Source organism: Tamandua tetradactyla, chromosome 1, assembly GCF_023851605.1.
Source record: "Tamandua tetradactyla isolate mTamTet1 chromosome 1, mTamTet1.pri, whole genome shotgun sequence".
Classification (NCBI taxonomy): domain Eukaryota; kingdom Metazoa; phylum Chordata; class Mammalia; order Pilosa; family Myrmecophagidae; genus Tamandua; species Tamandua tetradactyla.
Genome location: NC_135327.1, coordinates 15,588,174 through 15,876,531, shown reverse-complemented (window position 1 = coordinate 15,876,531; position 288,358 = coordinate 15,588,174). Strand labels below are relative to the sequence as shown.

The window sequence follows — 288,358 nt, the reverse complement described above, 5'->3', positions numbered from 1 at the left end:
GAAAATTGAAGATATGGCCCAGTCAAAGGAACAAACCAATAGTTCAAATGAGATACAGGAGCTGAGACAACTAATGCTGAATATACGAACAGAAATGGAAAAACTCTTCAAAAACCAAATCAATAAATTGAGGGAGGACATGAAGAAGACATGGGCTGAACAAAAAGAAGAAATAGAAAACCTGAAAAAACAAATCACAGAACTTATGGGAGTGAAGGACAAAGAAGAAAAAATGGAAAAAACAATGGATACCTACAATGGTAGATCTAAAGAGACAGAAGCTACAATTAGTGAACTGGAGGATGGAACATCTGAATTCCAAAAAGAAACAGAAACTATAGGGAAAAGAATGGAAAAACTTGAGCAGGGGATCAGGGAACTGAATGACAATATGAAGTGCACAAATATACGTGTTGTGGGTGTCCCAGAAGGAGAAGAGAAGGGAAAAGGAGGAGAAAAATTAATGGAAGTAATTATCACTGAAAATTTCCCAACTCTTATGAAAGACCTAAATTTACAGATCCAAGAAGTGCAGCGCACCCCAAAGAGAATAGACCCAAATAGGCGTTCTCCAAGACACTTACTAGTTAGAATGTCAGAGGTCAAAGAGAAAGAGAGGATCTTGAAAGCAGCAAGAGAAAAACAATCTGTCACATACAAGGGAAACCCAATAAGACTATGTGTAGATTTCTGAGCAGAAACCATGGAAGCTAGAAGACAGTGGGATGATATATTTAAATCACTAAAAGAGAAAAACTGCCAACCAAGACTTCTATATCCAGCAAAATTGTCCTTCAAAAATGAAGGAGAAATTAAAACATTTATAGACAAAAAGTCACTGAGAGAATTTGTGACCAAGAGACCAGCTCTGCAAGAAATACTAAAGGGAGCACTAGAGTCAGATACGAAAAGACAAAAGAGAGAGGTATGGAGTAAATTGTAGAAAGAAGGAAAATCAGATATGATATATATAATACAAAAGCCAAAATGGTAGAGGAAAATATTATCCAAACAGTAATAACACTAAAAGTTAATGGACTGAATTTCCCAATCAGAAGACATAGACTGGCAAAATGGATTACGACCCAGCAATACCACTGCTAGGTATCTACTCAAAGGACTTAAGGGCAAAGACACAGACGGACATTTGCACACCAGTGTTTATAACAGCATTATCTACAATTGCAAAGAGATGGAAACAGCCAAAATGTCCATCAACAGACGAGTGGCTAAACAAACTGTGGCGTATACCTACGATGGAATATTATGCAGCTTTAAGACAGACTAAACTTATGAAGCATGTAATAACATGGATAGACCTAGAGAACATTAAGCTGAGTGAGTCTAGCCAAAAACTAAAGGACAAATACTGTATGGTCCCACTGATGTGAACCGACATTCGAGAATCAGCTTGGAATATATCATTGGTAACAGAGATCAGCAGGAGTTAGAAACAGGGTAAGATAATGGGTAATTGGAGCTGAAGGGATACAGACTGTGCAACAGGACTAGATACAAAAACTCAAAAATGGACAACACAATAATACCTAAGTGTAATGTAACTATGTTGGAACACTGAATGAAGCTACACCTGAAATATAGTTTTTTGTTTGCTTGTTTGTTTGTTTGTATCTTTTGTTTTTGTTTTTTTCTTTTTCCTTTATATATATATATGTATATTTTTATTAGTATTATTATTTCAATTCTCTTCTCTATATTAACATTCTATATCTTTTTCTGCTGTTTTGCTAGTTCTTTTCCTAAATCGATGCAAATGTACTAAGAAATGATGATCATACATCTATGTGATGATACTAAGAATTACTGAGTGCATGTGTAGAATGGAATGATTTCTAAATGTTGTGTTAATTTCTTTTCTTTTTTTGATTAATAAAAAAAATTAAAAAATTAAAAAAATTAATTCAAAATAGCTCAAAGACCTAAATAGAAGTACCAGAACTATCAACATTTTAGAACAAAACATAGGCATGCATCTTCAGGACCTTATATTAGGCAACAGTTTCTTAGCCTTTATACCCAAAGCACAAGCAACTAATGAAAAAACAAAAAATACAGATGAATGGGACTTCATCAAAATTAAAAACTTTTGTGCAAAGGACTTTATCATGAAAATAAAAAGACAACATTCAATGAGAGAAAATTTTTGGATACCACATATCCAATTAAGGGTTTAATATCCTGAATATATAAAGATATATATATCTCAACAATAAAAAGACAAACAATCTGATTAAAAAATGGGCAAGGGATTTGAATAGACATTTCTCCAAAGAGGATATACAAAATGAAAAGATGCTCATCATCACTGGCTCTTAGGGAACTGCAAATCAAAATACACCCACTAAAATGGCTGCTGTTAACAAAACAGACAATAACAAGTGCTGAAGAAGACGAAGAGAAATAGCACTCATTCATTGCTGGTGGCAATGTAAAATGGTGCAGCCACTGTGGAAGACAGTTTGGTAGTTCCTCACAAAGTTAAGTATAGAGAATTATCATATGATCCAGCTGCGCTAGTTTGAAATTGTTATGTATGCCAGAAAAGCCATGCTGTCTTTCCTAATCCAGTCTTGTGGGGGCACACCTGTTTTTAGGATGGAGACTTTGATTGGACTGTTTCCATGGAGATGTGACACACTAGTTGTGGTATGATCTTTGGATTAGATGGAGAGGTGACTCCGCCCATTCAAGGTGGGTCTTGATTACTTTGCTGGAGTCCTTTAAAAGCAAAACATTTTGGAGGAAGCTTAGACCCTTGGAGAGATGCTAGAAATCAGAGACAGATATTTGGAGATGCTTGGAGTGTCAAACAACGTAGCCCAGGTGCTAAGCAAGGGCTCATAGAAGTAGCCAGAACTTGAAGAGAAGAAATCTCTGGCCCCAGGAGATGCTAAGCTAAGAGATGAAACCTAGAGCTTTGCCCCAGAGCAGCTAAGTCAGGACCCACAGACATCTAGAGAGGAAACCACTGAAATCAGAAGCTGGAAGCAATTGATGCCAGCCACATCTTCCCATGGGATAGATACTGGCCTTTCTTTGGAGTCAAGGTATCTGTGCTAGGTTGAATTTGTGAACCCCAAAAAAGCCATGTCCTTTAATCCTCATTCAGTATTGCTGGGTAGGGAGTTTTTAAATTATCTATGGAGATGTGAGCCACCCAATTCTGGGTGGTAATTTTTGATTAGATGATTTCCATAGAGGTGTGTCTCCACCCATTCAAAGTAGGGTTGCTTACTGGAGCCCCTTAAGAGGGAACTATTTGGAAAAGAGCTACAGAGCCCATGCAGCCAGAGATCTTTGGAGATGAAGAAGGAAAATGCTCCTGGGGGAGCATCATGAAACAAGAAGCCTGGAGAGAAAGCTAGCAAACGTCACCATGTTTGCCACGTGCCTTTCCAGTTGAGGGAGAATCCCTGAACTTCGTCGGCCTTTTCTGAGTGAACATTACCTCTTGTTGGTGCCTTAATTTGGACATTTTTACAGACTTGCTTTAATTTGGACATTTCCGTGGCCTTAGAACTGTAAACTTGCAACTTGATAAATTTCCCTTTTTAAAAAGCCATTTTGTTTCTGGTATGTTGCATTCCAGCAACTAGCAAACTAGAACAGTATCTTTATCTGGATGCCTTAGTTGGGACCTTTTTATGGCCTCAGAAACGTGGAACATTAAGCCATTCCATTTCTGGTATATTGCATTCTGACAATATTAGCAAACTAAAACACCCAGCAATCCCACTCCTAGGTATGTACCCAAAGGAACTGAAATCAGGGCCTCAAACAGGTATTTGCAAGTTGATGTTCATAGTGGCATTATTCACAATTGCCAAAAGATGGAAACAACCCATTTGTCCCTCAACCAATGAATGGATAAATAAAACATGGTATATACATACAGTGGAATAATAGCTGTCAAATGGAATGACATTCTGATACATGCAACAACATGTATGAACCCTGAAAATATCATGTTGAGTGAAGTAAGCCAGACACAAAAGGACAAGTATTCTATGACCTCACTGATATGAAATAATGAGAATAAGCAAACTCATAGAGTCAGATACTAGAATACAGGGTACCAGAGGCTGGGGTGGAGGTAGGGAGTGGGGAATGATGCTTTAATTGTACAGAGCTTCAATCTGGGTTGACAGAAGTGTTTTGGTAGAGGATGGTGGTGATGGCAGCACAACTGTTTGGATGCAATTAACGGCACTAAATTATATATTTGAATGTGGTTAAAAGGGGAAATTTTAGGTTGTACATGTTACTAGAATGAAAAATTTTAAATATATAAGACTGTACAAAGATAGTGAACACTAATGTAAATCCTGGGTTATATTTAATAGTACAATTATAAAAGTGCTTTCATCACTTGTAGCAAACGTACCACACTAGTACAGGGTGTTAATGATATAATAACAGGGTGGTATGTGGGAACTCTGTATTTTATGCATGATTTTTCTGTAAACCCACGTGCTGGTTGGAATCTATTATGTATCCCAGAAAAGCCATGCTGTGGTCCTGACCCAGTCTTGTGGGAGCAGCTGTTTCTGGGGTCCTGATTCAATACTATAGGTTGGAAACTTTTGATTGGGTTGTCTCCGTGGGGATGTGACTCACCCAATTGTGGGTATTAAATTTTTTTTTTGTATGCTGTATGGCAGGGTCACATTTCATTGTTTTTCCATATGAGTATCCTGTTATTGCTGCACCATTTGTTGAACTGTTTGTTTTTGTTGGTTTCTTTGTTTGTTTGTTTGGAAAGTGCATGGGCTGGGAATCAAACCCGGGTCTCCTGCATGGCAGGTGAGAATTCTACCACTGAACTACCCTCGCACTCCCAGGTATTAACTTTTGATTAGATGGAGATGTGACTCTACCCATTCTAGGTGGAACTTGATTGGTTTGCTGGAATCCTTTAGAAGAGGAAGCATTTTTGGAGAGACCTCAGAAACGACAGAGCCTAGGAAAGCAACAGAAATGATAGAAGCCTCAGAGTCAATAGAAACTTCAGAGCAGAGTGGACACAGATGCAGACACATGGAGAACAGAGACAAGGATGTTCAAAGATGTGTGGAGCCAACAGACATTGCTATGAGATGTTAACACAAGCCAGAATCTGGAGAAAGCCAAGGGAAGCCAAAAGATGAAAGCCAGGTCCACAGAAGCAAAGTGAGGAATCCCCACAGGAACAGAGGCTGAAAGCAACAGAGACCAGGAGTAAGGATCCAGGAGATGCCAGCCACATGCCTTCCCAGAGGACAGAGGTGTCCCCAACTGTTCTAGTTTGCTAGCTTCCAGAATGTGACACACCAGAGATGGACTGGCTTTTAATAAAAGGGGATTTATTTCATTAAAAAGTACAGTTCTTCAGAGGAAAGGCAGCTAACTTTCCACTGAGGTTCTTTCTTACACAGGAAGGCACAGGGCGATCTCTGCTGGCCTTCTCTCCAGGCCTCTGGGTTCTAACAACTTTCCCCAGAGTTATTCCTTTCTGTATCTCCAAGAACCTGGGCTGAGCTGCAAGTGCTGGAATGAGGTATGCTGGGCTGCTTGGGCTGTGCTATGTTGAGCTCTCTCATTTAAGCACCAGCCAATTAACTCAAACATCATTCATTGCAGCAGGCACGCCTCCTAGCCGACTGCAGATGTAATCAGCAACAGATGAGGTTCACGTGCCATTGGCTCGTGTTCCCAGCAATAGAACTAGGTGCCTTCACCTGGCAAGTTGACACCTGACCCTAACTACCACACTGACCCATCGGCCTTTCATGAGTGAAAGTAACCTCTTGTTGGTGCCTTAATTTTGACACTCACTTCTTTAGAAGTATAAACTTGTAACTTACTAAATTTCCCTTTTTAAAAGCCATTTCATTTCAGGTATATTACATTCTGGCAGCTTGCAAACTAACAAAACCCACAACTTCTCTAACTAAAAAAACAAAAAAAAAGAAAGAATATGCCCAAGTCCCTGCCCCTTTCTGGGCTCCAGTATCCTCACACATCAGATGGGATGGTTGGACAAGGGTCATGGAACACAACCGAAGGGCCTCCAGCATCCCAGCTGACAGCCCAGAGATGAGCAGCGGCAGGCCTGAGGTCACACAGCAAATGTGGTACAGAGAACTCAGAATACCAGGCCAGTCAGCTTTCCAGACCTCCAGCTGCCTCTTGAGGAGCCCTGCGGGCTAAAGAGGCCCTTTTCCCAAAGCTAACATTCAGAGTGCGGGAGTGGTCCTCAGGCGACCAGGCAGCACAAGCAGAAAGGACAGACCTACAGCCCATCCCACCCACCCACTCCACTGCCCTCATCCCCACACACTGCCACTGCGTCATCTTGGGCAAACCGCTGGCCTCAACTCCCACGGCATTAGCCAAGTAGAGGGGAACAAGAACTAGCTTCACTGCCCTCCTTTTACAGGGTCATTTCACACCAGGCCTGCTCTAATGGTTGGGAAAAATCACAGGCACCGCCCTCTCCTCAGGCTGGAGACCTTCACTCCCCAGGGGAGCTGTGGTAGCCCCTCCTCTCCACTGCTCTTCTTTCATCCTGCAGACATGCAAAGAAAGCCAAGTGGGTGCAAACCCTGTGCTGGGTGTGGGGGTTGATTGCGCCCCTGCCTTCTGTATACATTAACACAAAGCAAGGAAAGAAATGTAAATAAATTAAATCTGAAAGCAATTTACATGGACTCAGCAAGTGAGATCTCATTCGTGTCCTCCCCCATTCCCACAGGAGGCTTTATTTAACAGCTGAGGGCTCCTGAGGAGAGGGGGTCAGACCCAAGGTCAGCTAGTAAGTGCCCTATTTATTGGATTATCAAATACACTGGTATAGAGGATGCACCCCAATTTTCCATGGAAATTGGGGGGGGGGTTAGAATTTTAAGGCCAAAGGTTACAGAATGCAGTAATTAACAGAACAAAATTTGGGCTGCAATCCCAGTTCTGTCATCTCTTAGCTGTGTGAACTTGGGCAAGTTACTTAACATCTCTGAGCCGCAGTTTTGTAACCGAGAAATCAGGATTTAAAGGATGATTTTGATCACTGAATCGTTATATAGATATTTCTTTTTGCTTTCTGGGATATTGGAGTAGACAGAGAGGAATACCTGAAATCCTTAAACTATAAATCAGCTGCTCTGATATTTGAAATGCCTGTAAAAGCCCTTATCTTGTGCCTTTGTGACTGTAGGAGCTGCTACACCCTTTATCTGGTCATTTTCTTGTAGAGTAAAGGCCCTAAGGCTAATAAAGTCAGTCACTGACTAGCCCCAGCCCCTTACATGTGCAAATTGTATTGGCTTATACTCTGCTATTGAAAGATAACTTGTCTCCCTTTTGGCTCACACCTTTAGTACTGAAGTGATGGCTCTGCCTGCCTTCCTTTCAACGTATGTTCCCCTATTGAAGTCATAATAATAACACTGTCTCCTCTCCTACTTTGAACTTAATATCCAAAATGACCTAATTTCCCCTTGCTAAAATCCTTAAAAACCTTGAAGCCCCTAAACTTGGGGAGACAGATTTTGGGCCGCTAGGCCGTCTGCTGTCCTGCTACGCGCCTATTAATAAACTCTTTCTCTCTTTGAAACCCGTGTCTCAGGAATTGGTCATTGAATACATTGGACCAAAGTATCCACGACCTTTGTCCAGTAACAGTTTCTTATCTGTAAAATGAGGAAAATAACATCTACCTCACAGGGCTGTTACAAAGATTAAATGAGCTTATAAAGCACGTGAACACTGCCTGGTACGTGGAAAGCGCTGTATAAGGAGTTATTAAACAAGATGAATTTTAAAATGCATGCACTGAATGGGATTTTAAAGTTGTTAGATAAGAGAAGATAGTTGATTATGTAAATACACATCAGAGGACCCTAGCAGGAAATCAAAAAATCGAAACCACAAAAGCTAAGAACTGACATCATTGAATAGTGACCCATAACAAATAACCAAATATACCAGATTTGCTGGAAAATGAAGCCCCATTCCTCACGTACCACAGAATAAAATACCAGGACCACATTCCAGTGAATAGGAGCACCTAATAAGTGTTAAGGCCTGGCCCAGTAGCCTCTGGCTGGAAGGCCCCCACCTGAACTAAAACTAGTGCACATCCGGGCATACAGCTGTTCAAACTCCGCCAACCAGGACCTGGCCTGACAAACAAAGGACCCTCACTGCGCACTGCCCGTACCTATGCCCACTGCCCACAGCCCATAGCTATGCCCCCTGGCCAAGGCCTGTAGCTATGCCCCCGGCCCTAAAGCGCACGAAACTCCTAACCTACCACAGGAGGCCCTGGAGGCATCGCCATCACCCCCACTAGCTAGCCTATATCTAGCCCCACCGCCCCCAGGGGGGCACGACTTCCTCGGCCTGCACCCTGAGCACCCGGACCCGGGACAATAAACTTTTTAAACGTGGACTCAGTTCCTCTGATTTTCCAGTCGGCTACCGTTTAAAAACATAACATTTGGTGCCGAAACCCAGGAGGGGATTCAAATCCCCTCCAGGGGAACTGACTCCTCCTAGCCGGACGGACCTGGGACCCCTCCGCCGCCCATCGGCTGGCCTGTTCTCTGAGCAGACTTTTACTGTCCTGTGCCTTCCAAGTCGGTGAGTCATCCCTTGCCCATACCTCGGTCTTGTCCCTGCCGTCCGGAGGGACCTGTCCGTAATCGCGGCTGCGTCATGCGCCCCTCTCCAACCGAGTCGTCCTCTGGGGACGCCTGGAAGGCCTCTCGGTCTCCTGCCATATCCAGGGATGTGGGGTGTAGAGACGTCCTCACTCTCACTCCTCCCTGCCAGTCCCCCAGGGGGACCCCGTTCCAATAGTCCGGCCACGCCTCGGGACGCCACGACTTGGTCTGACTATTCCCAGACTTGACTTAAATTATGGGCAACGAGGAGTCTCGCACGGATCCAAAAACCCCGCTCGGATGTTTAATCCGCAATCAGGCTAAATTGAACATATCCATAAAAACTAAATCGCTTATCTTCCTGTCTACCGTAGCCTGGCCCCAGTATTCCCTCCCAAATGGGTCAGCCTGGCCACCCGAAGGCACCTTAGATTTCAAAGTCCTCTCTGATCTGGACACTTTCTGCTAACAGACCCACAAACAGTCGGAGGTCCCATACGTCCAGGCTTTCTGGCATCTGAGATCCCGGTGTGATTTATGTGCTACTTGTGATACTGCTCAAGTTCTCCTTGTAGCAAAACAACCCCCACCTGCTCCTTCCCTTACTCCTCCCCCGCCCTCGGCTTCTGCATTCTCCGTTCTCCGATGAGCTAGAAGAGCTGGCCCCTCCGCCAGCCCCTCCTGCTAACCCCCCTCCCCCTCCCTACGCCCCGGACTCTCTCGCCTCTCCAGTCAGTTCGTACACCCAGTCACACGACCCCCGGTGCCACCTTCTGCTCTGATGCCACCCTCCGCACCCCTTAATTCCTCATGCAAAGTCGTGGAAGCTGAAAGTGTTGTCCCAACGCCTCTGCAATCACATGACCCTCCAAAGCCGTGTTGTTCTCTGTCGCAGGACCCTCTGGCGCCATCTTCCACATCCCTTTGTTCTCTAGCACATAGCCCTCCAGTGCCACCTTCTGCCCCAATGTCGTCATCTGCACTTCTCTGTCCCCTTCGTGAAGTCGCGGGAACTGAGGGCGTGGTCCGCGTTCACGTTCCCTTCCCTCTCTCTGATCTGGCGACTATCGAAAAACGCCCGGGATCTTACTCTGCAAATCCTACAGCGTATATTAGAGAATTCCGCCGACTAACCCAGGCCTACGACCTTACCTGGCATGATGTTTATGTAATCCTGTTCTCTACTCTCACCCCCGATGAGCGCAATCGTATTGTAGCTGCCTTCCGTGAGCATGCAGATCAATTACACCTGCCCAGTCCAGACATACCGGTTGGTAAGACTGCAGTTCCCATGGAGGAACCAAACTGGGATTATCAGGTGGCAGGGGCCAGCCGCAAGCGCCGGGACCGAATGATTGAATGGATATTAGTAGGATTAGAAAAGGCAGCCCAAAAAGTTGTTTATTATAATAAACTCCGGGAAGTTACCCAAGAACCCTCAGAAAACCCCGCAGTTTTTCTAAATCATCTTACTGACGCTCTGATTCAGCACAGTAGGCTAGACCCTGAATCTCAAATCGGAGCCTCGGTCCTAGCCACCCACTTTATAACCCAGTCTGCCCCAAACATTAAAAAGAAATTTAAAAAGGCCGAGGAAGGCCCTCAAACCCCCATCCGTGACCTGGTGACCATGGCCTTTAAACCAGGAGGAAGGGGTCCACCAAAAACGGCAAGGAGCACTCCGCCGGGACCGTGTTTTAAATGTGGCCAGGAGGGACACTGGTCCTGCCAGTGTCCACACCCCAGGCCACCCACCAAGCCGTGCCCAGAATGCAAGTGGCACAGGTACTGGCGCAGCGACTGCCCAAACCGGCAAACTGGCTCGCCCTTGGCACCTCGATGTGGAGTGCCAGCTAGCCAACTGGATGAGGCACCAGCGCTGGAACTCCTCGGCCTGGTGGACGACTGATGCAGCCTGGATTCAGCGACCCCTATCACCCTCGCCGAGCCCAGGGTAACACTACAGGTGGCGGGTAAATCCATTTCCTTTTTGGTGGACACGGGGGCCACTTATTCAGTTTTGCCTTCTCATTCTGGTTTTAGCAGCCCCTCCCAGGTCTCAGTGGTTGGCACTGATGGCAAAACCTGCCAACCGCGGCGAACGCCGCCGCTGTCGTGCAACCTCGACCAACCCCCCTTTTCTCACTCCTTCCTCATTTTGCCCTCATGCCCAACTCCGTTATTAGGGCGAGACATTCTCCAAAAATTGGGAGCCTCAGTCCAATTTAGCCTTCCTTCCCCTTCCCTGGGGGCGGGACTCTTCTTAGCAGCCCTCATCCCGGAAAAGGCTCTCTCTCCGCTGCGCCCATCAGACATAGTTGACCCCGAGATCTGGGACACTTCAAAACCTATAGTGGCCACACATCATGCTCCAGTTATTATTAAACTCAAACAGTCTTCCTGTTTTCCATCACGGCCCCAGTTCCCAATCTCCAAAGCTCACCGGTTGGGACTAAAAGCTATCATTGACTGCCTATTGGAGCGCAAACTTCTTATTCCATTCAACTCTCCGTGCAACACCCCCATTTTACTGGTAAAGAAACCAAATGGGGACTACCGTCTAGTCCAAGACCTCCGCCTCATTAACGAAGCTGTGGTCCCCCTCCACCCCATCGTTCCTAATCCTTACACTCTACTGTCACAGATTCCCCCCCCCAAACTACTCACTTCACGGTCCTAGACCTCAAAGATGCCTTCTTCACCATTCCGTTACACCCGGACTCATTTTTTCTATTTGCATTTACTTGGACAGATCCCCACACCAACCTGTCCCAGCAACTCACTTGGACAGTCCTCCCCCAGGGATTCAGGGACAGCCCCCATATTTTTGGACAGGCTCTTGCATCTGATTTACTCAGCTGCAAACTTCAACCAAGTGCTCTTTTACAATATGTGGATGACCTTCTTCTCTGTAGCCCCTCCCTATCCCACTCTCAGCAACAAACGGGCTACCCTCCTAAACTTTTTAGGCAAAAAAGGGTATCGGGTTTCTCCTGCCAAAGCCCAAATAAGCCAAGCCTCAGTCTCTTACCTAGGACTAACAATAACTCCTACTACCACCCACCATGGCTAATGAAATCCTATCCTTCCTCGGATTCGTGGGATTCTTCCGCCAATGGGTCCTCAACTTTGTGCTCCCAGCCAAGCCCCTTTATGCCGCAGCAAGGGAAACGCCGCCGACCGGCCACTTTCTCAGCCAACTACTGTCCGGAAAGCATTCAGCTCTCTGGTTGCGGCATTAACGGTGACTCCACCGTTGTCTCTGCCGAACCCCCAACGCCCCTTTCACCTCTTTACAACCGAAAAACAGGGAATAGCTATTGGAGTCTTAGCACAGCCCCTAGGACCAAAGCACCAACCTGTAGCCTACTCGTCCAAACAACTAGACGCCACGGTTAGGGGATGGCAACCGTGTCTACGCGCACTTGCGGCGGCTGCAGACCTTACCAAAGAGGCACTTAAACTGACCCTTGGCCAACCCATCTCGGTCTTCTCACCTCATCGGCTAGCTGATCTGCTTGCACACAAATCCTTAGAACACCTAGGACCCTCACGCATCCAAACATTTCACCTCCTCTTCATAGAGCACCCAGCCATCAGCCTTTTAACCTCACCACGACTTAATCCAGCTACCCTCTTCCCGGACCTGCCTATGGCATCCCCTCCTACTCACTCCTGCATAGAAGGGCTAGATAGTCTAGCCAAGCCATACACACATATTTCAGATCAGCCTCTGCCCCATCCAGACCTTATCTTGTATATAGACGGCAGTGCCAACATCACAGCCGAGGGACAGCGAATAGCTGCCTACGCTATTGTTACGGACTCTGCAATAATAGAGGCCAAAAGACTCCCCATAGGATACACCTCACAGAAAGCAGAACTGACTGCACTCACCCATGCCCTTACCCTCTCAAAAGGGAAAAAGGTAAACATTTACACAGACTCAAAATATGCCTTCCTTATTGCACACTGTCACTCAGCTATATGTAAAGAACGAAGCTTTCTCACCACAAGAGGATCTCCTATAATAAATGCTAGCCAAATCTCAGATTTGCTCACACCGCTGCAACTCCCAGCAGCAGCGGCAATTATCCATTGCCGAGGACATCAGGCACAAACCTCCCCAGTATCAAGGGGTAATGCTAAAGCTGATGAAGTAGCCAAGTCTCTTACTACCTCACCCTCCCAACCTTCTACTATACTCTTCCTACAAACAAAAACACAGCCGCACTACACTGAATCTGAAAAAGAAAACCTATTAAAAAGGGGAGGCACTATATTATAGGAAGGGTGGATCCTTCTCCAGGGAAAAATTGCTATCCCTCAGCTCCAACTACTACCTCTCATTACTGAAATCCACCAGTCCCTGCACACTGGGCCAAAGGCACTTCACCGCTTTCTCTATCCGCTCTTCTCCTCCCTCCTTGTACTACAGGCTATCAGGAGAGCACACAAGACCTGTCTTACCTGCTCTAAAACTACACCCCAAGGTGCCCTCCGACCAGGGCTACCCACTCACCAGTTACGGGGCCACCTCCCTGGACAAGACTGGCAGCTAGACTTCACCCACATGCCCACTCACAAAAAATTCCGCTACCTCTTACCCTTTGTGGATGCCTTCTCAGGTTGGATCGAAGCCTTCCCCACTGCCAAGGAGACTGCGGAAACAGCTGCTTCCCTTCTACTCCAGGAAATTATTCCACGGTTCAGTCTACCCAACACCATCCAGTCTGACAACGGGCCGGCTTTCATCTCTTGCATCATTCAGCACGTAACGCAGTCGCTGGGGATCGTGTGGAAGCTCCACATCCCCTACCACCCACAATCATCGGGAAAGGTAGAGCGGGCACACAGGATCATCAAAACCCACCTGACCAAACTAGCGGTTGAGATAAAACTTTCCTGGCCTGAACTCCTTCCCTTGGCGCTAGCCCGCATTCGTGCTGCCCCATGGGAGCCCACAGGCCTCAGCCCATTCGAACTCCCGTACGGTAGGCTGTTTCTTCTCCCCAACCTCCCTACTAATCCACCTCCCCTAGCAACGTACCTACCTTATCTCTCCCTATTAAGGGAATTGCTCCGGGAGCACGCGGACCGAGCCCTACTGGTTATAACAGGTAATTCTACACATCTGCCCAGCAAAACTTTACAGCCAGGTGACAGCGTCCTACTCCTGGAATTAAAGCCGCAATCTTTACAACCTAGGTGGTCAGACCCATATATAGTCATACTAACCACCCCTACAGCAGCAAAACTCTTGGGACATAGCGCGTGGATCCATCTGTCTCGTCTTAAGCTTTGCCCATCGACCTCACCAGAACGGGAGGGCCACCGCGCTATCCCCCACCCGAATTCGCCTCACACGCCATCATGGGCTCCCACGCAGTTCTTCTCCTCACTCTTCTCCTCTTCACCATCCCTAAGCCCCACCGACCCGACACGCCGGCGTATGCCTGAAAATTCACCATAAAAGAAATTTGGGTCGCAAGATTCACAGAACACTCTCAAATTATTGCCCAAGCTACTTGTCCATTAGAAGGGTGTCAAAAACCTATTTCCATTATCATTAATCAGGGTAAAAGCCACCTCGATCCAGGAACAAAAGATGCACCTACACTATGCTTCCTTTATAAGCAGCATCAGGGCCACTGCCGCAGGTGGCCAGAAACATATGGAGGGTGTCCTTACTATTCTTGCAAAATAACCATACCCTGGACAGGTAGCAGATGCTACCGGAACAACCAGTACAGGGGGCCCGTACCGCTGCAAGACCCGGATTGCTCACTAACCCGCTACCCCAACCGATCCCTGGAATTAAGAATAGCAGACGCATGGGATCCCAGATGGGAAAAGGGCGAAGCAGCAGTAGTCTATACAAATCTCAGATGGTCCCACCCATAGGGAAAATGGCTCATAGTCCGAAGCTATTGCCCTATAACAGCCGAGCCAGTAGACACTCTGCTGGAAATCAAAGATAAAATCCAGCAAGGCGAAACACACGTCCAACAAACCTTGCAATCTGCAAAACCCCGAAACCCCTTTACCTGGAAAAATTTTTTGCGCTTAATTACAAACACACTCAATACCACTCACATTTTTAATGCCTCTACCTGCTTTATGTGCGCCTCCCTTGAAAAGCCTCTCTAGGCAGCTGCCCCATTACCAGACGCCCTTAATACTAGCACACAGAATGGGCATGACCAGCAATTTCACTCCTTTCAAGTCCCTTTGCTCAAAAGCCACTCTTCTAGCGTCAGCATTTGTTATATTGCAGCACAATCACACTTCACATGTAACACAACTATCATGGTGGAAAAAACACTCCATGTAGAAACACACTTTTTCTGGTGCAACGGGACCCTTACAAAAACCATAAACTCCTCCTCTCCCCTACCTGCATCCCAGCAACTCTAGTTCCCCAGTTAAACCTCTATGGGGAAGCTGAGCTGTTGTCTCTTCTCCCTGATCCTCGTGGCAGGCGGGCAAATTTTTTACCTGTACTTGTAGGATTGTCGCTTGCTTCTGCAGCTGCTGCCGCAGGTGTAAGCCACCGTGACCCGCCCATCGCTTGACCTTTTAACAGCCGAAAAAGGCGGCACTTGTTTATTTCTGCAGGAACAATGCTGTTACTACATCAACGAAAGTGGCTTAGTAGAGGAAAACCTCAACGTCCTGACGAAACTGCAAAAAGACCTTAAAGGAAAGCAGGCTGTGGTCCAGTCATCCTCCTGGTGGAATTCCCGTTATGACGTGGCTAGCCCCAATACTCACCCCATTTGTAGTTATCTGCCTACTGTTAATGCTCGCTCCTTTTGTTTTAAGGTTCCTACAAGAGCGTCTCAAGGAACTCTCTCAGGTGACAGTCAATCAGATGCTGCTACACCCCTATGCCCCCCTTCCAGTCGAAGCACCGGCCAGCTAAAACCCCCTACTCAGCGACGCCCCCACTCCGCAGGAAGTAGCCAGCCCGCACCCTGAGCACCTGGACCCGGGAACCTCGCCCCGGGACAATAAACTTTTTTAAAACTCGGACTCAGTTCCTCTGATTTTTCAGTCCGCTACCATTTATAAATGTAACAATAAGAAGGCCACAACGCGCAAACACAGCGAGGGAATTCTTCCTCGGTACCCACAGCCAAAGCACACATACCAGCAAAGCTGGTACAAAAGAGCCAAACCCAGCCTCGCGGAGACGTCGTGCGCTGCCACACTTCGCCACTAGGCGTCGCCCCAAGGCCACGCAGCAAGTTGGGGTGGCGCGCTCAGAACTGCCCGCCCGGGACAGCTGCCTCCCGAGGACACGCGGGGTCCCTCCGGTCTTGGGATGCCAGCACCTCATCTCGGGGGCCAACGCCCAGGTTCGCCGAGCACCCAAGCGCCCAAGTAAACGGTGCCTCAGCCCAGGGCGTCCCAGCCCCGCTTCACACCATCCCTTCGCAGCTCCTCCACAAGACCGGCACATTGTAAAGGAAGCGGGAATTGCAGAAGGCGTGGTTTTCTTTTAGAAACCGGAGAAGACGATAGCGAGTCACGGCCCAGCCAATAGGAAATTATCTCCATTTCCAGGTGAGGAAATCGCGGGGCTCAAAAAGGGTGGCCGAGCTGCCGGCATCGTTCTCTCCCCGCCGGCCGGGACAAGAGCCCACGACACTCACGTGAGGAAGGTGGACGAAGGTGCGTGAGGGGACGGCCAAGAAAATGCCCCCGGACCCTGCCCAGCTGACCCAAGAGGCTCACCCCTGTCCCCGCTGAGCCCGGGCGCTGGGGGGGCGCTGAGGCGTTCCTGGCTGCTCTTCCCAGCAGACACCCCACCCCCGTGCCCAGCAGGGCTCCCAACATGACTTGTTTCCCCCCACCGGCTGCCCCTCGCCTCCCCTCAGTTTCTCTTCCTCTCCAGACTCTGGACACGTCCATGGACGGAAGCCCACCGGGCTCTAGATGTCATCGGGACCACTGCCATGGTCTGTTTGCCTCATTTTTTTTTTTTTATTAATTAAAAAAAATTAACTAACACAACATTTAGAAATCATTCCATTTTACATATGCAATTGTTTGCCTCATTTTTGTAAGACGGAAGTATGATTCACATGCATAAAAATGCCTGCTTTTTAAGTGTCTATCTCATGAGCTGGACCTTTAAACTGGCCCCTCCACCCTCCAGGCTGCAGCATCTGGCTTCTTTCACCCAACGTAATACTTTTGAGACTCATCCGTTATTGGGTGTATCCATAGTTTCTTTCCACTGCCAAGTAGTATTACATCGGACAGATTTACTACAATTTGCTTATCCATTCACCAACTGGTGGTCATTTGAGTTGCTCATAGTTTGGGGCTATTATGAATAAAGCTGCAGTGAACATTACATACCAGCCTTTGTGTGGACATGTTCTTTGCTCTTTACCAAAAGTGGCAGCTTTCTCTGTGTGTTTCCTGCCATTTACTGCAAGAAATAAGTATAAGCTTGCTGTTGATTTGATCAATTACAAAAGCCTGTCTTTCCCATGTGAAATATATATGTGTGTGAGTGTGATTTGTAGAACAAGGATTAGATAATCATGGGAAACCATAAAACGTGATGTGTAGACGGTTTTTCTGTAACTCCCTTACTATCTGCCAAGCACCTGGCAAAGCCAGGCAAGAACTTTTGTCGTCAATCCCTCACAGCTGCCTTGGGAGGGGACACTGCTGCTCTGCCCATTTCCTGGGTGGGAAACTGGGCTCAGGGAGGAGAAGGGCCAAGGCACCCCCAGCGTCAGGAAGCGGCAAGGCCAGGGCTCGGCCTGGCTCCCCCACTTGACTCTAAGTCCTCAAGGCCCCCCACCTCAGCTGGAGGATTCACTTAGCATCTTAGGTCTCTGAGACTCTTCCACAAAGTCCTGACTTCAAATATTCTGTTCCCACAGCTTAACAAAATGTCCTGGAAATGCCAACCTTTCATGCAAGGCAGCAGAAAGTCAGGACAGTAATCAAGGCGGGGGAACCAGGTGGGAAGCTTTCTTATCAATCTGCTGCCCGCCCCACTTACCCGCTTGTCCGAGTTTGGGGAACCACCTTGAGGGGCTTGGGCAAGGTCCTTTAAGTGGCCAAAGAAACAAGGACAACAAAGCAGCCATTAAATCGCTCTGCAGGAGCCCTAGGGAGGGACCTGATTTTGCTCCTGAGAGGCAGGGGGTGAAGGGGGAGGGAAGGAGGGCCCTGAAGTGGGGGTGGGGAGTGCCCGCTGGTGCTGCCAGGCCCATAAGCCAAGACAAATCCTCCAGCATCTGGGGTGCCAGAGGATGCCCACGGATGGAGAACAAGGAAATTAAAGTCAGATGTGTTTCCATAAGGTATGACTTTGCTCAGCCCTTCCTGGTACACCTCACTTGTGTTACTGGGTGTGGTGAGGTGGAGGGGGCTAGAAGGGGTCACCTGGAGATGAAGAAGAGTCTGAATTCAGTGTGAGTCAAGGCTACACAGAACAGGGGAGTGCTTGTGGCAAGCAGGCTTCCGAGCCCTTAAAGGTGGTCCTGTACGCATCGTAGGAAGGGCCTGTGGTTCCCCAGAGCACAGCATGGAACGTCGGCTGATTTGATCAAGGTCAGGGCTGGAAGAGCCAACAGATGCAGAACACCTGGGTGGGGCTGGAGACCACCTGGGGGGGGGGCTCCTGGGGGCGCCCATCAGCAGCAGAGCAGTGGGTGAGAGGTTAAGAGCCTGGGCTTGGCATCAGACTGTCTGCATTCCAAATCCTAACTCTTACTAGAGACCAAGAAGGCATTTTGTAATGAAAGGGGTCAATCCATCAGGAAACTGTAAAAACTTTAACAACAGAGCACCAAAGTACATGAAGCAAAAACTGATAGAAATAAAGGGAGAAATAGAGAATTCAACAATAACAGGCAGACACTTCAATAACCCACTTTCAATAGTGGACAGAACAACTAGGCAGAATACCAACACGGAAACAGAGGACTTGAACAATATAAAACCAACTCGATCCAACAAACGTCTACACAACACTCCACCCAGAATATACATTATTTTCAATGCACATGTAACATTCTCCAGCAAACCTCAACAAATATAAATGGCTCAAAATAATACAAAGTATGTTCTCAGACCACAAGTGGAATAAAAGTAGAAATCAGTAACAGAAAGAAAGCTGGAAACTCACAAATATGTGCAAATTAACATATCCCTAACAACAATAAGTCAAAGAAGAAATCATAAGGGAAATCAGAACATACTTTGAGATGAATGAAAATGAAGACATAACATAAAAAAAACTATGGGATGCAGCTAAAGCAGCACTTCAAGGAAAATTTATAGTTGTAAATGCCTGTATTAAAATAGAAGAAATATCTCAAATCAACAACCTAACCTTCAATCTTAATGCATTGGAAAAAAAGAGCAGACTAAACTTAGAGCAAGCAGAAGGAAGAAAATAATAAAGATTTGGTGGAGATTAATGAAATAGAGAATATAAAACAATAGAGAAAATGAATGAAACCAAAAGTTCTTTGAAGAGATCAGTAAAATTAACAAATCTTTAGTTGGATTGACAAGAATAAAGAGGGGGGGCTCAAATTATTAGAATCAGAAATGAAAGAGGAGGGGTCATTACTTACAGAAATGTCTTTATTATCCTTATTACCTTACAGACATAAAATCCTACTGCTTCGAATGATCAGCTGTGTAGCCTCAGGCATGTTACTTACCCTCTCTGTGCCTCTGTTTCTCAAAGGTTTCTGGAGAAGATTAAATGGAAGGATTCATGCCAAATACCTATTCAAACCCTGAGGGGCGCTTAATTACTCATCACCGCTCATCCAGTTGTTTAACTTCACTCTTTCCCTCTCCCTCCTCCAGCCCGTCCTGCTTTGTTGGCTCAACCTTCAAAATATATTCCAGAATCAGCGGCTTCTCACCTTCTGCACCACCACCCCTGCTTAGGCCATCCATCAGCTGCCCACTGGGTCATGGCCACAGCCTCCTCCCTGCTGCTATCCTCCCCCACCCCACCCCCATACAGAAGCCACAGGGATCCTTATGTCTCCATTCTCCTGCTCCGAACTCTCCAGAGACTTCCTGTTACATGAGGAATAAAATTCAAACTCTTCCCCACGGCCTACAGGGCCCTGCCTAATCCCCCTTGCCTGCTGGGCCGGACCCCCACTGTTCTTTTTATTCCTCAAACTCGTGCAGCTCCTTTCTGTCTTAGGGTCTCTGCCCTTGCTACCTCCTCTGCGGGACCCACGCGTGGGGTCCCCTCCCCGGACCCACGTGTGGCTGGCGCTTCTGAGTCACTGAAGCCTCTACTTACCGTCAGCCCCTGAGAGCACGGTTTGCTAACCAAGCATCCGGAGGAGCTCTCCCCTTCGCTCTCTCCCCAAATCCTGCTTTATTTCCCTTGCCCTTGCTTGTAGCTATGTGCCACCGTATTATGTGCATATCGCCTGTCTCCTTTCGTTAGAGTGAAAGCTCCACGAGGCAAGGGTGTGGTGTTGTCCGCTCCTGGGCCGGAGCCTGGCACATAGAAGGTGCTCAATAAACACGTGTTGAAACAGAAGAGAAAGCTCAGGAAGAAACCCACAGACAAATGGGGCTGTGTGTCTGAGCCAGGATGAAGGTGGCGTCTTCTTTCTTTATTCAATTTTATTTTGTTCTTTATTTTCTAATATTTTTATTTTTTGAAGGTGGCATCTTAAACCAGAGGGAGAAAAGCAGACTAGTCACCAAAGGAATTGGGGACAATTGGGAAGCCAAATTAAGTTGAATATGGTGTATTTATCATAAGCATGTAAATGCCACTAAAATAATCATAGAAGGATCTTTTCAAAATACATAAACCCACAAGGGAGAGAAGAATGGGAGAAGGGACAATGAAATTTTGGAAGTTACAAAGTAAATGGACAAGCAGTAACAGACAGAGTTAAAACAAGAAAGCTGTGTATTGGAGAGGCTGCAGGGAAGTACCTGAAACTGTTGAGCTGTGTTCCTGTGGCCTAAATTCTTGAAGACGATTGAATAAAGATGTAACTTTTCCAATGTGACTGTGGGATTGTGAAAACCTTGTGTCTTTTATCCAGGGTATGGACAGATGAGTAAAAATATATATATATGGATTAAAAGAATAAATAAATAATGGGGGGAACAAAGGGTAAATTGTATAGCTGGAAATACTAGTGGTCGATGAGAGGGAGAGGTGAGTGTATGGGATATATGAGTTTTTTTTCTTTTTATTTCTTTTTCTGGAGAGATGCAAATGTTCTAAAAAATGATCATGGTGATGAATACACACCTATGTGATGATACTGTGAGCCACTGCACGGGTGTGAACATTACTCAATAAAAATATTGAAAACAAAAAACAAGAGAGCAGAATCCAAGCTGATAATGAGAAGGGGAGAAAAATTAACCCGATTTCCACTGCAGAATCCTTAAAAGGCTCAGGAATTAGAGGCGCCTCTAGGAGGAGGCTTGACGGTGAGGTGGGGGGTGCTATAATAATTATTCCTATAATAAGGAAGACTGGTAGGAGACTGTTTAAAAGACAGGGCTTTTTTAAAAAAAGACAGCAGCAGCAGACTCCTAGCACCCCTCCAACTCTCCGCGCCTGGAGGGCACCCACCCAGACCCTGTCAGGAAACCAGAAATTTGCATCTGGGAGAGGGTGGAAGAGAAGGTCCCTGAACAGGTGACTACCAGGAACAGGAGAGAAGAGACGTCAGCGACAGAGGGGTTCCATGCAGCTTCACGCACCCACTGTGGACGTCGCCCAGCCCCCAGCCCCCTTCCTGCACCCAGCTCCGGGAGCACAGGCCAAGGCATGTTGCCCACAACACAAAATGAGACGCCCCTACCCCCGGGCCCCCACCCCTCAGCTTCCAGAACACCCAGTTCAGTGGGTAAAAAAGACAAAAAGAGACACTTATCAGGGCATATCCTCAGTTCGCTGAGGATAAGAGAAGATTCTAGAAATTTCTGTGGGGGGGGGGGGAAGGCAGGTCATATGCAAAGTACAAGGAATCAGAATGGCTTGGGACTTCCCAACTGCAATACCGAAAGCTGAAAGACAGCAGAGCGATGCCTGTAAGATCTGAAGAGAAACGATTTCCAACCTAAACTTTTCTCCTGCGTTGCTTATAGGAACACAAACTCTGGGACTTTATCCTAAAGAAACAGCAGAACTCCTGTGAGTTCTCATGGATATGTAGGTTCTGAGGTACACATATGTGCTGGTTTGAAAGGAAGTATGCCCCCTAAGAAAAGCCATGTTTTAATATAAATCGCATTTCCTAAAGTTAGAATAATCCCTATTCAATACTGTATGTTCGAAACTGTAATGAGATCATCTCCCTGGTTGATGTGATTTAGTTAAGAATGGTTGTTAAACTGGATTAGGGGATGACTTGTCTCCACCCATTTGAGTGGGTCTTGATTAGTTTTTGAAGTCCTATAAAAGAGGAAACATTTTGGAGAATGAGAGGTTCAGAGAGAGCAGAGAATGCTGCAGCACCACGAAGCAGAGAGTCCACCAGCCACTGACCTTTGGAGATGAAGAAGGAAAACGCCTCCCGGGGAGCTTCATGAAACAGGAAGCCAGGAGAGAAAACTAGCAGAAGATGATGCCATGTTTGCCATGTGCCCTTCCAGCTGAGAGAGAAGCCCTGACTGTGTTCACCATGTGCTTTCTCACTTGAGAGACCCTGAACTTCATTGGCCTTCTTGAACCAAGGTATCTTTCCCCAGATGCCTTTGATTCGACATTTCTATAGACTTGTTTTAATTGGGGCATTTTCTCGGCCTTAGAACTGTAAACTAGCAACTCATTAAATTCCCCTTTTTAAAAGCCATTCCATTTCTGGTATATTGCATTCCAGCAGCTAGCAAACTAGAACAACATACAAAGTCAGTTACTGCAGCACTGTTTGTTATAGCAAAAAGTCGAATCAACCCGTGTGACAGTCAAGGGGAGACCAGGAAGACCAACGAGGTACATTTATATGAGGGAATAAAGATGCTGCTGCTGAAAAGAACAAGGAAGCTCTTGATATATGAACACAAAAGGTCTCCAAAATAAACTGTTACGTGAGCAAGGCAAGATACAGAGCAGAATACATAAAGTCTCATTCACTTTAAAAGTTTTATTTTATAAATTTAGTAGATTGAAATGCTAGCGATCAATGAAAGGGAGGGATAAGGGTATGGCATATATGTTTTTTTTTGTTTTCTTTTTATTTCTTCTTCTGAATTGATGCCAATGTTCTAAGAAATGATCATCATGATGAATATACAACTATGTGATGGAAAAAAAAGTTTTATTTTAGTGTCAAAATCAGGGCACAGGACAAAAAAAAAAAATTCCTTTTTCAGAAGGCCAGGAGGGATGAGTTATAACCAGATCTCCTGCACAGGGAACGCTTGATCTCTCTGCCAAGACAGTAACCCCAATGTCCAAAGGCAGATTCAGGTTTTGGGAGAGCTGAAACTTTTACAATTTTGGGAGCCAATGTCATGAAAAAGAATGTAAAATTAAATACACGAATTTTCGCACAAATGTGAACACTTTTTAAACAAAGCAAAGAAGTTATAGCAAATTACAGATTTTTAAAAGCTAACATGTCACAAATATCACAAAATCCAGAAACATAGATGGTATTTCTGTTAATTAACTAACTGCCTCTTTAAATCATTTCTCCTACTTTTTGGGTATTCTCTTTGATTGTCCTTCATAGGAAATGGTTTTCCAGTGTCACTTTTGTAATATCTATTATAGGGAAAATAAAGAGAATGCAGACTTCTTTCTAACATGGTGCACTTATATACTGCATTATCAAGGACATTCCAGAGAATAGAACTTTCCATTTTAATAAGTATTGGTGAAAGCTGAGTGCTCTGCTTCCATCTTTACAGTCTTATGATTGGAAGCATTTTCTATTGTGCTGGTTTGAAAGGAAGTATGCCCCCTAGAAAAGCCATGTTTTAATCAAAATCCCATTTCATAAAGGTAGAATAATCCCTATTCAATACTGTATGTTGAAACTGTAATCAGATCATCTCCCTGGATGATGTGATTTAGTCAAGAGTGATTGTTAAACTGGATTAGGTGACGTCATGTCTTCCACCCATTTGGGTGGGTCTTGATTGGTTTACTGGAGTCCTATAAAAGAGGAAACATTTTGGAGAATGAGAGATTCAGAGAGAGCAGAGAATGCTGCAGCACCACAAAGCAGAGAGTCCACGAGCCAGCGACCTTTGGAGATGAAGAAGGAAAATGCCTCCCGGGGAGCTTCATGAAAGGAAGCCAGGAGAAGAAGCTAGCAGATGACGCCGTGTTCACCATCTGCCATTCCAGCCGAGAGAGAAGCCCTGACTGTGTTCACCATGTGCCTTCTCACTTGAGAGAGAAACCCTGAACTTCATCGGCCTTCTTGAACCAAGGTATCTTTCCCTGGATGGATGCCTTAGATTGGACATTTCTATAGACTTGTTTTAATTGGGACATTTTCTCGGCCTTAGAACTGTAAACTAGCGACTCATTAAATTCCCCCTTTTAAAAGCCATTCTGCCTTGAATAAGAAATGCAAGGAGCCAGTTGACAAAGGACATTGACAAGATCTAAGAGTAGAAGAAAACCCACTGTGGAAATAGAGAAAGGGTGAGGGAGAACCTAAGGAAAAAACAAATGAATACACAAACTCTTTCCAAAGCTTGTCAAGGAAAGACAAGAGCAGCAGAGACGGCAGAATGAGTGAAGAGCACCAAAGAGGTGAGAGACGAGAAAAACATTCTGGGGAGGAAGAGGCCTTGGCAATAGGGTGGCTGGCTAATAAATGAGAAGGGGAGTGAAATTAATGATGACTCTGAGTGGCAGAGATACTGAGCTGTTCTTTTAAATTGGTCTTTAACAAGAAAAGTAAAGAAAGGGGGCATAGATAATTAGCAAGTAATAAAGACCTTTAAATATAGATGTTGAAATAAACCAGTTAAGGGAATACTTGAAAACATGGCACAATATGTAAATCAGCAAGTCCAGATAATATGCACTCCACAACCTTAAGGGAATTAGTTAATGAACTTGCTGAACTACTGGCCATTATTTTCAAAGGCTCCAAGAGACCAGGGATTATAAAATGAAAATATTTGACCAGTCTTTTACCAAATAAAAAAAAAAAGTGGACTTAAAAAAAAAAAGCCATTCTGTTTCTGGTATATTGCATTCTGGCAGCTAGCAAACTAGAACAGCTATAGATCAGCTTCTGGCTCCAGATATTCAAACCTTGTTTCTCCCCCTTTACGTCCTTTAGAAGCACACAGATGCCTCTGGCATGTCTGCTGTAGGCCACCTTTACACCATGGCACCGTCTGGCTCTGCAACTTGGTCTCAGAAGAGCCCTTCCTTCAGCAGGACAGTTACTGATGTTGAAACTGCACATGGTTGTGACTCCAAACCACGTAAATAGACAAACCCAAACCAAATGTTTTCCTAACTCAGCCATGAGCTGGATCCAGAAAAAGCCCAGGGCCACTACAAGGCTACCTAACAGGAGGGGATGCAAGATTTACAAAAACATATGACTCCCCTTCCCAGGGCCTTGGAAGAGACCCAGGCAAGGAAGTGTCCTGTAAAAGTAAAGCTTCATTAGCTTCGAGGAGGAGGATCTGTCTCTACTAGAGAAATTCAAAGGCCTTTCCTGTCCTGGCCAAAACGTGTCTTTATATCCTCCAAATGAATAGCCTGAGAGATCCCCCCCAGATCCCCCCCAAAAAAAACACAGTATGAGAACGTAATGCCTTGGAAGCGGTATTACGAAGGGAAAGGTGTACAAGGAAAGGTGATGAGAAGTGGTACCCAATTCAGAAAAAAATTTACTGGGCTTCTTACCTCTCACTGTAAATCACAATCAATTCCAATAAAGGGTTAACTGCTTAAAATGAAGCCCTTAGGAAACAAAACAAAAAAGAAATACAGGTGAATCTCCATCTGACCACTGGTTAGGGATTTTTTTCCTAGGACAAAAATCCTTTTTCCAAAGGACAAAATCACAGAGACTGACCTTCGGCCAAATGAAAATTTTAAACCTAAAAAAAGAACAAATGAAAGAAAGAAAAGAAAAAGGCTTAGAAAAATATAAGGCAGACAATTTGGGGGGCGGTGGGCGGGGCGGACGACTCCTTGCAACAAATATGGCAGACGAGGGCCAAGTGTCCTTTACAAAACTGTCCTTGCAAATCAGAAAGACCCCACAAGAGAAACAGGAAAAAGCCGTGGAGAAATTCACAGGTGACAGCCAATAATGAGGAAACTATAAAATGTTCAATCTGACTATTTATGCAGATTAAATCTTAGTTACACAGATGAAAAGAACCAAAAGACAGTCTTCACCTATCAAAGGAGCAAAGTGTAACAGAGAATTGATCACATTTGCTGCAGCTGAGGTGGGGAGCCTCTGGGGGCATATTCGGGAATATAAAAATATTCATTTTCTTTTGTCCCAGTAATTCCACTTCCAAGAATCCATTACAGGACATTGTCAGAATTGCAAGAATATTTCTATAGAAAATTTTCATTGCAACCTTGTTGACAACTGGAGGGAAAAATGCAAATAAGAAGGAGCAAGAGGATGGAGCGAAATCTCCTCCCTGGCTGTGTGGATATAGCTGCTCGTGTTCACAGGAACCTGGAGAAAGGTGAGGGGGATGCACACCTGCCTTCCCGAGAAGGCAAGAGAGTGGGCATGAGGCCAGGAGAAAAGATTATTCACTCTTCCTTTGTATGCCTCTGAGTTTTAACTTGCCATAATTAACACAGTGTATTTGCTTTTGTGATTAGAAAAATACTCCAGGAGCTAAGAAAATGCCCACATACAAAAAGAGATGAAACCAGGCCTGCCTTCCCTCTCAACCCAGCCACAGTAAAACGAATGAAGAAAACAGTCTTTATTCTCCCAGGGCCAACAGTGGCCCCTCTACGGCTGTGACTGGTACGAGCGCAAAGCACTAGAACATCAAATCCCTCAATTAAATTTACTCCTAAATTAAAAGCCCAACACCGACTACTTCACCTATGTCTAGGAGACTGGGGAGGGGGCCACGGTGGGGGGCGAGGCTGGGGCTTCCCTCCCTGCAGGTCACCACCACACCCCTGCAGGAACATGCGGGAACTCATGCCCATCTGAAATACCTCATGCAAACTGTTTCATAGGAAGAAACTCAGATACTCGAGTGTGCGCCCCACAAAAGACAAGCTCTAGTCTTGGTCCAGTCTTGGACTGCGACTGAGCTGCAGGGCACTGCGACCAGGTGAAAGCACGGCCTGCTGAGACCTCGATGCCAGACCTCTAGCCTCTAAAACCACGGGACAATAAATTCTTATTATTTAAGCCAGCCCATCGTGTGCTATTTGTCACAGCAGTCTCGGCAGACTGAGACAAAGCATAACTGACAAAGCTTAGCCTGGCTATTTAAGAAAGACATACAGTCATGTACAATCTCCTCACCACGTAGGCCAGTAAAGATAAAATAAAAACAATAAATCCCAGTGTTGCCCAAGCTAAGGGGAAAAGGGCATTTATGTGCATATATATACACACATACATATATTGCTTTAAAAAATGCCATTGAATTGTACACTTAAAAATGGTTAAAGTGGCAAATTTTATGTTACCACAATAAAATTTTGAAACATAATAATGATTTTTAAGCCTTAGATGGTAGAATGCCAAGAAAGGAGGAGACCTTTAGGATTATCACATCCAACCCTCTCCTTGATTCTTAAGTAAACCAAGGTTCAGCTGATTTTGCTTGTCAAATGCCACGCAGTTTTTAGAGGCAAAAGCTATGATTCTGATCATTGTATCTGTTCTTCTATAAACACTTACAGTCTTCACAAAGCTAATATTTTCTTTGACCCTCTCCCAAGCCAGATGTTTCCAGGTGAGAAAACTGAGGCTCAATGGGGCTGAATTATTTACCCAAATCATCCGGCGATGGCAGAGGGAGCATGGCCTGCCCCTGAATTGAAAGCAGTCAAAATGGGAAATTTTATATTGCATACATGTTACCCCATGTATCAAAAATCAAAATCAATCAATCATCCAGCTAGTAATGCCAAATCCCAAGTCCTTTTCAGCCACCCTCTAGGCCGTGTGTCTCAAGCACAGAGCCTGATGCGCGGTGGGCACCCAACAGTTGGCTGGGTGAATATTCAATAACTAGGAGAAAAGCGGAGCAAATCACGGTTGATCAACAAGACATGGCAAGAGGCTGATACACGGAAGTCCACCTGAGACCCTCATGCAAGAGAGCCAGAGGTCTCCTCCACCTCAGAGAGGGACCCCTCCCCCCCACCCCGTCCCCAGCCTCAGTCACCCAGAGCTGCCTCACCTGATCACCCCCCTCACCAAATCCAAATCCTTCACCCAGGCCTTCAAGGTCTTACCATCTGACCGAATCCAGCATGCTGGCCTTTGCTGGGCTCTTCCCTGCACCCCACAGAACCCTTCTCAGGCTCGGTTTCCACGGAATGCCGGTCCCCCTTTTTCACTCCCATCAACCCCAGTCAGAAAGTGCAGTGGCTGATCTTTTCCTGTTTTGCGTGGTTTTTTACGGGCCCCTGTCCAGCCCCTTTCTGAACCCAGGGGTCTTGAGTTCCCGGAAGCCCTTGGAAAACAGCCCCTGGAGGCCGTCCCTTGGAGCCCATGCCCTTCTCCTCCTGCCCCCAGCCCCAGCCCAGCCCCACACCCTCAAAAGTCAGGATCCCAGGTTCACTGTCAGGCAAAGTCCCTTTTCTCAGCGACCAAATTTCTTCATATGTCAAAGAAAAGCAGTGAGGGGAGGGGGACTGAGGAGGAGGAATTGGATGAGAGAAATATGACAGTAAAAATAACTTCCCAGGTGCAAAAGGTTTTTCCATGAAAATTCTCACCAGATATGTCCAAAGCCCCTGCTGGCTGGTGCACTGTCAACTGTCCTAACAGGCCCTCCGGCATGTCCTAGGCTAGGGCGCGCACACTTACCCCTTTCCTCCAACAAGTCACGTGACACACCCTCGTACCAGGCACTGGAGGCGCTCTAACCCGTCAGCAACCTGGGGGACTCACTTAGGTGTTTCCAATTTTCTACCCGGATGAATGAATAGTGCCGCAAAGAACAATCTTGTGTAAGTGTTTATCTTTGCTGCATAGGTATTTCTGAAGATAGGTTCCTAGGAATGGAATTACTGGCTTAGAGGATGCACACATTTTAAATCCTGATACTTTTATTAGTCGGGAGACTTTATATGGTAATTGGTCATTCTCCAACTTTAACTGTATTTAGGCTTTTCCTGGGGAATTTGTTTACAGGGTGCAATCTTGACACACCATGGGCCTCCCCGTGTTCCACCCCAAACATTCCCCTCCACGGAGTCTGGGGAGAGGCTCCAGAAGCTGCTTTGTCATCTGGCTCTGCTGCAGGCTAAGGGGAGGAAGTCTTTCCCCCAGAGCACCTACCTAGTACAGGACTGGGGAAGCACTGGCCTAAGTGACAGCCATTGGCAACATCATGGTGGGGTGTCTGGGCTCCCGCCCCAGGTTCCCAGTGGTTTCCCCAAAATGGGCCAAGGATTTGAGCACAGTGCCTGGCACCAAGTTCAAGAGCAGCGGCCAGGGACAGAGACGGCTTCAGGGTCACCTGGCTGCACCCGCCTTCCTCTCCAGGCCTCCCCTCCTGACCCAGCAGCCAGCGCCCAGTTTGTCTCACCTTTCTCACCTAAAACAAGACTCCCAAGCCTCCTGTCTTCTCAGACAGCTGTGGGCAAGGTACCACTCCTGCAAGAAATTGTTTGGGGTCGCCACTCGGTGCCTCAGTTTACCCTATCCTATCTGTGAAATGGAGCGGGTGCAACTGTGTCACTGACACTTAGGGTGCTGCTGTGAGGAAAACAGCGAGGCCAACTAGGTTTGAGCATTTGCAGGCTTCAGTGGGGAGCCAGGTGCACCGTGGGGAGCCCAGGTGCACCGAGGCATTTAATCAGCATTCTGATTGGCTCAGGGCATGTTGAGAGAAAATCCCATTTTTGTTCTGAGTTCCCCACTGCTAAAGTATAATTAAGACCAAATACCATTTTCAAGGCTGTTGATTTCCAAACTCGAGGGTCCTAGATATCTGGGCCCAGATGAGGAAACTGAGGCCCAGAAAAGGCCTTGCCTGTTTGGGTAGGCAGACTCTGTGCTGGACCCTGGGAGATACGGAAATCTCCCCAGCAGGCAGTGGTTGGGGGCAGTAAATAGGGGTGTGTACTTCACAGTATGTGGTAGAGGGAGCTGAGAAAAGGGAGGAGGGTGCTAGAAGCAGGATCCAGGATCGCTGGGAGCTCAGGACTGATCCACCTGGAATCAGGAACCAGTCACAATTGGATTCTGCTATCAGACTCCACCTAGGCAGGACGTAGGCTGTGTGACCAAAGGCAAATCAAGCAACCTCTCTGTGATCGATGAGTAAAAGCAATTTACACATAAAGGGACCTACCCCATAAACCAGAGATTAAATTGGATGATATACACGAAGGACCTCCTTAAGCTTTGACTGTTATTAACTCTGGCCAGCCCCTAAGAGCTAGACCCTGTGCTAGGTGCTCTGGAGTTTCATACCACGCTGTCTTCTTCCGGACCCTACGTGCCCCTGAGAACAAAAAGGCATCTCATTGAGCCTGGACCTTCACCAGCTGGGTGTAAATCGGCACACTAACTGCGCCTCAGTTTCCTCTCCGTGCAATGGGAACAGTAATATTACCAGCAGGCGATCCTGGCGGCAGGAGGAAACAAAGTCAGGATTCGCGTTATTTCTCCGCTGGGTCACTGCCCCCACGGCCAGCCCGAGCACACACAGTAGGCGCTGCGAAACTGCTCGCTTACAGGAGGAACGCGCCCACCTCCCGCCCCCAAGCGGACGCTCCCGGGCTCCCACCACTCCTCCGAGGCCATGTGGCATTCCTGCGGGGGGAGGTGGGCGCAGGAAGACAGTACCCTCTTGGCCCCGCCCCCTCCGGGCGCGGTGGGCGGGGCAAAGCCCCTTCGCGCCGTCGCCCCGCCCCATGGGGGGTGGGCATAGCTCGCCGCGCTCCGCACAAAGTTTGTTTTCTCCCTCAGGGCGGGTGGGGGAGGGCGAAGAGAGCGTGGGGGGGAAGAGAGGGGATCTGACGTCAGGCCGCGAGGTGCTTTCCAGCCCGGAGCTGTCAGGCCGAGTGTCAGGCCCGGCAGGTACGCGGCGCGCTGCCCCGGCGCCCCCCGCCCCCTGCCAGGACGCCCCGGACCGAGCGTGAGGCCGCGTGGGCCCGAAAGCCGCTCGGAAAAGTCAGTGCGGGGCGCAGAAGGGGTGTGTGTGTGGGGAGAGATGTGGGCGAGGGGTGTGTGGACAACTTGGAAAGTTTCTCTCTGGGCCGGGTGGGGGAGGGGGCGTCTTCCTAGCGCGTGCGATTGTGGGTGTGTGAGCTCGAGTGTGTCCGGAGTCCCGACTGCGCTGTGCTGACGGGGGCCGGTGAGGGGCCACTGCCCCCCAAGGGGAAGCTCGCCTGGGGCCCTTCCGAGGGGTTCGTGTCCTTAGGATCCCATCCCGGAGAGGGCCGCGGTGCCCCCGGCCGGAGCGCGCGGCCGGCGGGGGGGTGGTGGTTTGTTTGGTTTCAAAAGTGCACGTTGGTAACCGCCGGCAGCGCTCCCCCACCCCCTTCCGCGGAGGGGCCGCTGAGAGTGACAGCTGGGGGTGGGGGCGGCGGGGAGGGTCCGAAGCGCTGGGGAGACTGGGGAGTCCGCGCGAGTTCCCCTTTCCTTTGGAACAAAGGAAAGTCAGCCTCTGAGGCATCTGTCACTCCCAGGCGGGCCACACAAGCGCGGCGTGTGGGGCCAGCGACCCGGGGAAAGTTTGTGCACGCCGGAACCCTTAGGCAGGCCGAGTGTGAGCCGAGCGTCCGGCTCGGGAAGCACGCAATCCCTGGGGTAGGGGGCGGCCAACATGGAGTCTGGGCGCAGGGGTGGGGGGCGGTGCGGAGGTGGGAGCCCAGCCCCCTCCCCTCCCCCTCCGGGCCGAGTTCGGAGCACAAAGCCGAGCGCGCACGCTCGGCCGGCCCCGCGCCCCGGAGAGACTGCGAGCGCCCGGCGATCGGGGAGGGGGGTGGGAACCAAACTTTTTCCTGGCCCGGGATAGACACGTGAGTTTTCTTTCTTTCGGAGCCCCCGCCCCACCAAGCCTGCGGGCCCTCGGGGGAACTGGAGCGCGGAGTCCGGCCAGGGGTCGGGACTTGGGGGTGTGGGAGCCCTGAACGCAGCGGATTCCTCTCCGCCGCCCCGGGAGCCATGTGCTCCACTCGGTCCGGGCCGCGGGGGAGGCTGTGCGCTTTGTGTGAATGCTGGGAATGTGAGTGTGAGTGCGCGGCCCGGGGGAGGGTCGGGGCCGAGCTGGGGGAGTTGTCAGAAAGTTCGTTCCGGGAGCAGCTTGTTGTTCGGCGTGGTGGGAGTGTGTGTGTGGGGTGGGGGCGGAGTGTGCAGTGGGTGTTGGCGTTGAGAGGGTGCTGCCACCAGCCAGTTAAGGTAAGAACCGATCGATCGCCAGTGCGATGACGTCTGGTGTTTTCTCCGTCCGAAAGATCATGGGTGGGCATATATCCAGGAATTGTTCCAGCGATGTGGGTCACAGTTGTTCGTGCCAGGCGTTGGTTTTGCAAGCCGTGTGTGCTATATATGTCGGTGAAAATCTTGAGTTGCAGGACCTGAGCGATGGGCCAGTGCAAGTTCTCCCAGCGCTGTTTGTTAAGAGTTGCCTGGTAAGGAAGGGGTGTGTGTGGGGGTGTAAGTGTGAAAAACGTGTCTGGAGTGCAGGACAGCCAGGCCGGAGAGGTTTGTGTAGACTGAAGGGTCATCCCCACGGCCATTCTGCAGACTGGAACTTGGCTGGCAGCCAGGGTGGAATTTGTACAGATAACCTAGAGTAAACTTCTCACAGCCAGTCAGGGCTGCATCCCTGAGCCCAGATCCCAGCTGCCCTGCTGGTGGCTGTCTGTGCTCTTGGAGGAGTGGCACCTCTAACCAGCCTCCATCTCGCCTCCAAGTGGCCTGGCTGGAAGGGCAGACCCTTCCCTCGAAAGCTTGGTCTGGCTGGTCCAGAGATCTGGGCTGGGGCCCAAGTTGAGGAAACAAAACCTAGGAGATGCCAGAGTCTGTTGGCCCAGTCTGGCTGGAGAACTGTTAAAAGGATGAGGGGAGGATTGGGATTCTGGCATCAGTTTGGCCTGGAATTTTAGCATTTAAAATGTAAGTCTATTTTGCATGTGTCGATGGAAACTTTGTCAGGGATCTAAGCCGCTGAGCTCATTTGTCTAGGGAAATGCCTTCTTTCATTTGACAGGTGAAGAGGGAGCTCAAGCCCAGAGAGGGGAGGAGACTTGTCCAGGGTCACACAGCCAAGAGGAGGGTTGGGCAGGGACCAGAGATTGGTCTTGCTCAGTCATCTGGATTTTGAGGAGTTGTGTCCGAGACCAGGCTTACAGGCTTGATGACAAAGAAGACTGTCTTGGAAACACCCAGTAGGGAAGACTTGTCACTCTTTCTGCAGGGTATACAGTAGATGCTCAGAAAATATTGTGTGGATTGTTGCAGGGCCTAGTGATTTATACAGTTTCCAGACTCCTTGTTGGGTCTTGGGAAACCTGGGAGGCAAGATGGTATAGCTCCCACACTTAGGAAACTGCCTGGCTCCAAATTCTGTTTTACTATAGTATTCTGGCATACAGTCTTAAAAACAAGACCAAAAAAGCAGCTTTTTTTTTGAGCTATTCACACATCATACAGTGTATGTTTCAAAGGTTTTTAGTATATTCACAAACATACAATCATCACCAATTTTAGAACATTTTTATCATTTAAAAAAAAAACTGTTTACTTACGCTGTCACCTCCTACAAGTTCCTAGCCTCTGGCAACCACTAATCTACTTTCCGACTGTATAGATTTGCCTAGTCTGGACATTTCATTTAAATGGAATCAATATAATATGTGTTCTTTTGCGATTAGCTTCTTTCACTTAGTATATATATTATTTTCAGGTTACTCCACATCACAGAATGTATCATCAGAACTTCATTCCTTTTTATGCCTAAATAATATCCTATTGTATGGGTATGCCACATTTTATTTATCCATTCATCAGTTGATGGACATTTGGATTGTTTTTGTCTCTTGACTGTTATTAATAATGCTATAAATATTCGTGTATAAGGTTATATGTAGACATTTTTACATTTCTCTTAAATAGATACCTAGAAATGGAATTGTTGGGTCATATGGTAACTACATTTAATCACTCTAGGATCTTGAGCAGTTTTCTTTATCTCTTGGGCCCTGGCTTCCTCATCTATAAAATTATGATGATAATTGTTTCTCCCTCACAAGGGCTTTTTTTTTTTTTTTTTTTTTAACATGGGCAGGCACCGGGAATCGAACCCGGGTCCTCTGGCATGGCAGGCAAGCATTCTTGCCTGCTGAGCCACCGTGGCCCGCCCACAAGGGCTTTTAAAGGATTAAATAATAAATGTGAAGCCTGGAAGACAGCAGACCACGCTGGCAGATGTAATTATTTCTGGTCCTGGTATGGCTTATGAATGAGCTGCCATATATTTCAGCAGTCATGAAATGGAGGAGTTTTGGAGTCATCCCTTCTAGTTGCCTGGCTGTGATGTGGCCTGAAATTTTGAATTATGACTCCCCCATTTCTGGAGTCCCAGGTTCTAGTAATGGGCAGACTCAGAAAAGGTGCCAGGCAGTACATGGTCATGATGTCCCATCCCCTGTGTCACTTGCCCCAGGCTTGCCCGAGGCCCATCCTAGCGACATCACCATGTCGGACAGTGACCTAGGCGAGGATGAAGGCCTCCTCTCCCTGACGGGCAAGAGGAAGCGGAGAGGGAACCTGCCCAAGGAATCTGTGAAGATCCTCCGGGACTGGCTGTACCTTCACCGTTACAATGCCTACCCCTCAGAGCAGGAGAAGCTGAGTCTTTCTGGACAGACGAACCTGTCAGTGCTGCAGGTAAGGAGGGGATCTGTGGGGGAAGGGTGGCAGGAGACTTGGGTAGTAGTCCTGTCCCAGCCCTGTCACTCACTGTGTGGCCTTGGACTCTGGGGTTGAATAGTCTACATCACTGTAAGCCACAATGCTCTTATGTCAAAATGAAAACAGGAAAGCAAAGCGTTTCTTGTAGAAAACTAGTGGACTTCCTGGGATGACACATCCACAAATCTCACTAGGAGAAGTGCTGGTCCAGGGCAAAAGGTAGCCATTGGAGGATTCTGGGAAAGGCAGATTACAGTTTAGTATTTCCTGCTGGGAAAGAGTCCTGCTGTGGCACCCTGCTCTAGAGTTGTACTGAGAGATAAGGAGCAGCGGGGACCCTCAGTGGAAACTGATGAATCTCAAGTGGGCCTCAGTCCATACATTTACCTGCTTAAGCAGCATCTCTGCTGGGAGGTCTCTCAAAGCACCTCAGAGTCACTGATTAAGAACTGGTAACTTCTCCAAGCTGCCACTTCCCTTTCGCAGGGGTTCTCCTTAACAGTCTCTTCTCACCTGGTTCAGTCAATCACCAATACTCATAAATTTTACTCCTTAAATATATCTGGAATATGGCTTCTTTGTCACTCTGGTCCAAACCACTACCATCATGTGGTAGTTTGTCACTCCCTTCTATTTTCACTGACTACCTGTCTTCATGATAACACCAACTTATCCCTGGCCCCCATGCTCCAGGCACACTGGCCAAGCCTGGGACCTAGTAGGTCAGGGAGACCCGGGGGACCTGAACCCCTAGAAAAGCTGTGGTCTCCCACAGCCCTGACTGTACTTGCTCATTTGACCACATTAACTCTAGAGGCACAAAGACCAGGGATGTTGTCCTGTTTATCACTGTATCCCTAGTATTTAGCTCGGGGCCTGGTGTCTGTTAGGTGTTCAGTAAATAACTGTTGAAATGACAGAAAATTAAGATAAAGTGTTGGAAATGCCAACAGGCAAGACCTGAGAAGTAAGGGAATGTAGAGGCTCATCAATCAAGAAAAGTTGACTAAGTCCCTGCATGAATCTTTTTCTCATCTTGAAGTTTTGAAATGTAAACAGCTTTTATTAATGACATTTTCAAATATGTTCAAAGTAAGCAAATATACTATTTAAAAAATAAATAAAAGTAAGTGAATATTATAATGAACCTCTCTCTGGGTACTAGTCACCTGGCTTCAGCAAGCATCAACATTTGCCAAGCCCATTTTTTCTCCTCCCCCGGAGGCATCTCTTTTGATTGTCTCCTTTAACCTGCCCGGGAGCATCACATTAGCAAGTCAATGAGTCATTTAACTAACTGGTTTGCTGGTACTTGCCCAGGGCTGGGCAGTTGGTAAGCCCCTCCCCCCCCCCCAAAAAAAAGTGAAGGATTTTCACCCTGTTGTAGTTTTCAAACTATGTTCTGTGGGGAAGGAAGGTAGCTTGGCAGGTGAGGTTCCAGCCCCCATTCCTTTGCTTTGCAATTTTGATTGGGGGTGTTCTATGTGCCGCACCCAGTACTATATGCGGGGAGCACAGTGGTCGGAGAACAGGTACTATCCCTGCCCTCAGGTAGCCTCCTGGGAGGGGAAGACATTATTGAAAGGATCCGAAAATTCAGCTTAATTAATTACCCGTGGGTCGGGTGTTTCCTCCCATCTGTGAGATTTAAGTAAGCAGCCCAGCTGCCCTGGTGTGGGGTTAGGAAAGGCCTGCTGATTTGAAGGAAGTCCTGGCAGATGTGAGGGAATGGGGAGGCGAGGGACATCCACCACTCAGGAATGCGGGGACTGCAGTGGAAGGAGGGGGGGCACAAGGCAGAAAGGAGCTGGGGCAGAGGCAGGCCACAGTAGCGGAAGCCTTCTAGGCAGGATGGCTTGGCCCCCAGGGCAGCAGTGACTCTGCCTTTATCCCTGGAGCTAGTCTCCTCACTCTGGCCTTAAAGCCTTTTGATTTTTGCCACAGGCAACCTCTGTCCCTCTACCTTTCATCATCTGTGTAAGCTTTTTACTTAAAGACAAGTTAAGCCAGTGGACCAAACCATGGGTTCCTAAACCTGAATGTCAGAACTTTGGGGAGCCTGTTTAAAAATACACTTTCCTGATTCCACCCCACCCTCTAACCCTACTGGATCTATAAAGCTTATGAGAAATATTCTACTTAACAATTTTAAAAAATCACCCCGAAGGTGATTCTGATGTAATCTGCTGCCTACCTTGAAGGAACACCTGGATGCTGGTGGTCCCACAACTTGTGGTACAGGGATGTGTGGGAGAGGCGGCTCTGTGCCTTCCGTTCTCTCCCCACTAGTTTCTTAGGTCTGCCTTCGTCAGACTCCCTCCTCCCATCCTCTTGGCCTTCACCAGCTTCCTGGGTTATCTCCCACCCTCATTTGCTACAGTGATTCCTCCCTTGTCCTTCGTCTCTGCCACTGATTAAAAAAAAAAAAAAAAATTACTGACTAGGCAGCAGGTTTTCAAACAGGACCCTATTTTGTAGACAGGCTTTCAGGCAGACCTATCCGAGGCCCAGCGTCCAGAATTCACCTTGGCCTTCTCCCTCCCACTTCCCCAAGGATCCTGAGTGAGGACAAGTCATATGCTTTCTTCCTGACTTAGGCATGGGGTTGGAGCTACAGAGGGTCCTGACAGCCCATTATCACAGCTGGCACTGACGCGCACGCAGGCCTCCTGCCCTTGCCTTACCCCCTCAGCTGTGCATTTCTATTGAATGAGAAGACAAAATAGAGACAGTAGGCTGCCTAGTTTTCTGTTGGCCACGAGAAGTGTGGGGAGGTTGTACTTCTGCCATTCTTTTCTCAAAATCAAGCCAAAATGGGAGGCACAACCAGGGCTAGGTGCCCACACAGCTGCCTGTCTACTCCAGAACCCTCCCCTCCCTGAGACTGCTTTCTCAACAACAGTAGTCTCTCCCACTTCACTTGACCCAGGTTACTTTGACCCAATAATCTCACCTGCTGTAGCACAGGTAGTTGAGGAGGCAGCTGTGGGATAGAGAGATTGATGTCACTACCTGAGGGGTAGGTAGAGGCCTCAGGCTGACTCTCTTCAGCCTTTCCTCCCCTCGGCAGCCTGGATCAAACCCTAAGCCTTCATGACATTGAACAAAAATTACTAAACTTCTGATCTGTTCATCTGTTCAAATAAAATGGAGATCATCACAGAACCTGTCTCATAGGCTATTGAGGAATAAATGAGTAATTAGACATGAAGTGTTTAGACCGGCACCTGATAGATTTTGTACCCAACATGTGTTTGGTATTAGGATCATAATAATGATTATTCAGCTGTTCCCTCTATTCTTCTGTTTGGTAAGAGACAGCAAAGCAGATCAAGAACAGCAGTGGGGTCCTAAAGCCAGGAGGTCTGCACTGGAATCCCAACTCTGCTACTCAGTGGCTGTGTGATTTGGGGCAAGTTGATTCATCTGTTTGAGCTCTAGTTCCCTCTTTAGTCCTTTGGAGACACTGCTCATTATTTTCCAGGCTTATGTACAGATTAAATGAAATGCAAGTGAGATTGACTGGCATGATGCCTGGTAATAAAGGGGCTTAATAAAATTTCCCCAAATAGCCAAAACAGTTTTGAAAAAGAAGAACACAGTTGGAGGATTCACGCATCCCTATTTCAAAACTTACTTCAGTAATAGAAACAATGTGCTTTTAGTGCAAGGAGAAATATATAGCCCAATGGAACAGAAGTGAGAGTCCAGAGATAAACCCATATAACTATGGCCAATTGATTTTCAAACAATCAATTGCTAAGTCCACTCAATGAGGAAAAAAATAGTCTCTTCAACAAATGGTGCTGGGAAAACAAGATATCCACATGCAAAAAGAATGAAAGTGGACCCCTATCCCATACCATATTATAAAAATTAACTCAATGACCTAAATATAAGAGCTAAACTTATTAACTTTTAGGAAAAAAAATGGGAAAATCTTGAGAACCTTGTGTTTGGCAACAGATTCTTAGATGTGACACCAAAAGCCCGAGCAACAAAAGAAAACAAATAAAATGGACTTTATCAAAATAAAAAACTTCTCTGCCTCAAAGGAAATTATCAAAGTGAAAAAAACCTACACAATGGGAAAATATATTTGGGAATAATATATCTGATAAGGGGTTAATATCCAGAATATATAAAGAATTCCTACAACTCAACAACAACAAAAAGACAACCTAATCTAAAAAGGCAAAGGACTTGAGTACATATTTCTCCAAAGATATACAAATGGCCAATATGCACATGAAAAGATGCTCAACATCAGAAGTCATTAGGAAAATGGAAATGAAATCACAATGAGATACCTGTTCACACCTATTAGGATGGAAAATAAGTGTTGACAAGAATGTGTTAAGTGCTGAGAAGTACTACTGCACAACTGGTGGGAATGTAACTGGTACAGCCACAATGGAAAACAGCTTGGTAGTTCCTCAAAAAACTAAATAGAGAATTACTACATGAATTAGCAATTCCATTTCTAAGTATATACCTGAAAGAACTGAAAGCAGGGACTCAAAAAGATAATTGTACAGGATGTTCACAGTAAGATTATTCACAAGGTGAAAACAACCTGTGTCCATCAAAAGATGAATGGTTAAACAAAATGCAGTATACAATGGAATATTATTCAGTCATAAAAATAAAAAGTTCTGATACATGTTACAACATGGATGAATCCTGAAGACATTATGTAAGTGAAAGAAGCCAGACATAAAAAGACAAGTATTGTACAATTCCACTTGTATGAGTTATCTTAGAATAAGCAAATTCATAAAGCAGAGAGTAGATTGGAGGTTACTGGGAGATAGGGGAAAAAGGAATGAGAAGCTATTGCTTAATGGGTACAGAGTTTCTGTTTTTTGTAATTATTGGTGTTAATGGTAGGCCCAACATTGTGAATGTACTTAATGCCACTGATTTGTACATAAAAATGGTTAAAATGGCAAATTTTGTTTTATATATGTTACTACAATAAAAAAGAAAAACACTACTTTCAGCATTTCATTAAAGGTCAAGTAGGCATTTTTCCTCCATGTCTGAGTTATACCCCACCAAATGGTACTCCCCACCTCTGTTAATTGGGAGTGAGGTGTGTTGAGGACACAGTTGAGGGCACAGAGGGTGGAGCCACAAACCACAGAAGATAATGCTCAGGTATTGAAACCTAATGGAGTTCACCTGGTTGGATTTTGAAATTTTCTAGAACCATTGACTCTTGTTCCTTCCATTTGCTCCCTTTTGGAATGGGAATGTCTATCACTGTTATATTCTATACATGTCCCACTATTGTATTTTAGAAACAGATAAATTTGTTTTCTAGTTTTACAGGTGTACAGATAAGAATTTTGCCCCAGGATGGATCATACCGAGAGTCTCACGTCTGATTTAGATGATGAGGTTGGGACTTCTGAACTGATGATATTTAGGTGAAAACTAAGCTGATGCTTTAGTTTTAGATGATGACTTTGGGTGATGTTGGAATGGAGCAAATGTACTTTGCTTGTGGGATGGATGTAAACCTTTGGGGACTAGAGGGCGGACTGTGGTAAGCTGGGTTTTGGCATCCCTAGAGGTGACCATGCCCTAATTCCCTGAAACCTGGGGATGTTACTTTGTATGGCAAAAAGGATTTTGTGCATGTGATCAAATTAAGGATCCTGAGATGGGAAGATTATCCTGGATTAGCCAGGTAAACCTGATTTAATTCCAAGGGCCCTGTATAAGGAAGCAGGAGGAGTCATAAAGGAGAAGGAGATGTGATGACAGAGGAAGAGGTTGAAGTGATGGTCTCTGAGGATGAAGGAAAGAGCCACAAGCCAAGGAATACAGGTGGCCACTAGAAGCTGAAAAGGGCACGGAAATGGATTCTCCCTTCAGAGCCTCCAGAAGGAATAAGACCTGCTGACACCTTGACTAGCCAGTGAACCTGATTTCAGATTTCAGACCACCAGAACTGTAAGATAATAAATTTGTGTTGCTTTAAGCCTTTTTAAAGTTATTTCCCTTCATTCCAGCTCTTCAGCACTACCTCTTGGGACAACCCCCCACTCCCACCCTGACTTTTACCAATATTCAGCTCAGCAAGTGTCTGCCAGTGCCCACTGTGTATGCATGTTCATTTGTACTGGGAGGGCCATAGTGGCAAACAGGGTGAATGGGGACTCCAGGGACAGATTCTTCCTAGGCTGGAATGGAAAGAGAGGGGAGGGCCACAGAAAGCTCTGGCTCTGCCCTGCCCAGGGACCTGGTGCTATCCCTAGGTCACCTGTGGAGTGGGCACAGCTGCAGCTAGCTGGGCAAAGAGCCACATCAGCTCCAGGCCCCAGCTGTCATGGGTGACTGTCTCTGGCTGGGTAGAGGCAGACAGGCAGAGCCCATGGGAAGGCAGTGTCCAAAGCCTTGCTCAGATAGGGGCCAAGAAAGAAGCCTGGTGATAGGTAGGGTAGAAACTGGTGGAGTAGCCTTGAGAAGAGCTGGGTCTTTGAGCTATTCAACAGATTTTAGAGGACTGCTCAGCATTGCTGCAGCCCACACAGTTCCCAGGTCCCAGTGTGGAGCAGGACAAGGTTTTCTGTCCTTTCTTCCCCTTACAGCAGCTGATACTTTAGCACATGCTCCCTAAGTATCTGTTGACGCATCAGCTGAGAAGAGAAATGTGTCAGGGCTCAGAGAAGGACCAAAGTGTAAAGTTCAGACAACTGTTTAGACCCTTTAGTGGTTTGCTGTGATGTTCAACCTAGCAGGATGAGCCCTGCCTACTGCTGAGCTCATTGGCTGTTCCCCCTTCTGTTAGTTTCTCAAACCAAACTTCTACCTCAGGACCTTCACTGCAACTTGCTGCTTCCTCTGAATAGAACGTTCTTCCTTAAGTTTTCTGTATAATTGGCTCCTTCTCATTTAAGTCTCAGTCTTCCCAGAACCCATCTACAGAAATCTCTTTAGATGTCCTTAGATGTTATCCTTCTGTTCTTGTCTATTTCATTCCTAGCCTTTATTCACTTATTTGCTTATTGCCAGTTTCCACAACTAAATGGTCTGTAAGTCCACAGGGGTAGTATGCACGGCCGTTTAATGCAGAGGCTTCTCCAGTATCAAGAACTGAGCCTAGCACATAGTAGACACTCTGTTATTATTATTTGAATGAACAGGAAGCCTTGAAAGGGAAGCAACAGAAGGTAAGAAGTGCTAACTTGACTATTGTAGTGAATAAAAGTAGCTGTGTGGTCTGAATCCCCAAAGAGGAGAGACTCCTCCAGCTCTAAAGGCCCAGTCTGGGAATCCCCAGCTGGAGTTGGAATCCTTGCTGACTTTACCGGGCTAAGCTTTAAGTATATTCACAAGTAAAATAGGAATTGATCAAACTCATTTCATATGGTTGATGTGACTATTAGAAGAAAATTATATAAATGTTCAGTGCTCAGTAAATGGTGGTTATTGGTAAACTTAGCAGCAGAGGCTCTCAAAAAGATGCTTAGATGTGTGGATGCTACCATGCCACACACAAGCCATACCCCCCATACATATATCCATAGTTTATCTCTTCTCCCCCTGTTTCTGAGTTAGCAGCTGTTGCCCCATGATGGCTCCTCCAGTGGAGGATAAAGAGGGAAGGAGAGGGCTTGGAGAAGATGATGGGGTTAAATTTACTTAGTTAAGGAAAGAGGTGATGTTTTAAAACAGGTTTTTTATTCAGGAGCTTACACCAGCCATACAGCTAAGAAACTTCTGATCTAATCCATAACTATTTTAAATAATGCCAAGGTGAGCTACTGTAGAATTGTTCTCGTCACATCTCCAGGTCTGTAGGAGTAAATATGAGTACAGAGGGTAAGAGTGGTCTTTCAGATGGTCAGGAATGACGTTACAATTAGGTGCCTGCTGCTCTCGCATGTGCACTGTAGTCACTCTCTTTCTGAACACTGTTATCCACCCCTTGAGTCGTCATTCATTCATCAGAAAAGAGACTGTGCCACACCTACACAAGCCCATGGTAAATAGAGGTGTCTTCTGAATCTCTTTCCTCTGTTCTGGCCCTATATCCAGTATCCAAGATCAGCCAAGATTTAGGGGAGTAGGCATTCCTCAGGTGAAGATAATATTCTAACAAAAAGGAATAGAACTGTGGGGGAAAAAAAGCAGAGCCTGAATGAAGGCTGATGAGCTGTTTCACATGGCTGAAGGGATTGTGTCAGCTATAAAAGTAGGCCCTGATAGGGAAGGGTTTTAACACCTAGGCTCAGAGTTTGGGTCTGATCTTATTCGCCAGAGGAGATAAATGGCAGTTTTCTAGGATAGGAGTGACAGTCATTTGCATTTTTGAAAGAACTGACAACCAGTGGATCGGAAAGCCAAGAAGCTGGGACTCTTAAGAAGTCCAGACAGATAATGGGGTGGGGTGCTAGATGTATCCCCCAAGCTAGATGTTAAGATCTGAATAGGGTCCTGTCTGACTTTCGTCCAACAAACAGATGTGCCTTAGGATTTGCAGCATAACACTTAACAGTGAGAAATTTCATGCCTTGTGCATAAAGTCCAAAAGGATTGATCTGAAAACTGTTGGGTAGACAGGGATAGGATCAAGGTTCATGTAGCTTTCTCAGCAGCTTTGGAAACAAGACTTGAGGATGTTGGTTGAATGCACATTGAACTGGAACCACTGGTTTTGCTTGGAAACAATTTTTCTTCTAAGTGACAATCCCTTGGTCCCTTCATGGCTACTTCTCTGGCCTGTGTTGAGACCCTCCTCTAGAACCCTGTCTGTTCTCCTTCCATTCACCCACATCCAACCATGCACCAGGTCCTACAGTTTCCAACTTTCAAAATAGAGCATACATTTGTCCTCCTCTCAACATCTCTTTTAACATCATCTGAACTATTACCCTTTTCCCAATTTACTCTGTTTTCCATAGAGCAAGACACTCCTTTGCTTAGAACTTTTCTATAGCTCCCCATTGTCCTTAGAACAAAGAATCAAATCTTCATCATAAAAGGTAACCTCTAGTTAACACCATAAGCTCCAACCACACTGGCCCTTCTCTGAGTTCCTCATAAGCACTGTACTGCCACTGGCCACAGGGTCTTTGCACAAGATGATCCTTCTAAATGCAATGTTGTTTTTCATCCTCCACCTAACCAAGTAATCCTTCACATCTCAAGAGAACACTTCCTTGAGTCCACAAAGACTCAGTTGGGTCCTTTATTATCTCTAACAGTACCATGTACCTTCCCTTCATTGGCAAAATCACAGTTGCAGTTTTATGTTTCTTAGTTAATTCTCCCCACTGTGAACTTCTGTGAGGTCTGGGATCCTGTCTGTGTTATTTGTTACCATGTCCCTGGAGCCTGGAACATGGTACTTCATAGCTGTTTCTATGTGAACTGATCTTAGTTTCATATTCTTTGCAGATATGTAACTGGTTCATCAATGCCCGGCGGCGGCTTCTCCCAGACATGCTTCGGAAGGACGGCAAAGACCCTAACCAGTTCACCATTTCCCGCCGTGGGGGCAAAGCTTCAGATATGACCCTCCCCCGGGGCAACAACCCTTCAGTGCTGGCTGTGTCTGTACCTACCCCTACCAATGTGCTCTCCTTGTCTGTGTGCTCTATGCCAATCCATCCAAGCCAGGGGGAGAAGACAGCAGCTCCCTTCCCACAGGGGGAGCTAGAGCCACCCAAGCCCCTTGTGACTCCTGGTAGCACACTCCCCCTGCTGACAAGGGCTGAGGCCTGCAGCCCTACAGGTGGACTCTTCAACACGCCACCACCCACGCCCCCGGAGCAGGACAAGGAGGACTTTAGCAGCTTCCAGCTATTGGTGGAGGTGGCGCTACAGAGGGCTGCTGAGATGGAGCTTCAGAAGCAGCAAGACCCGTCAACTCCCTTACTGCACACTCCCATCCCCCTAGTCTCCAAAAACCCCAAGTAGGCATCTGCTAGTAGGGGTGTCTGAGGCTTGAGCCAGCTGTCCTGGGTTTCCGTTTTGGTTCCCTTTCATACAGAGGGTTTTCTACATGGATCACTGCCAAACATCAGGATCGTTTCCTCTGTCCAGAGGTCTTCAGCAGGAAGATACCAACTGGTGTCACTGCACTATGATGGAGACCTCTCCTCTGCTGACTGCTGTTTCTCCAGGTCTCCTCACAGTGATGAGACCAAGAGATGGGAGACAGTCATTATGCTGCTGCTGCTTCTCCACAGAATCCCCAGATGCCTTTGTTCCTGTTGGGTTTCCTGGGCTGGGCTCGGAACCTGCCAGGTTCAGACCTATGCTGGTTTCAAGGTGTCTTTGAGTTAGAGCTCTGTGTTAAGACAGGTGTGGACATTCCAGGTTCCTATGTGTGAACAAAAAAGAAACTCAGCAGATGGAACCGACTCCAGTTGAATGTTTAGATTTTCGCCAAACTATGTTATTGTTCGCTTTTTGCTGTGGTTTGCATCAGTGGGAGTAGTTAGCCCTGGTGTGGGGAATGAGTGAGTGCCTTGCATGATGGAGTCTGATGAACTGGGAAATATCCACCACTGCAACTGGCTGTTTTACAAGGAAGGGAGTCCTTTTCTTTGGGGGGCCAGCTAAATCTCTGCAGTAGTGTGAAAATTCCAAATGGTGGTTTTATTGTTGGTTATTTGGTTTACCGAAAAGAAAAAAACGGGTTCTGCCTTTTCTGCATCAGGCACAGAACGGGACAAAGCCACAGCCAAGGGAAAAGTGTTCAACAGTTTCTGACCAGATCTAAGCACAGAGCAGAGAAGGATGATAAAACCAGATAGGTGGTTTTTTGGTTTGTTTTTTATTCTGTTTGGGGGGTGGGGGTGGGGTGGGGTATAAGCTAGACCAAGGCAGTGGGTTTTTTTCTCTTGAAAGTTTTCCCTCCATTATTCCTGAATGTTTTTGCCCTGCAGCCGAGTTTGAAATTCCTTTTGGGTAGTGGGGCCAGAAGGTCAAAAGCAGTTTCTACTTGGAGAGAAGTGAGCCATCTAGTGGTCAGGCAGCCCTCCTATCTGAACAGGCAGCTTTTCCAACAATTGTGGTAGGAAACCATTCCTGGAGGGACCAGATAGCAGTGTCCCGAGGTCCCTAAGGAACTGCCACCACAGGAGGCTGGGATTGGAAATGGGTTATAAAGCCTATTTGCAGTGTCTTTTTGTTGCACCTTTCTTTAAACTGGAGTTGCAGAGGCCCTTGCTGTGAACTTCAGTGAAATGGATCATAGTTAGTCTTACTCTTCCTCCCTCCCCAACCTTCCCTGCATTTTTTTTTTTTTGATATTTCATTACTGACAGTGTTGAACAGCACTACATCCCTCTATATATATATCCTAAGAAACACTAACCCTAGGTTATTAGTAGCCTAAACAATTTTGTTTTGAATAACATTGTCAATAGGGCCGAGAGACAGGTCAGGGCTCCTGCCAGTAGTTTCCTGAAATTACCAGATGTCAGGTACATGTGGATGGGGGAGTTCCTGGGTGTTGATTGACGTGGGTGGGCCTGGCCAGGAAGAAGGTAGCAACATGTCTCCTGTCTTTTCTGAGAAAGTCGCTGAGGCCCTCAGGAAGATTCCCCACTTCTGAATGGCTTGGCTCATCCGTTGTAGGGGGATTAGTTATTCAAAGATAGAGTTTTTCTCTCCGAGGGGAGTAAGCCCTTGGCTCTCTTGTCTCCCTCGGCCTCTTCCTCCTGTGTTCTCTCCTTGTGTGCCCCAGGGGAATCAGGGATCCTCAACCTCCTGAGGCCCAGCTGGGGAAAATAAACATTGCAGCTTCAGGTTTAGTTGAAGCTGCCATTTCTTCTACCCCATTCACGTCTATTAGTCCAGGTCTCGTATGACTGTTGCAAGATGCTGACAACAGAGGACTCAGTGTACGGGGTTGGGGTAGGGTTTCCCCTTCCCACAATGCACTGAGCAGTGGAGGTGGTGGTGGGGAGCCATGCTGCTGAATTCTGGTTGGCATTCCGCCCTTGTGTGAAATGGGGTAGCTGGGGTAGGGCAGCCTCTGCTTGGGTTTGGTTGTGAGATAAATCTGGAGGAGAGGCACAGTTGTCCCGTTGAATTATTTGAGCAAAAAACTACTGTATATAGCCAGTTTTTGTCTTGTCAAATAAAGTTGTTGGTTTGTCTGTTTTTTTTTTAAAGCAGAAATAAGGTGCTTGAATGATCCACTGTGACTGTGGGCCCAGGCCTAGGAAAAGGGGAGTCACCAAGTTCATATTCTTTCTCACTTCTTCCACCCTCTAGTAGCTGTCTGTGAGCTCTGTGTACCCTGCACCCCTGTTTCCATCAGGAAACCAGTGCCCTAGCCCCATCCCACACCCTGCACAGCAGCATGTATAGGGGCTTGCATCCCAAGCTGGACCAGTCTTCCCTGGTATCAACAATGAAGAATTGGGGTTACAAAGTGGTGACGATGTGAAGTTAGGGAGCTAGCCGCTTTATCTTCTCTCCCCAAATGAGGAAAGAGAGTATGAATGCAATGTGTGGCCAACACAGCAGAGATGGGTGCTCTAATCATGTCTGAAACCAGTACTATCACTGGACTTCCCTATTACGTAAGCTAGTAAATTCCCCTTCTTACTTAAGCTAACTGTGAACTGCACTTGTCATAACAAAATGACTATACATTCCAGCTGCAGCCTAAGCAGTGCAAAATTAGCGTCTGCAACAGTAGTGAACAGCGAACACTTCCTCAGTTCTTGCCATGTGCCTGTGCGATGCTCATTATCTTTTTGAGTACACACTCAAAAATGAAAAGAGTTATCATTTATAGATCAAACTGTGTAGGGATTTAAATTACTTGCCTGAACTCACAGTCATGGATTTAAATTTAAGTCTATCTTGCTTCAAGGTCACCTTGATGTCTTCCCTGCTGTATCTGAAAACTAGTGAAAGGCAATTCACCACTACTGGCATATAGCTAACAGTGGTATGGGCTAAGTACTAGAAGTTTCTCCTGAGTCAAACTGTCATCCTCATGAATTTCCCCAATACAAATGGAGTATGTTCAGTCTCTTCAACAGGCCACTCCTTTAGAATTTGGAGGGAGCCTTCTCATTCAAGTTCCCTAGTTTAAAGAACCCCAATTCTCTTAGCCATTGATACAAGTCTTAATTTTCCCACTTTCTGTTAATATTCCTCAAACTGGATACGTGGCCATAGGGTTTGGCAGGATAGGAACATACGTGGAGGGTTCTTCAAAAGTAATTCAATATTCATTTTACATATGTAGATAATAAAAAAGGAAGTGATTTGGGCAGTTTGCTGGAGGAGAGGGGGCTTCTTGCAAATATTTTTACAGGAATTGAAACCAAAATGTCTTCTGTATCAGGATTCAAACTGCTGAGCCCTGGAGTGAACAAGCACTCTAGATAATCTAATGAAACTTGACGAGTGTGGGACAATGTGGGCTCTCCTGTTCTCTGAAGCCAGGAATGTGATCTAAAGACATTTGTCTTTCCTTTAACAGCCTCATTTAGGAAACAGCTTTTAAATGCAACTTTACCCCTGGTCTTCAGCAACTGCTGCCTCTTGGGGCTGGCTATATATTATGTAACTATGCTTCTATTAAATCCTTGGGTATCAATGCCAATTTGGACCCTGTGTTCAATAGTAAAAAAGAAGAAAGTCATGTTAGTGACGGTGGTGTATGCTTTTAAGACTGGTGGGCAAGGAAGGCCTCTTTCTTTGATCCAAACACCCCATACCACAGCTTTTAAGTAGCATAATTGGAAGTAATTACCCAGAGAAGTGGTTCTCAAACCTTAATATGCATCAAGATCATCAGCTAAGTTTACTAAAATTCAAATTTCCAGACCCCACCCCAGAGACCTCTGTAAGTCCATGAATCTGTACTTTTCACTGATGATACAGGAGATTCTGTCACTATTAGTCCGGGGACCTGATCAGTTATCACGATAATGAATTATTCCCAAGAAACTGCTGGGTGCAGAAGATAATACTTCAGCTTTCAGTTATAACAATGAGAGGGAGAGGGGTACTACCAATTTAAGGGCCTCCCTTAAATTTAACTTCTACTTGACTCCTAGGGATCTGTGGCCACCTGAAGATTAAGCATAGCCTTCCTGAGATTGTAATTACATAAGTAACCCACATTCACTGTAGCAAAATTAAAAATAAAAGTAAAAGGAAAGGAGTTTAGCATATTGAGCCAGCAGCTTTTGGAATAAGATGAATATATGTAAAGCTTTCAGCAAAGTGACTGGCACATAGTAACAGCTCAATAAGTGATAGTAAAACATTTTTAGTAGACAAAAAAAAAAAAAATGACCAGGATGTAAATTCAGACCCCTAATCAAAAAACGCTCTTTCCATGGCTGGTGGTTTTTCTCCCAGGACTCCTGATTTCTGTGATCCATCAGTGTTCAGGGCCACGGTTTTACCCCTCAGGGCACCTTGTTCTTCCACCCCCACGACTAGCACCTGGGCTGTGGTACAGAAGCATTCAGCTGGAAGGAAATACCAGCCCCAGCCTGAGATCATGTGCTCACCTGGTGCTAAAAAGCCCAAACTTCACAAAGACAGAATCTATCCTCCTTCCAAGTCTGACTCTTCATCTTTTCCTTCTTAGACCACCCAGGATGTTTATTTTAACCAGATGGATACACTGGGATTCAGACAGATTGCCCACTTTCTAAGATAAGGAAAGCCTTGGGTGAAAGCAGAAAGGAAACAAGTCTCCCTCCAATAAATACTTTCTAGGCAAAGTTTTTCCACCCTGGCTTCCTGAAAGCTAAGAGAAGGAACACACACAGATCAGGTTTCAGATGCCCTTTTGAACCTCTAATTTGCCACACGACCTTGGGCTGGACTGCAGAATCTGAGAACTCTTCCAACTATAACTTTCTGTGATTCCTCCCCATACCTCACATAAAAACAAATTTAATGACTCTCGAAGGCCAGAGCTTCACAACATAATACGAAGATGATATATAATGAATTAACTCCTTTGTCATCCAATTTTCTCCATCATCAGTGCTCCCACCAACTCTCACCTGAGTGAGCTTTAATTTTTTTATTAGAGGTTGTAGGTTTACATAAACATCACATATAAAATTCAGAGTCCCCATATACCACCCTGTGTTAGTTAGATTCAGTTGTCAACTTGGCCAGGTGAGCGAGCATACCTAGTCTTGTTGCTGTGGACATGAACCAACGGTATGTGAACCTCATCTGTTGCCAATTACATCTGCAGTCAGCTAGGAGGCGTGTCTGCTGCAATGAGTGACGTTTGACTTAATTGGCTGGTGCTTAAATGAGAGAACGCAATGTAGCACAGCCAAGCAGCTCGGCATTCCTCATCTCAGCACTTGCAGCTCAGCCCAGGCCTTTGGAGATGCAGAAAGAAGTCACCCCGGGGAAAGTTGTTGGAACCCAGGGGCCTGGAGAGAAGACCAGCAGAGACCATCCTGTGCCTTCCACGTAAGAAAGAACCTCAGTGGAAAGTTAGCTGCCTTTCCTCTGAAGAACCAACAAAATAAATCCCCTTTTATTAAAAGCCAATCCGTCTCTGGTGTGTTGCATTCCAGCAGCTAGCAAACTAGAACACACCCTATTATTAACACCTTGTTTTAGTCTGGTATATTTATTATAATTCATGAAAAAACATTTTTATAATTGTACTATTAACTATATTCCATAGTTTACAATAGAGCTCCCTGGGTTGTACAGCCCAGCGTTGTTTTTTTAATTTTTATTCTAGTAACATATATACGACCTAAAATTTCTCCTTTTAATCATATTCACATATATAATTCAGTGCCGTTGATTATGTTCACAATGTTGTGTTACCATCACATCATCCATTACCAAAATGTTACAATCACCCCAAACAGAAACTCCATACAATTTAAGCATTAATTCCCCATTCCCTACCCCAACCCAGCTCCTGGTGACCTGTATTGTAGATTCTGACTCTATGAGGTTGCTTATTCTAATTATTTCTTATCAGTGAGATCATAGAATATTTGCCATTTTCTCTCTGGCTTAGTGCACTCCACATGACGTCTTCAAGGTTCACCCATGCTGTTGCATGAATCATAACTTTATTCCTTTTTAATGCTGAATACTTCATGCCACAATTTGTTTATCCATTCATCAATTGATGGACACTTGGTGTGTTAGGGTCTCTAGAGAAACAGAACTAATAGGAGAGATCTGTAAAAATGAGATTTATAAAGGTGTCTCACACAACCATGGGAATGGAGGAGTCCAAAAGTCCGTAGGGCAGGCGACGGGGGCTTTTACCGTTGCCGGAAGGAGGCGGGAGGGGCAGCCACTGGGCAGATCAGGACTGACAGTGGGAGGGTTCCTGGGCAGCAGAGGCTGCTGGAGCTGGGATGAAAGAAGTCCAGCAGATGCAACATCTGGAGAACGTAGGGATGGCGCAGTCAGTCAGCACCCAGACTGGCAGTATGACCAGTCAAACACCAAGGCTTTCCAAAGTCAACCATTTCAACTCTGCTCAGTCTTTGGATGGAGCTCTTCCCAGCTACAGAAGCCCAAAGGCAAAAATAACAGAAAAAGGAAGAAGGAAAACATGGACCCTTAGGAGTAATGAAGACATGGCCCGAGTACCTACTGATAAAAAACAGGTTAAGAGAACTGGCCTTGTGGTGGTGAAAAATATGAAAACTGCTGGTCTCCACTGTTCTAGTGAAGATTTCTATGTGGGGCAAATTGCTCTAACATGGGTCAAGGCTGAAAAGCTGTGATCTTTATTTTCCAGAAAATCATGTTCTGCTTCTTTGAAAATGATTGTAAATGGATTACTAGGAACAACCAAGATGCTCAGATGAAAGATCTGCCCTCACCACTGATTCAGAAACAGACTGTGATAACTCCAACAGAAGAGAGATGAAATGCCACCAGAGGAAACATTCTTATGGAAGCTCTGAGGCCTTCAAAGTTGCTTTGCTGTCCAAACCATGATGAGTTACGAGTAGCAGGGAATAGATGCTAATGCACTTTGGAGCTACTCACACCTTTTAGTTTGTAGAATACTCTTGGGCCTTCTGTCTCTTCTTTTCTGGGGACTTTCACACGCAAAAAATCCCTCCTTAGCTGAAACTAGGTAATAGCAAAGGGGTCTCTTTGTTATTAAAATGCCCATTAATTTAATGAACATTTGGGTACTTAACTATGTTTAAGGCACTGGTGATGAGGGCATCAAAATCGAACCCCAAATATGGTTCTTTCCAAGGAGCTCACAGTCCTTCATAGGAATATGTGCATGTAATCAAATGGAGTGCTGGGGGCATGAAAGACCTCTTTTTTTCCTGTAAATTCAATTCACTTGTTAAAATGTTTTTTCAAATGGTCTCTTGATATTCTCAAAGTGATTTCTAAAAATACTACCATTTTATACCCTCTCTGCACCACCTACCCCCTCCCTCCCAACAGCATATGACGCCTCCCCATTTTACCTCGTCCTCTTTGGCATGGTAGTGTTGAAATCTTTTCTGATTTGATAGGTGAAAATCAGTATCTTATTATTCAACCTCAAATGCAAATTAAAATATTTTTCACACACACACATAAATCCATAGGGCAGGCTGTGAAGCTGGCGGCTCCCATGAAGGGTCTAAACGAACCCAGGAGAGGCTCACTGGCTGAAGAAACAGTGAAAGAATCTCTCTTCTTCCTAAAAAGCCTTCAACTAATTGGATTATCTCATTGTGGGAGATACGTCTTAGTTGATCGCATATGTAATCAGCCACAGATGCAGCCAACTGATTGATGATTTAATACACTAGCCTTCCAGTTTATCATGAAATATCCTTGCAGCAAGTCAGGCCAGTGCTTGCCTAACCAGACAACTGGGTATAATCACCTCACCAAGTTGACACCAGAACCTAACCATCACAACACTTGGGCTGCTTCCATCTCCTGGAAATTGTGAATAATGAATGCCATTATGAACGCTGGTATGCAAATATGTGTTCAAGTCTCTGTTTTCAATTTTTGGGGGCATATACCTAGCAGTGGGATAGCCAAGTGATATTGTAATTCTATACTTTCTGAGGAACTGTAAATCTGCCTTCCACAGTGCTTGCACAATTTCACATTCCTACCGACAATGAATGAGTATTTCTATTTCTCTACGTCCTCTCCAACACTTGTAATATTCTACCTTCTTAAATGTAGTAGCCAGAGCCCCCAGTCTTGGGGTTTGTTTATATGAAACTTAACTCCACAAAGGATAGGTCAAGCCTACTTAAAAGTAGGCCTAAGAGCCACCCCCAAGAGAACCTCTTTTGTTGCTCAGATGTGGCCTCTCTCTCCAGCCAACACAACAAACAAACTCACTGCCCTCCCCCTGTCTACGTGGGACATGACTCCCAGGGGTGTGGACCTTCCTGGCGACCTGGGTCAGAAATCCTAGAATGAGCTGAGACTCAGCATCAAGGAACTAAGAAAAACCCTAGAATGAGCTGAGACTCAGCATCAAAGGATTGAGAAAACCTTCTTGACCAAAAGGGGGAAGAGTGAAATGAGACAAAGTGGCAATAGCTGAGAGATTCCAAACAGAGTTGAGAGGTTATCCTTATGCATTAAGTAGATATCACCTTGTTATTCAAGATGTAACGGAGAGGCTGGAGGGAACTGCCTGAAAATGTAGAGCTGTGTTCGCCAGTAGCCATGTTTCTTTTTTTTTTTTTTTTTAATTTTTTATTAATCAAAAAAAAGAAAAGAAATTAACACAACATTTAGAAATCACTCCATTCTACAAATGCACTCAGTAATTCTTAGTATCATCACATAGATGTATGATCATCATTTCTTAGTACATTTGCATCGATTTAGGAAAAGAACTAGCAAAACAACAGAAAAAGATATAGAATGTTAATACAGAGAAGAGAATTAAAATAATAATACTAACAATATATATATAAAGGAAAAAGAAAAAAAACAAAAACAAAAGATACAAACACACAAACAAACAAACAAAAAAACCATATTTCAGGTGCAGCTTCATTCAGTGTTCCAACCTAGTTACATTACACTTAGGTATTATTGTGCTGTCCATTTTTGAGTTTTTGTATCTAGTCCTGTTGCACAGTCTGTATCCCTTCAGCTCCAATTACCCATTATCTTACCCTGTTTCTAACTCCTGCTGGTCTCTGTTACCAATGATATATTCTAAGCTGATTCTCGAATGTCGGTTCACATCAGTGGGACCTTACAGTATTTGTCCTTTAGTTTTGGGCTAGACTCACTCAGCATAATGTTCTCTAGGTCCATCCATGTTATTACATGCTTCATAAGTTTAGTCTGTCTTAAAGCTGCATAATATTCCATCATAGGTATACGCCACAGTTTGTTTAGCCACTCTTCTGTTGATGGACATTTTGGCTGTTTCCATCTCTTTGCAATTGTAGATAATGCTGCTATAAACACTGGTGTGCAAATGTCCGTCTGTGTCTTTGCCCTTAAGTCCCTTGAGTAGATACCTAGCAGTGGTATTGCTGGGTCGTAATCCATTCTGGCATTCTATGTCTTTTGATTGGGAAATTCAGTCCATTAACTTTTAGTATTATTACTGTTTGGATAATATTTTCCTCTACCATTTTGGCTTTTGTATTATATATATCATATCTGATTTTCCTTCTTTCTACACTTTACTCCATACCTCTCTCTTCTGTCTTTTCGTATCTGACTCTAGCGCTCCCTTTAGTATTTCTTGCAGAGCTGGTCTCTTGGTCACAAATTCTCTCAGTGACTTTTTGTCTATAAATGTTTTAATTTCTCCTTCATTTTTGAAGGACAATTTTGCTGGATATAGAAGTCTTGGTTGGCAGTTTTTCTCTTTTAGTAATTTAAATATATCATCCCACTGTCTTCTAGCTTCCATGGTTTCTGCTGAGAAATCTACACATAGTCTTATTGGGTTTCCCTTGTATGTGACAGATTGTTTTTCTCTTGCTGCTTTCAAGATCCTCTCTTTCTCTTTGACCTCTGACATTCTAACTAGTAAGTGCCTTGGAGAACACCTATTTGGGTCTATTCTCTTTGGGGTGCGCTGCACTTCTTGGATCTGCAAATTTAGGTCTTTCATAAGAGTTGGGAAATTTTCAGTGATAATTTCTTCCATTAGTTTTTCTCCTCCTTTTCCCTTCTCTTCTCCTTCTGGGACACCCACAACACATATATTTGTGCGCTTCATATTGTCGTTCAGTTCCCTGATCCCCTGCTCAAGTTTTTCCATTCTTTTCCCTATAGTTTCTGTTTCTTTTTGGAATTCAGATGTTCCATCCTCCAGTTCACTAATTGTAGCTTCTGTCTCTTTAGATCTACCATTGTAGGTATCCATTGTTTTTTCCATTTTTTCTTCTTTGTCCTTCACTCCCATAAGTTCTGTGATTTGTTTTTTCAGATTTTCTATTTCTTCTTTTTGTTCAGCCCATGTCTTCTTCATGTCCTCCCTCAATTTATTGATTTGGTTTTTGAAGAGTTTTTCCATTTCTGTTCATATATTCAGCATTAGTTGTCTCAGCTCCTGTATCTCATTTGAACTATTGGTTTGTTCCTTTGACTGGGCCATATCTTCAATTTTCCGAGCGTCATCCATTATTTTCTGCTGGTGTCTGGGCATTTGATCAGATTTCCCTGGGTGTGGGACCCAGCTGGTTGAAAGATTTTTCTGTGAAATCTCTGGGCTCTGTTTTTCTTTTCCTGCCCAGTAGGTGGCGCTCGTGGCGCTCGTCTGTCTGCACGGCAGTCGGCCCAGGAAACCGCGCGTGGAGGCGGGGGTCGCTGGCCGCCGCGGCTTGGGAGAGTGCCGGTCCTAATTGCCCAGCTGGCCCGAAACGCCAAGCGTGACGGGAGGGCCCCGCTATCCAACGTTCCCAGTCAGACCGGGGAGCCACGTGCGTGGAGGGGACCCCAGTCGCCAGCCGCCCCGGCGGGGAAAACGCGCACCCCTCGGGTATCTCACCGCAGCAGATTCTCCCTGCCCGTTCAGCTGTTCCAGAATGGGGTACGCTGTCTTTCTGGTCTCTGTCGTGACTCCGGGAGCTGTTTCGTATTGTTTCTGTTTCTTTAGTTGCTTTTCTGGAGGAGGAACTAAGACCCTCGCGTCTTACTAAGCCGCCATCTTCTCCGGAAGTCCAGTAGCCATGTTTCTTGATGATGGTATAATGATATAGCTTTCACAATGTGACTGCGTGATTGTGAAAACCTTGTGTCTGATGCTCCTATTTTTTTTTTTTTTTCTTTTACATGGGCAGGCACCGGGAATCAAACCTGGGTCCTCTGGCATGGCAGGCAAGCATTCTTGCCTGCTGAACCACCGTGGCCCACCCTCTGATGCTCCTTTTATCTACCTTGTCAATAGACAAGTAGAACATATGGAATAAAAATAAATAACAGGGGAAACAAATGTTAAAATAAATTTAGTTTGAAATGCTAGTGATCAATGAAAGGGAGGGGTAAGGGGCATGGTATGTATAAATTTTTTTTTTCTGTTTTCGTTTTCAGAATACACGCAAATGTTCTAAGAACTGATCATGATGATGAATATACAACTATGTGATGATATTGTGAATTACTGATTATATATGTAGAATGGAATGATCAAAATAAGAATGTTTGCGTTTGTTCGTTGTTTTTAGGTATTTAAAAAAAATTTTAAATTAAAAAAATAAATAAATGTAGTAGCCATTCTAGTGGTATGAAATGGTATCTCATTGTGGTTTTGATTTCTATTTCCCTAATGGCTAATGATGTTGAGTATCTTTTCATGTGTTCTTTGACCACTTGTAATATCTTCGGAGAAATATCTATTCAAGTCTTTGGTCTTTTTAAAATTGGATTTTTTTTTTTTTTTTTTTTTGGTTATTGTTGAGTTGAAGAACTTCTTTATATATTCTGGATATTCAACCCTTATCAGATATGTGGTTTCCAAATATTTTCTCCAATTATATAGGTTTTTATTTTACTATCATAATAAAATCCTTTGATGCACAAAAGATTTTAATTTTGATAAGGTCCCATTTATCTCTTCCTTTTTTGTTTGTACTTTGGGTGTAAAGTCTAAGAAACCATTGTCTAACAAAAGGTACTGAAGATGCTTTCCCATGTTTTCTTCTAGGAGTTTTATGGTTCTGGTTTTTATATTTAGATTTGTAATCTATTTGGGGTTGAGGAGGGGCCTTGATTCTTCTGTACACTACATCCAGTTTTCTCAGCAGTGTCTGCTGAAGAGACAATTCTTTCCCAATGAGTGGACTTGGCATCCGTTGTCAAAAATCAGTCATCCATACATGTAAGGGTTGGTTTCTGAACTGTCAATTCAGTTATATTGTTTTGATTACTGTGGCTTTATAATAAGTTTTTTTTTTGTATGCTGTATGGCAGGGTCACATTTCATTCTTTTTCCATGTGAGTATCCTGTTATTGCAGCACTACTCTTGAATTCGTTTGTTGTTTTGTTTTGTTTGCTTGTTTGTTTTGGGAAGTGCATGGACTGGGATGTAATAAGTTTTAAGATCACAAAGCATGAGTCCTCCAACTTCATTCTTTTTCAAATGGTTTTGGCTATTAGGGGCCCTTACCTTTCCATATAAATATGATAAATGACTTTTCCATCTTTGCAAAGAAAGCTGTTTGAATTCTGACTGGGATTGGGTTACCTCCGTAAATTGCTTAGGTAGCACTGACACTTTGGCAATATTTAATTTTCCAATCCATGAACATAGAAAGTCCATTTATTTAGGTCTTCTTTGATATCTTTTAGCAATGTTTTATAGTTTTCTGTGTACAAGCTCTTTACATCCTTGGTTAGATTTATTCCTATATATTTGATTATTTTAGTTGCTATTGAAAATGGAACCCTTTTTATTTTTTTTCTGTCTTCTTCATGTTCATTACATGTATATAGAAACACTGATGTTTGGGTGTTGGTCTTATACCCTACCACATTCCTGAATTAATTTATTAGCTCTAAAAGCTTTGCTGTGATTTTTCCAGTCTATAGGATCATATCATCTGCAAATAGGAGTACTGTTTTTTGTTTTGTGTTTTGGGGGAATGCATGATCCATGGTAGAAGGTGAGCATTCTACCACTGAACCACCTGTGCACCCAGGGTGTTTTAATTTTTCCTTTCCAATCTGAATGCTTATTTCTTTCTTTTTCCTAACTGCTCTGGCAAGAACTTCCAGTACAATACTGAATAACAGTGATGACAGTGGGCATCCATGACTTGTTTCTGATCTTAGAAGAAAAGCTTTTAGTCTTTCACCATTAAATAGGATGCTAGCTGTGGATTTTTCATATATGCCCTTTATCATGTTGAGGAAGTTTCCTTCTTTTCTTAGTTTTCCGAGTTGTTTTTTTTTTTAAGCAGTATGATACAGTTTAAGCAGTTTGATACTTGTTCCAACTTATTCTGGATATTTACAGTAGCCTGTGTTTAACTGTTCAGATTTTCTCAGCTTCTACACCTGATTTTTTACCCTAGATTTGCAGTACAACTTTTAAGATTGCCATTTCACGTGCAATTGTTTCACCTTCAGGAGAAAGCATCCTCTCCTCTGTTCCTTCTCTGGGAATCTTGATCTGTATTATTCGTTTTTTGTACAGAATTTTCGCCCCAGCTCCTATAATTTATTTAAATTCTCTCCCTCATTCACTGCCCCCTTTGTATTTTGCTTTTCAGTTCTATGACCCTCATGTTTTATAGTAGTTCAGTTTCCCCCCTTTTTTCTGTGAGGCTTTTCTCTCTCCTGTTTCTTCCTCACTGGGGTGTCCCACTTTGGGAGCCAGATGGAGTCATTCCAGAAAGGTCCATTTTGCATTTAAGAGTCCAGTAAGCAGAGACTGGATTGAATGTGTGCACTTCTTGCCAATATTTCTGCCGTCTTTTTTTTTACTCTGGGGGCACTTTGAATGCAGCATGCCTGAGCCACTTGTGTTTCACCCTGAATCTGTGCAAACTTGGGTTCCTTACCTGGATATGTATAGGGTTCTAACTTGCTGCTGTGAGTGGCTCTATGATCTGCTTCTGTGGCAGGAGGGACCTAGACCATGCTGCCTCCAAGTTTCTCATAAGCTACACTGGTCTGAGAAGGTGGAGGGGTATGGACTGAAAGGTCCATGATGTAAATCTCTTACCTGGTTTTGGTGTTTTTTTTTTTTTCTCAGATTCAGCATTTATGGAGTCCTTCTCCAGTCTCTACCATTCTCCAGAGTTCCAAGCAAGTAGGATTTGTCCTTTTATTAGTTGATTCTGAGGGGAGACTTTTCCAGGATATGTCTTACATCATCAAGTTGATGTTACCTCTGAAATTCTGTGGACACAACCTGAGATGTCCCAGAGCCACAGGTGCCTCCACACTGGGTCCCGCAAGGTCCTCACCCAAGTGATGGTTAGCAAGTCTCCCACTCTGATCGAGTTCCCCAAATGGCTGCCAGAATAATCCTGCTAAAATACAAATCTGATCACTTCCCCTGTTCAAATCCTTTCAATGACTTCTCCCATCCTTGGGATAAAATTTAAATTCTTCATCATGTCCCACCTTCTTTCCCCTTCTAGTAACTTTATTCCTTACCATTCGCCTATGTGGTTTCCTCTTTGGGAATTCTTTCTTTTCCTTCCACTTCCCCTTAACTCCTACTGTTCATTTAGATTTCAGTCTTCCATAACACCCCATATCAGATTCCCTACTGCACATCTTCATCAGACCCAGTGGAGTGAAAACTTACCTTTTATGTCTTTGACCACGGGTTAGGTATTCTTCCAACATTCTATAACATAGTGATAGTGATCAGTTTATCTCGAAAACTGTGTGCTACCAGAAAGTCAGTGAAAGAGGTTTTGTGCCAGTAGACACAACACTTCCAAACTGGAGTTAGTTAGTTAGGCTTTGCCACAGCTTTACATAAAGAAGGAAAACCAGTTCAGAAAAGAGGCAGGGCTGAAAAGAACAAGAGCCACATGAAAGTTAGGACTAAAGGAGAGCACCAATGACAGGTATCAGGCTTTTTTACCAGGTCCACACAGAGTCGTGTCTGTTGTAGCATGTATCACTGTGCTGGTTTGAAAATATTCTGTACCCCAGAAAAGCCATGCCTTAATCCCGATTCAATCTTGTGGAGGCAGCTGTTAACTGTAATCTTGATTCAACACTGTAGGTTGGAACCTTTTGATTAGATTATTTCCATGGAGATGTGAGGTGCCCAATTGTGGATGTGACCTTTGATTAGATGGAAATGTGACTGCACTCATTCCAGGTGGGTCTTGATTAGTTTACCGGAATCCTTTAAAAGAGGAAACATTTTGGAGAGAGCCAGAGATGACAGAGCTGATAGGCAGAAAACAAAGACATGGATGTATGGAGATGCTTGGAGCTCAGCAGATGTCACCATGAGATGTTAAGCATGCCAGAACTTGGAGAAAGCCAAGGGAAGTCAAGAGATGAAGGCCAGCCCTGGAGAAGCAAAGTGAAAAACCCCCACAGGAACTGAGGCCCAGGAGTAAAAGCCCAGCAGATGCCAACCATGTGACTACCCAGCTGACAGAGAAGTTACTGACCTATCAGCCTTCCTTGAATTTAGATATCTTTCCCTGGATACCTCGGTTTGGACTTTCTCATAGGCTCAGAACTGTAAACATGTAACTTGTTAAATTCCCCTTTTTAAAAGTCATACCAGTTTTGGTATATCACATAAGGGCAGCTTGCAAACTAACACAATCACTTTGGGGTCCAGCCTCATTCAGCCTACTGAACAGGATCATTCAACCTACTGAAACAGGATCTCGGGATGGGGTTGGAGTAGAAAACACCAACTATTCTGGAAAAAAGAAAAAAAAAAAGCTCCCTAGGAGATTCTTTTGCTCACCTAAGGTGAAGAACTACAGGCGAATGTTGATAGGCAAAGGATATTCTGACCTTATTGATGTTCTTTAAAGCCTAAAACTTAAAAGTTAAGTGCACAAATTTCAGAGTCAGACCACATAATTCTGGGCAAGTTGTTTTACCACTAGAAACCCACTCCACAGTCATGATGTGAAGCTGAAACGCACACACGTCACGTGGTCTCAATACTACATAGCACAGTATGCATTAGCAGCACCTGGAGGGTTTGTTAAACCACAAGTTAAGGGCCCCATCCCCAGATTACTTCTAATTCAGGAGGTCTGGGATGGGGCTCAGAGAATTTGCATTCCTATCAAGTTCCCTGGTGACCGGCTGCTGCTCAGTTTGTGAACCACTGACCCTGCACATGGAGAGGGAGCAATAGAGGAATACTCAGATATTCCGACACCGAATAAAATACTACCCTCCCCTTCCCCGCCCCAGAAAGTTCTCAGCCGGTTACAACTTGCCATTATGGCCTTATAAATTAATTTCTCCTCTGGGTCACAGGGCTCACATCTGCCAAATGAGGGTGCTAGGTAACATTATGCGCTAAATTATTACAGAAAAGAGTTACATATCCTGATATCCTACAAAATGGGCAGGGTTAAGGGAAGAAAAAGAGTAGGTCCCGGGGAGCAAAGGCTGGGCTCAGCAGGCGGGCAGAGAAAAAGACCTCCTCAGAAACGGCAGAGCTGCTGCCTGAGGGGAGAAACTGGCGTACTGGGCCACACTTACGTCCAACCTCTGCTCTCGCCTCAGTAGTGATTCCTCTGTTTTTACAGCGCCGCCTCGCGATCGGGTCGCCGTTCGTGCCAAGCCTGTCCCTTCCCTCTCGCCCTACAGCGAATCTGTCAGAAGCTGACCATTACTTCCGCCGAGCGTAGAGCGCTTGCGCAGAGGCGACGGCATTTCTAGCCCTCGGACGGCTGCGTGGCCGCCGATTGGCTGCGTGAGCACGTCTGCGTGAGGTCGTGCGGCGCCTCGTTGCCCCTTCCCCCGCGGTTCCTGGTTCTCCGCGGAACGGGCAGTCTAGCGACTTGACCAAGTCAGAGGCGACACAGCGCACCGGCGGGCTTGGCCGCTGAGTCTGTGGTCGCTGCCGCCCCGCGCGCCGTGACCTGCAACTCCGGACCCCGGCTGTCTTTGACTCAGCCCGCGCGCCCCAGGCCCGGCCCGGGCGGCGCGGCGGGAGGATGAGCGGCGGGCGGCGGAAGGAGGAGTCGCTTCAGCCGCAGCTGGCTAACGGGGCCCTCAAAGTCTCAGTCTGGAGCAAGGTGCTGCGGAGCGACGCGGCCTGGGAGGACAAGGTGCGGCGGGGCTTGGCGAGGGCTTAGATTCGAGGAGCCGATTGGGACTGGAGAACGGACGGCCACTGGCCTGCCCTGGTCCCCGCCCGGCCGCGACCGGATTCTTGGACGCGGGGAAAAGGTGGGGGCCAGGGTGTCAAACCGAATTTGGTGGGAGCGGGCCTGACAGCCGGCCTGACAGCTGAGCTCACCGCAGAGTGGCTTAAGGTAGAAGTCACTTGGGTCATGCGGGGAGCAGCGAGAAGTGTGCACAGAAGTTGTTATCAGCGGGCGGGACATGCGCCTGAACAGGGAGTGAGTGTGCTCAGTTCGGCCCTACCTCCGCCCTTTAATTCTTGTAGGACCTTGACTAAGTTCCTTATTTTCTCCGAGCTACCTACTTCATAGAGTCGTTATCCGGAATACGAGCGGTTAACAGACATCACTGAGTACTTTCCATGTGTCAGTGCTTTCCATGCATTATCTCATTTAATTCTCAGGACAACTCTCAGGTGGGTATCTGGCGCATTAAAGCTTTAGGCACTGCCATTGCTTTATTGTTGAATAAGGAAGACCGAATTTCCTAAGAAGTGTTAGTTGAGATGGGAGACCGAGAGGCTACTTTGGATGGTACGTTAAGTGTGAGGAGAAAAACACCACCAGATGCGTGTGGGGAATGGTTGGGGCCTTGGGATGTCCTATTCTGCTCCCTGATCTGTAGGAAACCATCAGAAATAGCCTGATTCCAGGTGGCCTGAGAGGACTGTTACATTTGCAATCTGTCTCTTGTTTTTCTGGACTGCCAAAGTGAGTTTCTGTTTCTGGAATTCCTGTAAGGGGGGATGGGAGCCACTTCCTGAAGGTGCCTTTGTCCTGCCACTAGTCCTGCCCAGCTCTTGCAAAACCTGCTGTCCCTTTCTGATCTGCTGTGTCATTTGTTTCTTTCCTTGTATAAGGACTGGTTTCTGAAATCTAGGGCAGGTCAGAAACCTGAGTCTTTCACGTCCTTCTATGAATTTAGATTTGCTGGCACATGCCTCCAGCACTTTTGTTTCTAATCCTTTCCTCTGTGAACTGACTCAGAATTCAGCAGGTAGGAAGATGGTGCTGAGTGGGTTAATGGTCAGCCCTTCTGCTTGGGGACAGTAAGTCTAGGTCTATCCCGATCAGATAAGTTACACAGTTTGTGAAAAGAAGTAAATTACTTGTCTGAAACTTTTATTTAGAGCACAGACCTTGGAAATCATCACTTAAGATGACTAACTGTATAGTTTCCTCACATATTTTAGTATAAATAAGTATAAATATAAGTATGTAAATATAATAAGTATAAATTTAGTTTATACAGTATAAATAAGAGGTGCTGTAAGATAAAAGTTTAAGGAAAATATACAGGGACAAACTTAATCTGTTTTCTTGATTTTTTTTCTCTCCCATAACTCAAGACTATGTTGATTGTGTTTTAGAGCTGGAGTCCTGGTGCTGGCGAGTGTATAGTTTGAGAGCCGCATACCTTTGCTTTTGGGGAAAAGTTTCCTGGAAGATGTGTTTATCAGGAAATTTTCTGTCCCTTCGCTACCTCTCCTGTGGTACCCATTCCAGATAAGACATGCTGGTGGATTAAGTGGCTTTATCTGTATTTTCTACAGGATGAATTTTTAGATGTGATCTACTGGTTCCGACAGATCATTGCTGTGGTCCTGGGTGTCATTTGGGGAGTGTTGCCATTGCGAGGTTTCTTGGGAATAGCAGGGTAAGTCTTGGGTTTCTTTCATGTCCATAGTATTCTTTCTTCTCAAATAATTTGTTTTCCTCCCATAGAAAAGGCCTTTGCGACTTTGGAGGATTTTTGTAATGGACTGACTAAAGTAAAGATTTGGCCCCATAATACACTCCTGGGTCTGGCCAGCACGTCTCAGTGAGGCTTTGGAAGCACGAAGGCTGGGCCAGTCCATTCATTCCCAGGTCCACAGTGGCCACATACTACTTGTGTGCTGAATCATGGCTTTGGCAGAAGTTGTTTCAGGTCCCTACTTTTTAAAGGGTGTAAAAGAATTGGAGGTTGGACCCTCCATGTTCTGCTGTGCTCTTGCAGTCATTGGTAGCAAATAGCCCCTGATCAAAGCTCAGCTTATTAATAAGCTATTGAAAGTAAATCCATGTGCCCACCAGATTGAGTGAAAAAGATGTGTGGGAGTTGTCTCTTGAGATCATGAGCCATCTTTCATGGAAATGGATGACTTTTGGTCTTTTCTCTTCATGCAGGGAATACAAACTGTCACCTTCTACCATGTACAGCCCTATTGATTGTTTGCTACATTAGATGCAGTAACAGCAGACATCCTGAAATTTTCTCTTGGGAATTAGTAGGGAGCTGCTGCTTGCTCAACTAGGCTGTGAAGAAGCAGCTTAACATATGTTTGTCCCAAGGCCATCCCCCGCCCCTACCCCAGCTAGAGCTGCTTAGAGGCCCAGATCATGTATTGGTCCCCGTTTGGCATAGTTTCCTCAGCACCCATTCTAGTTTGTCTGACATCAAGGCGACTTGGAGAACCTATGTCCATTCTTTTTGCTTTGTTGGGCAACTAAAAATAATTCCTCCTTTAAGTCAGTAGCTCAGCCAGGTGGGCAGCTGCATTGAGGACCTAAGCTTTTTTTTTTTTTTTTTTTTTTTTTTTGAGGGAGGCCAGATAAAGCATTTATTTGTGTCAGAGGCCTGGGTGTCTGGGCGCACCCTGCTTAAACCAGGCTAACTTACCAGTGGCCACCAGTTCTGCCCCAGGGAGAGGTACAAAGGGGGTCTCAGAGCACTGATCAGGTGTCCCAGGGGAGGTGGGAGAGACAGGGAGAGCTTCAGAGAGAGGGGCAGCTGAGGACATTGAAGTAGGGGCATCAGGATCCATGGATTCTGAGAGGCCCAGGAGCACCCAAGGGCGAGGTGGCCTGTACTTAGGGGTCCTATGCAGATGGCACTGAGATCAGGCAGCAGACTGAGAAGGGAGCAGAATAGGGAGAGGGTCCCCTCCTCACCAGTCTTGGGGGCTTGGTGGCTGCAGAATGGAGAGGGGACAGTGCTGATGGTCTCTAAGGGAGCAGAGGATAGTTGGAGATAGGCTGAGCAACACAGGCAAGGAACCCTGGGGGTGAGGGACCTGGATGGTCTTGAACCAGGGGCTCAAGGGAGCTAAGCAGGGAGAGGCCCTGGCTAGAGGGGAAGAGAGAGGCCCCAGTTCAGTTGAGGACTGGGACACAGAGGACCTGGGCTGAGGGCAGGGGGTGGAAATCATAAGGCAGAGCAGCACCCAGCAAGCATTCCCAGGCCCAGCCAGGAAGAGGCCAGCTCAGACTTGGGAAGGCAGCAGTCCTCGGAAGGCCCCGGAAGACAAGATCTAGGTCATGGCTGGGTCACAGGCAAAAGTTCCAAGAGCCCTCTGGGCCTGGGAGGACCTAGGCATTTTCATATATTGTTTCACTTGTCTTCATATTAATCTTCAGGCTCCCCATTTTACTGACAAGGGAACAGACTCATGTCAGGAGACTTAACATGAAAGTCTTATGACCAAAAAGCTCAGGTTTGAGCCCAAGTCTTTCCGAGCCCAATTTGTTTCTTTCTAGGTCACCCCCTGTCTGGTTGGGGAACACACAAATACAGTTACTTGTGGAACTGAGGGCACTGGTAGAGCTGGACAGGGTGGTGGGAAGTCTGAACTTATTGCCTTCCCTTCCTCCAGATTCTGCCTGATCAATGCAGGAGTCCTGTACCTCTACTTCAGCAGCTACCTACAGATAGATGAGGAAGAATACGGTGGCACGTGGGAGCTCACTAAAGAAGGATTTATGACATCTTTTGCCTTGTTCATGGTATGTATAGCTGTTTGTTTTGCAGCAAATACTGTTCTTTTTATGACTATCAAAAAGCTCCTAAGCCTGGGAAGGCATGGCCTCTCATGTTGTCCTAAAAGATGTGGTGTGATAGCTATACAGCCTCCTTGTAATGTGCAAATCCAGGGCCCATCATTAGCATCTGCCTGTGATTCTCAGTCCTGGCTGCACATTAAAAATAATTGTGAAACATATTTAAAAATATATTCATAGCATTATTATTAATAGCTAAAATGTGAAAACACAATGTCCATCAGTTGATGAATGGATAAACAAAACATGGCCTGGCCATACAATGGAATATTATTTGGCTAGTAAAAAAAGAATGAAGTATTGAAAACATACTAAGTGAGAGAAGCCAGTCATAACAACCATGTATCATGTGATTCCATTTTTATGAACTGTTCAAAATAGGCAAATCCCTAGAGACAGAAAATAGATTAGTGGGTGTGAGTGGCTGAAGTTAATGAGAAGTAAGTGCTATTGGGTACCGGGTGATGAAAATATTCTGGTGATACTTGCCCAACTCTTTGAATATACAAAAAAACTACTGAATTGTATGCTTTATAAGAGTGAATTATATGATTTGTGAATTATGTCTCAAGTTATTTTTAAAAACTATGCATATTCACATACCCTTGTATACCCAGATCTTAGCCCAAACCAATAAAATCCGAATCTCTGAGAGGTGAAGACTTGGCATTGTGTATATGTATATTTATGTATTTCAGAAGGGACACAAAAGATTCCAGTAGGCAGCCAGGTTTGAAAGCCACTACTTTATTTGGTATGGAGCTGACAGATTTGTTGGTTATCCTGATTCCTTGTTGGTTATCCTGATTCCTGCTAGCATACAGTCTACTTTACCTATATCATTTCCACACCTATGACTCCAGTCCCTGGGACTCAAGTTGCTGTTTGGGGGGTGGTTCCCAGGCCTTGTTACAGACAGATTGATGTCAGTGAAACGATTTAGGCTCCAAGCAGATTGTGCGTTGGCTAGCCCCTGGGAAGCCCCTGGGAATGCACACATTCTTGTCTGACACTTTCGTGGAATAAAGGCCTTAAAAAGTTCCTGTTGACACAGGTGACGTTGCTTTTCTCCCCTCTAGGTCATTTGGATCATCTTTTACACTGCCATCCACTATGACTGATGGTGAATAGCCCCGCCTGCTCCCTGCCCAGTCCGAGGGACTTTCATAATTCAGCACAGAAACATGATTGTAGGGGCACTTCAACCATGTGGAGCCTAGAAGACCCATGTTTCCTGGGCCAAGAATTAGTGTGTTGGGCATAAGTGTTTTCTGCAAGGATTGTGACCTGAAACTTTTTTAAAGAACTGTCTACCTTTTGGGGAAGAATTTCTGAATTGCCCATCACCAACCATTTCTTCTTGGAAACTCATCACTAACCACCCATTTGCTGATTGGAATTGGTCATTTGATGCACCTCTCAGTCTGGATGAAACATTAGATTGTCCTTGTTCTTCATCGGGTGTACAGTTTTTAAACTATCAGTGGCATTTCAAGTCTTCTGAAAACAGTTTGGCTATATATGTGTGGTCCATAGCACAGTACGAGCAGCATCTAATAACCGTTTTCTTTGTAGAATGTTTTCAGATACTTGAATAAATCAAATCTTTAACTGAGAACCTGTTGATTGTACCTGGTAATGCCTTTCTCACCCCTTTCTAGCCCCAGAGCCCAGTAGGATCTCTAGATGTGATGTTCTCCAAGCCCATCCTTCATCCTTCCCCACCCTTAGAAGCTCCCTTAGAAGCTCCAGCCAGACCTCTTTCAGCTGAGGGGACAGGGGAGTTAAGGCCTGATGTTGGGATATGCTGTGGCCTTGGCTTTGTGGAGAGTGCTTATCACTTTCTGATACTCCAGCACCTTTGGCAGAGTCTCTGCACGCAGGTGTCAAGGCCGTCTCTTCTTTGGTTATCAGCCCCTGCCCAGCACGGAGAAGTCACTGGCCTCATTCCTGTAAGCTAGGCTCAAGGTGTCATTTTGCATTTGGCCACAAGATGGCAAGACTAGTATTGCCAGGAGAGCCTGGCCAGGTTCGAATTATAAGACAAAAAATGAAACAGATCTGAGAGCTGAGACTGTCCAGAGAAGGGGCATGATGGGGGGCATTTGAGAACCTGGACTGTCAGAGGTCCTTTTCTTTGCTCTGGGGATCAGGTGGTATCTGGACAGCTCAGGTTGTGCTGCTACTGGTCAGCTACTGTCCCCTCTGCCTTCTAGGTCATTGTCTTATCTCCCAAGGTGTGGTGTTCTGAGACTTACAAATTTTCTTTAAACTTTTTTCCCTCTTTGATGCTATTGTTGTTTCTGCCTTGTGGATGGGGCTGGATAGCAGTGAGGGGGTAGGATGGGATTCAAGAGGCAAGGGAGGACAATGCTGAAAACCCAAAACTGGTCAGACCCCAGGGGAGGTTTACTCTTTCATAGCCCTAGCCCTATTCTCACCTGATCTGCGCTCAGGTACTAGAGGTTGGGGGTGGAGTCATGGCAGTGGAAGGAGGTAACTTCTCAGGGCTGAGAAAGGAGTAGAGAGCACAGGTGAGATCCTGGAGGCACCTCTACTCCCGTGTTCCCCTCGCTCGGTGTATATCCTGCCACCAGGATGCTCGGTGAGGCTGAGCAGAGTTGGAATTCTGGATGCGCATCCTCAGTTCCCCTTTCGCCCTCTGCTTCGGGCCTTGGCGTCGTCCCGGGAGGTGTCCTCAGTCAGACTGATGTAGGAGCTGAGGGCCTCCCGGAGCCCCTCGCTGAGGAGAGACACCTCCCCTGTGGGAGATGCCTCTGAAAACAGGAGGGAGCTATGAAAAGGAGAAAAGAGCTGGATCATGGAGCATCATTCCTTTTTTTTTTTTTTTATAGACAAACAAGTCTTTGATTTTATTATTCAAAAAAGCTTCACATTTTTTATTTAGCTTTTTGACTCTGTGCTTGTGCCTTCAACACTTTCACAACGATTTTCTGCTCCTCAATCAGGAAAGCACGCTTTATCCTGTCACAGACACATTTAGCACACATGGAACCACCATAGGCTCTGCTGATGTGCTTTTTGGTCTCAGATAACCGCATAAGAACCTTAGGCCTCACAGCATGAACACCCCAAAGTCGGCCTGGGCACACCCCACATGCAGATTTTGGTGCTTTCCCAACTTTTTTGGTATAAAGGTAAACAATTCTATTCCCAGGGGTCCGGGACAGCCTAGTTTTATTAGAAGCAGTATCGTAGGACAGCCTACGACGGTACGTCAAACGCTGGACCATTTTGAATGCCTCAGGGTACCGTCCCCGGAAGAGGAAAAAAAAAGCGCATCATTCCTTCTTACATACACTCACTGTACAGTTCCCTGTTTTTAAACCTATCTTAAGTCATTCTACCTACAAAGATCAGAGGTTTCCCCTGCCCTCTCGGATCAAGCTTGATCATCTACTCAGGACTCGGCATTCTGTTCTATCCCATTTCATCTGACCTACCTCATTCCCATGGATGTGGCTGAAATCCAGATTTGCTTTCTCCTCCCCTGAGAGTCTTCTCTACAAGCCTGCTGAATCTGGGGCTGGGCTCCAGGAGATTAGTCAATACTCATTGGCTCCCAGATGTCCCTGAGAGTGACAGGCCCACTTTGGTTTCCAAGGGACAGTTTCTTTTAACCATCCATTTCACCTTTGTGTTCCAGAGACCCCCTCACCTGTCCAGCTCTTTCCAGTTGAGTGGTGGTCTCTGCACAGTTACAGGTAGAGGTATGGCCTTGCTAGGGAGTGGGTTTGCCTGCTGCAGGGCACATGGTTCCTTGAGGAGGCAGCAGATGTCATCCGCCAGCTCTGAGGAAGAGACCGGGACCTTTGACGTTGCTGTCATCAGCTTGCTTTATCCCCTAGTACCTCCAACCCACTCCCTGATAGTTTTCCACACCAGCAGACATGTTCACAAAAGTCAATGACAACACATGAGCCCTAAGTTGTTGGCTTCAGGGAGGCTGAGAAGCAGTCAAAGGTCATTCTGTGCTAGGGGGGAGACCTGGTTTCACTGTGACTGAGTAAGGTGGTGGACCTCTCTGAGCCCCAGTTTCTGACTTAAAGTGCTTTGGCAAGCACTTAGCTTTTAGAAAGCTAAAGAATGCTCTTTCTCTACTACTAGTAGTCAGCAGTACATGGAGTAACTCCAGTTTTCCTGGAAGTGATGACTCCTTTCTGCGCCTCTGACACTGCACTGGTGACTGTGTCTTCCAGTGTCTGTACAGGAGAGGCACCAGACAACGCAAACAGGAATCGGAAGCAAACTCCACAGCAGCAACATCTTTGGGCCTAGGTCTTGAGGAGAGAACCATACCTGCTCTTGGGGGCAGGGGCCTGGGACTCAAGCACAAAGGAAGGAGTGGCCCGGTCCAGACATCCGGGAACACTGAAGCCGAGAGGATGGGGAAGTATGGAGCATAGTGGTGCCTTTTGGCTCTTCTGTCAGGGCTAGGGGTGGAGACAGGACTTCCAGTCTAAACTTCTTGGTACCAGGATTGGCGTGGAGATGGGGGGAGACCCCTCTTCTGCCTGCTGGATGTTTTCCAGCACCAGCAGGTAAAGTATCTAAGGGTACAACTGCCTGCTCACCCCGTCCCCCACGTCATACTCTACTCTCACGGAAGCAGGGAAAGGCCTTACCAGAGTAATGGTCCACCAGGGCCTGGAGGGAGGGGAAGGTGAAGCGCGGAGAGATGTACAGCCAGCCGTTATCAAGGTGCTGGATCCTGTAGTGTCTGATCCGGTCCCAAGATGCAGGGCGGCTGAGCCGAACTGACAGGGAGTAACAGCCTGGGAAGGAAAGGGCCCAAGGGTGGCAATGAGGCCCTGCTGGGACCCAGCCCTGCTCAGGTGAAGAGATGGCCACAGGGCCAACACAGGGCAGTCAGGGGAAAGACAAAGACTTTTTCTCCCGAATATAATTAATACCTTCATAATAGATAACTTGAGGTTCTAATGAGGATGAAATAAGATTATGTACATAAAACCCTCATTACAGGGCCTGGCACCATGTAAGCGAAGACTGAGTATAGGCTCTTACTTTAAAGACCCAAGTGGCAAAAGGGTTAAAAGGTGAAAATGTGTCAGCAGATGTTGGCAAGGATGGAGAGAAATAGGAACTCTCACCCTTCTAGCAGAAGGATAAACTAGTACAACCCACTTTGGAAAACATTTTGGCATTAGTAACATTAATTTGTCAAGTTGAACATGCATGTACCTTATAACCCGATAGTTTCAATTTAGGCGTGTTACCTTAGAAATACACAAACTAATATTCCCTGCAAACAGTAACCAAAATAGAGCTGCAGAGGCTATATTAATATTAGATAAAATAGGCTTTCAATCCAAAACTTATAAGCATGCATACATTAAGTTTACTTCTCAGAAATCTAAAACCTTCCGATGGTTCCTAGGCCAGCTAAGTCCTGAAACCCAGAGGGCCCAGTCTTTCCAAGAACATCAACCAGTTCCATCTCTTATTCTATATTGTCGACATCCCTTTTCAACATGAAAAAAGTCAGAATGGGCATAAGCCAAATATTCCTAAAGACTGGGAAAAGGACCAAAGGAGGAGGAGTTATAACAGACAATTTAGGATTTAACAAATGAGTATGACTACTGAATCATTATATAAATATTTCTTTTTGTCTTGGAGCAGCTAGAAGGAAAAACCTGAAATTGTGGAACTGTAACCCACACCAAACTTTTAAAATTTGTTTTATAGCTACTTGTCAAAATGCACTTTGAAACTTAATGCTTTTTTGTATATTATAGCTCATAATAAAAAATGTTAAAAACTTATAAGTAACAAAGGACACTATATATTGATAAAAGGGTCAATTCATCAAGATTTGACAATTTATAATTAACATATATGCATCTAATAGCAGAGCCCTAAAATATATTAAGCAAATATTGAAAAATTTGAAGGGAGAATACATGATTCTACACTAATAGGAGACTCCAATACACCACTTTCAATAATGGATGGAATATCAAGACAGAAGATCAATAAGGAAATAGAAGATTTGAATGATCATAAACCAACTAGACTAAACAGACATAAAATCCTTCACCGAGCAATGGCAGTACTCACGTTCTTCTCAAGTGCACCTGGATCATTCTCCGGTGTAGACAATATACAGATGTTTGTTAGGTCACAAAACAAGACTCAGTAAATCTAAACAGATTGGAAGAATACTAAGTATCTTCTCTGACCACAATGGAATGAAGCTAGAAATCATTAAGAGTGGGAGAACTGGGAAATTCACAATTAAGTGGAAATTAAACAATGTACTCTAGTAGGTCAAAGAAGAAATCATAAGGGAAATTAGAAAATATCTTGAGACAGGACAAAATGAAAACACAACATACCAAAACTTATGGAATGCAAAAAAGACAGTGCCCAGAGGGAAATTTACAGCTGCAAATGTTTACAACATTAAAAAAAAAGGGGAAAGATCTCAAACCACGAACCTAACCTCACACCTGAACAATTAGAAAAAGAACAAAGTAAGCCCAAAGTAAGCAGAAATAAGGAAAAAGTAAAGATGCGAGCAGAGATAAGAATTTTTTTTTGCTTTTTAAAAATATTTTTATTGTACACAACAAACAAACATTCTTTTTTTTTTCATCACATAGTTGTATATTCGTCACCATGGAGAATTTATTTTTAAATGATAGAATCAATTAAACCAAAAGTTGGTTCTTTTGAAGGATCAATAAACTTTAAATGACAAAACTTTAGCTAGACACAAAGAAAAAAAGGGAACTCAACTAAAATCAGAAATGAAAGGGAGGATATTATTACTGATCCCAAAGAAATATAAAGGATTATAAGAACATATTACAAACAATTGTACACCAAAAGATTAGATAAACCTAGATGAACTGGACAAATTCCTAGAAATACACAGATTAACTAAACCGACTCAAGAAGAAACAGAAGACCTCAATGGACAAATAATAAGTAAAGGGATTGAATCAGTCATCAAAAATCTCCCAATAAAGAAAAGCCCAGGACCAGAGAGCCTCACTGGAGAATTTAGTGAATTCGCTGGTGATTGCCTTTAATGCCCACATCCCTACCGACAATCTCTTCAAGGCAATCTGGTCTTTCTACCAAGCGTTTAAAAATTCTTCCACCTTCTACCCATTACTCAATTCCAATGCCTCATCTACATTTCTAGGTATTTGCAGCAGTGGCACTGTTTCCCTCACACACACCTTTATGGCACCAAAAACTGTCTTAGTTGCCAAGATGCTACACCAAATACTGCACAGTAGGCTGGCTCACAGCAGGAATTTATTGGCTCATTGTTTTGGAGGCTAGAAGTTTAAACCCAGGTGTTGTCACGGAAAGGCTTTCCCCGCAAAGTCTGCGGCGCTCTCGTGCTGGCTTGCTGTGGTCTTTGGGCTCCTTGGCTTCCTCCTATCATGGCGTGCTCTCGCTTGTGATGTCTGATCTAGTTTTCGCTGGTTTCCAGTTCCCTTGTGGTTCTTTCTAGCTTCTGATTTCTTCTCTTTATAAAGTCTCCAGTAATATGGATTAAGATTAACAGCATATCTTTTATTGGAGTACATGATTTAACCAGCCACACTTACCAACTCATTTTATGAGGCCAGCATTACCTTGATAAAAAACCAGACAGAAATTACATGAAAACTGTAGACTGGTGTCTATTACATACATAGACACAAAACCCCTTTAACAAAATATTAGCAAGTTGAAGCTAGCAACATATAAAAAGGACAATATATTAAGACCAAATTGACTTTTTTTATCCAGGAATGCAAAGTTAATTTAAAACTTGAAAATCGGTGTAATTTACCATATTATTAGAATAAAGGAGAAAAAAAACATGACCTCAAGAAACACAGAAAGGAAGAAGATTGTGGAAAGATGGTAGATGTGCTGGTTTGAAACTGCTATGTACCCCAGAAAGCCATGCTCTTTTCATATAATCTCGTGGGTGCAGATATGTGGTAGAATCTTTTGATTACGTTGTTTCCATGGAGATGTGACCCTGCCAATTCAAGGTGGATCTTAATCCACTTACTGGAGTCCTTTAAGAGGGAAACCCTTTCGGAGAAAAGTTGGACACAGATGCTTGGAGATGCAAACAAGAATGCTCTGGGAGATGCTAAGCAAGGACCCAGAGTAGCTGAAAGAGCCAGAGCGTAGAGAAAGCCAAAACAGAGAAGCTAGAGATGAAATCCAGAGTTTGCCCTGGAGAAGCTAAGAAAGGACCACAAAAGCTTAGAGAGAGAAAGGGCTAGAATCAGAAGCTGAAAGCAATGAACTGCGAGCAAGGACCAGCAGATGCCAGCCACGTGCCTTTACAGCTAACAGAGGTGTTCCAGATGCTGGTAACCTTTCTTCAAAGTTCAGGTATCATCCAGCTGATGCCTTAATTCGGGCACTTTTGTGTTCAAACAGTCCAAACTGTAAATCTGTAACCTAATAAATCCCCTTTGTAAAAAGCAATCCATTTCTGGCATATTGCATTCTGGCAGCTTTAGCAAATTGAAACAGTAGAGTTGAAAGTTCTAGAAATCAGCCCCTCTACCAAAACAACTACTGAAGTGGCAGGAACTGCCTGAATCAGCTGTTTTGAAGCTCCGGAGTCTACTGGAACACTGTGAAGCATCCGGGGAAGAGCTGGATTAAGAAGTTGGAGAACGATGGTAAATATCAGCGAATTTCACCCTCAGTATAGTGACTACCATCTCCATTCCCCAACCACACAGCAGGCAGTAGTGAGGACTACAGCCCAAACTTCTGGTGCAGCTTGCTGGTGCCAGAGATGGCTATAAGGATCCCGTCTTTCAAAATCTGGGGGTGACCGCAAAGGATACACTAAACCTACTTAAAATTAGGCCTGAGAGTCACTCCCAGAGAATCTCTTTGTAGCTCAGATGTGGCCTCTCTCTCCAGCCAATACAACAAGCAAACTCACCACCCTCCCCCGTCTACGTGGGACATGACTCCTAGGTGTGTGGACCTTCCTGGCAACGTGGGAGAGAAATCCTAGAATGAGCTGGGACACAGAATCAAGGGACTGAGAAAAACTTCTCAATCAAAAGGGGGAAGAGAGGAATGAGACAAAATAGAGTCGAGAGGTTATCCTAGAGGTTATTCTTAATGTATTATATAGATATCCCCTTTTTAGATTTAGGTGTATTAGGCTAGAGGGAAGTGCTGAAATTGTAGAGCTGTGGTCTGGTAGCCATGTTTCTTGAAGATGATTGTATAATGATAAAGCTTTCGCAATATGACTGTGTGATTGTGAAAATCTTATGTCTGATGCTCCTTTTATCTATGTGTGGTAGTTAGGTTCAGGTGCAACTTGGCCAGGTGAAGGTGCCTAGTTCTGTTGCTGTGGACATGAGCCAATGGTATGTGAACCTCATCTGTTGCTGATTACATCTGCAGTCAGCTAGGAGGCGTGCCTGCTGCAATGAATGATGTTTGACTTAACTGGCTGGATGCTTAAATGAAAGTGGACAATGCAGCACAACCAGGCAGCTCAGCATACCTCATCTCGGCACTCGCAGCTCAGCCCAGGCCTTTGGAGATGCAGAAAAGAATCACCCTGGGGAAAGTTTTTGGAATCCAGAGGCCTGGAGAGAAGGCCAGCAGAGATCACCCTATGCCTTCCCATGTAAGAAAGAACCTCAGTTGAAAGTTAGCTGCCTTTGCTCTGAAGACCTATAACTAAATAAATCCCTTTTATTATCCATCACTGGTGTGTTGCATTCCCACAGCTAGCAAACTAGAACACTAAGGTAAGGACAGATGAATAAAAAATATGGATTAAAAATAAATAAATAATAGGGGGAACAAATGTTAAAATTAAAAAATATATATTGGATAGATGAAAATACTAGTGGACAATGAGAGGGAGAGGTAAAGAGTAGGGTATGTATGAGTTTTTTCTTTTTTCTTTTTATTTCTTTTTCTGGAGTGATACAAATGTTCTAAAATATGATCATGGTGATGAATATATAATTATGTGATGATATTGTGAGCCATTGATTGTACACCATGTATGGAATGTTTGTATGCTAAGAATGTCTGTGCTTGTATGTTGTGGTATCAATAAAAATTAAAAAGAAAAAAATCTGGGGTGAGTGGTCTGATCACTGAATACTGTTTTTGAACAGCTACTTCTGATCACTGGGGGACTAGGTCTGAGAGTGGCCACTGTACCAACATCCCCCCTCCTGCACCCTAGGTAAAAGCGGCAGAGGGGTCTGTAAAATGGTTTCCTTTTTCTTTTTTTTTTTTGCTCTTTTCTCCTTTCCTTCTCCATTTGGAAAAGTCACAGATCGACAGCTTCAGCCATCAACAACAACCAAACAACAACAAAACAACTAGCAATCCCAGAAGAGAAGAGTGGAGGAACTTGATTTCCAAAGTTATAACAACATAATACACAGAATATCCACTTCTCAACAAAAAATTACAAAATACACACACACACACACACACACACTGTCATGGTCAGGTTCATGTGTCAACTTGACCAAGCGGTGGTACCTGTTTGTCTGGTTGGGCAAGTGCTGGCTGTCTGTTGCAATGAGGACATTTCATAGAATTAAATCATGATCACATCAGCTGCATCCACAGCTGATTCCATTTGTAATCGGCCAAGGGGAGTGTCTTCTGCAATGAGTGATACTTAATCTAATCACTGGAAGCCTTTTAAAGAGGATTCGGAAGAGACAGGCTCTTCAGGCTTCGGCCAGCAAGTCTCTCCTGTGGAGTTCATCCAGACCCTCCATCGGAATCGTTGGCTTCACAGCCTGCCCTGTGGATTTTGGACTCTGCGTTCCCAAGTTCACGTGAGACATAAATTTTATATTTGCGAGTGTTCCCTGTTGATTCTGTTTCTCTAGAAAACCCTAACTGATACACACACAAACAGGAAAATGTGGCCCGTTCACAGGAAAAAAATAATTTACCAGAAACCATCCCTGTGGAAGCTCATCCATTGGAACTATTAGACAAAGATGTAAAATCAACTGTCTTAAATATGTCCAGTGAGCTAAAGGATTCATTTACAAAGAACTAAAGGAAATCAGGAAAACATTTTAATAAAACACATAAAAATTATAAAAAAGAACCAAACAGAAATTTTAGAGCTGGAAAGTAGAGCAATTGAACTGAAAAACTCATTAGATGTGTTCAACAGGAGGTTTGGACAGGCAGAAGAAAGAAGCAGCAATTTGAAGACAAGAGAATGGAAATTCTCTAGCATGAGGAGTAGAAAGAAAAAATAATGAAGAAAAATGAATGGAGACTGAGGTACTAGTGGGACACCATCCAGCACACCAGCATATACATCGTTAAAGACTCAGAAGGTCAAGAGAAGGAGAAAGGGGCATAAAAAGCATTTGAAGAAATAATGGCTGAAAATGTCCCAAATCTGATGAAAGACATCAATATACATACCCAGAAAGCTTAATGATCTCCACCCAGGACAGACTCTAAGAGATTGGACCAAGACACATTATAGCAAAATTGTTAAAATTCAAAGACATAAAGAGGATTTTGAAAGCAGGGAGAGAAAAGTGACTTGTCACATACAATGGGTCCCCAATAAGATTAACAAAGGGTTTTTCAGCAGAAACCATGGAGGCCAAAAGACAGTGGGATGGCATATTTAAAGCCCTTAAAGAAAAAAATAATGTCAATTAAGAATTCTATATCTGGCAAAATTATCTTTAAAAAATGTAGAAAACATTAAGACATTTACAAATAAACAAAAAGCTGAAAAAGTTCATTACCAGAAGACCTACTACAAGAAATGTTACAGGGCATCCTTTAGGCTGAAATAAAAGGACACCAAATAGCAACTCGAAGCTATAAGAAAAATAACGAACTACATAGGTAAATGTAAAATCCTGTATTATTGTACTTTAAAGTTTGTAACTGCTTCCATCCCACATTTTACCTAACAGGCAAATACATAAAATAACATTATAAGTCTTTGTTAATGAGTATACAATGTATAAAGATGTACTCTTACACAATAGCAATATTAAGTGGGAAGGATGAAATACATAGAAGCAGAGAGGTTGTAAAGTACTGAATCTAGGTTGATACTAGTTGAACTAGGTTATTAGTTTAAGATGTTAATTGGAATTACAAAGTAAACACTAAGAAAATAACTTAAAAAATAGAGAAGGAAAGAACAGAATCAAAATGGCATACTACAACAAAGCAACTAAATACATAAAAAAGGCAGTAATTAGAGTAATTGAGGAACAACAACAACAAAAAAACCCAAGACACACAGAAACAAATATCTAAATGGCAGAAGTAAATTTTTCCTTCTCTTTGAATGTCAATGTATTAAACTTCTCTATTTAAAAGCAGAGATTGGCTGATTGAATGAAAAAGCATGTTCCATTTTTATGTTCTCTAAAACAAACTCCCTTTAGGTACAAAACAAAAAGAAGTTCAGAGTAAAAGGGTGATAAAGATATATTATGCAAACAGGAATCAAAAGAGATCCGGAATGACTCAAAAAAAGACTTCAAGTAAAAAATTTATAAGAGACAAAGAAGGATATTACATATTGATTAAAAGTTCAATCCAGCAAGAAGGCTTAGTAATTATAAATATATATGCATTTCACAACAAAGTCCCCAAAATACATGAAGCAAAATTTGACAGAATTGAAAGGAGAGAAAGATGGTTCTACAATTATAGTTGGAGACCTCAATGCACCACATTAAACAGTTGACAGAACATCTGAAAAGATCAATAAGGAAAAAGAGAAGTTGAGTACCATTATTAACCAATTCCATCTAAAGGACATGTATACAATGTGCCACCCAGTTAAGAGCAGAACACACACATTCTTCTCAAGTGCACAAGAACATTTTCCAGTATAGACGTTAGGCCACAATAAAATCTTAATACAATTTAAAAAATTGAAAAGAGCAAAGTACACATAAAGTTGGTAGAAGGATGGAAATAGTAAAGATCATAGCAGAGATAAATGAAATAGAGAATAGAAAAACAATAAGGAGAATCTATAAAAACAAAATTTATTTGAAAAGATTGATAAAATCAGCAAACCTTTACCCAGACTGACAAATTAAAAGAGGATACAAATAAGCAAAATCAGGAATGAAAGTTGGGACATTACTATAGACCTTATAGAAACAGACAAGGATTATAAGAGGGTACTATGAACAATTACATGCCAACAAATTAGAAAACCTAGATGAAATGGGGAAGTTCCTAAAACATACTGTGCTGGTTTGAAAGGACGTATGTCCCCTAGAAAAGCATGTTTTAATCAAAATCCCATTTCATAAAGGCAGAATAATCCCTATTCAAGACTGTCTGTTTGAAACTGTAATCAGATCATCTCCCTGGAGATGTGATTTAATCAAGAGTGGTTGTTAAATTGGATTAGGTGACAACATGTCTCCACCCATTTGGGTGGGTCTTGATAAATTTCTGGAGTCCTATAAAAGAGGAAACATTCTGGAGAATGAAGGAGATTCAGAGAGAGCAGAGAATGCTGCAGCACCACAAAGCAGAGAGTCCATGAGTCAGCGACCTTTGGAGATGAAGAAGGAGAACACCTCCCGGGGAGCTTCATGAAAGGAAGCCAGGAGAAGAAGCTAGCAGATGACGCCGTGTTCGCCATGTGCCCTTCCAGCCAAGAGAGAAGCCCTGACTGTGTTTGCCATGTGCCTTCTCACTTGAGAGAGAGACCCTGAACTTCATCGGCCTTCTTGAACCAACGTATCATTCCCTGGATGCCTTTGACAGGATGCTTCTATAGACTTGTTTTAATTGGGACATTTTCTCAGCCTTAGAACTGTAAACTAGCATCTGATTAAATTCCCCTTTTTAAAAGCCATTCCGTTTCTGGTATATTGCATTCTGGCAGCTAGCAAACTAGAACACATACAAATGATCTAATCTGATGCAAGAAGAAATAGAAAATCTCAGCAGACCTATAACAAGTAAATAGATTGAATTAAAAACCTCCCAACAGATAAGGAAGACAGTGTCTATATTTTAGAATCACACATACTTTTTGAGACCATTGGAAGCAAGGTTTATTTGGTCTGGAACTGAAATTTTCTGTAGTGCATAACCTAATCTTATCTATATAGCTCATCTGAACGATTGAAACACAGGGAGCACAGAATAAAAAAGAGGTACTTTAATCCTGTACAGATTATTGTAATGCCTGGATACATCCTAGAGTATATTAAGCAGATAATCAAAAAGTATTGACTAATTCCCCTGAGAGATGGGAGAAAGAATGTGGAACCATTAAACCTTACCATCAGGGAATCCCCTGATACTGTGTCAAACTTCAGGGACACCCAAATCAATAGGCCATGCCCTCGATCATGAGGCTTACTCCTGTGAACCTTATGTGGGTAGCAGAGAAGCTTAGACTACCTATAGGTATGCCTAAGAATTACTTCTGGAGGACCTCTTTTTGCTCAGATGTGGCCTCAGCCTCTCTAAACCCAACTCTGCAAGTGAAATCATTGTCCTCCGCCTATGTGGGAGAACATGCCGTCCAAGGCGGAGAGTCTCCCTGGCCACGTGGGAGATAACTCCTAGGGATGAATCTAGACATGGCACCATGGGATCAACAACTCCATCCTGACCAAAAAGGAGAAAAGAAGTGTAATTAATAAAGTTTCAGTGGCAGAGAAAGTTCAAATAGAGTTAAGAGGCTACTCTGGAGGTTGCTCTTATGCAAGCTTCAGTTAGAACTTGCTACCTATCATCACCTGCCAACCCCAACCAGGACCATTCCAGCCAATCCTAAAGAATACCTAGGGCAATATATAAGATTCCACAAGGGTTCCAGGCACTAGAGTAACTTGCCAGAAACCTACAACCTCTAGATGGGTCCCTGGTCCAGATAAGTCCTGAAACCTAGCCCAGCCTCTCCAGAACATCAGATAGTTCCATCTCCCTACCCCATATTAGTGACAGACCCTTCCAATATGAAAAATTTATAATTGCCCAAACATCCCTAAAGAGAGGGATGGAAAGATCAAAGGTATTGGTGGAGTTACACAGAGAAGACAGGATTTAACAAATGAATATGAATACTGAATTATTAAATTGATATCTTTTAGTCTCTAGTATTTTCGAGCAGCTAGAAGTAAAAACCTAAAATTGTGAAATTGTAACCTATGTCAACTCTGAAATATGTTCTACAACTAATTGTGGTGCTGTGCTTTGAAATTTCTAGTTTTTTTTGCATATATATTATTTTTCACAAAAAAGAAGGGAAAAAAAGTCAATTGTGATGATGAAAAAAAATTTTTAAGCCCTATAACCTCTTATATTGTGGAGCAGCTAGAAGGAAAAATATGAGAGGATCATATGGTAGCCCATGACAGACTCTGGGATCTGTTCTGTAATTACTTGTTGAAGAGTGCTTTGAAAACTATTGCTTTTTTATTTCCTTGCTTTGTATATATGTTATACTATACAATAAAAAAGTTAACAACAACAATAAAACCTTCCAACAAAGAAAAATCCAGGACCAGGTATGGTTTCACTAGTGAATTCTACTAAATATTTAAAAACTATTAATCATTAATCCTTCCTGAATGCTTAAAAAATAACAGAAGAGGAGGGGTTAATTCCTAACTCATTCTGTGAGACCTGCATTACCCTAATACCAAAGCCAGATAAAGATAGAAGAAAATTAAAGACCAATAACTCTTATGAACATAGATGTAAAAATTCTCAACAATATGCTGGGAAACAATTCAATAATATATTAAATATACATACGGGGTGCAAAGGTAGTTCAGGAGGTGAATTCTTGCATGCCATGTGGGAGATCCAGGTTTGATTTTGTATTTTTGCTTCCCAAAATACAAACAAACAAGCAAAACAAACAAACAAACAAAAAAATTCAACAAACAGTGCTGCAATAATGGGATACTCACATGGAAAAATAATGAAATGTGACTGCCAGACAGCATACCCCCACCAATAAAATACACACACACACACACACTATGACCAAGAGAGTTTATTCAAGGAAAGCAAGGATGGTTCAACGTAAGAAAATAAATCAGTGTAATACATTGCATTAACAGATTGGAGAAAAAAAAAAGATCACCTCAATTGATACAAAAAAGGCATTTGATAAAATCTAACATCCTTTTAGGATGAAAACACCCAAAACTAGGAATAGAGGGAAATTTCTCAACATGACAAATGGTTTACATGAAAACCCACGCAAATATCATACTGTATGTTGAAAGGCTGAAAGTTTTCCCCTTAAGATCAGGAAAAAGACAGATGCCGGCTGTCACCACTGTTACTCAACATTGTAATAAAAGTTCTAGCCAGGGCAACAGGCAAGACAAAGATTAAAGGCATCCAAATTGGAAAGGAAGAGGTCAAATTATCCCTATTCACAGATGGCATGATCCTACATAGATAAAATTCAAAGAATCCACAAGAAAGCATTTAGAACTAATAAATCCAGCAAAGTTTCAGGATAGAAAATAAACATGCAGAAGTCAGTTGGGTTTCTCTATACCAGTAATGAACAATCTGAAAAGGAAATCATGAAAAAAAAAAAACAAACCTTCAATTTAGAATAGCATCTAAAAGAATAAAACACCTAGGAGTAAATTTAACAAAGGAGGTAAAAGACTTGTATGCTGAAAACTAGAAAACGTCCCCAAAAGAAATGAAAGAGGCTTTAACAAATGACAAGACATCCTCCGTGTTCATGGATTGGAAGACTTAATACTGTTAAGATGTCAATACTGCCTAACATGATCCATAAATGCAAAGTGATCCCTATCAAAATTCCAGCAGCCTCTTTTTTTTTTTTATTTCTTTCAGAAATGGGAAAGCTGATCCTCACATTCATATGGAATTGCCAGAGGCTCCGTATAGCCAAAACTTTCACTGTGTCTAACCAACCCTGTTAAATTAGTGACCAACACCCTACATCTTCTGCATGCCCCCCAGCTACCGTCCACCCCCATCACTCTCACCAATTACAGGACCCAGAAAGGGCAGCTTCACTGAGGATCTGGTACGTGGACTCAGGGAGAGGGGCCAGCTCTGCCTTCAGGAAGCTCCCAGCCCCAATGTGGGGGCCGCCAAGGTGGCCAACGGAGGTCGCCTGAGACTGTACCTGCCTTGTGTCCTGCTGTTCCTTCTCCCTGCATGCTCCATCCAGTCCCAAGCACCTACTGCTCTTTGCAGTCCCAGAACATCTCCTTTCTAACTCAGACTGCCAGTGTTCAAATCCCACACAGAACCATGCACTGTAACAGCCCTGCTGTCCAGTGCCCACTAGCTGTGTCTGTAAATCACATTTAACCTCTGAGGTCTGTTTCTTTGTCTGCAAAGAGGGTAACAACTGCGCCAGTCTTACCAAATTACTATGAGGATTTGGGTGGGAAAGCATTTTAGCACAATGTCCGGCACATGGTGAGCACCAAACAACCCTCCCCAGGCTTCCGGTCCTTTGCTCATGCTGCTTCCTCTATCTGGAACACTTTTTCATCTGTGTTCCAGCCTTCTTCTAAGACCCAGTTCTGCTCAGACTACTCCCTTCCAGAATGCCTTCCCTGCCCAGTGGAAGCCCCAGCTCTGGCCGGCCCAGATGCCAGCACTCTTGTGGCACCAAGCGTCCACCCTGCCACCATCTGTCCCTCAACTCCCTGCACACGCAGAACCAACCAGGAGCCTCGCAAGGGGTGGCTCTGACTTATCCCCCTGCCATCTTCCCACCTCGTAAGCAGCTCCACCATGCATCTGTGCCCAAAGCCCCAGCCCAGACTGTAGGCATTCTCACTGCTCTCTTCCTCTCAAACCCATATACAGACAGACGGAAAGCCCTCCTGACTGCATTCAGAACAGATTCAGAGTCCAATCACCCTCACCCGGCTGGACCTGGCCACAGCATCCCTTGGTCCCATGTCCCCCTTACTGCCACCTATTCTCTTCACAGAACTTGAGGGATCAGGTCGTGCCATTCCCCTTCTCAGAATGCTCCCATCACACTTAAAATAAACCCAAAGTCCTCACCCTGGGAAGGCCCGTCATGACCCAACACCTGATGGCCCACCCACCTTGTGCCCTGTCTCCCTCAGCGCTTCATTCAGCCTGCTCCACGCATGGAGGGAAGCATTGCTGAGGATGTGCCTGCCCTAGGGCCTTTGCCCCAGCTGTACCCTCTGCCAGGACTGCTCTTCACATCACGCAGGTCTTGGCTGGACTGTCACCTCTGAGGCCCTGTCTCTGAACACCATGCTAAAAAAGCCCACATGCTCATGTCCCATCACTCTAACTCTCCTTACACTGCTCTAGTTTCTCTTCATGGTTCTTATCACTAGCAGGCACTTTATTATTCACTGTCCACATTACCCAGTAGATTGTGAGCAGGGATTTTGCTTCCCGTATTGCTGAAGCCCCAGTGGTCAGAGCCATGCCCAGCATATGTCAGGATGCAATATCTATTTGTCAGATGAATGAATCTCTGAGCCACAGAGCCACAACTACAAGCAGCTTTGAGGAGTCCATGTTACCATTTGGACTCATTCCTTCCCATCTGGGAGCCCAGATAGTGCTGGGATCAATTCTTCACTCACTCATTCACTTTTTCAGTTTTGATACCTACTGCACGTGGGTGCTCACCAGGCCCAGCATGTCACCGGGTCTCCCAGCCCTGGGGAAATGGGTGCTGTGCATGTCCCACAGGCTGGGCTTACCTTAATGGTCTTTAATACAGGTGTTCAGTCCCCGAGTCTTTCTCATTAGACCAGGTATCCTCATTTTGCATCAGGAAATCCGTTTACAGAAGATGTCTCCTTTAAGATGCAATAGGGCTGAGAGCAGAGAGTGACAGATAACCTGGGGAGGGGACGTCGGGACAGGTTCATGAAGGATGTTAGGGGTCTGTTACCTAGACAGATGGAGGGAAGGCTCCTCAGGGTGAGGGGAAAGCTCGAGCAAGGGTACGCTGGGGGAGGGAAGAGCAAGGCTGGCTCACAGTGCTCAGAGAACGCGCTGGGGGCAGTGGGGCCAGGAGGAAGGAACAGGGAGCTGTGGCTGGATGGAGGGTGGGGAGAGGGAGCTGCCAGCAAACAGGCAAGGAAGGGAGAAGATCCTGATCCCAGAGGACGCCCAGCAGGCTCCGCCAATGCCGACTGCTGCACCATGGGTCCTCCGGGGGGTTTTCCCAGGTGGTTTGTTCTGGTGAGGATGGTGCCAGGGGGAGGGTGGGATCTGCAGTGCGAGGGGTCCCCAGTCAGAGCCGTGGGCGGGAGGTGGGCCTTGCAGGACCAGGGCCACGGGAGAGGTGACAACCGGCCTCCTGGGCTTCTGGCCATTGGCCGAGACTGTGCCAGGAGCAGAGGCTCAGAGGCCTGCGGGAAGGAGCTGCCGGGTGGGTGCCTCCCGAGGGATGGAGTGGCAGAGGTGAGCGCCAGGAGGCAGGGGCCACATCTGGCTGGCTTCCCCCTGGCGGTGCCCAGCATGGACCCAGACCCATGGCGGGAAGGGAGCTGGGGTCACTGCCGGGCCCGCCCTGACATCCACAGCAGCCCCAAGGTCCCTTGGCTACAGGCTCTCCCAGGCCTGGGTCAGACGACACAGCCAGGCAGGCTGGGGTGCTCGGGGGTGGTGGGGACACCTCTCCCCTTGCAGACTCGGAGTCGTGCTCCCAGAGGCTCGAAGGTCCCTGGGGGCTCTGGGGGTGGGGTCCCTAGCTTCCTCTTTAGTCCCCACCAGGCTCAGCCCTGCAGCTCCCCCTTCCCAGAGGTGTGCCTAGGCCTGGACCACACAAGAGGTGGCCAAAGGAAAGCTGAGTGGGCTATCCCTCACTCACTGGGCCAACAGTTAACGATCATTTCTAAGACAAGCTTCCTAGTGCATGTAAAAGACATTTTCTTAGAACTCAATTCTGGGTTTCCTAGACCTGAGCTGTGTTTCCAAATGTAAGAACATAAAACTCATTCAAAGAACTTGTTAAAGGAGTAGATTTCTGACCTTACCCCTGAGTCACTTGGTCTGGGGTGGGGCCTGAGAATCTGCATTTTCATCAAATTTCCCAGATGATTCCTGTACCCTCAAATCTGAGAACCTCCGCCCTTTGTCATCATTGGAGCCCCTAAAGAAGCAGTGCTTAAACGCTTTTTGACAGCAAACCAGTATGAACTTTACATTAGAACCCAGGACACACATGCTCAAAATTACCTGAAACAAAAGTTTTAGGAATCAGGGGGTATGTGACCAAGATGGCGGTTTAGCAATGTGTGCGTTTTAGTTTATCCTCCAGAACAACTACTAAATAACCAGAAACACTACAGAACAGCTCCCGGAGCCACATCAGTGACTGGACACACAGCGTACCCCAGTCTGGACCAGCTGTGAACCACCCCAGAACCGTGAGTTCCCCAAGCCGTGGCAGCCGGCGGCTGGCGCCCCTCCCCCACAGGCTGCTTCCCAGAGGGGAAAGGAAAGAGCCTTTACCAGCAGCAGAGGCTGAGTCCAACCACACGCCAGTTGTGGAATTAATTAACAAATTCTGACTACTAAAAACAGGCCCCCAGCCCAGGTGAACCTGGTCAAGGCAGAGGTCGCTCATTGGGCTCATGGAAAAAGAGGAAAGGGGAGGAAATGGAGGTTTTTGTGGCTGTGTTTCTATGGAGGCTTGGCTGCCTCTGGATTCAGCGGCAGGACTTCTCGGGCTGCAACTGCCCCAGGCATAGGCAGAAACGGGCTGCTTTCAGGGCTTTTCTCCCACCTGTACCTTCCCCAGGGGAGAGGTGGGATTCCAACTCAGGTGGAATCCCTCCCTCAATGAATTCAGACACCAGGGCTTGGCAATTGGAAGCCATTAAACCCAGCCTACAACCTCTCCTCTGGCTCCACCACGCCCCAGCAGGGAGAGTCTACCAAAGTTAAAGGTACTACATCATCTTATGTGGGTGGGACCTGAAGGCAGACAAGCGCCACATACTGGGTAGGATAAGAAAAACAGAGCCCAGAGACTTCACAGGAAGGTCTTTTAACCTGCAGGTTCTCACTCTCAGGGAAAACTGATGCAGGTGACTCCTTCCCCCTGATAGGAGGCCAGTTTAGTCCAGAAAAACTGACTGGAGTCTATAATACCTACATAGACCCTCCTAAGGGTGGGGGTGAAAAGGCACCAGGGCAAGAAAGAAAACAAGAACCAAAAAATTATCCTCTGTTAAACAAAACCTAAGTTAGAGGTCCAGAAAAAGCTGAACTGAATGTCAAAGAACAGATAGACAACAAATTCATCCAGGAAGAAAACCCTAGGAAAAAGAAGTGCAAGCAATCTCCACAATAAGCTAATTAAGGTAATTAAATGCCTAGAGGCCAGCAAAAAATAACAAATCACACTAGGAAAATTGAAGATATTGCCCAGTCAAAGGAACAAACCAAAAATTCAAATGAGATACAACAATTAATTCAGAATATACAAACAGACATGGAAAACCTCATCAAAAACCAAATCAATGAATTGAGGGAGGATATGAAGAAGACAAGGAATGAACAAAAAGAAGAAATGGAAAGTCTGAAAAAACAAATCACAGAACTTATGGGAATGAAAGGCACAGTAGAAGAGATGAAAAAACAATGGAAACCTACAATGGTAGATTTCGAGAGACAGAACATAGGATTTCTGAATTGGAGGACAGACCATCTGAAATCCAACAAGAAACAGAGACTATAGGGAAAAAAATGGAAAAATATGAGCAGGGACTCAGGTAATTGAATGACAATATGAACCGCACAAATATACGTGTTGTGGGTGTCCCAGAAGGAGAAGAGAAGGGAAAAGGAGGAGAAAAACTAATGGAAGAAATTATCACTGAAAATTTCCCAACTCTTATGAAAGACCTAAAATTACAGATCCAAGAAGTGCAGCGTACCCCAAAGAGAATAGATCCAAAAGGACGTTCTCCAAGACACTTACTAATCAGAATGTCAGAGGTCAAATAGAAAGAGAGGATCTTGAAAGCAGCAAGAGAAAAGCAATCCATCACATACAAGGGAAACCCAATAAGACTATGCATAGATTTCTCAGAAGAAACCATGGAGGTGAGAAGACACTGGGATGATATATTTAAATTACTAAAAGAGAAAAACTGCCAACCAAGAATTCTATACCCAGCAAAATTGTCCTTCAAAAATGAGGAAGAAATTAAAACATTTTCAGACAAAAATCACTGAGAGAATTTGTGACCAAGAGACCAGCTCTGCAAGATATACTAAAGGGAGCACTAGAGACAGATGTGAAAACAGAAAAGAAAGAGGTGTGGAGAAGAGTTTAGAAAGAAGGAAAATTAGATATGACATATAAAATCCAAAAGGCAAAATGGTAGAAGTACTACCTGTACAGTAATAACATTAAATGTTAATGAATTGAACTCCCCAATCAAAAGACATAGACTGGCAGAATGGATTTAAAAACAGGATCCTTCTATATGCTGTCTACAGGAAACACATCTTAGACCCAAAGATAAACATAGGTTGAAAGTGAAAGGTTGGGAAAAGATATTTCATGCAAATAACAACCAGAAACGAGCAGGAGTAGCTATACTAATATCCAACAAATTAGACTTCAAATGTAAAACAGTTAAAAGAGACAAGGATACTATGTACTAATAAAAGGAACAATTCACACAACGACATAACAATCATAAATATTTATGCACCAACCCAGAATGCTCCAAAATACATGAGGCAAACACTGCAAACACTGAAAAGGGAAATAGACACATCTACCATAATAGTTGGAGATTTCAATTCCCCACTCTCATCAATGGACAGAACATCTAGACAGAAGATCAATAAAGAAACAGAGAATTTGAATATTACAATAAATGAGCTAGACTTAACAGACATTTATGTATTAAATGTGCATTATGTATCCCATAACAGCAGGATACACCTTTTTTCTCAAGTGCTCATGAATCATTCTCAAGAATAGACCATATGCTGGGTCACAAAGCAAGTCTCAATAAATTTAAAAAGATTGAAATCATACAAAACACTTTCTCAGATCATAAAGGAATGAAGTTGGAAATCAATAATAGGCAGAGTGCCAGAATATTCACAAGTATTTGGAGCCTCAACAACACACTCTTAAACAACCAGTGGGTCAAGGAAGAAATTACAAGACTAATCAGTAAATATCTCGAGGCAAATGAAAATGAAAACACAACATATCAAACTTATGGGATGCAGGAAAGGCAGTGCTAAGAGGGAAATTATTGCCCTAAATGCCTATATCAAAAAAGAAGAAAGGGCAAAAATTCAGGAATTAACTGTCCATTTGGAAGAACTGGAGAAAGAACACCAAAATAACCCCAAAGCAAGCAAAAGGAAAGAAATAACAAAGATTAGAGCAGAAATAAATGAAATTGAGAACATGAAAACAATTGAGAAAATCAATAAAACCAGAAGCTGGTTCTATGAGAAAATCAATAAGATTGATAGGCCCTTAACAAGACTGACAAAAAGAAGACAAGAGAGGATGCAAATAAATAAGATAAAAAATGGAAGAGGAGACATAACCACTGACCCCACAGAAATAAAGGAGGTAATAACAGGATACTATGAACAACTTTATGGTAATAAATACAACAATGTAGATGAAATGGACAACTTCCTAGAAAGGCATGAACAACCAACTTTGACTCAAGAAGAAATAGACGACCTCAACAAACCAATCACAAGTAAAGAAATTGAATCAGTTATTAAAAAGCTTCCCAAAAACAAAAGTCCAGGACCAAATAGCTTCACATGTGAATTCTACCAAACATTCCAGAAAGAATTAGTACCAATCCTGCTCAAACTCTTCAAAAAAATTGAACAGGAGGGAAAGCTACCTAATTCATTCTATGAAGCCAACATCACCCTCATACCAAAACCAGGCAAAGATATTACAAAAAAAGAAAACTACAGACCAATCTCTCTAATGAATATAGATACAAAAATCCTCACCAAATTCTAGCAAATCGAATCCAGCAACACATTAAAAGAATTATACATCATGACCAAGTAGGATTCAACCCAGGTATGCAAGGATGGTTCAACATAAGAAAATCAATTAATGTAATACACCATATCAACAAATCAAAGCAGAAAAATCACATGATCATCTCAATTGATGCAGAGAAGGCATTTGACAAAATTCAACATCCTTTCCTGTTGAAAACACTTCAAAGGATAGGAATACAAGGGAACTTCCTTAAAATGATAAAGGGAATATATGGAAAACCCACAGCTAATATCGTTCTCAATGGGGAAAAACTGAAAACTTTTCCCCTAAGATCAGGAACAAGACAAGGATGTCCACTATCACCACTGTTATTCAACATTGTGTTGGAAGTTCTAGCCAGAGCAATTAGACAAGAAAAAGAAATACAAGGCATCAAAATTGGAAAGGAAGAAGTAAAACTCTCACTCTTTGCAGATGATATGATACTATACATCGAAAACCCTGAAAAATCCACAGCAAAACTACTAGAACTAATAAACAAGTACAGCAAAGTGGCAGGTTACAAGATCAACATTCAAAAATCTGTAGTGTTTCTACAGTAAGGAACAATCTGAGGAGGAAATCAAGAAACGAATACCATTTACAATTGCAACTAAAAAGATAAAATACTTAGGAATAAATTTAACTAAAGAGGCAAAAGACCTATACAAAGAAAACTACAAGAAGCTGTTAAAAGAAATCACAGAAGACCTAAATAGATGGAAGGGCATACCGTGTTCATGGACTGGAAGACTAAATATAGTTAAGATGTCAATTCTACCTAAATTGATTTACAGATTCAACGCAATACCAATCAAAATCCCAACAACTTACTTTTCAGAAATAGAAAAAACAATAAGCAAATTTATCTGGAAGGGTAGGGTGCCCCAAATTGCTAAAAGTATCTTGAGGAAAAAGACGAAGCTGGAGGTCTCACGCTGCCTGACTTTAAGGCATATTATGAAGCCACAGTGGTCAAAACAGCATGGTACTGGCATAAAGATAGATATATTGACCAATGGAATTGAATAGAGTGTTCAGATATAGACCCTCTCATCTATGGACATTTGATCTTTGACAAGGCAGTCAAGCCAACTCACCTGGGACAGAACAGCCTCTTCAATAAATGGTGCCTAGAGAACTGGATATCCATATGCAAAAGAATCAAAGAGGACCCATATCTTACACCCCATACAAAAGTTAACTCAAAATGGATCAAAGATCTAAAAGACCATAAAACAGTTAGAGGAAAATGTAGGGATATATCTTATAAATCTTATAATTGGAGGCGGTTTTATAGACCTTATACCCAAAGCAAGAGCACTGAAGAAAGAAAGAAACAAATGGGAACTCCTCAAAATTAAACACTTTTGTGCATCAAAGAACTTCATCAAGAAAGTAAAAAGACAGCCTACACAATGGGAGACTATTTGGAAACGACATATCAGATAAAGGTCTAGTATCCAGAATTTATAAAGAAATTGTTCAACTCAACAACAAAAAGACAGCCAATCCAATTACAAAATGGGAAAAAGACTTGAACAGACACTTCTCAGAAGAGGAAATACAAATGGCCAAAAGGCACATGAAGAGATGCTCAATGTCCCTGGCCATTAGAGAAATGCAAATCAAAACCACAATGAGATATCATCTCACACCCACCATAATGGCCATTATCAACAAAACAGAAAATGACAAGTGCTGGAGAGGATGTAGAGAAAGAGGCACACTTATTCACTGTTGGTGGGAATGTCAAATGGTGCAACCACTGTGCAAGGCAGTTTGGCAGTTCCTCAAAAAGCTGAATATAGAATTGCCATATGACCCAGCAATACCATTGCTAGGTATCTACTCAGAGGACATAAGGGCAAAGACACAAACGGACATTTGCACACGAATGTTTATAGCAGCATTATTTACAATTGCAAAGAGATGGAAACAGCCAAAATGTCCATCAACAGACGAGTGGCTAAACAAACTGTGGTATATACATACGATGGAATATTATGCAGCTGTAAGACAGAATAAAGTTATGAGTATGTAACAACATGGATGAACCTTAAGGATATTATGCTGCGTGAGATTAGCCAAAAACAAAAGGACAAATACTGTATGGTCTCACTGATATGAACTGACATTAGTGAAAAAACTTGGAATATTTCGTTGGTAACAGAGACCATCAGGAGATAGAAATAGGGTAAGATATTGGGCAATTGGAGCTGAAGGGATATAGACTATGCAACAGGACTGAATACAAAAACTCAGAAATGGACAGCACAATACTACCTAACTGTAATACAATTATGCTAAAACACTGAATGAAGCTGCATGTGAGAATGATAGAGGGAATAGGGCTGGGGACATAAATGAAATCAGAAAGAAAGATAGATGTTAAAGATTGAGATGGTATAACCTAGGAATGCCTAGAGTGTATAATAATAGTGACTAAATGTACAAATTTAAAAAATGTTTTTGCATGAGGAAGAACAAAGGAATATCATTATTTCAAGGTGCTGAAAATAGATGGCAATTAGTATTTTAAAATGTCACCTTATGTGTGAGACTAAAGCAAAAAATGTTTGTTACAAAAAAAAGTTTTAGGAAGCAATATTTACCCCACCCCCGATTGACCATGCTTTCCGTTTTATTTCCTTAAAAACTCTCACTAGCCCAGACCCACTAAATCAGAGGGTCTCTACCCTGGTTGCACATTGGAATCCCCCAGGGTTTTTTTTTTACAAATTCTAGTGTCCAGGCCACACCCCTGATTGGCTAATTAAATCGGAAACTCTGAGGGTGGGACCAAGGCATCAGCATGTTTGAAAGTTCCCCAGGTGATTCCATTGTCCAGCCAAAGTCTAGCTCAGCGGTTCTCAAAGTGTGGTCCAGCAGCAGCACGGGAGAACTTGCTAGATAAGCAAATTTCCAGGCCCTACCCATGACCCACAGATCAGAAACCCCGGGCAGTGGGGCCCAGCCATCAGTTTGTTTTTTAACAAGCCCCACAGATGATTTTGATATATGCTAAGGTTTGAGAACCACAGCTCTAGCGCCTCTGACCTAAAGTAACTTCTTGACCCACCAATTGGTCATGCCCTGCAGCTTGGCAAACACTGCCCTGGAGGAAGTCCTGGGGAGAAGTTAGATGTTAGTATGAGGAGAAACATTTGCCTTTCCTAGAGAATTGGAAAAATCTCTTCCCTTTTGATCATGAGCTGCATTCTGATCTGTTCCCCTTTTGTTATTGGCTACAAGGAAGCTCAAGGGCAAATTTAACCTTAAACCCAGGAATTTTGTGGACCCTTATTTGCATCATCCCTTATTTCTCTCTCTCCCATTGTATGTGTGCCTTCCTATAAAGGGGCAGCCTTACAGTGAGGGCTGGTCACCCGACTCTTGGGACTGAACCAGGCCAGAGAAGGAGTGGAAGAGGAGGACAGCAGGCAGCTGAGCAGGGAGCATTTCCTGTGGCTTCTCAAGCTCACCCACCTCCTGCAGCGCCCCTCACCCCGGCAGCATCTATGGTGCGGTTTCCTGTTTGCAGCTGCTGCACCCAGACTGTTTCCAGGAAAAGGCGTCATCAGGGTGGTTGCTCATGGAAAATTACACCTAACTTTTTGGTTGAGCTATGCTTGCTGTCAGAAACTAAGTGCAGGATTCCAGTAATCATAAGACCAACATACGCCAGTTCTGTCCAAGAGGGCAATGGAGCCTATGCACAAAAAATACCAAGTGCAAAAGTGCCAAATGCAAAGAAAGACCACCTGTGCCTGCCCAAGCCCTGCCCCCACCCCACGCATACACCCCAATCCTCTATAAAAGAATCCCGCTCACCTCTCTTCCAGGAGAAGGTGTTATATGGTCATGAGCCCATTCTTTGATTAAAGAATAAAGCTTCCACTCTGCTTTACTGAATTTGGGCTCATTCAATTGGCATGAGTGACAAGGGACAGGAGACCCATTTAAGGGGTCTGAACCGTGGGGTGTTAACAAATTTTGGTGACTCCATGGGGACCAGCCTCGGCCCTCTTTTGTCCCATATGTCAGAGGAGGGGTGGAGGGGTCCCATTTGCTGGCCAGCCAGTAAAGCCCCCCTCCCTGCCCCCTGCTGTGGCAGGCAGATATTAGTGGTCCTGCTCAGTCTTTTCTGAGCTTGCCTTCTTTGTGAACATGGATGGACAGAAAGCTTTTTGGCTTGTTTTCGATTTAGCAACAGAACAGGAAAGGGAGAGCTCTAAAGTCAAGCAACCAGGCATGCCTGGTTAGAAGGGACTCTGTCAAGGACGCCTGAGCAGCAGGACCCTGGTCTCTGAGGGAGGCCCGAGGAAAGGTGATAAATGACTGTAGAAGAGCTTTCTCTTCCTGTCTTAGCTTTCATCTCTCTAACCCCACTGGCCCCTGCCTCCTCTCGCGAGAGCTAGAGTCTACTCCATCCTGTCTACTGTGCCCATCTCAGGAAGCCCTACCGAACTCTTTCTCCCACACAGACGCTCTCAAAGCTCCCCAGCCAGCACCAGGAGGACCCAATCCACTGCCAGGGAAGCTGTGAGTAGTCCCTGGGAACCCCTTTTCACATGCCCTCTGTATTGCTGGGGATTGGCCGGGACACCCCTTACCTGCCCTGCCCGGGGTGAGACTCACAGAAACACCCTGCCCCCTCTCCTGCTCCTTAGGGGAGTGGCAGGTCTCATAAAACATGGACTTTGCTGGCTAAGAAGGAAAAGCCTGGAATGCATTCCCTCCTCCCTCTAGGGGCTCGGGAGGACCGGTTGGGACCTTGGAAAGCTGGGAAACCTCCTTAAGAGTCTCCTCAAAGCCATCCTGAGAGCCACACTTTCATGAGGTGGACTTAAGCACCAAGAAGGAAAGACACGTCTTTTCTCACCATGAGTGCCACCGGAGGGGAGCTGCTCCTGACCCACTGGGAAGTTACCGCCCAATGCACCTTCTGGCGGCCGGATATAGCCTCAGGCCAAGCAGATAGGAAACCTCATCTGGGTGAAATCACATGGGATTTGTGTCTCCACAAGCCACCAGGATCTGCCCCTCAGGAGCCGTCCTCTGCTTACAGGGAAGAACTCTCCAGTAGGGGAGCCATGAGTTAGGCGTGCCCACCGGGATGCGTCCTAAATACTGGAAGTCATTGGGGTATTATCCCCTGACGCAAACAACCAGCCACACACACTGCCACACCAAAATCAGCTGATCTCTCTCTCTCTCTCTCTCTCTCTCTCTCTCTCTCTCTCTCTCTCTCTCTCTCTCTCTCTCTCTTTTTTACGGCAATGCTGCCTGGCCCCGATACAAATCAGAGATAGGAACATGTGGCCGGTAAACAGCTCGCTGAGCTTGGATACCACCCTCCAATTAGACTCGTTCTGCCAAAGAACCAACAAGTAGGACAAGATCCTGTATGCTCAATTCTTTATGGCCTTGTACCAAAATAGAAGGCTACATAGGCCACATAAATTGTAATCCACCAACATACAGCCCCTCCTAAACATTCTCCTGTCAGGGGAAGAAAAGACCTCTGTCCCCACAAAGGCAAGGGAGGACGCGGACAAGGAAAACCAGGTGGCCCAGTAAGGAGACCAGGCGACCTGGCTGTTCCGGCCAGAGATCCTGGGTGGGACTACGCAGAGGACTAGGATAAGCTGAGGCTAGGACACCCCTGGAACATGCTCTTGAGGGGGAGGAAAGCTGCTGGGGAAAAGCCCATAAGTTAGAACAAGATCCATGGTGTAGACCAGGCACCCCAAGCAAAGCCCGCAGCCTCCCTCGCTGCCCTGAAGGCACCCCTTATTCCACAAAGTGCCCCAGACAGCTGGCATAAGCTGCAAAAGTTGGAGTTAAAAACTGGACTCCCCCATATCTAAGCTGGTGGAGGTCGCCATAGGGTGTTCCACAATGGAGAGCTAGAAGAAGAAAAAACAGGAAGGCCCCACAGGGATGGCACCCCAGTGGCTGTCGTCCTCCAGGGAAGGTGGGGTAGACCAGGAAAGGACTCGCCTGACAGAGAGAACCAGCGTGGGTGAGTGAGTCCTCACTGCCTGAGAAGATGAGAGGACCCGGAGCCCGGGGCCCAACCAGTGTGCAACATGAAAGCAGGAAGAGCACTGGAAGAGGGGATGCCCCTTTCACCCCTGCAGAGGGCAAAGGAGGACAACCCAAACCAGGCCCCTCCCCCCCAAAAGAGCTTCTGGATGGTCCAGACAGATGAGGAATAACGGGGCTGGGGGGCTTCTCAACATGCTCCCGTAACTCTCCAGGAGCCCTGGCTGATGCTGGGCATAGGGAATAAGCCCACTGAATTTTTAATCGATTCTGGAGCCACTTGCTCAGTGTTAAAACCCCAAACCTGGCACACTCACCCAGCAGATGTAATATAATGGGAGAATCTGGAAATCCAAAAACACCAAGTCATTTATAGAATCCTTAGAGTGCAAACTGAATGCACAAACTCTATTATACTTCTTCCCGTATGTGCCAGACCGCCTTATCCATTTGTTGGGGAGGAACTTATTATATAAGTTAGGGACAGTGATACATTTGCAGGGAGACCAATTAGAAGTAAATGTACCCCGAGCACAAAGACATAAACTAATCATGCTGATGACCAAAAGGGAAATGGAGGAACCCCAAATGGAACCCCCAATGGAGCTACCAGGGAGAAATCCCAGGGTCTGGACCCAGGGCCTGACGGGGTGGGGTAGGCCACTGGAGCCCAGCTGGTAGTGGTAAAATTGAAGCTAGGACAAGCATGCCCCAATAAAAAGCAATACCCCTCAAGGCAAGAAGCCCTAGAAGGCATAACCCCTGTGATAAGATATCTATTAAATAGGGACTCATCGAGTCTTGCAGGCCAGCACGTAACACCCCCACACTTCCTGTCAGCAAGCCAACTGGGGAATATTGGTTGTACCTAAGAGCAGTAGATGAGGCCACCAAGGGTGTTGGTCCTGTGGTCCCCAACCCATATATCTGCTGGCCTCTCTGCCTCCTGAGAATATCTGGTAATTTTAAGTACCTACTCTGCTCTTAAATTACAAGGTATTACTCTGTGGATCCACCACACCAGGGTGAAAGAGGCAATTGAACCAGCCACTGAGAAGCTACAAGACAGCAAACCTCTCTATTCCTCCTGCGAGCCTCCATCAGATCTAAGACTTCTGTTCAGAGAACTGCAGCTGAGCAACTTTTACGCCTGAATTTTGAGCCCTGAATGCATGTGCTTTCACTTTTGCAACAGGATTTCTGGTAAGTATGATTTTGCTCTAGATTTACAGGCCAGGGAATCTCCGGGCTTGTATGGGATGGGCTGCTCAGCCATGAGTCTTATTTTCCTACTTGGGCTCTTTTCAGTGACTAGAACCCTGGGCCGAATGATTCCAAGGGCCAATAACACATGCATTAAGATTGCATCTGATATTGTTAGAGGACATAATCTCTCCAACTGCTGGGTCCGCTACAACCAACCCACTGGGGAGTCTGGAGAAACCCTCTGGAGGGAAGGGCACCCAGTCAATAAATCAATATGGCTAAAGCATCCAATATTCAGAGCCAATAAGACATTTCTCAACCCAGCTATCCACATCCATCCCATTCGGCTTTGTCCTGTGAAATACAATGAGGGTTGCCCTGATGGGCCAAGGTGTCTACTGGTGAGAGAAATTGCCTGGCACTCCAATGTAGACCCCAGATGGAATCCCATCTGTGCCTGAGATGACACTTGCCTCACCCAATTTCAAATACAACAGGCTAGCCCCTTCATAAGCCAGGAAAACCTATGGAGCAGTGACTACCCAGGCTGTAACAACCAGGACACCATGCTCTGCCCAAATCTGGACACTAAGTCTTGGATCTCTCCTGAAGACACATCTCTGGGGATAAACACACAAGTGCCTTACCCAGGGAAATTGTGCCTCGGGAAGGGACTCATGTTTCTAGGTATCAGTGAGAAAGGGCTTGCAATCGCTACCCAGTGCCTAGACACCAATAAGACAATTGGCATGTGGACAGTAGGATATGTGATCCCTTCCCCAATATACTGCTCATCTCTGATACCTGCCTTCTCTCCTGTTTAGCATCCTTCATTAATAAAAGGTTAGAAGCTATCAAGCTACAAATAGTTATAGCCTAGGGTTGTCAACAGTTAAGCCTTCAGTTGAGTAACAATCACATGTACCTTAGACTAGCCAGAGAAAACTTTTTTTTCCTCTATGGGCCCTATGACAATGTCCATGTTCAGTAGGAAGCACTTACAGAAGCCAGACCTTCTGCCCTCAACGCCCTTCAAGAACGAAAAGCAGGATATAGACAGGGGAGGGCCTGTTACCAGGAAAAGGCTTCATTGAGTGGCTGCTCATAGAAAATTACACCTAACTTTTTGGTTAAGCTATGCTTGCTTTCAGAAACTAAGTGCAGGATGCCAGTAACTACAAGATCAACATGAACCAGTTCTGCCCAAGAGGACAACAGGGTCCATGCACAAGAAATACCAAGGGCAAAAATGCCAAGTGCAAGGAAAGACCACCTGCACATGCCCACCTGCACATACCCTTCCCCATCTCACCCCAATCTCCTATAAGAGAGCCTCGCTCACCTCTCTTCTGGGAGAAAGTGCTATATGGTCACAAGTCCATCCTTCTCCATTCTTTGATCAAAGAATAAAGTTTCTGCTCTGCTTTACCAAATCTGGTCTCATTCAATCGGAGTGAACGACATGGGACAAGAGACCCATTTAAAGGGGTCTGACCCACAGGGCAGTCAATGACAAGGCCAGTCGCCCACTCTAGCCAACTTTTGGGTATTTGTGAAATGAGAGTGCTGGAGCTGCCTGGAAAACAGGAGGGGTCCAGGAGAGATCAACCTGGGCATTTCCCCAGGGAAGGGGAGGAGAGGCAAAGACAGGCTGGAGGGGCCCCAGGACAGAGCCTGAGATAGAGAGCAAAGGATCATGTGAGTCCATTACAGTAAATTCAAATTAGGGTAAGCACCAGGAGGCCTGTCCTCACCCCCAAACCTCTCCTCCTCAGGCTATCGCTGTGCTTGTAATTCTACCAATGGGTAGAATTCTTTCTTTGGGGGTCTGGAGTGAGATGTTGGCTGAGTTTGAATCCAGGCTCTGCCCTTATTGTTGTGGGTTCTGAACCAAATCACTTCTCCCCCCTAAGCCACAGTTTCCTGTAAAATGGGACAGTGGAAGCACAATCCCTACAGAGTTGTTAGAAGGCACTTAAAGGGCCAGACACAAAGGTGAGTGCTGCCCCTGCCTAAGGGACGTGGGAGCAGTGCCAAGGGAGGCAGGGGCAGCAGAGACAGAAGCTATCAACTTTGTGGGGTGGGGGGAGGCCCACATTAACATGCCATGTGACATGTCCCTACCTTTCTTTGGGCCTCTGTTTCCTGGTCTTTACAGTGAGGGAGGAAGATCCAGGAGGTGACTTTAACGCGTTTTCTTGCTCTGACTGGCTTTGATCCGAAACATGGAGACCCTGTCAATGTCTCAAATTTTTTGCCAAAGAATTGTGTTTTGGAGAGGGAGGAACCATTGCTTGCCAGAGCCAGGAAACATTGTTGCTATAGTCTATTGCAAGTCCCGGTTTGTCAAAGTGTTGGCTGAGCCTGAATCCCTCCTCAAGCCGTAGAACATTCACACCCACTTTCAGAAACTTAGGTAATTGTGCTATTGCTGGTGGGATCTCATGGCAGCAACATGGTGGCCAGACAGTCAGTCCGTCCAACTCCAAAGTATGTGCCCTTGCTCTCTCTTTTCCAAGAGCATGGACCTGCCCCAGCTCATCAGCACGGATGCCCTGGCCCACACTTGGCTCCTTTACCTTCCCTGAAGTCTCCCCACACAGTGGGCTCTTGAGATGTAATTGATGAATAAATGAATACGGAGTAAATATTACTAAGTGCCACACGATGAAAAATTACTGTGTTCAAAAGTGTTTGGGGGGCGGGCCACGGTGGCTCAGCAGGTAAGAATGCTTGTCTGCCTGTCTGCCATGCCCGAGGACCTGGGTTCGATTCCCGGTGCCTGCCCATGTTAAAAAAAAAAAAGTGTTTGGGGAATTGGTTTCCAAAGTTGCTTTTCCAATGGATACTCTCATAAGCAGGGCATAAAAATACCTGTTACTAACATTTGACATTCTCAATTAAAGATTTTTTGACTGAGCTAAAAAAAATGTTTGGAATGATGCCCAATGAGAAGTCCTGTATTAAGATGCACTGTGCTTTTCTCAGGGAATATGATTTTCAGCAGTCCCCAAACTGATGTTCCTATCCCCTTTATCTCAGAGCAAGTGGTCCACAGAACACATTTTGGGAGTCATTGTACTGTGGTCTCTCATTTCCCCCCAAAACTTTCCCTGAGCTCCTAGCATCTCTCCACCAAAAAACAGCTCCTGCTGCCTCGGGGGGAAATGCAAGCTTCTTAGCCAGGCTTTCAGGGCCCTCTGTGCTCTGGTCTTTCCTGCTTCTCCTAACCTCCTGTCCCGCAGTGCAGCCCACTGTCCCAGCCTGGGTTCCTGTAGGAACATCTTTCAAGTGTCCACTCAACAGCCACACCTCCACGAAGCCTTCCCTGATTGCTCCCGTATTAGTGGCCCCCTCCTCTGCCAGGGCCTGTTTTCATCGACCCCAGCCTGGGAGTTAGCAGGTCATTTCAGGGCCCTCACAGCCCCATGAAGGTCTAGGCACCGGGCTGGGGCTCGGGACATTGCGTCTGATAGAGTGAGAGCCAGGTGAGTGAGGTACAGCCTCTTCTCTGGGAGGCAGCGAGGGGTGCGTCCCCTCCCTGAAGCTCCCCCCACACGAAGGGTGTGGTGAGGGCTGAGTCTGCCTACCTCTCCTGCTCTGGCTTTCCCTGATGAGAAAGGCCCCTCCTGGATTCCCAGGCAGCAGCAGCAGCTCTTCGGCTTTCTCCCGGCTGAGGCCCTCATACAGCCACCTGTGGAGGAGAAGGACAGAGGGAAAGGGCTGGCCTGAGACTGCTGAGGTCCACTGAAGAGGCCCGAGAACCCTCTCGCCCTCTGTGGCCCCTCAGGGCCTGGCTCAGGGGCTTGGGAGGTCAATTTCATGGGGCTGAACCCAGCTTTTTCTGCCTGGAGACCTCATGAGTGGCCTGGGGGCCGGGAAGGGTGGCCTCACCCTCTCTCCCACCACTGCCCAGCAGCCCCGCCCTGTCCACACTGGAGCTCTCACCTTTTCCAAGAATGGCCCCTCCAGTTTCTTGCCTCAAACACCCCCATCTCCTGAGGGTCCTTTCTGCAGTCTCCACCACCAGGAGCCTGCCGGCCCTCCAAAGCCCAGCCCGCTACACCTCCTTCCTGAAGCCCTCCCAAGCCCCCTGCTCGGCTTCCCCGTCTCACAAACCGACCTGTGAGGGCCGCTCTGCCTGGCGGGGCCCGCACAGGGCTGGGTGGGCAAAAGGAGAAGGCCCGCATGAGGGCAGGCAGGGAGCGGCCCTAAGACAGGGGCTGGAGCTCACCCATGGGAGACTTTGGCCACATGGACGCTGGGGACGCAGTACTCTCTGCCTGAGGTTTCCGATAGCACCGTCCACCAGTCTCCATCCCTGGAGAGAGAAAGGAGAGGTGGGGCCTTTCCAGCAGGGCCAGAGCCCTGAGAACTGGCCATTCGGAGTCCCCGGTCCGCTCCCAGGCTGGCCCCTAGGCTTCCCAGCGTTCCTAGCAGCAGTCTGCCCAGTGACCTGCTGGGCCACGGCTGGGCAGGCGGTAGGAGTCGAGGCCCCTCCCAGCCCACACCCACCCTCCTGCAGGTGTGCCGAGCTGCTGAACTTCCACCACTAGGACCATGTGTCGCGCTCTTTTCTCAGAAGACCCCAGGAAATGCTGTCTCCATGGTGGGAAAGGGTCCCAGAGAAGGAGCCATTAGTCCCAGCCCCAATTAGTGTGCCTTCAGGTATCCAGGGGGAAGGAGCAGGCCCTGCCCTCCCACCCCAAACCGGCAGCACCCCCCAGGGCCCCCAGGAAGACTCACTCAGAGACGATGGTTAGCGGCTCCCCCAGCCTCAGCGGCGGCTCAGCCTGCTCGCCTCCCGGGAAGCCGCCCAGTGCCACAGCGGAGGCCTTGCCCCTCCCTGCGGGGGGACAGAGGGGGCACCTCCTTTGGCCAGTGCCTACTCCAGGCCTGGGGCTGGGCCTCCTCGTCAGCCCACCCAGAGTACCGATGCTGCCCCCCTGCCGGGTGCTCACCTGCAGGGGGGTGGGGGGATCCTGTGGAGCCCTGGGGCACCTCAGGAGAAGGGTGGGCTGTGGCAAGAGGAGTGGGCTTGTGGCTACAAGTGCTTCATAACCAGTTCTTTGTGGATCCTGATAAAGGGAGCCTGTGACAGGGAAACTTGAAACCCATGGCTCCAAGTGGGCAGCAGCTCAGCTCTGGAAGGCCTGGAGGAAGGGACCCTGGAGGGAGGAGCCTTAGAGGCCAGGGGAGGGGAAAGTCAGGGACTGCCAGCAGCTTGGGCCTGGGTTCCAAGACCCATGGGGGCCGTGCGGTGAGCCCGGCAGGACCCCACCGACACTGGACTTGTGGGGTCATGAAGAGGCCAGAGGCGCCGGATGGTGACTTCCCTTTGCACTGTGGAATTTTGCTCCTCCCTCTCTCTTGGCCCTTGGTTTCCTTGCTGGAGGAACCCATGAAGTTGAAGAGGCGAAGGGCTTAGCCACCGTCCAGTGCTGGGCCTGGGTGGAGGGCCGCGGCTGGGCCTGTGCTGCCTGCTGGGAGAGGTGGTGCCCCGCCTGGGGGTGGCCCGAGGTCCTGGCCGTCCACCCTGCCGTCACTGACCGAGCATCTGCTGGGCACCCAGCCCTGCCTTAGTCCTCAAGAGCGCCTGTGAGGTAGGTTCTAGAATCATCAGCATGCACAGGGCGGTAGTGGAGGCTCAGCCAGGCGGGCGGTGGAGCTTCACGCCACATCCGTACCCTCACTCTCCTCCCCAGGGGGCACCGCGGGTGGTCAGGAGGGGCCTCAACTCCCTGGGAGACTGAGGCTCAGTGTGGGCAGGGGACTGGCCAGGGCGGCAGAGCCGAGGAGAGCGGGCCTGTCTTCCCAGGCTCTGGCCACCAGGAACGATCCCAGGGAAGTGGTGGCCATGAGGTTGTGGGTTGGATAGCAGGCAGGAGGGCCTGCCCCGCCCTGGGCACCTGCCACCCTGCACCGCCAGGGCCTAGCGGCCTGAAAACCTGCCCTCTGGGGGCTGTGAGAACCACTGCACCCAGGCCCCAGCACCCCGGGCTGGGGGGCTCCCACCACTTCCTCCTCATCCTGTCTCAGTAAGGGGCTTGGTAACAGGAGAGGAGAAGGAGTCATATTATCACATTCGTGCATTAAGCTACGAGAAATGGTCAGGGTCAGCAAGAAAAGGTTATCTGAAGTCTCAGGGATTTCAGATGGATGCCAGGTGGAGGGACTAATGTCTTGTGGCGGGAGGTTGCCCAAAATCCATACCCTAGGGGCAGACCCTTCCCCAGGGAGAGCCCTGGGGAGGAAAGAGAGCAGCTCCCTCAGGGTGCAGGCGGGGGCAGGGCAGTCACACCTGCAGCAGCCCTGGGGTAGGCTCAGAGGAAGACAGGGCAGAGGCCCAAGTGGTTTCCAGGCCTCTTCCTGTGGGGTCTCTGTGGGCCCCGGGCTCTCTATGCAGATGGGGCAGCTACAGGGAGGCAGCTGCCACCCCAGAGGGAAGCCCTGCGGCTTACAGGGCCTGGGAAGGCTGATGTCAGGGGCTGGGAGGGGAGGAAGGAGGACCCTGCCATTGAGGGGGAGTCTGAGGGGGGGGCAGCGCCCACCCACACTCGTTTATCAATGCTGCAGCCTCCTGGGCCTGTCTCTGTGTCCCCATCCCTCCTCCTAAAAGCGCTGCTTAGTTTAGAGGGATCTTATTATCCAAACCCCAGATCGGGATGTGGTTTGAGAAAGGATTAGTTTGCTCTTTTGGAGAATAAGAAACAGACCGAGAGCCATCATTTTACCACATAAATACTAGAATTTCCAGGATATTTTGATTTTCCTATTGTCCTAAAAGCTGAGCATTTTAGTCAAGACTGTTTTAGAAAATCATGGTTACAGGTTCAACATCTGCATGACATGTGCTCAGTTTTACCAATGCAGATATCCCTAGTTTTGCTTCAAGTATTTCATGGTACCTGTTAGCATAAGAGGAGACACCTCAGAGCACTGCTGTCTAACAGAACTTTCTGCAGTGATGGAAATGCTCCTTAGTTCCGTCTGTCGATTCCGTTGTCACCAGCCACACGTGGCTCCTGAGCACTTGACCTATGGCCAGTATGACTGAAGAACTGCATATTACATTTAACTTATTTTAATTTAAGTAGCAGTGTGTGGCTAGGGGGTCCCGTAATGGACAGTGCGGCTTTGGAGAGTTCCGGTGGGGGGTGGGGAGGGGGTGGGGGCCTCTGAATGAACTGACTTAGGAGGAGGGGAGCCTGGGGTGACTCCTGAGGAGCCATCACACCCTCCTGGTTTAATGCTCTGGTTAGCACCTGTCCCTCATATTTTCTAGTTTATCTGGTTGTTTAACGTCCTTACTGCTAAAATGTAAGCTCCGCAAAGGCAGGGACCCTGTATGGCTAGTGGGAAGTGCTCGATGTGCAGTAGGCAGGCAGTTATTACTTCTCTGTGCTATGTTGGGGGAACTGGTCAGGAGGGCCTGTGGAGGCCGGGGGTCCTGGGAAGGAGCTGGCTATTCTGTGCCCCGCAGCCTACCTGCTTGTCTGGGCTCAGGTCCCTGGCCTGGGACAGAGGGGCTCAAGCTCGGGCTTGGCAGGGCTTTCCCTCTGCTGGGCAGACTTCCCATCGTTCCTCAGTAGAACACTCCAGAGCACATCATCAAGAAGAACCTGAAAGAGACGCTGTGAGTGATGGGGACAAAGCCCATGGCTCCTGGCCTGGTCCCCGACAGCCCTGGTCCCTATCAGCCCTCTCCCCGACTCAGCCCCGCCCATCTCTCTCACAGACAGAGCGAGTACTCTCCCTTCCAGCTGGACCAGGCTCCAGCCCCCCAATCAGACTTTGAAGGCTTCTTGCAAACTGGACCCTGGTTTCCCTGCATCTCCCCTTTTCTATACCACAGCCACGCTCTTTTCTTTTAGGTTCTGGGCCTTTGCTCTACAGCGCCCCTGCCCACTGGCTAGAATATCCTACCCCCCCCCCCCCCCCCCCACCTTGCAGGCCTGCTAGGATCCCATCCTTCCCCAGGAAGCGTTCCCTGGGGTCGCATGTCTGCCACCAGGTAGCAGGGAATGGGGCAGAACAGTGAGCTCATACCAGGCATATCAGGACCCATGGTCAGAGGTGGGCAAGGGGGACCCGACGGGGTTGGGAGCTGGTTTACAACAAGCAAAGTAGCACTGAACAGGCTGTTGTTGGCATCCCAGTGTAAAGTAGGATTACAGGGGGGCTGCATGACACAGTGATGGCTGGCAAGGCTTTGGAGGATTAGGTGTTGAGCCACTTTCCCTCTCTGTACCTCCACTGCCTCTTCTGCAAAATGGGGATAACAATGCCCAGCATCTGGGTTAGGGAGATAATGTGTGTGAAAGCCTGGCTGGGGCCCCTCTCCTTTATCTCACCCTTAGTGTCACTTCACCAGGGGCTTCTCCTGGGAGCCTTCTCCCTTTATTCTCTCTCCTGGCTCCCTATTGTGTTCCTTCCCAGGTTTTTTTTTTTAAAGAGAGAGGGAGGAAGGGAAGGAAAGACAGAGAGAAGGAAGGGAGGAAGAAAGGGAAACATCTTTAAACATTTTCTTGTTTTATTGTATTTTGTTTGTTTTTTACATGGGCTGGGGCCGGGAATCGAACCGAGGTCCTCCGGCATGGCAGGCAAGCACTTTGCCCGCTGAGCCACCGCGGCCCGCCCTCCTTCCCAGGTTTTAATGATTCATCTGTCAGAGTGTTTGTTGTTTAACCTACCCTTATTCTACAGACCAGTTGAGTCAGGGGGTTGCTTGCTACTTGCTCAGCCTTTAGTGGGGTGCCTGGTCCCCAGAAGCACCCTCAGCTTTAACTAAATGGACAGAGTGATTGCTAGCCCTTTGTACAGGTGTTTTATCCTAATAAAATCTCAATTCCCAGGTTTCTCGTGTAATGCTGATTTTGTTGTTGTTGTTGTTTTCCAAAAACACTATATTGAAGTGTTTGGGGAGGGTGGAGGGCTTCGTTCTTTCCGGTACATTCACAGCCAGTGGGGCTCCCTCCGGCGGGCGTCTGCTGAGCCCCTACTCTGGGGGAGGAGGAAGCCACGGTCCTTACCCCCAAGGAGTCACAGGGCGTGGGGGCGGCCTCCCTCCCTGCCTGTGAGCCCACCCCACCATGCCTGGGGGAGGTCACTCAGTGACCCTTGCAGAGCCTCAGAGGATGGGGGACTCCATCCAGGCAAGGTACCTGCCCCTGTCTTCTTCTGTTTCACATCAACATGGAAATGATACCTAAGTGGGTCCATCACTCAAAGGACTCCCAACAGTTGCTTCCTGATCAGACTTTTGGGATCCCAAAGCCTTAGCAGATTGAGATGGTGCTGCTGCCCCTCGGGGGTGTTCTGATTCTTTCACGGTTAGCTACCCCTGCAGTTCAGGTTTTCGATATTCCTGTTGCCCTTCAGCCTTTCCTTTCCCCTTGGCTATATGCTTAACATTTCAGACAAGAGTCCAGAAAATCCCAGGGGGAGAAGGGCTGCCCTGGGTCACGTAGGCGATTGGTCCAACCCAATCAGGTTTACTGCAGGCAAAGCATGCAGCCTGCATGAGTCTCGTCTGAGAATTAGGAATACCACCACTGACTCCACAGGCTGTAGGGAGAGCTAAAGGGGCCTGGCACAGAGTGGGTGCTCAGTAAAGGTTAGTTTCCTTTCCCCTCCTTCACAAAGTCACCACAATCGCCAACTGCAAAAACCCCAGAGACTTGTTCTTGCTGCAGGTGGGGCTGGGGGATGGGCCCAGGGCTGAAGGAGGGGAGAGAGCTGCCCTCAGGCTGGAAGCCCATCCTGCCAGTTCCCTTCACCTGGCCAGTTAAGGCCAGGGAGACCCCTAGGGTGGGCAGGCCTATAAGGAGGAGGTATTGGCTAAAACCCAAAAGAGAGAATCTAATCATTAATTACATAAATACTTGAGCACCTTACTATGTGTTAGGAATATTCTAGTGAGTGGAAGGAAAGAGTAAAAAGCAGCTGAGATCAGCATACATTATTTTTCTGATCATCTCACTTGATCCTTACCTCTCCTGTAGGAGAAATTGGGCAGGATCTCAGACCTATTTCAAATACAACAATCAAGACCCAGAGAAGATACAAACAACATGCTCACTGTCATACAGTGGCTGAGTGCAGAGTTGGGACCAGAATCTACCTCTTTGGACTCGGCATTGTTTGTGCTGCTGAAGATATTTTTTCAGCTGAAGAGATAAGAGTGAGCAATTTGGATTTTGGACTGAAATTCTCTCAACTGAGAAATATCACTTTTAAGGGGAAGTGTTGATTCTAGAGCTGGAAAAGTCTTCAGGGATTATAATCTGCACTCCTATCATGCACCGATTTCAGAAGGCTAGGGTCCAAATTTACACAGCAAGTTGGAAACCAAGATGTTATCAGAATGAGCATAAAGACAAATTGGAAGGAACAACGTATTTCTCAAGAATACAGTCAAAGGAAGAGGGAGGCCTTCGTTTCTTTTGGGACCCTCAGAAACCACCCCTCTTAAAACCTCAGCAGAGCATCCTTCCCTTCTCCTTGAGCTCTTGTTCCCCAGCCATAAAGCCCACCTTGTCTTCCAGAGCTCCTGTGGAGCCCACCCCTGGTCTGTGAAGGGGCCATCCTTCCTCACCCATCCTGAGGCTATCAGAAAACAAAAGCAAAGTACTTACTGGCTTCCTGTCATCGGAGGCTTGGGGAAGGGGCTCATTTAAGATGCATGCTTTGGCTGGATATGTCAGGGCTTTGGGGAGCCCTTCTAGAAGTCTGCCAACATCCTTGGTCCTAGGAAACCCAGATCTCTCTTGGACTCAGAGGATCTTCAGGGAGAGGCTCTAGGTATTGGTTTGGGTAGCTGGGGTTCGTAGCTTGGGTTCGCAGTCTGTGCACCTCGCATGGGACAAGAGCCTGGTGCTCCTTAGGGATCCCTAGACTGAGCAGCCCTCCCAAGAACAGAGGGTCAGGGAAGAGGGCCTGACATCTTTGAGCTAGTGTCAAAGGAGACACAGGTGCAAAGTCCTTGGAGCGCCCAGCTTACATTTGCAGACTCTGCGGTTCTCACAACCACCCGTTTCCTCTGACGGCATCACAGGCCATCGAGGAGCCATCTTCCCCGAGTTCCTGTTTCTATCTTGAAGCTGGAGTGAGAGGGCTTTCTCCGGCTTTGTGGTTTGGTCTCGTCCAAGGAACACAAAACAGGTAAAATGGAATGCAGACTTTGAGCAGGGGCTTCCCATACTTGCCTGATTAATAACAATCCCTTGAAGGACTTTGTTACTATTAGGGATTCCTAAGCTCCTTCCACACCTGAATCCTAGTCTCCAGAGGAGCAATCGAGGAATCTAAATTTTAAATACTTCAAGAGATTCCTTTGATTGGCATGTTTGGGAAGCACTGTCTTATAGTAGTACTGCTTAGCCGCTAGTATATGAATCACCTAGAATCTTGTTAAGCTGCAGATTCTAACTCAGTAGGTCTGGGTACGATTAAAGAGTCTGTATTTTAAGCTCCCAGGGGATCCCTATGCTGTTGGTCTGGGGACCACACTTTGAGTAGCAAGAACTGGACAGTGTGGGCCCTAGACCAGTGGCCTCAGCATTACCTGGGAATTTGTCAGGTATACTAACAGGTATACTAATTTGCTCAGGTTCTCAAGGTTTCTGCTAGTTCTTCAGTTTCTCCTTTCCTCCTAGTGAAGGTTGGTTTGATATTTAACTCCAAAGGCACTTAGCATGGAGAGCTAAAGGAGCCAGGGTGGAGTGATGCTATCAGAGGAAAGGGGTGGTTGTTGAGAACCACAGAGTCTGCAGATGTGGGCCAGATGCTCATTTTCTGTAAGAAGGTTCTAATCAGGATGTTAACTACTCAGGGAAGTGGCTCATGGCAGGGAGGGACTTGAGCATAGCCCACCCTCCTGCTCTTGATCTTATGTGACAGGCAGACCTTTCAAAACTGGCCTCTAGGTGAGGTCTGTGAATGAAGTAGAAACTAGGAATGACCATTTTTGGTTTCTTCTTAAAAAGAATCCCCCATATAACCCTCCCTTTCCAATCAGCAAAGCACTTAAGATTAATAAAGTTTAAAATCCTACATCTGCCAATAACATTGTAAGCTAACTCTTGGGCTTTTTTTCTTATCCATAAAATGGAATTTATATATATCTCATTGGACCAATAAAGGAAATTTATAGGAAGGTGCTAGGAATTTGGAATATAGTAGGTGCTCAATAAAAAGCTGAATAAAACATGAAAATGCATTGATTTTTGGAAGAATTGGGAACTTTTCCAAGCTAGGTGAACTTGGCCAAATCACTTCACTTTTCTCAGCTATTTCTCATTTGTAGAGTGAATGAGGAATCTACATTCACTTTGTACTGGCCATCTTCTTGCCGCTTATGAAGCAGGTACTTATTATTCTTTTTGGTACTGAATGGGAAAAAAGGAAATGAAAATGAGAAAAGGAATGAGTGAGATAAGAAACACTTAAGTATAGTCATTTGGGGTTCGACTCCAGGCATAAGGCTAAGGTGGGAAAGCAAGCGACTATTCACGGTGAATGGGGCCAAGAAGGTTAAAGGAATGTGGGTTTTAAGAGCAGCTTTGGAGCTCTCTAAAGCACTGGCCTATATCCTCTGGCACTCAGTTTGGTAATCTCTGCTCACCTATGTGTTTCATCCTCTATAACATAAAGGGCAGGTCCATGTCATTATCTCCCACTCACACAGCAATGCCAGTGTACTGAGGCAGCAGTAGCCCCTGGACCATTTAAAGTTGATCTGAAGTAGTGGACATCTGAGATTACCCTCAGCAGGTACAAAGATAGAGAAATCTAGCTGGTCTCTTAGAAGAAACCAGACAAGTGGTTGCAGGTTATTATATCAGGGATGAGGATCAGCAACCCCTAAAGATGACAGACGTGGGATGTAAGACGCCTTTCAAAGACCCCAGCTTCTCCTCCTCCATCACAAACAGCACAGTTGGACTTCTCAGGATTTTGAATTGAGGGGAATGTAGGCATGTCAGATGGGCCTGGAGTTCAATTGTGGCTTGGCTAACAGGATGTTTTTGGCAAATTATTTATTCTGAGTCTTTATTTCCTCAGTGAAAATGGACAGTGTTGCTGGATGGAATAAGTGATTGCATACATGAAAGTGTCCAGCCTGCAGCCAGAATACAATAATTCAAATCCCTTCCTGAGCCTGGGTGAATGGCTTTAGAGAAATAACACCAGCAATTGGGTAACAATGAGACATATACAGCTTTATTTAATTATCTGTAAAAAGTCATATACTCTGGTAGAGTGACACATTGCCTATCTCAGCAGAAAGCAGATCATATGTCAGAAAAGCCCCTTCCCCAAATTCAGAACTGTGAAATCTGAGCTGCGCCCTTGCAAGGCATCAGCTGGTTTCCACAGCTCTTTCATCCTTCTCTGGATGATAAACTCTGGCTGGCTGTGACCCCCTCACATAGCAGTAGAGAAGAGGCTGAAAACAGTTTTATGGATAGAGCTACCCTTTCAGAGTGGTCCCTTCCCTCCCACAAAAAAGAGTTCACAACTTTAAGAATCCTTCTGAGAAGTGGGTTCAATATCAATTTAATTTAGCTTCCATTAACTCTGCTGACATTAAGGCTGTATTTATTAAATATGATACTGTATTAATGCCAGCTCCTTTTCTCCCGCCCATTTTCTCACCAATTATATAATTTTTAGATCATACCTCTCTCCTTTTTTGGGACTGAGGGATGTTAAAATAGCTCTCTATCAAGACCTGGGAGGCATTTCTTACATATATTTGTTTAGTAGGTGGCATGAGATAATGCAGTGACAGCAGTTTTGCCCCTGCAAAGTAGAGGACTGGCATTTTGTTTTCTACCTTTCTGTGTTAAGAGAATCTAGTAATTAAGCCACACTCTTTGGGAAAAATTCCATATTGCATTAGAGCCTCATTATTCATGGGCTTCTAGCAGAATGTATCTATCGCCTTTTAATTAATAGAATAGTATATGAATTTATTTAAATTGAAGGAGGTGCTGGCCATCCTGCTTGCCTTTCTGTATAACAGGCACTCTTCTTTTAGTCACAGAGGTCCAAACAGCAATTATGACTTTCCACATTCTCCAGTGTTGCTGTCTCCTGAAGTCACTTTGTAAATCTTGTTGACCAATTCGGAAACAAAAGAAAATGCAGGAGCCTATCCAACCTAGAAATCGGTTCTGTACATTTCCCCTAAAAACACTACTGAAAATGCAAAAAAAAAAAAAAAAGTCCCCTCCCTTTTTGCAGAAGCTCTACAAGAAAGCATATCTAAAATCACAGAACTATGGACACACAAAAGAGACACACGTGCTCGCACACATGGAGTTGGGAATCAAAGATCTTATCAGATACATAATGGGGAGAGCACAGGAAAAAGCTGACAGAAGATATGGAGATTTGATCAGCTAGATGTTGGAATGTTATAGTAATGGCCTGGAAGTGGTTCTTGGTACATACAAAAAAGTGGGCAGGTGGGCAGAGAGAATGCTAATCCAGGCTGCCAGAGAAAGAGATTCAATGGCCATGCATGAGTGAAAGATAGTAGATGCCAGTTTGCTGGATGAAATGTTATATTATGGAGTAGTGGGTTGAAGAAGGTTGGACTTGCATGGTCCAGGGGAGGGAAATCATCTTAGCAGGACACCTCCATGGTCTGGGGTCTGTCCACGGCATCAGGGGACTCAGGAGCTTGAGTTCCATCTGACTGATTGCTGGTGACAGACCGGCTGAAGGGACTTTCTGCAGAGCTCATGCTACTTGAGGTTGAGTGAGTTCGTGATCGGATGAGCCGGGTCATACTGGCAGCTGGTACTGAAAGAAAAAAATCAAGACAACTAGAAGATAGAGTCTTGGTTAAGCTCAACTGATACAGAAATTTCACCTATGGCTTTATGTTCACCTTCCCCAACCCATTTAAGGTGACTCCCAGGCATAAGATATGGCCATTCCTATTCTGCATTATTAGCTCTGGGTGAATGGCTATCTGCAAGGTGGCTTTAATCCTTTGGATCTCACTGGAATCTCAGCTGATTCTAGTCCATAGTAGAACAAAGGGAAACCCTAAGTCCAGAATATAGCCTCTTAGCTGTGCCCACACTATTCATACAGTAATTAGGAAGGAGGTTTTGGGAATCCTGGCAGATAATCCAAAATCTATCATGCATGCAAGACTAAACTAAAAGAAAAGACAAACCACACAAGTATGAAAGTGTTTCACAAACACAGTGCAAGCCCGATACAACAAGACTACCATCCGTGTCCACAAGCTACTCTTGCTATCTGGGGGAAGGAGACACATAGGAAGGAGGAGAGGTAGGGGAGGCAGGTGGGTCTGGAGATGGCCTCTGCACAGGGAATGAAGTTCAGGATGCCTGGGAGGGAAGAGGTCTGGGTGTCAGTGTTTAATTCAGGTTCCTGTTCTACCAATGCTTTAACCCCCTTCCAGTTTGGGCAGGACAGGGCCTTTCCTGGGATAATGTCCCTGCCTATCTTCTGATGGACCAGCTACTCCCCCAGCTGCCACTTCAATACTGGAGTCAAAATTTTTGATGCTATCACCTGCAGAGTTCTCCAGGCACAGGCTCTGACACTCCTATTTTATAGTGAAGGCTGCCTGCACCTGGGGGTTAACTCAAGGATCAGTAAGTGGTGGAGGAAGAGGGGTTCTGCCTAAAAGCTATAAAATTCCAGCTGCTGCTGTGATTCTGGATTTCGGATGAGAGGTGGCCAGGCCATGATAACCTTCTTTCTTCCTCCTGGTAGGCCCCTCTTAGGGCACAATGAGCCACGTTCTATCGGGCTCTCACTGCACAGGAAAACCGCGGACATGCTGCAGGCAGCCAATGCAGCCAGGAGAGCGAGGCTGGGAGGCAGGGATAGGGCCAGCACAGAGGAAGGTACCTGACTCGGTGTTCAGGTGACTGAGCTGCACATACGGGACTGGAAGCAGGATGGACACAGGAAAAGGCAGGTTAGTGACCCCAGACTGCCAAGTGGCAACATGGGCTGCCCAGTAGATACTGACAGACTGACTACTCTAAGCCTGGGATGAAATTTTAAGGTCCCAGAAGGGCTGAGGCCAACTGATGCTTCAATAGCATCTTAATATAACTTCTCTCAATCAGTTAAAGGCAACTGTTTTCCCATCCACTAATAACAGTCATCCTGATTTGGATTAGAAATGGGCTGGAAAATAAGCTGTTTCCAAGGAAAGGGATGGAGATGGGCCAGGTGAGGGACTTCTGCTCCTCCCAATAAGCCAGAGGGAAATGGGTGTGGGCTCGGTTGGTAGTGCCTCACAGACGGGAACCACACAGCAACTCCAGACAAGACATATATGGTGCTCTGCCTGTTAGGTACAGGGCTGCATCCAAGGGCTCAGCTGCTGCCCAGAGCAGCTAAGCATGTAGCTCATCACTGGCCATTATCCAAACTGATACGAAACAAGAGAAAAAAATCACACTAGGTATGTAGTAAAAAAATCACACTACCCAGAGCTTTGAACCTGGGTGGGAGGGTTTTTCTTCTTAAAATCCCAAGAAAGGGGCATAGGTGGATATTCTTAACCAACTAAGAAAGCTCAGGAGTGTCACAATACAAGAGACCAGGACAGCAGCATATGATATGGATACATGTTTTAGACTTGCTCTAAAATCCTTTGTAAGCTCATCTCCTCTGGTGGAGCAGATTTAAATTAGAACATAACTCTTTTCTTCTGTAGTCTCTAATTTGTTTCACTATGCCAGGTCATCAACCAGCTGAGTTCAAGTGTAAATCATGATCACCAAATCTAGGACAGCCTCAGCCTCGGTGGTTGAAAGTGTGGGCTCTGGAGCCAGACTGCCAGAGTTTAAATCATGGCTCTGCAGCTTACTTGTTACCCTAGGATATGTGCTTAACCTCTTTGAGTCTCAGATTCCTTTTCTATAAAATGAGACTAATACTAGAACTTACCTCTTAAGGTAATAATTATAACTAGATAATATAATGAATATATAGCACTACCTGTCACAAGGTAAGTGGTTAATAAGTGTTAGTTCATCTTATATATTTGAGCAGATGAATGCTCTATAAACTTAAGGCTAGCTAGCTCAGAGGTTATGCCCTGAGAACTGCAGCCTCTGCAGATGTCAAACTAACTATTATCAATAAAGTTTTGCTAGATAGAAAGTTGTTTACTACTCACTGTAGCCCATTCCCTGCAAAAAGTACTTGAAGGCCTCGGTGAGCTTCCCAGGCTAGGGAAACAAAATAAAAAGGCATTAATCTTTGCATAGGGAGAGACAGAATCAATGGATGCTTTTTAAAAAAAAAAAAAATCTCCTTACCTGAACCACTTGGGGCAGTCCCCCACAGTCTGCCATCTAGAAGAGGAAAAATATATAATCAGCCATGATTTTCATACCCTAAAAGGAAATTGTTCTGAATACCTTGAGTCCTTTTAAGTAGGTAGGATTGGACTGTAGGTTTTTCACTTATGTCTAATTGCATCTAAGAGTACATCTCCCCAATACACCCTTAAACAAAAACTTAGATCCTGGCAATAACCTTGTCTATAAATCTGAAAGGATTATTTGATATTTTCCAAGACTGCTTTCAGGCCCATGATGGGAATTTTCCATTAGGAGTTACGGTGAAGTTGGCCAAACTTCAACCATAAAACTGCCTTCAACTAAGGAATGCTACGTTCAGAGTCCTCAAACAGCGTAACCCTGACTTCTCACGGCACATGCCTTCTATATTCCCTTTCATTATCTCTACTCCACAACTAAAGGGAGGGCTACAATCAGCTGCTGATGCTGAATTCAGTCAACTGGCTTGGTCAGCCACTTTCCTCTTGTGGCTGACTTTGGTGAGGCTGCTTCTGACATCACAAAACTTTACAGTTGGTTATTCTCACTGGTGTAAAGATTTCCTGCAAGGGGTTTCTTAAACAATAGTGTCATGAGAATTACCTAGAGGACTTGATAAAACTCAGATTCGTGGGCTCCTCAGCCAGTGATTCTGATTCAATGGGTCTGGAATAGGGCCCAAGAAATCGCATTCCTAACAAATTCCAGGAGATGCAGACTCTGCCAATCTGCAAAGAAGACTCCTAGGGCACAATGACAAAATATGAGCCTGACCATCTTCCTTCTACCTATTATGCATTCTATGCTGAAATAATCTATCAAAGGGACAGCAACACCATGGCTTCAATTCACTAGCATTAAAACTTTCATTCTACTATTGTTATTTAGTAGAGAGAAACACTACAAAAGGTACAGGAATTTGAGGTTAACAAGGAATGGTCACCTGAAAATTCGAAGCAAAAGATCAGAAACAACCTGATTTAAGTATAAAACAGATCAAACTGACACAGGTTGTATTTTCATCAAGTTTAATAGTAGGAAGCTGATTAGAACCTTTAACAGTTCCCAGATGCAGAGAAAGAATATTGGGAGAAACTATTTCCAAGACTGATGCTTATCAAATAGCTTGAGAATAAGTTCAGTCAGCCATTGGAATTATACATTCTTTTTCATGCTATTTGCACAGGCATTTCTGCTCAGAAACAACCACAACATATAACAACTGTAGAGTTCAGTTTTGTACTACTGAATATCAATTCAAACCTGCAGTGAAAAACTAATTTGAAACTGAAATCACATACTTTTTTTTAATTAATTTTTTTTATTTTTTAAAAAATACCAAAAAACACCAAAAGCAAACATTCATGACTTTTGATCATTCCGGTTTACATATATAATCAGTAATTCACAATATAATCACATAGTTGCATATTTATCATCATGATCATTTCTTGGAACATTTGCATCTATTCAGAAAAAGAAATAAAAACAAAAAAAATTCATACATACCATACCCCCCACCCCTCCCCCTCACCGATCAGCATTACGCTCTAAATTTATTTTAACATTTGTTCCCTCTATTATTCATCTTTATTCCATATATTTTATTCATCTGTTGATAAGGTAGGTAAAAGGAGCATCAGACACAAGGTTTTCACAATTACAAGTCACACTGTGAAAGCTATATCATTATACAATCATCTTCAAGAAACATGGCTACTGGAACACAGCTCCACATTTTCAGGCAGTTCCCTCCAGCCTCTCCACTAACAAGGTGATATCTATTTAATGCATAAAAATAGAGAATAATCTCCAGGATAACCTCTCGACTCTGTCTGGAATCTCTTAGCCATTGACACTTTGTCTCATTTCACTCTTCCCTCTTTTGGTCAAGAAGGTTTTCTCAATGCCCTGATGCTGAGTCTCAGCTCATTCTGGGGGTTTTCTCAATCCGCTGATGCTGACTCTCAGCTCATTCCAGGATTTCTGACATACTTCTCTTTTAAACATTTTTATTGTAAAATATACATACAAAGCAAAGAGAGAAAAAAGCAGTAATTGTCAAAGCACACTTCAGCTAGTTGCAGAACAGATCCCAGAGTTGTCATGGGCCACTATTCCACCATCTCAGATTTTTCCTTCCAGCTACTTCCAAACACTGGAAGCTAAAAGGAATATTAGTATAGTGATTCAGCAGTCGCACTAGTCCGCCAATTTCTATTCTATTATACCTCCTCCTTCTCCTTTGATCCTTCACCAATCCATAGAGATCTTTGGGCAATGCCTGTTCCGACCTTTTCATGTTGAGAAGGGGTGTTGACACTAAAGGACAGGGGGATGTAATCAATTGCTAATCCTGGAGATGCCAGTCCCTCCTGGCCTCAGGATCCATCTGACCCAGGAACCCTCAAGGAATTATAGGTTCCAGGAAAGCAAACAGTGTACGAAACCCCTATAAAGTCTGTCTGAGCCCTAGGTGTTCTTAAGAGTCAAGAGTGATGTTGGTCAGGGTTTAGCAAACCATGGCAATTAGCACTATCTAACTGAAGCTTGCATAAGAGCAGCCTCCAGAACAGCCTCTCAACTCCATTGGATCTCTCCTGGCCACGGATGCCTTATTTTATTACACTTCTTTCCCTCCCCTTTCTTCTGGAAGGAGCAGTCAATCCCAAGTGCCAGAACCAGACTCATCCCCTGGAGCCATGCCCCACATTACCAGGGAGACCCTCACCCATGAATGTCATGTTCCATGTGGGAGGAGGGCAATGGTTGGGCCTAGAGAGAGGTCACATCTGAGAAACAAAGAGGTTTACTGGAAGCGACTCCAAGGCCTGGCCGTGGGCAGTCTTAGCTTCTCCCCCACAGAAACAAGCTTCAAAATGGCAAGCCTCAAAATCAAGGGTCTGGCCCGTTTTACTGGGAGACCCCAATGGTTGAAAGAGTACCTGGGATGGGAAGTTCAATAGTTCCCTCAAGGGACTTCACCAACATCCTCCAATTATCAGCCCACCACAGTCTGAGATGTATCCCAGCATTACACCAAGTTACGCAGAACTACAAGGCCTTGTTCCCACTGTGGACCCCAAGAGTCTGGGTTGTTCAAATGAGCTATCCAAACAGTCTGATTTAGATGATGTGTTACAAAAAGATCTAGGTTCTGGACATAAAAAATCTGTCTTTGGCCCAGACAGAAGGTGAAGATCTAGAGCACATACACTATCATATTTTACCTTATATTCTCATTTAAATAGACAGATCCAGTCAGATTGGCTTCTTTTAAAACTCTGATTGAGGGTTGATCTCCCCTGCAGTTACTTTAAGTGTTACTACATTCAGCTATGCTAACCTTCACAGCTGTATCACGCATCTCAGGGTCCCAGGTGTCACAGAATTACTCATAGTCCTAGGGAAATACCAGCTGATACACACACAGCTCAGCATCTCAGCATCCAGAAATACATTTACAACTTCAGATTAAGTGTGGCTGCTATAAGGGCTTACAATCAAGGCTCCAATTTTCTAAGTATTTTCTGAAAGAGACCTTAGCATACTTGGTCTTTTGTTTCTGGCTTATTTTGCACAACATATTGTCCCCAAGGTTTATTCAGTTTGTTTTGTGCATCTCAACATCTTTACTTTTTGTAACCACACCATATTCCATCATATAAATGTATCACAGTTTGCCATTCTGTTTCTCAGTCATAGTACCCTTTGGCTCCCTCCATCTGTTGGGCATCACGGATAATGTCCAAAAACAAACCACGTTGTTTATTGTGCCTGGTTATACCTGGTTGTACATTCAGCAGTACTCTCAATTTTAGACAAATGCCAATGATCCATAATGACAAAGAACTGACAAAGAATCTACCATCTTATCCTCTAGTTTTTGTCAGATCTATATATTTTTCCCCCTCTCCCTTTTTATCCTTTAAATTACCATTGCTGGTATTCTTCAATTCTGTGCCCTCCTGTCTTTTTTTTCCAACTGACAGGACTCCCTTTAGTATTTCTTATAGGGTCTCTTTTTGATTAGGTCTCTCAATCTTTGTCTTTGAAGATTTTAAACTCTTCCTCAATTTTGAAAAAACAACTTGGTTGGATAAAGAATTCTTGCCTGGAAGACTTTGTCAGGATCTTAAATATATTGTACCACTGCTTTCTTGCTTCCATGGTGCCTGTCAAGTAGTCAGAACTCAGTCTTATGTGTTTTCCTTAAATGCAGGTCCCTTTTCTTATGCTGCTTTCACAGTTTTTTCTCTTCAACAATTGACAGTTTGATTAATATGTTTCTCGGAATAGGCCTATCTGGATTTATTCTACTTGGAACTCGTTGGGCCTCTTTGATTTGGGTATTTATGTCTTTTATAAGGGTTAGGAAGTTTTCCTCAATTATATCTCCAACTAACTTTTCCAGCCCTTTACTCTTCTCCTTCTGGGACACCAATGATTCTTATATTTCCGTGCCTCTTGTTGTCCATCATTTCCTTAAGATCTAGTTCCATTTTTTACATCTTTCTTGCCATTTGTTTATGTGCTCTAGTTCAATTGTTCTATTCTATTTGAGGGTCTATTAAAAGCTAAACTGGGGTGCATGGGTACTTCAATAACAGAATGTCTGCCTGCTAGGCAGAAGACCCAGGCTTAACTCCTGGCATATGCACCCAATAATAATAATAATAATGATAATAAAATAAAAATAAAAATATAAATATATGAAAAACAACAACAACAAAACACACTTCATCAGTAATAGGCCCCAAAGTCAGAAGGGGATATCCCCCCAAAATTGGGAATGAATTCAGACTGATGCCATCAGAAAGGAGAGAAAATAATTTATTTAAAATTAAATAAAGTAATAGAAAAAAATTAAAATCTATTTAATACATACAAATAAAAAAATAAAAATAATAGTGCTAATAAAAATACATATATAGAAAAGATGTATTAAAAAGAAAAGACAGCAAAAAAGAAAAAAGGAAAAAAAAAAAAACCTAGGCAGACAGGGAGACCGCCTGCCTGCACTTACCAGTTCTCACCAGCTGATGGTGCTCCCACAGCACCTCTTCCCCTCAGGCCTCTGCCTTTCCAACTGCAGGGGCACCTAGACAGATGGTGTGTACAGCAGAAAGGCTGCCCCTATAACCTGGGGGCATGAAGTCCAGTCTAGGGACGGGGAACTGACCAGTGCCTTGGGGCATCAACCGACCCACAACACCTGGCACCTGACAGATCCAGCATACAGCACGCCCAATGGCTCGGCTATTCAGGCACCTGGCCGGGTGGCCTCTCCCAGAGGCTGGGGGAGCAGTTCTTCCCAGTGGTCGTCCAGGCCAGTCTCTGGGCTCCCTGCCGGCACATCCAGCTGTGCAGCTGTTCAGGGAGGCTTCCTTAGCCAGCAGCCGGAACAGGCTGGAGCAGAGCGACAGGTCAGTTCCCTCCGATCCACACTTTCCCAGATGCCACCATCAGCCCCAAGTGGGGCTAATGGCCGATCCAGCTTACCCCACTCCCCCTGTTTCTGATCCTTCCACCTCTCTCCTCCTTAAAACTGGAGACCCTTAGATTATTCACCCCTCAGGACCACAGGATGATTCTCTCTCCATCCCCTATCTTGTCCCATTGAGCAGGGCCACCCAGCAACGCCATCTTCCTGGAAGTCACATACTTTAATTTTTTAAAAACTTTTTATTTTGAAACACTTTCAAACTTACTCATCAGCAACAAAAATAATACAAACCCCATAGAGATAATATACATATATACACATACATACATCTGTCCCCCCAGATACTCAGATCCATCAATTTTAACTTTTTGCCACATTTGCTGTATCATTCCTACCCATCAATCCATTCATCAATCTATCCATTCTATCCATCAATCCATTTTCTGAACTCCTGAGTTTAGAGGTTTTATATTTACATCATCTGCTTGAACACTTAATATCACCACATACATTTCTTAAAAACTAGGATCCACTTATGTAATCACCTTAAGTACAGTTATCAGGTTCAAGAAATTGAATATTGATATAATCCTTGCATTCTATTATGTCCCCAAAATGTCTTTTGGGGCCTTTTCAACTTTTATTAGATGCTATCGTGGATCACATATTGCATTTAATTGTTATTGTCTCTTTAGTTGCTCATTCATTTTTTTTTTTCAATTGTGGGAACATATATATATAACGAATTTACCCATCTCAATCACTCTCAATCATATCATCCAGTGGGATTACTCACCTTTACATTGTTGTGGTATTCTCACCACCTTCCATTACCAAAACTTATTCATTTCCCCAAAGAAAAGCCCTACACCTACTATGTGTTAACTCCCCATTCCTCCTGGCCCTGAACCCTGGCTACATGTACTGTAATTTCTGTCTCTGTGAGCCTTCATATTCCCCAATATTTTCTTTTTGGTTACTGTGAAGCTTAAATGAACCATTGCAACTCTAAAATATGCTTGCTGTTTGTTGAGATACCAGTTTAACTTCAATGGTATGTATGAACTCTGTTCCAATACCACCCCATCACTCCACCTTAATTTATTATGAGTCCAAACCACTGGTCAGGCACCAGAAGTCAAATCTGGGTCTCCGGCATGGAAGGCGAGAATGCCCGCTGAGCCACCGCAGCTGGCCCTGGTTTATCATTACATTTTATGTATTTGCCTTTTACATCTTGCAGGAAGTTAAAAGTGGAGTTATAAACTCAAGAAACAATGCTACTGGCATTTATGTTTACCTACGTTGTTACTCTTAGTGTAGATTCTTATTTCTTCATGTGGCTTTGGTCTATTGTCTAGTGTCTTTTCCTTTCCACTTGCAGAACTCTTTAGCAACTCTTGTAGGGTTAGTCTAGTGGTGATGAACTCCCTCAGCTTTGGTTTATCTGGGAACATCTTATTCTCTCCCTCCCTTTTTTTTGTCTTTATTTTTTTTAATTGACAAAACATAACAAGCTAGAAACATGAACATTCTAAACATATGAACATTCCATTCTTGGTATAAAATCAATGACTCACAATATCATCACATAGTTGTATATTCATCACCATGATCATTTCTTAGAACATTTGCATCACCCCAGAAAAAGAAATAAAAAAAAAAAAGAAAAAACTCATATATACCATGCCCCTTACCCCTCCCTCTTATTGGCCGCTAATATTTCTACTACCCAATATATATATTTATTAATTAAAAAAATTTTTTTAAACATTCTTACCATATGATCATTCCATTCTACATATATAATCAATAATATACAACATCATCACATAGTTTTATATTCATCATCATGATCATTTCTTAGAATATTTTTTATCAATTCAGAAGAAGAAAATTACAAAAAACAGAAAAAAATTCACACATACAATACCCCTTACCCTCCCCTTTCATTGATCACTAGCATTTCAATCTACTAAATTTATTTATTTATTTATTTATTTTTCAAAGATTTTTTTATTACACCAATATAAATGCCATACAGCTTGCTACACCATGTTGTATTTTTAGGAGTTAACAATTCAGGAGCAGGGAGTAAACTGAGAATAACTAGAATTTTTAGGTGTACCTATAATTTATTATAAAATTGGGAATTTAATAGATATACAGGTAAAAATGAAAAACCTAAAAAAAGTGGAAACAGTGACATCAATAGACTTTATTCTGTGATTGTATGATGTTACAATTATAATTTTCCTTGCAACTTTCTGTATTTTTAAATGGGCGAAGGAAAAGATAATATTGTACATCAAGAATTCATCATAATATGTTTAATCTTTCTCTTATTGCTGGATACTGAGGTAGTTTCCAGTTCCCAATTCTAACCCTCACACTAGGGAAAAACTCATTTTTATGAATATACATCATCAGTTAGTATAGCACGTCCTCATTTTCCATATATCAACCTCATTCCAAGTCTGACTTTCCTCAAGGCCAGAAGGGAAAGAAAGGCAGACAGACTTTTCCCCTACCGTGAGTTCATTTACAGTCCATGGATTGCCCAGACTCCTGAAGAAATGATGATTACAGGGAGGAGGCCACATTGTCACGAAAATGCTTTTGTTTATCAAGGATTCAGTAAACGTGTCCACTGTCTGGTGCCCACGGTGCCTCCAGAGGTTGTGTGCTTCACTGAACACTTACTCGATGAAAGTAGAGAAAGTAAGCACTGCCTAGGGGCAGGGTAGAATTCCGCGTTGGGGATTCCAGGATTTATCCTTCTTTGTGCATTAGTCTTGCTTCAGAACACACACAGTGCCTTCCTCATTCGTTACCCTTTAAATGCCACTGATTCCGCATCAAAGGAAAGGAGGCCTGGACTAGGGTGCTGGGAATGACATCCTTCTCTTGAAGCTGAGGCCCTGGTGAGCTTCATACCATGTGGAGCAGGGCCTGAAAATCTACTTTGCTGAGGGGTAGTTCGGGTACTGGAGAGCCCTGCTCCTGTGGATCTGGATTCAGAAAAAGTTGTACCTCTTACTTTCAATCTGTGGTTGGTAGATGTTGACTTAAAGGCTTGACGTTTCTGGATAGTGCTGGTGCAGGTGGTCAGATAAAAGAGATGATCCTTCAGCCTACTGTGCCAGAGGCCGCTGCAGGTCTCTCTCAGGGGGTCCTGGATGTCAGAGCGACCCTTCAGGGGGTTCCCATTCTGCAATCAGAGCCTGGCACCACTCATCCCACCACTGCAAAAATAAAGTGATGTCTCGTGGATCTAGATTTTCGCACTGTTTTTTATTATCAGGTTTATGCTGCAAACAGTTCTTTGACTGCAGTTCTTCCACGCCTGTTTGTTCGTTGTGATCCTGGCATCTTCCCTGATCCTGGGGACAGAAAGGAGTCTGAGTATCTGAGAACTCAGTTTCTGGAGGCAGTGCTGTTGGCAAATGATTCACTAGTGTCAAAGGTTGGTGAGAGTTCTCTTCCCCCTGCACGGTCTGGGTAGGCTGGACCATCACGACACTTAGTGCCTGGCTCACATCATCCACAAAGGGATCCAAAGGAACAAAAGATGTGTAAAGCAGAATACAAGAATTTTGATTGATGGTTAAAGAATTGGTGGGAGAAGAATTTTGGGACCTGCTTGGAACAGGCAAATGGTCATTTTGCTGCTGCTGGACGGTTAACTCTTTCCTCGTGTTTGGTGCATCGGGCAAGGAATTCACGGGTTCCCCTTTGCTCCGCTTTTGGTGTCTTGCTCTGAGGTTCTGAAACCATATCTGAATTCTTGATTCTGGAATGCCTGTTTCTTTAGCCAGTTCTTCCCTAGTAGCAATACCAGGGAACTGATTCTTCTCAAAGGCTTGTACTAGGATACTGATTTGAGATCTTGTCATGTACATATGGTTTCTTCTGTGTCCTGCTGCTAAATACTCTTGAGTCTTAAGCAAAGTCTGATCCTGAACCTGGGTTTGTTCTTCTCCTAAGGAGCATTCAGACTTCAGTCGCTGTGCCTTTAACTGTCTTGTTCTGTGGTTTTGAAACCAAACCTGAATTCTAGACTCTTCATATCTTTGTATAAATCCAGATTTCTCACTTGTGTCATACTCCTTTCGCCTAAAGAACTTAGGACTTCTTGTACTGCAGGTCTGCTGGCAATGAATTTTCTAAAGCTTCTCAGAAGAAAGGCAGCTGGCATCCGGGGTCCCTCTGTCAGCGGGGAAGATACGTGGCAGGCATCGGCTGAGCCTTGCTCCCTGCTCTGCAGCTTTCAGTATCTGATTCCAGGGGCTTTCACTCTAAACCTCACTTAGCTTCTCCAGGGCAAACTCCAGGTTTCATCTCTTAGTTAAGAATCTCCAAATGTCTGTGCCTGAGCTCTCTCCAAAATGTTTCCCTCCTAAATTTCTTTTAACATTTGTTCCCCCTATTATTTATTTTTAATTCGTATGCTTTACTCATCTGTTGAAAAGGTAGATAAAAAGAGCATCAGACGCAAGGTTTTCACAATTACCCAGTCACACTGCAAAAGCTTTATCATTATACACTCATGTTCAAGAAACATGGCTACTGGAACATAGCTCTACATTTTCAGGCAGTTCCCTCCAGCCTCTCCATTACTTTTTAACTAAAAAGGTGATACCTATTTAATGCGTAAGAATAACCTCCAGGATATCCTCTCGACTCTGTTTGGAATCTCTCAGCCATTGACATTTATTTTGTCTCATTTTGCTCTTCTCGCTTTTGGTTGAGAAGGTTTTCTCAATCCCTTGATGCTGAGTCCCAGCTCATGCTAGGCTTTCTGTCCCACGTTGCCAGGAAGGTCCACACCCCTGGGAGTCACGTTCCACGTAGAGAGTGGGACGGTGGTGAGTTTACTTGTCTTGGCTGAGAGAGAGAGGCTACATCTGAGCAACAAAACCACCAAGGTTTTTTTGGGGGTGACTCTTAGGCCTAATTTTAAGTAGGCTTAGCCTATCCTTTGCAGGGTTAAGTTTCATATGAACAAACCCCAAGATTGGGGGCTCAGCCTATTGCTTTGGTTGTCCTCACTGCTTGTGAGAATATCAAGAATTCTCCACTTGGGGAAGTTCAATTTTCCCTCTTTCTCACCATTCCCGCAAGGGGACTTTGCAAATACTTTTTTATTCACTGTTCAAATCACTCTGGGGCATCACTCTGGACAAACCTACAAAATCTCAGGACCTACCCAAGGTTCCATGTACTTATGCTGTTCAATTAAGCTGTCCACATAAGTTATAATAGAAACTGCACTAGTCAAAATATAAATTTTCTACCAAACAAACATTTTTTGCTTTAGTCTCACACAGAAGTTAAAATTTTAAACTATTAATTACCATCTATTTTCAACGCCCTGCAGTATTGACATTTCTTTGTTCTTCCTCAAAAAAAACAATTTTAAATTTGCACATTCAGTCACTATCATTATACACTCTAGGCATTCCTGGGTTATACCATCTCAGTCTTTATCATATATCTTTCCTTCTAATTTCCTTTGTGCCCCCATGCCTTCTCCCTCTATCATTCTCACATTCAGCTTCATTCAGTGTTCTAACATTATTGTATTACAGTTAGGTAATATTGTGCTATGCATTTCTGAATTTTTATAATCAGTCCCGATGCACAATCTGTTTCCCTTCAGTTCCAGTTACCCTATTTCTATCTCCTGTTTGTCTCTGTTCTTAACTGAAATTCTCCAAGTTCATTTGTTAATGTTAGTTCACATCAGTGAGACCATATAGTATTTGTCCTTTTGTTTCTGGCTAATCTCACTCAGTATAATGTCTTTAAGGTCCATCCATGTTGTTACACACTACATAACTTTATTCTGTCTTATAGCTGCATAATATTCCATCATATGTAAACCCCACAGCTTGTTTAGCCACTCGTCAGTTGAGGACATTTTGGCTGTTTCCATCTCTTTGCAATTGTACATGATGCTGCTATAAACACTGGTGTGCAAATGTCCATCTGTGTCCTTGCCCTCAGGTCCTCTGAGTAGATACCTAGCAATGCTATTGCCGGGTCATATGGCAATTCTATACATAGTTTCCTGAAGAACTGTCAAACTGCCTTCCACAGTGGCTGTACCATTTCCCCTTCCCACCAACAGTGGATAAGCGTGCCTCTTTCTTCACATCCTCTCTTGTCGTTTTCTGTCTTATTGATAATGGCCGTTCTGGTGGGTGTGAGATGGTATCTCATTGCAGTTTTGATTTGCATTTCCCTGACAGCCAGGGAAGTTGAGCATCTTTTCATGTGCCTTTTGGCCATTTGTATTTCCTCTTCTGAGAAGTGTCTGTTCAAGTTTTTCGTCCATTTTGTAATTAGGTTGTCTGTCTTTTTCTTGAGTTGAACAATCTCTTTATATATTCTGGATACTAGACCTTTATTTGATATATCGGTTCCAAATATTGTCTCCCATCATGTAAGCTGTCTTTTTACTTTCTTGAAAAAGTTCTTTGATGCGCAAAGTATTTAATTTTGAAGAGGTCCCATTTCTTTCTTTCTTTCTTCAATGCTCGTGCTTTGGCTGTAAGGTCTACGAAACTGCCTCTTATTATAAGATTTATTATTTCCCCACATTTTCTTCTATCAGTTTTATGATCTTAGATCCATTTTGACTTACTTTTTGTATAAGGTATGAGATGTGGATCCTCTTTCACTCTTTTGCATGTGGATATCCAGTTCTCTAGGCACCAGTTATTGAAGAGACTGTTCTAGCCCAGGTAAGTTGGCTTGACTGCTGTTCTAGTTGCTAGCTCTCTCTCCTGGCTTACTGTTTCATGAAGCTTCCCAGGAGGCATTTTCCTTCTTCATCTCCAAAGGTCTCTGGCTGGTGGACTCTACTTTGTGGTGCTGCAGCATTCTCTGCTCTCTCTGAATCTTCAATCTCCAAAATGTTTCTTCTTTTATAGGACTTCAGAAACAAATCAACACCGACTCAAATGGGTGGAGACATGTCATCAACTAATCCAGTTTAACAACCACTCTCAATTACATCACATCTCCAGGGAGATGATCTAATTACAGTTTCAAACATACAATGCTGAATAGGGATTAAAAGAAATGGCTGCCTTTACAAAATGGGATTAGGAATAAAACATGGCTTTTCTAGGGGACACACATCCTTTCAAACCAGTACAACTGCCTTATTCAAGATCAACTGTCCAGAGATGAGAGGGTCTATATCTGAACACTCGATTCAACTCCATTGGTCAGTACATCTATCTTTATGCTAGCACCATGCTGTCTGATCACTGAAGCTTCGTAATATGCCTTAAAGTCGGGTATCGTGAGACCTCCGACTTCATTTTTCTTTCTCAGGATACTTTTAGCTATTCAGGGCACTCTGTCCTTCCAGATAAATTTGGTTATTGGTTTTTCTATTTCTGAAAAGTAAGTTTTTGGGATTTTAATTGGTATTGCATTGAATCTGTAACTCAACTTAGGCAGAACTGACAATTTAACTATATTTAGTCTTCCAATCCATGAACACGGTATGCCCTTCCATTTATTTAGGTCTTCTGTGATTTCTTTGAACAATTTGTGGTTTTCTTTGTATAGGTCTTTTGTCTCGTTAGTTAAATTTATTTCTAAATATTTTATTCTTTTGGTTGCAATTGTAAATGGAATTTTTTTTCTTAATTTCCCCCTCAGATTGTTCCTTACTAGTGTATAGAAACACTACAGATTTTCGAGTGTTGATCTTGTAACCTGCCACTTTGCTGTATTCATTTGTTAGCTCTAGTAGTTTTGCTGTGGATTTTTCTGGGTTTTGACATATAGTCTCATATCATTTGTAAACAGTGAGAGTTTTACTTCTTCCTTTCCAATTTTGATGCCTTGTATTTCTTTTCCTTGTCTAATTGCTCTGGCTAGAACTTCCAGCACCATGTTGAATAACAATGGTGACAGTGGACATCCTTGTCTTGTTCCTGATCTTAGGGGGAAAGTTTTCAGTTTTTCCCCATTGAGGATGATGTTAGCTGTGAGTATTTCATATATTCCCTTTATCATGTTGAGGAATTTCTCTTCTATTCCTATTCTTTGAAGTGTTTCCACTGGAAAGGATGTTGAATTTTGTCAAATGCCTTTTCTGCATCAATCGAGATGATCATGTGGTTTTTCTGCTTTGATTTCTTGTCATGGTGTATTACATTAATTGATTTTCTTTGTTGACCCATCCTTGCATACCTGGGATGAATCCTGCTTGGTCATGATGTGTAATTCTTTTAATGTGCTGCTGGATTCAATTTGCTAGAATTTTGTGGAGGATTTTTGCATCTATATTCATTAGAGAGATTGGTCTGCAGGTTTTTTTTTTTTGTAATATCTTTCTCTGGCTTTGGTATGAGGGTGATGTTGGCTTCATAGAATGAGTTAGGTAGCTTTCCCTCCTATTCACTGTTTTTGAAGATTATGAGCAGGACTGGTACTAATTCTTTCTTAAATGTTTGGTAGAATTCACATGTGAAGCCGCCTGGTCCTGGACTTTTCTTTTTGGGGAGCTTCTTAATGATTGATTCAATTTCTTTACTTGTGATTGGTTTGTTAACGTCATCTATTTCTTCTCGAGTCAATGCTGGTTGTTCATGCCTTTCTAGGAAGTTGTCCATTTCATCTACATTGTTGAGTTTATTAGCATAAAGTTGTTCATAGTGTCCTCTCATTACTTCCTTTATTTCTGTGGGGTCAGTGGTGATGTCTCCTCTTACATTTCTGATTTTATTTATTTGCATCTTCTCTCTTCTTTTTGTCAATCTTGCTAAGGGTCCAGCAATCTTATTGATTTTCTCACAGAACCAAATTCTGTTTTTGCTGATTTTCTGAATTGTTTTCATGTTCTCAATTTCATTTATTTCTGCTCTAATCTTCATTATTTCTTTCCTTTTGCTTGCTTTGCAGTGAGTCTGCTGTCCTTTCTCTAGTTCTTCCAAGTGGACAGTTAATTCCTCGATTTTTGCTCTTTCTTCTTTTTTGATATAGGCATTTAGGGCAATAAATTTCCCTCTTAGCACTGCCTTTGCTGCATCCCATCTAAATGCACAGCAAGTTCTGGTTTGGTGAGTCCCTCAGGCCACCACCAAAAAGACTGGGTAAGACATACATGCTCCCACTATGTGTACAATGGTTACTCTAATCCCTCTGAAATGAGGGAACTACATTAGGAGCATGGGCCAGCTCCATGCCAGATGATGGGAAGTGGGTAAGGGGCCAGCCAGGGTACCACAAGACCTATATCTTTTTTTTTTTTTTTTTTTTTTAAAGACAGAGAGAAGGAAGGAAGGATAGAAGGAAGGAAGGAAGGAAGAAAGGGAAACATCTTTAAACACTTTCTTGTTTTATTGTATTTTGTTTCTCCGTTTTTGTTACATGGGCTGGGGCCGGGAATCGAACCGAGGTCCTCCGGCATAGCAGGCAAGCACTTTGCCCGCTGAGCCACCGCGGCCCACCCAAGACCTATATCTTTTAAGATTCCTTTTTCTTAAGTCAGAACTTACCCTGTTACTGCAGTACTGTAACTGTTTTCTAGAGCTTTGAGAAAGATGTTCTTGCTGATTTTTCAAAGCATTTATGGGGTGGATAAAGCCCTGAAGCATCTCATTCCACTGTCTTGATTGGGACAGGGATGAAACCACATACTTTTTTTTAAAAAGTCATATTTTAGACAATCATCTGGAGTCCAGAATATCCTGAGTTTGGTCACCAGAGTGTTACTCTTATGCTGTATTTCTAGCAACTATGGGCTGCCTCTGGCAACAGCACTTTCCTTTCAAGCACATCTCAAAAAGAAAGGGAAGAAGGCAGAGGTCTTTCAGGTAAGGAAAGAGCAGTAAGCTACATAACATCAGCACTTAAATCTATAGTACTCCAGATTCAAACTAGGTCAGCTACTTAAACATTTTAGTAGAGGCTCTAGCAAAATCTAGGTTAAGACAGAAGCTTCTGTACCAGTACGGCAGGATTCAGCATGTAACAGATTCCTATCCATCATCTTATTTAATTCTAACAACATTAAAAAATGTGGGGTGCATGGGTAGTTCAGTGATAGAATTCTTGCCTACCATGTTGGAGACCTGGGTTCAATTCCTGGCTCATGCATCCCCCAAAATAAAACAAATAAAAGAGGTGTGAACAAAATTCTCTATGAGATACATATCACATATCTGCCTCTTTGTGTGTGTATGTATAGATACAGAAATACATACATATATATGGAGACACATAAAAAAAGAATAAATGTATTTAATTTTTAAAATGTCTATGAAGTCTATGAAGATATGGGAAAATGCTTATGTCGTAAAGTTAAGGAAAACAGATACATGGCTATAACTGTACCACAATCTTAATGATGAAAAATGTATAAGAAGAGGATACCAATATTTTATCAGTGATTACCTTTGGGTGGTAGAATATGGGTAATTTTAATTTATTTTATTATTTCAACTTTTTCTTTATTTTTCCAACTTCCTACAATGAGAATATAGTCAGGACTTTTTTGTGTTTGTTTTAAAGAGATAGAGAGAATCAAAGCGAGAGAAACTTTGCTTCTTTCTAGACAACTATTCCAGAAAACATAATAATTTGAATGTATAATTTACTTGCAGATGGTTGGCAGAGAGGGAATAAGACACATTACCTTTAGCAAAGTCGTATTTACAGGGTCCAGGCGAGAGTTGCATTCAACCTTAAAAAAAAAGAAAGAAAAGAGAGAGAGAAAAACAGGAAATAGAATTTTACATATTGCTAGAAAAATAAGAAATGGCTTAGCATGAGAATGATCTTGTAGGATCAACAACTCAGTTTAGAAATGGCTGAATCAGCCTAAGAGATTACCAAAATATAAGGTAGGTGATGGATGGATGGATGATATACTTTATATCTGATACTTCTGAACAGGTTTAAAAATCTGATTTTCATTTTCTAAATCTGTTAGTAGTCTCTGAAGAACTACATGTTGAATCTAATTCATCCTACTGCCTACATGACATGGAGCAAATTACTTTACCATTTTAAAATGTGAGTGGCCCAATCTTTGGGGATCTTTTCAATGGCTTCTCAGCACTACTGCCTCTAATGACTGAAACCTACTTTCCTCCCTATGTCTCACTTCCCACCCTCTCTTGTGCCCTTGAGGTGCTTGGGTTTGCCATTCTTCACATCCTGACTCCTTTGTGCCTCAAGGTTTTTTGCAATACAATCTAAAGTGGGTCCCCACCATGATTATTCTCTCACTGTACCCTGTTATTTTTACCACAGCCCACATCAGAATTAAGAACTGCAAAGAATGCATGGGTGGTTTAGTGGTAGAATGCTACCCAGCCATGTGGGACACCAAAAGAAAGAATTATAACTTTGTGTATTTACATGTTTGGTGTCTTGTTTCCTTGTATCCACAAATGCAGAGGGACCTCAAATAAAATGTTTGGGTTAGATAATCTGTAGCTTCAGCAATGTTTTATGACTATTATCTTCAGCTGGAACTATATAATTCTTTACATTTGCCAAGCACACATAAAAAACAATGTTCTAAGGGTTTAGAATATAGTGGGGTGGAAACATAACGCAAGGCAGAGTGAAGTGACTTTTAAAAACTTCAAACTGAGCTAAGTATTGACAGAAGAGTACAATTTACACAGATAGATAAAGGAGAACGGGTGGGAATTTGAAGACTTCAGAGTCAGGGGAAAAGCATAAGCAAAGACACAGGGGATGTGAAGATAAAATGCAGGGCATCTATAGGGTTACAGACAAGTGTGGGATGAAGAGGCAGTTAGAGATAAGGCTGGGAGAGGCTGGCTGGAGTTGACTGTGGAAGACAAGCAGTCACAAAAAGTTTTTGAGGGGACAGGACTTAAAATGTTTTAGGAAAATAACCAGCAATGGTCTTTACAACAGATGGCAGAGGCAATTAGAGAGTTGTGCTGGTTTGAGGATGCTGTACACCCCAGAAAAGGCATGTTCTTGGAAATTTTGGAAACTCCAAGATTTCCAATCTTGCAGGGGCAGACCTATTATTTAAAGTGGGGCCTTTTGATTAGATTGTTTCCATGGAGATATGACTCACCCAATTGTGGGTGGGATCTTTTTTGATTAAGTGGTTTCCATAGAGATTATATCTTCGTGCCTTGAAGGTGGGTCTTTACCTGCTTAGTGAAGTCCTTTAAGAGGGAACCATTATGGAAAAAGCTTCAGTACTGACACAGACAGAGATGTTTGGAGATGCAGAAAGAAAACATCCCTGGGAAGATGTTTGAAACCAGAAGCCAGAGAACCGGCAGACGCCAGCCATGTGCCTTCCTACACTGGCCTTTCTTGAATTAAGGTATCTTTCTCTGGATGCCTTAGTTTAGACATTTTCATGGTCTTAGAACTGTAAACTTGTAAAAATAAATTTCCTTTATAAAAGCCAACTCATTTTTCATATATTACATTCTGGCAACATTAACAAACTAAAACAGGACTTATTACAATTATATAGGCAAGAAGCAGTAATGAAACTGAGCTTTCTGCTCTCAAGATTGCTGATGCCCCAGTATACAAAATTCTCTATTAGGGGTTGACCAAAAAGCCAGGATCATTGAATCAAACTCTGTACCAATGACAGTACATAAATAAATACAAAAAAAGTACAAGCAATAAATAAATAAATGTACCAGTTTACTATAGAAAATGCATCACATCTGAAGGTTAGAATTAAAAAACTGGATCCCTAACTGCCAAGCACAGTGCTCAAAACATAGTTGATATGCAATGTCTTCTGGATGGATGAACTCCCAGATCTGACTTACTATAATAAATCGTGCTTTCCTTGATTTACTACTTTGTAATTTCTATGACTTGATGAGAAGTCTTGATATCTGGAAGGCCAACCTTCCAGATGTTTCTTTTTTCCAGATGGTTTTTGACATGTCGACTTTCTTCTCCATCTCCCCAAATGCAGACTGTCATATTCAATTTTTTATTCTCCACAGCAATGAGCAAACAAGAGAGGGTCAAAAAATAATGCCGAATAGAGAAATGAGTAAATAGCCAGCAACAGTGACCAGAACTTCTGGAGTTTCTCCTTATTTTCCCATGTGTAGATCTCCCTCTATCCCTACCAATTTGTGAGATAAAATGCTCTAAGGCTGGAGGGCAGGCAGCAGTGGCTCAGTGGCAGAGTTCTTGCCTGCCATGCTGGAGACGGGTTTGATTCCCAGAGCCTGCCCATGCAAAAATAAAATAAATAAATAAATGCTCTTGGGCTAGAGCGCTAGGTTTGACTGTGTCTACAAGAACATCTACTTTGTGGTATAGATGGGGCTCCTGAAGTTCTTCTCTATAAATACTGAGGATGAAGAAATCAGAATGAGGAAGAGATCTTATCTATATGGTCAAATTATATAGTCTTGAAAAATAATTAGAAATATTGCTTGAAGTCCATGAAATTTTTAAAAGGCAAATAACTTTAGATCAAAGATTCATGAAAATACTTACCCAAATTACTAGGGAGTTCTGATTAAGGATATTTTCCAAAAACAGAATCATATTGTTTATGTGTTTATTAAAAATGTTTTTGATGGATATTTTTGCAACATGCATCTCCACCCTTTCAGCCAGAAAATAATGACTTTTACAAAACTCCTTCTTGGTGAATTGGTATCATCACTATACCAATTATTACCTTTGAAGTTTTTTTTGCTTTTTCTAAATTAAGGTTATTTTGCTTCTGTACTCAAGCTATGCCATGTATTTTACACCAGAGACAGTATTTTTACAAGGAAATTCAGGGAGATGTGAATATATTCTATTGTCACATCTCACTTTACGAACATTTCTCTGTCACACAAAACTTCCTACCTATGTCTACACCTCTGATTGTTTATTAGACTACCTCTCCAAAAAGCCTCAGCATCTGATATTTTGCTCTTACTGAAGTGAAACCTGCCATAGAAAACCAGGTACTTTCACAAAGATACTTAAGTTAAATATGCTGTATGAAAGAAGAAATGCAATGCTAAAAAGTGCCAATATCATTTGTAATCAAAGAATTGCAAATTAAAACATCTAAAAATGGGGTCCATTTTTAACCTATTAAGTATTAATAAAGAATTCAATGCTGGACAGAGTGCTGTAAAACAGGAACTCTCATATTTCTGGTGCAGGATATACTCATATATGCTTTCAGGAAAGGAATCTGGCAAAATGTATTAAAAATGTTACAAATGTTTATGATATTTGACAGATTACTTCCACTTCAGGAAATCTATTCCAAGGAAATAAAGATTTAGTCAAAGATTGTATAAGGATGTTAACAGCAACATTATTAAGAGTGCAAAATCAGAAATGATCAGGGAGAATAAGGTTAAATAAATGATGGTACATCTACAAGATAGCATATTATACAGATATTCAAAATTATATTTATACTGACTTTATAATAGGGAAAACTGTTAGCAACAGTGCTAAGTAAATCAGATCCTGAAATCCTGTATATTTAATGTGACCCAGTCTATGTTAAAGAAAAGGACAGTTTATTTTGGAGTAATAGGATCCTGATTTTCTCTCTTGTCCTATTTTTGAACTTCATATTTTCTACACTATGTACAAGTTTTATTAATGTGCTATGTGCTTGACGGGGTAGAGGAAAGCATAAGAACTTTCAGCAAGCCTGCTGATATAGATCCAGATTTTGGTGTTGGAAAAGGCTGAGGCTGCAAGAAATGTGACAGTAAATAAATGGTATTTAGTTGTACTACTTGCCACAAGTGAAACTACTACACAAAGCAATCAAAGGCAGCACTGATACCATCTGATGAAACCTTCTGACTGATGAGGAATTCATTTTCCATAATGTGTAACAAAGAGCAAATTCTGATCTGTGCACAGAGAAATAATAAAAACTAATATTTACCAACTGTTTCTAGTGTGTCAGTAGTGTGCTAAACATAATTTATTACATTTTAATCTCATTCCTCTTCACAACATCAGGACAAACTTACCACAGCCTCAACTGCAGGTGAACTGTCCCCGACTACCAATAACGTGGCACATCTAGGTATAGGCAAAACAAGATGTGTCAGTAAATAAGCACATACACTCCACTATACACTGAATTAGTCTATGAGAGGCAAAGATTTAGTGGGGAAACAGAGGAACTTACTTTAATGTTTTCCCCCTGTTATCATTTTGGCCTAGCAAGGGTCTTTCAATCTCCAGTTCTCTGCGTCTGAAAAAACAAAGCAGAAGCAACACCCTTTTCAGATAAAATCATAGCAATTCAGGTTATTTCCTGGTCAAGAAACCAAAATGTATTAAGAAAGGTGAAAACCTATGCTTCTTTCACACCTAATCAGGGAAGGTGGCCCTTGTATACTTTATTTACAAGTAGCTGTTTCAGTGGCATCTCAAATGGTAAAGAATAGAAACAAGACTCCTGGCTTGACCTGAGGGGCAATATGGAATGCTAAAATGACACAACCTCAAAACTCAACAGCAATACCACTGAAACCCTCAAGTCCTGTGTATAATTTTCCAACAGGTTTATAGGAATAAATTCTTGAAAAGATGGGAATGATTTACACTTTTTGAAGGACACTTTCCCTGAAACTAACAGTTTATTTAGCACAGTACTTAATAAATCTTTCTGATTCAAGTGAAACTAGGGAGGCTCTGTCATACAGAGGAAAGAGCTGGAGAAGCCAAGTTCAAACCTAGCTTTTCTACTTAACTGGCTATGTGACTTTGGGTAATTTATGGCTGACCCATTTTCTCAATCTTTTTCCATGTTCTCAGAAAACTATAAGGAACTACCATTTTTGTCTTGGAGAAGCTGGTCCCAAAATAAGAATCAGGCTCTCTCAGTCAATGGGGGAGAAATAACAGTAAGTTTTGGGATATAAAAACAAGCTTACTGGTATCGATATGATCCTTCTGTCTGAAGACAAGATGTTGGCAAAGAAAAACTGATTCAAGGCCCAAGACCTCTGGCCTTTGTCTCCCTTACATGCATTCTCTGTGCCATCTTAAGTTATCTGTGTGTGTTTTCGTGTGTATCAACTTAGGTACCTTTTGTCTTAAATATCTTAAAATTACAACTGGTGTAATTTTAAGCTAGAAATGGCTTTCAGTTTACTTGCTCTTCTGGAAATCTGTTTTTGTATCTATCTTCAAGTCCTTCCTCATCTACTGTGGTGAAACAGTGCATGACTGCAATCTCAGCAACAACACTGGAGGAAGTAGTTTATTTCCCACTTCACTTCCATTAAATATTAATTACATATTTTTCTTTGTTTTCTCAATTATATTTTTAGAGCGGGTCCACATTTAAGTGAAGGAAGGGAAACAACCATACCCATTATAGGAATTCAAGAAGAGCTGCAGGTTTTCTTGGTTGATATCTTGAGCAATATGCAGTCTGTAGGTTTGTATCAAGTCCAGATTGGCCTGCAATTCTTCCTAGAACAATTGAAAGAAGATACAGCTTCTAAGCTACAGAACAAGTGCATCTCGTTTGATTCGCATTCTCAATGCTCAAAGTCAAATCTCCTTGTCTATGATAGGAACTTGGACAGAACCTGGATTCACTGATAGGCTAGATGACTAAAATGATTTTTATTTGCATTAGATTGTTTCATTCACATATATTGTCTCCGATAAGAGCGGAAAAGAACCTCTCCTGGAAATAGCTGGTAATCAATTCCAGGTCAAGAGCTGAAACATGTGATTATACTCTGAACATCCTTATGTGGGCACAGTGAAAAACGCACTATATATGGATTCAAGTACTAGCTGTGGAATTTAGGCAGGTCACGTAACTATTCTGAATTCTAGTTTTCTTATTCATGTTTCCCCCCTCCCCCCCATATTCTGCCATTTCTCATGAAAATAGTTAGATCTGGCTATTGTCTATAAAATGGGAATAATAACCAGTTACCTGACAGGGCTGTTATAAAGATTAAATAAGAAAAGGTATGTGAACTGTAAAGCGTAAAATAAACAGAAGTTACTTCTCTTAATATGTAAAAAAACTGTATAACTAATCTATCTATATCATTGGATTACCTATTTATATCCTATCATTTAACAATATGTATTATAGAATTACATATTATATTCCACTTATGACATTTTATTGATTTACTCAATTTATATTTTAATCTTACTATCAATATTTATTAAAGGTATAAAATATAAGAGAAACAAAATGATGTAGCTGGTCAAACAAGATGGAGGCATAAGATTTCCCAGGGAGAATCTTTGAATGATTAGCAAAACCCAGCATAATGATCCTCCTCAAAACTCTGAGAAACAGTTAAGGGGTTGCAGTAACTGGGCAAGCGCTGAATCAAGAAAATGCAGCTTTAAAAATGGTACAAGTGTGTGCCATCTTTGCTGGTACTTTTCCTAACTCCTCCCCAGTATGGTGTGGAGCTAGCCTGTGCTCCCATTTATGGGTCCCTGGCCCTGTTCCAGAGGGAGCAGAGTAACCCCTATGTGCATACTGGGTGCCTTTATGTAGGTACCAATCTATCTGACAGCTGCTTGAAAGACTGAATCGGGAAACTCTTCTCTGGCTCACCCTCCCAGAACTTGCCCAGTAAGCAGAAGCTGCTTAAGGACAGCTAAAGCAGTGTATGAAACAACTCAGTCAAAGCAGCCTGAGAGAGAGGATCAGGTTTTAGGACATACAATAGAGATACCAGGGAGAGTAGGAGGAGGCGTCTACTTCACAGGGAGTAGAAGGGACTTTCAGATTCTTGGGGGGCATTTCTAAGGTCACCAGTGAAAAAACACCCAGAACAAGACATAGGCTTCATAAAAAAGACGGAACACTTCACTTTTGCCTCAGGCTGATCTTCTTCATAGAAAAGCTAAACTGTGAGCAACAGTCAATGCAAAGTCAATTTATAGACTGTCAAAGGTATTTTGTTTTTTGGCATTGATTTGTTTTTTTTGTTAGCTCCTGCACTCAAGAAAATCTCCATCATATCACTAGCTAGACGTAAGCTTAAGGTACTGACAGCTTAGGAACTAAATCCCAGAGTTAACACATTAAAATATTAAAATGTATAGTGTACAACAAAAGATTACAAGACATTCCCAGGTAAACAAAATCTAAGGAGGTCCTCATGACAAGACTGAAAGGAAAAGAACATTAGACCATGGACTGAAGCATAAAAAAATAAAGATCTCTGGTATAGGTCACCATGAGAGCAATTATAAATGCCAGTACTATTGTATTTTTGCTACATAACTCCACTTTATACTTCTTACAGATTCTAAAATGCAAATGCCTAAGAAGTAATGATAAATCTACAGTTTTGGACATAAAAAAGGCATAAATATGTAATCAGTAACAAGTACAATAAAAATATGGGTGGAAGAGGAATACAGGAACAATGTTTGTGTATGCTCTTGAAATTAAGGTGGTATGGTGATTTGAAGCTAAATACCCAGAAAAACAGGTTCTACACATGGTGTGAACCCACTGTGGTAGGACCTTTGATGAAGTTACTTCAGTTAAGGAGAAACCTAAGTTATTCAGGATGGGTCTTAATCCTATTACTAGAGTCCTTTATAAAAAGAATGAAGTTCAGACAAATAGAAAGCCATGGGAAGCAAGAAGCCGAAAGTCTACAGGACCTAGGAGAGAGGAGAAGACACAACCATGTGCAAATGCATGCAACAGAAAAGCCAAGGACCAAGGGCCACTGGTAGCCAGCCCAAGAACACCAGTCTTCAAGGAAGAAAGCATCACCTTGATGACATGTCAATTTGGATTTCTCCTAGCCTTAAAACTGTGAGCTAATAAACTTCCACTGTTTAAGCAACCCACTGCATGGTATTTGCTTTGGCAACAAGGAAATTAAAACAGGTGGTATTGAACCAAACATGATTGTTAAAGACTTAGGTTGTTAAATTTCAGGCCCAAAGAAAATATCTGAAAAGTATATACAGAAGGAAATGAGCAGGGGTTCAAATAGTACACTATAAATATTAAATAAATGGCAAAATGGCAGAAGAAGGGACAACCAAATCAGTAGGCCAAGCCCTCGATCTTGGGATTCGCCCCTATGAAATTTATTCCTGTAAAGGATAGGCCAAGCCTACTTAAAATTAGGCCTAAGAGTCAGCCCCAGAGAACCTCTTTTGTTGCTCAGATGTTGCCTCTCTCTATCTCTCTAAGCCAACACTGCCCTCCCCATTATGTGGGACATAACTCCCAAGGGTGTAAATCTCTCTGGCAATGTGGGACAGAAATCCCAGGATGAGCCGGGACCTGGTATCAAGGGACTGAGAAAACTTTCCTGACCAAAAGGGGGAAGAGAGAAAAGAGAGAAAGTGTCAGTGGCTGAGAGATTTCAGAGTTGAGAGGTTATCCTGGAGGTTATCTTACGCATTATATAGATATCCTTTTTTAGTTTATGGTGCTTTGGAGAGACTAGAGGTAAGTTCCTGAAACTGTAGAGCTGTGTACCAGAGCCAGGTTTCTTGAAGATGACTGTGTAATGATACAGCTTTTACAATGTGACTGTGTGATGTGAAAACCCTGTATCTGATGCTCCTTTGAAGTAGGGTATGGACAGATAAGTAAAAAACATGGATAAAAAATAAACAAATAAAAAAGGAGAACAAACGTTAAAATAAATTGAGTACATTGAAATACTAGTGGTCAATGAGAGGTGCAGATAAGAGATATGGTATGCATTAGTTTTTCCTTTTTTTTAAAAAAATTTCTTTGGCTGGAGTGATGCAAATGTGCAAAAAAAGAATGATTATGGTGATGAATATACAACTATATGATGATATTGTGAGCCATTGATTGGACACCATGTATGGAATGTTTGTATGCCAAGAATGTTTGTATGTTATATTTTTACAATAAAAACATTTTTTTTTAAATGGCAGAAGAAAGTTGTGAATTATGAATAGTTATTTTAAATGTAAACGGATTAAACTCTCCAGACAAAAAGCAGATACTGCCAGAATGGATAAAAAAGCATGACCTAACTATGTGCTGTTTTCAAAAATTCAAAGACACAATAGATTGAAAATGGAAAAAAGAAAACCAACATGCTATGTAAATAGTAAGCAAGAGAGTTAGAGTAGCTATACTAATATAAGATAAATTAGACTTCAAGTAAAAAACTCTTACAAGAGGGCCACGGTGGCTCAGCGGCAAGAACGCTTGCCTGCCAGGCCAGAGGACCCGGGTTCGGTTCCCGGTGCCTGCCCATGTTAAAAAAAAACAAACAAAACAAAAAACAAAAAAAACCTCTTACATGAGACAAAGAAGGTCACTGGTGATCCCACCAGATGGTTCCCCCAACTGGTGAGGAGATTTAGGGTCAGATATGGGTCTCCTTGCTCTGACAAGTTTCTTTACTATAAGCTGGCTATGCTTTCTGTGGAAACCACATACTCATTGTATGAGATGTAGCTCAGGCTTTGTAGTGGGGGCTCAACTAAATCCTTAGTTCTTTCAGTATTCCTTGTCCCTCAGCCTCGAGGTAGTAGCTGTTTTTGTTTGCACCTACTACTTCTGGACTCCTACTGTTGTTTCTTACCTCTTTGAGAAGTGAGCCACCTTCTATGAGTTAACAAAATTTTATGTTAAATTTGCCATGCTCAAAGTACAAGTATACAGTTTTCTGACTGGTTCCTAGAAAAATAGAATGGAGAAGGCATGACCAAAAGGCTGCTGAGATGAACATTACCAGGCCACCTACATAACAAGCCACTGACTTCAGTACTAATATACAAAAGAAAAAAGAAAAAAAAGAAATGCACAGAATCTGGGAAGAGATGTACCTTTCTGCCATTGTTGCCTTGCAGTGTCCCTCCAATGTCCTTTATTTATAAATTCTAATGCGTGTGTCACTTGACAAAGAAGAATGCTTTACAAGATCTAGTTTCAGTGACACAAAATAGGACAAAGAGAGAGAGAGATCTGGACTGAAAGATAAAAAATTAATAAGTGGTAGAAAAAATATCTCAGCAAAAAAATCATTAATATTCTCATAGAATATTATACTACATCCATGAAAATGAACAGGAAGCTATAAATAAGAGTTGGAGAGCAAAAAAGTTTTCTTGATATTTAAAAATAGCAGACAGAAAATCTCAACAGAAAAGTTGGAAGGTAAATCCGAGAAAATCCTTCAGAAAGTAGAGCAAAAGAATTATAGATGGAAAATATAGGAAAAAAAAAAAGATAAAAAAATTGGAGGGGCAAAGCAGAAGATCCTAAAGCCCAAATAAAAGGAGGTCAAAGACAGAGGAAACAGGGTAAGAAAGAAATTATATAATTCAAGAAAATCCTTTAGAATTGAAGGTCATGAGTTTCCAGATGTTCAGGGTCCATCTGAATTCCCAAAACAATGGGAGAAAATAGAATTACCAAGCACATCACAATAGAATTTATAATATTAGGACAAAGAAAATATCCTACACGTTTGTAGAGAGAAAACTGGTTTCATACAAACAATTGAGAATCAGAATAGTAATACTGGAAGCTGGAAGTCAACAAAACAAAGTTTACATAATTCTGAAGCAAAAGGATTTTCAAACTAGGTTCTATACTCAGCCAAAATAATACCTAAGCTTAAAAGATGATGATAGTGGGACCTGCAGACAGAAAACGCCACACACAGGGCAGGATAGGAAAACTGCAGAGTCCAGAGACTTCAGAGGAAAGCCTTTCAACCTGCTGGGTCACCCTCAGAGAAAACTGAGGCAGGTGACTCTTTTCTCCTGACAGAAGGCCAGTTTGGTCTGGGAAAACCTAGCTGGGGTCTATAATACCTAAGTAGATGCTCCTAAGGGGGGGAAAAGGTACCATACAGGCAGGACAAGAAACAAGAAAAAAAGAATTGAAAAATTTGATGTGTTAAACAAGAGAAAAGCAATCAGCAGCAAGAGAAAAGCAATCCATTACATACAAGGGAAGCCCAATAAGACTATGCATAGATTTCTCAGCAGAAACCACGGAGGTGAGAAGACAGTCGGATGAAATATGTAAGTTACTAAAAGAGAAAACTGCCAACCAAGAATTCTATACCCAGCAAAACTGTCCTTCAAAAATGAGGGGGGAATTAAAACATTTTCAGACAAAAAAATCACTGACATAATTTGTGACCAAGAGACTGGCTCGTCAAGAAATACTAAAGGGAGCACTAGAGACAGACAGGAAAAGACAGGAGAGAGAGGTGTGAGAAGAGTGTAGAACTGAAGACTATCAGTAAAGGTAAAAAGAAGAAAAATAAGATATGACATATAAAATCCAAAAGACAAAATGGTAGAAGAAAGTACTACTGTACAGTAATAACACTAAATGTTAATAGATTAAACTCCCTGATCAAAAGACACAGACTGGAAGAATGGATTAAAAAACAGGACCCATTTATAAGTTGTCTACAGGAAACACACCTTAGACCCACGGATAAACATAGGTTGAAAGTGAAAGGTTGGGAAAAGATATTTCTTGCAAATTACAATCAGAAAAGAGCAGGAGTAGTTATACTAATATCCAACAAATTAGACTTCAAATGTAAAACAAATAAAAGAGACAAAGAAGGACACTATGTATTAATAAAAGGAACAATTCAACAAGAAGACATAACAATCATAAATATTTATGCACCATGCCAGAATGTTCCAAAATACATGAGGCAAATGTTGAAAACACTGAAAAGAGAAACAGACAATCTACCATAATAGTAGGAGACTTCAATTCTCCACTCAAATCAATGGACAAAACATCTAAATAGAGGATCAATAATGAAACAGAATCTGAATAATACAATAAATGAGCTAGACTTAACAGACATTTATAGAGTATTACATACCACAATAGCAGGATACACCTTTTTCTCAAGTGCTTATGGATCATTCTCAAGGATAGATCATATGCTGGGTCACAAAGCATGTCTCAATATATTTAAAAAGATTGAAATCATACAAAACACTTTCTCAGATCATAAAGGAATGAAGAAGGAAATCAATAATAGGCAGAGGGCCAGTAAATTCACAAATATATGGAGGTTCAACAACATACTCTTAAACAACCAGTAGGTCAAGGAAGAAATTACAAGAGAAATCAATAAATATCTCGAGGCAAATGAAAATGAAAACACAATATACCAAAATTTATGTGATGCAGCAAAGGAAGTGCTCAGAGAGAAATTTATTGCCCTAAATGCGTATATCAAAAAAGAAGAGCAAAAATCGAGGAATTAACAATCCACTTAGAAGAATTAGAGAAACAACAGCAAACTCACCCCAAAGCAAGCAAAAGAAAAAAATAATGAAGATTAGAGCAGAAATAAATGAAATTGGGAACATGAAAAGAATCGAGAAAATCAACAAAGCCAGAAGTTGGTTCTATGAGAAAATCAATAAGATTGATGGACCCTTAGCAAGATTAACAAAAAGAAGAAGAGAGAGGATGCAAATAAATAAAATCAGAAATAGAAGGAGACATTACCACTGACCCTGTAGAAATAAAGGAAATAATGAGAGGATAATATGAACAACTTTATGCTAATAAACTAGACAATGCAGATGAAACGGACAACTTCCTAGAAAGGCATGAACAACCAATATTGACTCAAGAAGAAAAAGACAACCTCAACAAACCAATCACAAGTAAAGAAATTGAATCTGTCATTAAGAAGCTCCACAAAAAGAAAAGTTCAGGACCAGATGGCTTAATATGTGAATTCTACCAAACATTCAAGAAAGAGTTAGTATCAACCCTGCTCAAACTCTTCAAAAAAACTGAAGAGGAGGGAAAGTTACCTAACTCATTCTATGAAGCCAATATCACCCTCAAACCAAAGCCAGACAAAGATACTACAAGTAAAGAAAACTACAGACCAATATCCGTAATGAATATACATACAAAATTTTTGCAAAGCGAATCCAGCAGTACATTAAAAGAATTATGCACCATGACCATGTAGGATTCATCCATCCAAGGATGGTTCAACATAAAATCAATTAATGTAATACACCATATCAACAAATCAAAGCAGAAAAACCATATGTTCATCTTGATTGATGCAGAAAAGGCATTTGACAAAATTCAACATCCTCCTTTCACAGTGAAAACACTTCGAAGGATAGGAATAGAAGGGAAATTCCTCAACACAGTAAAGGGAATATATGAAAAATCCACACCTACATCATCCTCAATGGGGAAAAACTGAAAACTTTATCTCTAATATCAGGAGCAAGATAAGTGTGTCCACTATCACCACTGTTATTCAATATTGTGTTGGAAGTTCTAGCCAGAGCAATTAGATAAGAGAAATCAATATAAGGCATCAAAATTGGAAAGGAAGAAGTAAAACTCTGTTTGCAGATGATATACTATATGTCAAAAATCCTTAAAAATCCACAGCAAAACTACTAGAGCTAATAAATGAGTACAGCAAAATGGAAGGCTACAAGATCAAACTTAAAATTCTGTAGTGTTTCTACACACTAGTAATGAACAATCTGAGGGGGAAATCAAGAAAAAATTTCCATTTACAATTGCAACCAAAAGAATAAAATATTTAGGAATAAATTTAACTAAAGAGAAAAAAGACCTATACAAAGAAAACTACAGGAAATTGTCAAAAGAAATCACAGATGACCTAAATGGATGGAAGGGCATACCATGTTCATGGATTGGAAGATTAACTATAGTCAATTCTACTTAAACTGATTTACAGATTCAATGCAATACCAGTTAAAATCCCAAAAACTTACTTTTCAGAAATAGAAAAACTAATAACCAAATTTATCTGGAAGGGCAAGGTGCCCCAAATAGCTAAAAATATCCTGAGAAAGAAAAATGAAGTCAGAGGTCTCATGCTAAGGCATATTACAAAGTTACAGTGGTCAAAACAGCATGATACTGGCATAAAGATAGATATACTGACCATAGAATTGAATACAGTATTCACGTATAGACTGCTCATCTATGGACAATTGATCTTTGATAAGGCAGTCAAGCCAACTCACCTGGGACAGAACAGTCTCTGCAATAAATGGTGCCTAGAGAACAGGATTTCCACATGCAAAAGAATGAAAGAGGATCCACATCTCACACCTTATACAAAAATTAACTCAAAATGGATCAAAGACCTAAACATTAGATCTAAGACCATAAAACTGTTAAAAGAAAAAGTAGGGAGATATCTTATAAATCTTATAATAGGAGGTGGTTTCCAAGACCTTACTACCAAAGCATGAGCACTGAAGAAATAAATAAATAAATGGAACTCCTCAAAATTAAACACTTTTGTGCATCAAAGACCATCATCAAGAAAGTAAAAAGATAGCTCACACAATGGGAGACAATATCTGGAAATGATATATGAGATAAAGGTTTAGTATCCAGAATATATAAAGAGACTGTTCAACTCAAGAACAAAAAGACAGCAACCCAATTACAAAATGGGCAAAAGACTTGAACAGACACTCTCAGAAGAGGAAGTACAAATGGCCAAAAGGCACATGAAAAGATGCTCAACTTCCCTGGCTATTAGGGAAAGGCAAATCAAAACCACAATGAGATATCATCTCACACCCACCAAAATGGTCACTGTCAATAAAACTGAAAACGACAAGTGCTGGAGAGGATGTGGAGAAAGAGGCACACTTATCCACTGTTGGTGGGAATGTTAAATGGCAGAACTGCCGTGGAAGGCAGTTTGGCGGTTCCTCAGGAAGTTAAGTATAGAATTGCCATATGACCAGGTAATACCATTGCTAGGTACCTACTCAGAGGACATGAGGGCAAGGACACAAATGGATATTCTCGTACCAATGCTTATAGTAGCATTATGTAAAATTGTGAAGAGATGGAAACAGCCAAAATGTCCATAGACAGATGAGTGGCTAAATAAGCTGTGGTATATACATACGATGGAATATTATGGAGCTGTAAGACAGAATAAAGTTATGAAGTATGTAACAACATGGATGGACTTTAAGGACTTATGCTGAGTGAGATTATCCAGAAACAAAAGGACAAACACTGTAGGGTCTCATTGATATGAACTAACATTAGTGAATGAATTTGGAGAATTTCAGTTGGTAACAGAGACCATCAGGAGATAGAAACAGTGTAGATATTGGGTTATTGGAGCAGAAGGGATACAGATTGCACAACAGGACTAATTGTAAAGATTCAGAACTGCATAGCACAATACTACCTAACTGCAATACAATAATGTTAGAACGCTGAATGAAGCTGAATGTGAGAATGATAGAGGGAAGAGGCTTGGGGGCACAAAATAAATCTGAAGGAAACATAGATGATAAAGACTGAGATGGTATAATCTAGGAATGCCTAGACTGTATAATGATAGCAACTAAATGTACAAATTTAAACATTTTTTTGCATGAGGAAGAACAAAGGAATGTCAATACTGCAGGGTATTGAAAACAGATGGTAATTAATATCTCAAAACACATTAACTGATGTGTGAGACTAAAGCAAAAAATATTTATTCGGTACAAAATTTATATTTTGACCAATATATTTCCTAATATACCTTATGTAGACAGCTTAATTGAACACCATAATATATGGAATCTTTAGTAGGACATGTGATTTTGAAGGTTTGTCCAGAGTGATGTTCCGATAAATCCCAGAGTGATTTAAACAATGAATAAAACACTATTTGCAAAGTCCCCTTGGGGGAATGGTGAGAAAGGGGGAAAACTGAACTTCCCCAAGTGGAGAATTCTTGATATTCTCCCAAGCAGTGGGGACAACCAAAGCAATAGGCTGAGCCACCAATCTTGGGGTTTGTTCATAAGAAACTTAACCCTGAAAGGGATAGTCTAAGCCTACTTAAAATCAGGCCTAAGAGTCACCCCTAAGAGAATCTTTTCTATTGCTCAAATGTGGCCTCTGTCTCTCTGCCAACAGAACAAGCAAATTTACTGCCCTCCCCCTCTCTATGTGGAACATAACTCCCAGGGGTGTGGACCTTCCTGGTAATGTGGGACAGAAATCCTAGAATGAGCTGGGACTCAGCATCAGGGGACTGAGAAAACCTTCTTGACCAAAAGGGGGAAGAGTGAAATGAGACAAAATAAAGTGTTAATGGCTGAGAGATTCCAAACAGAGTCGACAGGTTATCCTGGAGGTTATTTTATGCATTAAATAGATATCACCTGTTTAGTTAAGGTATAATGGAGAGGCTAGAGGGAATTGCCTGAAAATGTAGAGCTGTGCTCGAGTAACCATGTTTCTTGAAGATGGCTGTATAATAATGCAGGTTTTACAATGTGACTGTGTGGTTATGAAAACCTTGTGTCTGATGCTCCTTTTATCTACCTTATTGACAGACGAGTAGAATATATGGATTAAAAATAAATAAATAATAGGGGGAATAAATGTTAAAATGTATTTAGTAGATTGAAATGCTAGTGATCAATGAAAGGGAGGAGTAAGGGATATGGTATGCATGAATTTTTTTCTGTTTTATTTTTATTTCTTTTTCTGAATTGATGAAATGTTCTAAGAAGTGATCATGATGATGAATATACAACTATGTGATGATATTGTGCGTTACTGATTATATAACAAGAATGGAATAACCGTATGGTAAGAATGTGTTTGTATGTGGCTATGTTTCATAAATAAATAAAGATAATACTTTTAGACATCTCTTACTGAAAGATATACTATGCTAAAATGAAGGGTTAATCAAGACAAAAATGTGGGAACTAGGAAATAGGGGATCCAATAGAAAAGGGAAAAAGACTATGTTAGGAAAACGATGAAGGGAGATCAGCAAAATCTGTGCAACAGGCAAAGATAGTATCCAGTAACAACAGGAGCAAGTGAGAATACTATGGGAGAGACTTCTTCAATAAGATGAAAATGATGGACTATCTAATGTGTTTGAATGTACTGACCAGGAGATTTATATAACCAGGGGAGAGTTTGGCAGCTGAACTATTGAAAATAGAGGAAGCAACTAATATAACCCAAAAAACCCAAAAAAACAAAAACCCAGGACATTTATTAAAGTTAAGAGAATACAAAATGTTGTACAGAAAATAAAAAGTAGTCATGGCTCAGCTCTTAATAACATGACGACAGATGTGATAGTGTAAACTCTGGGAAATGATCCAACCCAAGTTATAACTAGATTGGCAGGATAGGTGGTGCAAAATATAAATGTGTCATGGGGCCAGGGTGTGCTTGAGTAATACAGAGATAAATTGCCTTCCATAAAGGAAAGTTAACAAATAATACCTACACTGAGAAATCAAAAGTGGCAATATAAGCATATTAAAAGATGAGGTAAAAAGAATTGAATGCATATGTCCAAAAGGATATGTATAAGAATGTTCATAGCAACTTTATTCATAAAGGTCAAAAAAAAGAAAAGAAACAACCCAAATATTTTCAGAGGAGTGGATAAATAATTTGTGGTATATTAATACAATGAACTATTACATAGCAATAAAAAAGAATGACGTACTAATACATCAAATGATATGGATGACTCTCAAAGACAGTAGGATGAAAAAAAGAAGCCAGATCCAGAAAAGTACATATTATGATACCACTTATATGAAGTTCAATAAAGGCAAATCTAATCTATAAAGGTAATAGAATAGTGAATGCCTTCTTTGGGGATTGGAGGAGGTTAGTGAATAAAAAAGGGAATGTGGAAACCTTCTGAGGTGATGGAAATACTCTATATCTAGATTTGGGTGGCTATAAGAGTATATACATACATAAAAAGTCAGTGAGATATACTTACGAGTTGTACACTTACTTCATTATTTGTATATCTCAATTAAAGTGAGAGCAATATAGAGGCAAAACCCAGAAGAATCAGCTTATGAGATAAAAGCGGCTATCTCTAAGAAGGAGAAAAGAAGGTGGGTGGCAGATTCTTTGTATTGAGCCCTGTAGGACTTCTGTACTCTTTCAAATATATGTGAACTTAAGACTTCGACAGAAATATAATCTAAATAAAAGAAAATAATGACTATGGATTTTGAAGTAAGCGTGACCTGATTTCAAACATCAGCTCCACTACTTACTATCCAGATAAGGGTGATAACTTATCTCTGCCTCTCTGGTCCTCAGTTTCCTCATCTGAAAATAATGCTAATTGTACCATGTAAAAAATAACCTAGACTGTCCACATCTAAAGTACTTATCACAGTGTCCAGTTTATATTCAGTACTCAGTAAATGCTAGTTTTTCTCCTCACCTACCATTTTCATTTAAAAATATTTGAAATTATCCCTATAGACTGCAGTTGAGTGTACATAATCCCTATTTATGTTTCCATATCTCCATACCAGACATCTCACAGCTCTCTGACCTCACTACTCATTTATTCCATCATGCTTCATAGGTCATTCAACTTACTTTTAGTAAAAGAGGACTGGAGGCCCCCCCCCCTTGCCACCACCAGTTGAGTCCCCTCTCTACCTGACAATTATCCATGTGATAATTATCACTTCCTCTTTGTGAACTTCAGTTTTCTCACCAGCAAAACAAGGCAATTGAGCAAGATAATCTCTAAGGCTCCTTAATAACTAACATTTCATGGTTTCTTTTTTTCTCTGAAATTTCTGTGAAACCTTTCTTATACCTTATTATGGCTCTAAAGATGTTTGGTAAGGCATATGATGTTGGCAAACATTAACAGATGGCATGTTCCTTACAGGGCACTGGTGGGGAAAAGATGTTGCTTTCTCTCATCTTTCCAAATGTCATGTGGCACCAAGATAATATCTCTTCCATGGATTGGCCTTTGCTAGGCCACATGCACCTGACGTGATACTTGAGGTATCATCTTCTATGATCAGTTAAATTCTGAGGTATCCCCTGATTTCCAGAGGCTAAATATTACAAGTTAATAACACAACTCTCCTGGATGGACTGGACACTTACCTGCCCAAAATGATGAGCCAAAATAATGTCCACAACATTGGTTGTCAGTCCCGAGAGCTAAAAGATAAAAAAAACCTGTGTCAATGGAGTAAGCATACATAAGATTAAGATTAGTGCATTTTGGTGTATATATGTTAACCCTCAAAAAACAAAAAAATCCAACTCAGGTTCATACATGTTTCAAAGAAACATGAGAACAAGAAACAAGTTGAAAACAACCAACCAAAAATCTCCCTTCTAGACTAACAAAATATAGATTATTGTGAAAAAGGTAGCTGAAGCAAACACTAGCCATTCCTTCTTCAAAAAAACTGAGACCAAGACAGAACTCACAGCTATTTTTTTCTTTTTTAATTTATTTTTTTATCAAACCAAAACAACATACAAACATGAACATAACATACAAACATTCCGTGCATGATGTACAATCAATGGCTCAAAATATCACTGGTAGTATATTCATCACCATGGTCATTTTTTAGAACATTTGCATCACTCCAGAAAAAGAGATAAAAAGAAAAAAGAAAAAAAACCATACATACTGTACCCTTTACCCCTCCCTCTCACTGACCACTAGTATTCCCATCTACTCGATATATTTTAACTTTTTCCCCCTATATTTTTCTTATACCCCTTACCACTCCCTTTCATTGTTCACTAGTATTTCAATCTACTCAATTTATTTTAACGTTTATTCCCTATTATTTATTTATTTTTAATACACATTTTTTACTCATCTGTCAATATCGTAGATAAAAGGAGCATCAGACACAAGATTTTCACCCTCACATACTCACACTGCGAAAGCTGTATCATTATACATTCGTCTTCAAGAAACATGGCTACTGGAACACAGCTTTACAGTTTCAGGCACTTCCCTCTAGCCTCTCTAATACATCTTAAACTAAAAAGGGGATATCTATAAAATGCGTAAGAATAACCTCCAGGATAACCTCTTGGCTGTTTGAAATCTTTTAGCCACTGACACTTTATTTTGTCTCATTTCTCTCTTCCCCCTTTCAGTCAAGGTTTTCTCAATACCTTGATGCTGAGTCCCAGTTCATTCTAGGATTTCTGTCCCACATTTTCAGGGAGGTTTACACCCCTGGGAGTCACGTCCCACATAGACAGGGGGAGGGCGGGGAGTCTGCTTGTCGTGTTGGCTGAGAGAGAGATAAGCCACATACGAACAACAAAAGAGGTTCTCTGGGGGTGACTCTTAGACCTAATTTTAGTAGCTTAGTCTATCCTTTGTGGGGATAAATTTCATACGAACAAACCCCAAGATTGAGGGTTTGGCCTACTGATTAACTCACAGCTACCTGCTACTTTATCATGGCTTGTATTTTAACATTGGAGTAACATTTGAGAGGAATGGACTTAAAAGCACACCCTGACCCCCCCAAGCTATCCAAGAGACAAAACAATATCTTTTTCTTTCCTCTAGTTTTTGCTAACTTCATTTCAGGGTGTGGAAGGATATAGTTATGTTATGTTAACAGAATGTTCTTGTGTTTTGAATCTCTTTTCTCCTAATTTTTCCCATTTGAAAATGATGCATATCACAGTCTAATAAATTCAGCACTCTGTATAAATCCAAAGACTTATCATCTATGTTCAGAAAAGTTTCCAGCTCAAATTGGAGTTGACTCCCCTTAAGTTTTCTTTGGTTTCATGCTCAATTCCTACTGCTGACTTAGACCAGAGGTGATGTGCTGAGTTAGGGGTGCAAGTAGGATGAGGGATACATGGACATGGGCAGAGCACGATCACATAGTGCAGAAAGATTTAAGGACAAAAGAAGTCCAAAAATCTTCATTCGGATTATCAATGACTCATAGGGTACAAAATAAGAATAATTAGAAAAATAACCAATTTCACTTTATGCCTGAATACTCATAAGGAATTTCTGAAATTTTATAAGAATTTTATAAGGTTGTTACTTTATGCTTTAATACTCATAAGACCTTTCTGGAATTTTTTACTAATTTTATAAGGTTGTTACAGGTAAATTTTTTTTTTAATTTTTAAATTAATTTTTAAATTTTTAAAAAATATATAACTACAAACAAACACAAACATTCTTAACATATCATTCCATTCTACATATATAATCAGTAATTCACAATACCACATAGTTGCATATCATCATCATGATCATTTCTTAGAACATTCATATCAATTCAGAAAAAGAAATAAAAAAGACAACAGAAAAAAATTCATACATACCATTCCCTTTACCCTTCCCTTTCTTGATCACTAGCATTTCAATCTAAAATTAACATTTGTTCCCATTATTTATTTTTATTCCATATGTTTTACTCGTCTCTTGATAAGACAGATAAAAGGAGCATCAGACAAAAGGTTTTCACAATCACACAGTCACATTGTGAAAGTTATATCATTATACAATCATCTTCAAGAAACATGGCTACTGGAACACAGCTCTACATTTTCAGGCACTTCCCTCCAGCCTCTACATTACATCTTTACTAACAAGGTGATACCTAATTAATGCATAAGAATAACCTCCAGGATAACCTCTTGACTCTGTTTAGGATCTCTCAGCCATTGACACTTTATTTTGTCTCATTTTGCTCTTCCCCCTTTTGGTCGAGAAGGTTTTCTCAATCCCTTGATGCTGAGTCCCAGCTCATTCTAGGTTTTCTGTCCCATGTTGCCAGGAAGGTCCACACCCCTGGGAGTCATGTCCCTTGCAGAGAGTGGGAGGGTGGTGAGTTTGCTTGTTGTGTTGGCTGGAGAGAGAGGCCACATCTGAGCAACAAAAGAGGCTCTCCTGGGTGTGACTCATAGGCCCAATTTTAAGTAGGCTTGACCCATCCTGTGTGGGGTTAAGTTTCATATGAACAAACCCCAAGATTGGGGGCTCAGCCTATTGCTTTGGTTGTCCTCACTACTTGTGAGAATATAAAGAATTCTCCACTTGAGGAAGCTGAATTTCCCCCCTTTCTCACCATTCCCCCAAAGGGACTTTGCAAATATTTTTTTTATTCACTGTTCAAATCACTCTGGGATTTATGGGGCATCACTCTGGACAAACCTACAAAATCTTATGCCCTACTCAAGGTTCCAGGTATTTATGGTATTCAATTAAGCTGTTCACATAAGTTATATTAGGAACTGCACTAGTCAAAATATAAATTTTGTTACAGGTAAATTTTAATGTACCCACATATGGAAAGGAATTAGAACAAATCTGAAATAAGTCAGGCTGTTAGAAAGAATTTCCACAGCATATGACAATAGCATTGTGAGTATATTTCATCTAAAGGTAGAGTATGCATCATTTCTCCAAAAGTTATACATGAAAATGGATAGTTACACTCTTTAGAATCTGGTTTGCTGGTAGAATCCAGTTTGCTAGGTAGAATATTTTTATATTTAAAAATAATTATAAAGGTAATACAGTTTGCAATGGAGAATCAGGAAAATATAGAAGATGAAAAAGAATATAAAAATTACTCATAATGCTATCAGTTAAAATAACACATTTTCCCTTTTCCCTAATGTTTTTAACAAAATTAGGACATTATCATGTATATAGCTGTAAGTCTGCTTATTACTTAACATTATGAGAACCTCTCATTTCCTAAAAAACCAAATAGTTTTCAATGGTTGCATAGTATTAAGGTCTATGGTTGTATCACAGTTTTTTGTACCTATCCCTAGATCATTGGCACTTATGCAATTTCTAACTTTTTGTCTCATAAACAATGTTTATTTGTGACTTATCAGCTGTACAGCCTTAGGTGAAGACTCGAATTCTCTGTGGGATAATGGTACCACATCACTGGATTGTTCTGAGAATGAAAAGTTAAAGTAGATATAAAAAAATTTAAGAACAGTGTCTGCCACAATTTTTTAAAAACATTATTATCTTTGTATTTAAATCTTTGTAAGTATTAATCACTAATTATTTCCTCAGATAAGTTCCTAGATATGAAATTATTGGATCTTGTGATATGAATTATCAATAAAGAGTTTAGATACATCTGACAAACTAGGTGGCAGCATTTGTGAATATCGTTAATGAATTAGAATGAACAGTTATGGCAACTTAAATGTGTTTTAAAATTTGTTTAAAAATAGGATTATTATATTAGGCATCTTTTAGTAGGCAGTGAAGGGTTAGGCTATTTTTCTCTCTGGAAAACTTTATAACATTACTTATTTAATCTAAAGCCCCATCAGTAATAATGACTGCTTTTCAGCAAAGAAAATGTTTCAGAACTGCTTTTTTTTTTCCAATCAAAAAAACTGTGAATTGTATTTAGTCTAGGTGAGATCGAGGCAAATGAGATAAAATATGATGCTTTTTTCCTTATTGCCTCTGGTTTGATATTGTTGGTTTTTTTGTTTGTTTAATATTTGCAAAGTCATTAACATTCTCCTTAGTTTCCTAACTCCTTGAACAAATTTAGAAGTCAAATTCCTTCATTTTCCAGACAGCAAACACCAAAAAATCCATGTCTTTGGGAACAACAGCACAGATAGGCTTTTTGGGTTTACTGAACGGAGTAATTCATTCATTCATTAAGAGAGAGAAAATGCAAATCAGAGACTAGGAGAGATTTTTGTGATATCCATATCCAGCAAAGAACTCAATGCAGAATATATAAAGAAATCTTACAAATTGATAAGAATAAGACTAGTAACCTGATTGAAAAAAAAACAACTAAGTAATAACAACAACAACAAACAGGCAAAAGACTTTCACAAGCACTTAACAGAGGATATTCAAATGTCAGTTAAGTTTTAGAAAAGGTGCTCAAGGACAACATTAAAATATTTAAAAAAAGTACAATAAAATTTTTTTTTTTAAAATAAATATATTTTGATGATGGGTATCACATAACACAAACTAATATTACAAATAAAACTGTTCATCATTTACGAAACTTAAAAGGACTGACAATATCAAATATCAGTAAGAATACGGAGAATGAATTTTGCTGGTAGTTGTGTGAATTGATCAAACATTATGGAAAACAGTTTGGCAGTACTGATTAAAGCAAAACATAAAACAACTATATAATCCAGCAATTCCTAGGTATAGACCTAAGAGAAAATGAATGTATGTCTACTGGAAGACATTTAAAAGAATGTTCAAGGGTGCACAGGTGGTTCAGTGGTAGAATGCTCACCTTTCATATGGGAGACCCAGGTTTAATTACAGGACCATGCACCCCCATCCCTCAAAAAAAGAATGGTCATAGCAGCTTCATTCATAATAACCAAACAGAAACAATTCATTTTTGGTATTCATACATTAAACTACTAAACAGCAACTGAAAAGAGCTGCTGCTACACACAACATGGATTGAGTCTCACAGATAAAATGAAGAAACCAGATACAAAAGTATACTTACTCTTGATTCCAATTATATGAAGTTTAAAATAGATAAACCAATCTACAGTGATAAAGTCAGAAAAATACTTATTTCTGATAAGGAAGGGAAGTACCAATTAGGAAAAGGCACAATGGAACCCTCTAGGTGGCTGGAAACAGTCTATATATTGATTGGGTAATGATCACATATGTAAACATTTACTTAGCTGTAAACGTAAAACTTTTTGCCCTTGACTATATAAAAGTAAACAAAAACTCAGAAAAAAAAAGGTATTTTGAGAAGGGGCCAAGAGATGATGAGCTGATGGACACCACTTGGTGCTTACTTTGGAAGCTGCCCAGTCAATCCAGCCTTTAGCACAGGGGTCAATGTTAATAAGCACAAGGCCTTCCACAAATTCTGGATGATTGAGCTGAAAGAGAGATAAAGACAACTGCATAAAAGTTCTATCTCAAGGGTTCTTCTAAAAAAAAATAGTAGCTCGGTTAATCATGTGTTACTATGGCTTAATGCTTCAGATTTTTAAGCAAGACTACAGAGAGGTCCTACGGAGGATATCTGGGAAAATAACTTTTTAAATCTGACTTAGCAATTTGGAAACCAGTTTTTTAATTTGCTATCAAATGATCCTGGCTTGCAAGGATCCATGAGGGAGACAAATTTTTATTTCTATGTGGAGGAAGGCATCTGGTGATTCTGCAGTTGTTTAGCCTATGACATATCTTTCCTGATGGGGAAGTTCCTTTGAACTACTTCACATAAACTCAATAGCAGTTTTATTGAAGTTTTCTTCTGAAATCATCTAACTAGGGGATACCACTCCCAGAAGACTCTCATCATCCAGAAGGCTTTTTTTGGTTTTTAAGTTTCTTATTTAAAAATCAATAGGAAGAGAGGTAAACTCCAAAACTCTCTAGCTTATGTTCAAATTTGTTTCTCTGATTATAGTGATTATGCTCACTGTACAAAATGTGATAAACACAGAAATTGTAAATAGTTGAAAATAAAATCTCCTATCATGTTCCCATAGACATCAAAATCCCTGTTAATATTTTGCTGTATTTCCTTCCAGTCCTTTCCTATGCTCAAATTTTATGTGAATCTTTATTCTAACTTTCTCTTGCTAATGTGTATGCAAATCACATTACAAACTCTTCTTAATTTTAATAGCTGCACAAAATTCTATCATAAGAGTCCTCTAAGCCTTTTTATTGATAATGTACTACCCTCATTTATAGCTTTTCAAGGAAATTTAAGAACAAAGCAGGGCTGTATGCAAAGGTATTATCTAGAGCTAATAAAATGTATAGAAAAACCAGGTGGGCCACGGTGGCTCAGCAGGCAAGAACGCTCGCCTGCCATGACAGAGGACCCGGGTTCAATTCCCAGCGCCTGCCCATGAAAAAAAAAAAGTATAGAAAAACTGACATAAGACATGGAACAACATCTGGTCATTTAACAAAGCAGTAATAACTGTGACCCAGGCAGTGCCCCAAAGGCTATCAAGATTAATCTTCCATGTACTTACAGCAAATCTGGTGAGAACATAAGCTCCAGCTCCAACTCCAATTCCAATAATGCCTTTCACACTGTAATTGGGACATTCCAACATTGGTAGAATTAACTTCTTTCAGAGGCAATATGCCATGAAGCAAAAAACACGACACTTGATTCAAACTGTGATGTTGCCACTAACCACACGTGAGAATTTAGACAAGTTTTTTTTTTTAACTTTCTGAACCTCAGATTCTTAACTATAAAACAAGGATGCCGCTATCTACTTTTTTTTATTAATTAAAAAAATTAACAAAAATATTAACATATTCCATTCTACATATATAATCAGTAATTCTTAATATCATCACATAGTTGCATATTCATCATTTCTTAGAACGTTTGCATCGATTTAGAAAAAGAAATAAAACAATAACAGAAAAAAAAAGATTATACATACCATACCCCTCACCCCTGTTTATCTTTGGGTCTAAGATGTGTTTCCTGTAGACAGCATATAGAAGGATCCTATTTATTTTTATTTTTTTATTTTTAATATAATTTTTAATATAAGTATTGATGGTTTTAAACCTAGCATATAAATACTTCAAAAATAATTACATGCTTATGGTAGTGTTTAATAAAATTGACATAGTAAGTCAAATATGTTTATTCTCGTTATGGCTCTTAATATCCCCAAATAGCTGAAATTTAAAATTTTTCGTGTATATCGCAATTAGGATAAATTAAAAATGTTCAAATATGAAAAAGAAGATAATTTTATAATTCTGCCTATCAAAAAATGTGATATTGTGAAATTTTAATTTTTTTTAAATTTCTTAAATTTTTATTTAATTTTATTTTTTTAATTTTTTTTCGTTAATCAAAAAAAAAGAAAAGAAATTAACACAACATTTAGAAATCATTCCATTCTACACGTGCACTCAGTAATTCTTGTATCATCACATAGATGTATGATCATCATTTCTTAGTACATTTGCATCGATTTAGGAAAAGAACTAGCAAAACAGCAGAAAAAGATATAGAGTGTTAATATAGAAAAGAGAATTAAAATAATAATACTAATAAAAAATATATATATATATAAAAAAGGAAAAAGAAAAAAAACAAAAACAAAAGATACAAACAAACAAACAAAAAACCATATTTCAGGTGCAGCTTCATTCAGTGTTCCAACATAGTTACATTACACTTAGGTATTATTGTGCTGTCCATTTTTGAGTTTTTCTATCTAGTCCTGTTGCACAGTCTGTATTCCTTCAGCTCCAATTACCCATTATCTTACCCTGTTTCTAACTCCTGCTGGTCTCTGTTACCAATGATATATTCCAAGCTGATTCTCGAATGTCGGTTCACATCGGTGGGACCATACAGTATTTGTCCTTTAGTTTTTGGCTAGACTCACTCAGCATAATGTTCTCTAGGTCCATCCATGTTATTACATGCTTCATAAGTTTAGTCTGTCTTAAAGCTGCATAATATTCCATCGTAGGTATACGCCACAGTTTGTTTAGCCACTCGTCTGGTGATGGACATTTTGGCTGTTTCCATCTCTTTGCAATTGTAGATACTGCTGCTATAAACACTGGTGTGCAAATGTCCGTCTGTGTCTTTGCCCTTAAGTCCTTTGAGTAGATACCTAGCAGTGGTATTGCTGGGTCGTAATCGATTCTGCCATTCTATGTCTTTTGATTGGGAAATTCAGTCCATTAACTTTTAGTGTTATTACTGTTTGGATAATATTTTCCTCTACCATTTTGGCTTTTGTATTATATATATCATATCTGATTTTCCTTCTTTCTACACTTTACTCCATACCTCTCTCTTCTGTCTTTTCGTATCTGACTCTAGTGCTCCCTTTAGTATTTCTTGCAGAGCTGGTCTCTTGGTCACAAATTCTCTCAGTGACTTTTTGTCTATAAATGTTTTAATTTCTCCTTCATTTTTGAAGGACAATTTTGCTGGATATAGAAGTCTTGGTTGGCAGTTTTTCTCTTTTAGTAATTTAAATATATCATCCCACTGTCTTCTAGCTTCCATGGTTTCTGCTCAGAAATCTACACATAGTCTTATTGGGTTTCCCTTGTATGTGACAGATTGTTTTTCTCTTGCTGCTTTCAAGATCCTCTCTTTCTCTTTGACCTCTGACATTCTAACTAGTAAGTGTCTTGGAGAACGCCTATTTGGGTCTATTCTCTTTGGGGTGCGCTGCACTTCTTGGATCTGTAAATTTAGGTCTTTCATAAAAGTTGGGAAATTTTCAGTGATAATTTCTTCCATTAGTTTTTCTCCTCCTTTTCCCTTCTCTTCTTCTTCTGGGACACCCACAACACGTATATTTGTGCGCTTCATATTGTCGTTCAGTTCCCTGATCCCCTGCTCAAGTTTTTCCATTCTTTTCCCTATAGTTTCTGTTTCTTTTTGGAATTCAGATGTTCCATCCTCCAGTTCACTAATTGTAGCTTCTGTCTCTTTAGATCTACCATTGTAGGTATCCATTGTTTTTTCCATTTTTTCTTCTTTGTCCTTCACTCCCATAAGTTCTGTGATTTGTTTTTTCAGATTTTCTATTTCTTCTTTTTGTTCAGCCCATGTCTTCTTCATGTCCTCCCTCAATTTATTGATTTGGTTTTTTTTTTTTTTTTTTTTTTTTTTTTTAAAGGAAAGACAGAGAGAAGGAAGGAAGGATAGAAGGAAGGAAGGAAGGAAGAAAGGGAAACATCTTTAAACATTTTCTGGTTTTATTGTATTCTGTTTCTCCGTTTTTGTTACATGGGCTGGGGCCGGGAATCGAACCGAGGTCCTCCGGCATAGCAGGCAAGCACTTTGCCCGCTGAGCCACCGCGGCCCGCCCCTGATTTGGTTTTTGAAGAGTTTTTCCATTTCTGTTCGTATATTCAGCATTAGTTGTCTCAGCTCCTGTATCTCATTTGAACTATTGGTTTGTTCCTTTGACTGGGCCATATTTTCAATTTTCTGAGCGTCATCCATTATTTTCTGCTGGTGTCTGGGCATTTGATCAGATTTCCTCGTCTGTCTGCGGGTCCCACCAGTAAAAGATGCTGTGGCTCCTTCAACTTGCCAATCCGAATCTCGCAGTCGGCCCGGGAAACCGCGCGTGGAGGGGGGGTCGCCGGCCGCCGTGGCTTGGGGGAGTGCCGGTCCAAATTGCCCAGCTGGCCCGAGATGCCAAGCGTGGTGGGAGGGCCCCGCTATCCAACGTTCCCAGTCAGACCGGGGAGGCACGTGCGTGGAGGGGACCCCAGTCACCAGCCGCCCCGGCCGGGAAAACGCGTGCCCCTCGGGTATCTCAACGCAGTGGATTCTCCCTGCCCATTCAGCCGTTCCAGAATGGGGTACGCTGTCTTTTTGGTCTCTGTCGTGGCTCCGGGAGCTGTTTCGTATTGTTTCTGTTTCTTTAGTTGCTGTTCTGGAGGAGGAACTAAGACCCGCGCGTCTTACTAAGCCGCCATCTTCTCCGGAAGTCCAGGATCCTATTTTTTAATCCATTCTGCCAGTCTGTGTCTTTTGATTGGGGAGTTCAATCCATTAACATTTAGTGTTATTACCGTATGGGTAGTACTTTCTTCTACCATTTTGCATTTTGGACTTTATATGTCATATCTAATTTTCCTTATTTCTACACTCTTCTCCACACCTCTTGCTTCTGTGTTTTTGTACTTGTCTCTAGTGCTCCCTTTAGTATTGCCTGAAGAGCTGGTCTCTTGGTCACAAATTCTCTCAGTGATTTTTTGTCTGAAAATGTTTTAATTTCTCCCTCATTTTTGAAGGACAACTCTGCTGGGTATAGAATTCTTGGTTTGCAGTTTTTCTCTTATAGTAATTTAAAAATATCATCCCACTGTCTTCTTGCCTTCATGGTTTCTGCTGAAAAATCTACACATAGTCTTATTGGGTTTCCCTTGCATGTGATGGATTGCTTTTCTCTTGCTGCATTCAAGATCATCTCTTTCTCTTTGAACTCTGACATTCTGACTAGTAAGTGTCTTGGAGAACGTCTATTTGGATCTATTCTCTTTGGGGTACGCTGCACTTCTTGGATCTGTAATTTTAAGTCTTTCCTAAGAGTTGGGAAATTCTCAATGATAATTTCTTCCATTAGTTTTTCTCCTTTTCCCTTCTCTTCTCCTTCCGGGACACCCATAACACGTATATTTGTGCTCTTCATATTATCATTCAATTCCCTGAGTCCCTGCTGATATTTTTCCATTTTTTCCCCTATAGTTTCTGTTTGTTGTCGGATTTCAGATGTTCCATCCTCCAGTTCACTAATCCTTTCCTCTGTCTCTTGAAATCTACCATTTTAGGTTTCCATTGTTTTTTTCACCTCTTCTACTGTGCCTTTCATTCCCATAAGTTCTTTGATTTGTTTTTTCAAACTTTCAGTTTCTTCTTTCTGTTCATTCCTTGCCTTCTTCATATCCTCCCTCAATTCATTGATTTGGTTTTTGATGAGGTTTTCCATGTCTGTTCGTATATTCTGAATTAATTGTTTCAGCTCCTGTATCTCATTTGAATTGCTGGTTTGTTCCTTTGACTGGGCCATATCTTCAATTTTCCTGGTATGATTTGTTATTTTTTGCTGGTGTCCAGACATTTAATTACCTTAATTAGTTTATTCTGGAGATTGCTTTCACTTTTCTTACCTAGGGTTTTCTTGCTGGATGAATTTGTTGTATATCTGTTCTTTGACCTTCAGTTCAGTTCTTTCTGGACCTCTAGCTTAGGTTTTGTTTAACAGAGGAGAATTTGTCAGTTCTTGTTTTCTTGTTTCTTGCCCTGCTTGTATGGTGCCTTTTCCCTCCCCACCCTTAGGAGGGTCTACGTAGGTATTATAGACTCCAGCCAAGGTTTCCCAGACTAAATTGGCCTCCTATGGGGGAAGGAGTCACCTGCATCAGTTTTCCCTGAGGGTGAGGCCCAGCAGGTTAAAAGACTTTCCTGTGAAGTCTCTGGGCTCTGTTTTTCTTATCCTGCCCAGTATGTGGTGCTTGTCTGCCTGCGGGTCCCACCAGCAAAAGATGTTGCGGCACCTTTAACTATGGCAGACTCTCCCTGCTGGGGGCGTGGTGGAGCCAGAGGAGAGGTTGTAGGCTGGTTTTAATGGCTTCAAATTGCGAAGACCTGGGGTCTGAATTCCTTGAGGGAGGGATTCCACCTGACTTGGGCTTCACCCCTCCCCTGTGGAAGGCACAGGTGGGAGATATCCCTGAAAACTAACCGTTTCTGCCTATGCCTGCGGCAGTTGCAGCCCGAAGAGTTCCACCGCTGAATCCAGAGGCAGCCAAGCTCTGCAGAAACAGCCACAAAAACCTCCGTTTCCTCCCTTTTCCTCTTTTTCCGTTAGCCCAATGAGCGACCTCTGCCTTGACCAGGTTCGCCTGAGCTGGGGGACTATTTTTAGTAGTCAGAATTTGTTAATTAATTCCACAATAGGCATTTAATTGTGCTCAGTCCCTGCTGCTAGTAAATTTCCTTTCCCCTCTGGGAAGCAGCCTGTGGGAGAGGGGTGCTGGCTGCCGGGGCTTGGGGAACTCATGGTTCTGCGGGGGCTCGCAGCCGGTCCAGACTGGGGTATGCTGTGTGTCTGTTCACTGACGTGGATTTGGGAGCTGTTCTGTACTGTTTCTGGTTATTTAGTAGTTGTTCTCAAGGACGAACTAAAACACGCACATTGCTAAACCGCCATCTTGGCCCCCACTATTTACTTTTAAGTTGATTTTAAGGGCTAAATGAAATATAACTGAAACCTGGGAGAATTTGACGTTCTCCTACTCACATCTATATATCCAACCTATCAGCAAGTCCTGTAGACTCTGCTCCATGGTATCTCTTAAGCTGCATCAACTTCTCTTCATCCCCCCAACAGCATCCAATATACCAAGCATCATCATTCTCCTACCTAGACAACTGCAATCCTTTAACTGCTCTCCTTGCTTTCTCTTACTCACCTCTTCCAAACCATTTTCTTCACAGCCAGAATAATCTTTTCTTTGAAAAATTTAAACAGCTTTATTGGTATACATTTTACATAATTCAGGGATCTTATTTTTTTATTAAAAATTTTTTTTATTGTATAATGTAACATATATAGGAAAGCAAAGAAAAAAAATCATAATTTTCAAAGCACAGTTCAACAAGTCATTACAGAACAGATTCCAGAGTTTGTCATGGCTACCATTCCATCATCAGATTTTTCCTTCTAGCTGCTCCAAAACACTAGAGGCTAGAAAGAATATTAATATAGTGATTCAGCAGCCATACTTATTTTTAAATCCCATTTTCTCTGTTATATTCTCCTCTAATCCCTCTACCAATCCATAGGGATCTTTGGGAAATGACTGTTCTGATTTTTTCATGTTGAGAAGGGGTATCCACTCTAAAGGACAGGGGGATGTAATTAATTGATAATCTTGGAGAAGATGGTCCCTCTGGGCTTCAGGATTCATCTGACCTAGGAACCCTCTGGGAATTTTATGTTCCAGGAAGGCAAACCTAGTGCGTGAAACCTCTATAGAGTTTCAGTTCCAGTCTGAGGTGTTCTTAAGAGTCAACAGGAGCGATGTTCGTTGGGGTATAGCAAACCGCAGCAATTACCACTACCTAACTAAACCTTGCATAAGAACAGCCTCCAGAACAGCCTCTTGACTCCAGTTGATCTCTCTTGGCCATTGATGTCTTTTATTGTTATACTTCTTTTCCCGCCTTTGGTCAGGAAGGTGTTGTCAATCCCATGGTGCCAGAGCCAGACTCATCCCTGGGAATCTTCACGTTTTTTTTTTGTTTGTTTGTTTTTAACTTTTTTTATTGTATAATATATATACAAAGCAAAGAAATAAAAAAGCAATAGTTTTCAAAGCACTCTTCAGAAAGTGGTTACACGATAGATCCCAGAGTTTGTCATGGGCTGCCATACAATCCTCTCAATTTTTCCTTCTAGCTGCTCCACAATACAGGAGTCTAGAGGGCTTAAACACTTTTTTTATCAGCACAATTAACTTTTTTCCCTTCTTTTTTGTGAACGATAGCATTTATACAAAAAGCTATAAATTTCAAAGCATACCACTACAATTAGTTGTAGAACATATTTCAGACTTTGACATGGGTTATAATTGGCATGGGTTTTTACTTCTAGCTGCTCTAAAATACTGGAGACTAAAAGAGATATCAATTTAATGATTCAGCATTCATATTCATTTGTTAAGTCCTATCTTCTATGTATAATTCCACCATCAACTTTGGTCTTTCCATACCTCTCTTTGGGATTGTTTGAGCTATGGCAATTCTAAATTTTTGCTATTGGAAGGGTCTGTCACTAATATGGGTAGGTAGATGGAACTATCTGATGTTCTGTAGAGGCTGGGCTAGGTTTCAGGACTTATCTGGACCAGGGACCCATCTGGAGGTTGTAGGTTTCTGGCAAGTTACTCTAGTGCCTGGAACTCTTGTGGAATCTTATATATTGCCCTAGGTGATCTTTAGGATTGGCTGGAATGGCCTGGTTGGAGCTGGCAGGTTATGACACGTAGCAAGGTCTACCTGCAGGAATTATTTTCAAATGACTAAATTGGATATCACTCCATACTTAAAATCCTTTAAAGCTATTTCCTTGTACTTACAATAAAATCCCAAGTTCTACTTGATTTGCTATACCTATGTAATCTGGCCGTTGTGTGTTTCTCAAACTTCACCCTGTGCCCTTTTCCTTCTAGGACCTTTAGACATATTGTTCCTCTGTCTGGAATTCTCCTGCCCCAGCTCTCTATCTGGCTAGCTCCTTTCAGGTTTCAGCCAAGAAGACACCCTCTTACAGCAGGATTCTCTAACTAGCCTTAACCATATAGAACCTGCCCTTCGTCTCAAGCATAATATCCCCAAACTGATTTTTTTACTGTATTTTAGTTGTGATCATTTATTTATTTGTTACTGTTTCCCCCATGAGGGTAGTAACTATTCTGCTTTGTCCACCATCAAATGCCCTGGATCATGCACATAGTAGAAACAGAATAAATCTGTGTGAAAGAACTGAAGAATGAACCTACTTTAAGTGGGTAAGAACAGCAGGCAGCATTTCGGAGAGCTCATCCATTGTGGGGTACTGGTACCTGAAACAGAGAAGGGAATCTACTGAATTAAAATGCACCCATATTTCCCAGCCACTAAAGCTCCTGGAAAAGAATAGGGTTCTCAGATAAAAGGCTCAAAGGAGGTGATAAGGTACCTGGAAAGGATTCTGGCACGTTGCACAACTCTATGATTGCCATGTTAAAAGGAAGTAAAAGAATGCAACCATTTCTATGTTCCTGAGAGCAGTCTCTGGAACTCCCTTAGAGGATTTCCAAATCCCTAACAATCACTTCAATTGAGATCCAGGCTCAATCAACTCAGAAATTGGTTCTTGGTTTGCTGGTTATATTTACGCAGATAAATGCAAAAGAAAACAAAGCTTCATTGGGACTAGGCACAGAATCACAAATTCTCAACTGTTTATCAGGAACGTTAATTTTGTTTCACTTATGCATACGATAACAAGGCTATTTTATTATTAGCTTTTTTTTTTGAAGGTAAAATATCTTTAGTGTTTGAAGCATAGAAAACGGTAAAGAAAAATTGGTGTGATATATTATTTGCTTTTGAAGTTGGTTCATTATATGAATCATCTGATCTTAAAATGGTCAGACAAGCCGAGGATCAGACCCAGACTAGGAATTCAAGAAAAGTGGGGAGTATCCATAGAGATTACAGAATCAGAGATGGAAGGGATTCTAAATTGACCTCCTATATGAAGCAGGATTTGATCTACATCTGACCAAATCAGCCTGCATCTGTTTGAACAATTTAAGAGATGGAGTGCTCTTGAAGCATCTGTACACAAAATAGAAAAAATTAACTGGATGCAAATCTTGTTGGATGTATACTGATCACTGGCCAATTTCTATTTGAGAGTCAGAATACCTTGGCCATTAACATGGATTCTAGAGCCTGGGTTCCAATCTCAGCTCTGCTAATTTACTGGTTATGAAACCCTGGCTCAATTACTTACTTTCTCTGGGCCACCGTTTCCTCACTCGTAAAACAGGAATAAAAGTAAAACCTATACCACAGGGTTGTGCAGATTAAGCAAGCTGATATATGTGAAGCATTTAAAGCAGTGTCCAGAACACTGTTTAAGTACCATAACAGTGTCAGCTATTATTGGTATGCAACAGTCTATTTCATTGGCCAAAGGCAGTTGTGGAGATAAGAACAAGAGGAAGCATAAGTATTTCACAGCTTGTACTCTGGGTCCTTCGCCCAAAGTTCTTGCTTCCCCAGTCGATTAGTACTCTATCCAGGAAGAATTAGGGAGATAATGGCTCTGTCATGCAAAGTAGCCTGAGGATGAGACTGAGAGCTCCACGTCCAGTCAAACTGCACGTATTCCTGACAGGACAGTGTCTTGGAATAAATGGTAACACAAAAATTCAAATTCCAACCACTAGGAATGGAGAGTGAGGGTAGGGAACTGCTCTGAGGAAGCTCAGAGGGATTAGGTTTGGCCCCAGGTATTTGGAAATTTTAAGACTTAATTTTAAGACTTAAGATAGATGAGGAAGAGAATAGATAACAGATAAAAGTGATGTTTCAGAAACACACCTTATGGGAGAGAGGGTCCTTCTATGGAATTATTCCTGAATATGTGGATGTGGGATAAAACAGTTTTCCCCAATGTAACAGTCTCAGACCAAGGAGAAAAAATACAGGAACGATTGGCTGATAATCTGTGGGCTATGACAAAATCAGGTCAGAAGGGAAACTACTCTTCCCAGTGAACCTCAATCATTTGCTTTTTGGAGTGCATGTCTCCCAGAAGATCTTGTTTGTGCACTTACCCTGTTGGGAAAGGGGGTGCACCTTCCTGCTGGCCCGGGGCATCCACATGACATACAGCAAAGTGCTGGGTGATCTCCTGCATATCCTCAAAATTAAAGAATGCATTGAAACAGGATTTATCTGTAAGAATAAAAATACCCATAAGCACAGGCTCCATTTCTCCCCAATTTTCCCCTATTTTATCAATGCCATATTATACTCAGGTCCTTTTCAACTCTTTTAAAAATAATTGTTCCACTATAATGAGGTAGCTGAACAATCCATCCGATTCAAGCTGTCTGAAAGGCTGAATACCAGATGTCTCAATGACTTAAAAATGACAACTAATTCTCAATTCTACAAAAAGTCTACAAAGTGGAAACCAATCATGGTATTGCAGAAAATAATCTTACACCCATAACACTGCTAACTCTCATGCACCTTATTTCCTTATCTGACTCAGAGACATTGACCATATCCCAAGTGCCTGGCCACATTGAATATCTTGGGCTACTTAAGCTCCAAGTCTTTTTCTGGCAAAACTCCTATTATATTGGGAGGGACTGCTGCTTCAATTTCTAAACTCTTAGTATAACTACTTAAATCACTTCACAAGCTAAGGAGACTACAAAAGCTTCAGCACTGGACTGTACCCTCACATGCAGGCCACCTCTGAAAGCTGGAGAAGTATGGAAGAAAAACATGTAAACACATTCTGCATACCTGTGGCTATAGCCAGAGTCTTATTTACCATCTAGAAAAGTTCACTTAAAATCACTGATGATAGACTGTAGGAAGAACACTTTCACTAATTTGCTTAAGAACTCACTACAAAGTTAAGTTCAAACTCTGTATTTTCTAACCTGAAACATGAAAACACCAAAGTACAGACTTGAAGAAAAAGCTAATTTCAGTTCTACTTTCTCAACCAGTTCATGATATAACCTCCAGTCCTTTAGCAAACAGGATAGGAATATCAGCTATAATTCAGTATCCCTAAAACAAATTCCCCTGCATTCTTCCCAGGAACTTTATCCCTGCCATTAATATATGTAGCAATAAGGAGGGAAAGGTTAAGGAGGGGGAAAACCTCTGCTCAATTAAGATACTAGGTTTGTTTTGTTTTGTTTTTAATATACAAAGACTAAGTATTTTTATAAAAAGGGAAGGTATAAAATCAAATACATACGGTTGAGGCCAATGTCGTGATATGTCAAAATAACTGGTCTGTTTCCTTTCAGTATGCCACTTATAGTAACATGAACTACACCATGAGTTGTTTCTATGTCATGTTCCTAAAACAAGAGAATGTAAGATCTCAGCAAAGGTACAATAAACTTCCCAGGTTCCCAAAGTTTCGCAGTTTCTGCTTCACCACCACTCCCCACTATCTGGGCAGGACACATCACTATAAGCATACCAGAGAGATGCTACATTATAAAAACTATTCCTACTTTCTAATTCTTTCCAGTTTAATAAATGAATGAATGAATAAGGAGAAAAATACACTTTTCATCCACAAAGCTATAAGTATAACATAGAGATGGTACATTATAAAGGATATTCCTTCTTTCTAGTCTTTCCAATTAAATAAACAAATAAATAAAGAGAAAAATACATCTTCTCATCCACAAAGCTCACTTAAGAGTCCAGATGTCACCGGTCTGTTAAGAATACATTTGGAGGGCCACGGTGGCTCAGCAGGCAAGGATGCTTGCCTGCCATGCCAGAGGACCCGGGTTCGATTCCCGGTGCCTGTTCATGTAAAAAAAAAAAAAAAAAGAATACATTTGGAATTGGCTACGCAAATAGAGATCAGCAAGTTAATGAGCCAGGTAAGTGTTGAGGGAAGCAAAGGTAAAGAAGCAGAAGATAGGAAGTTGCTGAGTAAAAAGTCACCAGCTGGGGAGAAGGGGTAAGATGGTGGCTTAGTGAGGTATGGAATTTAGTTTGTCTTCCAGAACAGCTAATAAATAGCCAGGAACAGTACAGAACAACTGCTGGGGCCACATCAGTGACCAGACACACCACGTACACCACTCTGGACAAGCTGGACCAGCTGAGACCTCACAAAGAACTGTAAGTCCCCCAAGTCACGGAGGCTGGTGCCCCTTCCCCACAGTTGCAGCAGCCTGGTTCCCTGAGGGAAAAGAAAACAGACTTCACCAGTAACAAGGGCTTAGCTCAACCAAGCTTCACTTGTGGAATTAAATAACAAATTGTGACTACTGAAAATAGGCCCCCAGTACAGATAATCCTAGAATAAGTGTTAAAGGTAGTAGGAGTTTTTGCCCCAGTAGATAGGGGGTGGAGTTGACAAAAAAAAAGGGGAAAAAAACTTGAGGCTTTTTGAGTCAGGCAGCACAAAATACTGGAAAAAGACTAGACCCTAAAAAAGTAAAAGCAGGGTAACATAGAGCCTGGAGATACTCTATTTTACCATAGAGCCTGGTAAAATAGAGCCACTTACCAACTTAAACTCTTGATTGACAAATCTGAAGAGGATTCCCCCCTCCCTCACCCACCCCACTTTGATTCTACTATTTAACAACTCATTAGATAGAACTGGAAGCCTTCTCAGGCACCAGGCCTGCCCCAGGAAAGGGTGGAAACAAGCTCCTCTGTGAAACAAAGTAACTTATCCCATGAAAGGAGTTAATTTCTTAAAGGGTGTACTTCGCCCAAGAAAAAAGGTGGGACCCAGCTCAAATGGAACCCCTCTTCTAAGGAATTCAGGCCTCAGGGACTGGAAAACTAAAGCAATTAAGGCCAACCTACAACCTCTTCTCTGTCTCAATCACACCCCTGCAGGGACAGACTTCTGAGATTAAAGGCATCACATCACTTTACGCTGGTGGAATCCCAAAGGCAACAAGCATCACATACTGGGCAGAATAGGAAAAATACAGTCAGGAAGCTTCATAGGAAAGCCTGTCAACCTGCTGGGTCTCACCCCCATGGAAAACTGATGTTAATGACTCTTTCCTCCTGAGATGTGGGCTAGTCTAGTCAGGGAAATCTGATTGGAGTCTATAATATCTGAGGAGATCCTCCTCAAAAAAACAAAAAGGCTTCATATAGGCAGGGTAAGAAACAGAAAAGCAAAACAGAAGATCTGATCTGTAAAACAGAACCTATGCTAACAGTCTAGAAGAAGCTGAACTTTGTGTCAAAGAACAGATAGAGAACAAAGCCATCCTAGTTAAAAGAGTAAAAACAATTTCCAGAATAAACTAATTAAAGAAATCAAATGCCTAAACACCAGCAAAAAATAACAAGTCATACTAGGAAAATTAAAAACATGGCTCAAAGGAACAAACCAACAATTCAAATGAGACATAGGAGTTGAAAAAATTAATTCAGGATGTTCGAACAGACTTGGAAAACCTCATCAAAAATCAAATCAACAAGCTGAGGGAGGATATAAAGAAAGCATTGGGCGAACAAAAAGAAGAAATCAAAAGTCTGAAAAAACAAATCACAGAACTTATGGGAATGAAAGACACTACAGAAGAGATGAAAAAAAAAAGCAATGGAAACCGACAACAGATTTGAATAGACAGAAAAAAGGATTAGTGAACTAGGTGACTGGAAATCAGAAATCCTACCCACAAAAGAAGTTAAAGGGAAAAGAATGGAAAAATATGAACTGGGTCAGAAGGAACTGAATGACAACATGAAGTGCATGAATATACGTGTTAGTGGGTGCCCCAGAAGGAGAAGAGAAAGGAAAAGGAGGAGACAGACTAATGGAAGATATAGCCACTGAAAATCTCTCATCTCTTATGAAAGCCATAAAATTGCAGATCCAAAGAAGTGCAGCGTACCCCAAACAGAATATATCCAAATTGATATATGCCAAGAGACTGACTAATCAGACTGTCAGAAGTCAAAGACATAGAGAGAATCTTGAAAGCAAGAGAAAAACAATCCATCACATACAAGGGAAGCCCAAGAAGACTATGTGTGGATTTCTCAGCAGAAACCATGGAGGCACAAAGGCAGTGGTATGATATAGTTAAGATTATAAATGACAAGAATTGCCAACCAAGAAGTCTATATGCAGCAAAATTGTCCTTCAAAATGAGGCAGAGATTAAAACATTTTCAGACAAACAATCACTGAGAGATTTTATGACCAAGAGACTGGCTCTGCAAGAAAAACTAAAGGAAGTACTACAGGCAGATCAGAAAAGGCAGGAGAGAGACTTCTGGAGTACAGAAATGAAGAGTATCAGTAAAGGTAAAAAGAGAAAAAAAAATTAATATGGTATATAAAATCCAAAAGGCACAAAGGTAGAAGAAAGTACTGCCTTTACAGTAATAACAAGAAATGTTAATGAACTAAACTCCCCAATCAAAAGACACAGATTGGCAGAATGGATTGAAAAACAGGACCAATCTATATGTTATCTACAGGAGACTCATTTTTGACCCAAGGACAAATATAGGTTCAAAGTGAAAGGTTGGGAAAAGACATTTCATGCAAATAATAATCAGAAAACAGCAGGAATAGCTATACTAATATCTGCCAAATTAGACTCCAAATGTAAAACAGTTAAAAGAAACCAAGAAGGACACTATGTATTAAAAAAAGGAACAGTTCAACAAGAAGACATAATGATCATAAAAATTTATGCACTGAGCCAGAGTGCTCCAAACATGAGTCAAACACTGACAACACTGAAGGGAGAAATAGACACCTCTACCATAATAGTTGGAGACTTCAATTCCCCACTCTCATCCATGGATAGAACACTTAAACACAGGATCATTAATGAAAAAGAGAACCTGAATAATACAAAAAATGAAGTAAACTTAACATACATTTACATAACAGTACACCCATAACAGCAGGATACACATTTTTATCAAGTGCTCATGGATCATTCTCAAGAACAGACCATATGCTGTGTCACAAACCAAGCCTCAATAAATGCAAAAAGACTAAAATAATACACAACACTTTTGTGGATCACAAAGGAATGAAGCTGGAAATTAATAACAGGAAGAGGTCCAGAAAATTCACAAATATATGGAGGCTCAACAACACACTCGTAAACAACACTGGGTCAAGGAAGAAATTACAAGAGAAATCAGTAAATATCTTGAGGCAAATGAATATGAAAAGACAACATATCAAAATTTATGGGATGTAGCAAAGGCAGTATTGAGAGGGAAATTAACTCCTTAAATGTCTATATTGAAAGAGAAGAAAAAGCAAAAATCAAGGAATTAACCGTCCACTTGGAAAAACTAGAGAAAAAACAGTAAATTAACCCTAAAGCAAATAAAAGGAAAGAAATAACAAAGTTTAGAGCAGAAATAAATGAAATTGAGACTATGAAAACAATCAAGAAATTCAACAAAACCAGAAGTTGGTTTTTTGAGAAAAATCAATAAAATCAATGGCCCCTTAGTTAGGGTGACAAAAAGAAAAAGAGAAAGGATACAAATAAATAAAATCAGAAATGGAAGAGGAGACATAATCACAGACCCTGCAGAAATAAAGGAGGTAATAAGAAGATACTATGAGCAATTATATGCTAATAAACTAGACAACATAGAGTAAATGGACAATTTCCTAGAAAGCCATGAACAACCAACATTGACTCAAGAAGAAATAAACCAATCACAAGTAAAGAGATTAAATCAGTCATTAAGAAGCTCCCCCCTAAAAAATAAAGTCCAGGACCAAATGGGTTCATATGTGAATTCTACCAAACATTCAAGAAAGAATTAGTACCAATCCTGCTCAAACTCCTCAAAAAAACTGAAGAGGAGGGAAAGCTACCTAACTCATTCTATAAAGCCAATATCACTCTCATACCAAAGCCAAAGATACTGTGAGAAAAGAAATTACAGACCCATCTCTCTAATGAATATAGATGCAAAAATCTTCAACAAAATCCTTGCAGGCCATTAGAGAAATGCAAATCAAAACCACAATGCGATATCATCTCACACCCACCAGAATGGCCATTATCAACAAAACAGAAAATGACAAGTGCTGGAGAGGATGCGGAGAAAGAGGCACACTTATCCACTGTTGGTGGGAATGTCAAATGGTGCAACCACTGTGGAAGGCAGTTTGGTGGTTCCTCAAAAAGCTGAATATAGAATTGCCATACGACCCAGCAATACCATTGCTAGGTATCTACTCAAAGGACTTAAGGGCAAAGACACAAACGGACATTTGCACACCAATGTTTATAGCAGCGTTATTTACAATTGCAAAGAGATGGAAACAGCCAAAATGTCCATCAACAGAAGAATGGCTAAACAAACTGTGGTATATACATACGATGGAATATTATGCAGCTTTAAGACAGGATAAACTTATGAAGCATGTAATAATATGGATGGACCTAGAAAATATTATGCTGAATGAGTCCAGCCAAAAACTAAAGGACAAATACTGTACGGTCCCACTGATGTGAATGGACATTCGAGAATAAACTTGAAATATGTCATTGGTAACAGAGTCCAGCAGGAGTTAGAAACAGGGTAAGATAATGGGTAATTGAAGCTGAAGGGATACAGACTGTGCAACAGGACTAGATATAAAAACTCAAAAATGGACAGCACAATAATACCTAATTATAAAGTAATCATGTTAAAACACTGAATGAAGCTGCATCTGAGCTATAGGGTTTGTTTTTTTTTTTACTATTATTACTACTTTTATTTCTTTTCTCTATATTAACATTTTATATCTTTTTCTGTTGTGTTGCTAGTTCCTCTAAACTGATGCAAATGTACTAAGAAACGATGATCATGCATCTATGTGATGATGTTAAGAATTACTGAGTGCATATGTAGAATGGTATGATTTCTAAATGTTGTGTTAATTTCTTTCTTTTTTTTTCTTCTTTCCGTTAAAAAAAAAAAAAAATCCTTGCAAATAAAATCCAGCAGCACATTAAAAGTATACACCATGACCAAGTGGGATTTATTCCAGGTATGCAAGGATGGTTAACATAAGAAAATCAATTAATGTAATATATCATATCAACAAATCAAAGCAGAAAAACCACATGATCATCTTGATTGATGCAGAAAAACCACCTGATCAACTCAACTGATGCAGTAAAGGTATCTGACAAAATTCAACATCCTGTCTTGTTGAAAATATTTCAAATGATAGGAATAGAAGGGAACTTCCTCAACATGATAAAGGGATATATGAAAAACCCACAGTTAACATCATTCTTGGGGAAAGACTGAAAATTTTCCTCCTAAGGTCAGGAACAAGTAAGGGACACCCACTGTCACTGCTGTTATTCAACACCGTGCTGGAAGTTCTAGCCAGAGCAATTAGACAAGAAAAAGAAATAAAGAGCATCCAAATTGGAAAGGAAGAAGTAAAACTCTCATCGTTTGCAGATGATATGATATTTTACATTGGAAATCTCGAAAAATCCACAGCAAAACTACTAGAGCTAATAAGTGAGTACAACAAAGTGGCAGATCAACACCAAAAATACAGTAGTGTTTCTATACACTAATAATGAGCAACCTGAGGAGGAAATAAGAAAAAAATTCTATTTACAATACCAAAAAAAGAATAAAATATTTAGGAATAAATTTAACTAAGGATACAAAAGACCTATACACAAAAAACTACAAGAAATTGCTAAAAGAAATCATGGGAGACCTAAATAAATGGAAGTGCATACCATGTTTATGGATTAGAAGACTAAATATAGTTAAGATATCACTTCTATCCAAATTGATTTATAGATTCAAAGCAATGCCAATTAAGATCCCAAAAACTTACTTTGCAGAAACAGAAAAACCAACAATCAGGTTTATTTGGAAGGGCAGTGTGCCCTGAATAGCTAAAAATATCTTGAGAAAGAAAAATGAAGTGGGAGATTTCACACTACCTGACTTTAAAGCACATTACAAAGCTACAGTGGTCAAAAGAGCATGGTACTGGTATAAAGTCAGATATACTGACCAACAGAATCAAACTGAGTGTTGAGATAAAATCCCTCTCATCAATGGACAACTGATCTTTGATAAGGAGGTCAAGCCAACTCATCTGGGGCATAGTCGTCTCATCAATAAATGATGCTCAGAGAACTGGATATCCATGAATGAAAGTGGATCCCTATCTCACACTTTATACAAAAAATTAACTCAAAATGGATCAAAGTTGTAAACATTAGAGCTAAGACTATATAACTTTTAGAAGAAAATGTATAAAATTTGTAATAGCAGGTGGGTTCCCAAATTCTACAACCAAAGCACGAGCATTGAAGAAAGAAAAAGATAAATGGGAGCTACTTCTCAAAATTAAATACTTTTGTGTATCAAGCAACTTTGTTAAGAAAGTAAAAAGGCAGCATACGCAATGGGAGACAATATTTGGAAATGACATATCAGATAAGGGTTTAGTATCCAAAATATATAAAGAGGTTCTTGAACTAAACATGGAAAAGACAAACTAATTAAAAAATGGGGGTAAGATATGAATAAACACTTCTCAAAAAAGGAAATACAAATGGCTAAAGGGCACATGAAAAGATGCTCAACTTCACTGGCTATTAGGGAAATGCAAATCAAAACCACAATGAGATATCATCTCACACTCACTAGAATGGACATCATATAAAAAAAAAAACAAACAGAAAATGACAAATACTGGAGAGGATGTGGAGAAAGAGGCACACTTATCCATTGCTGGTGGGAATGTAAAATGGTACAACCACTGTGGATGGCAATTTGGTGGTTCCTTAGGAAGCTAAATATGAAGTTGACATATGATCCAGCAATACCATTGCTAGGTATCTATTCAGAGTTCACAAGGGCAAGGACACAAAAAGTATTATGCACATCAATATTTATAGCAGCATTATTTACAATTGCCAAGAGATGGAAACAGCTCAAATGTTCATCAATGGACGAGTGGCTAAACAAGCTCTGGTATATATATACAAGGGAATATTACTCAGCTGTAGAACAGAATAAAGTCATGAAACATATAACAGTGTGGATGGGCCTTAAGGACATTATCCTGAATGAAATTAGCCAGTAAGAAAAGGACAAACACTATGTGGTATCACTGATATGAACTAACATTAATGAGTAAACTTGGAGAATTGAAATTAAGAACACAGGTTATCAAAACATAGAAATAGGAAAGTGTGCTGGTTTGAAATGATGTATGTACCATAGAAAAGCCATGTTTTAATTCTAATCCCATTTTGTAAAGGCAGCCGTTTCTTCTAATCCCTATCAATGTTGTGTGTTTGAAACTGTAATAAGATCATCTCCCTGGAGATATGATTTAACCAAGAGTGGCTGTTAAACTGGATTAGGTAGAGGCATGCTTCCACCCATTTGGGTGGGTCTTGATTAGTTTCTGAAGTCCTATAAAAGAGGAAACATTTTGGAGAACGAGAGATTCAGAGAGAGAAGAGCAGAACAACATAGCCACACGGAGAGTCCACCAGCCAGCGACCTTTGGAGATTAAGAAGGAAAATGCCTTCTGGGGAGCTTCATAAAACAGGAAGCCAGGAGAAGAAGTTAGCAGAAAACGCCGTGTTCATCATGTGCCCTTCCAGATGAGAGAGGAACCCTGACCATGCTCACCATGTGCCTTTCCAGATGAGAGAGAAACTCTGTGTTCACCCTGTGTCTTTTCACTTGGGATAGAAACCCTGAACTTCATCGACCTTCTTGAAGGTCTTTCCCTGGATGCCTTAGATTGATCATTTCTATAGACTTGTTTTAACTGGGACATTTTCTTGGTCTTAGAACTGTAAATGAGCAACTTATTAAATTCCCCCTTTTCAAACCCATTCTGGTTCTGGTATATTGCATTCTAGCAGCTCGCAAACTAGAACAGATAGAGATTGGGTAACTGGTACTGAGGAAATACAGACTGTGCCATAGGACTGACTATAAAAATTCAGAAATGGGAAAGGGGCTAATCTGGTGGCTTAGCAAGGTCTGGGATTTAGTTTGTCCTCCAGAGCAGCTAGTAAATAGCAAGGAACGGTACAGAACAATTGCTGTGGCCATGTCAGTGACTGGACATACAGCATACCCCAACTGGACCAGCTGCGAGCCCCCCCAGAACCATGAGGACCTCAAGCTGTGGAGGCAGGCACCCCTCCCCCCACAGGCTGCTTCCCAGAGGGGAAAGGAAAGGGGCATTACTAGCAGCGGGGGCTGAGTGCAACCAAGCTCTAACTGTGGAATTAATTCACAAATTTTGACTACTAAAAATAGGTACCCCAGGTCAGCTGAACCTTGAGTAAAAGCGGAGGTTGCTGGTTTTTGTTCCAGTGCAGAGGGGGCAGGGCTGACGGAAAAAGAAAATTGAAAAAAGAAAGACAGGATTTTTGGATTAGACAGTACATAATACTTGAAAGGGTCTGGGCCCTGAAGGAAAGGAGCAGGCACATAGGACCTGAAGGTACACAAAGCAACATACCAACTTAAGCTCTTGATAGGTAAATCCGAGGAACTGGGGTCCTGCTCTGAAAAGGACTTTTCTCTTTCTTTTTTGTGGCTGTTTCTACAACTTGACTACTTTTGTTCGATACAGCTACAAGGCTTCTCAGGCTCCAACTGCAACAGGCATAGGCAGAATTAAGCTTGTTTGAGTGTTTGTCTGGAGCCTCTGCCTTTTGCGGGAGAGATGTAGGGCCTAGCTGAGGTGGAATCCCTCCCTCAAGGAATTCAGACCAGAGGGTTTGGAAAAGTGAAGCGGTTAAAGCCATCCTACAACCTTTCCTCTGTCTAAATTACATCCCCAGCAGGGAGAGTCTGCTGAAGTTAAAGGTACTGCATCACCTTATGCTGGTGAGACCTGCAGTCAGAAAACTGCTACATACTGGGAAGGATAGGAAAAATACAGAGTCCAGAGCCTTCAGAGGAAAGACTTTCAACCTCCCAGGTCTCACCTTCAGGGAAAACTGATGCAGGTGACTCTTTTCTCCTGAGAGGAGGACAGGTTGGGAAAAACTGACTGGGATCTATCAAACCTAACTAGACCCTCCTAAGGAGGAAAAAAAAAGGCACCAAACAGGCAGGGCAAAAAACAAGAAAAAAGAACCGAAAAATTCTCCTCTGTTAAACAAAACTTAAGCTAGAGGTCCAGAAAAAGCTGAACTGAATGTCAAAGAACAGACAGACAACAAATTCATCCAGCAAAAAACCCTAGGTAACAGAAGTGAAAGCAATCTCCAGAATAAACTAATTAAGGTAATTAAATGCCTAGACGCCAGCAAAAAATAACAAATCACACTAGGAAAATTGAAGATATGGCCCAGTCAAAGGAACAAACCAACAATTCAAATGACATATAGGAGCTGAAACAATTAATTCAGAATATACAAACAGACATGGAAAACCTCATCAAAAACCAAATCAGTGGCAGATTCCGGGTAAAGATGGCGGCTTAACAATGTGCACATTTTAGTTCGTCCTCCAGAACAACTACTAAAAAACCAGAAACACTACAGAACAGCTCCCATAGCCACGATAGTGAACGGACACACAGCGTACCCCAGTCTGGACCAGCTGGACCGGCTGCGAGCACCCCCCAGAACCGTGAGTTCCCAAAGCTGTGGTGGTCGGCACCCCTCCCCCACAGGCCACTTCCCAGAAGGGAAAGGAAAGGACTTTACCAGCAGCAGTGACTGGGCACAATCAAATGCCAATTGTGGAACTAATTAGCAAATTCTCACTACTAAAAATAGGCCCCCAGCTTAGGTGAACCTGATCAAAGCAGAGGTTGCTCATTTTTGCCCCGGCACCAAGGGGACAGGACTGACAGAAAAAGGGGGAAAAAAAAAAGAAGGAAACAGAGATTTTTGTGGCTGTGTATCTACAAAGGCTTGACTGCCTCTGGATACAGTGGCAGAACTTTTCAGGCTGCAAATGCCCCAGGAATAGGCAGAAGTGAGCTCTTTTGGGGGCTTATCTGGAGCTTGTGCCTTCCCAAGGGGAGGGGTGAAGCCCCACCCAGGTGGAAACCCTCCATCAAGGAATTCAGACACCAGGGCTTGGTAATTTGAAGCCATTAAAACCAGCCTACAACCTCTCCTCTGTCTCCACCACGTCCCCAGCAGGGAGAGTCCGCCAAAGTTAAAGGTACCTCATCATCTTATGCTGGTGGGACCTGCAGTCAGACAAGCACCACACACAGGGCAAGAAACAAGAAAACAAGAACTGAAAAATTCTCCTCTGTTAAACAAAACTTAAGCTAAAGGTCCAGATAAAGCTGAACGGAATGTCAAAGAACAGATAGACAACAAATTCATCCAGCAAGAAAACCCTAGATAAAAGAAGTGAAAGCAATCTCCAGAATAAACTAATTAAGGTAATTAAATTCCTAGATGCCAGCAAAAAATAACAAATCACACTAGGAAAACTGAAGATATGGCCCAGTCAAAGGAGCAAACCAACAATTCAAATAACATACAGGAGCTGAAACAATTAATTCAGAATGTACGAATAGACATGGAAAACCTCATCAAAAACCAAATCAATGAATTGAGGGAGGCTATAAAGAAGGCAAGGAAAGAACAAAAAGAAGAAACTGAAAGTCTGAAAAAACAAATCACAGAACTTATGGGAATGAAAGACACAGTAGAAGAGATGAAAAAAACAATGGAAACCTACAATGGTAGATTTCGAGAGACAGAACATAGGATTTCTGAACTGGAGGACGGAACATCTGAAATCCAACAAGAAACAGAAACTATAGGAAAAAAAATGGAAAAATATGAGCAGGGACTCAGGGAATTGAAAGACAATATGAAGCACATGAATATACATGTTATGGGTGTCCCAGAAGAAGAGAAGGGAAAAGGAGGAGAAAAACTAATGGAGGAAATTATCACTGAAAATTTCCCAACTCTTAAGGAAAGACATAAAATTACAGATCCAAGAAGTGCAGCGTACCCCAAAAAGAATAGATCCAAATAGACATACTCCAAGACATTTAATAATCAGAATGTGAGAGATCAAAGAGAAAGAATCTTGAAAGCAGCAAGAGAAAAGCAATCCATCATGTACAAGGGAAGTCCAATAAGACTATGCGCAGATCTCTCAGCAGAAACCATGGAGGCAAGAAGATAGTGGGATAATGTATTTAAATTATTAAAAGAGAAAAACTCCCAACCAAGAATTCTATATCCAGCAAAACCGTCCTTCAAAAATGAGGGAGAAATTAAAACATTTTCAGACAAAAAAATCACTGAGAGAATTTGTGACCAAGAGACCAGCTCTGCAAGAAATACTAAAGGGAACACTAGAGACAGATACGAAGACAGCAGAGAGAAGTGTGGAGAAGAGTGTAGAAAGGAAGATTATGAGTAAAGGTAAAAAGAAGGAAAATTAGATATGACATATAAAATCCAGAAGGCAAAATAGTAGAAGAAAGTACTACCCATGTAGTAATAACACTGAATGTTAATGGATTAAACTATCCACTCAAAAGACATAGTCAGGCAGAATGGATTAAAAAACAGGACCCATCTATATGCTGTTTCTACTCAAGGGACAGGAGGCCAAGGACACAAATGGACATTTACACACCAATGTTTATAGCAGCATTATTAACAATTACCAAGAGATGGAAACAGCCAAAATGTTGATCAACAGACAGTTGGCTAAACAAACTGTGACATTTACATAAGATGGAATATTATGCAGCTGTAAGACAGAATAAAGTTATGAAGTATGTAACAACATGAATGGACTTTAAGGACATTATGCTGAGTGTGATTAGCCAGAAACAAAAGGACAAATACTGTATGGTCTCACTGATATGAACTGACAATAGAGAATAAACTTGGAATATTTCCTTGATAACAGAGACCATCAGGAGATAGAAATAGGGTAAGATATTGGGTAATTGGAGCTGAAGGGATACAGATTGTGCGACAGGACTGAATATAAAAACTCAGAAATGGACAGCACAATATTACCTAACTGTAATACAATTATGTTAAAACCCTAAATGAAGCTGCATATGAGAATGATAGAGGGAGGAGGGCTGGGGCATAAATGAAATCACAAAGAAAGATAGACGATAAAGATTGAGATGGTGTAATCTAGGAATGTCTAGAGTGTATAATGATAGTGACTAAATGCACAAATTTAAAAAATGTTTTTGCATGAGGAAGAACAAAGAATGTCATTACTGAAGTGTGCTGAAAACAGATGGTACATAATATTTAAAAATTTCAACTAATGTGTGAGTAAAGCAAAAAATGCTTATTTGGTACAAATCTATACTTTGACTAGTGCATCTCCTAATATAACTTATGTAGATAGTTGACTGAACACCTTAAGTACATGGAACTTTGTATAGGAGAAGAGATTTTGTTGGTTTGTCCAGGTGATGCCCTGATGAATCACAGAGCGATTTGATCAGTGAGTGGAAAAGTATTTGCAAAGTCCCCTTCGGGGAATGGTGAGAATGGGGGAAAACTCAACTTCCCCAAGTTGAATTCTTGATATTCTCACAAGCAATGCGGACACCCAAAGCTATAGGCTGAGCCCGCAGTCGTGGGGTTTGTTCATTTGAAACTTAACCCCACAGGGGATAGGTCAAGCCTACTTAAAATTAAGCCTAAGAGTCACCCCCAAGAGAACCTCTTTTGTTGCTCAGGTGTGGCCTCTCTCTCCAGCCAACACAGCAAGCAGACTCACCACCCTTCCCCTGTCTATGTGGGACATGACTCCCAGGGGTGTGGATATTCCTCGCAACGTGGGACAGAAATCCCAGAATGAGCTGAGATTCAGCATCAAGAAAACCTTCTCGACCAAAAGGGGGAAGAGTGAAATGAGACAAAGTGTCAATGGCTGAGAGATTCCAAACAGAGTCAAGAGGTTATCCTGGAGGTTCTTCTTACGCATTAAGTAGATATCACCTTGTTAACCAAGATGTAATGGAGAGGTAGGAGGGAAGTGCCTGAAAATGTAGAGCTACGTTCCAGTAGCCATGTTTCTTGATGATGATTGAATAATGTTATAGCTTTCACAATGTGACTGTGTGACTGTGAAACCTTGTGTCTGATGCTCCTTTTATCTACCTTGTCAACAGATGAGTAGAATATATGGAATAAAAATAAATAATAGGGGGAGCAAATGTTAAAATAAATTTAGTTTGAAATGCTAGTGATCAATGAAAGGGAGGGATGGTATGTAAAATTTTTTTTCCTGTTTTTGTTTTATTTTTCTGTTGTCTTTTTATCTCTTTTTCTGAATTGATGCAAATGTTCTGGGAAATGATCATGATGATGAATATGCAACTAAGTGATGATACTGTGAATTGCTGAGTGTATGTGTTGGGAATGTTTGTGTTTCTTTCTTGTATTTTTTTAACTAATAAAAATTTTAAAAATTTTTTTTTTTTTTTTTTTTTTTTTTTTAAAGACAGAGAGAAGGAAGGAAGGAAGGAAGAAAGGGAAACATTTTCTTGTTTTTATTGTATTCTGTTTCTCCGTATTTTGTTACATGGGCTGGGGCCGGGAATCGAACCGAGGTCCTCCGGCATAGCAGGCAAGCACTTTGCCCGCTGAGCCACCGCGGCCCCCCCCTAAAAATTTTAAAAATTTTAAAAAATAAATGAATAATGGGGGATGAGGTGTAAGATAAATTGAGGTGTAAGATGGGTAGATAAAATACTAGTGGTCAATGAGAGGGAGGGGTAAGGGTTATGGGATGTATGGGACTTCATTTTTCTGGAGTGATCAAATGTTCTAAAAATGATCATGATGATGAATGCACAACTACGTGATGATATTGTGAGTCAATGATTTCATACCATGTATGGACTCTATGTGTGTGAAGATTTGCAAATAAAAATATTTTTAAAAACGTTAAAAAAAAAAAGACATAGACTGGCAGAATGGATTAAAAAACAGGACCCATCTATATGCTGTCTATTAGACCCAAGGATAAACATAGGTTGAAAGTGTAAGGTTAGGAAAAGATATTTCATGCAAATAACAATCAGAAAAGAGCAGGAATAGTTATACTAATATCCAACAAGTTAGATTTGAAATGTAAAACAGTAAAAAGAGGCAAAGAAGTACACTAAGTATTAATAAAAGGAACAATTCAACAAGAAGACGTAACAATCATAAATATTTATGCACCAAGCCAGAATGCTCCAAAATACATGAGGCAAAAACTGAAAAGAGAAATAAACACATCTGCCATAATAGTTGGAGACTGCAATTCCCTGCTCTCATCAATGGACAGAAAATCTAGACAGAGTATCAATAAAGAAATAGAGAATTTGAATAATACAATAAATGAGCTAGACTTAACAGGCATTGAAGAACATTACACCCCACAACAGCAGGATACACCTCCTTCTCAAGTGTTCATGGATCATTCTCAAGGATAGACCATATGCTGGGCCACAAAGCAAGTCTCAATAAATTTATAAAGATTGAAATCACACAAAACTCTTTATCAGATCATAAAGGAACGAAGCTGGGAATCCATAATAGGCAGAGGTCCAGAAAATTCACAAATATATGGAGGCTCAAGAACATACTCTTAAACAACCAGTGGGTCAAGGGAGAAATTACAAGAGAAATCAGTAAATATCTTGAGGCAAATGACAATGAAAACACAACATATCAAAATGTACGGGATGCAGCAAAGGCAGTGCTAAGAGGGACATTTATTGCCCTAAATGCCTATATCAAAAAAGAAAAAGCAAAATTTGCAGAATTACTGTTCACTTGGAACAATTAGAGAAAGAACAGCAAAGTAATGCCAAGGCAAGTAAAAGGACACAAACAATGAAGATTAAAGCAGAAATAAATGAAATTGAGAAGATGAAAACAATCAAGAAAATCAATAAAACCAGAAACTCGTTGTATGCGAAAATCAATAAAATTGATGGATGCAACAAGACACAAAAGAAGGAGAGAGGATGCAAATAAATAAAATCGGCAGTGGAAGAGGAAACACAGCCACCGATCCCGCACATATAAAGGAGATAATGAGAGGATACTATGAACAACTTTATGCTAATAAACTAGACAATGTAGATGAAATGGACAATGTTCTTGAAAGGCATGAACAACCAACATTTATTCAAGAAAAAATAGTTAACCTCAACAAACCAATCACAAGTAAAGAAATTGAATCGGTCATTAAGAAGCTCCCCCAAAAGAGAAGTCCAGAACCAGATGGCTTCACATGTGAATTGTACCACACATTCAAGAAAGAATTAGTACCAATCCTGCTCAAACTCTTCAAAAAAACTGAAGAGGAGGGAAAGCCACCTAACTCATTCTACAAAGCCAACATCACCCTCATACCAAAGCCAGACAAAGATATTACAAAAAAACAAAACTGCAAACCAATCGCTCTAATGAATATAGATGCAAAAATCCTCAACAAAATTCTAGCAAAACGAATCCAGCAGTGCATTAAAAGAATTATACACCATGAGCAAGTAGGGTTCATCCCAGGTATGCAAAGATGGCTCAACATAAGAAAATCAATTAATGTAATACACCACATCAACAAATCAAAGCAGAAACAACACATGATCATCTCGATTGATACAGAAAAGGCATTTGACAAAATGCAACATCCTTTCTTGTTGAAAACACTTCAAAGGATAGCAGTAGACGGGAACTTTCTCAACATGATAAAGGTAATATATGAAAAACCCACAGGAGCATCATCCTCGATGGGGAAAAACTGAAAACTTTCCCACTAAGATCAGGAACAAGACATGGATGTCCACTATCACCCTTTTCTTCAACATTGTGTTGGAAGTTCTAGCCAGAGCAATTAGACAAGAAAAAGAAATAGAAGGCATCAAAATTGGAAAGGAAGAAGTAAAACTCTCACTGTTTGCAGATCACAGGATATTGCTGTTGAAAACCCTGAAAAATCCACAGCTAAACTGCTAGAGCTAATAAAATGAGTACGGCAAAGTGGCAGGTTACAGATCAACACTAAAAAATCTGCAGTGATTCTATACATTAGCAATGAACAATTTGAGGGGGAAATCAGGAAAAAAATTCCATTTTCAATTGCAACCAAAAGAATAAAATATTTAGGAATAAATTTAACTAAAGAGACAAAAGACATATACAAAGAAAACTACAAGAAATTGTTAACAGAAATCACAGAAGACCTAAATGAATGGAAGGGCATACCGTGTTCATGGATTGGAACACTAAATAAAGTTAAGATGTCAATTCTACCTAAACTGATTTACAGATTCAGTGCAATACCAATTAAAAACCCAAAAACTTACTTTTCAGAAATATGAAAACAATAACCAAATTTATCTGGAAGGGCAGGTTGCCCTGAATAGCTAAACGTATCCTAAGAAAGAAATAAAGGCGGAGGTTTCATGCTATCTGACTTTAAGGTGTATTACGAAGCTACAGTGGTCAAAACAGCATGGTCCTGGCATAAAGACAGATATACTGACCAATGGAGTTGAACAGAGTGTTCAGATATAGACCCTCTCATCTATGGACAATTGATCTTGGATAAGGTAGTCAAGCCAACTCACCTGGGACAGAACAGTCTCTTCAATAAATGGTGCCTAGTGAATTGGATATCCACGTGCAAAAGAATCAAAGAGGATCCATATCTCACACCCTATACAAAAATTAACTCAAAATGGATCAAAAACCTAAACATTAGATCTAAGACCATGAAACTGTTAGAAGAAAATGCAGGGAAATATCTTATAAATCTTATAATAGGAGGTGGTTTCCTAGACCTTACACCCAAAGCATGAACGCTGAAGAAAGAAAGAAATAAATGGGAGTTCCTCAAAATTAAACACTTTTGTGCATCAAAGAACTTCGTCAAGAAAGTAAAAAGACAGCCTATACATGGGAGACAATATATGGAAACGATATATCAGATAAAGGTCCAGTATCCAGAATATATAAAGAGATTGTTCAACTCAAAAACAAAAGGACAGACAACCCAATTACAAAATGAACAAAGACTTGAACAGACACTTCTCAGAAGAGGAAATACAAATGGCCAAAAGACACATGAAAAGATGCTCAACTTCCCAGACTATTAGGGAAATACAAATGAAAACCACAATGAGATTCCATCTCACACCCACCAGAACAGCCATTATCAATAAGACAGAAAACAACAAGAGAGGGTGTGAAGAAAGAGGCACACTTATCCACTGTTGGTGGGAAGGGAAAATGGTACAACCGTTGTGGAAGGCAGTTTGGCGGTTCCTCTGGAAACTATGTATAGAATTGCCATATGACCTGGCAATACCATTGCTAGGTATTTACTCAGAGGACCTGAGGGCAAGGACACAAATGGACATTTGCACACCAGTGTTTATAGCAGCATCACGTACAACTGCGAATAGATGGAAACAGCCAAAATGTCCATCAACAGACGAGTGGCTAAACAAGCTGTGGTATATACATATGATGGAATACTATGCAGCTGTAAGACAGAATGAAGTTATGAGTATGTAACAACATGAGTGAGATTAGCCAGAAACAAAAGGACAAATACTGTACGGTCTCCCTGATATGAACTAACAGTAATGAATGAACTTGGAGAATTTCAGTTAAGAACAGAGACAAACAGGAGATAGAAATAGGGTAGATATTGTAACTGGAACTGAAGGGATACAGACTGTGCAACAGGACCGACTATAAAAATTCAGAAATGGATAGTACAATACTACTTACCTGTAATACAATAATGTTAGAACACTGAATGAAGCTGAATGTGAGAATGATAGAAGGAGGAGGCCTGGGGGCACAAATGAAATCAGAAAGAAAGATAGACAATAAAGATTGAGATGGTATAATCTAGGAATGCCTAGAGTATATAATGATAGTGACTAAATGTACAAATTAAAAAATATTTTTGCATGAGGAAAAACAAAGGAATGTCAATAATGCAGAGTGTTGAAAATAGATGATAATTAATAGTTTAAAACTTTAACTTCTGTGTGAGACTAAAGCAAAAAATGTTTATTTGGTGCAAAATTTATATTTTGACTAGTACAGTTCCTAATATAACTTATGTGGACAGCTTAATTGAACACCATAAGTACATGGCACCTTGGGTAGGGCATGATATTTTGTAGGTTTGTCCAGAGTGATGCCTTGATAAATCCCAGAGTGACATGAACAGTGAATAAAAAAATATTTGAAAGTCCCCTTGGGGAAATGGTGAGAAAGGCGGAAAACTGAACTTCCCTAAGCGCAGAATTCTTGATATTCTCACAAGCAGTGGGGACAACCAAAGCAATCAGCTGAGCCCCCAATCTTGGGGTTTGTTCACATAAAGCTTAATCCCACAAAAGAAAGGCTATGCCTACTTAAAATTAGGCCTAAGAGTCATCTCCAGAGAACCTCTTTTGTTGCTCAGATGTGGCCTCTCCCTCTCGGCCAACACGACAGCAAACTCACCACTCTCCCCCTTTCTACACAGGACATGACTCCCAGGGGTGTGTACCGTCCTGGCAACATGGGACAGAAATCCTAGAATGAGCTGGAACTCAGCATCAAGGGACTGAGAAAACCTTCTCGAACAAAAGGGGGAAGAGTGAAATGAGACAAAATAAAGTATCAATGGATGAGAGATTCCAAACAGTCGAGAGGTAGTCCTGGAGGTTATTCTTACGCATTAAATAGATATCACCTTTTTAGTTAAGGTGTAAGGGAGAGGCTGGAGGGAACTACCTAAAAATGTAGAGCTGTGTTCCAGTAGCCATGTTTCTTGAAGATGATTGTGTAATGATATAGCTTTTGCAATGTGACTGTGAAAATTTTGTGTCTGATGCTCCTTTTATTTAGCTTTTTGACAGATGAGTAAAATATACGGATTAAAAATAAACAATAGGGGGAACAAATGTTAAAATAAATTTAGTAGATTAAATGCTAGTGATCAATGAAAGGGAGTGGGTAGGGGTATGGTATGTATGAATCTTTCTCTCTTTTTATTTCTCTTTCTGAATTGATACAAATGTTCTAAGAAATAATCATGATGATAAATATACAACTATGTGATGATATTGTGAATTACTGATTATATCTGTAGAATGGAATGATCATATGGCAAGAACATTTGTGTTTTTTAAGTTTAAAAAAATTTAAATTAGTAAATAAGAGAAGTGGGAAAAAATTCGTACTAAATTAAAAAAAATAATTCAGAAGTGGATAGCACAATGCTACCTGATTGTAACACAATAACATAAGTACATTGAATGAAGTTGTATGAGAATATGTTAGAGGGAGAAGGGCTGGGGGCTCATATGAAACCAGAAAGAAAGATAGAGGATAAAGATTGACATGGTATAATTTGGGAAAGCCTAGAGTGTACAATGATGATGATTAAATATACAACCTAAAAAATATTTTTGAGTGAGGGAAAACAAATGAATGTCAGTATTGCAGGGTATGAGAATAGACAACATATGGGGAAAAGTACAACCAATGTAAGCTAGGATCTAGTGTCATCAGTGGCACTATAATAGGCTTCCAGTGACTGTAAGAAAGACATTATGCCAAAACTGAGTGTCAACAGGAGGGAGGATTGGGAACAGAGTATGGATTCTGTGTAGAAGAAAAGGAAATGTCTTCAGATAAAAGTATGGTGGTGACAGCATGTCTATACAATTAGGCTGGATTGTATGATGTGTGAATAAAACTGTTTAAAAATAAACACAGAGAAATTAATATTTTAAAATTTTACCCTATGTGTGGGACTAAAGAAAAACATGTTTATTTGGTATAAAATTTATATTTTGACTAGTGCATTTCCTAATATAACTTATGTAGATAGCTTGACTGAACACCATAAGTACTTGGAATCTTGGGTAGGACATGAGATTTTGTTGGTTTGTCCAGAGTGATGCCCTGATGAATCCCAGAGTGATTCAATCAGTGAGTGGAAAAGTATTTCCCCTTCAGGGAATGGTGAGAATAGGGAGAAATTCAACTTCCCCAAGTGGAGAATTCTTGATATTCTCACAAGCAGTAGGGACAACCAAAGCTATAGGCTGAGCCCCCAGTCGTGGGGTTTGTTCTTATGAAACTTAACCCCACAAAGGATAGGTCAAGCCTATTTAAAATTAGGCCTAAGAGTCACCCCTAAGAGAGCCTCTTTCGTTGCTCAGATGTGGCCTCTCTCTCCAGCCAACACAACAAGCAAACTCACCACCCTCCCCCTCTCTGTGTGGGACATAACTCCCAGGGGTGTGGACCTTCCTGGCAACATGGGACAGAAATCCCAGAATGAGCTGAGACGCAGCATCTAGGGATTGAGAAAATCCCTAGAATGAACTGAGACTCAGCATCAAGGGCTTGAGAAAACCTTCTCGACCAAAAGGGGGAAGAGTGAAATGAGACAAAATAAAGTATCAATGGATGAGAGATTCCAAACAGTCGAGAGGTTATCCTGGAGGTTATTCTTACGCATTAAGTAGATATCACCTTGTTATCCAAGATGTAATGGAGAGGCTGGAGGGAACTGCCTGAAAATGTAGAGCTGTGTTCCAGTAGTCATGTTCCTTGAGGGTGATTGAATAATGATATAGCTTTCACAATGTGACTGTGTGACTGTGAAACCTTGTGTCTGATGCTCCTTTTATCTACTTTGTCAACAGACGAGTAGAACATATGGAATAAAAATAAATAATAGGGGGAACAAATGTTAAAATAAATTTAGTTTGAAATGCTAGTGATCAATGAAAGGGAGGGGTAAGGGGTATGGTACGTATAATCTTTTTTTCTGTTTTCATTTTATTCCTTTTTCTGAATTGATGCAAACATTCTAAGAAATGATGAATATGCAACTATGTGATGATATTGTGAATTACGGATTATATATGTAGAACAGAACGATCATATGTTAATGTTTTTCTTTGTTTGTTGTTAAATTTTTTTAAATAAATAAATAAATACTAAAAAAAAAACTGAACACAAGAGAAACAAGTGCTAGAAAGAATGCGGAGAGAGAGATGTACTTACTCACTGTCGGTAGGGAAATGAGAGGTCCAGCCCCTTGTAGGGCAGTGTGGTGGTTCCAAAGGAGATTAGGGGTGGGGTTGCCATATAACCTGGAACCCCACTGCTCAGTGAATACCTGGAAAAACTGAGTGTGGGGACATGAATGGACATTTGCACACTGGTGTTTCTGGGGGCAGTGTTTGTGATCCACAATGAATGGAGGTGGCCTAAGGGTACAATGACTGAGGAATGGAAGGGGGCACTATAGTGTATGCATACAATGGACTAAGTGGCCAGGGGAAGGAATGAAGTTGTGAGGCATGCAATTAGATGAATGATCCTTAAGAGCTGTATGTTGAATGAAATGTCAGAAACAAAAAGATAAATATTATCATGCCTCAATTATATGGACTAACTATAGTATAAAAATTTGGTGAACTAAAGTCGAGAGCATGGGTTATCAGGTTGGGGCTTAATGTTGAGGGTCCTAAATTGTAAGCTCTTACAGCAGTTTTGAATACATATATTCAAAAATGTAACTGTTAATTCTAAATTCTGAGATACTGAGCTGTTTGTATATAACACGGTCTTTCCCAGAAACTTCAGGTATTTATATGACACCTGAGACTAACAGTTAGAGCTCTGAAGCCATGAAAGTCAGAACCACCCCATACAGGAACTGTTTAAAAAGTTGAAAAAATGATCAGACATCCAGTAGAGACATGAATGAAGTTGATCTGGATAGGACTAAGTTATATCAGAAGACTGGGTAAAGTGACATTATCCATGCTTTAAAACTTCAACTTCTGTGTGAGACTAAAGGGAGAGATGTTTATTTGGTACAAAATTATTATTTTGGGTAGTGCATTTCCTAATTTAACTTGTATGGTCAGCTTTGTTAATACCATAAGTACATGGAATCTTGAATAGGGCATGAGAATTTGTTGGTTTCCACAAGTTAGTGTGATGCCCCAATAAATTCCAGAGCGATTTGGACAGTGAATAAGGAAGTATTTGCAAAGTTCCCTTGGAATGGGGAGAACATGGGCAGTATTCAACATTCGTATTTGGAGAATTTCTGATATTCTAGCAAATAGTGGGGACAACCAAGCCAATAGGCCAAGCCCTTGATTTTGGGGGTTGCCCCTATGAAATTTATTCCTGCAAAGGACAGGCAAAGCCTACTTAAAATTAGGCCAAAGAGTCACCCACAGAGGACCTCTTTTGTCACTCAGATGTGGTCTCTCTAGGCCGATGCATCAAGTGAAGTCATTGCCCTCCCCCTCTACATGGGACACGACTCGCAGGGGTATAAACCTCCCTGGCAACGTGGGACAGAAATCCTGGGATACGATGGGACCCAGCCTCAAGGGATTGAGAAAACCTTCTAGACCAAAAGGGGGTAAAAAGGGGGTAGAGAGAAACGAGAAAAACTTAAGTGTCAGTGGCTGAGAGATTTCACAGAGTCAAGAGGTTATCCTGGACATTATTTTTATGCATTATATAGATACCCCTTTTTAGTTTATGGTGTATCAGAGTGGCTGGTGGGAAGTACCTGAACTATAGAGCCATGTTCCAGTAGCCTTGTTTCTTGAAGATGACTGTACAATGATACAGCTTTTACAATGTGACTGTGTGATTGTGAAAAGTTTGTGTCTGATGCTTCTTTTATCTAGGGTATGGAAAGATGAGTTAAAAATATGGATAAAAAATAAGCAAATGGGGAACAAAGGTTAAAATAAATTGGGTAGATGGAAATACTAGTGGTCAATGAGAGGGAGGGGTGAGGGTTATGGTACGTATGAATTTTTTTTCTTTTTTCTTTTCTTTCTCTGAAGTGATGCAAATGTTAAAAAAAAAGATCGTGGTGCTGAATACACAACTATGTAATGACTAACTGTATACCATGTATGGAATGTCTGTATGTTAAGAATGTTTGTATATTTTTACATTGTTTTATTAAAAATATTTTTTCATAAGTCCAAAGCTTCCGAGTCTCTGAACATGTTTAGCAACTGATAAGTTGACTGATTAGACACCTATTGGTGTGTCTGCCTAGAATCTCTCCCCTTTCCTGAGAGCTGCCCTTCTGAGCCATCCACGTTACAAGAGTGGCTCCTGGCTGCTATGCTTGTAGAACATAATCTTATAGCCACGGCTAAGTGGAGTGGGTATCTGGGTCATGCTAGGTCTGCATCCTTCTCTGGGAATTTGTAACCGGTACTAAGAAATTCCATCCTCAGCTTGGCTCTTCTCTTGAAAAGCAAGCTTGGGACATTTTAGGCATTTCCACTAGTTTTAGCTATGTGTGCTCTTAAGTTCTGCAACATCCCTGGATAGCCATCTGGTTTAGGCTAACTTGACTGAGTTCATTCTCTGTACCTGAAAGGATTCTAACCAAGGCAATGAGTAAAGTCTAAGATGCAGTCAGAACAGAGCTCAGGAACCGAACAAAATTGGAATGGGATGTGATCAGAGATGATGGGACCAGCAGTAAAACTGAATGGGTGGGAAAAAAAGGGAATATGGAAAAGTTAACTGAGATTTATTCTTGTCTTCTTCAACGTTCATATTTAATAAATAAATAAATAAATACATACCATGCCTAGCCTGGGAAATTTCTGCTGATGAGGTCTGTATTTTTCTGTTTAAGTCTTATATTAAACACAGACGAGATTAACTCTGACAATAAGAATCCCAACAAAAGGTAAAGGCTACCAACTTAATTTCCTATCAAATAATGAAAATCATAAGAACTGCAGTTTCCTTCCTGATTTGGGACACAGAATAAAATCTTGGGCTAATGTGACATCAGTGTATTCTAAAATCATAAACCCCAGGTTAGAGTAGACAGATCTCTGTGCTGGTTTGAAACTATTATGTACCCCAGAAAAGCCATGTTTTAATCCTGATCCAATCCTGTAGGGCAGCCATTTCTTTTAATATTGATTCAATATTGTGGGAGAGAAATGTTGATTAGATTATCCCCACAGAGACGCGACACACCCAACCGTGGGTGTGACCTTTTGATTAGATGGAGATGTGATTCTGCCCATTCAAGGTGGGTCTTGATTAGTTTACTGGAGTCCTTTAAAAGGGGAAACATTTTGAAGAAACCTCAGAGCAGATACAGATGCTTAGAGAACAGCTGCTTCAGAGGTGACAGAGCCAACACCTGACCCAGATGTTTAGAGATGCAGGATCCAGCAGACATCGCCATGTGGCTTCCAATGAGATGCTAAGCAAGCTAGAACCCAGAGTTGTGTCCTAGCAGAGCTAAGTGAAGGCCCACAGACACAGGAACCCTCATAGAAAACAGAGGCTGAAAGCAACAAAGTCCAGGAGCAAGGGACCAACAGATGCCAAACACAGGCCTTCCCAGTTGACAGGTTCCGGACGGCATCAGCCTTCCTTGAGTTAAGGTAATCTCTTGCTTGTGCCTTAGTGTGGACATTTTCTTGGCACTAGAACTGTAAACTTGTAACTTATTAAATTCCCTTTTCAAAAGCTGTTCTAAATATAAATAAGTTCTTACATGAACTACTTCAACCGTATGAATTTTGTACAAAGAGTTTGGGATATAGGGGGAAACTGTCATTGCATGCTAGGGGATATGTTTAACAGGAAAACATCAATAGTACCGCAGCAACACCAGGGGCAAATAATGAGGGGGGGTTAAGAGTTAAGGGGAGGTTTAGATTTTCTATTTGGTGAGGGTGTGTTAATGGTTATCCTTCTCTTGGGAATAACGAAATTATTTAAAATTGAGAGTATTGATGGACTATTGACTTCGGACATTATACACGATACCTAATGAATGGAGATGGCTGAAGGATGCAGTGACTGAGAAATAGACTGGGGAATGATTGGTAAATGCATTTGATGAAATATTGTGCTGCTACAAAAAGAACAGAGTTGTGAGGCATGCAACATTGTGAATGAACCTGTGGGACATGTGGTGAGGCAAAATAAGCCAGAAACAAAAGATCAATTATTGTATGGTTTCATTTAAAAAATACTTACAAGAAAACAGGGGCCTAGACTGTAAGCTTTTACAGCAGTCACATTTAGTCTTGAGTGGTAATTATTATTTTTGGATTTTGAGAGGCTGTTCTATAATATGTATAAAAATCTGGTTTTTAGAGTTAAGAACAAAGCTGATCAGGATGGGATCAAGAAAATTTAGAATACAGGGGTAAGGAAGACATTGGCCATATTTTAGAATCTCATCTACTCGTTGAGACCAAAGGAAGAAAGGTTTATTTTATCTAGGACCTAAATTTTCTGTGGCACATAATCTAATTCAGCCTGTCTGGATAGATCATTTAAACAATCCAAACACAAGGAGCCCAGAGTAAGAATGAGGGCCTTTAATCCTAGAGAGCTTAATGTAACACCTGGATATATCCCAGAATATATTAAAGCAGATAATTAAAAGGTATTGGCAAAATCCCTCGAGGGATTGGAAAAAACACATGGAACTATTAAACTTTACGACGGGGAAACCCCTGATATTGTATCTTTGTTGTGATGTGCTTTGAAATATATTGCTCTTTTGTAATATACGTTATTTTTCACACACAAAAAAATAAACATTTCCTCTAGCCTCCAGTTTTGGAGCAGCTAGAAGAAAAAATCTGAAATCGTGGAATGGTAACCCATGACTAACTCTGAAATCTGTTCTGTAAGTACTTGTTGATACCAACTTTGAAAATCATTGCTTTTTCTTTCTTTTCTTTGAATATGTTTTATTTAACAACATAAAACATTAAAAAAAAAAGTTGTTCCATTTCTCATATATTGCATTCCAGCAGCTTAACATAGTAATACAACATCTTTCAAATCAAACCATGTTGACTTAGCATTTGTTACTGTTCATTACTGCTACCTCCTATCCAAAACAAGGTTAAAAATGGGGAGTAAGAGATAAAGAAGAGAATGAGGTACTATGAATTGGCTATGAAATGAAGTATATGGTTTTGATGGGAGGAATATAAAGAAATAAATCCCTGTTACATTGCATGAGTATTTTGCTTCAAGTATTGTCAGACTTACTGAATTTGCGTTCCTACATAATTATGCCACTGAGATGTCCAAGGGAATGATTAGCCCTGGGGAAAGTCAAGTGTCTAGACAGGTTAGAGAGAAAACCTACTTCTCTCTGAGTCTCCAGTTGGGGGAATCTAGACGGACTTGATGGACCTAGATTCCCTCACAGGGTTAATTCACTAAACTACTATTTATCAAAACCTCTACTACAAGTGAGACCCTGGACTGAGCTCGGGGGATAAAAGTGAACTTATGTTTTAGATAAGGAGACAGACAGTAAATACAGAAATAAACCAACCCATTATAATAGCTTGTAAGAAGTGCTATGAAGGAAATAGGGTTCCATGAGAGAAAATTATGGGAGATATTAATTTAACTAGGAGGCAGGAAAGTACAAATTAAATTCAATGAGATGTTATTTCACCCACACAAGAATGGCAAAAATTTAAGAACCAGATTATTTGAAATGTTGGCCAGGATGTAGAAAAATAAGAACTCTTAAATACTGTTGTTAGGCATGTAAACTGGAATAACTCTAGAGAACAATTCGATACTTTCTAGTAACGTCACACCCTACAGCAATTCTACCTTTGGGTATAATCTAAAGAAATTCTCAAACATAGTCACAAATAAAACATGCACAGAGACATATACTGCACCTTGTTTATAATGTCAAAAAACTCAGAAACGTCCTGAAATTAGTGAATAGAGAAACTGATAGGTGAAATATATGTATTTAATGAAATACAGATAGAAAAGAATGAATTAGAACAATAAGCATTAATATACTGAGAAAATCTTGAAAACAATGCTGTGCTGGTTTGAAAGGATGTATGTACCCTAGAAAAGCCATGTTTTAATCAAAATCCCATTTCATAAAGGCAGAATAATTCCTATTAATACTGTATGTTTGAAATTGTAATCAGATCATCTCCCTGGAGACGTGATTTAATCAAGAGTGGTTGTGAAGCTGGATTAGGTGACGACATGTCTCCACCCATTTGGGTGGGTCTTGATAAGTTTCTGGAGTCCTATAAAAGAGGAAACACTCTGGAGAATGGAGGAGATTCAGAGAGACCAGAGAATGCTACAGCACCATGAAGCAGAGAGTCCATCAGCCAGTGCTTTGGAGATGAAGAAGGAAAATGTCTCCCAGGGAGCTTCATGAAACAGGAAGCCAGGAGAGAAAGCTAGCAGATGACGCTGTGCTTGCCATGTGCCCTTCCAGCTGAGGAAGAAACCGTGACTGTGTTCACCATGTGCCTTCTCGGATAAGAGAGAGACCCTGAACTTCATCGGCCTTCTTGAACCAAGGTGTCTTTCCCTGGATACCTTTGATTGGACACCTCTATAGACTTGTTTTAACTGGAAATTTTCTTGGCCTTAGAACTGTAAACTAGCAACTCATTAAATTTCCCTTTTTAAAAACCATTCCCTTTCTGGTATATTGCATTCTGGCAGCTAGCAAACTAGAACAAATGCTGAGTGAGAAAAGAAAGATGTCCAAGGATGTCCATGCAATATAACACTTATGCAGGTTTTTTTTTTTTAAAGCAATACTTGAGACTGGATTTTATTTGTTTCCATACATACATTTATAGTGTAAAACTTAGAGAAGGATGCACCCTAACATTAGAACTTTGTTTTCTTCTGAGAAGGGAGGGGTTGAATTCTGAAAGGCAACTCAAGGAGGCTTCAATATCGCATGCTTTATTTCTCAAGAGAAAGAAAGAATAAAGAGAGAAAAGACAGTCCCTGCGGTACTTAGATTCAGGTGTCAACTTGGCCAGGTGAAGGTGCCTAGTTCTACTGCTGTGGACATAAGACAATGGCATGTGAACCTCACCTGTTCCTGATTACATCTGTAGTCGGCTAGGAGGCGTGCCTGCTGAAATGAACGATGTTTGATTTAACTGGCTGGTGCTTAAATGAGAGAGCTCACTGTAGCACAGCCAAAGCAGCTCAGCCCAGGCCTTTGGAGATGCAAAAAGGAATCACCCCGGGGAAAGCTGTTGGAACCCAGAGGCCTGGAGAGAAGGCCAGCAGAGATCGTCCTGTGCCTTTCCATGTGAGAAAGAACCCCAGTTGAAAGTTAGCTGGCTTCCCTCTGAAGAACTATATGTTAACTAAATAAATCCCCTTTTATTAGAAGCCATTCCATCTTGGATGTGTTGCATTCCAGCAGCTAGCAAACTAGAGCAGTCCCTGCCAGACAGAGTGACAAAACAGGGAAACCCAAGTTGATGACTGTTTGCAACAATTTGTCACCATGACAATCTAGTTGCTGGAGCTTTCCTTCCGTCATATCCAAGCATTCAGAGAGTCTTGCTTAAATATTCCAGCTTGGCCTCTTATGAACCACAGATAACTGAGAGAAAAAACAATTCACATTTTGGCCCTAAGGTTAGCAGGACCTCCCCAGGGCCAGGTAACTGATGGTGATATTGACACAGGGGTGGGAAGGGATAGTGAGCCGTCAGGAAAGTTTAGGAAAAGAATGATGAAAAGGGAGATAAAAAAGATGGGGTAAAAGAGAAAACTTTGAAAGGAAAGTAGATGAAGGAGTACAAGACAAAGTAATTACTTCGTCATCATTTGTTTATCTGGATAGCATACAGAATTAAAACTGGCTCCTTAAAAAATTTCATTTTTTAAGGCAATCTTAGCCTCTTTCTCTCCATAACATGCCCTCAAACTGTATAATATCTAAAGTATCAAAGGACAAAGAGTCTTAGGTCAATCTCATTGCCCTTACTGGGGCAGCTGCTGGTTGTTAGTATTTCATAAAGTTTCTCTTCAATTTGAAAGGATCTGACTGTAATTATTCTTAGTAGAATAAAAAGTGTGAAAAGAAAAGTGAAACTTACCTCCACCGGGATTTGTAAACATAATCTTTGTGACTTTGTATCTAAACTGCTTGCCTGAGCATTGGGATCCATCTGGAGTTGAGTTACCAAGAGAGACCTGGCTACAGAGCTGATTCAGTGGTCAGGCCACAGCAGGGTGATGCTGCCACCTTTCTGATTTAGTCAACTACCATCTGTTTTATGAGCTGTTTCTCCAGTTACCCCATCCTTCACTCCCGTATTCTAGAACAAACAAGGCACGACTGCACAATGAGAATCTGCCAGGGTAGCTTCTAATAAGCTCTAGTGATAGATTTTCCCCACCATTTCCTGATTATTTACCATCTCCAAAGCTATGCACTTCTTGAACATGATCCCTTTATTGTCCTGGCTTATAAAACAACCTGAAATTATATAGGTCCCCAATACACTTCTCCATCCTACACTGCCTCCGCTCTTGATCAAAGCTGTAGTTTAAGAATCTCTCCTAGAAAGGGATCTGACTTTGTGTAGAGCTATGAATGAGGCTGATCTGGGTAGGACTAAGGCAAATCAGAACACAGGGTAAAGGATGATATTGTCCAACTTTTAAAACTTCAACTTCTGTGTGAGACCAAAGGGAGAGATGTTTATTTGGTGGGGAAAAAAAAAATTTTTTTTAAAGAAAATAAGTAGCTTATTTATGATCACACAGCCAATGAGTAACATAACTCAGTCTAAAATTCAAGATCTTCAGAAATGAGGTTTAGAGTTCTTTTTCTTGGCCAAGGCAGGTTTAGTCAAAGGCTAGTTTGGTGCCATTTGCTTTAGAGTTTTTGAATTAAACTATTACAACCATGCTGTATGGGTTAGAATTCAGGCTTTAATGGACCTTTCTCTGTACTGGGTGTTTTTAAAACCAAACAAAACTCAAGAACAATTTATTGAAGAGAATCTTGGCCCTGGATCTGGACACTCACTCCAGTGTGGGTGACTGTCTATTGAGGTATTCATCTTCTTGTAGGCTCCTGTGCCCAGCTGGGTGTGCTGTTAAGTGTGGGTCTGGTTTCAGCTGGCACAGTAGAGTAGCAAGTCTCTAAGTATTTGCAAGTATTGGAGAGATACTGTATTCATGGAGGCTTGCTTGAAGCACATTCATCAACTCTTAGATCAAGTTAGATCAGCTGCAAGTGAGGTACTTAGCCTCCACAGAATTGTTTTTATTAGATTGCCATTTGTTCATTTGCCATCAGATGATATTAAGGATCATTATAAGAAACAATCCTACAAAACTATTGCACCTATGATAAGGATACTGTGGGACATTATTTGTTATGATACATATTTGGTGCAAAATTTATATTTTGAGTAGTGCATTTCCTAATTTAATTTGAATGGTCAGTTTAGTTGAGCACCACAAGTACACAGAATCTTGAATAGGGTGTGAAATTTTGTCGGTTTGTCCACATTAGTATGATTCTCGAATATATATCCCAGAGTGATTTGGGCAGTGAATGAAGAAATATTTGCAAGGTCCCCTGGGAGCATTGGGGAGAAAGGAGAAAATACTCAACTTCCCTATTTGGAGAATTTCTGACATTCCTACAAGCAGTAGAGAAAACCGAACCAATAAGACCGAGACCTTGATCTTGAGGTATGCCCCTATGAAACTTATTCCTGCAAAGGACTGGCTAAGGCTAGTTAAAATAATCCTGAGTCACCCCCAAAGAACCTCTTTTGTCGCTCAGATGTGGCCTCTCTCTCTAAGCCGACAAAGAAGGTGAACTCACTGCCCACCCCTCGTCACGTGGAACATGGCTTTCAGGGGAGAAAACCTCCCTAGCAACATGGGACACGAATCCCAGAAAGAGCCAAAACCCAGCATCAAGGGACTGAGAAAATCTTCTTGACCAAAAGGGGGTAGAGAGAAATGAGAAAAACTAAAGTGTCAGTGGCTGAGAGATTTCAAACAGAGTCAAGAGGTTATCCTGGAGATTATTCTTATGCATTATATAGATATTCTTTTTAGTTTATGGTGTATTAGAGTGGCTACAGGGAAGTACTTGAAACTGTAGAGCTGTGTTCCAGCAGCCTTGTTTCTTGAAGATGACTGTATAATGATATAACTTTTACAATATTACAGAGTGATTGTGAAAAGCTTGTGCCTGACGCTTTTTAAAAATTTTTTTCTAAAAATATAACAACAAACAAATACAAACATTCTTACCATATGATCATTTCATTCTACATATATAATCAGTAATTCACAACATCATCACATAGGTGCATATTCATCCTTATGAACATTTCTTAGAACACTTACATCAATTCAGAAAAAAAATAAAAAGAAAACAGAAAAAAATTCATACATACCATATCCCTTACCCCTCCCTTTCCATTGATCACTAGCATTTCAATCTACTAAATTGATTCCAACATTTCTTCCCCCCATTACTTATTTATTAATTTTTTAATAAAAGGAGCATCAGACATGAGGTTTTGACAATCACACAGTCACACTGTGAAAGTTATATTATTATACAATCATCTTCAAGAAACATGGCTACTGGAACACAGCTCTACATTTTCAGACACTTCCCTCCAGCCTCTCCATTACATCTTGATTAACAAGGTGATATCTATTTAATGCGTAAGAATAATCTCCAGGATAATCTCTTGACTCTGTTCAGAATCTCTCAGCCATTGACACTTTATTTTCTCTCATTTCACTCTTCCCCCTTTTGGTTAAGAAGGTTTTCTCAATCCCTTGATGCTGAGTCCCAGTTCATTCTGTCCCACGCTGCCAGGAAGGTCCACGCCCCTGGGAGTCATGCCCCACGTAGACAGGGGAGGGTGGTGAGTTTGCTTGCTGTGTTAGCTGGAGAGAGAGGCCACATTTGAGCAACAAAAGAGGTTCTTTTGGGGGTGACTCTGAGGCCTAATTTTAAGTAAGTTCGACCTATCCTTTATGGGGTTAAGTTTCATATGAACAGACCCCAAGATTGGGGACTCAGCCTATTGCTTTGGTTGTCCTCACTGCTTGTGAGAATATCAAGAATTCTCCATTTGGGGGAGTTCAATTTTCCCCCTTTCTCACCCTTCCCCAAGGGGACTTTGCAAATACTTTTTTTACTCATTGTTCAAATCACTCTGGGGTTTACTGGGGCATCAGGCTGGACAAACCTACAAAATCTTATGCCCTACTCAAGGTTCCATGTACTTATGGTATTCAATTAAGCTGTCCACATAAGTTATATTAGGAACTGCACTAGTCAAAATAAAAATTTTACACCAAATAAACATTTTTTCTTTAGTCTCACACTGAAGTTAAATTTTTAAAATATTAATTACCATCTATTTTCAACACCCTGTAGTACTGACATTCCTTTGTTCTTTCTCATGCAAAAACATTTTTTAATTTGTACATTTAGTCACTATCATTATACACTGTAGGCATTCCTAGATTATACCACTTCAGTCTTTATTGTCTATCTTTCTTTCGGATTTCATTTGTGCCCCCAGCCCTCACCCCTCTATCATTCTCAACATTCAGCTTCATTCAGTGTTCTAACATAACTGTATCACAGCTAGGTAGTACTGTGCTATCCATTTCTGAGTTTTTACAATTAGTCTGTTGCACAATCTGTATCTGATGCTCCTTTTATCTTGGACAGATGAGTACAAAATATGGATAAAAATAAATAATAGAGCGGACAAAGGTTAAAATAAATTGGGTAGATGGAAATACCAGTGGTCAAATAGAGGGAGGGGCCAGAGGTATGGTATGTATGTGTTTTTTCCCTTTTATTTCTTTTTCTGGAGTGATGCAAATGTTCTAAAAAATGATCATGGTGATGAATACACAACTATGTGATGATACTGTGAGCCACTGATTGTACATCACATATAGAATGTTTATATGTTAAGAATGCTTGTATGTTTGTATGCTAAGATTTATCAATAGAAATATATATAAAAAAAGAATCTCTCCTAGGATTTACCATTATTTGATAAAAACCAATTTCCTCCTTTCTTTTTTTTCCTTTTCAGCTAAATGCGCTGTCACCAGAATTTCACAGTGTGACTTGTCTTACTTCTCTAAACACAGTTAAAATTATGATTACCTCTAAGATGTCATTAAATTAATAATGCAAATTTTGAGAACATATAAATGGCATTATCCAATTTATGTAAAACAGTATGTGTACATATATTATAACATATATATAGTAGACCTAAAACACACATATGTACACACAACATTTGTTTATAAATAAAATAAAACTGTCCAGAAAGTTATCAATTTTAGCAGTTATCTCTGTGGAATGAGAGTAGGCAGAGGTTGAAAATAGAGAAATTTGTATTTTATCTCCTTTACATCATTTTAATTTATATAATGACTTTGTAGTTCTTTTATAATAAATTACATCATACAGTTATTAAGAGGGAAAAAATTATGATTACCTTATGCTGGTTATTGTTTCTTGACCTTTCTTGCTAGTCTGAAATAGTTTAGGTAAATTTGTATGGTAACATACTCTGGGAAACATAAATATTTTTATTAGTATGAAATTTTATTCTGAATACTGTTTCAAATACATAAGCCATTGTATAAGACTGGGATATACTTTTTGTTAATGAATAGGAATTTTTATAATTCTTTATAATAGAACTACTAGCTTACCTCTATGCAGTGGTTTACAGATTATAAACCTTTTTTTCCCCTCATGGCAAAATATATATAACACAATTCGGTGGCATTAATTAAGTTATAAAGTTATTTTTGCATAATTTTGTTTAATCACATAGCAAAAGAACATCCTTCCACAATTACTCAGATTTCTATCAGTAGATCACATTTTCCTTTTCAAGTTCTATAATATATTTTCCCCTATTCTAGCCTCAACTCCTTCCCCTCTTATTTCTTAAACCTTTCAGCCTAGGCCAATCAACATTCTTTCAAACATCTATTAGCTTTTACCCACAATGCCCACCATTCTCACAAATCATGCCCTTTATTTGAAAGCTTCTTTTGGAATATGTTAACCTAAAATCTTGTTTTTCCCTCCTTTAAAGTCAACTCCAACCTCTTCTTCACATAGCCTTTGTTAACAATAAGGAGTAAAAAGAACGAATGACTGTGGTGGAACAACATTGTGACTGTAATTAATACTATTGAAATATAAACTTAAAATGGCTAAAATGCAAAATTCTGTTATATATATGTTACCACAATAAAAACACAAGAAGAATGAAAGACTAACCTACACACAACGGCACAGAATACCTTCAGAACAGGTAGAACGGATCCAGACCTGACTTTTTCCTAATGTTATAGTTAAAGATTTTTTCTTAGCCATGGGACTGCTAAACTGGATATGAGTTTTGAGCAGTTGGTAGGCAACAAGTCCATGATGTGACAGAGCAGATCTAAGAATGAGAGCCCTAATAACAGGAGGAAAGAGGACTGAGATTAAGAGTGGTGATTAAAAAAAGGACGTTAGCTTTTTCTATACGATTATTCTTCCTAAAGGGGAATAAAGTCCCCTATGTGCTTAGAACTTAATAAAAATCAAACCAAAAATGGGGTGCAGGAGGAGGAACAGTGAACAAACACTAGAAAGATGAAAAGCACAAAGTAGAAATGGGGGTAGGTCAACAATAATTCCATTTCTCCTAGGGGGTGGGATATATAAAGAGAAGTAGTAAGACAGCAGGTGGACTGGGGCCAGGGAAGGAGCTTGGAACAGATTCAAGTTCTCTTGAATGCTTCAAGTTAACAGGCACTGTAATTTCAGCTCTCTCCATGTACCTCTTTCTGTTGAAGGAACTTTGGAAAATTTATTTCACTTAATTCCTTCTTTGTAACAATGTTCATTCTCCAGGTTTTAATAGCCCTTCAGAATAGACAGTCACATATATATTTGAGTTGTTGTGCTAAAATTCAATCCTCACAGGTGGGTTCTTCTATCAGGGAGTCCTCTAAAGAACAACTAATAGTTAAACAGCCAAAAAAAATAACTCAATCCTTGGCCATGCCTGGATTATGCTAGAAGCAAGAATACCATTCTTGTGGGTTTACTCCCTTAACAGCCTCTTCTATGGGAATGATATATCTTGGCAGACAGGCAGCTTCTTCATCATTCGGTATAAATATATATTGAGTGTCCCTCTGGCGGGCGTGGAAGGCAATTTGACAAAATATGCCAAAGCTTTAAACGGGCTCATTCCACGAGTCCATCTAAGGAAATAAACCAAAATTTACACACAAATTGTTCAGTGAATTTAACATATTATAATGGAGAAAAAAGGAAAGCAATCTAATTTCCAATGATAACGGAACAGTTAAGTCATGATATATAGCAACAGGCAGTCAAAAATTATTTTTATGAGAGTTCTAAAATGACATGGAAGGTGCAATGGTAGTTCAGTGGTAGAATTCTTGCCTTCCATGCGGAAGACCCGGGTTTGAGTCCCGGCCCATGCACTTCCCAAAACAAACAAAGCAAGAAAACAAAGAAAGAAAAAACAAATAAACAAAAGTTCAACAACTGGTGCTGCAGTAATGGGATACTTATATGGAAAAAGAATGAAATGTGACCCCACCACACAGCATACAAAAAAAAAAGAAAATGACATGGAAACAAGGTTATGTTCTAATGCTAAATCAGAAAGGGGGTAGGAAATTTTATATACAGTATGGCCACAATCATATAAATTAAAAAGCATTGTTTTTATAAAAACGTATACATTTTATATATATTTAGACACCAAATCAACACGGCTGTCCCTGGGTTCCAGGATTATGAGGGGATTTTTGCCTAGCTACTTTATAATTCTCTGTGCTTCCCATTTGCTCAACTATGGCCATGCATACTTTTGATAACCAGAATATAAAAGTAAAAACTGGGAAGAAATATAATAAAATATGATTATCTCTTAGTAGGATGTTTCAGTTTGCTAAAGGCAAATATATTGCCAGAAGGCAACATACCAGAAATGTGCTGGCTTTTACAATGCAGATTTATTTACTTACAAAATTACAGTTCTAAGGCCATGAAAATAGCCAAATTAAGGCATCAACAGGACGATACCTTCTTTGAAGAAAGGCCACCGAAATATGGGACACCTCTGTCACATGGGAAGGCACCTGGCCAGGGTCTGCTGGCCCTTGTCTCCTGGGTTTCACTGCTTTCAGCTTCTGGCTTCAGTGGCTTCCTTTCTCCGTTCCTCCATTGGCTTTTCTTTTAAGATCTCTGGCGTTTTCTGTGTCCTTTATTCTCTCATAAAGGACTCCAATAAAAGGATTAAGACCCACCTTGAATGCAATGGTTCACATTTCAATTGAAATGACATAACCAAAAGGGCCTACCCACAATAGGTCTGCACCCACAGGAATGGATTAAAAGAATATGGCTTTTTCTGGGTATATAACAGATCCAAGCCAGAACACAAGATTATAGATACTTATTTTTTTATTTTTTTTCATGGGCTGGCACCAGGAATCGAACCCAGGTCTCCTGTATGACAGGCGAGAACTCTGCCTGCTGAGCCACCATGGCCCACTCTATAGATACTTTTTCATTTTTATACTTTTCTAAATTTTCTAAACTTGTTTCTGATTATACACAAAATAAGTGTTACTGTTTTTTAAAGCAATATATCATATACACAGAGACACTATGGCATCTGTTTCAGCTCTAGATCCAAACTTCTAAACAGCCTCACAAGAAAAGAAGGATTTAATAGCATTTAAATAGATAAATGGACAATAAGCCTGATAATTCACTATTTATCAGGCAGTAACTCTTTTTTCTTTTCTAATCAATTCTAAGCATGTCACTTCTAATCATTCTCCTTCCCTTGTTACTCGTATCTAAATTAGAACTACTGTTTGCCTATTTGCCTCAAACAATCAAGGGAAATGCTATACTTTTAATTATATTTCAAATAAATTTTTAAGCATGTAGTTGATTAGCAAAGAAAACAGAGGGAAGAAAAAAAAGTTCAGATTCAAGTCGCAACCTTGGTTAATGATACTTCCTGGGATAACTTCCTGGGAATATCATCAAAGATTCCATATTCATTTTTCTGGAGTAAGACAAAGACTAGAAGCCCTAATTTAAATGGTTTCACTTCATCCTGTGCAATAGCAATGCTGGTGGACAATGCCATATGCAAAGTCTGAGTATCTTTCCATTTGATGACAATACTGGCTTTGGATTTGTTCTGCTCTGTCTCCTAAGAATGCCCAACAGTTTCTCAGAAGCCTTCAGGCAAACTGGGCTATTCTAGATTCTAGCATGTTCCTACCTACTACGTCTCATATCAGTCTGATGTTACTAGACCCCTAACCCAGCTGCCCTTTGTCTCTGAAACATCCCATAAGAGACAGACCAGAATGGCGGTAGAAGACCATTCATGAATGCTGGAAGGAGGAAAAAAAGAAGGGCCTATATTTTCTTTTTCTCTACAATACAAAGAAACTGTATCTTGAAAACCAGTGACAAACATATGACAGTGACGAAACACTTTCTATCTTTCTATGTGTATCAGAACTAAAAACTAAAGTTTTATTTCATGAAGCCAGAACATGTTATTACATTAAAAGAATTTTTGCCAGACCATTTTTAAGCCTTAACATTAAAAAGTGATTCATAATTATATTTCTAAAGCTAAATTTCATTTATGTCTATATTTGTGTATAAAAATATCTCAAAAGATATGCAATAAAATAACATGCGAAAGAATATGTGATTTTTATTTATTTACTTTTTGGTATTTTCTAATTTATTTTTCAATGAGCATGCAATTTTTCACATCCCAATTTTCTTTTTGGGGGAAGATACACAATTAAATGAAAATAATTGCTTCTACACTTTTAGGTGGGAGTATATGTATACTATTTCTAGAGGTCGTCACACCTTGGATTTTACTGTTACCCTTTCTCAGATAATCTCCTTCTAGGTAAATTATATGAAATATCAACAGCAAATTATGTTCAACTGGTTCAACCAAGGATCCAAACCATAACTGAAGTTGGATGGAATTAAAACAACTAACCCCAGGATCAAGATGCTTCTGGGATCTGTACCTCCATAGCAGTTTTGACCGACTAAAAGAAGTGGCAGAAACATCTTTATCAAAGCTTCAGAAAACAGTTAAATGCTTGTTGTAACAGGGCAAGCACTGAATACAGAAACATACTACTTAAAAGTGGTAGGATCTCCTGTGGCACCCTGGCTGGCTACCCCTCACTGGCTTGGCGTAGATCCAGCCTTGGTTCTCAGTGTGTGGATTCTAGAGGGTGCAGAGTAATCCTTCTGCACATTCTGGGAGCATATATATCTGGCCCAACCTGTCTGGTGGTAGCCTGAGGGAACTGTCCCAGAACTTGCACTGCATCTAGAAGGCAGCTCACCAGGCTCTTCTACAGAATGCTGTGGGAGAACAGTCAAGTTGTGTTGCCTGGGGCAAGACATTGCTGGCACAGTATAGTGCCCAGATTGCAAGGAAACTTTTCCTAGGGAAGACGGGACATTTGTATTGGGGGTAATTCCTAGGACCACAGGTTCATGCTCAAGAAAAGATGCATGTTCAGAAAGATCCATGAGGCCCCTGTGCTTTGGTCTAGAGCTATTCTCTAAAAGTACTGTACGGATAAGCTCTAAAGAAGAACATTCGGCACAGATCAATCTGCAAAGACTAGGAGAGGTGTTTTTATTTTTTTCCTTTTGTGAGCCACCGGTATTTAAAGGAGCTCAGTCATAACATTAGTTAGATACAAGCTAAAGGAACAGATACCTCAGAGCATAAATTCAGTGAATTTACACTGAATATCAAAATGTCCAGGTCTCAACAAAAGGTTACAGAACAGACACAGAGACAAGAAGCAATGGCCCAGGCAAAAGGGAAGATGGAAGCATTAGAAACCATCAGTGAGGAGGACGTGACCTGGGACATACCAGACAAAGACTTCAAAAAGTTGGCCTTAAATATGTTTAAAGAGCTAAAGGAAACCATGGACCAAAAAAAAAAAAAAAAAACACAGGAAATTAAGAAAAGAACAGATGCACACAAAAAGAATATCAATAGAGAGATGGAAATTATAAAAAGCAGCCAAACGAGCAGAAGCCCCAAAAACAGAAATGACAAATCCCCTAGAAGATTTCAATTACAAGTTGGAGATGGCAAAAGAAAGAAGAAAAGCAAACAGAGCCTGAGGAATCTTTGAGTACTGACATGTGCATTGTGTGAGACCGAAAGGAAAAAAAAAGAGAGAGAAAGAGGCAGAGAGAATATTCAAAGAAATAATGGCTGAAAACTCCGCAAATTTAACAAAAGACATGAACATGCACATCCAAGACGCTCAACAAACTCCCAAAAGGATAAACCCAAACAGATCCACGTTACGGCACATTATATTGAAACTGTCAAATGCCAAAGATAAAGAGAGAATTCTGAAAGTTGAAAGAGAAAAGCAATGTATCATGTATAAGGAGTCTGAATAAGATTAAGGACTGATTTCTCACAGTTAATCACTAAGGCAAGAAGACAGTGAGATGACATAGTTAAAGTGCTGAAAGGAAAACACTGTCAACCTAAGAATTATATATCCAGCAAAACTGTCTTTCAAAAGTGAGGGATAGATTACAATATTCCCAGATAAAGACAGTCCATTATCACAAGACTGGCCCTATAAGAGAGGCTAAAGAGAGTACTGCAGGTTGAAAGTAAAGGACACCAGACAAAAGATCAAAGTCACATGAAGAAATAAGGATCTCCACTGAGGGTATGACATGGGTAGATATAAATGCCAGTATTAATGCACTTTTGGTTTATTATGCTATTTTTTACTTCCTACAGGATCTAAAAGGCAAATATAGAAAATATAATGAGAAATCAGTGATTTTAGAATCATAATGTATAAATATGTAATCTGCGATAAGAACTACATAAAGGTGGGGAGATGGAGATAGTTTAATATACCATTGAAATTAAGTTGGTATCAAGTATACAAGATTGTTATAGATTTAGGATATTAAACTTAAGTCCCATGATAACTACAAAGAAAATACTGGAGAATGTACAAACTTGTGGAGATAGAAAATAGAGTACAAGGTAGGGAATAGGGGGAATGGGAGTTAATGTATAATGGGTGTAGAGTTTCTGTTTGGGAGGAAGGGAAAATTTTAGTAATGGAAGGTGGTGAAGGTCTGGCAATATCGTGAATGTGATTAATCCCATGGAATGCTATGTTTGGGAATGGGTGAGATAGAAAAGTTTATGCTGTATATAGGAAGAAAAAGAGGAAGGAAGGAAAGGAGGGAGGGAGGGAAAGAGGAAAGAAGGGATCTAGCAAGGGAGAAGAAAAGGCTCAAAGGGACATTATTGGGACATGAATAATTTGGAAAATAGACTGTAAGCTTTATATCAATGTTAAATTTCTTGAACTTTGGAAACTGTACTTAAGGTGGTTATATAAATGAATAGCATCGTTTTTAAGAAATGTACATGGCAGTATTAAGTGTTCAAGGAGCATGATGTATACAACCTACACTCAAGTTCAGAAAATGGATTGATAAACAGTTGACGGATGGAGAGATAGATTACAGATAGAATTATACAGCAAATGTGGCAAAATGTTAAAAGTGATGGATCTGGGTATGTGTTGGAGTATTCTGTATAGGGTTTATATTGTTTTTGTAATTGTCTATACGTTTGAAAATATTTAAAAAGTTAAAAAAAAGGACAATAAGCCCACATATGACTACAACCATTTACCAAAAAATAACAACTTTTTTGTTGTTGTTTCTGTTTTCAAGTCAAGGAACCATCACATACAGTAAATGATCTCCTAGCAGCATGAGGTTGATTATATATTTTTAAATTTAAATTTGATTATGTTTTATATATCCATTTATTGCCAAACAGTGGTACCAAAAGATATTTGGAACTGGGTCCTGTTCCTTCCAAGGCAAGCCTCCTCTGTCTTGCCAAGGATTCTCAGCATTAAGTACAACTCAGCTCCTTACAATATCTCAGCTCCAAACGTGTCTAAGTGGGAAAGAACGTAGGCAAAGGAATCAGAAAGAATTCTTTTGTATTGGAATTCAATCCCCATTGCACCTAATGGCAAGTCATGAAATCTTATTCTCAGTTTCCTCACTGGTAAAACAGAGATAATAAAAACCACCTTGTGATATTACTCCAAAGACTGGAGAGATAATGTATATTTAATATATATAGTAGGTAGCCAATAAATTATTATGCTATAGCTGGTTTGCCTACGAGATAATTCTTTTTGATGCCAATGTGACAGAGAGATTCTGCTATACTTAACATAAAACACATTTGAAAATAATTATTTGCCTATGGGTGTCCAGCTTGGCTGAATCTTAGAAGCAAGGAAGCTGGTTTCCCAGCACTCTCCTTTCTTGCCTAGTACCTTCAGAGTCTACTTCATGTTGCTACTACTAGCTACTGATAAGACATCCATCCCAACGGTGGGAGGATTGGGTTGCCTGGGCTTACAAGTTCACCTCTTCCATGTACTCGACACTTCCTCCCATTTCTTTTAGTGCCAGCCAACAGATTAAGTAAGTAGATGGAGAGTTGCTGGTTCATTTTATTGATTCTTCAAATTAGCTATAGAGCTACAAGAAAAAGCAGACTTGGAAGAGCAATATCATGTAGGAAAATTAGTTAAAATGAGTTAGAGGTTGAACTTTGTATTCCTAAATATAAAGCCAAAGCTCTTGTACTTTGCATTAACAACAGTTTTTATTTTAGGAAAAGATTTTGCTATCAAGAATTCTCCCCCACCATCAGATAGTTCCATCTCCCTACCTCATATTAGTGACAGATCCTTGCAATATGAAAAATTTAGAATTGCCATAGCCCAAACACCCCTAAAAAGAGGGATGGAAAGATCAAAGGTGACGGTGGAGCTATACAGAGAATTTAACAAATGAAGATGAATGCTGAATCATTAAATTGATATTTCTTTTAGTCTCCAGTATTTTAGAACAGCTAGAAGTAAAAACCTAAAATTATGGAATTGTAATCCATGTCAAACTCTGAAATATGTTCTACAACTAATTGTGGTGCTATGATTTGAAATTTATAGCTTTATATATATATATGTGCTATTTTTCATAAAAAAAAAGGAAAAAGGGTAGGTGGGCCACGGTGGCTCAGCAGGCAGAGTTCTCACCTGCCATGCTGGAGACCTGGGTTCAGTTCTTGGTGCCTGCCCATGCAAACAAAAAAGAAGTAAAAAAAAGTTGACTGTAATGATAAAAAAATATTTAAGCCCTCTGGCCTCCTATATTCTGCAGCAGCTAGAAGGAAAAATATGAGGATCGTGTGGTAGCCAATGACAAACTCTGGGATCTGTCTTGTAACTACTTGTTGAAGAGTACTTTGAAAAGTATTGCTTTTTTATTTCTTTGCTTTGTATATACGTTATACTACACAATGAAAAAAGTTAAAAAAAGAAAAAAGAATCTCCCTGCCCCCCTCCACCAACTCACCCCTCCCTATCTTTCCTGCAGTGGGGTGACAACCTTCCATTTGACACCTGTGACTGGGGTTTTCAATATCACTTGAAGAAAGCAGAACTTAAATATAAAGAGATAAGGCAATTGGACTTCCGGAGAAGATGGCGGCTTAGTAAGACGCGCGGATCTTAGTTCCTCCTCCAGAACAGCTACTAGGGGAGTAGAAACGATACAGAACAGCTCCCGGAGCCACGACAGAGATCAAAAAGACAGCGTACCCCATCCTGGAATGGCTGAATGGCTGAGAGAACCTGCTCCAGTGAGATCGCTGAGGGGCGCGGGCTTTCCCGGGCGGGGCGGCAAGTGGCCGGAGTCCCTCCCTTCCTCCTTCCCGGACCAGCTGGCAGAATTGGGCAGGCGGTCCCCTCAAGCCACGGCGGCTGGCGCCCCCACCACGCGCGGCCCCCCGGACCAACTGAGAGAATTGGATCGGAAATCCCCACGGTGACCGGGGGGGTCCCTTCCAAACACGTGACTCCCCGGTCCGGCTGGAAAGGGTGCACTCTCCTGGGCCGCGGCGGCTGGCGCCCTCCCGCCACGCTTGGCACCCCGGGCCGACTAGGAAATTCAGATGGGCGCTCTCACAGGCTGCGGCGGCCGGCGACCCTCCCCGCGTTCAGACCCCCGGGCCGGCTGGCACTTTTCCAAGCCGCTTCGGCTGGCGAACCTCCCCCATGGCGAGAGTTTTCCAAAGTTAAAGGACCCACAGCACCTTTTACTGGTGGGACCCGCAGACAAACGTGTGCCACGAGCTCCACCTACTGGGCAGGATAAGAAAAACAGAACCCAGAGATTTCTCAGAAAAATCTTTCAACCTGTTGGGTCCAACACCCAGGGAAATCTGACTAAATGCCCAGACGACAGCAGAAGATAACGGATCATGCTCAGAAAATTGAAAATATGGCCCAGTCAAAGGAACAAACCAATAGTTCAAATGAGATAAGGAGCTGAGACAACTAATGCTGAATATACGAACAGAAATGGAAAACCTCTTCAAAAACAAAATCGATAAATGGAGGGAGGACATGAAGAAGACATGGGCTGAACAAAAAGAAGAAATAGAAAAACTGAAAAAACAAATCACAGAACTTATGGAAGTGAAGGATAAAGTAGAAAAGATGGAAAAAACAATGGATACCTACAATGATAGATTTAAAGAGACAGAAGATAGAATTAGTGATTTGGAGGATGGAACATCTGAATTCCAAAAAGAAACAGAAACTATCGGGAAAAGAATGGAAAGATTTGAACAGGGTATCAGGGAACTCAAGGATAATATGAACCACACAAATATACGTGTTGTGGGTGTCCCAGAAGGAGAAGAGAAGGGAAAAGGGGGAGAAAAACTAATGGAAGAAATTATCACTGAAAATTTCCCAACTCTTATGAAAGACCTAAAATTACAGATCCAAGAAGTGCAGCGCACCTCAAAGAGATTAGACCCAAATAGGCGTTCTCTAAGACACTTACTAGTTAGAATGTCAGAGGTCAAAGAGAAAGAGAGGATCTTGAAAGCAGCAAGAGAAAAACAATCCATCACATACAAGGGAAACCCAATAAGACTATGTATAGATTTTGCAGCAGAAACCATGGAAGCTAGAAGACAGTGGGATGATGTATTTAAATTACTAAAAGAGAAAAACTGCCAACCAAGACTCCTATATCCAGCAAAATTGTCCTCCAAAAATGAGGGAGAAATTAAAACATTCTCAGACAAAAGGTCACTGAGAGAATGTGTGACCAAGAGACCAGCTCTGCAAGAAATACTAAAGGGAGCACTAGAGTCAGATACGAAAAGATAGAAGAGAGAGGTATGGAGAAAAGTGTGGAAAGAAGGAAAGTCAGATATGATATATATAATACAAAAGGCAAATGGTAGAGGAAAATATTATCCAAACAGTAATAACACTAAATGTTAATGGACTGAATTCCCCAATCAAAAGACATAGACTGGCAGAATGGATTCAAAAACAGGATCCTTCTATATGCTGTCTACAGGAAACACATCTTAGACCCAAAGATAAACATAGGTTGAAAGTGAAAGGTTGGGAAAAGTTATTTCATGCAAATAACAACCAGAAAAGAGCAGGAGTGGCTATATTAATATCCAACAAATTAGACTTCAAATGTAAAACAGTTAAAAGAGACAAAGAAGGACACTATATACTAATAAAAGGAACAATTAAACAAGAAGACATAACAATCATAAATATTTACGCACCGAACCAGAATACCCCAAAATACGTGAGGAATACACTGCAAACACTGAAAAGGGAAATAGACACATATACCATAATAGCTGGAGACGTCAATTCACCACTCTCATCAATGGACAGAACATCTAGACAGAGGATCAATAAAGAAATAGAGAATCTGAATATTACTATAAATGAGCTAGACTTAACAGACATTTATAGGACATTACATCCCACAACAGCAGGATACACCTTTTTCTCAAGTGCTCATGGATCATTCTCAAAGATAGACCATATGCTGGGTCACAAAGCAAGTCTTAACAAATTTAAAAAGATTGAAATCATACACAACACTTTCTCGGATCATAAAGGAATGAAGTTGGAAATCAATAATAGGCGAGTGCCAGAAAATTCACAAATATATGGAGGCTCAACAACACACTCTTAAACAACGAGTGGGTCAAAGAAGAAATTGCAAGAGAAATTAGTAAATACCTCGAGGCGAATGAAAATGAAAACACAACATATCAAAACTTATGGGACGCAGCAAAAGCAGTGCTAAGAGGGAAATTTATTGCCCTAAATGCCTATATCAGAAAAGAAGAAAAGGCAAAAAAGCAGGAATTAACTGTCCACTTGGAAGAACTGGAGAAAGAACAGCAAACGAATCCCAAAGCAAGCAAAAGGAAAGAAATAACAAAGATTAGAGCACAAATAAATGAAATTGAAAACATGAAAACAATAGAGAAAATCAATAAGGCCAGAAGTTGGTTCTATGAGAAAATCAATAAGATTGATGGGCCCTTAGCAAGATTGACAAAAAGAAGAAGAGAGAGGATGCAAATGAATAAGATCAGAAATGGAAGAGGAGACATAACTACTGACCTCACAGAAATAAAGGAGGTAATAACAGGATACTATGAACAACTTTACGCTAATAAATACAACAATTTAGAAGAAATGGACGGGTTCCTGGAAAGACATGAACAACCAACTTTGACTCAAGAAGACATAGATGACCTCAACAAACCAATCACAAGTAAAGAAATTGAATTAGTCATTCAAAAGCTTCCTAAAAAGAAAAGTCCAGGACCATACGGCTTCACATGTGAATTCTATCAATCATTCCAGAAAGAATTAGTACCAACTCTCCTCAAACTCTTCAAAAAAATCGAAGTGGAGGGAAAACTACCTAATTCATTCTATGAAGCCAACATCACCCTCATACCAAAACCAGGCAAAGATATTACAAAAAAAGAAAACTACAGACCAATCTCTCTAATGAATATAGATGCAAAAATCCTCAATAAAATTCTACAAATCGTATCCAACAACACATTAAAAGAATTATACATCATGACGAAGTAGGATTCATCCTAGGTATGCAAGGATGGTTCAACATAAGAAATCAATTAATGTAATACACCATATCAACAAATCAAAGCAGAAAAATCACATGATCATCTCAATTGATGCAGAGAAGGCATTTGACAAGATTCAACATCCTTTCCTGTTGAAAACACTTCAAAAGATAGGAATACAAGGGAACTTCCTTAAAATGATAAAGGGAATATATGAAAAACCCACAGCTAATATTATCCTCAATAGGGAAAAAATGAAAACTTTCCCCCTAAGATCAGGAACAAGACAAGGATGTCCACTATCACCACTATTATTCAACATTGTGTTGGAGGTTCTAGCCAGAGAAATTAGAAAAGAAAAAGAAATACAAGGCATCAAAACTGGAAAGGAAGAAGTAAAACTATCACTGTTTGCAGACAATATGATACTATACGTCGAAAACCCGGAAAAATCCACAACAAAACTACTAGAGCTAATAAATGAGTACAGCAAAGTAGCAGGTTACAAGATCAACATTCAAAAATCTGTAGCATTTCTATACACTAGTAATGAACAAGCTGAGGGGGAAATCAAGAAACGAATCCCATTTACAATTGCAACTAAAAGAACGAAATACCTAGGAATAAATTTAACTAAAGAGACAAAAAACATATATAAAGAAAACTACAAAAAACTGTTAAAAGAAATCACAGAACACCTAAATAGATGGAAGGGCATACCGTGTTCATGGACTGGAAGACTAAATATAGTTAAGATGTCAATCCTACCTAAATTGATTTACAGATTCAATGCAATACCAATCAAAATCCCAACAACTTATTTTTCAGAAGTAGAAGAACCAATAAGCAAATTTATCTGGAAGGGCAGGGTGCCCCGAATTGCTAAAAACATCTTGAGAAAAAAAAACGAAGCTGGAGGTCTCACGCTGCCGGACTTTAAGGCATATTATGAAGCCACAGTGGTCAAAACAGCATGGTATTGGCATAAAGATAGATATATCGACCAATGGAATCGAATAGAGTGCTCAGATATAGACCCTCTCATCTATGGACATTTGATCTTTGATAAGGCAGTCAAGCCAACTCATCTGGGACAGAACAGTCTCTTCAATAAATGGTGTCTGGAGAACTGGATATGCATATGCAAAAGAATAAAAGAAGACCCATATCTCACACCCTATACAAAAGTTAACTCAAAATGGATCAAAGATCTAAACATTAGGTCTAAGACCATAAAACAGAGGAAAATGTTGGGAGATATCTTATGAAACTTACAATTGGAGGCGGTTTTATGGACCTTAAACCTAAAGCAAGAGCACTGAAGAAGGAAATAAATAAATGGGAGCTCCTCAAAATTAAACACTTTTGTGCATCAAAGAACTTCATCAAGAAAGTAGAAAGACAGCCTACACAATGGGAGACAATATTTGGAAATGACATATCAGATAAAGCTCTAGTATCCAGAATTTATAAAGAGATTGTTCAACTCAACAACAAAAAGACAGCCAACCCAATTACAAAATGGGAAAAAGACTTGAACAGACACCTCTCAGAAGAGGAAATACAAATGGCCAAAAGGCACATGAAGAGATGCTCAATGTCCCTGGCCATTAGAGAAATGCAAATCAAAACCACAATGAGATATCATCTCACACCCACCAGAATGGCCATTATCAACAAAACAGAAAATGACAAGTGATGGAGAGGATGTGGAAAAAGAGGCACACTTATCCACTGTTGGTGGGAATGTCAAATGGTGCAACCACTGTGGAAGGCAGTTTGGTGGTTCCTCAAAAAGCTGAATATAGAATTGCCACACGACCCAGCAATACCATTGCTGGATATCTACTCAAAGGACTTAAGGGGAAAGACACAAACGGACATTTGCATACCAATGTTTATAGCAGCGTTATTTACAATTGCAAAGAGATGGAAACAGCCAAAATGTCCATCAACAGACGAGTGGCTAAACAAACTGTGGTATATACATATGATGGAATATTATGCAGCTTTAAGACAGGATAAACTTATGAAGCATGTAATAACATGGATGGACCTAGAGAACATTATGCCGAGTGAGTCTAGCCAAAAACTAAAGGACAAATACTGTATGGTCCCACTGATGTGAATCGACATTCGAGAATAAACTTGGAATATGTCATTGGTAACAGAGTCCAGCAGGAGTTAGAAACAGGGTAGATAATGGGTAATTGGAGCTGAAGGGATACAGACTGTGCAACAGGACTAGATACAAAAACTCAAAAATGGACAGCACCATAATACCTAATTGTAAAGTAATCATGTTAAAACACTGAATGAAGCTGCATCTGAGCTATAGGTTTTTTTTTTTTTTACTATTATTATTACTTTTATTTTTTTTCTCTATATTAACATTCTATATCTTTTTCTGCTGTGTTGCTAGTTCTTCTAAACCGATGCAAATGTACTAAGAAACAATGATCATGCATCTATGTGATGATGTTAAGAATTACTGATTGCATATGTAGAATGGTATGATTTCTAAATGTTGGGTTAATTTCTTTTTTCCGTTAATTAATAAAAAAAAAAAGAGAGATAAGGCAATCTAGTAATCTATAGCAATTAAAAAACAAATAAACAAACAAAAATCCAGGAACCTAGCAGACAATTTTTGAACATGATAGCAAATCATTTTAAAGAAACTTGGTCCAAAAACCAAAAGAACATTAAGGAGTAATAATTAACTATGAAAAAAATCCCCTTCTACAACACCACCACCGTAGGAAGTGAAGCACTTCAGAGTTTCTGTACATAGCTCTCCTTGGTGCTTGTACAGTCCTTACCTGACAGTCAAAGTCCTGGAAGTTTCGTGTACCATTCTGTCAACAGAAGGCAGAAAACACAGTCAGTTTCCCCATGTGGCTTCCCCAAATGTGCAGCAAATTCAGTTCACAATGAAAGTAGTGCATGGGACACCCTCTTGATTGTTATAAAATTGAAATGGACCTCATCAAAAACTTCAGAGGTCGGGTGAGTTACTAACATGTGTTAGTAAATGGATGGTCTTTAGAAGCAGGACTAGCTTTGGCAGGCTTACTGAGAAGATAAAGGAAAAGAGTTTGGTTTCCCAGCAAGGCTTGTAACTTTTTGTCTCCATATCTTAAGCAAAGCAGTAAGAACTTGCAGGAAGAGAGTAAAGCATGAGGACAATCTGAGAGCACACCTGCAATACATGCAGGTAGTACTGGGAGGAACTGAGTGAGAAGTCAACGCTAAGGGGATAAAAGAGAACAGAAGCCAGGGTGCCTAGAACCAGGAGTTAAAGAAACGATTAGATATGGATGGATCAGAAATTGAAGACTTGACTTGAAATCTATCAAAGAAGAAAGGTAGTATCATTGAAGGAGGAAGAGAAAGATAAAGCAAGGTTCCTAATATACTATTTTATTTGCTGAGGACAAAGCCCTGAATCATTTAAAAAGTAGATTAAAGTAAAAAGATCCAAGGATAATTAGTGACTTATTCTTCAATTATTCTCAATTATCCTTTGAGCTTCTAAAAAGGGATTATACTACAGCAATGTTTGATTAAAAAAAAAAATAGACTTTCCCTTGAAAAACCATCTCATTATTTAGAAACTGTGTTATAGTAATATATCTGTCTTCACAGCAGTTTCCAGAGGGCCCAGAGCTGCTAATAAGCACCCTCCCAAAAGATACTCCTCCAGAAAAGATCTAAAAATCTGATTCTAAATGAGTACTAAGCACTCCCAACATAATCCAAGAAGATCCTCTTCAAAACTACTGATGTATCCATTACCCACAATGCTGGCAGGACAACACAGTTACAGAAGTTAAAAAAAGCACAAGCCAGTATGGTTCAAACACCCAAACAAAGAAACTGTCCTCCCCATCAGAGCAACTCATGGAGCCAGCCGATGATCTAGAGTTGGGCTCTAGATGGGAGTGCATCTCTAATATGGGAGCCATTAGCCACATGTAGCAATTTAAATTTAAACTAATTAAAATTAAAAACAGTTTCTCAGTTGAATTAGCCACATTTCAAGTGCTTAACAGACACATGTGGCTGGTATATTGGGCAGTGCAGAAACAGAACATTTCCATCATTGCAGAAACTTCTACTCAACAGCACTAGAGACTGAAAGCTTTTGAGGTAATAAGGGTATGGGTGAGTGGCCTCTGTTTCACTAAAAGAGGAGAGAAAGATGACAATAGATCACAAATCAGAGACTGCAGATGCCACTGAGAAAATGCAAGAGAGTATAAAGTAACAAGCTGGTGTAAAGTAAAAAGTAAGGTGTAAAGTAAAAAATTGGTGTAATATTACTGGAATGAAACCTAGTTTAAAAATAAAGTCTGATGCAGTCAGAGAATGGAAAAACAACTAAGATATTCATCAGATGGGACTTGATAGCACACTTCCAAGGAATGTAACAGTTGTAAAACAGAATCATAATATTCTATGGCTCCCACAAGCCCCATAAAACGTCCGACTTCTGCAAAGAAGTCATTGTGTTTAATTTCCAATTAGACTATGAAAAACATAGGGAAGGGCCCTCACATGGACTTGGGTAAGTGCTTTCCAGTAGTAGTTGGTGAGTTTCCTGTTTCTGATTCAATTTGCACCTTCCTCCAAATATAGTACTGGACGTGGTATAAATCAGGTGCTTGATATATATTTATAAAATGAACGAGCTTATATAACAGAACTAAAACTCTACTGCATTCAATTTAAGATACGATATAGTTAAGTGGGGAAAAAAGTAGTATATGAAATGATATTTATAGTTTGAATTCAACTATATTAAAATACGCATTATAAAAAGAGACTGGGGAAAAAAACCCCAAAACATTAACAGCAGCTATTTCTGGGTAGAGAGATTATAATTGATCATAATTTTCTTTATACTTTTCTACAACAAGCATGTACTTCCTCTTTTATAATTAGAAAACTAAATATACATACTATATATACATTATATATTATATTATATATAATATATATAAGAGAAAGAGGGAGAATCTGTTATGTTATAAAGATATGTTTGTGACAATATTTTGCAATATAAAATTTAAAATTTCCATTTAATCTTTTGAATAAGGATTTATGATATCACAACAGACCATATTAGAGTTTCAATCTTATAAGGTTTCCAGAGGTCCTTTTAGAGATTATTTCAAAAGATTATAGAAAAATCGCTGTAGTCTGAGCTTAAATCTTGGTTACGGAACACAGAGACACAAATTCTGCTTTGGAAAACAGCTGTCACTGTATATATGACATCCTCTTCCTCATAACCATGTTGAAAACAGCTGTGAGGGAATCTAAGATGAGCACAAAAGGGAATGCCAAAAAATGGAAAGAGGCAATTTCCTCCAGAAACCCAAGCTATCTCTTGCTTGTTGAGTGCCTAGCAAAAACAAAAACAAAACAAAAAATCACACACTAAGTATTTTTAATCCAGTGTACCCAGCTAGACACCCAGATGTGTAAGAAAGAAAAAGATATTGCATTTCTGAAAGGGATACTAATAACTCGGGGAAGACTAGCACTTGTGTTTCACCTTTTTACAATTTTTAAATCTTTTAAAGAGATATCAGATCCTCTTGGAAAATAGCTTCAGGTTTCATGAGTGATCATCCTGAAAAAGGTTATGACTGGGTTTTTGGTATCAGAGTTTCTGAAGGAAGAACATTACCTGGTCCCTTACTTGAGTGAAGTTAACTGAGGCCATATTATATATATTTAATAAAAATTCAGTGCTACTCAATGGGTGCATTCCAGAAGGCTGAAGACTTCCCTGAGGCCTGGAGCAATGTGATTTACTTGTCTTTGATGTACATGATTCCACTCTAACAAAACTTTTATAAATTTCAAGTTGAGGGTGCTTTCATTTTTCTTTTTGTTTTGATGATGTTCTCATTCATGTTCAAAGGTTCTTGCACAAAATAGACATAAGTAGGAGAAAGGGATTCAAGAAAAAATAAAATATGATAATTTGGGGGAAAAGAGAAAAAAGAACGTATTAAGAGAAAAAAACAATTATTACTGGAAGTTGCAGTCAAGTTAGCAGCCAGCTACAGCAAATATTTTCTGATGGGACCTTAGTGACGAACATACAAAGTAAAGGAAGCAGCGCAAGAAGGTAAATTAAAAACATGTAATTATTTCAATTACAAGCCTAAAGAAGTAAAAAGCAACTGAGAAGAGATCAAGGAATGAAGAGAAGACTGCAAAAACGGGGAGTGGGGGGGGCTAGTTTAAGAAACAGGCAATTGGTAGGGAAAAGAGAGACATAGCTTTCCAACATGAGATCTAGTTAAGAAGCATATATAGTTTTGAAAGACAGAAGGCAACATATATAATGGAAAGAAAAATGAGATACATATGACCTTAGATCCAGCTACCTAAAAGGAAGAAATCTGGGGCAAATCCAACTATTTTATGAAAAAGTCAGGTTCAACATCAAATTCACTACTCTATTCTCAGTTCTGACAATAAGCAAGTGCAATAAGCATCGTTTCATAGAGGTTATGAAAATCTCAAAATAGAGATACTAGATTTGAGTAAGAAACAACTACCAAAGAGGAAAGGTTACATGCAATTGATGTGCTGGGAACTAAAGTTGGGAGAAGGAGTAGTTACAACAGTAAAGGTTTTAGAAACAAATTAATTAAAAACAAACTATCAAAGAGAATAAAATATGCCATTTCTTTTAAGAAAAAAAGACAATAATCCTTATCAACAGAAAATGGAAAGATGGAGGGTTGTACAAACAGAAGGGTTAGAAAAACCTAGAAAATATTCAGTTTTCCTTTAATAATAAAGATTAATATAAACAACATATATTAATAAATCAGTGTTTACAACCTGTAAATCACTTTTTAAGTAGAAATCTATTCAAGCTGATAATGCAGAGATGAAAATGGAAATTCTCTAAATGTGTGTGTATTTTAAGTATTTATATCATTTTAAGAAAAAAATACTAATTAATACTAATTAAGAAACTGAGTCTTTACAAAGAAATTCATAAAGAGATAAAATACCTGAATAAAATTATCTTCAGGTATAATCATTGGCAGACTGCTGAAAAAGTACAATTTCAATTCCAAAATAACCTCTAACATAACTATCAGGCTAATGTCATGTGCCATTGATTCACAGTATTAAAAATTCCTTGGGCACACTGTCAAGTTGTAGCTAGGGCCAGTGCTCCTCCCACCTTCTCCTGTTGCCTTTTGTAGCTGGTTGGAAGTTGTCTACCACAGCTGCATCATTACTTGACAGAAGTCATTTCCTGCTCCTGTCCCCTCTAGGTCATTTCTGACAACAATCACTTCGTCAAACACATCCACTAGATGTTGTACTTCACAAATATCCTTTGATGAAAATGTCATGAAATGTCTGATTTCAATAGTGGCTGCTGCCCACCCCCTTCTTTAAAAAAAAAAAGAACAACAAAAAAAAACTCTGGTACCAATTCTACTTTTCTGCTATCCTGGACATTACAAAAAGGTGCATCCCTGGGTTCTCCCTCCTCCAATTCCCTTCCTGCTTATATCCGCAATTACTAATAGAAAGGGAAAACAAATTGAAATAGGATTTATCTCACTTTCTATTGTAAAAACCATAACAAAGTAAATAACTTGCTTCTTTCTCTCCACTAAACATTTATTTCCTTTCCTGGTATTTCCTTAATTCTTCAGAATTCATTGTGGCTTCACAATGTTTTTTTCTAGCCTGGCTTTTGGCTTTCATCAGGCTGCACAGTATCCAAACCAACAGTAGGTAGAGGAAGTCAGTGAAAATGAACCACTAATCAGTTAGTTCTGTTGCTTGTTACTATGTCTGTTGGGTGAGGAGGTTGAAACCACCAGCTACAAGAGGTAGCAGGAGATGGAAGAGTCCTAGACTGCCTGATCCAGGTCTAAATCAAAAGACATAATTTCTAGTCCTGGCTTTCCTGGCTTATTAGACATTAGCTTTGCACAAATCACAATACATAAACTCTCTGAGCTTCATCTGTAATATAGAATAAAAAATAACTTCAACTATTTACTTCACAAGAGGTTGGGAGACTCAAATAAGATACTATTTGTGAAAATGCTCTGAAATGCTATCTAAAAAACAATAATTTTACCTGTCTGTGTCATCTCTGCCCACCCCCACACCCCACACTGCACCAAAACCAAGTACTGGTAGTTGTTTCTTTTCACCACTGAAGTCAAAACAAGTATGACAAGATTACCCATTTCTTCACAATTTTGAGTAGTAGACAAAATTACAAGCATACTAAAATTAAATGGGAAAAATACCAACAAATGTCAAGAGACAAGTTAACGTGCCTGCCCATGTATAAAAAAAAAAAGAGAGAAGTTAACACACGCCTCGCTTAAAGCTATATTGAGAATGCTGCATTACAGTCATCTCAGGACATATATCTCCATGATAAGTTGGAACTACTCTTCCTTTAGTTCCCTGAAGCCTGGAAGGCTGCAGCAATGTCTATGGCTAAGAGTATATTTAGGAAGAGAACGGGCAGAAAGAAGAGATGAATTGATATACATCTCTAGGCTTCCCCTAAACAGACACTATAAACCACACATGTGATACCAAAACATCAACAGGGTCAGCACAATGGAAAGGCTCAGGTTTTGGAGTTGGAAATACCTGTGTTTCAGTCCTGGCTCTGGCACTTACTGACTGGGCAAGTCAATCTTAGTCTCAATTTTTTCATCTGCTAAGTGAGCTAAATGAGGAATAATACTATCAACTTCAGAGGAATACGCTGAGGATTAAAAAAGAATGTATGTTAAACACATAAAAGGTGCTTAATAAGTAACAGTAGGATAGGCAATAAAAAAATACCTCAAGATATGTACTCCTATTCAAACCTGGAGGCTTATCCCCTGTAGCAGGGTTTCTCAATCAGAGTGACTTTGCCCCCAGAAGACATCTGGCAATATCTGGAAATATTTTTGGCTGTCAAAACATCAGTACGACTGAAATTAAGAGAATCTGCCCTATAGCAAGTATTCTTTGCTTTAATGAAAACGATACCCTTTGGTACTCAATCTGAATAAGATACTTTACCTTTCTTAGCTTTATTTCCTCATCAACAATATGGAAACAAATTTATCTGTGCTCCCTACTTCACCAGGCTATTGGGAGGATCAAATGAAACAATGATAGAGGCATTATCATAATTACACTTTTCACAATGCATACAAAAGCACACACATGCTAGGCAAAGACAGAAGCATTCACATATTGGGGAGGGAAGGAAGCTAACAGGGGCAGAATTCTTTGTTTGGGAATGCCATCTTTCAAAGAGGGCCTGGTGCCAATCTACTTCTACAAGCTTGACTAGAGCAGGGGAGCTCTCACGAATAGAGATGGAATGGAGCACTTCTTAGGGAGAGAGAAGAGCAAGACGGAGCGTGGGAAGTGGGCAGGAACAGTTTGGGCATATCAAAAGGAGCTGACAGATGTTAGAAGTGAGACATTGCTTTGGCACATGATAAATATAACCAAAGTATAACTGTGGCCTCAGAGAGGAAGACCTAGATGTTAATTCACTGCCTTTCTATGGTCACATTCACTGACCCTTTCATTTTCCAGCTTCCTTCTCTATGAGACATCAGTGAATTAACTCATGCCACTTTTTCATTTAGGTACATCCTTAGTAGCCTGTGGATTTCCAGGGTGAGAGAAGAATTCTCCTCTTATTTGTGCCCCAAACACCTGAAATCCATTAGGTCAGGGAATTCTAACATTAGCTAATCAGAATCACTTTAGGCCTGGTTCTTACCCTTGGGAGCTGGAGCTTTTATAAAAATTAAACCATATCCAGATCAATTTAGTAAGAATCCCTGGAGATAGGACCCAGGCATCAGTAAATTTTAAAGCTCCTCAGGTAATTCCAATTAGCAACCAAAGTTGAGGTTTTCATCTTAGAGGTTGCGTGCGTGCGTGTGTGTGTGCATGCATGTGTGTGTGTGCGTGCGTGCGTGTGTGTGTCTATCTCCCAGGCCTCCACCACTGGAGATTCTGATTTAGTTGGTCTAGACTGGGACCCAGGAATCCATTTTTAAACAATTCCCTAGCTGATTCTGATGCTCAGTCTGGTTTAGCATACCTTATCTGCTACTTCCTAAAGCTTATTAGCCTACTCTCATCTGCCTCATAAACTATTCATTTTCGTGGCTATAGTTAAGCTTTAAAGATACAGATTTTACTTCTTTCCTCTTCTTCATTGTACATCATTTTTGGGACAGGACTTCACATGAATGAATATTTAATATGTAAAGGAAAGAGAACTTTTTTGAAAAAGGGGGATTAAAAAAGTGTACAGCTTTCTCAGAGAGCAAGAAATCTACTGAAAAATAAAAGAAGGGTTGGAGATGGAGAGAAGTGATTACAGGGATGAAAATGGGGCTGGCAGGATTCAATAGCAAATAAATACATAATAAGTCAGTAGCCCCAGAAGTGGCAGGTGGAGGACCTGCTTTGAATAGTAAAAGAGAACAGGCAACAGCATTTTCTGGTGTTGCCCTACCATCTTAACCTCATCCACCTTTATTTTCCATTAATTCTTCCCTCAGGAAAAAATGCTAAGGACTCATTCACATCAAGCTACAGGAGTATTTTAATAGGGGGCAATGACAATAAACCAAAAGTATGGAGTCGAAAAGAAGGTATTTTATGCATGCTTACTGAAAGGAGAGAGACAGGAAGAGGATAAACCTTTCTTAGCTTTCTGCTAACACATATTACTCTAATTGTTGGGTCCTGGTAGCAGCCACCTGCGCTACTGACTGTGTAGTTCTCCAACACTTACATAAAAAGGAGATATAATACGGACAACCAAGCAATCCTGATGAAAATTCTGATGTTCACAGAAAGATCATGTCAAAGACTTGATTAATTTTGGAGAGTGGTGCAACCCTATGTACATCACCTGTGATAGGTGTCAGATTTTCTTTATAGAAACTGGAAGTCAAGATACCTAGATTCTAAGTCAAACCCCACCTTCATACTTGCTGCTCAGCTTAGCCATAGTATTCTTTCCCCTTAACATCTCTATCCGTAAAACAGGAAAATCTTAAGAATAACTTGATTCAAGTGCACTGGAGTGGCTAGAGGGAAATATCTGAAAATGTTGAACTGTGTTCCAGTAGCCTTGATTCTTGAAGACCACTGTTTAACTATGTAACTTTTACAATGTGACAGAGTGATTGTGAAAACCTTGTGTCTGATGCTTTTTTCCAGGGTGTAGACAGATGATCAAAAAAATAAGGATAAATAAATAAATAATGGGGGGACAATCATCAAGATTGCTTGGTTGTCCATAATATATTTCCTTTTTATGTAAGTGTTGGAGAACTACACAGATAATAAGAGGTTAAAAAAATTGGACTGGTTGAAATACTAGTGGCCAATGAGATGGGGGATAAGAAATATGGGATGCATGAATTTTTCTTTTTATTTCTTTTTCTGAAGTAATGTAAATGTTCTAAAAATGATCATGGTGATGAATATACAACTATGTGATGACACTGACAACTTCCACATGATGATATTGTGAGCCATTGATTGTAAAAAAAAAAGAATAACTTGATTGAATTTGGCTTGTTAAAACAACAGTAAGAAAGAAAAGAGAAGGAAAATGTCAAAAAAAGGGGGTAAAAAATATATTTAAGGAATACATTCCACAGAAAGTCAAGCTAAATATGTTTTGAGTTAGTTAATACTCAGGTAATAAAGAAAGCGAATTCTCAAAATAAAAGACTTGTATATATTTCAGTGACAAGAGTAGCCTTTATTTACCTTATCATTTAGAAGTGGTTTGATCTCTGTGAGTTGAACATCCTGAAGTTCATCCATGAGGACAGATGAGAGTAGAGGATTCTCAAAAATGAACTGGTATGTATGTCTGAAACAGAAAAGACGAAAGTGAAGAAAAAGGCTTAAGCACAGAGCTGGAAACATAATAGTCACACTACATTCACATTCACTACAATATTATAGTTTACTATGTCAAGCACTGCTCAGGGTGCTGACGGCACAGTAAACTAAGCTATTTTGGTGGACAGATTCTAAAGTGGTCTCCATGATCCCTGCCTCCTGATATTCATACCTTTGTGTAATCCTTCCTCTTGGTTCTTACCAGTAGAATATGGTAAAGGTCACCGAACGCATGTGATTACCTATACATGATTATATTACATATGCTTTAATTAAAATAAAAAAATTTTTTTTTGTATTATATACGATTTTAACATCTGGCTGAGAGATACTCCCTCCCCTTCTGGCATTGAAAAAAAAGCACGGTGACAGCTGTGAAAGGACCACATTGCAAGGAGTTGAGGTCCGCTTTTAGCTCAAAGGCAGCAAGAAACTGGGACTCTCAGTCTGGCAGTCTATAAGGAACTAAATGCTATCAACAACCACATAAGCATGGAAGCAGAGCCTTCTCCAGTCAAGTCTCAGTCGACAAGCCAGCCCTGGCTGACACCTTGACTAGAGTCTAGAAGAGGACCAGCCAAGATGCACAAACTCCTGACCCAGAGAAACTGTGGGATGATAAATATGTTTTAATTCACTAAGTTTGTAGTAATATTCCTATGCAACAATAGATAACTAATACAACAGTTCTCATGCAATGTACATTTTAGCTCCAGAAGATTTATACGCAAGGGAAAAACACATTCAGAGCTATGCTTCAGGAAACAATAGTTTGGAGGGTAGATTCAGAGGGGACAAAAATTGAAGGATGATTCTATTGTATAAAATAAAGACTCAAATCAGTAATCACAATGAGAATGAAGAAGGAGATGAATTAAGGCTAAGCTCACTAGCCTTCATCTGGGAAATCATAGCATTGGATGGAGACTATGAACCAACCTCCAAGATGGCCTTCAATGAGCCTAGTGATTCTTGACTTTTGACACTCACCCTCTTATGTAATCCCCTACCCAAATGAATCCATGATGACCTGTATAACCAACAGAATAGAAAGAGAAAACTATATGTGATTTCCAAAGCTAGGTCATAAAGTTAATGTAGTTTCTATTTTAGTGTCTTGAATCACTAGCTCTAGAAAAAGCCAGTTACCATATCATGAAGACACTCAAGCAGCCCTCTGCAAATGTGGAGAGGAAACAACTTACTAGTAACAACCTGCCAGCCATGTGAGTGAGTCACTTTTCAAATGGATTCTCCAGCCCTACTCAAGTCTGGAGCCCCAGAGACACCAGACTGACATCTCTCAATCTCATGAGAGATCCTGAGCCAGAACCACCCTACCAACCATATTCCAGAATTCCTGACCTACAGAAGTCATGAAAGTTAATAAATGAGTTTTTTTGTAGTGATTTGTTACATAGCAATACACAACTAATCAGTAAAGAGAGGGAAAAGATCAGGAAATACAATGCTAGAGCAGGAGGGAAAACAGAGGTTTAGGGGACTTCAGTCACCAGGTACACATCGTATACCAGTCTGGAATGTCCAAGACCCCATATAGAACTGTAAATCTCCCAAGCTGTGGAGGCTGTTGCCCCTCCCCAACAGGCACAGCAGGCTGGTTCCCTGAGGGAAAAAGAAGCAGACTCTACTAGGAGCAAGAAAGGTAGCTCAACCAATCTCCAGTTAAAGAATTAATGAACAAATTCAGACTGCTGAAAACAAACCCCAAGCACAGGTAAATCTGGAGTAAGCACAAAGGAACTGGGATTTTTCACCTCGACAGAACTGGAGGTGAACAGAAATAAAACAAAACAAAAACAGAGGCTTTTTTTGAGTTGGATAATCACAAAATAGTGGAAAAGGGCTGGGCTCCAAGAAAAAGGAACACATAGAACCACGTATCAACTCCAGCTCTTGAATGGTAAACCTGGGCGGCCTGGGTCCAACTCTGGAAAAGCTCTCTCTCTCTGTTTTTTTTTTTTTTTTTTTTTTAACTTCTTAACAACTCATTGAATAGAACTGCCTGCATTCTCAGGCTGCAGCGCTACCCAGGCAAGGACAGAATTAAGGCATGTCTGAAAGACAAAGTAACTAGTCAGGTGAATGAGAATAATTCCCTAAAGGGTGTATCTTTAAGAGTTTCTAGTAGGAGCAAGGAAAAGGTAGCTCAGGCAAGCTCCAATTATGGTTTTAATCCCAGCACAGAAGAGGCAGGACTGACAGAAAAAAAAAGTGAAATAGAACAAAAAAAGAATAAAGATGGAAGATTTTGGAGTGGGCTGAGCTCAGAGAACTGGAACATTGGGGGCAGGAGGTTCACTCTGAAAAGTGATTTCTTTTATTCATTTATTTTATTTTAAACTATTCCAAGTAGCTCCTTAGCATTCTCAACCATCAGCAGGACCCAGGCAAGAGCTGAGTCAAGACAGGTCTGAGGGAAAAACTAATGAGTCAAGAGGGGGAGATAATACCTTAAGGGGTGTATCTTCCCCAAGGAAAAAAGGAGGGCAGCACCCAGCTCAAGTGGTAGCCCACCTTCAGAGAATTCAGGTTCCAGGAGCTGGAAAATAGAAGCAACCTAAGCCCACTTCTACCTTAGCCTCTGTCTCACCCACATCACTGACAGGGAGAGCCTGCTGAGAATTAAAGGCACTGTACCACTTTATGCTGGTGGGAAGCTGTGGGCTGCTGGGGAGGATAGGAAAATCACAGAATCTAAACACTTCAGCGGAAAGTCTGACAACCTCCTGGCTAACTGATTAACTGATTATACTCTCCTCCTGAGATGTAAGCCTGTCTGGTCTGGGAAAATCTGACTGGGGTCAGTCATATTGGAGGAAACCCTCCTCAGTAAAAGGTTCCATATAGGCAAGGAAAGAACCCAAAAAGCAAGAGATGATAAATTCTGATCAGTAAAACAGAACCTACGCTAGAGTTCTAGAATAACTTGAAGTGAATGCCAAAGAACAGATAGACAACAAAGTTAACCAACAAGAAAACCCTAGGTAAAAGAGTGAAAACCACCTCCAATAAATTAATGAAAGAAATCAGATACCTAAAGAACTACAATAAAAAAATAATGTCATACTAGGAAATACAAAGATATGGCCCAGTCAAAGGAACAAACAAACATTTCAAATGAGACACAGGAGCTGAAACAACTAATAAAGAATGTTTGAACAGACATGAAAAATCACATCAAAAATCAAATCAGTGAGTTGAGGGAAGATATGGTAAAAGAGATGAAAGATAAATAAGGACACATTGCGGGAACATAATGAAGACCTTGAAAGCTTGAAAAAACAAATGGCAGAACTTATGGGAATGAAAGGCACAACAGAAGAGATGAAAAAAGCAATGGAGACTTACAATAGCAGATATGAAGAGGCAGAAGAAAGGATTAGTGAACTAGAGGACAGGACATCTGAAATCCCACACACAGACGAAGAAAGAGGGAAAAGAATAGATAAACATGAGCAGAGTCTCAGGGAATTGAATGACAACGTGAAGTTTATGAATATATGTGTTAAGGGTGTCCCAGAAGAAGAAGAGAAGGGGTATGGTATGTATGAATTTTTTTCTGTTGTCTTTTTATTTCTTTTTCTGAATTGATGCAAATGTTCTAAGAAATGATCATGATGATGAATATGCAACTATGCGATGACATTGTGAATTACTGATTATATATGTAGGACGGAATGATCGTATGCTAAGAATGTTTTGTTTGTTGTTATTTAAAAAATTTTAAAAAAAGAAGAGCAAAAATACAGGAATTAACTGTTCATCTATAAGAACTAGAGAAAAAACACCAAACTAATCCTAAAGCAAACAGAAGAAAAGAAATATTGAGGAAAAGAAGAGAAGTAAATGAAACTGAGACAGAAACTATAGAGAAAATCAATAAAAACAGAAGTTGTTTCTTTCAGAAAATCAATAAAATGGATGGATCTTTAGTTAGGCTGACAAACAAGAGAGAGAGGATGCAAATAAATAAAATCAGAAATGGGAGAGGGGAAGTAACTACTGATGTCACAGAAATAAAGGAGATAATAAGGGGATACTATAAGCCACTATATGCTAATAAACTGGACAACGGGAGTTGAAATATAAAACTTCTTAGAAAAGCATGGACAACAATTGATTCAAAAAGAAATAGATGACCTCAACAAACCAATCACAATGAATCAGTCATCAAGAAGCTTCTGAAAAAGTCCAGGACCAGATGGCTTCACATGTGAATTCTACCAAACATTCAAGAATGAATTAGAACCAATCCTGCTTAGACTCCTCAAAAAAATTGAAGAGAAGGAAAGCTACTATGCTAGTTTGAAAGTATTATGTACCCCAGAAAAGCCATCCTGATTCAATCTTGTGGGAGCAGTTATTGCTCTTAACCCTGATTCAATATTGTATGCAGGAGCTTCTGATTAGATTATAACCATGGAGATGTGACTTACCCAATTGTGGGTGTGATCTTTTGAGTAGATCGATGTATGAGTCCACCCAATTCCAGGTGGGTCTTGATTAGTTTACTGAAATCCTTTAAAAGAGGAAGTATTTTGGAAAAACCTCAGAAATAACAGAAGCCTCAGAGCTGAAAGAAAGAGCAGATGTAGATGCTTGGAGAACAGCTGCTTCCAAGAACAAAGACACAGATGTTTGGAGAAGCTTGGAGCCCAGCAGACATCACCAAGAAATGTTAAGCAACCCAGAACCTGGAGGGGTAGATGCCAGCCATGTGACTACCCAGCTGAAAAAGGTCTTCCCAACCAATGTACCTTCCTTAAATTAAGGTAACCTTTGTTGGTGCCTTAATTTGAGCATTTCCATTGCCTAAGAATGGTAAACTTGTACTTATTAAATCCCATTTTTAAAAGCTGTTTCAGTTATGGTATATTACATTCTGGCAGTCTGCAAACTAACATAGCTACCTAACTCATTCTGTGAAGCCAACATCATCCGAATACCAAAGCACAGATACTACAAGAAAACGAAATTTCAAACCAATCTATTTAATGAATATAGATGCAAAAATACTCAACAAAGTTATCCAGAGAAGGTAGGGATTAACAAATGAGTATAATTGCTGAATCATTACAGTGATACTTCTTTGAGTCTCCAATATCTTAGAGCAGCTAAAAGTAAAAACCTAAAATTGTGGAACTATAACCCATACCAAACTCTGAAATCTGTTCTACAACCTATTGTTGTGATGTACTTCAAAATTTATTGATTTTTTGTATATGTTATTTTTCACAAAAAAGAAAAAGAAAAAAAGAATTGTAAAAAGAACAACAAAAAATCCTCAACAAAATACTTGCAAATTGAATCCAGCAGCACATTAAAAGAATTATACACCATGACCAAGGGATTTATTCCAGGTATGCAAGGCTGATTTGACACAAGAAAATCTATTACTATAATACAGAACATCAATAAATCAAAGCAGAAAAACCACATGATCATCTTGATTGATGCAGAAAAGGAATCTGACAAAATTCAACATCCTTTCTTGATGAAAACACTTGAAAGGACAGGAATAGAAGAGAACTTCTTCAATCTATGAAAAACCCTCAGCTACCATCATACTCAATAAGGGAAAGACTAAAAGCTTCCCCTCTAAGATCAGGAACAAGACAAGGGTGCCCCCTGTTACCATTCTTATTCAACATTGTGCTGGAACTTTTAGCTAGAACAATTAGACAAGAAAAAGAAATAAAAGGAAAAAAAAAAGAAATAAAAGGCATCCAAATTGGAAAGGAAGAAGTTAAATTCTCACTGTTTGCAGATGACCTGATACTATATGTCAAAAATCCCCCAAAAATCTACAGCAAAGCTTTAGAGCTAATATGAGTACAGCAAAGTGTCAGAGTACAAGATCAACACCCCAAAATCAATACTGTTTCTATACACTAGTAATAAGCAATATGAGAAAGAAATCAAGTAAAAAATTCCATTTACAATAGCAACCAAAAGAATCAAATATTTAGAAATAAATTTAACCAAGGACACAAAAGATCTATACACAGAAACTATAAGAAATTGCTAAAAGAAATCATGGAAGACCTAATTAAATGGAAGGGCATACTGTGTTCACGGATTGGAAGACAAAATACAGTTAAAAGATGTCACTTCTACCCAAATTGATTTATAGACTCAATGCAATACAAATTAAAATACCAACAACATACTTTGCAGAAACAGAAAAACCAATAACCAAACTTTTTTAGAAGAGCAAGGTGCCCTGAATAGCTAAAGATATCTTGAGAAAGAGAAATGAAGTGGGATGTCTTACACTACCTGACTACAGTATATTACAAAGCTAAAGTGGTCAAAACAACATGGTAGTGGCATAAAGATAGATATACTGACTCTTTTAGTATGCTAAATGCTGCCAACATGCAAATTACCAGAAATTGAATGGTTTTTAAAAAAGGAATTTATTAAGTTACAAGTTTACAGTTCTAAGATTATAAAAATGTCCAAACTAAGGCATCCAGAAAAAGATAACTTGACTCAAGGAAGGCCAATGTCTGTCAGGGAAGGTATATGGCTGGCATCTGGGATCCTTGTTCCTATTTCCTTTGCTTTCAGCTTCTGATGCCAGTGCTTTCTTGTCTAAGTGTCTGTAGGCCTTCACTTAGCTCCTCCAGGACACATTTTGGGTTCTGGATTACTTAACAACTCATGGGAAGGCACATGGCAACAACTGCTGGGCTCTGCAGCTCCACATATCTGTGTCTGGGCATCTGCTCTCTGTCAGCACTTCAATCATCCTCAAATGTCTGCGTCTCTTTCAGCTCTCAGCTTTCTCCAAAATAGTTCCCCTTTTAAAGGACTCCAGTAAACTAATCAAGACCCACCTTGCATGGACAGAGTCACATCTCTATTTAATCAAAAGAAAAAACAAAAAAGAAAAAAAAGTTGATTGTGATGAAAAATATATTTATTCTTTCTAGCCTCCAATGTTCTGGAGCAGCTAGAAGGAAAAATCTGAGATGATGGTATGGCAGCCCACGAGAAACTCTGGGATCTACCCTATAACTACTTTGTTGTAGAGTGCTTTGAAAACTACTGCTTTTTTTCCTTCTTTGCTTTGTATATAGATATATATATCATATAATAAAAAAAGTAAAAAAAAAAAAATTAATAGCAACAACACACTCAAAAAAAAAAAAAAAAAGGTCACACCCACAGCTGGGGGTGTCACAACTCCATGGGGAAAATCCAATCAGTTTCCACCCTAAACAGTAGGTCTGCCCCCACAAGATTGGATTAGGAAATAAAACAAGGCTTTTCTGGGCTATATAACAATTTCAAATCAGCACACTGACCAACGGACTTGAATTGGTGTACAGAAATAGACCATCTCATCTATGTATAATTGATCTTTGATAAGGGAGTCAAGCCAACCCAACTGGGACAGAGCAGCTTTTTCAATAAATGGTATTTGGAAAACTAGAGGACCCACATCTCACACCCTACACAAAAATGAACTCAAAATGTATCAAAGACTTAAACATTAGATCTAAGACCATAAATCTTATGGAAGAAAATATGGGGAAATATCTTATAAATCTTGTGATAAGACATGGTTTCTTAGACCTTATATCCCAAGTGTGAGCAATGAAGAAACAAATAGATAAATGGGATCTCCTCAAAAGCAAACACTTTTGTGTATCAAAGAACTTTGTCAGGACGTGGGAGATGATTCCCAGGGATGAATCTGGCCCTGACACTGTGGGATCAACAATTTCATCCTGACCTAAAGGGGGAAAAGAAGTGTAACTAATAAAGTATCAGCGGCAGAGAGAGGTCAAATAGAGTCAAGAGGCTACTCAGGAGGTTGTTCTTACACAAGCTTCAGTTAGACATTGCTACCTATCATAAGCTCCCAAACCCCGATCAGAACCATTCCAGCCAATCCTAAAGAACACCTAGGGCAATATATAAGATTCCACAAGGGTTCCATGCACTAGGGAAACTTTCCAGAAACCTACAACCTCCAGATATGTCCCTGGACCAGATACATCCTGACACCTAGAGAGCCCAGTCTCTCCAGAACATCAGATAATTCCATTTCTCTACCCCATATTAATGACAGATTCTTTCAACATGAAAAAGTTAGAATGGTTGTAGCCCAAACACCCCTAAAGAGAGGGATAAAAAGATTAAAGGTGATGGTGGAGTTATACAGAAAAGATAGGACTTAACACACGAATATGACTGCTGAATCATTAAATTGATATCTCTTTTAGTCTCCAGGATCTTAGAGCAGCTAGAAGTAAAAACCTAAAATTGTGGAATTCTAACTCTTGTCAAACTCTGAAATATGTTCTACAACTAATTGGGGTGCTGTGCTTTGAAATTTATTGCTTTTTTTGGTATATATGTTATTTTTCACAAAAAAAGAAAGAAAAAAAGTCGATTGTGGAGATAAAATATTTAAGCCTTCTAGCTCTTACATTCTGGAGCAGCTAGAAGGAAAAATCTGAGAGGATCATGTGGTGGTCCATGACAAACTCTGGGATCTGTCCTGTAACTTCTTGTAGAGGTGTGCTTTGAAAACTATTGCATTTTTATTTCTTTGCTTTGTTTATATATTATACTACACAATAAAATAGTTTTTTAAAAAAAGAACTTTTACTTTCAGGAAAGTAAAAAGGCAGCCTATGCAATGGGCAACAATATTTGGAAACAACATATTAGATAATGTTTAATATCCAGAATATATTAAAGATTCTATAACTCAACAACAAAGAGAAACCACCCAAGTAGAAATGGACAAAATTTCCCCTCTATGTGGGACATGAATCCCAGGGCTGTAAATCTCCCTGGCAACATGGGAAATGACACCTGGGATGAGCTGGGACCCAGAATCATGAGATTGCGAAAGCCTTCTTGACCAAAACGGGGAAGAGAGAAATGAGATAAAATAAAGTTTCAGTGGCTAAGAGATTTCAAACCGAGTTGAGGGGTTATGCTGGAGGTTATTCTTATGCATTACATAGATATCCCTTTTTAGTTTATGGTATATTAGAGTGGCTGGAGGGAAATACCTGAAACTGTTGAGCTGTGTTGCAGTAGCCCTGATTCTTGAATATGATTATATAATTATATAGCTTTTACAATGTGTCTGTGTTGTTGTGAAAACCTTGTCTCCGATACTCCTTTCATCCAGAGTATGGACAGATGAGTAAAAAAATGAATAAACCCATAAGGATAAAAAAATAAATAAATAATAGGGGAGATAAAGAGTAAAAAATTGGGTAGATTGAAATACTAGTGGCCAATGAGAGGGAGGTATAAGGGGTATAGGATGTATGAGTTTTTTCTTTTTTCTTTCTTTTTCTGGACTGATGTAAATATCTTAAAAATGATCATGGTGATGAATGTATAACTATGTGATGATACTGACAACTTATGTGTAATGATATTGTGAGCCACTGATTGTACCCCAAATGTATGGACTGTATCTGTTTGGAGATTTCTCAATAAAAATATTTTTAAAAAAGAACAATTAATAAGCAATTTGTAAAATTTACATATTGGGGCTGTTTTCTATATTCTTTTATTTGTGCATGTGTTTCCTGGTTAATGCTACTGATAAATAAATCAGTTCATTAATCAAAAAAACAATGAGCAAAAGACAATAGAAATTTTTCAGAAATTTTTCAGAGGAAATACAAATAGCTAAAAGGCATATGAAAAGATGCTCTACTTCACTGGCTATTAGGGAAAGTCAAATCAAAACCGCACTCACTAGAATGTCTATTATCAAAAAAAAAAAAAACAGAAAATGGACAAGTGCTGGAGAGGATGTGGAGAAAGAAGCACACTTATTCACTGTTGGTGGGAATGCAGAAAGGTACAATTGCTGAAGAAGGTAGTTTCTCTGTTCCTCAGAAAGCTAAGTATAAAATTGTCATATGATCCCGCATCCAGTGCATGGTCCATCTTAGTGTATGGTCTTACTAATATGAACTAATATTAATGAGTGAACTTTGAGAGTTAAAATTAAGAACACAGGTTATCAGAAGATAGAAAGAAGGCATTTGGTGCTGAAGGAGTACAAAATGTTCAACAGGACTGATTGTAAAGATTCAGAAATAGCACAATACTGTCTGATGGCAGTAGAACAATACACGCACACTGAACAAAGCTGATTTTAAGTATGGTTGAGAGAGGAGGGCCCCCACATGTATAACACCAGAAGGAAAGACTGAGATGGTATAACTTAGAGATGCCTAGAGTGGACAATGATGGTGATTAAATGTACAAATACTTTCACATGAGGTGGACAAATGAATGTCAACACTGCAAGGTGTTGAAAATGGGATGGTATACTGGAAAAAATACAATCAACGAAAACTAGGGTCTAAAGTTAACAGTAACACTGCAATATGCTTTCACTGAATGTAATGAAGGCAATATGCGGAAACTAAATGTCAATAAGCAGGCGATATGGGGGAGGGATTTGGGATTTGTTGTGGAAGAAAAGGAAATTTTCAGGGCCAGTCTGGAACTGTTGTGCACCCCAGTAAAACTGTGTTCTTTAATCCTGATTCAATATTGTTTATGGTGGGACCTTCTCATTAAACTATTTCCATGGAGGTATGACCCACCCAGTTGTGGGTGGGATCCCTGGATTAGGCGGTTTCCATGGAGATAAGCCTCCATTCAAGGTGCATCCCTTACTGGAGGTCCTTTAAAAGGGAACCATTTTAACTTCAGTTTGAAATGCTAGTGGTAAATGAAAGCGAGGGGTAAGGGGTATGGTATGTATAATCTTTTTTTTCTCTATTATCATTTTATTTCTTTTTCTGTTGTCTTTTTATTTCTTTTTCTAAATTGATGCAAATGTTCTAAGAAATGATGAATATGCAACTATGTGATGATATTAAGAATTACTGATTGTATATGTAGAATGGAATGATATCTTAATGTTTTGTTTGTTAATTTTTATTTAATTAATAAAAAAGAGTTTAAAAAAAATATGGGTTTAATTGAGACCACTCATACTATACTGTGGCTACTTTTCATTTGGACTTCAGTATTTATCACTTACTTAAAATGGCAATTTTTTTAAATTAACATTTTTTTCAAGGATAGTTCATTAAAATATGTTTTTTACTGCTGACAATTTATTTTGCAATGAATTTTTTTCCCCAAGACAACACTGTCATTTTAAAAGAGTGAAAACAAAATTCTTGTTTTGCATGAAGATACATGTGATAAAAAAACTATTAAAAATCTTATAAAACTATAAAATCTTAGCCAACCTTACCCACAACCAATAAAATTCACTTCCAACAAGACTTCTACAATTTTCTATATCCAGTCATTTTGTCCTACACATTCTGTTTCTCATTCTGCAACAATCAGTTATTTTACTTTAGGGGAAAAAGAACTTCTTTTTTCCTTAATGAAAACACTTCTTGCATACTTTATATATTTAAATTACCAAAAAAGATATTGAAATCAATCTTCAAGCCAACATCCTACAAAAAACAATTCTTTTTTTGTGAAAAATAACATACATACAAAAAAGCAATAAATTTCAAAGCATATCACAACAAGTAATTGTAGAACAGACTTCAGAGTTTGGTATGGGTTACAACTTCACAATTTTAGGTTTTTACTTCTAGCTATTCTAAGATACCGGAGACTAAAAGAAATAGCAATATAATGATTCAGCAATTATACATATTTGTTAAACCCTACCTTCTCTGTAGAACTTTACCATCACCTCTGATCTTTCTCCCATTCTTAAGGAGTATTTGGGCTATGCCCATTCTAACTTTTTCATTGTGGAAGGGGCTATCAATAATATGGGATACAGAGATGGAACTAGTTGATATTATAGAGAGGTCAGCCCCTCTGCATTTTAGGACTTAGCTGGTCCAGAGACTCATCTGGAGGTTATAAGTTTCTGGAAAATTACCTTAGTGCTGGAACCTTTATAGAATCTTATTTAACCCCCTTGGTGTTCTTTAGGATTGGCAGGAATGGTTTTTGTTTGCGACTTGATTAGTTATGGTAGGTAGCAATGTCTAACTGAAGCTTGCGTTAAGAGTGACCTTCAGAGTAGCCTCTCAATTAAATTTGAATTCTCTCAGCCACTTATTTGTTACACTTCTCTTCTCTCTTTTGGTCAGGATGGCATTGTTGATCTCACGGTGCCAGGGCTGGACTCATCCCTGGGAGTCATCTCCCAACAGCTGCCAGAGAGACTTTTACCCCTGGATGTCATGTCCCATGTAGGGAAGAGGGCAGTTATTTCACTTGCAGAGTTGGACTTAGAGAGAGAGAGGCCATATCTGAGCAACAAATGAGGTCCTCTGGAAGTAACTCTTAGGCATACCCATAGTACGGTAGGCTAAGCCTTTCCACTACATACATAAGCTTCACAAGAGCAAAGCTCAGGATCAAGGGCTTGGCCTATTAACCTGGGTGTCTCTAATGTTTGACACAGTATCAGGGGTTTCTCCAGTGGTAAAATTTAATTGTTCTTTATTTTTTCTCTTGTCCCTCAAGGGACTTTGCCAATAATTTTTGATTATCTGCTTAATAAACTCTGGGATGTATCCAGGCATTATATATATTAAGCTATAAAGGATTAACGGCCCTCATTCTTATTGTGGACTCCCTGTGTTTGGATTGTTTAAATGATCTATCTAGATAGGTTGATTTTGATTATGTGCTACAGAAAATTTAAGTTCTCAACAAAATAAACCTTTCTTCTTTTGGTGTCAAACAGTAGAGGAGGTTCTAAAATACAGACAATATCTTCCTTACTCCTGTATTCTGAATTACTTTAATCCTGACCTGAACTGCTTCATTCTTATCTCTAAGTACCAAGTTATACATATATAAAACAGCCTCTCAAAATCCAGAAATAATATACAATAGCAATTTTAAAGATATTTTTCCCATTATAAAAGTAGTATGTGCTGATTCCAGAAAATTTGAAAACCACAAAACAATAAGATATCTTATTCACAGTCCTTTCATCCAAAGACAACCATTATTAACATTTTAGTCTATTTTATTTTATTTTCCACGCAAAATGGTGATTTCCTGAAATTGTTCTTCTAACCCACTCACTTTATTCCCTAACAAAGCAGGGCATGCCAAGATGTTTGTTATTCAAATATGACTTCACTGTGGTAGGCAGATCTGTCATGGAGCCTCAAGGGCTAGAGGAAAGCCTGAGGTATCCTCAGGTCCAAAATAGCCCACATTCATCTGCATTTACCTAGCATTTTTTAAATATGAAGAAGGAGGCGATATCTGTGCCAGACAAACCCTTAAACAAGAATACAAATTTAAACAAAAAGGCTGTCCCTATCAGTTAGGCCCAATGCAGACACAAAGCAAGAGTCTATTTAGGACAGTGAGCTGCTCTAGTGTGACTTAGGAACTGCCAACAGATAGTAGACTTTTGATTTTCACATATTAGGGAACCTAAGGCTTTCCTTTCCGAAACGTCCTTTTTGCTCAGTTCTCACTATCCCAAGCCTCTGCCAATGAGAAGTTTCCTAACACCTATAAGGACACCAAGATCACATGGTAGAAAATCCATCTCCAGATCCCTCAGATGCAAAGACTGGCTCTCTCCCGGGGATATAAGGCCTGCAGTTCTTTATCTGTACAACTAATATGGATACCATATTATAGAATGTGGGTTTTTAATATTTTTAAACAGCTAGTAGAGATTTTATAACTTGCAGTAAGTCAAGAAAAACTTAACTTTTTTCCCAGCCTTATGAGGTAGAGGAGGACTGACAAGTAAAATAAACCATCTTCAAATTGAGGAAGTGAGCCTAGTAGCTGAAAAGTCCATGACCATGTTGATCAGCTTTTGTAGAAATATAGAAACTGACAGCTCTGAATTAAAGTGCAAGCAAAAATGTTACTAGGATGGCCAGGAGAGGCACCACTCTTCTTTAATACAAAGAAAGTCAGCACTAGGAGGGTCTATAAAGATAATCAAGACCAGCAATTTTTAATTTTTGCACCAAAAATCAGAAACAGAAAAAAGTGTAATGGCTTTGATTGAAAGGGTGGTGAGACTCCTATGGCTCAGCAGAACAAAATTTTAGCCCAACAATGCAATACTTTGTTCACACAGAAAAAAAATAGATGCCCAGAAGACAGATTCTTCCACTCATGAAAAGAGCCTATCAGCACATCAGATATGGATTCTAGATCTAGGTGGGCCTCCACCCCGCTAAGTGACACTGAGCACAGCATTTTCCCTCTCTGGGCCTTAGTTTCCCGTCTGTCAAGGAAAGAGACTATTGGGCAAGATGTCTTTTTCAGAACCTGATAGGGCTCACATCCTGTAACCCAGAAGACCCCTGTATATGTAGTGCTTCACATTCTCCCCCAGAGTAAGCACTCTCCCCTCACTCCCCACTGCCCACCCTATCTCATGTGGCCCGTCTAACAACCCTAAGAGAGCAGCAAATTATCAACCTAGTGAGGTCTAACAACTTGCTGAAGGTCACGCAGCAACTCAGCAAATCACTTGGCATGAGAGTCTTAAGCTTTTACCTCACCTTGCACCATGTCCATTTAGTCAGAGAAACCCCACTGAGATTTCCAGTGCTTACAAAAATGTGCTTTATAGCAAATTCACAAAGATAGGAAGCAGATTAGAGGTTACTGGCGGGGGGGGGTGGCTTACTGTAAAAAAATACCTTGCTTTGGTACTTACAAAGATAGTAAGGGACTATATATATATAATTGGCTTTCTACACTACAAGCTGTCTTGTTTTATAGCATTCTACCATTAACAAGGTAATTTTTTGGCCTTTAACAGGTTTTGCTAGTATATAATAATACCATCCTACTAGTTTGCTTTCTAAAGAAGCAGAGGTCATCACCTTTAGTTTTGACTGGGTTTCAATAGGTTTCTTGACAGACAACCAAAACAAAATGATGGCAGCAAACAAAGGAGGTATACTGAAGAGAATGAAGTGGAAGGAGTCAGCCGGAGCTAGTGCTGAAGCAGTTATGGCTGAAAAGATGCAGGAAGTAGTCAAACTGGCTGGGAAAATAGACAGTTCTCCTGCAGCAAGGAGACTCACATACTTTTTAAAATTATTATATATAAACACTGGCTGAATGAGAAATTATTATAGCACCTCATGATTTACAAAGCACCTTCATATCTAACATCTCACTGAATTATCACAATGGCACTATAAGGTAAAATACTTGATCACTGGTATCATCTCTATTATAGAGAGGAAACTGAAACTGAAGTTTAAAGAGGTGAACTAATAAATGGCACAGTTGGAAGTTAAACCCAAATCTTCTAACCCTAAATGCTAACTCTATATCCTGAGTCATGTCTTCCAGGTCATCACAGATGAAGAGCTGGGGGTGAAAAGAAGAGAAATTCATCAGACTGCCTCACTGTGGTCACCTACCCTGAGGACCTCTTTATCTCTGGTCCAAAATTACAGTAAGCAGTCAGGATAAGGCCACAGATCTATAATTGAACCCCGATATATGGTTAATAAGAAAGCAGAGATTTTGGACCACAGTTTGCTTTCACACATTAACTCAATAAAGTAGCGGAAATAAAGTCTATTGCCCATTTGCCAGTTTGAATCTGTTGTGCATCCCAGAAAAGCCATGTCCTTTAATCCTCATTCACTATTTTTTTTTTTTTTTTTTTTACAGAGAGAAGGAAGGAAGGATAGAAGGAAGGAAGGAAGGAAGAAAGGGAAACATTTTTAAACATTTTCTTGTTTTATTGTATTCTGTTTCTCCATTTTTGTTACATGGGCTGGGGCCGGGAATCGAACCGAGGTCCTCCGGCATAGCAGGCAAGCACTTTGCCCGCTGAGCCACCGCGGCCCGCCCCCCTCATTCACTATTGCTCAATGGGACCTGATTGTTTCCATGGAAATGTGACCCACCAAATTGTGCGTGGTAACTTCTGATTAGATGGTTTCCACGGAGATGTGTCTTCACCCATTCAAGGTGGGGTTGCTAGTGGAGCCCTTTTCAAAGGAACCCATTTTGGAAAAAGCTTCACAGCCACAAAAGCCACCAGATCCGACAGAGCCACCAGAAGTGACAGAGTCAACAGAATAGACAAAGCCCTGGGGAAGCCATCGAAGATTTTTGGAGAGAAAGCTAGCAGATGTAGCCATATGTCTTTCCAGCTGAGAGAGAAACCCTGAACATCATTGGTTTCTTGAACGAAGGTGTCTTCCCCAGATGCCTTAATCTGGACATTTTCATGTTCTTGCTTTAATTTGGACATTTTTACAGCCTTAGAACTGTAAACTTACAACTAAATAAATTCTCCTTTTTAAAGGTCATTGTTCCTGATATATCTCATTCTGGCAGGTTTCAAACTAGAACATCCATAAACAAAACACTACAGTCCAAGGCAGTCTACATATATGAGCCTACACATCGAATAACCTAGGCACCACTTACATTTTCTTTGTGGGAGCTTGTCCTGTTCATTATAAGATGTTTAGCAGCATCTCTGGCCTCTACACACAAGATACCAGTAGACCACCCACCACCAATTATGACAACCAAAAATGTCTCCAGACATTGCCAAATAGACTCTTCTTGGAGTGGGAGTGGGGCGAGCAAGTCACCTCCAGTTGAGGACTACTGCTTTAATGGTATCACAGGTTTACGGCAAAGATCAGTCAACAATATAGGTTTTAGGCACTGAAAAAGAGTTTCCTGCGGAAGTAGAATTTAAACTGCACCTTGAAGAATACATAATTCCTGTAGGCAGGATTGGGTGAAGAATAAAAAAAGGAATTACAGGAAGGAAGAAGAACTTAAATAAAGGGCAGCATATAAGAAAGCATGAAGTCTCCTGGAAAATGCCCCAGTTTGGCAAGAGCAGAGGATTCCTGTTGGAAAGAAGAGGTAAGTCTTAAAATGCCAACTGAAGCCAAGTCACAATGGCTATCTATCAACTAGTATTTATAAGATATATATACTTAACAAGATAGCCAACAATACTAGAGATATCACTGATGTTTAACAGTATATGAGTCAAACCAGGGGTATTTCCATGTGTTCCACCTTCCCAAAAGGTAAAAATATTGCTTGGGTACCGTGTCTCACATTGAACCCAGTTTTTGGAACAGACTGAAGCTCGCTACCAGCAGAGGTGAGAAAAAAAAGTAAGCACAAGGATAGTCAGGGAAACCCCCGTAAGAAGTGAAAATGAAGCTGGACTGTTGATGAACACATTCTGGATAGTTGGAAGGGAGGACATTCCATGTGAGGACACTGAGGTTGGTAAAGGGGAAAATATACACACCACATCTAGGAGACCCCAAGACACCAAAAAAAATGGCAATATAAAATGGAGCAGCTGCTGCGGAACAGTTTGGCAGTACTAAGAAAGCTAAGCTAGAACTACCATATGACCTAGCAATTCCACTACTAGGTATGTACCCAAAAGAATAGAAAGCTGGGACTTTCAATTCTTTTGGGTACACCAATATTTCACACCAATGTTTAAAATGCTGTCACACACCAATGTTCAAATTCACAATTGCCAAAATAAAATGAGGTATATACATACAATGGAATAGTATTCAGCCATAAAAAGGAATGAAGAATGATGGAAACCCAAGTGTCCATCAACAGACGGATGGACTAAGTGTGGTATAATACATATAATGAAATATTATGTAGCCTAAGATGAAATGAGGTCCTGAGGCATATGACAACATGGCTGAAACTGGAGGACATAATGCTGAGTGAAATAAAACAGACACAAAAGGATACTGTACAGTTTCACTATTATGACCCTGGTAAAGATAAATTCAGAGGCTTATAATACAGAATATAGGGGATCAAGAGATACACAGAAGCTAGAGATCGGTAAATGGTTACCTAATGAGGGTGAACTTTAAATGTGAGAGAATGGATAGAAATGATGGTAATTCAGTAGTGGGGTTTTAAGTAATACTGCCATATTGAAGGTGAATATGATTGAAAGGGTTGTACAGTGCCATCTATCTCACCAATTTACACCACAAATATAAATACATTTTCTTGCATGAACGACTTCAAAGGTATGAATTTTGTACACAGTCAAGAATACAGGGTATGGGGGAAAACCAGTATTGCATGCTATGGCTTATAGTTAACAGGAAGACATCAACAGTACCACAGCAATACCAGGGGTAAATAATTGGGGGGCAGGGTCAAGAGTTAAAGGAGGTTTAGATTTGTTATTTGATGAAGGTGAGTTTATCAGTTATTTTTCTCTTTGGAGCAATGAAAATTGTTTAAAATTGAGCGTTACTTATACAACTAAGTAAGGATACTATAAGACATGGATTATTTATTTTGGGCCTTACCATGATGCCTAACGGACGGAGGTGGGCAAACAGTACACTGACTGAGAAGAAGAAAGGTGAAATGTGATACATGTGTATGATAGCATATTGTACGGCTACAGAAAAGAACAAAGTTGTCAGGCATGTAACAAAGTGAACGAACCTTGGGGACATTTTATTGTGCAAAATAATCCAGAAACAAAAGAACAAACATTGTGTGGTTGCTGAAAATTGGGTCCTAGATTGTAAATTCATATAGCAGTCACATTTAGTCTGGACTTGTGTACTTTTTAGATTCTGAGATACTGTGCTATATGTGTTTAACTTGGTATTTCCCTAGAACTTTAGGTACCTGTGTGACACCTAAGACTTACAGTTGGAGTTCTGCAGCTCTGAAAGTCAGCATTGCTACATACAATTGTTAAAGAAAATGAAAAAGAGATTAGGCTTCAATTAGAGATAAGAACAAAGCCAATCTGGTTGGGACTAAGTTAAATCAGAATATACGGCAAAGGAAGAAATTGTTTGTATTTAAGAGCCTCACCTACTATATGAGACCAAAGGAAGAGAGGTATATTTTGCCCAAAACCTAAATTTTCTGGAGCATAAAATCTTATTCAACCTGGCAGGATAGCTCATTCAAACAACCCAAACACATGGAGCTCAGAATGGGAATGAGGGTTTGTAATTCTGAATAGCATAATGTAATACCAGATACATCCCAGAGCATGTTGGGTTAGCAAAGTCCCTTGAAGGACTGGAGAAAGAATATGGAAGTATTAAACTTTCCTACCTGGGAATCCCCTGATACTCTCTTAAACATTAGGGACTACCAAATTAATAGGTGTTCTAGTTTGCTAGCTGCCAGAACGCAACACACCAGAGATGGATTGGCTTTTAATAAAAGGGGATTAATTTCATTAGTTCCTCAGAGGAGGGGCAGCTAACTTTCAACTGAGGTTCTTTCTTACATGGGAAGGAACAGGATGATCTCTGCTGGTCTTCTCTCCAGGCCACTGGGTTCCAACAGCTTTCTCTGGGGTGATTTCTTTCTGCATCTCCAAAGGCCTGGGCTGAGCTGTGAGTGCTGAGATGAGGTACGTATTGTTGCTTGGGCTGTGTTATGTTGAGCTCTCTCATTTAAGCACCAGCCAATTAAGTCAAACATCATTCACTGCAGCAGGCATGCCTCCTAGCCGACTGCAGATGTAATCAACAACAGATGAGGTTCCATGCCATTGGCTCACATCCACAGCAACAGAACTGGGCACCTTCACCTAGCCAAGTTGACACCTGAATCTAACTACCACAACAGGCCAAGCCCTGACCTTGATGCTTGCTCTTATGAAACTTACTTCTGTAGTGGAGAAGCTAAGTCTACCTATAATATGCCTAAAAGTTACTTTCAGAAACCTCTTTGGTTGCTGAGATGTGGACTCTCTCTCTCACTCTCTCGCTCTCTCTGTCTAAGCCCAACTATGCAAGGAAAATTATTATGCTCCCTATGTGGGGCATGACATCCAGTGGTGAAAGTCTCCCTGGCAATGTGGGGCATGACTCCCGGGGATGAGTCCAGCCCTGGCACTGTGGAATTGACAATGCCTTCTTGAACAAAAAAGGGAAAAGAAACGTAACAAAATAAGGTATCAGTGGCTAAGAGAGTTCAAATAGAGTCGAGAGGCTATTCTGGAGGCTACTCTTATGTAAGCTTCAGCTAGATATTGCTAAATGCCAAAGTTTGCCAAACCCCAACCAACATCATTCCTGTTAACCCCAAAGAACACCTATGGCTCTATCTAAGAGTCTACCAAAGTTTCACACACTAAGTTTACTTTCCAGAAACCTATAACTTCCAGATGGCTCCTAGACTAGATAAACCCTGAAACCCAGAGAGGCTAGTCTCTCCAAGAATACTAGCTAGTTTCATCTCTCTATCCTATATTATCAACATCCCTTTTCAACATGAAAAAGTTATAATGGCACAGCCCCAAATTTTTAAAGAGTAGGAGAAACTGACAGCCCCTTCCAACATGAAAAAGTTAGAATGGCCATAGCCCAAATACCTCTAAAGAGTGGGATAGAAAGATCAAAGATGATGGTGTAGTTATACAGAGAAGGTAGGGTTTAACAAATGAATATGATTGCTGAATCATTAAATTGATATCTCTTTTAGTCTCCAGTATCTTAGAGCAGCTAGAAGTAAAACCCTAAAATTGTGGAATTATCAAACTCTGTTTCATATCAAACTCTGAAATCTGTTCTCCAACTAATTGTTGTATTGCGCTTTGAAATTTACTGCTTTTTTGTATATATGTTATTTTTCCACAAAAAAAAGAAAAAAAGTTCGATTGTGATGATAAAAAATACTTATTCCTTCTAGCCTCCTATAATCTGGAAGGCTAGAAGGAAAACTCTAGAGGATGATATGGTAGCCCATGACAAACTCTGAGATCTGTCCTGTAACTACTTGTTGAGGAGTGCTCTGAAAACGATGGCTTTTTTCTTTCTTTGCTTTGTACATATGCTATATTATGCCATTTTAAAAGTTAAAAAGAAAAGACTGAAGAAAGATCAAAGGAGAAGGAGGAATTATAACAGAGAAGATAGAATTTAATAAGTGAGCATGACCACTGAATCATTATATTGATATTTCTTTTAGTCTCCAGTGTCTTGGAACATATAGAAGGTAAAATCTGAAATTGAGGAATTGCAACCCATACCAAACCGTGAAATCTGTTCTATAACTACTTGTTAAAACTTATTGTTTTTTTGTATATATGCTATATTTCACAATAAAAAAATCTTTAAAAAAAAAAGCCGCAATGTTTTAAACAAACTCATAGGCACACTCCTTTTAGTGCCTGAGATACATAAATTTAGCCTAAACTTATTGAATGGATATGTAATAAACTATTTATAACATAAAAAAAAAGAATGAAGTACTGATACATGCAACAACATGGATGAAACTCGAAGACATCATGTTGAGTGAAATAAGCCAGACAGAAAAGGACAAATATTGCATGATCTGTTTTGAAACAATCAAAATAAGCAAACTCAGAGTCAGAATCTAGACTATAGGTTACCATGCAGAGGTTGGGGATAGGGAATGGGATGTTCAGGCTTAAAATCTTAAGGGTTGCCCTGCATAAGGATCTTGGCCAAGATGGCGGATTAGCGAGGTGTGGGATTTAGTTCGTCCTCCAGAGCAGCAAATAAATAGCCAGGAACAGTACAGAACAATCGCTGGGACCATGTCAGTGACCAGACACACAGCATACCCCAGCCTGGACCAGCTGCGAGTCCACCCAGAACCATGAGTTCCCCAAGCTGTGGCAGATGGTACCCCTCCTCACAGGCTGCTTCCCAGAGGGGAAAGGAAAGAGAGTGTACCAGCAGCAGGGGCTGAACACAACAGAACTCCAAAATTGTGGAATTAATTAACAAATTCTGACTCTTAAAAATAGGCCCCCAGCTCAGCTGAACCTGGAGCAAAAGCAGAGGTCACTGGTTTTTGCCCTGGCTCAGAGAGGGCAGGGCTGACGGAAAAGAAAAAAAAAAAAAAAACAGAGTTTTTTTTGGATTTGAAAAGGTCTGGGACCTGAAGGAAAGGACCAGGCACACAGGACCTGGAGATACACAAAGTAAGGTACCAACCTGATTGGCAAACCTGAGGAACGGGGGTTCTGCTCTGCAAAGGATTCTGCTCTTTCGTTTTGGTGGCTGTGTTTCTATGGCTTGAATGCTCTTTGGATATAGCTGCAAGGCTTCTCGGGCTCTACTGCCCCAGGCATAGGCAGATTTAAGCTTGTTTTGAGATCAGGCTTTGGTAACAACTTTAATGACCTTTCTTGACACTCAAATGGGAAATTCAAAATTCAGAGGGAAAAAATGTAAGTGCAATCCTATGAATCATTTACTGTGAATTTGTATTAAATTTATTTCCCCTGAGGGATATTTCATTTTTAATCTAGACAAAAGAGCTTAGATTTAGATTTTTTTCTATTTATAAGGAACATTACTCATACCCTCAGCTATAAGAAAAATATCATCTCTAATTGTATGTGTAATCTTTGCAGAGATAATTCAACCATCAATATCTTTTTTGAGCTCCCAATAAAGAGTAAAATAAGTAAGGCCTGAGAAATTCCTATATTGCCAGAAGCTTTTAGGTTTTTCTCTCAGTTACTATACATGTCATTTCCTCTGAAAAGTGGACATATATAGTGAGCTTGTGATGACAATATGACTTAGTTTTTTTATCAAGATGACCTTTTGGCCCTGCATCCTCCAAAACAACAAGCATAAATTGATATTACCGTTAAAAAACACCATTGACTTCCTGGAAGATGGCGGCTTAGTAAGACGCGCGGATCTTAGTTTCTTCTCCAGGACACCTACTAGGGGAGTAGAAACGATACAGAAAGCGCCCAAAGCCACAACAGAGATAAAAAAGACAGCGTACCCCATCCTGGAACGGCTGGCTGGCTGAGAGAAGCAGCTCGGGTGAGATCGCCGAGGCGCGCGGGCCTTACCGGGCGGGGTGGCAAGCGGCCGGAGTTACTCCCTTCCCCCTTCCCGGGCCGGCTGGGAGAATTGGAGAGGTGGTTCCCTGAAACCAAGGCGACTGGCGCCCACACCACGCGCAGCCCCCGGACCAACTGAGAGAATTGGATTGGAAACCCCCAGGCCGCGGAGAACGGTGACCCTGTGACTCCCGGGGAACGTGCACTCTCACGGGCGGGCCGCTGCCGCTGGCGCCCTCCCGCCACGCTTGTTGCCCAGGGCCGACTAGGAAATTCGGACGGGCTCTTTCCCTGGCTGCGGCGACCAGCAACCCTCCCTGCGTTCGGACACTCTCCCTGCGTTCGGACCCCGGGCCGGCTCAAGCCGCTTCGGCTAGCGAACCCCCAGGACGGCGAGAGTTTTCCAAAGTTTAAGGTCCCACAGCACCTTTTACTGGTGGGACCCGCAGACAAACGTGTGCCACGAGCGCCACCTACTGGGCAGGATAAGAAAAACAGAACCCAGAGATTTCACAGAAAAATACTACAACCTTGCTGGGTCCAACACCAAGAGAAATCTGAATAAATGCCCAGACGCCAGCAGCAGAAGATAACTGTCCACGCTCAAAAGATTGAGAATATGGCTCAGTCAAAGGAACAAACCAATAGCTCAAATGAGACACAAGAGCTGAGACAACTAATGCTGAATATACGAACAGAAATGGAAAACCTCTTCAAAAATGAAATCGATAAATTGAGGGAGGACATGAAGAGGACATGGGCTGAACATAAAGAAGAAATAGAAAAACTGAAAAAACAAATCGCAGAACTTATGGAAGTGAAGGATAAAGTAGCAAACATAGAAAAAATAATGGATAGCTACAATGATAGATTTAAAGAGACAGAAGATAGAATTAGTGATTTGGAGGAAGGAACATCTGAATTCCAAAAAGAAACAGAAACTATAGGGAAAAGAATGGAAAAATTTGAACAGGGTATCAGGGAACTCAAGGACAATATGAACCGCACAAATATACGTGTGGTGGGTGTCCCAGAAGGAGAAGAGAAGGGAAAAGGAGGAGAAAAACTAATGGAAGAAATTATCACTGAAAATTTCCCAACTCTTATGAAAGACCTAAAATTACAGATCCAAGAAGTATAGCGCACCCCAAAGAGATTAGACCCAAATAGGCGTTCTCCAAGACACTTACTAGTTAGAATGTCAGAGGTCAAAGAGAAAGAGAAGATCTTGAAAGCAGCAAGAGAAAAACAATCCATTACATACAAGGGAAACCCAATAAGACTTTGTGTAGATTTCTCAGCAGAAACCATGGAAGCTAGAAGACAGTGGGATGATATATTTAAAATACTAAAAGAGAAAAACTGCCAACCAAGACTCCTATATTCAGCAAAATTATCCTTCAAAAATGAGGGAGAAATTAAAACATTCTCAGACAAAAAGTCACTGAAAGAATTTGTGACCAAGAGACCAGCTCTGCAAGAAATACTAAAGGGAGCACTAGAGTCAGATACAAAAAGACAGAAGAGAGAGATATGGAAAAGAGTGTAGAAAGAAGGAAAATCAGATATGATATATATAATACAAAAGGCAAAATGTTAGAGGAAAATATCATCCAAACAGTAATAACACTAAATGTCAATGGACTGAATTCCCCAATCAAAAGACATAGATTGGCAGAATGGATTAAAAAACAGGATCCTTCGATATGCTGTCTACAGGAAACACATCTTAGACCCAAAGATAAACATAGGTTGAAAGTGAAAGGTTGGGAAAAGATATTTCATGCAAATAACAACCAGAAAAGAGCAGGAGTGGCTATACTAATATCCAACAAATTAGACTTCAAATGTAAAACAGTTAAAAGAGACAAAGAAGGACACTATATACTAATAAAAGGAACAATTAAACAAGAAGACATAACAATCATAAACATTTACGCACCGAATCAGAATGCCCCAAAATACGTGAGGAATATACTGCAAACACTGAAAAAGGAAATAGACTCATATACCATAATAGTTGGAGACTTCAACTCACCACTCTCATCAAGGGACAGAACATCTAGACAGAGGATCAACAAAGCAATAGAGAATCTGAATATTACTATAAATGAACTAGACTTAATAGACGTTTATAGGACATTACATCCCACAACAGCAGGATACACCTTTTTCTCAAGTGCTCATGGATCATTCTCAAAGATAGACCATATGCTGGGTCACAAAGCAAGTCTCAACAAATTTAAAAAGATTGAAATCTTACACAACACTTTCTCGGACCATAAAGGAATGATGTTGGAAATCAATAATAGGCAGAGTGCCAGAAAATTCACAAATACGTGGAGGCTCAACAACACACTCCTAAACAACGACTGGGTCAAAGAAGAAATTGCAAGAGAAATTAGCAAATACCTCGAGGCGAATGAAAATGAAAACACAACATATCAAAACTTATGGGACGCAGCAAAAGCAGTGCTAAGAGGGAAATTTATTGCTCTAAATGCCTATATCAGAAAAGAAGAAAAAGCAAAAATTCAGGAATTAACTATCCATTTGGAAGAACTGGAGAAAGAACAGCAAGCTAACCCCAAAGCAAGCAAAAGGAAAGAAATAACAAAGATTAGAGCACAAATAAATGAAATTGAAAACATGAAAACAATAGAGAAAATCAATAAGGCCAGAAGTTGGTTCTATGAGAAAATCAATAAGATTGATGGGCCCTTAGCAAGATTGACAAAAAGAAGAAGAGAGAGGATGCAAATAAATAAGATCAGAAATGGAAGAGGAGACATAACTACTGACCTCACAGAAATAAAGGAGGTAATAACAGGATACTATGAACAACTTTACGCTAATAAATACAACAATTTAGAGGAAATGGACGGGTTCCTGGAAAGACATGAACAACCAACTTTGACTCAAGAAGACATAGATGACCTCAACAAACCAATCACAAGTAAAGAAATTGAATTAGTCATTCAAAAGCTTCCTAAAAAGAAAAGTCCAGGACCAGATGGCTTCACATGTGAATTCTACCAAACATTCCAGAAAGAATTAGTACCAATTCTCTTCAAACTCTTCAAAAAAATCGAAGTGGAGGGAAAACTACCTAATTCATTCTATGAAGCCAACATCACCCTCATACCAAAACCAGGCAAAGATATTACAAAAAAAGAAAACTACAGACCAATCTCTCTAATGAATACAGATGCAAAAATCCTCAATAAAATTCTAGCAAATCGTATCCAACAACACATTAAAAGAATTATACATCATGACCAAGTAGGATTCATCCTAGGTATGCAAGGATGGTTCAACATAAGAAAATCAATTAATGTAATACACCATATCAACAAATCAAAGCAGAAAAATCACATGATCATCTCAATTGATGCAGAGAAGGCATTCGACAAGATTCAACATCCTTTCCTGTTGAAAACACTTCAAAAGATAGGAATACAAGGGAACTTCCTTAAAATGATAGAGGGAATATATGAAAAACCCACAGCTAATATCATCCTCAATGGGGAAAAATTGAAAACTTTCCCCCTAAGATCAGGAACAAGACAAGGATGTCCACTATCACCACTATTATTCAACATTGTGTTGGAGGTTCTAGCCAGAGCAATTAGACAAGAAAAAGAAATACAAGGCATCAAAATTGGAAAGGAAGAAGTAAAACTATCACTGTTTGCAGACGATATGATACTATACGTCGAAAACCCGGAAAAATCCACAACAAAACTACTAGAGCTAATAAATGAGTACAGCAAAGTAGCAGGTTACAAGATCAACATTCAAAAATCTGTAGCATTTCTATACACTAGTAATGAACAAGCTGAGGGGGAAATCAAGAAACGAATCCCATTTACAATTGCAACTAAAAGAATAAAATACCTAGGAATAAATTTAACTAAAGAGACAAAAAACATATATAAAGAAAACTACAAAAAACTGCTAAAAGAAATCACAGAAGACCTAAATAGATGGAAGGGCATACCGTGTTCATGGATTGGAAGACTAAATATAGTTAAGATGTCAATCCTACCTAAATTGATTTACAGATTCAATGCAATACCAATCAAAATCCCAACAACTTATTTTTCAGAAATAGAAAAACCAATAAGCAAATTTATCTGGAAGGGCAGGGTGCCCCGAATTGCTAAAAACATCTTGAGGAAAAAAAACGAAGCTGGAGGTCTCGCGCTGCCTGACTTTAAGGCATATTATGAAGCCACAGTGGTCAAAACAGCATGGTATTGGCATAAAGATAGATATATCGACCAATGGAATCGAATAGAGTGCTCAGATATAGACCCTCTCATCTATGGACATTTGATCTTTGATAAGGCAGTCAAGCCAACTCACCTGGGACAGAGCAGTCTCTTCAATAAATGGTGCCTAGAGAACTGGATATCCATATGCAAAAGAATGAAAGAAGACCCATGTCTCACGCCCTATACAAAAGTTAATTCAAAATGGATCAAAGATCTAAACATTAGGTCTAAGACCATAAAACAGTTAGAGGACAATGTTGGGAGATATCTTATGGATCTTACAACTGGAGGCGGTTTTATGGACCTTAAACCTAAAGCAAGAGCACTGAAGAAGGAAATAAATAAATGGGAACTCCTCAAAATTAAACACTTTTGTGCATCAAAGAACTTCATCAAGAAAGTAGAAAGACAGCCATCACAATGGGAGACAATATTTGGAAATGATATATCAGATAAAGGTCTAGTATCCAGAATTTATAAAGAGATTGTTCATCTCAACAACAAAAAGACAGCCAACCCAATTACAAAATGGGAAAAAGACTTGAACAGACACCTCTCAGAAGAGGAAATACAAATGGCCAAAAGGCACATGAAGAGATGCTCAATGTCCCTGGCCATTAGAGAAATGCAAATCAAAACCACAATGAGATATCATCTCACACCCACCAGAATGGCCATTATCAACAAAACAGAAAATGACAAGTGCTGGAGAGGATGCGGAGAAAGAGGCACACTTATCCACTGTTGGTGGGAATGTCAAAGGGTGCAACCACTGTGGAAGGCAGTTTGGCGGTTCCTCAAAAAGCTGAATATAGAATTGCCATACAACCCAGCAATACCATTGCTAGGTATCTACTCAAAGGACTTAAGGGCAAAGACACAAACGGACATTTGCACACCAAGGTTTATAGCAGCATTATTTACAATTGCAAAGAGATGGAAACAGCCAAAATCTCCATCAACAGAAGAGTGGCTAAACAAACTGTGGTATATACATACGATGGAATATTATGCAGCTTTAAGACAAGATAAACTTATGAACCATGTAATAACATGGATGAACCTAGAGAATATTATGCTGAGTGAATCCAGCCAAAAACTAAAGGACAAATACTGTATGGTCCCACTGATGTGAACGGACATTTGAGAATAAACTTGAAATATGTCATTGGTAACAGAGTTCAGCAGGAGTTAGAAACAGGGTAAGACAATGGGTAATTAAAGCTGAAGGGATACAGACTGTGCAACAGGACTAGATACAAAAACTCAAAAATGGACAGCACAATAATACCTAATTGTAAAGTAATCATGTTAAAACACTGAATGAAGCTGCATCTGAGCTATAGGTTTTTGTTTTGTTTTGTTTTGTTTTGTTTTGATTTTACTATTATTACTTTTATTTTTTTCTCTATATTAACATTCTATATCTTTTTCGGTTATGTTGCTAGTTCTTCTAAACCAATGCAAATGTACTAAGAAATGATGATCATGCATCTATGTGATGATGTTAAGAATTAATGATTGCATGTGTAGAATGGTATGATCTCTAAATGTTGGGTTAATTTCTTTTTTTCCGTTAATTAAAAAAAAAAAAAGAGAAGGGATAATTGGAGATGAAGGGATACAGACTGTACAACGGGACTGGATATAAAAACTCAGAAATGGACAGCACAATACTACCCAATTGTAATGCAATTATGTTAAAACACTGAATGAAGCTGCATGTGAGGTATAGGTTTTTTGTTTTTGTTTTTTTTGTTTTTTTTTCTTTCTATTATTGTTTTAATTCTTATTCTGTTGTCTTTTTATTTCTTTTTCTAAATCGATGCAAATGTACTAAGAAATGATGAATATGCAACTATGTGATGTTATTAAGAATTACTGATTGTACATGTAGATTGGAATGATTTCTAATTGTTTTGTTAATTCTTTTTTTAATTAATAAAAAAAAAAAAGAAAAAAAAACACACCATTCATGTTTGACTAAAAATCTGCACTCACTGCCATTTTCATTTTGTCCCTTTATTCATCATACAGTCAGGACTTGCCTTCCTTTTCACCCCTGATGAGTGAGTTGGTTCTCTACCACCTGGGTGATTAAGGTTAACTTGTTGAAAAGGCTGATGCCCTGCAAAATATATCTTTTCATGTCTTCTCACCATAAACAATTAACTGCATGGCCATAAAAAGTTATTAAACTACTATGGGATGTATATTGTAATGTGTAAACTATAATTAAATTTGATTCAATTTTCTGGGGAAAAAAAACAAAACAAAAAAATGAGACTACAACCTCTCCTTTGTCTCCACCACACCCACAGCAGGGAGAGTCAGCTAAAGTTAAAGGTACCACATCACCTTATGCTGGTGGGACTTGCAGGTAGACAAGCACCACATACTGGGCAGGATAAGAAAACTGAAAGCCCAGAGGCTTTTTAGGAAAGTCTTTCAATCTGCTGGGTCTCACCCTCAGGGAAAACTGATGCAAATGACTCTTTCCTCCTGTCAGGAGACCAGTCTGGTCTGGGAAAATCTGGCTGGGGTCTATAATAGCTAAGTAGACCCTCCTAAGGGGGGAAAAAAGGACCATACAAGCAGGGCAAGAAACAAGAAAACAAGAACTGAAAAATTCTGATCTGCTAAACATAACCTAAGCTACAGGTCCAGAATAAGCTGAACTAAATGTCAAACAACAGATAGACAACAAAGTCATCCAGCAAGAAACTACTACGTAGAAAAAAGTGAAAACAATCTCCAGAATAAAGTAATTAAGGTAATTAAATGCCTAGACACCAGTAAAAAAAAAATAGGAAAATTGAAGATATGGCCCAGTCAAAGGAACAAACCAACAATTCAAATGCGATACAGGAGTTGAAACACTTAACTCAGAATATTCTAACAGATGTGGAAAACCTCATTAAAAATCAAATCAGGGCGGGCCGCGGTGGCTCAGCGGGCAAGAGTGCTTGCCTGCCGTGCCGGAGGACCCCGGTTCGATTCCCGGCCCCAGCCCATGTAAAAAACAAACAAACAAACAAAATATAATAAAACAAGAAAATGTTTAAAAATGTTTCCCTTAAAAAAAAAAAAAAAAAAATCAAATCATGAACTGAGGGGAATATAAAGAAGATAAGGAATGACCAAAAACAAGAAATCAAAAGTCTGAGAAAACAAATTACAGAACGTATGGGAATGAAAGGCACAGGATAAGAGACGAAAAAAAAAAAAACAACAGAAACGTAAAATGCCAGATTTCAAGAGGCAGAAGATAGCATTAGTGAAATGGAGGACAGGACATCTGAAATCCAACAAGCAAAACAAAATATAGGGAAAAGAATGGAAAAATATGAGCAGGCACTCAGGGAATTGAATGACAACAAGAAGCGCATGAATATACGTGTTGTGGGTGCCCCAGAAGGAGGAGAGAAGGGAAAGGAGGACAAAAACTAAAGGAGGAAATTATCACTGAAAATTTCCCAACTCTTATGAAAGACTTAAAATTACAGATCCAAGAAGCACAGTGTACCCTAAACAGAACTGATCCAAATAGATGTACTCCAAGACACTAAGCAGAATGTCAGATGTTACAGAAAAAAAGAGAATCTTGAAAAGAGCAAGAGAAAAACAATCCATCACTGAAGGGAAGCCCAATAAGACTACACATAGATTTCTCAGCAGAAACCATGGAGGCAAGAAGACAATGGGATGATACATTTAAGTTACTATAAGAGAAAAACTACCAACCAAGAATTCTATATCCAGCAAAATTGTCCTTCAAAAATGAGGGGGAAATTAAAACATTTCCAGACAAAAAATCACCGAGAGAATTTGTGACCAAGAGACCACCTCTGCAAGAAATACTAAAAGGGAGCACTACAGACAGATACAAAGACTGGAGAGAGGAGTGTGGAGAAGAGTGTAGAAATAAAGACTATCAGTAAAGGTAAAAAGAAGGAAAACTAGATGTGACATATAAAATCCAAAAGGCAAAACAGCAGAAGAAAATACTGCCTGTACAGTAATAACACTAAATGTTAATGGATTAAACTCCCCAATCAAAAGACACAGACTGGCGGAATGGATTAAAAAACAGGACCCATCCATATGCTGTCTACAGGAAATACATCTTAGACCCAAGGATAATGTTCTGATTTGCTAGCTGCCAGAATATATCAGAAATGGAATGGCTTTTAAAAAGGGGAATTTAATCAGATGCTAGTTTACAGTTCCAAGGCCGAGACAATGTCCCAATTAAACAAGTCTATAGAAATGTCCAATCTAAGGCATCCAGGGAAAAAAACCTTGGTTCAAGAAGGCCGATGAAGTTCAGGGTTTCTTGCTTAAGTGAGAAGGCACATGGCAAACACAGAGTTTCTCTCTCATCTGGAAAGGCACATGGTGAACGCAGTCAGGGTTCCTTTCTCATCTGGAAGGGCACATGGTGAACACAGCATCATCTGCTAGCTTCTTCTCCTGGCTTCCTGTTTAATGAAGCTCCCCGGGAAGCATTTTCGTTCTTCATCTCCAAAGGTCGCTGGCTGGTGGACTCTACTTCTTGTGGCTATGTTGTTCTCCCACACTCTCTGAATCTCTCATTCTCCAAAATGTTTCCTCTTTTACAGGACTTCATAAACTTATCAAGACCCACCCAAATGGGTGGAGACATGTCATCGCCAAATCCAGCCTAACAACCACTCTTGATTAAATCATGTCTCCAGGGAGATGATCTAATTAGTTTCAAACATACAACACTGAATAGGGAGTAGAAGAAATGGCTGCCTTTACAAATGGGATTAGGATTAAAACATGGCTTTTCTAGGGTACATACATCATTTCCAACCAGCACAGGTAAACATAGGTTGAAAGTGGAAGGTTGGGAAAAGATATTTCATGCAAATAACAACCAGAAAAGAGCAGAAGTAGCTATACTAACATCCAACAAATTAGACTTCAAATGTAAAACAGTTAAAAGAGAAAAAGAAGGACACTATGTATTAATAAAAGGAACAATTCAACAAGAAGACATAACAACCATAAATATTTATGCACTGAGCCAGAATGCGCCAAAATATATGAGGCAAACACTGAAAAGAGAAATAGACCCATTTACCATAATAGCTGGAGATTCAATTCCCCACTTTCATCAATGGACAGAACATCTAGACTGAGGATCCATAAAGAAACAGAGAATTTGAATATTACAATAAATGAGCTAGTCTTAACCAACATATATAGAACATTACACCCCACAACAGTAGGATATACCTTTTTACAAGTGCTCACGGATAATTCTCAAGGATAGACCATATGCTGGGTCACAAAGCAAGTCTCAATATCTTTAAAAAGATTGAAATCATACAAAACACTTTCTCAGATCATGAAGGAATGAAGTTGGAAATCAATACTAGGCACAGGGCCAGAAAATTCACAAATATACCGAGGTTCAACAACACACTCTTAAACAACCAGTGGGTCAAGGAAGAAATTACAAGACAAATCAGTAAATATCTCAAGGCAAATGAAAACGAAAACACAACATATCAAAATTTCTGGGATGAAGCAAAGGTAGCGCTAAGAGGAAAATTTATTGCCCTAAATGCCTATATCAAAAAAGAAGAAAGAGCAAAAATCGAGGAATTAACTGTCCAACTGGAAGAACTGGAGAAAGAACAACAAACTAACTCCAAAGCAAGCAAAAGGAAAGAAATAACAAAGATTAGAGCAGAAATAAATGAAACTGAGAACATGAAAACAATCAAGAAAATCAACAAAATCAGAAGTTGGTTCTATGAGAAAATCAATAAGATTGATGGACCTTTAGCGACGTTGACAAAAAGAATAGAGAGGATGGAAATAAATAAAATCAGAAATGGAAGAGGAGACATAACCACTGACCCCACAGAAATAAAGGAAGTAATGAGAGGGTACTATGAACAACTTTATGCTAATAACTAGACAATGTAGATGAAATGGACAACTTCCTAGAAAGGCATGAACAACCAACATTGATTCGAGAAGAAATAGATGACCTTAACAAACCAATCACAAGTAAAGAAATTGAATCTATCATTAAGAAGCTTCCTATTCTAGTTTGCTAGCTGCCAGAATGCAATATGCCAGAAACAGAATGGCTTTTAAAAAGGGGAATTTAATAAGTTACTAGTTTACAGTTCTAAGGCTGAGAAAATATCCCAAATAAAACAAGTCTATAGAAATGTCCAATCTAAGGCATCCAGGGAAAGATATCTTGGTTCAAGAAGGCCAGTGAAGTTCAGGGTTCCTCTCTCATCTGGAAGGGCACATGGCGAACATGGCGTCTTCTGCAAGCTTCTTCTCCTGGCTCCCTGTTTCATGAATCTCCCCGGGATGGATTTTTTTTTAAATTTTTTTTATTAATCAAAAAAAAAAAGAAAAGAAATTAACACAACATTTAGAAATCATTCCATTCTACACATGCACTCAGTAATTCTTAGTATCATCACATAGATGTATGATCATCATTTCTTAGTACATTTGCATCGATTTAAGAAAAGAACTAGCAAAACAGCAGAAAAAGATATAGAATGTTAATATAGAGAAGAGAATTAAAATAATAATACTAATAAAATATATATATATATATATATATAAAAAGGAAAAAGAAAAAAACAAAAACAAAAGATACAAACAAACAAACAAACAAAAAACTATATTTCTGGTGCAGCTTCATTCAGTGTTCCAACATAGTTACATTACACTTAGGTATTACTGTGCTGTCCATTTTTGAGATTTCTATCTAGTCCTGTTGCACAGTCTGTATCCCTTCACCTCCAATTACCCATTATCTTACCCTGTTTCTAACTCCTGCTGGTCTCTGTTACCAATGATATATTCCAAGCTGATTCTCGAATGTCGGTTCACTTCAGTGGGACCATACAGTATTTGTCCTTTAGTTTTTGGCTAGACTCACTCAGCATAATGTTCTCTAGGTCCATCCATGTTATTACATGCTTCATAAGTTTAGTCTGTCTTAAAGCTGCATAATATTCCATCGTAGGTATACGCCACAGTGTGTTTAGCCACTCGTCTGTTGATGGACATTTTAGCTGTTTCCATCTCTTTGCAATTGTAGATACTGCTGCTATAAACACTGGTGTGCAAATGTCCGTCTGTGTCTTTGCCCTTAAGTCCTTTGAGTAGATACCTAGCAGTGGTATTGCTGGGTCATAATCCATTCTGCCAGTCTATATCTTTTGATTGGGAAATTCAGTCCATTAACTTTTAGTGTTATTACTGTTTGGATAATATTTTCCTCTACCATTTTGGCTTTTGTATTATATATATCATATCTGATTTTCCTTCTTTCTACACTTTACTCCATACCTCTCTCTTCTGTCTTTTCGTATCTGACTCTAGTGCTCCCTTTAGTATTTCTTGCAGAGCTGGTCTCTTGGTCACAAATTCTCTCAGTGACTTTTTGTCTATAAATGTTTTAATTTCTCCTTCATTTTTGAAGGACAATTTTGCTGGATATAGAAGTCTTGGTTGGCAGTTTTTCTCTTTTAGTAATTTAAATATATCATCCCACTGTCTTCTAGCTTCCATGGTTTCTGCTGAGAAGTCTACACATAGTCTTATTGGGTTTCCCTTGTATGTGACAGATTGTTTTCCTCTTGCTGCTTTCAAGATCCTCTCTTTCTCTTTGACCTCTGACATTCTAACTAGTAAGTGTCTTGGAGAACGCCTATTTGGGTCTATTCTCTTTGGGGTGCGCTGCACTTCTTGGATCTGTAAATTTAGGTCTTTCATAAGAGTTGGGAAATTTTCAGTGATAATTTCTTCCATTAGTTTTTCTCCTCCTTTTCCCTTCTCTTCTCCTTCTGGGACACCCACAACACGTATATTTGTGCGCTTCATATTGTCGTTCAGTTCCCTGATCCCCTGCTCAAGTTTTTCCATTCTTTTCCCTATAGTTTCTGTTTGTTTTTGGAATTCAGATGTTCCATCCTCCAGTTCACTAATTGTAGCTTCTGTCTCTTTAGATCTACCATTGTAAGTATCCATTGTTTTTTCCATTTTTTCTTCTTTGTCCTTCACTCCCATAAGTTCTGTGATTTGTTTTTTCAGATTTTCTATTTCTTCTTTTTGTTCAACCCATGTCTTCTTCACGTCCTCCCTCAATTTATTGATTTGGTTTTTGAAGAGTTTTTCCATTTCTGCTCGTATATTCAGCATTAGTTGTCTCAGCTCCTGTATCTCATTTGAACTATTGGTTTGTTCCTTTGACTGGGCCATATCTTCAATTTTCCGAGCGTCATCCATTATTTTCTGCTGGTGTCTGGGCATTTGATCAGATTTCCCTGGGTGTGGGACCCGGCTGGTTGAAAGGTTTTTCTGTGAAATCTCTGGGCTCTGTTTTTCTTTTCCTGCCCAGTAGGTGGCGCTCGTGGCACTCGTCTGCCTGCGGGTCCCACCAGTAAAAGATGCTGTGGCTCCTTCAACTTGCCAATCCGAATCTCACAGTCGGCCCGGGAAACCGCGCATGGAGGGGGGGTTGCCGGCCGCCGCGGCTTGGGGGAGTGCTGGTCCAAATTGCCCAGCTGGCCCGAGATGCCAAGCGTGGCGGGAGGGCCCCCCTATCCAACGTTCCCAGTCAGACCGGGGAGCCACGTGCATGGAGGGGACCCCAGTCACCAGCCGCCCCGGCCGGGAAAACGCGTGCCCCTCGGGTATCTCACCGCAGTGGATTCTCCCTGCCCGTTCAGCTGTTCCAGAATGGGGTACGCTGTCTTTTCGGTCTCTGTCGTGGCTCCGGGAGCTGTTTCGTATTGTTTCTGTTTCTTTAGTTACTGTTCTGGAGGAGGAACTAAGACCTGCGCGTCTTACTAAGCTGCCATCTTCTCCCTGTGTCGAAGCTTTTTGCTTATCTTCGCTCGATCCCCTCTCCTACCCCGGGACACATCTGTTTATATCCAAGCACCATTTCGCTGCCTTGAACAGAGAAGGACACGCGGCCCAGGGAGGCCCGCGGAGCGGCACGTCGGGATTCGAACCTGGGGGCTGAGGCCCGGCGCCCAAGCTCTGCGGCCAGGCCCCGGGAGGGATTTTCCTTCTTCATATCCAAAGGTTGCTGGCTCGTGGACTCTCTACTTCATGGTGCTGCAGCATTCTCTGCTCTCTCTGAATCTCCTTCATCCTCCAAAATGTTTGCTCCTTTATAGGACTCCAGAAACTTATCAAGACCCACCCAAATGGGTGCAGACATGTAGTCACCTAATCCAGCTTAACAATCACACTTGATTAAATCACATCTCCTAGGAGATGATCTGATTACAGTTTCAAACATACAGTACTGAATAGGGATTATTTTACCTTTACGAAACGGGATGTTGATTAAAACATGCCTTATCTAGGGTCCATACATCGTTTTAAACCAGCACACTCCCCAAAAAGGAAAGTCCAGGACCAGATGGCTTCACATGTGAATTCTACCAGACATTCAAGATAGAATTAGTACCAATCCTGCTCAAACTCTTCAAAAAAAAATTGAAGAGGAGGGAAAGCAACCTAACTCTTCTATGAAGCCAACAGTACCTTCATACCAAAGCCAGACAAGGATATTACAAAAATACAAAACTCAGACCAATCTGTCTAATGAATATAGATGCAAAATGGTCAACAAAATTCTTGCAAATCAAATCCAGCAGCATATTAAAAGAATTATACACCGTGACCAAGCAGGAGTCATCCGAGGTATGCAAGGATGGTCCAACATAAGAAAATCAATTAATGTAATACACCACATCAACAAATCAAAGCAGAAAAACCACATGATCATCTCGATTGATACAGAAAAGGCATTTGACAAAATTCAACATCCTTTCCTGTTGAAAACACTTCAAAGAATAGGAATAGAAGGGAACTTCCTTGTGTTAGTTAGATTCAGTTGTCAACTTGGCCAGGTGAGCATACCTAGTCTTGTTGCTGAGGACATAAACCTACGGTACGTGAACCTCATCTGTTGCTAATTACATCTGCAGTCTGCTAGGAGGCGTGTCTGCTGCAATGAGTGACGTTTGACTTAATTGGCTGGTGCTTAAATGAGAGAACGCAATGTAGCACAGCCTAAGCAGCTCAGCATTCCTCATCTCAGCACTAGCAGCTCAGCCCAGGGCTTTGGAGATGCAGGAAGAAGTCACCCTGGGGAAAGTTGTTGGAACCCAGAGGCCTAGAGAGAAGACCAGCAGAGACCATCTTGTGCCTTCCATGTAAGAAAGAACCTCAGTGGAAAGTTAGCTGCCTTTCCTCTGAAGAACCAACAAAATAAATCCCCTTTTATTAAAAGCCAATCCATCTCTGGTGTGTTGCATTCCGGCAGCTAGCAAACTAGAACATTCCTCAACATGATAAAGGTAATATATGAAAAACCGACAGCTAACATCATCCTCAATGGAGAAAAACAGAAAACTTGCCCCCTATGATCAGGAACAAGACAAGGACGTCTACTATCACCATTGTTATGCAACATTGTGTTGGAAGTTCTAGCCACAGCAATTAGGCAAGAAAAAGAAATACAAGGCATCAAAATTGGAAAGGAAGAAATAAAACTGTTGCTGTTTGCAGATGATACGATACTATTGTCGAAAACCCTGAAAAATCAACAGCCAAACTGCTACAGCTAATAAATGAGTATAGCAAGGTGGCAGGTTACAAGATCAACACTCAAAAATCTATAGTGTTTCTATACATAAGTAATGAACAATCTGTGGGGGAAATCAAGAAAAAAATTCCACTTATAATTTCAACCAAAAGAATAAAATATTTAGGAATAAATTTAACTAAAGAGACAAAAGACCTATACATAATGGAGAGGCTGGAGGGAACTGCCTGAAAATATAGAGCTGTGTTCCAGCAGCCATGTTTTTTGATGATGATTGTATAATGATATAGCTTTCACAATGTGAATGTGTGATTGTGAAAAACTTGTGTCTGATGCTCCTTTTATCTACCTTGTCAATAGATGAGAGGAACATATGGAATAAAAATAAATGATAGGGGGAACAAATGTTAAAATAGATTTAGTTTGAAACGCTAGTGATCAATGAAAGGGATCAGTAAGGGGTATGGCCTGCAAAATTTTTTTTTTTCTGTTTGTTATATTTTTCTGTTGTCTTTTTATTTCTTTTTCTGAATTGATGCTAATGTTCTGGGAAATGATCATGATGATGAATATGCAACTATGTGATAATATTGTGAATTGCTGAGTGTATGTGTTGGGAATGTTTGTGTTTCTTGTAATTTCTTTTAATTAATAAAAAATTAAAAAGAAAAAAAAAGACCTATACAAAGAAAACTATAAGAAATTGTTAAAAGAAATCACAGAAGACCTAAATAAATGGAAGGGCAGACCGTATTCATGGACTGGAAGACAAAATTTAGTTAAGATGTCAATTCTACCTAAATTAATTTACAGATTCAATGCAATACCAATTAAAATCCCAAAAACCTACTTTTCAGAAATAGAAAAACCAATAGCCAAATTTATCTGGAAAGGCAGGGTGCCCCGAATAGCTAAAAGTATCCAGAGAAAGAAAAATGAAGTAGAAGGTCTCACGTGACCTGACTTTAAGGTGTATTATGAAGCTACAGTGGTCAAAACAGCATGATACTGGCATAAAGATAGATATACTGACCAATGGAATCAAATAGAGTGTTCAGATATAGCCCATCTCATCTATAGACAACTGATATTGGATAAGGCAGTCAAGCCAACTGAACTGGGACAGAACAGTCTCTTCAATAAATGGTGTCTAGAGAACTGGATTATCTACATGCAAAAGAATGAAAGAGGATCCATATCTCACACCCTATACAAAAATTAACTCAAAATGGATCAAAGACCTAAACATTAGATCTAAGACCATGAAACTGTTAGAATAAAATACAGGGAAATATGTTATAAATCTTATAGTAGGAGGCGGTTTCCTAGACCTTACACCCAAAGAACAAGCAATGAAGAAAGAAAGATAGAAATATATGGGAACTCCTCAAAATTAAACACTTTTGTGCATCAAAGAGCTTCGTCAAGAAAGTAAAAAGACAGCCTACACAATAGGACACAATATATCAGATAAAGGTCTAGTGCCCAGAATATATAAAGAGATCATTCAACTCAACAACAAAAAGACAGACAACCCAATTACAAAATGGGCAAAAGACTTGAACAGAAACTTGTCTGAAGAGGAAGTACAAATGGCCAAAGGCACATGAAAAGATGTTCAACTTCCATGGCTATTAGGGAAATACAAATCAAAATCACAATGAGATATCATCAGAAACAGAAAACAACAAGTGCTGGAGAGGATGTGGAGAAAGAGGCACACTTATCCCTTGTTGGTGGGAATGTCAAATGGTACAACTGCTGTGGAAGGCACTATGGGAGTTCCTCAAGAAGCTAAGTATAGAATTGCCATATGACTCGGCAATCCCATTGCTAGGTATCTACTCAGAGGACATGAGGACAAAGACACAAATGAACATTTGTACACCAATGTTTATAGCAGCATTATTTACAATTGCCAAGAGATGGAAACAGTCCAAATGTCCATCAACAGAGGAGTGGCTAAACAAGCTATGATATATACATACGATGGAATATTTTGCAGCTGTAAAACAGAATAAAGTTATGAAGTATGTAACAACATGGATGGACCTTAAGGATATTAAACTGAGTGAGATTAGCCAGAAACAAAAGAACAAATATTGTATGGTCTCACTGATATGAACTAACACTAATGAATGAACTTGGAGAATTTCAGTTAAGAACAGAGGTCATCAGGAGATAGAAATAGGGTAGATATTGGGTAATTGGAACTGAAGGGATACAGATTGTGCAACGGGACTGATTGTAAAAATTTAGAAATGCACAGCACGATACTACCTAACTGTAATACCATAATGTTAAAACACTGAATGAAGCTGAATGTGAGAATGATAGAGGGAGGAGGGCTGGGGGCACAAATGAAATCAGAAGGAAAGACAGATGTAAAGACTGAGATGGTATAATCAAGGAATGCCTAGAGTGTATGATAGTGACTAAATGTATAAAATTTAAAATGTTTTTGTATGAGGAAGAACAAAGGAATGTCAATACTGGAGGGTGTTGAAAATAGTAATTAATATTTTAAAACTTTAACTATGTGTGAGACTAAAGCAAAAAATATTTGGTACAAAATTTATATTTTGACTAGTACAGTTGCTAATATAACTTATGTGGATAGCTTAATTAAACACTGTAATTACATGGAACCTTAAGTAGGGCATGAGATTTTGTAGGTTTGTCCAGAGTGATGTCTTGATAAATTCCAGAAGGATTTGAACAGTGAATAAAAAAGTATTTGCAAAGTCCCCTCAGGGGAACTGTGAGAAAGGGGGAAAATTCAACTTCCCTAATTGGAGAATTCTTGATATTCTCACAAGCAGTGGGGACAACCAAAGCAATAGGTTGAGCCCCAATCTTGGGGTTTGTTCATATGAAACTTAACCCTGCAAAGGACAGACGAAGCTCACTTAAAATTAGGCCTAAGAGTCATCCCCAAGAGAACGTCTTTTGTTGCTCAGATGTGGCCTCTCTCTCTCAGTTAACACGACAAGCAAACTCACTGCCCTCCTCCTCTCTACGTGGGACATGACTCCCAGGGGTGTGGACCTTCCTGGCAATGTGGGAAAGACATCCTAGAATGAACTGGGACTCAGCAGCAAGGGATTGAGAAAACCTTCTTGACCGAAAGGGGCAAGAGAGAAATGAGACAAACTAAAGTGTCAATGGCTGAGAGATTCCAAACAGAGTTGAGAGGTTATCCTGAAGGCTATTCTTATGCATTAAATAGATATCATCTTTTTAGTTAAGGCGTAACAGAGGCTAGAGGGAATTGCCTGAAAATGTAGAGCTGTGTTCCAGTAGCCATGTTTCTGAAAGATGATTGTATAATGGTATAGCTTTCACAGTGTGACTGTGTGATTGTGAAAACCTTGTGTCTAATGTTTCTTTTATCTACCTTATGGACAGATGAGTAAAACATATGGATTAAAAATAAATAAATAACAGGGGGAACAAATGTTAAAATAAATTTAGTAGATTGAAATGTTAGTGATCAATGAAAGGGAGGGGGGTAAGGGGTATGGTATGCAGGAATTTTTTTCTGTTTTGTTTTTATTTCTTTTTCTGAATTGATGCAAATGTTCTAAGAAATCATCATGATGATGAATATATAACTATGTGATCAAAAATAAAACCCTGTATAAAAAGGAATAAGAAATTTATTTTAAAAAATTAATTCAATGACTTTTCTCAAAAAAAAAAAAGTTAAGGGTTCCTATTTGGAATGATGGGCATGTATGGTAAGACATGGCAGTGATGTTAGCACAACATTGTGAGCACAATTACAGAACTGAAATATATATCTGAATATGACTAAAAGGGGGAAGTGTTAAACTGTATAATGGTAACAGAATAAAAATTGTTTTAAAATCCATGGAACCACATTATACAAACAGTGAAGCATAGGTTAAAGAATGGATTATAATTAATAGTACAATTATAAAAATGTGCTATCACCAATTGTCACAAATGTTCCACACCAATGCAAGGTGGTAGTGGTGGGGTGGTGTTCCAGTTTGCTAGCTGTTGGAATATAATACACCGGAAATGGAATGGCTTTTTAAAAGGGGAATTTAATAAGTTGCTATAGTTCTAAGGATGAAAAATACCCCAATTAGAGCACATCTATAAAAATGTCCAAATTAAGGAACCAGCAATAGGTTACCTTCACTCAAGAAAGGCCGATGAAGTTCACGGTTTCTTTCTTAACTGGAAAGGCACATCGTGAACATAGTGAGGTCTGCTAGCTTTCTCTCCAGGCTTCTTGTTTCATGAAGCTCCTCTGGGGATGTATTCCTTCTTCATCTCCAACGGTCTCTGGCAGCTCTCTGTTTCATGGCTCTAGTCATTCTGTCATCATTCTCTGCTTTCTGAGAATCTCAAACCTTTTCCAAAATGCTTCCCCTTTTAAAGGATACCAGTGAAGTCATCAAGACCTACCTGGAATGGTGGAGACATGTCTCCATCTAATCTAGTTTAATACTCACAACTGATTGAGTCACATCTTCATGGGAGATAACCTAATCAACTTTCCAACCTATAGTACTGGATAGGGATTGGAAGAAACAGCTGCCTTCACAAAATGGGATTAGGATTAAAACATGGCTTTCCTTAGGGTACATAAATCCTTTCAAACCAGCACAGGTGGTTGGTATATGGGCATATTAGTTTATTGAAGCTGCTAGAATGCAATATACTAGAAATGGAATGGCTTTTAAAAAGGGAATTTAATAGTTACAAATTTACAGTTTAAGGCTGTGAAAATGTCCAAATTAAGGCACCAACAAAGGTTATCTTCACTCAAGAAAGGCTGATGCTGTCTGGAACGACTCTATCCACTGGGAAGGCATACGGCTGGCGTCTGTTGGTCCTTGTTCCTGGTTTTGTTGCTTCCAGTTTCTGATGCTAGTGGTGCCCTCTCTAAACATCTGTGGGCCTTCACTTCGCTACTCTGGGACACAATTCTGGGTCCTGGCTTGCTAAGTACTACAACATTTGGTAGGCACCAAGTATCTCCAAACATCTGTGTCTCCGTCAGCTCTGAAGCAACTGTTCTCCAAGCATCTGCATCTGCTGCTTCTCCAAAATGTTTCCCCTTTTAATGGACTCTAGTAAAATAATCAAGACCCACCCTGAATGGGCAGAGTCACATCTCCATCTAATCAAAAGGCCATACCCACAACCTGGAATGTCATGTCTCTGTGAATCTCATGTAATTAAATGGGTTTCTACTTTACAATACTGAATCAGGATTAAAGGGCATGGCTTTTCTGGGGTATAGGACATTTTCAAACTAGCACAATGGGAATCCCATATTTTATGCATGATTGTTCTTAAACTAACACCTTCTCTTAAAAAAAAAGACACCAAGAAGAACAACACAGGTGGAAAAGGAGACAAAGCTACAAAAGTAGATTTTGTATTGGACTTTACTGTGTGAGCAATCACCAAGGGTTTCTAAGGATCATAACACAGGCTTAACTGTTTCATTGTTTAAAATTTGAACATCTTGTCTAGTAGTACTAGCTGCACATTAGAAAGACCTGGAGAGCTCTGAAGAATACCAGTATCCATGTTCCAATCCTAAAATTCTAATTTAATGGGGCTAGGATAGGGTGTTGATATTGTTTTTAAAATTTCACAGGTGATTGCTATATGCAGCATGGGTTGAGAACCACCAGCGCATAGTAATGCTCTCATTCTCATGTGAGAAACAGAGGGTCTGGGATTAATATCTGGACTCCTAGCCTAGGCTCTGAATACTATCCTAGAGTCCTGGGTTAAATTCCACAGTTGTCTATAAGAAGCACAATTATCTGATGACCTAGATCTTAAGCTCTGACAGGGTTAAAGAAAGAATTAATATAACCTTAGAACTACTGACTTAAGCATCCTCTCAAATGTCTAGGGTAATGCATGTTGGTTTCATTGCTGTCTCCTGGGGGTGCCCAGGAAAGGAAAGGGTCTCAGGAGATTGCCCACAAAGCCAGATAAACAAGCCAAATTGCCAAACCATCCAGCTCTATGGAAGAAACAATACAGCTTAATGAGATTTTTCTCTGCATAAAGGAAAGCCTGGGTTTCTCTTCACCAGAAGTACTTTCAGGGATGTTATCTTCAATATCTACATAAGCAAAGACAGGTTGGAGTCAAAGGACTGAGGCACGCCCACATATCTTCATTTTAATAGAAAACATCCTGCTCTTCCTCAGCCCTAGATAAGGGCCATCCATTCACCTTGTGTCTTCCTGAAAGTAAAAGTGGATTGGGAGCACCTCTTACATTCGACCCACCTTCCTGTTGTGTCACTTCTGAAGTCAGGGAGCAGGTGGTAAACACCAGGTTTCCATAGACTGCCAAGGTGGATATCTGAGCCTACCCTATATATTCCTTCTATTCTTTGCAGAGTGCTGGTACAGATAACTGTTAGAACAAAGAGTCTTCTATCTAGGTGCCTGTTTGTTAATTTCAGAAATCTATCAATCAGCCAAAGTTCTAACACAGGGTCATACCAAAGTAATCCTAGAATCAGAAGAACTTTCCTTTACCTTCCATTCTTTAAGCGAAGGATACTAGAAAAGCTACTGCCAGCATGGCCCTTGTGAATTACTACTGGGATGGGCTCCAGGTTCCAGGCAGCTGTAAGCCATGATTCCCTGAAACAATTTGTTCTTTAAGATAGCCTGTATGAAGATAAAAGACAAACTAGAGCCCTAAAATGCAGTACCTAATACTACTACTAGCCAAATTTTACTGAGCACTTACTCTATGCCAGGCAACTTGATGAGCACTTTTCCCATTCATCATTTCATTTAATTTCCTAACATATGTATACAACTATTATCCTCCCCATTTTACAGAAGAAGAAACTGAGGCTTAGAGAAGTTTGTAATTTGCTGAAGGTCAAAGGCTAGCAAATGGTAAAGCAAGGATCTCACCCTGAACAATCTTCACCCAGAGCTCACAGGTCTCTATCACCAACCTTTCCCCTTTGACGCTAACTGATCATTAATTCTTCTACCTACTTTCTCAGGTTTGGCTACTGGACTTTACCAGGATCCTAGTAACTGAAGAATTTTGAAAACTGCAAAGCACCAAAGTTCAGATATTATTATCACTTTAATTAACCAGAAAGACCTGCATTTATCTGTAGACAGTTGAAGAGCAATCTACCATGTGGACTATCTAATCAACACAAGCCATATCTTAGTCAAGAACCTAGTTAAAACTATGTCCCAACACAATGGTTGGGACACAAAGCAACATCTTCAAAAATTGAAGAATCACAGGAGGATCCCTGCCCACAGGGCATTCTTGGTGCAAGGATAAAGAAAATAGTTTCGTTCCTCTCTTCTCTACTATGTTATGTTCTATGGTTTCATGTACAGTGGCTTTTAATATCACATATTTAAAAAGCATTCAACTTTTATCCACAATTGAAAATTCAGGTTTAAAAATGTAGAAGTATTGTTAGGATAAAGCTCTCATTTTTAATGAACTGCATCTGTTTAGAAAGCAAATGGTATTTCTGGAAAGACTGCCAAATGACAATTACTAATTAAAAGAAAAACTGACAAGACTGCTAGTCTTAAATTATTTAAAAAGAGAAAGCAAAAAAAAAGAATTAAAATTGAAAAAGAGAGAAAGCAACTTCATAATGTTTTTATGAGTTACATATATTTTCCTTACCCTAATTTATTGGATTTATGAGTTTTTAGGCCATCACACTGGAAGTTCCCCCCAAATGAGTTATTATAACCAAAAGTGAAAGAGGATGATTTTAAAAAAGATAATGCGAAACTTAAAATTAAAAAAAAAAGTAATAAAATCAAATACAGAGCGTGGCTATATCAGAAGTATATATCAACTAAGAAGTATATATCAACCTGATCAACTAAGAAACCCAAATTGTATAGACTGGGCATTTCTAGGTGTTAAGACGAATATGGTCAAATCATATAGCCAAGGACTGGGGGAAGCCACCCCTCATCTTGGGATATTAATTTTTATTTCCTATATTAAAACCCTAGGAGAGATAAAAACTAGAACCTACATGCAAAAAAGTTGGGGAGAACTCTTGCTCCATACCATTCATCCATTCTTCACCAAGTTTAATTTCAGTCTCTTGGTGCTGTGATTAGTGTTTATATAGAATACAACTCAGAACACAAAGCCATATTTCTTCCATTCACATGATTCAGCCACCAAAAATAAATATTTATTTATGATTGACAGTATGTCAAACTGTTTCAGGAATCATACGGGGAGTGGTAATCTCAGAATTTTGAAAAGGTGCCTTCCTTCTAACTGAAGAGATAAGATCAAGACATATCACCTCATATTTGTATAGTATTTAAAACACTCTCAATAAATCTCAATTAATCTCACATTAATAAGAGAACTAATGGCAAAATTATATGGCAAATATTATAAATACAATAGAATTAGTATTGTGATTAAAGAAAAACAATTTACCAAAGCCCTGACACATGGAGAATAGTCAGTGCAGTAGATGGAATTATGTAGGCTAATTTAAATATGTGCTTAATTTTAATCCACCTTCCTGTAGGTGTGAACCCACTGTAAACAGGCTCTTTTAAAGATGTTATTTTTATTTAAGGTGTGTCCCAATTAAATGAGAGTGGGCCTTAATCCAGATTACTGGAGGGCTTTTAAAGGGAAGGCCACAGGAGAAGCTTGAAAGAGAAATGAGAAGACTTCACTACACGATGGGAAAACCGAGAAACCCCAAGGACTGCTGGTAGCCAGCACCAGAACACTATAGTCTCCGAGGAGAAAGCAAACCTTGCTGGTATCTAGATTTTGGAATTCTACTTTCAAAACTGTGAGCCAATAAATTCCTGTTGCTAAGCCAAAACCAGTTGTGGTATTTCTGATAGCAGCCTGCCAAACTCACTCATGCTCAATCTAGCTGTCTTTGCGCTATTTTCAAAACAATGAGGAAAGCTTTCAGAATAACTGATTTGATACCCAGTTCTAACAGTAAACCAGAAATATTATATTTCAATTTGAAAATCCTCCTTGATGCACCTGTTCCTTTCATTATCCCTATCCAGTCAGGCTTACCAATTTTTCCTCGTGCCCAGGATTTCCTCATATATTCATGATTTACCAAGTGCCTATAATCTACCAGACGAAACCAGACCCTGGTCCTGCTCTTAGGAAATTCACATGATACTAAGAGTTGTAATCCGCCCAGTTCTATCACCAGACTACAAACTAGCAAATGCTTTGCATTTCCAGAAGCTAGCAACATCTGGCATATAGGAGAAACTCTTTAAAATGTTTGTTATATGACAACATTTTTCTTAATCCACAAATATCTCCATATGTATCTCAAAAAGATAAGGATTTTTTTCCCTTTCTTTTTCAAAAGCAATATATGTACAATGCAAAAAAGAAAAAGAAAAAAAATCCCATCCCCAGAAGTGATTACTATTACAGTTTGGTGTATATCTTTCCAGAAGTTTTCTGTGCTGGTATATAACACACACACATACACATACTGTTTTGGAACAAGGTCCTTGACGGTTTCTGACTATAGCACTCAATATTCTAATCAAGTGGTCTCCTAGTATGGTTCATGAAGTAGCAGCATAAGCATCACTCGGGAAAGTGTAGAAATGGAAACTCTTGGGACCTAACCCAGACTTACTCAATTAGACCCTCTGGAGATGACACCCAGCGAACTAGGTTTTAACAAGCCCTTCAGTGATTCTGCTATAACTCAAATTTGGCAACCACTGTTGTAACCCAATCAAGCTTGACTTGATGGTCCAGCCAGTTTTTTTTACTGGCCCCTGAACATGTCAGGCACTGTTATGTTGGCTCAGTTTTATCACTCCTGCTTCAAAATGCTTTCCTTGTCCTTTTAATTAGTTCTGACTCTAACAATCTGTCAAAGCCCAGATAAATACTAACTCCTCCTCAAAGTGCTCTCTTACTACCACAGCTCATACCAATCTATCATTCTCCACCCCCCCAACTCCTAAAACCCACTTAGTTAGGCTATTACACAATTAATAATTAACTATACACTGTCTTATAGCATTCAATGTTACAGAACAGTTCTCTACTCTTCTCCAATTGACCAGAAGCTCCTCGAAGATGTGAATTATATTTTCGTTTCTTTCCCCCCCACCCCTGTTCTAAGCACATAAATGCAATTTTAATAAAGAGTTGATGATTAATGTTTTCAAGGATGATGTTAAGGATTTTCCTGAGAGAAGAAATACTGAAAAACCTTTAAAGGTTAAAATTTTGGAATTTTAAGTTGCAGCCCCAGATCTGTAACCTTGAATAAGTTCACCTTCTAGATGATGTCTGTGAAAGTGAGGCTAGACTCAATGACTTGGTGCTTTTTTTAGGCTTGAACAATTCATGATTTTATGAAATGTCCCATGTTGGAAAATCGTATTCCTTTATATACACCTATGGCTTTGCTTGAACACTAATATGGCAGTTTTCAGAGTTGACTGAAACTACAGCTAGACAATGTTTCACAATTAGAAAATGAGCTCTTTGAACAGTAACCATCTTACACGACTGTAAATCTTCTACCATACCAGCACCATGCCTTCCACATAACAGTAGCTCAAAACAGTGGTAGAAAATTACTTGGAAAAACCCTTTAAAAAGCTTCATTTAGAAAAACCATGCAAAGGTCTGCTGCCCCCCCCACCCCCAGCCCTTTTCAATATTATTATAAATACTATGTAATGACATACAATAAAAATTATAATCACTTTGATAATACCACATAAGGCAAAAGAAAGAACGAATCTTACATGTATTTAGACCTAGATTAAAAGGTCATATGCAATACTTAGAAGCATATCCCAACTTCACTGCTAAACAGGTTACTTTATGTAGGGCCCTTATCTACAAATTTTCAGAAACAACAGAATGGAGGCCTTTGAGTGGCAGGGAATGATCAGGAGTTGAATTAAAGAAGGGACAGTAAAGAAAAACTGAAGGGCAAGAAAGCAAAACAGAACAGCAGGAAAGTAACACCCTTCGAATAATAAAAAGAAGTGGAATTTCAGTCTTTACAAAGGGCCTACTATGAAAAAGGAATTTGGGGGGGGTTATGAAGATGACCTCTGACCTTAAGGGGCTAACAGTACCAGGAGAACACCAAGCCCTCCATTCTTTTGCTTCTTAAAGAGGACAGATAAATCTGATAAATGCTACAACAGAAAAATAAAAGGCCAACTGCATAAGAAAATGATTAATTCTAATAGGGAAAATCAAGTAGGGAAGGTTTCATAGAGAAGGTGTGTGACTCCAATGAGTCTTTGAAATTTGGAGGATTTGCTAAGGGAGAAAGGCTTGGGAGTTTTAGTCTTAGAAAAAAGACACTAGCTAGTTATTGTAGGGAGAAGCACATATATTTTTACAACTGCTAATCTAAGACTTTAAATCCTGGGAGGCTTCTTATATTCAGCACCACTTTGTCAATGCCCTCTTTCTGTTTTCCGTTTTTCTAAAGACTGAAGCGTTTAAACACAGCGTCGGAACAAAACCAGAGAGCCCCATCATGAGGTGAGTGCTCGCCAAATCTGCTCTGTCACCTTCAACAAGCTAGCCCAGCTAGCCCAGTCCTGCTCTAGCAGCCCCAAAAGAAAGGCTAATTATATCCTCTGGGGGGTCAGGTTGAAGGGAAAACCTGGATGCAAGCAGACTAGGTTTACTTACCCCTGTTCTGCCAGTAAACCTCCACTGTACTGCTTCCCTGTCTCCTAAGCCATGAGACTTCTAGTCTACCTGTGATACGGAGGCCAGAAAAAAGGCTGCATGACAAGGAAGGGGAAAGCAATAGATTGGGAAAAGGTGAGGGATTCAGTGAGATAATCTTAATAAACTGCTTAGCAAGATCCCTGGCACATACAAGCCACGGGAGAAACGTTAGTTATTATCTTGCTACTATTATTATTTTTACACTAACACCTCAAAAGAACTCCAACAAGAAGGAAATACTATTTTTGCAACTGAGAAGCAATTCCATAAATGTCAAGTGTATTACTGATTTCTTTAAAGGTACAAATCAAATTCCAACTGTACTGGCTTAAAAGCCGGAGCTCCTGAGTTCGAAGAGCGGCTATGTCACTTGCCAGCCGCGTGACCTTGAACACGGTACTTCGCCTCTGGATGCCTCAGTTTCCTCATCTGTAAAGTGGGGCTATTAAGCCCCTCCTTCGCAGGGTCGTCGTGGAGTCCCGCCGGACAGTGGTCTTTGCTACTGAGGGACCCGCAAAAGTGCAAGGCGAGCTACAGCCCATTTCCCAAGCCCCCTTGGCTCGGGCGGGCCGGCGGGGGGATGCCCGACCCCGAGGCCCACCGAGCGCCGCCGCTAGCAGGTACCGGCGAGAAAGGGGGTGGCACCTGCGGTGGATCCCCGCGACCCAGTGTCGGGCGCCCGGAGGTTTGTCCCAGCCGGCCGCACGCTCTCCGCGGCGGGATAGGCGCGAGAAGCGGTCAAGGAAGGCCAGGCTGACCCGGGTCCGGCGGGCGGGGCGGAGGGGGGCCTGAAGACCCTAGGAGGCCAGCAGCGCAGGTCCCCAAGCACAGCTACACCGCGGAGAAGAACCGGAATGGAGAAGGGATGGAAAGAGACGCCCCCGCTTGCGGCGGCGCACGTCCCCAGCGGGCCGGGATGAGGCGCTCACTCACCTGAGGCGCTGGTACCGCCGTCAGTGCGGCAGCGGCAGCGGCAGCGGCGGCGGGGGGTGCGGGGAGGCTCTTCGGCCGCGCAGGCGCGCTAAGGGTGCCGGGAGCTGCGCAGGCGCACCGCGCCCGTCCGCCTCGCGAACTACGGAGATGGTGGCCGGGCTGGGAAGGGGTGGCGACGCCATCTTGGATGTAGTTCTTACCGCGGAGTCTCCTCAGAGGATCCCAAACTAGAGCTGCCAGGAGAAACCGGTAATGAGTGCAACTCCATAGCCTCCTCCCTTTCCTCCAAGTCATATCTTATGAAGCCACTAAGAACGTTTGCGAGGCATGGCATCCTTTTACATAGGCCCAGAGAGGGGCAGTGACATACTCAAACTCATATGGCCCCTAGCACAGTGCTTGGCATGTGGAAGAGGCTTACTTATATTTTCATTGAAAAACAGCAATTTAAGAACTAGAAGTCAAGTTTCATCTCCTAATTCCAAGTCTTCCATTATATAAGTAATACCTACCTAACTTTACCCAGCAATTGGAAGGGCTCTTGCCCTTTAGCCTGTGCTATTCCAGAACTATATCCTGTTTACCAGACTAACCCAGTTCCTCTCTTTTCTTTTATAGCATTCTCCCGACCAAAATGTGCATTTCCTCACCTTATCCCGCTTTTACTAGGCGCCACACTCACAGCCACTGTACTCGGGTAGGAAGACTTGTAACCAGCCACCAATTCCACAACCTCTCCTAAGAGCTCACACCTAATATAGAATCCACTGCGTGAACTCTAGCCTTCCTCTCGACCCAAACAGAATCCCCAGCAGTGATGATGCTCCCAAACAGATGAGCCTTAGACGCACCCACTACCGCACAAGGGGGCACTTGCCTCTTCCTAAAAGAAGAGTACTGCTTTTATGTCAATCACTCAAGTGAAGTTGAAGAAAACATATAGGACCTTTGGGAGCAATGCCAACAAATTAAAAATAGTGCTGGAAGCAACTGGATTCCTTTCTACACTTACCTAACTACTAGGATCTTCCCTTCTCTGGATCCTTTAATTCCTTTTTTTCTCATTCTTATGCATGGCCCATGTATATTTAACCTACTTGTTATATTTGTTTCTAACAGACTGCATTCCGCACTCATTTCATGATCACCCACGAATATCAAGTCATTCCAGACCAGGACCAGCCTATCCCCACCCTTACTTGAATAGAGAGAGAGACACCCTTGCAGGAGGGCCAACTGTCCTTAAAACAGAAGGGAAAAAGTTCAAAAGACTTTGAACTTTGCCCATTAGCAGTCTTTAAGATTAGGGAGAAATTGAGGCAGATAAGACTGTGCTCCCTGGTCTTCTATTCAGCTTTGAAGGAGTTAACACAGAGCTGCAAACTTCAGCTGCAAGCTTCATGGGACAGAAATTTCCCCTAAAGCCTCAAAAGCTCCCCATTGAAATCTCCCCAAACTGTAAAAGTTTGTAAAATCCTGGGCTCAGAGAAAATTCTTAGTTAATGACAGAAAACATAAGGTCATAAAGATTATTAAACATCTGCCCAAAGACAAATTTTAGGGATGTGTTCTAGTTTGCTAGCTGCCGGAATGCAATACACCAGAAACGGAATGGCTTTTAAAAGGGGTGATTTAATGAGTTGCTAGTTTACAGTTCTAAGGCTGAGAAAATGTCCCAATTACAACAAGGCTATAGTAATGTCCAGTCAAAGGCATCCAGGGGAAGATACCTTGGTTCAAGAAGGCCAATGAAGTTCAGGGTTTCTCTCTCAAGTGAGATGGCACATGGCAAACACAGTCAGGGCTTCTCTCTCAGCTGGAAGGGCACATGGCAAATACGGCGTCATCTGCTAGCTTTCTCTCCTGGCTTCCTATTTCATGAAGCTCCCCGGGAGGTATTTTCCTTCTTCATTTCCAAAGGTCACTGGCTGGTGGACTCTCTACTTCGTGGTGCTGCAGCATTCTCTGCCCTCTCTGAGTCTCTCATTCTTCAAAATGTTTCCTCTTTTATAGGACTTCAGAAACTAATCAAGACCCACTCAAATGGGTGGAGACATGTCATCCCCTAATCCAGTTTAACAACCATTTTTAACTAAATCACATCAACCAGGAAGATGATCTCATTACAGTTTCAAACATACAGTATTGAATAGGGATTATTCTACCTTTAAGAAATGAGATTTATATTAAAACATAGCTTTTCTTAGGGGGCATACTTCCTTTCAAACCAGCACAGTATGTGACAGCAAATCACAAGTTTCAATAACTATCTCCCTTAAAACGAAAAAGACACTTGGGGTCCAAAGATAACTAAGAACCTAGACCAAAAAAAGACACCTGATGCTCAAAGGTTTCTATGGACACCAACAAAACTTCCTATAAAACGAGCTAAACTCAATCCACTCAGTGCATGTTCCTCCCTTGGGTACGCCCACATTAACCTCTTTAACGTGTATTCTCTCTCTCTCTTTAATAAACTTTACTGCGTATCCCTACTGGCCATCCTGTTTGTCTAAATTCTTTTAGCTGCAGAACTCCTGAATCTGGAATAGGGCTCACCTGGCACCAGGTACATATTTTGGTGAGTCAGTCAGGAGAAGATTGTAGAAGCTTCCAGTAGCAGCATCTTCCATTGAGACACCAGCCCTTGAGATCTGCATTTTGTAAGCTGTGCCCCTTGATACTGATTCTTGCCATTCTGCCTGGCCTTTTCTCCTTATCTACCAACAGACTTTCTGCCCCCAGAGTTGGGAAAAGAGCAAAAGTTTGGCTCAGAGCTACCAGGGTGAGGAATCTAGTTCACCAGCTCCCTGACACTAGCTCAAAGTTGCCAGGGTGAGAAATCTCTCACCAAACTTCTAGGTCCAGCCCAAGTCAGGGTGAGAAAATTTAACTAACCAACCCTCTGCAACCAGCCCAGAGCCACTGGTGAAAAGTCTGGCTCACCAGCCCTCTAGGTCCAGCTTGGGAGTGAAATCAGACAGCCTGTCTCCAAAGTCTAAAGTTTTCTCCCCCACAGGAATGCCCTGGGGTGAGATGTTGAGGGTACTATTCAGCTACAGGATGGAACGCTAAACCTCAGTAAGTATACCTCTATCTCTCTCCTTTCAGCATAGTTCCAGTTTGGAATATGGGCAGTGTGTCCAGCATCCCGACTGATAGCCCCCCTGGGTTACATCTTAAAAAATTGGAATAATCTGCTCACACTAAACTAAAAAAATAAAAAATAAATAAAAAAAACAAGCTGATTTCTTACTGTAATGTTGCTTAATATAGATTGGGAGTTGGAGAATAATGGTCACAAAATGGCACACTTGGCTTTAACGCCATTCTCCAATTAAATCATTTTTGTAAAACAGAACGGACATAGTCTAAAATTCCATGTTTTAATTCTAATCCATCTCTTGCAGGCAAGTTTCTTTTAATCCCTACTCAGTATTGTAGGTTGGAAACTTGATTAGGTTATTTCCAAAGATGTGACTCACCCAGTTGTGGGTATTAACCTTTGATTAGAGGGAGATGTGACTCCACCCATTCCAGGTGAGTCTTATTAGTCTATTGAAATCCTTTAAAAGAGGAAACATTTTTTGGAAAAAGCAGCAGAGCCACGAGGTCCAGGAAAGTCCACACATCCAGAGGTCTTTGGAGATGAAAAAGGAAATCGCCCCCAGAGGAGACTCATGAAACAACAAGCCTGGAGAGAAAGCTAGCAGACGTTGCCATGTTTGCCATGTGCCTTTCCAGTTGAGAGAGAAATCCTGACCTTTATTGGTCTTTTGAGTGAAGGAAACCGCTTGTTGGTGCCTTAATTTGGACATTTTTTATAGACTTGCTTTAATGGGGACATTTTCACAATCTTAGTACTATAAACTAGCAATTTAGTAAATTCTCCTTTTTAAAAGCCATTCCGTTTCTGGTATATTTTATTCCAGCAGCTAGCAAACTAGAATACCCCTGAGCAGGAGGCCCTGCTTCCTTCAACAAATGCAACTCCTTCCTCAGTGACAGAAAGCATAGGTCATAACGATTATTAAACATCTTCCCAAAGACGAATTTTATTTAGGTATGTGACAGCAAACCACAAATTCTAATAACTATCTCCTCCTAGAACAAAAAGACACCTGGTATTCAAAGGTTACTGTGAGAACCTAGACAAAGGACACCCGGTACTCAAAGGTTACTATGGAAACCTGCCACCAACAAAATTTCCTATAAAATGAGCTACACGCAACCCAATCTACTCTGTGCATGTCCCTCCCTTGGGCATGTCCACGTTAACCTTTTTAACGTGTGCTCTCTTTCTTTATCTTATTAAGCTCTACTCCTTATTCCTCCTTTTCGTCTTGTCTAAAATGTTTTAGCAACATCGCCAGCCAGGCGATGGTTACATAAGGTCTATTGCAACTGCCAGGCACATCATCTACTTTATTGAGTGCCACATGAGAAATGAAATTTTTTTTTCCAGAATAATTGTAAATGTTAAACCTCAACACCCAACAATTTAAATAACACCAGCATGTACAGGACATATTCGCTTACCCTCTAAAGAGTTTCATATTTAACCTAATATTTATTTAATATTAAATACCACTGATTAAAATTGAGATATTCTCTTAAGTAGGGTAAATGGAACAAATATTACCGAACATTTCAAGGGCAGCAACTGTCTATGATATTGTTACTAATCTTTGTAGGCTCACCCTTAAGCACAATTCCTGAACCAAATTTGGATAGGGGAGGACTAGTATTAATTGAGCCCAGACCTTTATTATGTAATTTATGTTCATTTACTAACAAACATTTTGAGTGCCACATTGGTTCTAATTCAGTCTCCACTACTTACTGTCTGTTCCTGATTAGATTATTAGGCTGTCCAAGACTAAGTTCCTCATCTACAAAGAAAAACAACAGAAGCTACCTCATAAGGGTAAGGATTAAATGATGGTATGCATATAAACTGCTTAAGAGTACAGTAAATTTTTTTTTGCCATGTTTATTTTTTAATTAAAAAAATTTTTAAATATAACATATAAACACAAACATTCTTACCATATGATCATTCCATTCTTAATATATAATCAGTAACTCACAATAGCATCACATGGTGGTATATTCATCATCATGATCATTTCGTAGAACATTTGTATCAATTCAGAAAAAGAAATAAAAAGAAAACAGAAAAAAACTCATACATACCATACCCCTCCCCCTCCCCTCCCTTCCCCTTCCCCTTCCCGATCACCAGCATTTCAATCTACGAAACTTATTTTAACATTTGTTCCCCCTATTATTTATTTGTTTTTAAGCCATATGTTTTACTCGTCTGTCTATAAGGTAGATAAAAGAAGCATCAGTCACATTGCGAAAGCTATATCATTATGCAATCATCTTCAAGAAACACGGCTACTGGAATACAGCTCTACATTTTCAGGTACTTCCCTCCAACCTCTCCATTACACCTTAACTAAAAAGGTCGTATCTATTTAATGCATAAGAATAACCTCCAGGATAACCTCTCAACACTGTTTGGAATCTCTCAGCCATTGACACTTTATCTCATTTTGCTCTTCCCCCTTTTGGTCGAGAAGGTTTTCTCAATCCCTTGATGCTGAGTCCCAGCTCATTCTAGGATTTCTGTCCCACGTTGCCAGGAAGGTCCACACCCCTGGGAGTCAGTCATGTCCCACGTAGAGAGGGGGAGGGCGGTGAGTTTGCTTGTCGTGTTGGCTGAGAGAGAGAGGCCACATATGAGCAACAGAAGAGGTTCTCTTGGGGGTGACTCTTAGGCCTAAATTTAAGTGGGCTTAGCCTATCCTTTGCAGGGTTAAGTTTCATATGAACAAATCCCAAGATTGGAGGCTTGGTCTGTTACTTTGGTTGTTCCCACTGCTTGTGAGAATGTCAAGAATTCTCCACTTGGGGAAGTTGAATTTTCCCCCTTTTGCTAATTCTTTCTTGAATGTTTGGTAGAATTCACATGTGAAGCCATCTGGTCCTGGACTTTTCTTTTGGGGGAGCTTCTTTATGACTAATTCAGTTTCTTTACTTGTGATTGGTTTGTTGAGGTCATCTATTTCTTCTTGAGTCAATGTTGGTTGTTCATGCCTTTCTAGGAAGTTGTCCATTTCATCTGCATTGTCCTATTTATTAGCATAAAGTTGTTCATAATATCCTCTCATTACCTCCTTTATTTCTGCGGGGTCAGTAGCTATGTCTCCTCTTCCATTTCTGATTTTATTTATTTGCATCCTCTCTCTTCTTTTTGTCAACCTCACTAAGGGTCCATCAATCTTATTTTCTCATAAAACCAACTTCTCGTTTTGTTGATTTTCTCAATTGTTTTCATGTTCTCAATTTCATTTATTTCTGCTCTAATCTTCATTAGTTCTTCCCTTTTGCTTGCTTTGGGGTTAGTTTGCTGTTCTTTCTCTACTTCTTCCAAGTGGACAGTTAATTCCTCGATTTTTTCCCTTTCTTCTTTTTTGAAAAACACATTTGGGGCAATAAATTTCCTTCTTAGCACTGCCTTTGCTGCATCCCATAAGTTTTGATATGTTCTGTTTTCATTTTCATTTGCCTTGAGGTATTTACTGATTTCTCTTGTAATTTCTTCCTTGACCCACTGGTTGTTTAAGAGTGTGTTGTTGCGCCTCCATATATTTGTGAATTTTCTGGCACTCTGCCTATTATTGATTTCCAACTTCATTCCTTTATGATCTGAGAAAGTGTTTTGTATTATTTCAGTCTTTTTAAATTTATTGAGACTTGCTTTGTGACCCAGCATGTGGTCTATCCTTGAGAATGATCCATGAGCACTTGAGAAAAAGGTGTATCCTGCCATTGTAAGGTGTAATGTTCTATATATGTCGGTTAAGAGTAGCTCATTTATTGTATTATTCAAATTCTGTTTCTTTATTGATCCTCTGTCTAAATGTTCTGTCCATTGATGAAAGCGGGGAATTGAAGTCTCCAACTATTATGGTAGATGTGTCTATTTCTCTTTTCAGTGTTTTCCTCATGTATTTTGGAGCGTTCTGGCTCGGTGCATAAATATTTATGATTGTTAAGTCTTCTTGTTGAATTGTTCCTTTCATTAATACGTAGTGTCCTTCTTTGTCTCTTTTTTTTTTTTCACAACTTTAAAATCACATTTATTAAATATCCCTTATTTCTCATCCAGGAGATGTCAGAGGGGCCATGAGTCCCGATCCTCAGCATGGTTCTTCACTCCCAAAGCAGTAAACGTGGACAAACCATTGCATGGATTTCATGGAATAGAACGACAGCCACTGAAGGGGCAACCTTTCAAGTATCTTCCAGTTCTGGCATTATGGAAATTTGTTGCTCAAACACCAGAGGAGTGGTAGATATCAGTGTGTTATGTGCCACGGTGGGGAGACATCATAGCCTTTCATGCCAGCACCATCCAAAAGAACTTTGTGTGGCTACCGAGTACCTGAAATTTGGTTGATGTGAATGAAAAATTGAATTTTAAATTGTATTTAGCTTTAATCAAGCTATATGTGGAAAGAGGCTACATCAGACAGTGCAGACACAATGCCCAGCACACAAAAGTTCAGAAGGGGCAGGAACTGTGTGAAATTTCTATAACCTTGCTCCATAGGTGGAGCAGAGCAAGGCCTCAAACCATTTCGAAGATGTTCTTGCAAGCACTGTAGGAATGCACAGGGTCACCCCAGACCCAAGCACGCTGGAGCCTTGCAATCTTTGTCTCTTTTAATGTTTTACATTTGAAGTCTAATTTGTTGGATATTAGTGTAGCTACTCCAGCTCTTTTCTGGCTGTTATTTGCATGAAATATCTTTTCCCAACCTTTCACTTTCAACTTATGTTTATCCTTGGGTCTAAGATGTGTTTCCTGTAGACAGCATATAGATGGGTCCTGTTTTTTAATCCATTCTGCTGGTCTCTGTCTTTTGATTGGGGAGTTTAATCCATTCATATTTAGTGTTATTACTGTAAGGGCAGTACTTTCTTCTACCATTTTACCTTTTGGATTTTGTATGTCATATCTAATTTTTCTCCTTTTTACCTTTACTGATAGTCTTCATGTCTACGCTCTTCTCCACACCTCTCTCTCCTGTCTTTTCATATCTGTCTCTAGTGCTCCCTTTAGGATTTCTAGCAGAGCCAGTCTCTTGGTCACAAGTTCTCTCAGTGATTTTTTTGTCTGAAAATGTTTTAATTCCCCCTCTCATTTTTGAAGGACAGTTTTGCTGGACATAGATTCTTGGTTGGCAGTTTTTCTCTTTTAGTAACTTAAATATATCATTCCACTGTCATCTTGACTCCATGGTTTCTGCTGAGAAATCTACGCATAGTCTTATTGGGCTTCCCTTTGTATGTGGCTTGCTTTTCTCTTGCTGCTTTCACGATTCTCTCTCTTTGACATCCGACATTCTGATTAGTAAGATGTCTTGGAGTACATCTATTTGGATCTATTCTGTTTGGGGTACACTGCACTTCTTGGATCTGTAATTTTAGTCTTTCATAAGAGTTGGGAAATTTTCAGTGATAATTTCCTCATTAGTTTTTCTCCTACTTTTCCCTTCTCCTTCTGGGACGCCCACAACACGTATATTCATGCGCTTCATATTGTCATTGAATTCCCTGAGTCCCTGCTCATATTTTTCCATTCTTTTCCCTATAATTTCTTTTGGTTTTTGGATTTCAGATGTCCTGTCCTCCAGTTCACTAATCCTGTCTTCTACCTCTTGAAATCTAACATTGTAGGTTTCCATTGTTTTTTTCATGTCTTCTACTGTGTCTTTCATTCCCATAAATTGTGATTTGTTTTTTCAGACATTTGATTTCTTCTTTTTGTTCATTCCTTGCCTTCTTTATATCCTCCCTCAATTCATTGATTTGATTTTTGGTGAGGTTTTTCCATGTCTGTTCGAACATTCAAAATTGTTTCAATTTCTGTATCTCTGTTAATTGTTGGTTTGTTCCTTTGACTGGGCCATATCTTTAATTTTCCTAGTATGATTCGTTATTTTTTGCTGGCATCTAGGCATTTAATTACCTTAATTAGTTTATTCTGGAGATTGTTTTCACTTTTTTTTACCTGGGATTTTCTTGCTGGATGACTTTGTTGTCTATCTTGTTCTTTGACATTCAGTTCAGCTTATTCTAGCTTAGGTTTTCTTTAACAGATCAGAATTTTTCAGTTCTTGTTTTGTTTCTTACCCCGCCTATATGATACCCCCCCACCCCACCCCCACCCTGTATCCCCACTCCACACACCAGGAGGGTCTACTTAGGTATTATAGACCTCAGCCAGATTTTCCCAGACCAAACTGGCCTCCTCTCAGGAGGAAAGAGTCACCTGCATCAGTTTTCCCTGAGGGTGAGACCCAGCAGGTTGAAAGGTTTTCCTATGAAGCCTCTGGACTGTTTTTCTTATCCTGCCCAGTATGTGGCACTTTTTTGCCTGCGGGTCCCACCAGTATAAGATGATGTGGTACCTTTAACTTCAACAGATTCTCCCTGCTGGGGGCTTGATTGAGACACAGAAGAGGTTGTAGGCTGGCTTTAATTACTTCACTTTTCCAGACCCCGGGGTCTGAATTCCTTGAGGGGGGATTCCACCTGAGCTGGGCCCCATCCCTCTCCTGAGGAAGGTACAGTCTCCAGACAAACACTCAAACAAGCTTAATTCTGCCTATGCCTGGAGCAGCTGGAGCCTGAGAAGCCCTGCATCTCTATCTAAAGAGCAGTCACATCGTAGAAACAGTCACAAAAAAGAAAAAGAAAAATCCTTTTCAGAGCAGGACCCCCATTCCTCAGGTTTGCCAATCAAAGCTTAAGTTGTTACGTTGCTTTGTGTATCTCCAGGTCCTATGTGCCCCCTCCTTTCCTTCATGGCCCAAACCCTTTCAAGTATTATGTGCTATCTGATCCAAAAAACCTTTGTGTTTGTTTTTTTTTTTTTTTTTCTTTTTTCTTTTTCCGTCAGCCCAGTCCCCTCTGCACTGGGGCGAAAACCAGCAACCTCAGCTTTTACTCGGGACCTATTTTTAGTAGTCAGAATTTGTAAATTAATTTCACAATTGCAGCTTGGTTGTGCTCAGCCCCAGTTGCTGATAAAGTCTCTTTCCTTTTCCCTCTGGGAAGCAGCCTGTGGGGGAGGGGCACCGGCTCCATGGCTTGGAGAACTCACTGTGCTGGATGGGCTCGCAGCTCATCCAGCTGGTCCAGACTGGGGTACGCTGTGTGTCCGGTCACTGATGTGGCCCCAGGAGTTGTTCTAAATTATTGTTCCTGGCTATTCAGTAGGTGCTCTGGAGGACGAACTAAATCCCACACCTCACTGAGCCACCATCTTGACCCCTCCAGTATTATTTTATCTTTAGCTGTTGAAGACTCAAAAATGGAAACACATTTAACTTTGAAAATATTCTTACAAACACAAAATACAATACAATACAGTAAATTAAATGGAAGATGTATTATATCTTAATTAAGCTGTTAAAAATTCCTAGGCAGAAAAAAAAAAGTGGGAGCAGGAAAGAGGCCTGGGATTTAGCCAAAGCAAACATAAAACCACTCTAGGACACAACCTAACTGACAAGATTCCCTCAGAAAAAGTATCACTGATTATAAGCTCACAACACTAAATAGGAAAATGCATAGGGAGATGGACTATAGTTAAATAGTAGAATTATAAAAATGTTCTTTCATAAACTGTAACAGATGTGCCACACTAATGCAAAGTGTTAAAAACATGGTGGAATATGGCAACTCTGTATTTTATGTATGATTTTTCTGCCAAATTACAACTTCTCTTAAAAAAAAAAGGTTTAGGTAAACAATCTACCAGGAATGAGAGTCTACAGACACACTAACAAGAAAAAAAAATTAAATGGAGGAAGGTGCAGCCATCTTTGGAGAGAGATGTTCAATCTCCATTTTACAGATGAGGAAATTTAGGATAAAAGATGAAGATTCACTCTAAACTTAACATTCTTCCCATTACACTACTCTGCTTGGGAAAGAATAGACAACACCAGTCCTCTGATTCTTAAATATTGTCTTTCCTTGGAGCTGTCCAAGGTTTACCTTCTTACACTCTACTCTGGATAATCTTACTTATTCCTAAGATTTCAACAATTTATTGTATTTTTTAATTAACACTTTCAACATCCCTGTGATACAGGGTTTATTATCCTCCCAGTTTTACAGATTAGAAGCTAAATAACTTTCCCCCATCATTTAGTGGCAGAGCTAGGCTATTAATAGGTTATACGCCTACTATGTTCCAGTCCCCATGAGCAATGTACCTTACCT

At 41.0% G+C, this 288,358-nt stretch overlaps 5 protein-coding genes, 2 long non-coding RNA genes, 1 other non-coding gene and 1 pseudogene across 23 annotated transcripts; 5 read left to right on the top strand and 4 right to left on the bottom strand.

Moving 5' to 3' along the window:
* Positions 1-10,309: 10,309 nt before the first annotated feature.
* On the top strand, positions 10,310-15,689 carry LOC143683570 (uncharacterized). 2 transcript variants are annotated; one of them, XM_077159752.1, is made up of 3 exons: positions 10,310-10,617; positions 13,292-13,503; positions 15,489-15,689. In XM_077159752.1, the coding sequence occupies exons 1-3, from the start codon at positions 10,572-10,574 to the stop codon at positions 15,642-15,644; spliced, it is 414 nt and encodes a 137-aa protein (XP_077015867.1). In that variant the 5' UTR covers positions 10,310-10,571; the 3' UTR covers positions 15,645-15,689. The 2 variants fall into 2 exon arrangements, with proteins under 2 accessions (XP_077015867.1, XP_077015859.1); XM_077159744.1 differs by having other exon boundaries at positions 10,310-10,629.
* A 14,996-nt stretch (positions 15,690-30,685) lies between these two features.
* Positions 30,686-45,111, top strand: TGIF2 (TGFB induced factor homeobox 2). 9 transcript variants are annotated; one of them, XM_077169539.1, is made up of 3 exons: positions 30,686-30,763; positions 34,485-34,708; positions 44,144-45,111. In XM_077169539.1, exons 1-3 carry the CDS (start codon positions 30,727-30,729, stop codon positions 44,663-44,665), a joined length of 783 nt encoding a protein of 260 aa, XP_077025654.1. In that variant the 5' UTR covers positions 30,686-30,726; the 3' UTR covers positions 44,666-45,111. The 9 variants fall into 9 exon arrangements, with proteins under 9 accessions (XP_077025654.1, XP_077025660.1, XP_077025669.1 ...); XM_077169545.1 differs by lacking the exon at positions 30,686-30,763 and adding an exon at positions 30,793-30,892; XM_077169554.1 differs by lacking the exon at positions 30,686-30,763 and adding an exon at positions 30,872-30,985.
* Positions 45,112-61,568: 16,457 nt separating this feature from the next.
* Positions 61,569-67,433, top strand: RAB5IF (RAB5 interacting factor). The gene is made up of 4 exons (XM_077169610.1): positions 61,569-61,921; positions 63,550-63,653; positions 65,632-65,761; positions 66,895-67,433. The coding sequence occupies exons 1-4, from the start codon at positions 61,808-61,810 to the stop codon at positions 66,934-66,936; spliced, it is 390 nt and encodes a 129-aa protein (XP_077025725.1). The 5' UTR covers positions 61,569-61,807; the 3' UTR covers positions 66,937-67,433.
* SLA2 (Src like adaptor 2) lies at positions 66,263-110,231 on the bottom strand. Of its 2 annotated transcripts, none has more exons than XM_077169527.1 (8): positions 107,777-110,231; positions 104,628-104,761; positions 101,886-101,985; positions 101,374-101,460; positions 100,730-100,833; positions 70,462-70,611; positions 69,495-69,627; positions 66,263-68,609 (listed from the first exon to the last, which is right to left on the bottom strand). In XM_077169527.1, exons 2-8 carry the CDS (start codon positions 104,716-104,718, stop codon positions 68,459-68,461), a joined length of 816 nt encoding a protein of 271 aa, XP_077025642.1. In that variant the 5' UTR covers positions 104,719-104,761; positions 107,777-110,231; the 3' UTR covers positions 66,263-68,458. The 2 variants fall into 2 exon arrangements, 1 of the variants encoding a protein (XP_077025642.1); XR_013179437.1 differs by having other exon boundaries at positions 68,522-68,609; positions 69,280-69,627.
* LOC143691324 (large ribosomal subunit protein eL34 pseudogene) lies at positions 68,693-69,128 on the bottom strand (annotated as a pseudogene).
* On the top strand, positions 94,300-98,563 carry LOC143691325 (uncharacterized). The gene is made up of 3 exons (XR_013179466.1): positions 94,300-94,427; positions 96,930-97,136; positions 98,275-98,563. It is a non-coding gene; the product is annotated as an uncharacterized LOC143691325 (long non-coding RNA).
* A 110-nt stretch (positions 110,232-110,341) lies between the features above and the next one.
* NDRG3 (NDRG family member 3) lies at positions 110,342-277,126 on the bottom strand. 5 transcript variants are annotated; one of them, XM_077169489.1, is made up of 17 exons: positions 277,049-277,107; positions 276,074-276,142; positions 226,426-226,531; positions 217,419-217,454; positions 167,827-167,932; positions 166,658-166,778; positions 164,828-164,890; positions 156,778-156,838; positions 155,575-155,661; positions 149,878-149,934; positions 136,300-136,403; positions 135,109-135,174; positions 134,948-134,999; positions 130,603-130,650; positions 114,470-114,505; positions 114,328-114,379; positions 110,342-111,953 (listed from the first exon to the last, which is right to left on the bottom strand). In XM_077169489.1, the coding sequence occupies exons 3-17, from the start codon at positions 226,480-226,482 to the stop codon at positions 111,775-111,777; spliced, it is 1,125 nt and encodes a 374-aa protein (XP_077025604.1). In that variant the 5' UTR covers positions 226,483-226,531; positions 276,074-276,142; positions 277,049-277,107; the 3' UTR covers positions 110,342-111,774. The 5 variants fall into 5 exon arrangements, with proteins under 5 accessions (XP_077025604.1, XP_077025594.1, XP_077025631.1 ...); XM_077169507.1 differs by lacking the exon at positions 276,074-276,142 and adding an exon at positions 115,097-115,236 and having other exon boundaries at positions 111,812-111,953; positions 277,049-277,126; XM_077169479.1 differs by lacking the exon at positions 276,074-276,142 and having other exon boundaries at positions 277,049-277,126.
* A 64-nt stretch (positions 277,127-277,190) lies between these two features.
* On the top strand, positions 277,191-285,826 carry LOC143691248 (uncharacterized). Of its 2 annotated transcripts, XR_013179425.1 has the most exons (6): positions 277,191-277,297; positions 279,575-279,711; positions 280,068-280,129; positions 281,909-281,975; positions 282,355-282,479; positions 284,229-285,826. It is a non-coding gene; the product is annotated as an uncharacterized LOC143691248 (long non-coding RNA). The 2 variants fall into 2 exon arrangements; XR_013179424.1 differs by lacking the exons at positions 279,575-279,711; positions 280,068-280,129.
* On the bottom strand, positions 284,639-284,773 carry LOC143653717 (small nucleolar RNA SNORA9). The gene has a single exon (XR_013161495.1). It is a non-coding gene; the product is annotated as a small nucleolar RNA SNORA9 (small nucleolar RNA).
* Positions 285,827-288,358: the final 2,532 nt, after the last annotated feature.

Bases quoted from the DNA above. Each gene is read 5' to 3' on its own strand.
- LOC143683570 (XM_077159744.1), top strand. From the start codon at position 10,572: ATGCAGCCTGGATTCAGCGACCCCTATCACCCTCGCCGAGCCCAGGGT. The intron at 10,630-13,291 runs GTGGCGGGTAAA...ATGCCTTCTCAG, and splicing joins AGCCCAGGGTAACACTACAG to GTTGGATCGAAGCCTTCCCC. The intron at 13,504-15,488 runs GTAGAGCGGGCA...TTTTGTTTTAAG, and splicing joins ACCCACAATCATCGGGAAAG to GTTCCTACAAGAGCGTCTCA.
- TGIF2 (XM_077169539.1), top strand. From the start codon at position 30,727: ATGGGGGGTGGGCATAGCTCGCCGCGCTCCGCACAAA. The intron at 30,764-34,484 runs GTTTGTTTTCTC...CACTTGCCCCAG, and splicing joins CTCGCCGCGCTCCGCACAAA to GCTTGCCCGAGGCCCATCCT. The intron at 34,709-44,143 runs GTAAGGAGGGGA...TATTCTTTGCAG, and splicing joins CGAACCTGTCAGTGCTGCAG to ATATGTAACTGGTTCATCAA.
- RAB5IF (XM_077169610.1), top strand. From the start codon at position 61,808: ATGAGCGGCGGGCGGCGGAAGGAGGAGTCGCTTCAGCCGCAGCTGGCT. The intron at 61,922-63,549 runs GTGCGGCGGGGC...TATTTTCTACAG, and splicing joins ACGCGGCCTGGGAGGACAAG to GATGAATTTTTAGATGTGAT. The intron at 63,654-65,631 runs GTAAGTCTTGGG...CCCTTCCTCCAG, and splicing joins GGTTTCTTGGGAATAGCAGG to ATTCTGCCTGATCAATGCAG.
- SLA2 (XM_077169527.1), bottom strand. From the start codon at position 104,718: ATGGGAAGTCTGCCCAGCAGAGGGAAAGCCCTGCCAAGCCCGAGCTTG. The intron at 101,986-104,627 runs GTAGGCTGCGGG...GTCCCCCCGCAG, and splicing joins ACCTGAGCCCAGACAAGCAG to GGAGGGGCAAGGCCTCCGCT. The intron at 100,834-101,373 runs GTGAGCTCCAGC...TCTCCTCCACAG, and splicing joins GTGGCCAAAGTCTCCCATGG to GTGGCTGTATGAGGGCCTCA.
- NDRG3 (XM_077169479.1), bottom strand. From the start codon at position 226,482: ATGGATGAACTTCAGGATGTTCAACTCACAGAGATCAAACCACTTCTA. The intron at 217,455-226,425 runs GTAAATAAAGGC...TTCTGTTGACAG, and splicing joins AACCACTTCTAAATGATAAG to AATGGTACACGAAACTTCCA. The intron at 167,933-217,418 runs GTAAGGACTGTA...CTCTTGTTTTAG, and splicing joins TCCAGGACTTTGACTGTCAG to GAACATGACATAGAAACAAC.